Source organism: Bombus affinis, unplaced genomic scaffold (assembly GCF_024516045.1).
Source record: "Bombus affinis isolate iyBomAffi1 unplaced genomic scaffold, iyBomAffi1.2 ctg00000080.1, whole genome shotgun sequence".
In the NCBI taxonomy this organism is placed as follows: domain Eukaryota; kingdom Metazoa; phylum Arthropoda; class Insecta; order Hymenoptera; family Apidae; genus Bombus; species Bombus affinis.
The window spans coordinates 853,017-1,128,985 of NW_026108828.1; the positions used below are offsets into that span (position 1 = coordinate 853,017).

Genomic DNA, 275,969 nt, shown 5'->3' on the forward strand with positions numbered 1-275,969 from the left:
GACAAAACGTTCATCCCTTTGACCGCGGCTACGTTCGGCGACTGATTGTCGCCTCACTATCATAAATCTCAAATAAATACAGTCGGATCGAATGACAACAGTTTCTTAATACGGCTATGGTGAAATCTAAATTTCAATACTAGGGGTCTTCCCAAAGTTCCAAAGGGAACGTTCCGGTGTTCTTTCATCTCCGACATATATATATATATATATTATTATAATGACTTATTTTAATAATGACTTAATTTGTATAGTAAAAACAGCTAAAATCTCATGTAAGATTGTTGGGATGTTACGTGATATTTCTGTTGCATCATTGATTATCGTTATACTTTGAAAAATAATTAAGGAAGCGAACAATGCGTGGACGATTATGGCAGTATTATTAATAAACGAACGTTTAGTAGAGAATATGGATTTATTGGATAAGTAAATGTTTCATTAAATGTAACTGCTACATGCAGAATAATATGTTGTTACATGTATGAACTAAAGTTGATGTAATACTCATATTGTATTTATGGTTTCAAAGAATTAATAAAATCTGCTGAGATTCAAACGTATACTCTCCCTTTTATTCTATGAGAATTAAACATTTAGAAGATTTTATGAAAATGCACTAAAAAACAATCAGAAGCATCTGTTTCTCCTCTTTTTTTTCTTTTTTTTTTTTTAAATATGTTGATTGCCACGCGATTTTTATACTTATTTTGACTTGGATAGATAGATTAAAGCGTACCATACCAAGACATTTCATTCTTGCAAAATATTCTAGTCTATTTGCGTACGTGCTCATAATCTTGGCTGATAACCGCCATTCGCTATATACATCGTTGGTATCGACGTCAAAGGATTAACACAGACAAATACACAATCCATACAATCCGATTTGATTGATTTTAGATCTTGCATCAAACAGATCTCTATATAAACAGATAATTTCTGATTCTAAACATTTGTATCGCTTCTTCTTCCGCTTTGAAATCCTCTACAAACGCCTTTTATAGTCGTTCAACTTTTCAGCTCACAGAAAAGAACATTACGCGTATTCCTAGCAATCGCCCAAAGACTCGAACGTGTGCTTCGATAAAGCTCGCTTAACTTTCATCGACACATCGATAACTTTGCGTTCCAAGATGTTATTACGCCCTAGAATCCCTAACATAATTTTAGAACCAGAATTTCTGTGCAAAACAATTCCATCGCTTTGTCACGCTTAACGGCTCAATCATCGAAACATGTATCATAACGCACGAATTATGATAAAAAAGAAACTGTCTTTCGAATAAAAGCAATCCGTTTGCCAGGTGCGCTTAAGGATGTACAGGACGTCGACGGAGCAAGTGTACGAAATACAGCCGCTGGAGGGTAACAGTTCCGCTCAACGTTACACTCAACAGCCGAAACAACGATTCTCTGAAATGCCTACTCCGTCGGTTTCGCCGACGTCTTCTCTCCGAAAGCGCGTCTCGGAACTGCCAAGAGCCGCGAGTGCATCCGTTTCCGGTGCTGCGGGCATTGTCTGCTCTAATACGGATCTGATATCGATCCTAAGCTCGTTAGCGTCTTCCGCGACGGAAATCAACCGATGCGGCGAGGAAGCGCCGAGTTCCCGGGACGATAGCAAATCAAACTGGCCCGGAAAAACGACCGAACAGAAAGGAAGTCGATCGAAGAGCTTCCGTTCCAACAGCTTCGACGTGTCGACATTGCACGGAGCTAAAAGTAAGCCTAGCGGATCCTCGAAAGCCGCTATTTCGACCTTTATGGCACCGTCGAATTGGTTCACGAAGAGACACCAACCGATGTCGAAGAAGCCGGAAGATTTAGTAACGGCCAGTTTAAGTCTCAAGTTCGATAAATCGAAGGTAGTGAAGGCGGTGAAGGAAACGTTGGGTAAAAAGTCCCCTAATAGCGAGGTCAAACACAAAGTCGTATGGGACAACACTAGTGGAACCAAAGTGGACGCTCAGCTAAGTTGTATTTCTCGTTACGATATCGTTTCTTGTTTAAGAGCCATCGTAGGTGAAAGGAGGAATGCAAGAACGCACATAATACGCAAAAATCTATGGCAGATTCAAAGTACAGTACTCGTTGTGATATTCGGTAAAGATAATAAGTTCTCCTATGGAGATTTCATTTTTCAAATTATTCTCGTAAAAGTACGTATTTGCATAAATAAATAGCACACGGTCTCTGCGTAAATACCCAGGCCAGTTATGAATATTTCAGTTTGCCAACGATATCCCAACATGTGGGACACTCACATGTGTGCTACTTCGTGAGCGATGATAAAGGCGCTGGTCAAGCCTTCGTCTCGATTTAACGCGCACGATCTCGCGGGATCGCATACTCCTGACATAGGTGCGTAACCGGAAGGACATCCTATATCTAACCGCGTCAACCATACAGCAACATCGTGATTTACGTCCTTCGAGGACAGCATCTTTCTGTTCCATTTGTTCACGTTCTCGAGAGATCGTCTGGCATCGCCACGGCGGACCTACGACAACGTTTAATATTTTCTTAATAAAAGCTAGCAAATATTACGAATATATTATATTTATTATTACATCATGCATTATATACTATATATAAATATTCGTCAATGATAATAAATATATGTGCAAGTAATCGTGTTGTTGATTGTAATCAAATGTAACTTGTAACGCTATTAGTATTTTAATCTTCCTGAAAAATGTTGAAATGTTGATTCAACAGCAGAGAAGAATAGCAGAAAAAGAAAAGTAAAAGGAATCGCAAGTGTCGTATATCAATGATATTATCATAGGTCTATAACATTAAATTAAGATTCTTAAGAGATGAAAAAGGTTTAATAGTCGATTATACAGATATTTCGGATACACGATAAATGCGAGGTTTGTCAATGATCCGTGAAAATTGTTTGTTTGGAAATTTGTTTCCAAGGGATCGTTCACGGTTGTCCAATTTAACAAAATGGAACTCGTTGCATTTTATCGACCTAAAACGTCATGCGCAGATATTTTGACCTATATAATTTATATACCATACACTGTACAGATAAGTAGAAAATAAAATAATTGACACTCGCATATGCGTATCTCAGATAGTTACTACTTTAGTTAAATGATTTAATTTAATGGAAATCGCTTACCATAACGTCTCGTTTTTCCGCGTATAAAATCATTCGTACGATCACTAGAATCATGTTGGATTCGAGCGATGGGTCCATGTAAATTGCACTGACCTAGGATTAAAATACGTACGAAAATGTAACAGGCGTTAAAACAGTATTACAGCCTTACAAATAAATTATTATTCAAAACTCTCGTAAATACATCGTATCTTATATAATTTTCCTAAAAAATTAATTTTATTCGTTATATTTATCTTAGGAAATGTACGTTATTAATCTCAACAGCATTGGAAAACCAATTACCGAATGGCTGAAATTAATCGATTACAAAATTCCATTACGGATAAATTATTTGCAGAACTCTTTAAAAGATACGTGTAAGCTTTGAACAGTGTAAACAGAAAATACAGAGCTTCCATCCGAGTATACGATCGAGATGTTTGAAAGCAAGTAGCGTACCTTGAAAATACAGAGATACGCATAACTCTGCCCTATGTTTCCCGGTTGCTCGCGTACATATGTAGGAGAAGGTATTCTATATCTAAGTATAATAACAGAATTTCGTTTGGTATTACTTACGATGTTTAAAAGAGCCAAGATATATTGCTGTACTCGAATTCCATGAAAATCTACCACGGAGTAATCAGCAGCTATTCCAAGCTCTAGCCATCGTGGCGGCGAATCCTTAGCAGTTGGTCTTTTCTCTAGAAATGACTTATCTTAGAAATCGACTTATCTTCAACGAAATTAGAAAGTCTACTCGACTCGACTTGATAGCTTAAACGCATGATTATTAAAAGCATAAATTAATATCTACGAGCAAGTATTCGTGGAATAATTATTATGATATAAATAATTATTTCAAAAGTATAATTTCAAAAATATCAATTCGGTATCACCGTGAATTTCATCCTGCAAATTTCTTTAAAATTCTTGACAAATTTTGGTAAACGTATTCCTCCAGCAAATTTGTCTATTTTTCTATTTTTTTACATTAAATTAGGCAAGATAGATAAAGATTCGTGCAATGGACAATATACATATGTGTAATAGACAGGGAATAATAAAATAAATTAAAAACAGCGAAATATAGATGAACGTGTAGAAGATCAAGCGAGAGTGGAACGCAATAGGGAGAATAATTGTAAACCGAGTTCCTTTTAAGGCTGAAGATAAGCTATTCTTATATTACATGCTGTTATTATTACTTTTGTACACGATAGATTGGAATATCAGTACAATTTCTTTCTTTCAGTAATATTCGATGATTCGTTAATTTATTAACCGCTATATTGTACGTGGTAAGTAAAAAAGCAACGATTGTACAAGAATGGCATTTGGAAAAATATTTGACTTACTTGATAATCTGTTCCTTTGCCATTTAGGACCAGAGAAGTATCCAATTTCCTCGGGATTTGTTATTTTATATAGGTTGGGGTTGATAATCAATCTCGGATCCACTCGGATTGGTTATCACACCTTTTATTTTCTCTCTTATACAAAACACCAAATCACACAGCAAACGTTTAAACTCTCCCAATGCGTCTTAGCAATTAAGGCGTGGTCGACTCCTATGACAAAAGAGCGTCGTTAGGAGTCGTACCAACACAACCCTAGTAACCTTTTAGTAACTAGCGGTCATACCAACTGAGCATTTCTCAACAGGATTTACGTCGATCGATAATTCTTCCACTATTGTATCGTTGTATTCTGTGGAGACATCGTCTTTTTCATCGTACAGAATCAATTTCTCAGCTTCTGGGTATTCCACGTCGAAGACGTCACCGGAAAGATTATAAAATCCCTGAACATCGTGGCTTAAGGAATCGCGTTTGCTTCGTTTCGACTTTCTCTTACTTTCTTCAACTTCGAATTTATTCGATTTCCCTGTAACCGAATTATCAACGTTTTACCACGTTTGCCTGTCTTATCTTCGCTATTCTCGTTACGGATAAAATGAAAAAATAGTTGCAAAATTTCTGAAATTGTAAATACGACCAGACTGGAACGTATCAACGACATATACGGTGTCACAAAATTGTGACAAGTCAATATTCCAGTTGTTAGTTTGTTGAATTTACGCCACCGCTGATTAAACGTATCACGCTTTAATAGAAAATTCAATTTCCCAGCGGGGAAAATGGAATTTTGCGCTAATTAAAGTATTGCGCTTTTGTACAAAATTCCATTGTTTTCTGTTGCCCGCGAAAATGCAATTTTACGACGGACATTTCAGACAAATTTCCATCAGACGGCTTTCCATCCGTAAAAAAGAATGCTATCTATAAAAGTGTCAATGGAAATTGATCAAAGTAACGTCAAACAAACCCGTTTAAACAGCGAGGTAAATAGACCAATTGCTTTTAACAAAACCTGTATCGTTGCTCTTAACCGTTTCACTTTTAAATATCAATCGGCGCTGTTCCTCATTAAAATTTCGATTCAAATCGAACGAGAAATACAGCGTAACACTTGGAATTTTCTATCGTTTCTCAACCATACTTCGAACATTTACGTCGCATTCTTCGATTCATAGGATCGCGATGTTGGATTCTTCGATTTCGATACAAAAACGTTTCACAGCTTTCGACGCGGGCAATTTAATTAAGAGAACAAATAATTTGTTTATAAACTGCCAATTACGTGCCTTGAATTTCCGATATATGCAATAAATTTCATTGCTACTTGACCTAAGTGGGTCATAAAGTTGCAACCGTGTAAACCGTGCCACGTAATTTTATTGCATTCAATTTTCCACGTTTCCAACAATTTATCAAATTAGAATTTATCCGCGCATCGTACGAAATTTTTCATAAAAATTGATTAATAATAGTAGATATATAGCTCCTCGTATTCGTAAAACAGATTTTTAATCTGTAAACAACGAGTCGTGGTAATTACGATACGATCGATTTTCAACTTAGCAAAATTTGTTTCCATTTAACATTCACATCCAGATTGTATTTCCTTTGTAATAAATTAATTATATAATTAAATAAATTTATTATTCGAACCGATATTCAGATACAGTTCGAGTATACTTGATAAATTTTCAGACTCGATTCTCCAAGTCGAAAATGAGAACGTTTTATCCTATACTTTTTCTTCATTTTTCCACAAGGATTCGCGTTGTTCTCGCTTTCAGACGTTGTTCCGTTGCATCCTGTATATACGGGGTGTGCGAAAACCGTGTGTTTAAACCGTCAAATTGTAAGGAGTTGATTTACAGACAAGAAGAAGAAGAAGAAGGAAGAACTTTATATAATGTTCGTCAACGGACGTTTCTTTACAGAATTACAAACGAGTATCGTTCGTACGAAACAGGTAACGACGCGTTTTCCATCGCAGCGTGCAAAAGTTCGCTGTATTATCGTGTCAGCGCAGTTGCATGCTTTTTATCATGCGACAACAAGCCCGTGTCGTTAATAGCTACAATAATGATACAATGAAAAATTATTATCTGGTATGTTTGATTGGTCGTTGGAGAACGTTGTCCGTGTGCTCGGATAGAAGCCTGACATCGATCAACGATGGGAGTAATACGATCTCGTACATACAGTTGCTAACAATTCGATCGAGTTGCAAAAACCGCGTGTTTTTACTCGTTGCGCTAGTTGTTCACGCGAACTCGCATCTCCAGAATAAACCTTCCGTTTTACAGTTGCGAAACCATAAATACAGAAAAGAAAACGCAGTTCTTGAAACTCTGACGAAACGCTGATAATACGGTCAATTGTCGCGTGCCGTGGAATGGAAAATTCGTCGTTACTTGTTTCATACGTACGATACTTGTTTGTAACTGTGGAAAAACGCGTTTATTGCCCAGCTTCGTACGACATGTTTTTCGGTAAATATTTACAAAGCGGACAATCTCGCCATATTCAACGGCTTTGAAATATGTTTGCCAAGGCTAATATTCCGAACAACTTTTTCCTGTAATACTCTTTACCGTCGCTCTGCTTTCCGCGATATTCGCAGCAATTTCTGTCTCGACGACAGCGATGATTTCGTAGTTTCGCTTTTCTCGATATCACTGCTAAAGCTTTTCCTACCTCGAATAACGACGCAAAGCTTCGTATGAATCGTATCTATCCTGTTACTTGATACGCGAATTTAATTCGAGGTAGCCTCAGTGATGTTTCTTCCCTGTGCGAGTTGAAAATGATTATCAGAACTGCATATATATATATATATATAAATGTACGGACATCAACGTCCGAGACGTTCGTCCATGCCAAACGATAACGCGTACAGGAAACATTTGTTCAAAATGACTTTGACTTTAGCTATATTTTTAAATTGGAATTAGCTAATGGTCGTTCGCTTTGTAAATGATTATTTCTTTTTCTCCTTTTTGCCTGCAGATTAAGCCCTCCCTGTTTGACGGTTTAAATTTATTAAATTAAATTTATTAAACCGAATATATATATATATATTCGTTTGTACTACGATTACTCTCATACTCTATGTATGGTATTATAATATTGACGCTATCAGTTCTTACAGTATCACGATCAGAGTCAATTTTAGAATAGAAGAAGCAATTAACGGCGGATCGCAAATTAAGAAGCTTATAACATAATTGGCAAGGAAGTCGGTAAATCGATCAACCAATCACCTACATCCAACCGTCTAACGAAAGATGAAAAGCCATCGCGATAACGATCCTTCTCACCTGCAGGATTTTCCGGATTCACAGACACGAAGCTCGAATTATTCCTGATCGACCACCACTTTTCGTTTTTCGGCTGAAACATCACATGCTGGCCATTCGTCAGCGGCTGAACGAAGAACGATCTCTGCCCGATCAACATCAAGGCGTACACTTCTTCTTCGCATATCGTCACGACGACGAAGGAACTCGCGTCTCCTTCCAAGCTGCCTTGTCGAAGATCGCAGTTCGCCTTGGCGTTACGTCGCTCGGACTTGGTTTTACCCTGACGCACCCAATTCACGGTGAAATTCGACGACAGTATCAATCGATCGTTGGCCATGGTCCTTAAGGTCCAGTTGCTGATCTCGAGGAACACCGGCTCTTAGTGGAGATACTCGCGCCAAGTTTCTCGGTCTTCGTGGGTCGATCTTCTGTTCCGCGCGCTCTCATTCGGGATCACTCGAGGGTAAACGATCTCGTACTCCTGCAAGCTTTGCAAAAAGTCGCTCATTCGCGACTTAGTAGCGATCGTGCCGAGCAGCCACGTGGCGAGGAGAAAACTGGGAAGTTTCGATCGCGTCATGTCTCGCGCGCTTTGATCGAAATTTCAATAGGATTTTCTGGCTACCCAAAACTCGCCAGGCATGCTCGTTCACTCGCAGACGTAGTTATCGCGATGAAAGCAGCTAATTCGCAGACCCGATATTCTCATTTCATTTCGCCGGTTCGTAACGCTTTCGAAACGCCGTGTCATATAGACGCGGATGCGACGATACTCTCGCGTTCTAACATTTTCAATGTCTCGCGCTTTATCACGTAGCTCGCGCGGAAGTAATACGAAGGTGAATCGTTGGTTTTAATACACAGGGTGTTGTTTAATCGATCGTATAATGGAGAAAGGAACGATTCTACGGTACACCAGAGATGAAATGAAATCATAGAATGCAGTGGTTTTGTAGGTAGTGCTTTATCGAAAAGATTAACCGTGAATATTTGCTCGACCTATTTATACCAAATTGATACAGAATCTTAAAATACAGACGAATCTTTCTCAATTTCCTTCGATCATCGTCTCTAGGCGTACGAAACTGCCTCGTTGAATTCGAACGTTCGTCGATTTCCTTCGACGTCTTTCAATTTCTTCTTTTTTCAATCGCCGTTCGCCTTCTCAAAGCTGTCTTCGAACAGAATTCTTAGAACGACTTCCAATTCCTTTCGATTCGTCCAATCGTTTAGCTTTACGAAACTGTTTCGCTAAACTCCTTTTTCCACTGTACTTGCGTATCGTAACCAACTCGTGGGCGGTAACTCGCGTCGATTAACGATTCACCACCAGTAAAGTAACCGGGAATGCAGCAAACTAGTAGTCGGTAGAACGAAGCGGAACGTAAGTGGAGCGAGCGATAAGAGCGATCGCGACAATCGCACGCCTCGCCGTGCGATTCCCACGCGAACGAATCATCAAATTCGAGCCAAAGATTCTCACCAACTCGAAGATTCGCGCCAGTATTTTCCACGCGCGCGTCACAGAAATTCGAACGACTTTCGCGAAAAGGACGGAAGGATAAGACGATCGATCGGATCTCGGGTCGATCGCGATACCCCCGGACAGAAGGTTTCGACGAAAAAGTGGAGTAGACGCGACGAAGGAGCGTCGTGCAGCAACTGGTGGCCAATTTATTAACCACGTGCCGTAGGAATTTAATTTTCTTTCGCGCAAGAACGATCCACCATCGGAGAAAGTAGAATATAATTAATTTCGATCTCGTGTCGATCGCGACGTTCCGGATGGAACGTTTCGCCGAAGAGGTGGAATAAACGCGACGAAGGAGCGTCGTGCAGCAACCGGTGGCCATTTTTTCCACCACGTGGCACCACGTGGAAATTTAAACGTTTTCCATGAAAATGATGCACCATCGGTAAAAGTAAAATACGATAATTAATCGGTCGTCGAGTCGAACGTGATATTCCGGATAAAATTTTTCGATGAAAAAAGTGGAGTAAACGCGACGAACGAGCTTCGTGCTACGACTGGCAGCCACATGGAGGGATGAACGCGGCTGGAAACGCACGCGAGTGCAGCGGCGAATTGTGCGTAAGAGTAAGCGCGAACGCGAGACTGGAAAAAGCACCAGCGCTTACCGCCCACTGAAGTTCTAATAATGGCAGCTTTATGTGCAATCACCGAGAAACGAGGATGCTGGCGAACGCATTGTTCGACCCCGACCGAGACGATTTAACAAGGGCCGAGGATTTCATCTTGAACGTTGCTCTTGTCACGACCGGCATACTTCAAATCCGATGGACCGATGATGGAGATAGAGATGTGGCGGCCTTGGCGACAATGTTGTGTACAATTTTCTAATGTTATGTGTCCACGAGAAAATTCCCATTCTATTGGGTTTTCTCAAAAGTTTCTTTCGTTTTATAAGGAAGTGACAGATGCACATCATTTTTTGTTTTACATTATGATTCATTTTGTTCTATTAGTAGAAAACGGATCATACAAAATTCAATAAAATAATATAAAAGAAAAAATGTTGTGCATCTATTATTTTCTTATAAAACAGACAGAGACTTTTGGAACAACCTAATATGTTTCTCATTGACATCCTTGGGAATTAAGTAGAGGATAATGGAAAAATGGAAATCGATAAAAAGTATTTATTATTATATCGAGAGTTTTAATGAGTTTTTTTTTTTTTTAGAAAAGTTTGTTACTTTATACAATTTATTGGTAGTGTATTGCTATAACAATTTTTCTAAAATTTACAATTTAAATTACATTGGTTCGTTGAACGATCGAGTAATAACTTAGCAGTGTTTTAAATCTCATTCTCGTAGATTTGATTGTATTTGTAATTATTATAATTATGAGCATCGTATTCTTAAGAACATCCCCTTTTTACATTATCAATTGTTCTTTGATTTATCGACATCATTAGAACGAGAACATCATTATTATTTTCTTATTTCTGAGCTTCGTATTATCGATATCGTCGTAATTTTATTGACTTATTAATCAATATTCATCGTAATATTATTATGAAACATATAAGGAATGAAACTCCATGTACACATTTATAAAATGAAAACAGCATTTTCATTGGTAATGCGATATATCTTATGTATCGTGTTGTTGTGTAATATTACAGTGTATGTTACAATGTACGTATAAACGCGTTAATAGAACCAATTATTCTCATCGGCGACTAAAATGATTCACGATCGTGTGTTACTTCGTCTGCAATGTCAGGACGGATACATGATAATTGTTAATGTAATTTGTAATACTAAAGCTAGAAACAGATCGATCCCTCTTATCGTCAGATCGTTCGCAGCACCGGTACCGATATTGCAAAACGATTTCTCGCAGCAAGTGGTGCAAGCGAAGAGTTTTGTTCGTTCACCGACCACTATACATCCGGAGTCGCATTTGTTAGTACACTTTCTCTCCACCGACCAAGTTTGTGGACTAGACGTTGAATCTTCGGTGCTGGTAGTGTAAGAAAATCGCTTTACCTGAAGAGAAAGAAGCAAACGTGAAAGGAATATTTGCAGATTTTAAACTTTCACGATGTTCGTTATATGACATGTCCTAGCGGATCGCAAGAGACACTCGTACGCTAAAATATAGTATTTCTTTTAATTTTGTCCGAGTACGAGCTCATTTTGGGCGGCATTAAACCACGAACTTGATAGTATCGAGCGAAAAGAGAAAAAAGAAGACTGAAAAGAAAAGATGAGAAAGAATTCTACATGTACGTAGAATGATTCTTGATACTAAAATTAAATTAATATTTGCAACAATTCCTTGTTTCACTCTGTATGACATTTCACATTGGAACTTGTAACGAACACGAGTGAGTGTGAACGTAACATATTTTTAGTCAAGGGAATATCAATTTTCCAGAATATCTCGCATCATTTCCAGAGAATACGGCTCGTTCATGGTTAATTCGGTCGGTTAATATCGATTACGGATTTCGTAAAATTTTTGCCGTGTATGTGCAAACTGTACAATTATATCATATCCAATATCATTGTTGATTACCAATAAATAAGAAGAACAAATAAAAAATTGCATTTGCATATTCCCTCAAATGTGTACACCATGTACATATGTTCCTATAAAGCGGATTCAATTTCAATAAAGTACGTAATTATTATGAAACTGAATTGATCGACTATATTGAACATTTCCAAACACTAAAATCGCGTTATGAACGAAATGAAACTGTGGCTCTATCTTGAACAGCTTTCTCTCGCTCTCTTGTTGACGATAACTAATATCGCTTTTAGCTAGCTGTTTGCTATATTCTGTTTGCTTTAAAAGCACGCGATCAAAGCAAAATATCAAACATCTGCTGAAACACGTGCGTGACCTGTGTATAATCAACAAGCGTTTGAATCGCTGTTATCATTTGTCATTACCATACAGGTCCTTTTATCACCAGTGCACTTGTGCCCGAAAGTGGTGAAGTTTCCGGTCAGATTGGCGCATCTCTCTCCATCTTCCATTGTATCACACTGATGACACCATAAATCGTTTGCTCGTTCCGACGCTGCGTGAGTTCGATGTTCCGTAGTTAACAGTTGGCCTGATCATCGGACACAATCAACCGACAAATACGTATTAATTAATAGAAATCGTGATTTATCCTAGATTTCTAAAGATTATTAAAATCGACGTAGGAATCGGACGTAAGACGTTGGGCAAATCGTTGTCTACTTTTTAATGCTTCGCATCTTTCTCTCTTTTATTTCTTAGAAATTACTTCCTTCTACTTCTTCCTTTCTTTCATTTTTCAAACAAATGTGTCGTGCTTTCATTAACGTCAGATTTTTGTACATTTTTGTAAAAATAAATAGATATTAGTCTTGACATTTACAGACACATCGGCGATATGCGTAAGATGAAATTTCGTCGCGTTCGTTGACAAGATTGCTAGGAAGATTGCGGAAAGGGATATCATCGAGGAAATCGTCTAATAAGGTGAAACATCGGTTTAGGTTTCTTATTTAGAACGGAATTCTTCGGATGTTTAGCTTTTCCGTCGAATAGCGTCTCTAACGATATTTCGCCAAATTTTCCTGCTGTTCTTGCGATACGTCCGACGGTAAGACTTGGCAAGCAAAATATCGTAAACGTATCCGGAAATTACGAAAAATTTATTTCGATTTATTTCAATTAAACGTATTCCGAGAGCAGCAAACGTATTCCTTATCCATTGGCAGGTAATCAACGAAATCATACACGGGTACTTAAAAATACCTACAGTTATGAAAGATATTTCCAAGTTCGGAAAAACGCTTCCACGCAAGTTTGATCAATCGTACCAATCCTCTAGAGTTTCAGCTTCTTAACAGATTCGATCATCTCCGAAGACTAAACAGACGGTATACGACTACGTTTGCATCTACACGACAATTGGATCTACGCAAGACTGCAGATTCGATATCCACGAAATATTCTATGTATATTTCATGAAGTTAAAAATTATACTGTTTTATTTCACATCTGGTTCCAATAGAATAAGATGGATTAAACGTAATTCAATAAAATAATTTAAAACAAAAAATGTTGTGCGTCTATTATTTCCTTATAAGATAAAAGACACTTTTGGGACGGTCTAATGTTAAAAATTCTCTGTGAAAGTTGATTGTAATATTCTTCTTATCTAAAGAAAAAGAGAAAATAGAAATAGATGTATTCAGTATGAATTATTTATTTTATACATAGGAAACATAGGCAAGACGGTAAATGAAAAAGGTAGCCTCGAAATGAGAATTCATCGCGAAGCTTATCACGGAAGAAAAGTCAATTAAATGCACCGTGTACGATGATCGTTGTTTACACGATTCGTAACACAAATGGCTAACACCTACGAGTGAAGGCTTCAACAGGTGCACTTTCCTCTATATGCAGTTTATATGTAGAGAAAGATCTTCGCTATAAATAGACGAAACATCGTTCCTTCAGACATCTAGTGAAAACTCCCTCAACGAAACACGCTCCTAAAACGCAACTTGCTCGTAAAACAAATAGGGCCATGTAACTGAAAGGAACCTCGAGAAAGAAAGAGAAAAATGGGAAGAAACAGAAACTTCCATTTTCCATTACAGAAACGCTCTTTGTTGAAAGAAAAATTCCTCAAATTAAAAATTCTCAAAGACGAAATACCGCCATTGTCTATCCTGGCAAATTATCTTCCGTCTTAACCAGTTACCTACTCTTGACGAGTATACTCGTCACGCGTAAAAAGCAGTTTTTGCTGTTTAAACTGCAATTTCAGCGAAAACTAAAATATATTCGTAAATTTGAAGACGTTTCGACCATTTGGAAGCCAGGACCAGGTAAAACGAACAAATGAAGAGATATAAATAATTATTATGAAAAAACTATAATACAGCGTGAACAAAGTAGTTGTTCTGTCCTTTCTAACGCATTTTAGTCGCATTAGTCGCAACGGCTAACTGGTCAATACATTGTCGAGTCGATCAACTTTGGTATTCCGATCGTATCGACGTGAAAATCGGCGTGACGAATAAGGCGCAAGAATCGTTTTCTTCTCTCGCAAATACCGAAGATGGACAACGCGTATCGGCGAATTTTTAATTTCAGAAAAATGTAATTTGATTCGTGGCGAAACGTGTGAGAAACGCGTCGAATTAAAGAGGCGAAGGTTTAAGCAGCCCGACAAAGCGAGTGAAATGCGAGGCTTACCATTGATGCTTACGACCATGGAGATAGACACGACGATCAGGAAGTACGTGACAGGGTACATGTATCGGCCATGTTGATAACGTCTAGCGCGTCACATTCGAAAATAAATTCGGCTGATGTCATTGGCGCATTGATCGCATGCTGGTGTATGGCGGCGAGCGCGTTGCGACGCAAAACGAGCGGATTTGGGTACAATAGGCAGCCATATTGAGAATAGCCGGAGTCTGCGCTGGATGGGTACAGCTGCTCCAGAAACCTTGAAGCCCAAGGAAAATCAATATCCATGGCAGCCGGAAGGTCCTGTTCGTTCAGCGGGAACGTTTGACGTCAAAGTTTCTGCGCATTCGCATCACACCCAGAAAAAAGAAAATTCACTGTCACTGAATCAATGATTTGTCGACACCGCAACTAAAATTCAACTTACAATGCCTCGAAAGCTAAAATAGTCCGACACTCGCCGTAAAAATATCTTTCGTTTCGTACGTTCATTCGAACGAAATAACTCGTCTGCAACTGTGGACCGAACCATTTGAATTTTGCTCGACGAGTTAGAGGAAATCTTCGAAATGTGTTATTTAAATCTTCGTTACAGGTCCAGCTAGAAAAGTTGTAAAAAGCTACCTTTACTTTCTTCTTCGCTATTCCGACTAATTGTACTTCTTTCAACATTTCTTTACACGTCACCTATTGTTAATCTTTCCAATTCTTCTAACTCGTAAAAAAAAAAAAAAAAAAAAAAGAAAAAAGGAAAGAAACAAATTGTTTGACTCAATTTTTGAAAAGTTATTCTGTTTTAAAGAACGCACCAACGCCTCCTATAGCCCGTTACACGAGACTTCGGGATTTTGTTCGTTTTGTAACGAAACACGACTATCCAGATCACATTGGTAGAATTTGAAATCATCCTGAAAGTGCAAATGTAAAAGGCAGAAAATAGTTGTGGCGAATATTTGGGGGGAAAAATAGTACATAGTATAGATAGGTATTTTGAGCGTACAATAAATATCAAAAATTATTCCATTGAATATCGAGACGTATCGGTACAACAGATAATTGACTGTTTAATTAATTTCGTGAAATTAATTTCCTCCACGAGATACACCATAAAGAGCTATCTTCAACATGTTATAGACGCGAAATACTGTCCCATTGAACATTGAGATGCATCGATGTGATGGATAATTGACTGTTTAATCACTTTTGGAATCTCTGCGAAATATACACTCGCACTAAATATCTTGTTACTTAAAATACAATATAATATGTAATATGCGATATGTAATATAATATGTAACATACACGTACACACGCGATATATTTATAAAGAAGCACGTATCAGAGTTGGAATAATTTCGTGAGCAACAGTAGACGGTAAATGTAATTTGCAAACGACCTCTTTATCAAATATCGATAAACGCGATCGATATGGAAGGGATCAGTCCTTATGCTGGCCAAATATTCCGTCATCATTCAAACATCCATCGAAACTAATCCCAGTACATACCATTCGAATAATCGAGTAACTTCGTTATCGCGTATGATACAGTGCAATTACTTGATTGCAATGATATCTCAACGATTATTAACAGATACCAAGATGTCTCGACAGTTGCAAAAATCTTTTATAAATAAATTACACGTGGCTCGCGAAGCTGTTTCAACGTTGCTGGAAACTTTTTGCGTATATGATATACGAAGCATTTCGAAATGATCATTGCAGCACTGTAGCGAGACACGCCTAACTTGATCGTATCGGTGAAATTTCAAACGGATTTGGAAGTGTGCATAGAAGTTATATTTACCAGGGACACGTACTTTCCAAAAATCATCAAACTATTCGAACAGTCAATTATTATTTAGTATGTTAATAAGCCACGATGTACAATACCCTTAAAAAGTTAGAAAGAATAAATTTTCGGAAAATGGAACAATTTGACTTTCAAATGGCTTGTACGTGATGTAATCATCTGTTTGATGAACTTTTAATTGCTATCGTAGATAGGATCGTAAAATACTACGAATGTTACAGACATTGTCGTGATTTTCCTATAAAGTAACACACGGCGCGTAGTCCGTTTGATGTTCGATTTGCTTGGCTCTTGTAATCCAATTTCAATAAAATTGTACAAAATGCACGTGATACGAAAGAAAATATAAAATATACAAAATACTCTTTACTTCTCTTTTTTTTTTCAATCATATTCTCAAAAATATGAATTTGCATCAAAATCTACAGTCCAATTAGAATATTAGAAAGAATATTCAGACAGACGATGTATATAAAGGAGATACAAATTACGACGATGAGAGAACTCGCAAGATATTTGTATCTGTGAAATTGCAACTGTTGCGTCGATAAATATCTACGCCGATTAAATGTTTGATACACTTCGGATTCTCATCGGAAAACCAGTAATAACATATTTCTATTTCGTAATATATTTCTGATGTACAGAGGATGCTCTCAAAAAAATATACACCCACTTTAATTAAATGGTATCGTGAAATTGCTGCATCGTATTATTACAATTTTTATACAAATCTTCCTTTCCTTCAATTTTGTGTACATTTCGGATGTATTCCTTTCTTTTAATCCTATTAATGGATCGATAGATTTAATTTTATAAAATTGATTTTTTGAATATTTATACATTCCATATCTTTTTAAGCACCACGTCACACGATTCTTTCGGTAGAAATAACTGCGTAAATTTAATAACTGCGTAAAATTACATTTTCTCTGTACCTGGGAGCTTTTGCGCGGTGAATTTTATACGATCGAAGCCCCTTTTTCGAATGGCATGGGTGCTTCGGCATGGGAAAGTGCCTCTCCATTATCGTTTTAGCTGGCTGTTTCCATTTGTATAAAATCGTCGTTATTATCGTCTTTATCACAACGAAACCATCCCATTACATTAGTGTATTTAAGGTTTCCCCACAGTTACCCCATCATTCGAGCAATCCACGTGCTTTACATAATTCTCAATATCACGTTTCCATTTTCTAACATCTGTGACTGTAGCTTTTCCAACGTCACGTACTCTTGATGAATTCTATCGCCGATTCTTACACCACCTCCCACCTTTTTAATTAAATTCTATTTTCTTTCTGTACGACTGGAACGTTGTTAGTTTCATACCAAATTCTTATTTATCGGAATTCTATTCTATCGAACAGAGAAAAGAATGTGTAGATTTTTTAAAAAGAAACTTATCCGTCACTGAGAAATGTTAGGTTCGACTGATAAAACGTACAGACACCAGAGTATTCGTGGGAGCAGTCGAACATCAACGATCTCGGCATATTCCACCTCAAACGCGATTCCGTAAAATTCAAACTAATCGTCCAGCGAGCTGTTCCATGTTTTCCAAACTGAACAGATCGTGAGCATCGGCCAGCGATATGGGAAATGAAGATAATTTCCAATTGTTCGTAACATCTGACGATCATTCGACTTAAAACATAGTTCTCGCGGTCGCGGCAAACAAGTTACGCAGGCAATTTGTCAGCTGTCGAGCGAGAGAGCTGGCTGGTTGTACTGCGTTGAAGCAGAGCGATGCGAAGAACGGGAGAGACGCGAAAGGGAAGCGTTCACCGAGAATACGTCCGTTTCGTCTTTCTCGTTAGACGGTGGAAATGAATTGGCGATTTCACCATGAATACTACAAAGGAAGTTAACGCTGTAACTGGCGCGAGTTTCGCGTGAAACGTAGCCTTTGACGAGGTGAAAGCCGGTTTGTTTCCGCGTCTCGCCGAACAAATCCGATAACCAAAATTGTCTGACGAAATTGTTTTACACGAGCCGTGTTCTCGGTAACGCTAGCGGCTATTTAATCAAAATTGTCGGCCGCGTTTCTCGTTGGCCGTTCGATCGACCAACGTGTAATTAAAATGATACTCTTAATAGATCCTCATGGACAAAGATAGCGAGGCTGGCAGTTGGCGAAGCGAGCTAAGCAAATAGCGAATTATATCGCGTGTTATAACTGGATCGTGGAAGTTTGCGCATATTTTTACACTGATAAATTAACCCTGCTGCTGATCCTCTTGTCGTAAGACAACATAGGAAAATATATAAGTAAATAGTATCGCGAATAATTACGAATAATTGCATTCATTTTCGTTAAAGGTAAATTATATTGTATTTACGTGCCAAGGATAGAACTGAAATTGCCGCTAATATTGATTTATTCTTGTTAAATTGCAATGTCAGAATAAAAAAGTTTAGTAGTTAGCGGTTGCGACCTCTTTGAAAAGCGTGTACCTAAAAGTGTGTCGCGAACAGTAAGCGATGGCGAGTATACTCGTCGAACACGGAGTACGGGTGGCTGTTATAATATAGAATTAAGTTGTTACGAAACGACTGTTTTATTTTTCAATTTAGTACTGACGGGGCTCGTCGTAACGTAAAATACTGCCATCTCTTCGTGACGAGTATACTCGTGGAAAACAGCCAATTGGTTAAACCAGGACCAGATCACGATACCGTTTAAAGATGAAATTTGTAGAATGGTTAGAGTTAGAGAATATCGGAACTTTGTATTATTATAACGTTTACCATCGCTGCGCTCTCGATATTAACCCTTAACTGCTGCTCTGGGATTCCCAGACGATATAAACATCCGCGTAACTTCGCTCTCGAGCAACGCGTGATGTCAAGTAATTTTCAATTAAGTCGCCCCTTATGACTATAACTTATAACTTCTGATCTTTGTTCCGTATAGGAGTAATTGAGAACGTACAACTTTCCTTTCGCTTTGTTTCGTCTTGTCCATTATGGATGAAAATGCGATTATAGTTACGAAACGAATCATTCTTCGTTGATCGCGATACAATGGAAATGTTTACAGCGAACGTTCCCGAGTGCTTCGAATAAAGAAAGAACGATGCAATACGATACTCTTTGACTTATAAATAACTTTCCTTTGAGACCAATCGGTGGATCAATTTTCTGGCTCCGCAGACGCAATGTTACACGTAATCCTAGGAATCGTGAAGTTTTCAGTCTTTTCTAATATTATTTTTCAACTTGAAATTCAATCTATTGGACGTAGGAATATTTTTACTGTAAACTATTAGAAAAATGTCCATCGTATAATCGACGAGCATCGCGAGAGTAATATCCAGGCTTTAAATTCTAAAGGCTCGTTACCGTACAACTGTAGTAGGCAACGTCGTTGCTCTAAACACGTACGTAATTTTGTTCACATTGTATAACCGATAACTATTTTCTTTTTATTATTTCTTTTTATTCGAATGTCCTTCAGCTTTCGCTTTACCACCGTACATCATCCCTACGTCATGCACCGATACTATTTTTCTTTTACACTGTGACACTTACTTCTCTGCTTGACCATGAGATCCTGATCATCATGCAAATGGTCTAAGACTGTTGTCGTAATACTCTACGGAATAACTAAAATTGTTGTATCGTTCTAACACGTTATAGATTTTATTAAAGAGGAACGTTTACTCGATAGAAGACTCAGATTCAGGAAATAAGACACCGGTTTTCCCTGACGCCACTTTACGATATAAATAATTAAACTTTTTCTCCCTCGTATATGGAAAGCTTAAAATACTTTTCCTGTATTATCTATGCCAAATCTCCTGTCAATTTCGTTACTAAAATAAATGTTACAGTTATCAGCAATAATCGCTTGCACTCGACTATACGTTTCTTTAATTAAAAATTTATCAAAGCGAAGTCTTCGATTCTTTAAATTCTGCAAAATTTGATGAAACGCGCAATGACTCGAAACTTCCGACGAGTAATGTACGCGAAAGACTCTGTATACTCGTTAGGTCGTTCCTCAAACGAGAAACAGATCAAACTGTTCGCGTTCGAGTCAAAAGTAAAGGGAAAAGATTAAATTTCCTAACTTTCCGTCGATAGGATCTTCATCGATGTTTATGACAGTTGACTTCTCTTAATTAGCGAAGCTTCAAGCTTTCGATATTTCCAAGTTTCAATAATTCTCATTCTCCGTTCGCCTTTCAATGACCGTTATTAGCGTGAGCGTGTGTCAATAATCAAAGCGAACGATGCTCTTTTGAACCTTCCTTTCCTCTTCCATTCGTCTTCCTTTTCAGAACGGAATAATGGCTAGATCTACTTTACTCGTTGCGCTGATTTAACGAGTGCGTGTTTATTCTCTCTTTATTCTTCGTCTGCTTCTGCCCTCGCATCTGTTGAACATCGATTCGATTGCTGAACTCGACTGTGTGATTCTCCTATCAGGAACGACATTTGCGTCGGAATATACATGTTACGGTCGTTCTTTAAAATTCTTCTAAATTAAAAGTTCCTTAAAACTCTCCTAGCTGCAAAGTTCTTCTCCTGAAAGAGTCGCGGTAAACGTGGATATCTGACGTTACGCGTTCGTTAACGAGCTTCTCTTATGTCAAATATTACAAAGCAACGATTTACCCAAAATATAGAAATATCTTCCGAAATAGCGGACTCATCGTTAGATTATTAGATCGCGGATGTTCGTGCATTTGTGGGAATTTTAAAAATGCAAAAGTCCATGAAACGTTTAGGAAACGTAGAGGATGAAATAAATCTTATCTATATATATCTTGAATATGTTTGTGTATGAATATCTTATGATTTGTGTGTATGAATATCTATATCTTTGTGTATGAATATGAATATCTTTGTGTATTTGCTACGATATAATTATTAAAAAGAAGAAGAAACTTTCAATCATGAGAAAGATGGAATATAATGAAATATATTCAGACATTGAATAAAAATTTTTATTTTCATTTCGGAAGATGGAACGAACACGAAATATGCAGCAAATTTTGCGAATGTTTCAAAATGAAGGAACTGCGCAAATATAAATATTTGCAAGTTAATTGCACTTAATATGGAACACCTGACTTTAAAAGCTTCCCAAAAACAGAAACATGCTTTTCTTTTCAATTGCCTTCGAGAAATTAATAAGTCCTTTCTGTGTCGCTTTATAAATTCTTTTAACATCGTTTTTTCCTAATATTAAACGTTTCCTAATATTAAAATATTAAAATAAAATATTAAAATAAAATTCCTAATATTACGTTTTTTCCTAATATTAAATTCTAACAATTTCTTACAATTTTTCAGCTGAAAGTTGTATTAAAATAATTTTGGCAACTGCTGAAAATTGTTGAAATTGTTGCACCAAGAGCGTAATTTCTGGGAAAAAAGGGTCGATGAGAACTCAAATCCTTCCGGGACTGTTTTACTCGCTCTATTAAACAAACATGTTTAATGATAAATCATGCAAAAAGTAATATTTTTTACGTTCATTATTTAACACGACTCTCAGAAAAATTTTATAGGCTGTCAAACGTAACAATCAACTGCATTCGATCAACGCATGCTTTCATTTTTAAGGAAATGTTTCATTTATTATTTGCGTTATTACTTTAATAAACGTTTGCTATACCGTTAACGTTCATATCTATAAACCAACGTTTACTTACAGCTTTACCCTTACATAACGTCAATCTTCGAAAGAATTACGGATTTTTATTATACAATATATTAATCTTAGTTATTATAACGTTAAGTTATTAGCAAAATTACAAGATTGAAGTTACCAGAAGAAAAAAAGCGAGGTGTTCGTTTCCTCTTTTACAAATATAGAAGAGGAAGGTTGCTTAAGAATGATTAAAACGTAAAATGAAATTCTAATTAAATAAACGCCGTATTACCATTTTTCTACTATAGTTTCGAGTAAATTCCGCGCACTAATCGTATTTCTCTACGGCACAATAATAACATTCTGTTAATCAGCCTTTGAAATGTCACCGCAAATGTTCCATGTGCAACGTGACGTGTATTCCGTGATAATTTTCTTAAACTATATGAAGTTAACGTTTATAACATTCTATAAAGTAATAAGCAAACTAAATGAATAGCCTTCATCACGCTGTATATCCTGTTTGCATATTTAATATTAATATCAAAGCTTCCATGCAAAAAGATGTTGTATTTTGCAAGCGTATTTTATTACCGAGTGCATAATAATTCATTAACAATCCCCACGATTTATCGTCACAGTACGAAAGTACGTTCAATAATTTACATTCTGTTTTTACACAGTCTGTTGTAGCTATACTTTGTTTTCACGTATTTCAAGTAAACATATCATCGATAAATACACCAGTACAAACGCTATTATATCGATGCAAACGTTAAAACATTTTCATCATGGTGAAATGTATTTGGTACATCAATTTTAGCGAATTCAATTAATGTATGACGAATGTTAAGCATTTACTTTGATTCGTTGAGTTTTAAGAATGAAATTAATTAAAATTTCCTTCAATCAAGGTAGATGTAATTTTAACAGAAAATTCCATTAAATTTCTATAAGTATTTCTAATGGTTACTCTTATGCCTATAGATAAAAATTAAAAAGCAAACTATCCTATAAAAATTAACAGATAAGATTATTTTTTCCTGTTAATTTCTATGCCATAATTGCCTCTTCGATTCCCCATTTCTCTACGATTTATTCGTCTCGTACACAATTTTAACGTAATATTTGTAACAACAGACAGAGATACTTAGTTAGATTTAACACGATTCTTTTTTTCGCTTTTGTTAAAAAATTATTCGCAGACCGCAGCTCCTCCTTCGATAAATTTTAATTCTCATTACGTGTACGTACATAAAACGTAGCGAGTACGAAACAATCACAGAATAACGTGATCTTCGATGAGATGCGATGTTTTAATAAGTTCTGATAATAGATGCATCATTAAATATGTAATTGGAAATGGTTGTTAATCGCGAGCATTAAATAATAATGTAATTTGAAAATAAATTAAATTCGATATATTTATACCGAATATATTAAAGACGTTTTAACATCGACATATTCAACATTTACTACTATTTTCCAGGCACAATATCTTCTTGTCGTTACGTATTTGAAACCTCCATAATATCTGAACTTATTTTAGCGGACACAGCAGTATGTAATAGTTACATTAATGAATAAAAAAAAAAAAAAAAAAACAACAACAAATCGCGAGTATCTTCGTTAACTTACAAGATACGTATTATTAAATATCCAAAGAACAATTCTAAACAATTTTGCAGAAATAACATTCCAAACAAATATAATACTTATTAATTGATATATTAAATTCGTCGGATGCAATTTTTTAATCGCACATGAAACAAACGTATATTTCTCATTTCGTTGAATTGTTTTCTACATTTAAATTATTCCTGGATAGATGAGAATTATACGAAACTCTCGAAATAAGGAAATAAGCAAAATAAAAAGAAAAAAAGAAGAAAAAAGAGAAGAAACTGGTAGATTTCACTTATCGTTAAACTTATATTCTTAAACCAAGTTAAACTTAGTTCGCCATCTTCGTGATATCACGCAATTCAACAAACTGTCAGATGCAAATACAACGTTAACATAGAATTGTAACGATAAAAGTTATATTCGAAGTTATGGTAATCTCATCTGCTATGACTCATCATTGTGCAACTGTAACTTATACCATTAACAAATCTGTATTTTCAGCCACGTTTCTAACTATAATCGTACATTCCATGTACATAAGTAATGTCCACATTGAGGAACGTATAACGCTTAGTTAATAAATTCGAAACCACATCGTTCGCGTGTAGTCCACGCGAACTATATTTGAATTGTGTTAAAATGGCAATTTGTAAATTTTATACGTCATATCGAAGGGATTAAGGATATTGAAGGAGAATACATAAATATTCGAGTCGCGTACATAAGTCTTAATATTATAATAATAAATAATAAGTCATAAATAAGTCATAAATAAATCATAAATTTTCATAATCTTAGTACGTTATTGATCTACGATATAGTAAAAGTTCTATACAATAAGTAATAAGCTTTATACAATAGCTCGTGGTTGATAACTCCGCGTTAAATACAATTTATGGCAACAAAATTTTATCCTATTCTAACAGTTCGTGGAAATAAAAATCGACGGACTTATGTAACTTCCAGTTGGCGAACAAATTAACGCAAGTTTCCAACGAATGAAACGCGAATAATGGGCCAAGGAATTTCCGACGATATGAAGAATTAGGTAACGTTGTCGGAGAAGAGTGCGCGAATGTAATACAATACCTTGGAAAAGTAAAACGTTTCTTTTAATAATGTAAATGGGCTGAAAAATATTGCGGCAGAAGCGAGCAATTACTGATTCTACGTGAAAAACCGAGTGGAAAATGTGGAATAAAATTTGTAAAAATTTCAGTACACCGGTTAAATCCTCAATTTCGATCCTCGGATGAAAAAAAAATTAATTGTAATAAATCATACCAGGTGTTTTTCCTATCTTTCTTATTTTTCACGTAGAATCACACTCTGTGTTTCTATTCGATCTATTGGCCAAAATCTATAAAATACACGTGGCGATCAACGTATCGATGCATTCTGTCAATTAAAAAAAGAAGATATAGCTTAACGTAGAATAATCTTTTTTATTGCGATAGTGATGGAAATTTCATTATCGAGATTAATCGTGAGCTTGTTGAAAGTCTGATCGGCGCTATAACGAAAGAGTAGTTAGGCGAGCGGAATCACGGCGTGGAATGGAAAAGCGTGAGAAAGTAGTCTCATAATGTAATTAATGATCGAGGAATCGAAATTCTGTCGTATTTTACAGCGAGGATAAGAACTACTCAAGCGACAATCGAATGTCACTTAAGCGCTCTGGAGATGGAATCAATTAGTACTTGAGTGGCGTTAATTCTTGCGCGAAGATCAATTCTCGCAAACTATTCGAAAAATAAGGATTAAAAGGTTTTTACATAGGGAAGCGTAGGATTGAAGCTTAGGATTTAATTTTGACGCGAATAAATGAAAGTTTAAGAATCGAGATTTAATTGAAATAAAAGTAGGATCGTTAAATTAAAAAACGTGAAGAATTCTCAATTCTTGTCGCATATGAAGTATAGACACAAGTCTTTCAAATAATAAAATATTTAACCAACGTTAAATATTGAACTATAACGTGAAAGTAATATAAATGTAAATGAATATCGAACATTCTGAATTATAACACCAATTAATCGCATGCTAATTAATATTTATGAATCATAAGCGAAACACGATGGAAAATCGAAATTCGATATATATATTTCGAACCGTAAAAATAAGATCAGTAGAATGAACATGAGTTGGTGTACACTAGTTTTTTATTAAATGAAAAATAATAGATACGAATAGTAATAATAATAGGATATTTCTTAATTAACTTTTTCATTAATAGATATTATGTTTACATATATACAAATAAATATAATTTTCTACAAATAATATATATGTTATCAATTTAGGATATGAGTATAAAATTTCTCACCATGTCACAAATTTTCCCGAACGTTATTTTTCGCATTTGAACTTGCAGTTGGATACTACGACTATATTTCTTATATCTGTTTACAAGTTTAATAAAACTATTTTACGCTATGGCTTCGCTTGTTACTTACGGCTTCTTCAAACCAAGCGATTAAGAGATGGAATAAAGCTGAAATTACGTGATATAATATGCGCGTATACTTCGTGTGCCTGACATTGCGAGCATCACACTACTTACAAAGGAGATTTTACCTTGTATAAATCATACTTTTATTTTGGCAGCATAATAAATTTTATCCGATTACTTGAAAGCTGTTTGTATTCCGAGTTATTAAGCATCGTTATAACAACGAATGGTATTGATAATTCTCTAATTTATTTAAATTTCCAAATTAACATAAAGTGTTACGTAATCATTTTATAAATGTCTTAAAACGTTATGAAAATTATTTTATATCAAATCTTCCCTTAGAGAACGTGGGCAGATGAATATTAAACTTTGATGGAACGCATCTAACGATTAAATATTACATATCTATGAAATTCATCTAAATGATTAAATATCAGATATCTATGGTATTCATCAAACGATTGAATATCAAATAATATAAAATAAATATAAAATAACAGTTAGCAACATTTCGATATTATGGATTAATTGAATTAACTTTTAAATCGAAACACAAACGTGTTAACTACAACCTGCGGATTAAAGCGATTACAACTTTTTCCTTTTTTTTACTTTTTTTTTTTTTTGATAGGAAAACTTCAACCAATACTTTTGTGTAAGCCTGTGAGGTAAGCCTCGACTTCTAAACTAACTTCGTAAGCTATAGAACTAAAAGAGCATAATCGTAATGTGATACGAATAGTCGGAAGAAATTTAACATTTATTTAAAAATTATATATGTGTATTTAAAAACCACAATATTACAAAGTCTTTAACTATATTTTTATGAATCTGTATAATTTGTTAGAATTTTAAAAGGATACATATATATATGCAAGCTCCCTAGATTTCATGTAGGATAGGGATTCTTTTTGTTTCGCGGGTAGCACGACAGGCTGTGTTTCACGGACAGACCGATCTTCCCTTGTTTTACGGACGACCATTTTAAGAAGCACGTTTTTCCCGAACGGACGGACAGAGAGTTACATCAGAGACAAACAAGGTTACGGAATAGTTATTTAAGATTTTAAAGACTGAAGAAGAAAGATCGGTAGCTCAGGACGTTGAAAATCGATTCTCAATTTTCAGGTAAACATTGTACTAAAGACTTGTTATTTCCCGTTTATATAATTATTGTTATTTATTGTTATAAACGCATATTAATTGTCGTTTATTTTTGTATTTTATTATTTACTTTATAATAAAAACTCGATTTTCAGACTACAGAATCGATCCCTGAATTATCACCAAATTACGATCTTACAAATCGATTTTCACTACGCCATGCCGTTAGAAGTGAAGCTACGTATCGCCATGAACGAGAACGCAAGGGGGAGAAAATAGAATGCATAAGAATCCATAAGAAAACCAGAAGATGAAGTATGTGATGTCTTTCCTCCAGAATATCAAGCAAGAGATCATCGTCCGCGATTATTCAGTTTATCGATAGTGAAGAAAGCCGCAAACAGCTTAACCAAGGTAAGCCATTACAGAAACATTGCACTCACGATGGATGACGCAACGGCAGCGTCATACATCGGTACAAGTTTAAACTTCGTGTTTCGAGATATTTACTTAGAAGAATCGGAGATCATCCCCACAAGGAAAATAAAGACCGAAGTCGAAAAGCCCAATCTTCAAACAGAAACATTATTAGAGATCTTCCAGAAACAAAACATGCATGAGAGAGAAGGCACAGACTTTGTCATAAAACAATTTGATGGAAGGCAAAAAGCCACAGATTGGAGTATGAAATATTCATATTTCACATACGGATCCCTTCCATACTCTAATATGAGTATGAAACCGAATACGAAAAATACGAAATCCAAACTGATGAAAAAAGGATCAAGAATTTGAAGAAATATTTGGGAAAAACAGCATCAGAATGGTACCAAGCAAATCTGCTGAAGGATGAAGAATACAACTGGGAAAATTGGAAGGTGGCAGTTCAAAAAGCTTCTGGCAATAAAGGTTGGTCTGCAGTACGATACACTTATAACTTTAAATACATTTCAGGTTCATTCACTGAATATGCCATAAAAAAGGAATGATTAATATTGGAAGTAAGGAGGAAGACTTCTGAAGAGACAGGGATAAATCTAATTGTTATTGGATTACCCATACACATTCAAGATAAAATGGATAAAGAAACAGTACAATCAACAAATGAGTTAATCGGATTCTTGGGGCAATATCAGACGAAGGGAAAAAAAACACAAGGGAGTAACGCAAGATTGGACAGAAAGCCAGAGCCACTGCCCAAGAAACAACCTTGTGTGATTTATGAAGCACTGAATTTCCCAGGTCGATTTCACCCAATAACAACTCACCAAAGAAATACATGCACATACTCATCGATCATTTTTCAAGGGTTGTTTTTATGTCCACATCGAAAACACAACACACAGAAGATATCATAAAACTTATAGACTCGACAGGAGAAACTGATTCCATAAAAATTATCCTTGCAGACCGATACCCAGTAATGACATCCAAAGAAATTCAAGAGTATAGGAGGAAAAGGAACATTAAATTAATTTTCACCTCGACAGACTGCCCATCCTCCAATGGACTGAACAAAAGGGTAAATCAAACATTAGTAAACAGGATCAGATGTAATTCAGACAAAAATAAGAGAAACTGGACAGAAATCACAGAAGAAAGCGTAGAAGAAAACAATAACACCAGACACAGTGTAACGGGGTTTGCCCCAAATCATTTACTGAATGGAAAAATGATTGAAATCGTCCCTAAGGAAATAATGGAGAATAAGATAAACCTAAAAAGAGACAGAGAAGAAGCATTCAAAAACTCAACAAGAAATTTCGAAATCAACAAACAAAAATACGATAAAAAAAGAAGAGAACACGAATTTAAAATCGGTGATATGGTCTTCACCCATAACGGAAAAAAAATGAATAGAAATAAGCTGGAAGAAATGAGGAAAGGACCTTTCATAATTCTAAGAAGGATTTCAAACTCCATATATGAAGTGGATAACGGTAATCGGGGATCTGAAGGGAATCTGTTTCACTCCCCATTCGAGGGGCGGTGTAAACTCCCTAGAGTTCCTGTAGGATAGGGATTCTTTTTGTTTTACGGGTTGCACGACAGGCTGTGTTTCACGGACAGACCTTCTTTTATTTTATGGACGACCATTTTAAGAAGCAAATTTTTCGCGAACGGACGGACAGAGAGTTACATTAGAGACAGACAAGGTTACAGAATAGTTATTTAAAATTTTAAAGACTGAAGAAGGAAGATCGGTAGCTCAGGACGTTGAAAATCGATTCTCGATTTTCAGGTAAACATTGTACTAAAGACTTTTTATTTCCCGTTTATATAAGTATTATTTATTGTTATAGACGCATATTAATTGTTGTTTATTTTTGTATTTTATTATTTACTCCATAATAAAAACTCGATTTTCAGACTACAGAATAGATCCCTGAATTATCCCCGGATTACTATCTTACATATATGTACATATTTGTATATATATATATATATAGAGAGAGAGAGAGAGAGAGAATGTTACAAGGAAGTAATCTAAAACTCCGTAAATTTGTAGTACATGTTTAATGAGAGAAGTATAAAATATCTGATAAGCGTAGATCCAATAATTAATCCTATTTACTTGATATACCGTACTTTTTATTTAACATTTAAATCGAACGTTTAAATCGAACCCTCGATAGAATAGATAGAATAAACGTGTCCAATAAAATAATCTCGTCCATCATCTGATTTGAATCCAACGAATTTTTTTTTATGAATACACATAGAGAGAAATCTACCTATTGTGGACACACGTACAAATCAATAAATAATGCATGTCGTGGAATATCGGCTACAGAAGGAATAAATAGAGAATTATGTATTATCCACAGATGGCAGTTATACAGTGACTACGAAAGGTATTTAAATAATATGAATATAAATACATGATACACGTATTAAACTTGGTATTATTTAATGGTACTTTCATACGATTATAAGGATTTGATTTGAAATATAAAAGCTGATAGGAAAACGGTTCATTGGAAAATATGGACACGCGCAAATATTTTCTCGTGCCCGCAGTATATTAAAACAGAAAGTCAAATATTTGTTATGAATGGCGAAGGATATTTTTCTCTTCTTCTTGACCCAGCAATTGGATTTCATCAATATTATATAACGTTGATTAAAATTTACTTTTCTCTCGAGTGAGTACTATAAGATCACAAAATGACATAGATCTTTTCTTTGCAACTTGCTGAATATAAAACTGCGTCCTTTTACAGGCAACCATGTATATTCCAAGCGTGATGAAGGGATTAGATCATCGTATCGTAAATTATGCTTACTTCCAACCCCAAAGGCAGACTTTCTATGTGCTTGTCTCTTTGCTTCGAGGGCCAGCGAACTCTTCACTCTATATGACAGAAACAGCCTAGAATCCAGGGGGAAATTTGAAAGTCAATCAAGGAAGGAACTGCAAGATGGACAGAGCAAGGTCTCGTAGAAATGTATGTGAGATTCGTTTCTCGCAAATTACGAGATACGGAAACGTTTAAAGTCATCTACAGGCGGAAATCTGTTCAAGACAGTCGCGGTAATATTTCGACGTTATATTTCATACGTTAAGCCAGCTATTATTTAAATATGTTCTTTGAAATTAAGTAAAATCAAAGTAGCTGAAAAAGTACAGCTGATAAAATTACGTTCAAAACGTGAATGAACAATAATTTTTACTTTCGTTACGCTGTTGTTATCGATTATCCATTATTTCTTATGGCAAGAAATGGGAACGTGCTTAATTTACGATAAAAACGAGAAACAATACGTAAAATATTTTTCACGATAAATTATTTTCATATTGTTTGAAATAATTGTACGCTTCCGCGATATAAGTGGCGGATGTAATTGAACAAGAATCATTTTTGATAAATGTAACAGATATATACCGTATATATATGCAAAATATATTGTAACGTGTTAATTCATAAAGTTACGTAAAATTATTGGAAATCTATGTACGTAGGTATGTTTAAATATTTCATTCATGTTTTTATTCCATTGAATTGCAAGTTATATAAAATCATTTCATTAATAGTATAGTTCAATGATATAAGAATTGCGAATTAAGAATATTGTTTATTAGTGATATAAATAATTAAATTAGTAATAATGTATACTTAACACGTTCTTGTATTTTGTTATTAAGGTAGAGTTAAATGGTTAAAGAATTAAAATTATTTTGCTCTTCTTTCAAAATTATTTCAATCTCAATCTCATGTTTTAGAAGGGAAAACTATAATTTTTGTTCTTAAAACATATCATCCCCTAATAGTCTGCGTTCGAATCATGATTATTCTAAAAACCACTATGATTGTGTTATTGAAACAACGTCATCAACTAGTTTCTTAAACTATGTAGATGCTATTGAAACAAACTACGTACATGCATAGTAAGTTTATATGAATATTAAACATAAGAAACTTCGTTTGACTTGATTTGGCTGAAATCAGCTTGTCGAAGTGCATCATAGAAATAAGTCACGTCGATCAAAGTTGTAGCGCAATATCTATTAGACTGTCATTAAAGTCATCGTTGATACATTAATAGATGGTATCATACAGTTAAACGACATGTCATAATATTCTTTCATCTAAACCATAGTAGCAACAGACTGTTTCCTACAGACTAGAGGTATTTCATGGGACGATCATATAAATTCTTAAATACAATAATGTATAATACACATACGTACATACATGAACCAAGTCTGTAAGCATAATCTATAGACTATAATAAATACGTGAAACATTTTGAATTCTGTATTAGATTTGAAGAAATCTCGAATAAATCAAAAGATATTAAATACTACAAAACTGTGAGCATTATTAAGGATTAGGATGTGATATTTTGAAAGATATAAATATAATTTATGAATAGTTTCAAAGATGAAGGTGAAAGAAATCTGTAACAAGAATTAGTCCCTTAAGGAAACGTTAATTACTTTGTTACTGTAGAAACACTTGTGGATTCTTCGTTATAAAACTAACAATTATCTTTCATCTAAAGGATATGTTATAATACAAAGATCCTTAAAATTATTCGATGGAATATCCTATTGATATTAATGCTGATTACCTACTTTTTAACCTATCATTTACAAAGAACAGTTTATTTATCGAAGCTATAAACTTTTTTGCCCGCTTCAGAGCTTTCATCGACGATTTATGACGTACATGGTGCAATAATGCCTAATGCGATTCTCTTTAATATCCCATATTGCATACATTCTCGTACCGATTACACAAATTGTTTGAATTCAAGAAACATGAGATCACTATACCGGTATAAATTTGTTATTTACTTGATCTGAAATATCCTTTCAAGTTTGAAGTGAAATTGAAATTCTTTCAAATAATCTTTGACTTAATATATTCCCTATTGATATTGATTCGATATTGATTCCCTAAATTTAACTGATTTTACATGTATATCTATTTTACGATTTAAGCATTACATGTTAGTTTAAGTATCATTTACATACCAGCTACTTGAAATCCATTTAATTTCATGTAACAACTAATTACAGAACAAGGTTCAACTTTTACGCTAACTAAGCTCAAAATGTCCATGAAGCATGATTTGTTTCTGGAAAGTCATTTAACTATTTTAACTAACGAAATGTATAACGAAAACTATCGATTTTCAGAACTTTATAATATAATGGAATCGTTTTACATATTTGCGGACAAACAACACAACACAGTTTTCGTCTATGAATACGAAATAAAAAATTTAAATAAAAATTATATTAATCCTTTCGGTACGAGTTGTTTTTTAACATCGATAGTACGTATAAAGCAGTAAAGCATGTGCGTGACCTGAATACATTTCCGGTCTTTTTATAACGATTGTGAACAAATAATGTAAAACTATAACTTCAAAACTATAACGTATGTTTCCAGATAAAGAAAATAATCACAGACTTCGCTGGATGCATAAGCATTCATAGACAACATCAATGGAATTTTTTCTGATGAATATGTACTTATCCTGTAGGAAAGTATGAGATGACTCGTTTGTTTGTAAGAAATGTTCAAGAGCAGTTATGAAATCATTTACGGATTTCACTACGTTTTACATATTCGAAACTTTCCATCTTTGCATTTCTTTTCTGTCTCCCCTTTCTCGTGAATACTTAAATACATGATTTTTTCAAATGCAATAAAAAAAAAAAAAAAATAAAAAAAAAATGCTAATTCGTATATTACAAAACTTCACAAAAATAATCGTAAGAATCTGTTCTATTTTTTCTCGTATATTTCCTTGTTTGGAAAAAGGAATAATTTATGACTTGTAATTTGTAAAATTACGCTAAAAATATCAGTTTACTTGTACAAGATGGCCACCATACACATATTTGTCACATTAGAAAATATAGACCTAACCAAAGAGGAATATTACACATTACAAGTTAACGTACATATATATGTAGTATCTATTTACAAGTATCGCAGATTACCTCTTGAAAAGTAAGAAAACATAAAGACTAAAGTAAAGTTGTAAATCTAAACTACAGTTCAAGTTATACAAGGCATGCAAAGCTTCTCTTGAAACGTTAGGTGCGTACTTCGATATACAATATAAAGAAACATAGCCCGCGAGAAAAGCTATATAGTACATACCATACAGATCCCTCGCCATAACTTTGTCAATATGCGCAACGAAATCGGTAATTTTCGCGCCACCACTCAAACACCGTTTCTCTCGCTTTGGATAATTGAATCAAATTCAGATCGTCCATGTTTACCCCCTCACATAACTGACATCGGCCGTCCGTGGATCCAACGGAAGGATTTTGAACGTTGGAGAATGCGTAACGGTGATTGGCTATTGAGCTCGGGGGTCGATCGTATAAAGGGACGCCGGGTCGCAACGAGCCTCACAGTACCGCTTCGACTGTGAACGCGATAGGAATTGGATCGTCTATTTTACAAAGGTCCTTTATCTTTTGCAACAATTACATTCGAATGTCTTTTCAAGCGCTAACGACATAATCGACGTTTGGTAAGCGATTAGTAACTGCGAATTCGTAAAATTCGTGGATAATTCTCGAGCTGTTTCGTGCGTACGCGATATTAAGTGGCACGCAAACAGGTGCACCTATTCGCGTAGCGCAAGAAATGTATCACGGAGGTCGTTGCAGGTAATATCCATCGACAGACGGGACAATTCGGGTGCACGATCTACGCCTATGATTGTGCAGTAGGGCATACTCTTCTCGACCACTTGTCTGGCGCCAACCACCACTATTGTCTCGCGAAGGCCAAGCTGTAAATCTTCGTTGCTTATACCGTTTTCTTGGTGAGTGTTAATTTTTTACTTATTCGATGGTATAATAATACCGTTATTACGAGGTAAAAGTTTTTGGATGTGTGATTTCTTGATTGAAGAGACGCTATCATTATTAAAAGTTTGAATATCCCGCCACTAGCGAGGGAAACATAATACAGAATGATTCTTTCATTTGCTTACATTCGATTTGTTAATTTTACTCTTATTCTCCTTTTTAATTCGTAATTTAATTGTGAGGACATATGCTATGGAGCAATTTTTGTTACTTTTAGCATCGTTGCTTTATTTGTTAAGACTGTTGAGCAATACGATCGTTTACTTTATTTACTGCCTTGTTTGCTATTATTTTACTTTTAAAGACAGGTATTTTGGAAATATAAACTTATACATATTGGTATAATATTGATATACTTGAGATAAGCTCGTTTATGCTGTTGCTGTTTAGGATCGTTTATTCATTAAGGTCATTGTAATCATATGACAACGAGAACTAGTGTAAAATATATAAAATGTATAGTTCTATTTTAATAATCAATTTTTAGTGTCTTTAGCGAAACGAATTGATTCGTATTAAAAATGTCGTTTAGTGAATAGGAAAATAGGACACTGAAGGTTTAACTAATTTAAAAGGATTTAGTTATTGAAGATAGTACTTGCTGAGCAAATGGATCGCTAAGTTGTCATAATGCTACAAATGATACACGCTTGTTAAATGAAAATCCATCGACTTTTCATTTTTCCATTTGTTTAAGAAATATGTTATCCTATTAGTTTATTCCATTAATTTTTATAATGATATATGCAAACAAAAGTGTATAAATAATAATATGCAAATAATTTTTTAACTTAAATGTCACTTATTTAATGTTTTATAGAATGATATAAGTATACTACTGATAAAATTAATTAATCGAGAACGGAATTAATGCTGTTTATTGTAATCAGAAAGAAAATGGATTAAGGAGCGAGAAGATTTCGAACGTAGCGAAATTATTTGTTGATTGAATATCTTCTCCTACCTGACAAGCAATGCGGGTTATTACAAGTAGTTTTTACTTAATTTCCAATTAGTTATCGTATCTATAAGGTGTTGTCAAAGTTTTGGTACATAAATTTAGCTTGCATCGTATTGTACCGATTTATTTATATATCCTTTTTTATATGATTTATGTTATTGAGCTAGGATTATATTAAATTATTAATAAAATGAAAGAAAAATGGAAATTAAAATTAAATAAAATAGAATTGCATTAAATAAGAAATAGAAATAAAGTCGAACTAAAGCAAATTCAATTAAATTATTTCTTTTTACTTGCCTATGGGATTCTGGGATTATTAAAGTTCCTATTACGTACTCGTATTCCCGCTAATTCTTAAAATGAATTGACTATGAAATGAATGAGACTATTTCTCCGATTATATTAAATAGGCAATATCAATTACGTGTAATTGAATACATTATTCGAACGTTTTCTACAGAACTCTTGTTATTAATACATTATGGAAAATTTGAAACCAATTCGATATATATATAGAGGTTGCAAGGCATTTATTGCAAACATATGCTTAACGAAAAATTAGTATACAATATTAGTAGTAGTCTCAAACATACAAATAATCGCAGTAAATGTCCTGCGACTCTTACATACATTGTCATACTCGTTTGAAATTGTAATAATACGTTAATCTTGTCACAGTATCGATAGGATATCAAGATATTCTTAATAATATGTCCACAAGGAGTTTGCAGGGATATTCAAATATTTTCGCGAACCACTGTAATTCAGCACAAGAGCAGAAAATTCCAGATTTTTTAGTTCTCGATCAGAGTGAATGTTTATACAAGTAACATTCGCTATCTGTGTCCATATTTACCGAACATTTCTATTAAACCTGCGCCAAGCTCGTAGAATGCCTCAGGTCGTATATGAGATGTCAGTTTTATCAAACGAAACGGGACCAGCTAATGTTTAATCTCGTAAACTGAAGTTGCCAGCAGAAAAGTACGGCTCTATATAGTAATTGGTGAAGACCGTGAAACGCGAAAGATGAGAAAGAAACAAAAGGCGGGGGATACGACGAATCATGGCAATCCATTTTATTTTCCAGCCATCGATTAACGGCCAACGTTTAATTTCATTTCTTTCGCAAAACTCAATTAGAATCGTCGCGACAATCGCTAGAAACCGCAGGCAAATCTGCCAACGTATCGATCGTAGCGGACGCCAATCCCTCTGCGTTAAATGAAATAACGAAATTCAAGATGTAAATTTCACGAAACTTTTCCTCTCGCATTTGTTCGCCAGTCGATGCTTCAAATACTACAGAATATAGCTATTTGCTTTTTGCTGGAAAGCTGAGCGCTATTTCGCTTATACGTGAAACAGCGAGAATTAGGTATTTCAAAGACACTGTCTATGGAAATCGCTGAAAATTCCAGCCATTTAATTTCACACTGACCTACTCCTGTTTTTTAAATACTTTAGAAGAGGGCGCTACTCGTTACCATTTTATATAGCCATGAAGCGTTTAATCCTCGAAGGAGGATAATCTTAACAAGATACATCTCGGAGAGATGAATAGATATCGGAGATGAATAAAAGTTTTTCGATTCTTCATATTTGATTTTTTAAGTAAAACTTTCCGTTGATCCTGGCTTGAATCTTCTACTTTTTCGTGCACCCAAATGCTTATTATTAGATGAGAGCGATAGGAAGGTTTTTCCTGTTTCGCAACATTAAAGACAGCAGGAAACGAGCTAATAAAATTGAAGTCACTTAGCCCTTAATATATTTAATATGAGTAATTTTTTAAATATAGCCATCTATTAGCGTGCGTTTGAACTTTGCGTTTTTCTTTTTCGCGCACCTGAACGTTTTTTATTAGACTGAGTGGGACACGTACCTAGGAAGCTTTCCGTGCTTCGCAACTTCAAAGTAAACAAAGGACATTTGACAAAGTCAACAAGCGACGAGTTAAAAAAATTGAAGTTAAGATAGACAGAAAGATAATACGTATGTAGTACCTCTGTGGAAGATAATATAAAATGGAAACGTATTTGACGCAACAGAAATATCTTTCTGCAAATATAGGAGACGAGGAATCAATTTAGCAAAATAATTAAATAAAGTTATTGACTCGCGAATTACACGCATGTAATACCAGATAAAATAACTTTAATAATCTTTGTTTCTTATATTCTCGTGAATAATAATTCTTTAATCGATAGTTCCATGGATATTTAGAATAATATCTACAAATTATTTAGAAATGCATAAAAATCCACGGTTTGTTTAATCGTATAGATACATACATAGATAGGTTGAAGGTTTATTTTGAAAATTCATTAGAAACCTAAGAAGTGAATTTACGAACTGCACAGGCGGATAAGTTTGAACGCGAGGAAGAGTGTGGTTCTTGAGTTCGATGATTTTTCCAAGTAACAGTCTTAATTCACGTGCGAATGTTAAATTGGAAATCTTTTAAGCTTTACGCAAATTATACACACGGTTTACACAATAAATATTTATAGAGGTGAAAATGATCTTTAAAACAATCCTTCGTATTAAAACCAAATATTTGAGTAATTCTTAAGGCGAAGATCGCGTATACAAACATTGAATATATTACATAGAGGAAACGTTGCAGAGTAACGTAAAATAATGTTCGTGATACAATTAAAGGCCGCGCTTAAACTAACAGTTCGATCGGGAAAATTCATTACCTTTTAAAAATTCAAATCCAATTAAACAGAATCCAACGAAATTGAATTTCCGCTTAAAAATCTTGTACAAGCCTTTAAAAATCAACGTATGTACCTACTTGTCGCTCTACAAATGCTCGCCGCTATAAATTTCCCTGTCTTAAAAGAAGTAGAAGATACAAACTATATAAACCACATAATTTTTATCGCTTTATATCACGTTGCTATAATACGTTTTATATCACGCGTAATATAGTTTCTCAGCCACAGTGGCGTTACAAGGGCGAGACCATACGTGTCTTAATGGCGTTGTTTCGTTGATATCGAATAATATCGCGCATCGACGATAGGCGACGCGAAAGAAACGCGCCGAGCAAAATCTCAAAGAGACGCTGACAATGCCTTCGTGTAACGTAAGGGATGAAATGAAAAGTCGAGAACAAGTCTTTTTTCCTTTCCTCGTTCTTAGTCAGTTAAGAAGAAAGCGAGAATGGAAGGGACAGCAGCCATGAAGTATGTACGTTTTCACGTCGGTGCCTCTCATTGTCTGCTGCAACGTTACACTGCGTTTCGTTGAAGATACTCTAGTATTGCGAACCTTTATGGTCAAAGCACGTCGAATAGCCATCAAGCGGGTGTATACGACCTATTTGTGACCCAACAACTAAGCTCGATATTAATTCTAGACCCTTGATCCTTGGCCAATGAGTTCACCTGATTATCGTAATTAAGCAGTTATGATTTTAATCGGTTTACGAACGCTTCGATTTTAAAGTAGGATCGGATATCAAGAACAACAGATTTTAAACTGTCGGATTGCATCCGACGGGACTCGTATTTTCTGCTTCGTCGATCCCGTTTTTATCGATGTTTTGATTCGAAGTTTCATGAACATTGCAGATCGTTACGTTGTCGATTATGATAAATCCTGTAAGAATATATTGTATAGATTTGTATTAACATAATGATACATACATAATGATACAAATATTACGCAATACGTGTATCGTACGTATTTCACCTGGATGGTAAAATCAATGGAATTGTGTTTCTACTAGAAATCTTCGTCTCTGACGTATACAGTGGATAGAAAGGCAGGAAATTTGTGAGATAAATTATAATACGTATCCGAATGTGACAAAAACGTCTCGTATAAAAGCAAGTGTTTGTTTATTAGGGCGAGAGCTGTGCTTAATTGCGGAAAAACAGACGCGCGGAATATCTCGTCCGTGGGAATGTACGAACGGTATTGTGTTGCGAAATAACGCATTCGTAGCGTCGTACAAACGTATTGTGTCGTGAAATAACTTGTCCGTGGCCATCGTACGGGCTGTGTATATGCAATGTCGTGAGATATCTGTACCATAATTGCGATGCGGTTAAACGAATATATTCAATGATTTCATCGTCTTTATTGCATAATTAGCTAAAGATGTCGACGGTATTTGTTGATGTATTTTTTATCTTGGCCTAAAGAGAGAAATATTAGAAATTAGGATTTCCAGTAGTTTCTATCCTATGTGATGATGTATCGATAGATGGATTAATTACAGTGGATTAAACAGAAAACGATGATCATTGAACTCGAACTTGATCTTAAAGCAGTCGTGCGATATGACAACTCTCGATTTTAGCGATTCTTCACTCTTGACTCTCCGGTGGCTAACTGACGATCAACGACTGTGATGTCGAAATATTAGGTCGTTCGAAAAGTTTCTTTCGTTTTATAAGGAAATAATGGATGCACAACATTTTTCGTTTTATATTATTTTATCGAATTACGTATGATCCATTTTGTTCTGTCAAAATAGGTTTCATGTTGTATGAAGATGCATCGTTGTAAAAGACGTGTCTGTAAAAGAAAAACACAACCTAATATATTGATGGCCGTTAGGTCTATCGAAGTTTTCTGATCCTTTCGGTTTGTTGGCATTTCCGCTTTATTGTCTATGTTGTCTGTATGTCGGCGATGATTTTCGCGGTGCTATAATTGAAACCAAAGAAGCCTCTGAAAGAGGATCGTTATGCCGAGGCCTAATTGTATCTCTCGCAGGACTAAGGAAACTAAACACTAGAGAGAAGATGTAAAGTTTTGTTTGAAGTGAGATCCACTTCAACGGTATTAATAACTTTAGAATAAGAAGAAGTTTCGGTGAAGTTGAACCGAAAAATTTGATTTCAACGCAAATCAAACGCTGGTTGGCCGTGTCAAACACGTATCGCCGTATCCACTGTTTTGGTCCGGTTATTTCATGCGTGATGACTGACACATATGCAAAATTGAAAGTCCTTTACAACGTACGTACACAAGTGTCCCGTGTGCTTCTTATCTCTCCTTACGCATAAAACGCTATGTGTATATTTCGAAATATGAGAAACGGTTGATTTGCTGTACAAAGTGCAACGTCACATAATACAAAATGAAATTTATTTTCTTACAACTGAAACGGAGACTCGGTTTATTATCTGTGATTTTTATCGAAAGGTATAACCATACCAGATATAACGTTACAGAATAAAATACGTCGCGAAATACCATTACAGCGTGCTTGGTTTTATTTTCTAATCTTTTTATCCTAACTTTGTCATTTCGCTCGTGCGTGTGCCTTGTAACGTAACGGTAGTAATACAGTTTTTACGTTCACTCGTAGCTTGCAACGTAGTATACTTTATGTTCAGACTGCTGGCCATAAACTCGATTTACAATAATTATCCTCCCTCTTGCCTTGTATTCTCGCTTAATCATACACACACACGCAAAACCTTATTTTTATTATTCTTTTATTTTATTCTTTTTTTGTTATTTTAGCCTCAGTTGCGATATGTAAAAGATTCTTGTAATTACGCTCCATCTAAGTGTTAGCCTTATACCTCTAACGTTATAAATAAATTCTTAATATCGAATCGACATCGCAGAAAAGGTAAAATATGGAACACTCAGATCGGTTAATAGAACAGAAATGTAATTGTTCGCAATCATCGAGATCCGAGCATCAAATTGTTTGACTACTTGATGATCTTATTTGCGTAAATATACAAAGAAAGACAGACGTCTGTCTCAGTGTGGTTCCGATCGTTCGTGATCTAAATTCAGACCTAAAACTGTAGGTTCATTCTTCGCCATGAGTTTCATAAGACAGTCGCTAACGAGCTCGCTAACCGAAAGGTCTGCGACTGCGACCAAATGCTCTGGAACCGTACGACTTTTAAAACGATAAGGATCGACGACGACGAAGACTGAAAATGCGAAATATATATGTCGGCTAGATGATAGGATTGGGGGTGGAGGTGTTCGATGAATCTTCGTTGATATTGGCCATCGATGCGGTGTAACAATGGTAGAGTTTATTGGCACAAGTGAGTGGTATTACAGCGTTGGTAATTAATCACAATGTTAGATACTCGCGGCGTTATGACAATGGCCTCGGGTCCGGTAACGAATCCGCGGTCAACGGGATGTCGAACGTGTATACTTCGTGGAAATCTAAGTTATATTCAGGTCGCCACAGAACAAGCACTACGTATCGGAGAATTACTTGTATCGTCGTTAAAATCGTACGATAGAGTGTCTCTCCATCACGGTGACGCTGTCGAGGAAAACTACGATGGGTGTGTCTAAGGGCACCGGATCATCGGATTCGCGGAGAAAAGTCTTCATTCGGAAAGTGAGGGAAATTGGAGTTACTTAGTTGGAGGAAATAGGGGAAGGGTGCTAGCCGCCCTTAAGAGAAAGTCGCCATCGGGCCGCGTCGTTCGTGAGAAAAATAGACTTCTCCAATTTTCCCGTAGTTGGAACAAAGGTTGTTTGTCGGTTTGAAGGACTTTCGTTAAATAGATCTTAAGATTTATAGCGGGTCCTCGGGCTAGCCGAACATGTACTGTGGAGACGCATCAACATCTGGTAATCGTCTTACTCGAAGCATAGTCTGCGTGTGGCGAGCCACGGGACAGAAACCATTGAAACGTTTACCATCGTTACCATCGTTTACCATCGTATAGAGTTACTTCCTGCCTTGGTTAAACAAAACGTTCATCCCCTTGACCGCGACTACGTTCGGCGACTGGTTGTCGCCTCGAGCCCGAGCTCATTATCATAAATCTCGAATAAGTACAGTCGGATCGAATGACAACGGCTTTCTTAATACGGCTATGGTGAAATCTAAATTACGGTACTAGGTGTCTTCCCAAAGTTCCGAGGGGAAGGCTCCGGTGCTCTTTCATCTCCGACATATATATAATGCGTTCGTCTAATAACGCACGCCCATTCGTACGGTAAATACGTGAGGTTATTTGGTGCAGGATGTGTAGATGTTTAATAGTATATTTATTAACAATTCTCGTTTTCGACTCTTTACGTACAACTCTCGATTCAACAAATGTTTTCTTGATCCGATTCGTTTCTTTTTGTCGCCCTTTAATATCCCCACTACGCACGCGGTTGGTAGGCGTTCGCGACCATTGTTACCTGACGTTTGAAAACTAAAATTCCTTTCTTTTTTCGCCTCTGAATATCCCCACTACGCACGCGGTTGGTGGGCGTGCGTGACCGTTGTCACGTAACAACGGTCGCGGACGCCTACCAACCGCGTGCGCAGTGGGGATATTGAGAGACGACAAAAAGAAAGGAATTTTATTTTTCGAACGTCATTTTCGTCCGTGACCGTTTACACGTGGCAATGGTAGCGGACGCCTACCAACTGCGTGCGTAGTGGAGATATTGAGAGGCGACAAAAAGAAAGGAATTTTCCTTTTCGAACGTCCTTTCGTCCGTGACCGTTTACACGTGGCAATGGTAGCGGACGCCTACCAACCGCGTGCGTAGTGGGGATATTGAGAGACGATAAAAAGAAACGAATTATCGTTTTCGAACGTCACTTTCGTCCTTGACCGTAGACACGTGGCAACGGTAGCGGACGCCTACCAACTGCGTGCGTAGTGGAGATATTGAGAGGCGACAAAAAGAAAGGAATTTTCCTTTTCGAACGTCCTTTCGTCCGTGACCGTTTACACGTGGCAATGGTAGCGGACGCCTACCAACCGCGTGCGCAGTAGAGATATTGAGAGACGACAAAAAGAAAGGAATTTTAGTTTTCAAACTTCATTTTCGTCCACGACCATTGTTACACGACAACGGTCACGGACGCCCACCAACCGTGTGCGTAGTGGGGATATTGAGAGACGACAAAAAGAAAGGAATTTAATTTTTCCAACGTCATTTTCGTCCGTGACCGTTTACACGTGGCAATGGTGGCGGACGCCTACCAACCGCGTGCGCAGTAGAGACATTGAGAGACGACAAAAAGAAAGGAATTTAATTTTTCCAACGTCATTTTCGTCCGTGACCGTTTACACGTGGCAATGGTAGCGGACGCCTACCAACCGTGTGCGCAGTGGAGATATTGAGAGACGACAAAAGGAAACGAATTTTCGTCTTCGAACGTCATTTTCGTCACGCCTTTTTTCAAATATTCGTTGTAGGGATTGTAGGGATATCCATGACTGGTTAGGCCTATTGGCACTTACGCTTCGATGTTATACTTGTATCGACGAAACCGTTGGAAAGTTTTGTTATCGCAGCTACATACGTAAGTGTGTAACACAGATTAACCATCGTACCTGATTAACACTAACTCTTGACGAAATGAATAAGGGCAAATGCACAATTTTAAATCGAATTTTCTATGTCGTTTCGCCGGGCTTGGTAAGATTAGCGTTGAACAAGGACAAAAGGCGCCTTTATCCGTCTAACAGGGCATTCTCTTGCCATTCTCATATCGCATCCATTTACACGGTAACGTACGACCCTCGTACTCTGTATCTCTATATCTTTATGGTTATTCCAGACAATGCCAACAATAGAAAGAAAGATTGGTTGCTGACGGCTCGTAACGTATAGCTGGAAAAGTTAGAGTTGCAGAGAGCAACTTGTTAGAGTAGCGGCAATATGGAAGTTGTACTCGCACAGGTAAACTTGGCCATGTAGAAGTCTGGGCTGGGTTAGATCGTGTTCTAAACTCGAGTTACAGAGCTAAAATAACGTATCCGGACGTGTAGATGATTCGAGTTAAAGCAAGCTTTATTTTCACTTATAGGAGGCAGCGAAACGAAAGGAATCAAAGAAAATTGTTGCAGCCTCGTGCAGGTTTTTGAAGTCATAGGGGCTCGATCGTAAAACAAAATTCGTCGAACGAGCGGGTATTCTATTTACCTGATAAAGTTAAATATTATCGCCCGCGCTACAAAAGAAAAAATCTATTATCCATTTGTTCCTATCTCCACCATTTACATACACCGTTTTTGCAACGGTAAAATTCCTTTGCAAATCATTTTTTAACGAAAACTACGAACAATGTTTTCCGCGTTACTCTGACGCGCTTTTAATTCGCCGTGCTTCATGCGGCTTTTGTCGCAGCCGCTAGCATTGAAATACGTGTCGCGGAAAGGTCGTAGTTGAAGCTGCGCAATAGTAAAGGAAAAAAGGCGCGATATCGGTTCATGTTGTAGGCGATTCGGCGTAAACGCGTGGGAGAGATACCCTGCAACGATTGCCGCGCTTTATTAACTAGCGTAGAGAAGTTGAAAGCGAGAGAAAATTTCAGTGACATCGATGAACACCCGGCGGTATGGAATACGGGTCACGCTTATCCCGGGCATCGATTAGAATTACTCGCACGAGATACGACCACGGATAAACGTTTCGAGGAACTTTTCCGTTGTTCCCAGCGTCGTCTCCTCCGATTTGCGAAATCTTTCGTACTTTTTCCGTCGATGTAACGAGCGTAGTTTCGGTCCAATTGGAACAAGGGTCAAAGAAAGGAAGCTTTTTGACTCTCGATGGCTCGCTAAATCGCGACCTAGCAAACAACGAATCAGCTTACGCGGAAATGCTGCATTTATGCATAAGAAGCGCGCAAGCCAATTTCTTCGAAGATAACTACGTTCAATTAGCATAGAATTAATATCGTAAGGTCGGAATTTTTTTCCTTTTTATATAAAATGAAAACTGGTATTTTTAACGAGACTTTTTACTCGAGCAGAAAGAACGAGATTGGTTGTTGGTTGAAGTAGCAATAACGATGTGACGAATATCATCATTCGTTCGTTTCACTATTAATTTGGTGACGTTTTAACGACCAGGTATACCGGTTTCATGTTCTGTGCGAAACAATCAGATTGTGACGCGTATACGTGTGGGAAATGTTTAAAGATTCGGAAGATAAAAGAAGCGAGTAATAGAATTTAAGGATGCATAGAATTCACAGAATATGCAACGATATATAGGACATTCAAAGTATAATCTTCGTTAGGATATTTAAAAAGTACGACAAATATCTGTCCGGGTTTTAACACTTTAGTGTGACCGTAAAAATATAAATATTCGTATATCCACAATGTAAATATAAAAATTTCAAATAATATTTCTAAGTGATGTGGAATAATCGACGAGGAAGTAACAGTCGAAGACTGTTTGATGTACCCTCCTTGCGTGTCAGTATTGTTTCATAAAAATGAATTTAAAGGAAACTATTTGGAAATTGAGGTGGAAGATACCCTAAACTACGATAAAAAATACACACGTACACACTATTTATACATACGTACTGAGAGTGTTCCAAGGATGAAATGTTAAACAGCTTTGAATATTAAAATGTTAAACAGCTTTGAATATTAAAACTATTTTAAAAATTAGAGGAAAATTAAGCCAGCTTACTGCTATTACTATTAGGACCGAGTATTAAGAACCAGATGTTACTAATCAGATGAATAATGAATGAACGAACAACGCAACGACAAGAACAAATTCTTTTTTTCGAATAAAGTCATCACACACACGCGCGCTTGTACGTTCACCTGAAGTATATAATAATTTATTATATTAATTAATAAGCCTATATACTCTACAATGATATAATTAGTTAATCGTTGAGCGTGGTATCGCAGGAAATGCGTGGACGAAACGTGCAAGTGCATGTTTATGCTCGAACGAGAAACTAAGTTTATCGAATAATTGAAAATATTCCGCGAACCTATTCCATAGAATTAAATAAAACGTGGCTTTAAACGTTATAAAATTCCTTCTTCTTCTCGTCTATTCGATTTAAACCCGACTTTTTCGCGCCTTCTTCTCGAACGACAGTAAATTAGAGTTGGAAATATTTAACGTCTCAAATAAATAAATAAATAAAAACTAATCGAAATTCTGGATTGCATGATTGTGGGAATAATTTTCCCAAGTATTGAAAATTCAGGCAACATAAAGAGCTTAATACGTAAAGGTCGAAAGAATGATCGAAAAGTAAAATAGAATTACCTGTCTGTATTATTTATTCCCGAAACTAATGAACTAAATAGAAAGAGAATGAAGGTGAATTTCCTTTTGAAATTTTATCTCGCATGGGCAAATTACTCTATACTTTGTAGTACGTATACAGGAAATTCAATTTTCATTTAAATGCAGTGCACGTAACCTCTGGTCTATCGAAAGGAGAAACCTACCTGAAGAGTTCAATTCTGCCATGTGATATTTAGACTCATTCTTCTTTCATACATTTTTTCTATATTTCCATTTTAACCTCGTTTCTCCTTTCCCCGCTACCGATAATTTCGCGTTTCTGTCTCCTCCAATGTTCCATCTGTCCACGGGTGTGTACGGATGTACGGGTGTCTCGTAGAATTTGAATTTCAATGCGCCGACAATGAGTTACCTACCTGCGGCTACTTCATCGTCCTATTCGAGAGAGTTTACGCAATAGGTAAATTTCGTTTGTTTCGATAAGTCGGTTAAATTAGAAGCGATGCATAATAAAATACGGGTAAAATGTTTCGGGCGAGAAAGACTCCGTGGAACAGCGATTAACCTTTCGCGATTGCATGTAGATTCGATGACGAACTCGAAGATTCTTTATATCGAATAACCTTTGAAGCCACCATCTATGTTTATTTGTTAAGATTCAGATTCAAGTGATCGACCATTTCTGATTTCAAAGAGATGGGGCTTGGCTTTCTTATTTAGAAGTTTTACATTCGATCTTATGTACGAAGGGAACGTGAATCTTTATATTACTGCAGGGGAAGCTTGAAAGTTGGGGAAAAGGTAATTTCGTATTCTACATTCACCTTTGTTCAATTCATTTCTATGTAAATCATTCCGCGACACAGATAATCGCAATAGAAAAGGACTGAAACTTCGATAAAAACGTCCCGACAATCCGATAAAAATTGTCTATGCAAAGATATTTAATGTTTTCCACGCCTTTCCTCGATCTAATGTTTGTTATCTAATTTTATATTCGTGCATTTATTCTTCAGACTCGACGAAAAGATTCGCGGACATATATACACGTGGTTTCACGAAATTCTCGGGAAACCGTCCAATTTTCCAATCGTCAGAAAGATTCAGTCATTGATATGAAAATTGGTTTTGTTCCGCTTTCGAAATTTTTCAATTCGTCGTACTCGGGTTTTTGAATCCGATTGGTCTGCCCCCAACAACCTTACGACGAATCGCTCGCTAGGAGACGCCTCCATAGATGTCGGTAGAATTCGTCCAAGTCAAAAATATCCCTGGATCGTCTACCCCCTGCGGAGCAAAACAGATTTCAAGAAAATTCTCTCCGCCCATTATCCAGCAGTGTTTCGTCTTAATGAGCAGTTCAAAAGACTATTAATCAGAGGATACGCCGCACGAAATCCTTTTTACGATCCGTCTCACAGTTTGCTAACCGTCGCCAGTAACAAACTCCAATCTGTTCCACAATCAACTCTAATTTCAAGGCAATCGGTCGATCGCACGGCTGGCGGACGTAAATCTCCACGCTAATTTCATTTTGGCATTCCAAATCGTATCTCGAAATGGAAATCACGTCCGAATACCCGGAAGATATAGTTCGCGGACCATCTTCGCGGGAAACATCGACTTTCTTTATTAATTCGTAATTGAGACTGATTTGTGTGGTTCGCGTGCTGTAATTCTCCGTATGTGCGTATAGCGCACGCGTGTGTGCGAGATACGTGACGGGGGAAAAAATGTGTGGGCGAATGGGAAAGACAGGGGTGGAAAAGAAATGTAGACGCCCAGTGGTTGCAAACAGTATCCGTACGTCGGTGTATTTACTGCTTCATCTACGTTGGCGGATAAGGTGAGGCAGCTTCAAATTGATACATCACGAATTTTATTAAGTTTTCTTGTTTCTAAAATTTGTTCAAAATCGTCGACGATAGTCGTCTATTCTGTGGCACGTACGTGCCGGTGGCTGTGAAATTGCAGCAAGTCGTATACGATGGAGGACGAGAGGAAGTTTAAAAAAAAAAAAAGGATAAAAGAAACGCGACAGTTTTAGAAAAAAAGAAAAGTTGTAATTGATAAGAAGAATTGGATTGCGAACAAGCTTGATACGGATGACTGTCTTCAACGTTGTTGGTGATGAAAGTCGCAATTAGTGCAGTTATCGTACACAGTTTTGTGAATTTTAAACTTCCCTTCGATCGCCGCTGTATCTCGTTTTTAGACGCGTTTCGACGTTCAACGTTCGGCGTTCGAGCGCGTTAAAAAGTATTTTTCCGACACGCAATAAAACGTTTCGTAAAATATACGATCTTCTAAAGTGAGATTTACGCGTCGTACAATTTTACGAGCAGTTTGTTCAAAAATGTGCCTCTTAAATGCTTAAATCACTTGCACTATTTTTAGAATTAATCGTATATTCTAGCTGCCGACTTACGATAATAAAAGATAATGGATTTTGTTGAAAAGACAAGTGAGAAACGAACAGATTTATTCTTTTTATATCGCATATATGTATTGTAATTTTGCACCATTACATTGTTACATTCTCATCTGCTTCGATAACGAAATTTTCTGTTCCGTACGCTTTAAAGGCTCCAAGATATTTCGTGGTTCGATGGAACGTAGAATATAGCAGATCCATCGTGTCTTTACATTTTATCTTTTATCACTGACCTCTCACCTGCATATAATGTGGATTATAACGTTATTTCAGCATCCGCCTTTTCAGCGAAAGGTGTAAAACGCGAAACTCCTCTTCGAGATCCATCGATGTTTCCATAAAACATTTTGTATGGGGTATTACCATACACGACACTTTAAGCTTTATAAACAACGTTTTCTCACTCAGTTACAGCATACGAGTTACGCCATTGCCAAATTTTAGGCCGACATTAATAAAATTACAAGATAAAACAGTCGTTTCGTTGCAATTTCATTCTACGTTATAACAGCCACACGTACTCCGTGTTTGACGAGTATACTCGTCACCGTTTACCTTTTGCGACACATTCTAGGCACACGCTTTCAAAGAGATCTGGAAGAGCTGATTAATCGTATCATAAATTCACTTATCACTCGCTTTTTATCGACCAATTATCACAATTTATTAATCACTGACAATTAGTCGGCTAAATGGTAACATGGACCGTTAGCATGGAAACGTAGAAGCATTTCAGCGTTCGCTGCGTACACGGGATTTATCGAGAAAAATACAAGTAGAGTAGAAATGCGTTTATTGAAACAAAACTTTAATTAACGCCCAATTAACGGAACGTTTGCTGGTATTATTCGAGCAAAGAGCGATACGTAGCGAGAAAAATTGGTAAGCTTCCATTATACGAACTCCAATTATATAAACTGTTCTCGTTTCCTGACAGCTTTAGATAAATCGTCTTCCGCCATTTTTGTCGAACGCGGTTTAACATCCGCAGCGGTCTCTCTGAATCCCGTAAAAACTGTGAAATGAAAGAAACGCATTTTGATCGTTCGCCTGTGCAACAGAACGAACGTTTCTACGTCGCTTTTGTTATTAAATGGTTTCGTAGAAAGTATTACGTGTTTCGTAGTATAGAGCCTTTTAATACAGTGAAAATACGGTCAGTTGGAAAAATCTGCGTACATCTCTTGGATAGAAAAAATATTTTCTACGTAAAGACGCAGGCAGAGAGGCGTGTGCAGTTGTTTAAGCTGTAAGCTGTTTGATAAATGTATTTTTAATATCTTTCTCGATAAATCCTCGTACATAGAAATACTCCGAAATGCTTTCACGTGTCTCTGCTAACGATTGATATTACATTTAGCCGACTAAAAGATTATGACGCGTCAGAACGCCTAGCGTTGCAGCGCGTGAAGTAGATGCGACAGGAACACGTTTACGCGTATACGGTAATAACTTTTAGTTAAATATCAACGTTTTCCTGACTTATCGCTCGTACGCAGAGACGAGCTCTGTCACGAAGCTGATCCTCGCTTTAAATTCTTACGTACTTCGACGATATGATTATTTAACGGGGTGTCCTGAATTAGAATGTTCTAAAACAGCGTCTTTTTGTGATTTTTTTTAGAAGGGAAAGAAAGAAACGAAGTTATTGAATTTTGAGGTGTGGCTTTATATATATTTAACGAATACAACAAATTTTTTTTAATGTTAACAAAAGAATTATATCAGATTTCTAATCGTTTTCAGTCGGCGTGAAAGATTCACCTCGTAATTCTTGACTGAAACGGAAAAACTAGAAAGGATTAAATTATTATATATTTTTCTTCTCGATGAACTAAAACAGTTTGTCAAAAAGTTGATTTAAATAATTGTTATAGCACCTTGAAGTTTATTCTTTCTTCTTAAAAAACACATTTTTTTATTTTCCGCCTTTTTTTTTTAGTCCACCGAGAAGAAAAATATATAATAATTTAATCCTTTTTTGGTTCTTCGTTTCAGTGGAGGATCACGCCGATTGAAAAATGCAGCCCATGAAATAGGCTTAGAAATAATTTTACGCTGTTATAATTTTTCTTTTACTTTAAAAAGAAATTTTTTGTATTCGTTAAATATATATAAAAACATACCTCAAAATTCAATAACTTCGTTTCTTTCTTTTCCTTCTAAAAAAAAAATCACAAAAAGACGCTGTTTTAGAATTGATTAACTTGCGATTTATCGTATATTTCATCTGTTGAAGTAACTTCATGAAAAACTCTATATCTTTATTTATGTATATCCATGGCCTGGAGATTGCTATTACGCAGATATATTGCAAATAAGGAGCGGCGCATATTATCCTACCCTTGAATGTATATTATGTCCTGGGTTGCAAGGTCTAGGAACAAAGAAACTAATAAACAGATTTCTCTTTATGTTCCCTGTAGCCTCTAGCCAAAGCCAGAAGCTTACCTTTTTTGGTACTATTCTTTTGCATAAATTTATGAACGTGCTCCCTATCCTTCCATTTTCTAGTAATACTAAAAAATTAAGGATCTGAATCAGTATTATATTATATTTATACCTTTATATTTATTTATACCTTTAATTTATACCTTATATTTATACCTTTAATCATTTCAGTATACTTTTCTATTACAAATTCATCCACTCGTTCTTCGATCAGTCAACGTCAAACTCAACATCATTCAAAACACGAATTAAACGACGAACGAGAAACGCCAGTTCTACGAAACATAGAAAAATAGAAACATTCCGATTTTTCTGATGAAACGTTATCGTTTCGAGTCAGGCGTTTCCGCTCGATGCGTAACATTTTTTACAATTGAAAGTGAAATTGTCGAGCATCGTTGAAAAAAAATTCTACGTCGCAGCATGTACGAGCAATTTCAGATAAACACAGTTTATATTTTAATCGATGAACGGAGGCTCGATCTCGAGAACGTTTGTCGAAATTAATATTTGTAATTGTGGATTTCGATAATCCAAGAATTAGCTTTTACCTGATAGAAAAGAACTTAGTGGTAAAATATTGTTTTGTCAAACGAGAGGCTGTCTTTAAGTTTCAATCATATCGGGTACTTCGATTTCTTTAGGTGACTTTGATATTAACCCTTTCCACTCCGAATTTTATTTCAATTTCGTTACCAGCAGCTCGCAACGCTTTTAAATTCAATTTGAAATTTACTTTAACTAAAAAAGAAGACAATTTAAATAAACAAAGGAAGAAACAAATTCATTTAAATACCAGTTTTATTCACACTATTGTCGTACCTTGTAATTTTTAAGTGTATGGTATATCTTGGAACAACTTCCAGGATGCAATCCTGGATTTTTTTTCGCGCGTTTCACAAAAAGGTGGGTCTGAAAGAATGTCTAGTGGGACTCGACAAAGGAGTTTCTGAGGTAAAAACTGATGTCGAGTCACACTCCACACAGGAATACAAAGGGTTAAATATGCCATGTATCGTTCGTGTACATACATAATTTTCTAATGTAATTTGATTAAATCCGCATGTTGCACGGTTGCATTTGATTGTCCGTGCGTTAAACCACCAAGATCAATTTACTGCCGGTATCGACATTAGTATTGACATTGCTAGTATTACGCTTGACGCTTTACGCCATCAAGATCATGAAAATCTATTTCGTCTATTTTTTCACATATGCCATGCAATTTCACTCCTTATCGATATATTTCAATTTAACTTTATTCCAACTTGATCGTGGTGTTTGAAATTAGAGAAAAACGTAAAATAATAAACAGAAAATAATTCTAGTAGTTTCTTACAGTAATTTTCTAAAACGATGCTACGCAATTGATAGAAATATATAAAATAACGCGTAGGGCAACTGCTGTATCATTTTACCGTGTTGCTGATTTTATCGATATAGACGTAAATTCGAAATATCAAATACCTTGACAGGATATTCGACCGGTGATCAAGCTCCTATAAACTCGATGGTATAAACTCTTGGTAAATTATATCGTAAGCATTAAGAATTTGCTATAAATCGTTCGTCGTGCCGTAAAACGTATCAGTTACAGAGCTGATAAAATTTTTCCATCGACGAACGAAATAGACACGCGAATATTTATTCACTTGACCGTGTAACGCTGGCAATTTGCAAGTCGTGCCAAATCCGCCGACACGGTTTTGCCTCTTTCTCGCCATAAAACGCACGTGTCAAGAGATTCGTGTGACAATCGATTGCGTTGCTCTTGCTTGGTGATGTTAATCGTAATTAGAAATATGTGCACACGAATAAATTTGCAAATAAAGCCAAGAGCAGCTTGCAGCTTGCAATTTCCGTTCCGTCGGGCGATACTGCGCGAACAAATCAAAGAGGACAACAGAGTCTCATAAACAAGCGAATCTGCTAAACAAGATCTAAAATGTTAAAAACACGTCGCTGATGGCCACGAGTGGTTTACTGCATATCGATACTTTAAACTACGTTTCTAATTCGCGAGATGCGCGGGTTACTCGTGAGATAAACGAGATATAGTGGAAACTCATTGTCTAACTCGCTACAAGTTGCAAAGATGAAGCCACTGATCATTACTACGACGTCGTGCACTGTGCACATTGATTCGTTTGAAACGAGGTCTCTTTATTTTTAAGCGAACTCTATTTATTACCGAACCGAGGTTTTACCAATCTACGCAATTAAATTTTTGCGTTTGCACGCGAAAATTTTATCCGTCGCTCGACCCTTGACCCAGACTAGTAGTCGGCCAAACTCGCGTTTCCGCAGGGAGAGACTTACTCAAATTTCTCATCGACCGCTCAATCGACCCGTTTGTACCGTAACTACCCTTAGGTAACACGAAAACAGAGGTCCTTGCGCCCCGGAGTACCACAGCACAGCTATATGCCTGACGATATACGCGTTAATAAGCCACGACCCATGCGCATTCTTGAACCCGATAACAGGATAGTTGCGTTGATGCGTAACATTAACATTCGTCATTTTTTCGATCAATCTACTTTATCCAATTCTATGGGATTTACGTTGCAACTATGAAAAGAATTTGCGACTGTTTAGTCGGTATTTTTCTTCTTGCTATTTATTACTCTTCCACCTTTTTTTTCTTTTTGTACGTGAAGAAATCCTCATGAACACTCCGCTGCTGCTAATAATCGGTAACAGTAGAGTAGTGTCGGACTCTTACCGACTAAAATTTCACGATGATCATTCTACGCGTACGACAGGAGTGCTCCAGGAACCTCTCATGAATTGTCTTCAGTTGCACCCTTTTCCGTCGTCCTCTTGTTCGAGCCAATCCTAACAATTCTCCGACTGTTGAATTTGATGCTAGGGAGGGGGGCATTGCCCCTAGCGTTATCCCCTGTTTTAGTCGTGGGTCCGTTGGGACGGCGATGAAGCGGTTCTAGGGCCGCCTGAACGCCATCCCCCTGCATGCGTGATCCTACAAGGGTGAGAGTTCTTCTTTCTCTCCCTTTCTGCTCGCTCGCAAAAGAGGCGGACAGCCTCGTATTCCTATGGTTCGCTCTCAACATCGTTTCTAGAATCGCCGAGGGTGTGTCAATCTTTCACCTATGACGTGCCGCAGGGAGTAGCTGTGTAGCTCCCACGCCGGACAAAGCTCCAGCGCGTGCTGCGCCGTGTCCCTGCCCTCCCTGCTTTTTCAAATTCGCGATTTAAAATTTATATTAATTTATATTATATTTAACATTTTCGCGATTCAACGTTCAAATTGAAATCTTTTTCGTTCTTCATTAAGTTAAGATTACTAGAAAATAATCGTAAATGCTGCTTTATAATCATATAATTCAAGTTAGAAGTGTGCACATACCTTACTATTATATATAGAATGAGCAAATACTGTTTACTAATATCTTCTACACGTTTCAACGATATATTCTGGACGTTTTGCTTGCGACGAAATAACGAATGCGACTGGTTTGTTGAAATAAACGAAGCCTTGTTATAATGCGTCGCTATCAATTGCGCCACAGTGGCCTCCCCTGACCACCAATAAGATAAATGGTCCATTGGGGAAAAATGTTGTCTTACATCGTCATTTTATTATTATTTTGCCATTATATGCTTGGAACAATAAAAATATTCCCGTGTCGTGCTGAGTGAAACATGTGATTTCGGCGTGTCAGTCAAAGTGTTAAGGAAATTGAGTGAGCTACTTCGTAGTAATACGTCGAACTATTTTCTTTTAATTACACAACTTCCGTTTGTGTCTTGAAGTTTCGTAATAGACCTCCGTGGCCTGTCCGTGGTCCGTCGTGTTGATACGTCTTTTGCATATTCTCACACTGAGTTTCACATCTTGTACGTCTGTACGTTGTCAAAGTTTAGGCGCAGCGATAGTGCAAGTAGTTAGAGGTACGTTCGAAGGTGAAGTTCAAGTTTCAAGCTTCGAGCGTAGATGTTCAGTAGGAGAGACGCGAAGGTCGTTGGTTGAAAGAGTAGACCATGGACGTAAACCAAGGAGAAACGTAACTGAAATTCTGTGCTACCCAGGAGAGCGAGGATGATGAGAAGCGAATATAAAACAAACATATAGGTTGCTGGCAAACTCGAGGGAACAATAACTCGCCTCGTTCGCGTCAATGTCGCCATTGGTACGCGGTTATTCCGCTTTTTGATCCTCGAATTGAATTAACGCGAAATAGCAGCCGAAAGCCTTTGTGATTGACGTGACTTTGAATAACAGCGAACAACAAAAATTCGATGCGACGCTCGAGCGCGTGGCAATGGGAGCAGAGGACGCAAGTTCGTCAACAGCGGTGCAATTTAACAATTCGAATGTGGTGAAGTGCATGGAAACCTTTAATCCGAAAAATAGCAAAGAAATAACTGCTGTCCCTTGCACGATTCTCGAGCGGCGTCATCGACCGTCAGCTCTATCGATAGCGTCCGTCGCGAAACAACAGTTTGCGTATTGTTCGTTGATAAAATTGCCGAGTATCGATTATCGTTCAACCCGGCGCGGCAATCTTTGACCCGCGGCAGGCATTATTGTCCAATTATTGGAAGAATTCGAGAATCGACGCAGCTTCCTATTGGCTTTGTTCGAATTCACATCCAATTCGCGGAATTAATTGGATTCATTCCTTCAAACGTATCTTCATTTACCTTCGATGTGCGAACGAGTTTCGCAACGTGATGGAACGTACCTTGTGCTACTTCGTTTACCCCAACAGACACAAAACAGAACGATTCTATCGATCAACGAGGATGAGGTGCCTTTATTTCTTTTTTTTTTTTCCTCCTCGGTTTGAGCAGAATAAAAACAGTGCGCGTTGAGTGCGTTTTGGCACTCGGTTCGGGGATCGGCAATCCATTAACGCTTCTCTGGCTCGTGTTGTTGCAGTTGTTTGCGATTCAAAGTGATTCGAGTTATCAAGCGACGTATAGTTTGGCGGCGTAGCCTGTACAGCTCTTAACGTACCAAGCTAAGAGTTCTCGTAGAAATCACCTCGAGTGCCAAGAAACAAGTTTTTTCGCCAGCAGGAGAAAACTTGATGTAGTTCAGCCTTAACATAACATCCAGATTCACGAACGAGGGAAGCGTACGGGTAGAGAGGCGTGTGTGTGTGTCGGCTGTTACTTGCAAAGGAAATTCTATTCGTCGAGATCGATGGCATAGACGAAAGCTAAGAAACGATCGACCAATGTTTATTGAAATTTATATTCTTTTTTCAGAGAAACGACGTTGCGACACAATCTTCCAGTGTTAGTGGTAGCTTATTCGGTAAGTGAAATCACAGTTAAATTTCATAATACGGTATTTTTATCGGTACGTAGAACGTTCTCCGGTAAAACATCAAAATTATTCAATTTTGCAATTTACAATGTTTTCTTCGCGCAAGTACCCTTCAAGTAAATTTATTAATTTACTGCAGAGATTACTCGCGTGTTTTTATTCTTCGAAAGAATTGCAAATTAAGCGTCTAACGCAATTTTACGTCGTGCATATTTATGCGCAACTGTGATACGAATTCAGAGGTTCGATAAGGAAAAAAAAGAAAAATGAAAAAATAATGTGTATTCTGTGCAATCACGGAGAAAGGAATATCCGTTGAACAACCAGTTTGTGAAATATCGATTGAATTTTTTACCGAATAACTTGCTGAAAATAACGTCAATTGTTTTAAAATTAATAAAATTTGTATTCCATGCAAAGATATTAAACCGATAGAAATGCTGATTTTATCTTGACGTTTTCCATTATTTTCAAAACAACTTTCTCAACATTTGTAGCCTGACCTTTTACGGTACACAGTTTAACCTTTATACGGTAACGCACTGTCGTAGAACGTATTTCGCGTCGTATAAGAAACAACAGAGAATAGATTTTCTGTTCGAAAACAATGAAAGAGATTTAATAAAAACAGTTTTATTATCGTGCAGGTACGAGAGACTTTTATCGTGAAAGCTATTTCACGAACATATTTACCATGGTGTACAAAACGGTGGAAAATTCAGGAGATAATTTTCACGAAAAAGAGATATATCACGTAGAAACGTATCATCGAGAAATATATATTAATTATCGTTTGTTCTAATAAATAATTAATAATTCAATTACGATACGCTTATGGTCGATTACAACTCATTCGAATACCTCGTAATGATTTAAACGAAGACGTTTAAAAGACATGCATTGCTCCTTCTATCAGCTCGACCATCGTTAAGATTCTCTGAAAAAGATCATTCCGCGAGTATAAAAAATTACCTTAAGTAATTTAAGGTTAAGTCCACACCGTTCATCAAGTCCGTTATGAAGTTCATCCTCCGAGGAAATGTTTAAGACAGGGGACCGAGGCAAAGCGTTCGATGAAAGGGCAATTAAAGCGAACGCGTCCAATGAAAACATATCAAATCGAATTCGTTGTTAACTAATTTCTCGAATTATCGAAAAACATCGCTTTAATTGATTTTCGAACGAAATACATCGGTTCGAGGGTTTCAGGGTTTCAATTAGACTGCCGATGTTTATATATTTATGGAAATTCGCGTAGCATGAAAAAAAAAAAAAAAATATATATATATATATACGCGAAACGTGAGAAGCGGAAAACACATTGTAGATGTGGCAATATCGATAGTGGACGAAACAAATTTTAATTTGGCTCGCATATTTTTATGGAAATTCGTAATTCCATCGATCCGAAATGTTATTAAAAAATATTTTTTATCGCTTCGATGAAGGTACGAATGAATTTACGCGTGAACACCAGCGATCTAGTTATCACGCAGTTGTAAGTTAGTTATGCTCTTAACGGGACCCAGAACTTGGCAGATTTGTCATCTATTTTAAAAAACCTTCCATCGTTCGATTTGATAGGCTGTTTCCCTTTTTGATCTGGTATTAAAATATTCCCTTTGCTCAGCCTGGAAGTGATCTCCAAGTCACGGAAATAAAACGATAAAAGAAAAACAGAGCGCAGATAAAATTTTCCACGAAACGTTGGACATGTCTTATGCCGTTAAAATTACTGAACCTGCTCGAACGAGCTGAATAGCTTTTTTCGCAGCTGTACGACAAGTTGCACATCGTTGCACGCCATTTGTCGCGATTAGCTGCCGCCGACTAATGCGGAGAATTTCGTACAAGTCGTTGACTCGCTGCTAATTAAGAAGGCAAAGTTGCCGAGTAAGACGTCCGAATTATCTCCCTTTCTTTTTTCCCTTTGTCTATCCAAACGAAACTGACAGTATCAAAAATGAACGTTTTGGCGGCGAATAAAAAAGCTGAAACTGCGTTCCTACTAACGCGATTCTTGTCGTGATAACAAAACGCAATTACTATGCACGCCGATTTATTTAATTTTGCTTCTCGTTGGAATTTCTGAGAGAAATTTTTAGTGATAGTGAAAGTAGCGCAGGATGACAGCTAAAACAACTTAAGGCAACTTCGACGAGTTAAAAAAAGGGCAGAAGTTTATTCTACGTCGAAGATAATACCGAGCTTAAGCGGGCTTTATCGCGATATCGTTTCACGTCAAAATATTTTTCTCAATAACGTCAAAGTCTTACGTTCGTTTTTAAAATCCTACAATTTCGATTTTCTTAACGTCTCGGAAGATCGCAGAGGAGAAAAAGCGCAACAAGAATATTTTCATTGACCTTTCCGCTTTGTGACCACCTTGTAATTAAACGGAAAGATTTTAATACTCCATTTATTCCATTCCTAGGATTCCTGAATTCCATTCATAGGAAATTCGAAATGGAACACGAAAAAATATATAAAATATATAAAGTAGCGTTTTCTACAGCAATTGGTTGGTAAGGCAATTTTCAACCGAGATTCTACCTTTTTACATTCTCCAAAATATGGATCCGCGGTTTAATTAGAATTTATTGGGAAGAATATGCAGAAACACGATGCAAGGACGAGATACAAGTTACGAGAGGATTTGCGAGTAACTTACGAGTAGCTTAGCAGCTACGATCTGTGAAATTTCAACTTAGTAAATCTTCTACACGAGGAATAGCGAGAGACAGGAATTTTGCGGAATTGGTCTTGTCGAACTTGGATTCGGCTTGGATTATTCGATAGAAAGAGTGACGATCTGTCGTGTGTAGCGGAAAAGCGTGTGAAGCTTTTCACAGAATCGTCGCAAAGGGAAACGATTATCGCGTGAATCGCTACTCCGAGATATCGAAAGCTGCATCAGACCTGTTTCGAAGAAAAAGAATTTAACATACCGTGTCCCTTATCGATCCGGAGCTTTCACGTGCATTTATCCGCCAACAAGAGAAAGCTTTCGCTTTCGATATTTCTATCGGGCGCGGTGTGCGTTGTCCTGGAAAACGGCCACGAGTTTAAAGCGTCGTTGAAAGGCGTATTCGCAAGAATTGTAAAGATCAGATCGCAAGCCGAAGGCAACGGGAATTCGATGCTGACAAATGATGTTCACCGTAATATCGTAACACGACGTATTGTACGGGATATCGACGACGTTGTGTTCGCTACCGATGTCTTCCACTTAGCTGTAATTAAATAAAAGCGAGGATGATCTGAAAGATCAACGACGACAGTCAGTGGCTCGTTCTTCAACGTTACAAGTTCTTGCGATTATCGTTCATTTTCAAAAAACGAGATGCATTGAACAGTCGTCGCGTACGTTTTCTCTGCGTTTATGAGAAATTCGAAAACGAGTACACAGAGTGTACGAAATAATGCAGAAGCGTATAAAATATTCAAAACAGATATCAGCAAATTTTCTACTTACAAGACAAGTTTCGAAAGATTATGAAACTTCCGAGACGCGTACAGGACATTCTTTCGCTGTCCAAAGTTGCTCTAAGGGGATGAAATTCACCTCCGAGAATCGGCCTACTTTCCGATTTTCCGTTATAGCTTTCAAGCCACAAGTATACATAGAAAGAAACTTTTCGGACGAGAGTTACATCTTTCGATCAGCGCCTATCGTTCGATAAAAGTATCCGTCAATGTTACAGCAATAGCGGGAAATTGTCAGAGGTAGATTTCACTCTCCGAGGGTGAATTGTGGCAGAAAATAAAAATTGCGCCATACGCATCCACGTATTGTCTGCGTGCAATTTCAAAGTTCCACAATTTGTTGAATTTACGCGTTGACGTGTGCCTGCTTAATGAAGCGCGTTTTTATTTATTTTCGTTGGAATATGTATATCGTGGTCGTTTTATACGTTCAAGAGAAATCTGAAATCATGCAGAAATGGATACAACGTGCTCATAACGTGTAAAAACGTATCGGATGTCGTATACGTAAACGTATACAATATCTAAAGTAGAGTACCTGTTGCTTGTAACAACAGCAGGTTGTCCCCTAATCGTCTTTGTTTTACAAACATATCTTTTACGACAACGCATCTTTATACAAACACGAAAATTCAGTCAAACAATGCGATCTTCATCTTAATAGGACAAAATGGATCGTACGTAATTCGATAAAATAATAGAAAACAGAAAAATGTTGCGCGTCTATGATTTCCTTATAGAACGAAAGAAACTTTTGCCACGATCTAATATAATATTTAACAAATAACGGCAACTTCCGGTTCAAGTGTCTCTCTTAATTATTTTCGTGGAAATATGAGCGCGCAATAAATATTCACAGTCTAGTTAGACACAGTACTGTGAGAAGAAAGTAATAGAATTTTTATCACTATAAATAATAGATGCATATCCTTTATCACTGGTGGCATCCTAAATCATGCTAGTGGCTTTTGTCGTGTGACACAGCCTGGATATTTCTCTTCGGTTATTATCTGTTAGTCTGTATGTCCGGAGCAAGCTACATATATAAATGTACGTACATATATACATACATACATACATACATACATAGTATATAGCAACGACAGGAAAAAGACTCGCAGCGATTAATTTTCGTTTGCCACGAGTCTATGAATCATTGGCGTTAGTCTGCTTGTTCGACTGCATTTTCCGTGGTAGTTCGATGTGATTAGGATAGCTCGTTACATGGTCGAAACATTGTTGAAACTGCTATATGACCATGATATTACACAATGAGTGTGTAAAGATGAGAGAAAAGAGAGCGCGATAGGGAGAAATTTTGGATCTTTGTTTTGGTCTCAAAATGGATCTTTGTTGAAACGACCTTTTTCGTTTAAATAATATGTAAGTTTTTTATTTATTTAAAGATAGCTACGCATCTTTCCATTTACGTAAATCGATCTCTTCCATCTTCGTGAGTTAGATCTGTCGAAAGTTTTTTCGCTTTCTCGAGTTGGCAAGTTGGAAAAAAAAAGAATCCCTGACATCGCGACGCGAAAGAATGATCGATTTGCCATAGAATGGTCATGTACAGTGAACGGCAATACTATCGCAACATCCTTCGCAATTGAATAATTTCTTCGTAAGGTCAGACCAAACGACTTGAGTTTTTGCGATGAACAAGGTAGAGGTTTATTTTTCAAGCTTTCTTTATCTGGGTTTAGAGCAACGGAAATTGGAACATCTTTCGAAGATTCGCACACGTACAGAACGTTAAAAAAATAATTTATTCCGAAATCTTTCAACTTTCGATTCGCCTTTCATCTCTTCGATTCGCCATCTGAACAAATATTTTGAAAAATTCAAATCAATTTATATGCTCGTCCTTGCTTCTTTCATAACACGGATTACTATCATTTTGAATGAACATGTGTGTAAATTTCGAGCTATCGCGGGGAGACGCGGTCGTTAGAATACGCGTCAACGAGAGTCGTAAATTCCCGTTACGATTAGAATAATCGACACCACGAATAGTTCGATCCCCGTATTTCGGTTAGGATAATCGGGGTGGTTGATGCGGTATAACACTGAGAGTCACAGAATTATAATAATGTATATTTCCAACAATTAGTCTACACGATTGAAAAGAGATAAACAATTAACAACTTTATCGCACGCAGATAATGTAGATGTATACAATATAGAGCAAGGCTCTTACAATTGAACTTAGTCTCTTGGTGGACGTAGCACGATATGATACTTAATAGAATAAGCGAATGTTTGGCAATGTCGCGGATCGACTTGAATTGGCGTTCTGTTCAGAGTTAGACGTTAGGCGTTAGAATTTTGACTAATTGGTCGCTCTTGCGTTGAGATGGAAGAAAGTTCAGTGTGGGTGTGCCCTTTTGCATGACGAACGCGGATTCGTTGTTCACACTTTTCGTTAAGAAAAGTGAGGGTAATGATCCGCGATGTCGATTGGTTATGCCCTACGCTGATGCTTGAAGGGATGGGTAGAAGGCCTCCTACCATCGTGGTTGATAGGAGACCTTGTTCATGGAAAAACCTGACTGATTTATTAGCTAGCTATTCGATTCTTCCCGATGGGTGCGTGTTTGCTTTCTCCGTATTTTTTCAGCGCGCCTGATAAACCCAAGGACCTCTCTAAAAACCAGATGTGCTTCGACAAATATTTTTTGGCTTAAGAAATTCTTCAGGACAAAGGGGTTGACTGAAGACGCCTGTTGATACAATACAGTGACAGCGAAAGAATATATTGGGTCCTTAGGTTTATTGAGGGTCGGAGTGACGTTACGCAGGCCGCTGGCTGTCCGGTCGCGAGGGCTGGCATGCAGATGTTTAGGCGACGTAACAATGTGCTTTTTTCGTGATTCGAATTAAAAGAATTAAACAAATCGGAACGTTGTTTTCCTTGTTGTAGCAATTGTACCTTGTGTAACATTTTTATTGCGCTCGTAATTCACGATACTTAGGCTGCAACATACCGAAGCTCCTCTCATACTTGTATCGCATTAGGGGCAAATGTTACATGGTTGCAGAACCGTACAAGCAATATGCTGGAGACAAAGTGGGGTGGGATTTTATGTACCAAGTTAATGCTACATTCCGTTCTCGTATTTGCCGGTGTGGAGACGCGGATAGCGTTTATTATGCTCGCATTTAGGTATTCCGTGGCTGCTTCGATTTCATCATTGGTTTTTAGTGAGGATGAGGCTGAAGTTGTGTGGGTAAAGACTTCTCTAAAGAGCTGCCAGTTGGTGTGTTGGTTATGAATGGAGCCATTAGGTGTATTCTCGATGATAGTTGAACTGACTGTTACTATCACGAGGGAATGATCAGAGGAGAGATCAGCCGAGGAATTGATTTGGACGTGTCTTGACGAGATATTTTTAGTTATGAAGAAATCAAGGAGATCGGGTATTTTGTTTGTGTCGGTGGGCCAGTGTGTGGGTTCGTATGTGGTAAGGTAGTTGAGGTTGTTGGTTATTATGCTGTTGAGGAGGTTTTTGCCTCTTACTGTAACCAGTCTGCTACCCCATTGGGTGTGTTTAGCGTTGTAGTCTCCTCCGGCTATGTATCTGTTGCCCAGGGTGTCCAGGAAGTGGTCAAAGTCTTCTTTGGCGATGGAGTGTCTGGGAGGGCAGTATACAGCTGAAGTGGTGATTGTACCATGACAGTCTTCTATTGCTACGTTTGTTGCTTGGAGGTAGTCTTTCTGGAATGGTTGAAGTTCGTAGTGCTTGATGTTTGATTTGATTATGATTTCGGTGCCGCCGTGGGCCTTTCCGCTGGGGTGTTGGGTGTGGTAGAAGTTGTAGACGTATATTTTGAGGTAGTTTTTGTCGGTGAAGTGGGTTTCGCATATGAGCATCACATCGATTTGCTGTTGTTTTAAGAATAGTTCTAGTTCAAATTTGTGCTGAGCTAGACCGTTGGCGTTCCACAGAGCTATTCGCATTGGTTTTATTTTGCTTCTGTGCGTATGAATTTGTCCATGAAGAGTGTGAGTAGTGACAGCAAGTTGTTAATTTGCTCAGTTTGCTTCTCGATAAGTTTTTCGAGTCTGGTAAAGTTGTCTGTGCTTTGTGGGGTGGGAATTCTATTTTCTGTGTGTACACTGTGTGTTTTCGAGTTGTTTACGTTTCCTTGCGTTGCCTGCGCATAGGATACTGTTGGTGTGGTGAGTTTTTGGGGTTTAGGTTCTTGTATGGTTATGTCCTTGGGTCTCAGTTTTGGATACTTTATATTATGTAGTGTTTTGTAGGCTGAGCATCCTTTGTAGTTCGCAGGATGCTCTCCTTGACAGTGGATACACTTGGCGGGGGTTTCCGGGGATTTAGTGCATTGGTCAGTGCGGTGATTACCTGCACATTTTACGCACCGGAAGTTGTGATTGCAGTATTTCTGCGTGTGGCCGTACCTTTGGCACCTTTTGCATTGTATTATTTCTTTCTTTACAAGAGGTGGCTCGAACTTAACTATGGAGTTCATCAGCCGATTGATGTTGTAGATTTCTTTGTTGTTTGTTTTTTGTTTTAAGTCTATAAAAAATAAGGATAGTGGGTTTTTTGTGATTCTATGCCTAATGTTGCTGATGTTAGTTACTTCGTGGCCGTGATTTAACAGTTCGCACTTTAGTTCGTCTAGATCGACTGAGTGGTGGATGTTGCGTAGCACCACTCGAAATGGTCTTTCTTGTTTGAGCTGGTATGTGTGGAATTTAGCGTTTAACGTTTTTAATAGCTTGGTTAACTTTCTATAGGCGTTTGGGTGGGTCGGCAGTATTTTCACGTGGTTGTTGTTAATCTTTAACTTGTAGTCCTCTTTGCTGATGTCTTTTTCGATAGTCTTAATCATTGACTGTATGTCGATTACGTCGTTAATGAATATCGGTGGGGGAGGGGGAATTCTTTGAGTATGGAGATTATTTACCTTTTCGGTTGTAATCATGGAGTCTTCCGTGGACTCCAGTATTGAAAATCTATTGTAGGTGGTCACCTGGCTGGCTGATGGTTTAGTTTGACTCTTGTTTACATTTGTCTTGGTTGGTTCGAGCTTTCGTTTTTTCGTGTGATGGTCGTTTACCAGGATAGATGTGTTGCCCTCTTGCCACGGGGGAGGAAAAATGGCGGTGTTATAATTTAGCTCCGGGGAGCCTGTTGGGAATGATAGAGCCATCATCGAGCTAGTTAATTCAGTGTGAAAGAACTAGTCGAGAGGCTGTTAACCCCTGGCTAGGTTAGTTGGATTCGCTTTCGACAGATGGGCGTCACGTGGAGTTTTGTGAACTTCACAGGGCACTGGACACACGTCTGCACGTCTCGGCACTCAGCAGCAACTGGATGCTCACGTGCTGCTTTGTGAACATTGCCGGGCACTGGACACACGTCTGCACGCCTCGGCACTCACGAACGAACTGGATAATGTATGTGATAATGTATTTTTAGTGTATCCTGTTAGCTTAACAAAACATAACTTTGTTCAACGTTTGCATAATATATTTAAAGAAAAAGATTCGTACTTCTCCGGGCATTTTAGTGTTTTTCTTCCTTCCCATCCGATGTTCCTGCTATTTCATTTTCTGATGTGAGCGCCTCCAGTGAATTTATTTGTTTGGGTTTCTTCTGGGGGTTTCTGTCTCTATTTCTACATAATTCCACTGGGTGGAATCGGCCCGGGAAGTTCAGTGCTTCACAGATTGTGCACGGTTTTTTTTTTGAATGGTGGATTTACCTTTCTAACCATGTCTATCTTTCTTTCTTGTGTTTCTTTCCTTTTTCTCCAGTCTTCATATTGTCCCAAAATTCCTATTAGGTCATTTGTTGTCTGTATATTATCGCTTTCGATTTTGTCTTGGACTTCGATAGGTAATCCAATGACAATCAGGTGTATCCTCACCTCTTCATCCATTTCCCTTTTTACTTCCAATATTAGTCGTTCTTTCTCTATTGCATATTCTACGAACGAACCTGAAAGGTATTTAAAGTTGTAAGCATATCGTATTGCAGGCCAACCTTTATTCTTAAAGGCGTTGAGAAATGCTTCTTTCCAATCTTCCCAGTTGTGTCCTCCAGCTTTCAGTAGATTTGTTTGGTACCACCTTTTTGCTGTTTTTCCTAGGTACTTTCTCAAACCTTTGACTTTTCCTCATCGCTTTTTATTTTGTATTTTTTGCATTCCTCTTCATACTCTGATATCCAGTTTGTGGCTTTCTGAGTTCCTTCTAATCGTTCTATATTGTTGTTTGTTTCAACTATTTCCCTCTTATCTCGTCTTTAAAGGGTCTCTAGAAGTTTTTCCATTTTCACTCGATTCCGGTTTCACACTCGATTCTGCACTAGCGACTGGGTTACTCGCGCACGATGGTCGTAAGTTCTAGCACTGTTATAATCGGCACTGATCCCACTTCTGATGTCGGGTTGGCGTTACGATTAGAGTTAGGGTTAAGGGCGTAAACGAATCCCTATTGACACTAGACGTGATCACTATGCAATAGAGGAGATATTTACTAGTGCAAACATGACCATGTTGGAATTGGACAAGTAATCGCGATAATTTGATACTCGAGAAGCTAATGACAATGATCTTAGGCTCAATAACGAATCCACGGTCAACGGGATGACGAACTCTACTCTTCTTTAGCGTCTAAGTTGTACTCAATGTTAATGCATGGGGCCATCACTATGTATCCGAGAGTTACTTGAATCGTCGTCGAGATCGTACCGGATAGTAACTCTCCGTCTCGACGATGCCGTCGAGGAAAACTATAATGGGTGGGTCTAAGGACATGAGATCCTCGGATTCGTCAAAGAAAGCTTTCGTTCCAAAGGTGAGGGAAATTAGCGCTGTTGCTAATTGGTCGATCTCCATATCGGCGTTTTGAAAGAGATGCTGGCCGCCCTTGAGGGGAGGTTGTTGACGGGGGCATCGTTCGTGGAAGATAGGCTTCTCCTATCGTCCCGTAGTTGCAACAAGGACTGTTTGTCTAAATGAAGAACTTTGCTTGACTAAATCTTAAGATTTATTGCGGGTCCTCAAGTTAGCTAAACATACTGCGGAGGTATATTGACATCTGGAGATCATCTTACCCGAAGGATAGGATCTGCGTGTGGCGAGCCACGGAACAGAAACCTTTGAAATATTTACTGCCACGTGTCGCTACGGCTATTTCTTTAAAGGAGAGGTATAGAGTTACTCTGTGCCTTTGTTAGATAAAACGTTCATCCCTTGACCGCGGCTACGTTCGGCGACTGGTTGTCGCCTCGAGCCCAAGCTCACTATCATAAACCTCGAACAATCGGAGCAACATTTGTTTAATCTAAATTACGACATTACGGTATTCCAAGAATCCAAGGAGAGGTTCCGGTGTTTTTCCATCTCCGACAAATATATATGTTTTGAATAAATAGAATTAAAAAGTGAGAAGAAATTAAGAAATAAGAAATTAATCAAACTTACGAAAAAAGATCAATGTCTCTGTTAAATTATATACGTTGTTTATATTAAATAATATTACTCCTGTATTGTTGATAGAATTTGTTTACTACACACACATATATATATATATGTAGTATCGTGGGCAAAAGGCCTAAGATATCTGCAGAATAGTAAACAATGTCGCGAGAGCCGCGGCATCGTCGGGTACATCAATGTGTCGTCGATCCTTTTTAAGTGGATAGTTTCGTGGAAAGGGCCCGCGTGACCCTGGCCACGGGCGTTTCGGGACACGTGTCTCGAACGGCGGGAAAAGACAAAGAGACGTTAAAGTGAGTATTAGTTGAGAAGCCGGAGAGAACGGATGCAAAATGTGTGCAGAGTGTGAATTGAGAAGCGAGAGCGAGCGAGTGTAGAAGCCGAAGAGTGTGAATCGGGAAGTCGAAAGCCGCGTCTGAAAATAAGACGTACGACAGCATTGTAATTATTTCGTTGCTTCGAATATTATTAATTAAATCAAAACATCATTACTTGTCCTTTCCTCTAAGACCCATTAAGATATTACATAATTTTGGGGGCTCAGCCGGGATCTAGAGCGCTAAGTGACAAGTGAAAGTGATATTTCGGAACGATGAGTAACTACATTGCAGGAGAAGCATATTTGACTGACGAGCAGGTGGCTCAGATGCGAATACCTGAGTTAAAAGACGAGCTGAGAAAACGACGGCTGAGATTAACGGGTAGAAAGCGCGAGCTGGTAGCGCGATTGCTGGCTGCGGTACGTTTAGATCGGTAACATGGTGCACGAGAAGAAGACGACGATGACGACGATGTTTTAGAAGACGACGACGACGATGAGATGGGCGTGATTGGGGACCGTTTAGACGGCAACGGTCCAGGGAATCACGATCTCAGTAGTCAAGACGGCGGAGTTCGGGTGACTCCAGTGGTAAGACGACGAGGGCAAGACGAGCCTAAGTGCACGGTGTTAACGTTTGAAGACGTAAAAGACTCGTTAGGAAAATTCAGCGGAGATGACCTACCGAATGTGAGCCAATGGATAAGGGATTTCGAGGAAATGGCGGAAGTGTGTGGCTGGTCGGACATCCACATGGTGGTTTTCGCCAGGAAGCTTCTCACAGGCTCTGCTCAAGCTTTCGCACGCCAAGAACGATGCACGAAGTCCTGGGCGAAGTTTAAAAAGGCGTTGGTAGATGAATTCCCAGACATAGTGAGTGACCGGGAGGTACATCAAGAATTAGCACATAGAACGAAAAGAACAGACGAGAGTCTGCTTCAGTATATGTATAATATGCGTGAGATTGCGGGACAAGGAAGAGTCGATACACAGTCGGTAATCAACTATATTATCCAGGGTATTCCCGATGAGGTCGCGAATAAAGCCATACTATACGGGGCCAGGAATATGCAGCAGCTGAAGGAACGCTTCAAGCGGTATGAAGCGATGAAAAGTGAGATGAGGACGAAAACAAAATTTGGGGAATGCAAGGACGATGAAGCGGAACGATCAGCAATACGGAAGCAATCGAGGCAAACGAGCAGTGATCCCAAATGGTGCTTCAATTGCGGCGGTGACGATCACTTAAGTGTTACGTGTCCAAAGAAAGAGAAAGGTGTGAAGTGCTTTAGCTGCAACGAATTTGGACATGTTGCGGCGAAGTGTACTACACGACCAAAGGAGACTTACGTCATCTCGAGGCCCGAGAAGAAGGAGTACGTGAAAGAAGTGTCGATAGATGACTGTAAGATTACATCGTTAGTAGATACGGGTAGTGATCTCACGTTCATACGATCAGACGAGTATGCGAGGTTAGGATCACCACCGCTAGGAAATTGTAAACTTAAGTTTGATGGTTTGGGTTCCGCTGACAATGAGACCTCGGGTGAATTTACGAAGGTAATGACGGCCGACGGGCAGGCTGACGGTCACGAAGACGCGTCGGATATATTGAGGGTCAACGTGATAGAACAGTTTGACGCGATAGATGTAGCGCACATAGAGGAACCTCACTACCGTGAAGCGATTCGCGATATCTTTAGGGGGTATAAGCCAGAGAAGACGCGGGATGTCGGGATAACCGCGAAAATCGTGTTGAAAAGCGACAAACCCGTAGTACAAAGACCGCGAAGACTGGCGCCGTCTGAGAAAAGAGAAATAGACGACTTGGTGAAGTTGCGAAAAAACGAAGGCGATTTTAAGTGTCAGGTATGTCATAGGCCGGGCAAAAATATGGAGTACGCGGATACCCCGAGTAGAAATTCACTGCCGGGTGCTGTGTATGTGGCTGAGTGTGAGGACGGGCTGATTGCACGGTTGAGAAGCGCACAGAAGAAGGGCATTGAAGTCCGTAAGATTTTAGATGCCGCAACGTGTAGTCAGGCCGATAGATATGTAACCAGAAGATTAATCGACGAAGAGTGGGGCGTGAATTTCGAAAAACAGCGTCGTGAGTTACGTGAGGACGCGAAAAGGAAGATCGCTGCGACGCAAGAAGAAAACAAAAGGAATTTCGACAAAAGACGGAAGAGTGCGAAGCAGTACCTAAGGGGAGATCTGGTAGCCATTAAGAGAACTCAATTTGGCCCAGGTTTAAAATTCGGGGGCAAATTTTTAGGTCCGTACCGGGTATTGCGAACAATGTGGAATGACCGATACATGGTGGAGAAAGTAGGGGAGCATGAGGGGCCTACGCACACGTCGGCGACCGCCGACTTCATGAAGCCTTGGGTCCTCAACGCCGAAGACGACGCATCCGACGATAGCGAAATTGAAGACCACATCTGAGGGCAGATGTTATTGCAGGATGGCCGAATGTAGTATCGTGGGCAAAAGGCCTAAGATATCTGCCGAATCGTAAATAATGTCGCGAGAGCCGCGGCATCGTCGAGTACATCAATGTGTCGTCGATCCTTTTTAAGTGGATAGTTTCGTGGAAAGGGCCCGCGTGACCCTGGCCATGGGCGTTTCGGGACACGTGTCTCGAACGGCGGGAAAAGACAAAGAGACGTTAAAGTGAGTATTAGTTGAGAAGCCGGAGAGAACGGATGCAAAAGGTGTGCAGAGTGTGAATTGAGAAGCGAGAGCGAGCGAGTGTAGAAGCCGAAGAGTGTGAATCGGGAAGTCGAAAGCCGCGTCTGAAAATAAGACGTACGACAGCATTGTAATTATTTCGTTGCTTCGAATATTATTAATTAAATCAAAACATCATTACTTGTCCTTTCCTCTAAGACCCATTAAGATACTACATATATATATATATATATAAATTATATATAATAACAATTGTACAGTGTATAAGTATAGCAAATGAAGATACAGTGTAGCCTGAAAAGTAGTATTAGACAGTAACTAGTCAGACGCGAGTGTTTCAATGATCGTTCGATGTTTCTTATTACTAAGGTGGATAGTTTCATAAATTTTTCCAAAGTAAATTAATATTTCTTTGTTATTTAGTAAAAAAATGGATCAGTGTTCCATCAATGATTAAGGAAAAGAATTAAATATTAATAAATTATGATATAAAAAGGAAGCTAAAAAGCTAAAAAGGAAGCACCCAGCAGACCTTATAAAGGACATAACCTAACAAACACGAGGATGGTACCCCGCTGGGGGTAGCCACCAACATGCTAATTTAACCGTTAAAAAATTCTACCAAATGTCCAAATTGGACAAATTGTGAATTTTAATTCGTTATTTTACATATCGTAATTAAAGTACAATAATTAACTCTTAATTAATTTAATATATATCATAATTTATTTCCTTTCCCATAATTTATTCCTTTTTAGCTTTTTAGCTTCCTTTTTATATCATAATTTATTAATATTTAATTCTTTTCCTTAATCATTGATGGAACACTGATCCATTTTTTTACTAAATAACAAAGAAATATTAATTTACTTTGGAAAAATTTATGAAACTATCCACCTTAGTAATAAGAAACATCGAACGATCATTGAAACACTCGCGTCTGACTAGTTACTGTCTAATACTACTTTTCAGGCTACACTGTATCTTCATTTGCTATACTTATACACTGTACAATTGTTATTATATATAATTTATATATATATATATATATATATATATATATATATGTAGTATCTTAATGGGTCTTAGAGGAAAGGACAAGTAATGATGTTTTGATTTAATTAATAATATTCGAAGCAACGAAATAATTACAATGCTGTCGTACGTCTTATTTTCAGACGCGGCTTTCGACTTCCCGATTCACACTCTTCGGCTTCTACACTCGCTCGCTCTCGCTTCTCAATTCACACTCTGCACACCTTTTGCATCCGTTCTCTCCGGCTTCTCAACTAATACTCACTTTAACGTCTCTTTGTCTTTTCCCGCCGTTCGAGACACGTGTCCCGAAACGCCCATGGCCAGGGTCACGCGGGCCCTTTCCACGAAACTATCCACTTAAAAAGGATCGACGACACATTGATGTACTCGACGATGCCGCGGCTCTCGCGACATTATTTACGATTCGGCAGATATCTTAGGCCTTTTGCCCACGATACTACATTCGGCCATCCTGCAATAACATCTGCCCTCAGATGTGGTCTTCAATTTCGCTATCGTCGGATGCGTCGTCTTCGGCGTTGAGGACCCAAGGCTTCATGAAGTCGGCGGTCGCCGACGTGTGCGTAGGCCCCTCATGCTCCCCTACTTTCTCCACCATGTATCGGTCATTCCACATTGTTCGCAATACCCGGTACGGACCTAAAAATTTGCCCCCGAATTTTAAACCTGGGCTAAATTGAGTTCTCTTAATGGCTACCAGATCTCCCCTTAGGTACTGCTTCGCACTCTTCCGTCTTTTGTCGAAATTCCTTTTGTTTTCTTCTTGCGTCGCAGCGATCTTCCTTTTCGCGTCCTCACGTAACTCACGACGCTGTTTTTCGAAATTCACGCCCCACTCTTCGTCGATTAATCTTCTGGTTACATATCTATCGGCCTGACTACACGTTGCGGCATCTAAAATCTTACGGACTTCAATGCCTTTCTTCTGTGCGCTTCTCAACCGTGCAATCAGCCCGTCCTCACACTCAGCCACATACACAGCACCCGACAGTGAATTTCTACTCGGGGTATCCGCGTACTCCATATTTTTGCCCGGCCTATGACATACCTGACACTTAAAATCGCCTTCGTTTTTTCGCAACTTCACCAAGTCGTCTATTTCTCTTTTCTCAGACGGCGCCAGTCTTCGCGGTCTTTGTACTACGGGTTTGTCGCTTTTCAACACGATTTTCGCGGTTATCCCGACATCCCGCGTCTTCTCTGGCTTATACCCCCTAAAGATATCGCGAATCGCTTCACGGTAGTGAGGTTCCTCTATGTGCGCTACATCTATCTCGTCAAACTGTTCTATCACGTTGACCCTCAATATATCCGACGCGTCTTCGTGACCGTCAGCCTGCCCGTCGGCCGTCATTACCTTCGTAAATTCACCCGAGGTCTCATTGTCAGCGGAACCCAAACCATCAAACTTAAGTTTACAATTTCCTAGCGGTGGTGATCCTAACCTCGCATACGCGTCTGATCGTATGAACGTGAGATCACTACCCGTATCTACTAACGATGTAATCTTACAGTCATCTATCGACACTTCTTTCACGTACTCCTTCTTCTCGGGCCTCGAGATGACGTAAGTCTCCTTTGGTCGTGTAGTACACTTCGCCGCAACATGTCCAAATTCGTTGCAGCTAAAGCACTTCACACCTTTCTCTTTCTTTGGACACGTAACACTTAAGTGATCGTCACCGCCGCAATTGAAGCACCTTTTGGGATCACTGCTCGTTTGCCTCGACTGCTTCCGTATTGCTGATCGTTCCGCTTCATCGTCCTTGCATTCCCCAAATTTTGTTTTCGTCCTCATCTCACTTTTCATCGCTTCATACCGCTTGAAGCGTTCCTTCAGCTGCTGCATATTCCTGGCCCCGTATAGTATGGCTTTATTCGCGACCTCATCGGGAATACCCTGGATAATATAGTCGATTACCGACTGTGTATCGACTCTTCCTTGTCCCGCAATCTCACGCATATTATACATATACTGAAGCAGACTCTCGTCTGTTCTTTTCGTTCTATGTGCTAATTCTTGATGTACCTCCCGGTCACTCACTATGTCTGGGAATTCATCTACCAACGCCTTTTTAAACTTCGCCCAGGACTTCGTGCATCGTTCTTGGCGTGCGAAAGCTTGAGCAGAGCCTGTGAGAAGCTTCCTGGCGAAAACCACCATGTGGATGTCCGACCAGCCACACACTTCCGCCATTTCCTCGAAATCCCTTATCCATTGGCTCACATTCGGTAGGTCATCTCCGCTGAATTTTCCTAACGAGTCTTTTACGTCTTCAAACGTTAACACCGTGCACTTAGGCTCGTCTTGCCCTCGTCGTCTTACCACTGGAGTCACCCGAACTCCGCCGTCTTGACTACTGAGATCGTGATTCCCTGGACCGTTGCCGTCTAAACGGTCCCCAATCACGCCCATCTCGTCGTCGTCGTCGTCTTCTAAAACATCGTCGTCATCATCGTCTTCTTCTCGTGCACCATGTTACCGATCTAAACGTACCGCAGCCAGCAATCGCGCTACCAGCTCGCGCATTCTACCCGTTAATCTCAGCCGTCGTTTTCTCAGCTCGTCTTTTAACTCAGGTATTCGCATCTGAGCCACCTGCTCGTCAGTCAAATATGCTTCTCCTGCAATGTAGTTACTCATCGTTCCGAAATATCACTTTCACTTGCCACTTAGCGCTCTAGATCCCGGCTGAGCCCCCAAAATTATGTAGTATCTTAATGGGTCTTAGAGGAAAGGACAAGTAATGATGTTTTGATTTAATTAATAATATTCGAAGCAACGAAATAATTACAATGCTGTCGTACGTCTTATTTTCAGACGCGGCTTTCGACTTCCCGATTCACACTCTTCGGCTTCTACACTCGCTCGCTCTCGCTTCTCAATTCACACTCTGCACACCTTTTGCATCCGTTCTCTCCGGCTTCTCAACTAATACTCACTTTAACGTCTCTTTGTCTTTTCCCGCCGTTCGAGACACGTCCCGAAACGCCCGTGGCCAGGGTCACGCGCGCTCTTTCCACGAAACTATCCACTTAAAAAGGATCGACGACACATTGATGTACCCGACGATGCCGCGGCTCTCGCGACATTGTTTACGATTCGGCAGATATCTTAGGCCTTTTGCCCACGATACTACATATATATATATATGTGTGTGTAGTAAACAAATTCTATCAACAATACAGGTGTAATATTATTTAATATAAACAACGTATATAATTTAACAGAGACATTGATCTTTTTTCGTAAGTTTGATTAATTTCTTATTTCTTAATTTCTTCTCACTTTTTAATTCTATTTATTCAAAACATATATATTTAATATAATCGATACAGCTGCATAATGCGAAGCTTCATTAATTAATATCAAAAACGTTCATCGTTTTCAAACGTCAACTGTAAAAAAATAATAATATATAACAAATTATTAAAAAACAAAGTATGCGGGGAATCGATTCTCGATTTTCAGGTAAACATTGCACCAAAGACTTATAATTTCCCGTTTAGATAATCATCGTTATTGATTGTTATAGACGCATATTAATTGTTGTTCATTTTTGTATTTTATCAAATCATTTCATAATAAAAAAAACTCGATTTTCAGACTTCAGCATCGATCCCAACCAAGGTAGGCCAATATGGAAATATTAAATTCACAATAGACGATGAGACAGCAGCACTGATACCGATACGGATTCAAACTTCGTTTTCCGAGACATTGTCTTAGAGGAAGCATAAAGAACACCCACAAGAAAAACAAAGACGGAAATCGAGGAACTCAACGTGGAAATGGAAAAACTTCTAGAGACCCTTTAAAGACGAGATAAGAGGGAAATAGTTGAAACAAACAACAATATAGAACGATTAGAAGGAACTCAGAAAGCCACAAACTGAATATCAGAGTATGAAGAGGAATGCAAAAAATACAAAATAAAAAGCGATGAGGAAAAGTCAAAGGTTTGAGAAAGTACCTAGGAAAAACAGCAAAAAGGTGGTACCAAACAAATCTACTGAAAGCTGGAGGACACAACTGGGAAGATTGGAAAGAAGCATTTCTCAACGCCTTTAAGAATAAAGGTTGGCCTGCAATACGATATGCTTACAACTTTAAATACCTTTCAGGTTCGTTCGTAGAATATGCAATAGAGAAAGAACGACTAATATTGGAAGTAAAAAGGGAAATGGATGAAGAGGTGAGGATACACCTGATTGTCATTGGATTACCTATCGAAGTCCAAGACAAAATCGAAAGCGATAATATACAGACAACAAATGACCTAATAGGAATTTTGGGACAATATGAAGACTGGAGAAAAAGGAAAGAAACACAAGAAAGAAAGATAGACATGGTTAGAAAGGTAAATCCACCATTCAAAAAAAAAACCGTGCACAATCTGTGAAGCACTGAACTTCCCGGGCCGATTCCACCCAGTGGAATTATGTAGAAATAGAGACAGAAACCCCCAGAAGAAACCCAAACAAATAAATTCACTGGAGGCGCTCACATCAGAAAATGAAATAGCAGGAACATCGGATGGGAAGGAAGAAAAACACTAAAATGCCCGGAGAAGTACGAACCATTGATAAAACTGCGAGTTAAAGTCAACGATCAAAAAGAGATTAAAGGTGTTTACGGGAGCGAATGCAAGTTTTATCGATCAAAGGATCATTGATCAGATAAAAGAAGACAAGAGCATGTTCAAAACCATCAATGGGGAAGACTTCACGAGTAGCCGGGCAAGACTAAAAATGAGGATAAACAAGATAGAGAAAGAGATAGATGTGTATATAGTACGCAATAATAACTTCACATATGATCTCATCTTAGGGCTGGACGCCATAAGGGAATTCAAACTAAGACAAGACGAGAATTTGAGGGTTAGCCAAAAAGTAGACGACAAAGAGGAAGTAATATTTAATAGAAAAGAAGAAAGAAGAAATAACCAGAGAAGAAAGGTAAACGTTACCGAACACAAGGAGACGGGTAAGCCTATGGACAACCTAGAACACCTAAATAACCTACAAAAAATAGAGGTAAGCCAACTTATAGAGAGATGTATTTGCTAAACACAATGTGGGAACCAGGAAATCACAAGAAGCTTCTATTAAGCTAATCGAAAATAAATACATATCAAAGAAACCATACAGATGTAGCATTCCAGATCAGAGAGAAATAGAATTCCAGATTACGAAACTACTAGAACACGATCTCATAGAGGAATCAAGTTCACCATTTGCAGCACCAGTGACACTAGCCTTTAAAAAAGAGTCGAATCGTAGAGATAGACTATGTATTGATTTCAGAGAGATAAACAAAATTGTAGTTCCGGAACCACAACCATTCCCAAGAATTGAAGATATCATAGTCAAAGCGGGAAATTGCCATTTCTTCTCAACGTTTGACATTAATTCGGCGTTCTGGTCAAAGAGGCGATTCAGTACTGGCAGCATTGGTTAATCGGTAGATACTTCACTGTCCTTTCAGACCATAAACCGTTGGAATCAATGAGAATCAAAGCAAGAACCGATGAAACTTTAGGAGACCTGATGCACTACTTATCGCAGTACGACTTCAAAATCATCTACTCACCAGGAAAACACAACATAGAGGCAGTCGCACTATCCAGGAACCCCGTCTTAGAAAGTTTTGAGAACGAAGAAGAGGTTTTGAAAGTAGCGAATATTATAAAAAAACAAGACATAATCCGAGATCAGAAAGAAAACAGAGAAGATATTAAAAATACGAAAGACCTTATAAAAAAATCAGAGATTTTTTTTAAAAATATTAAAGGACGCCAACGTATATTCGTCTCACAAGAGTTTAGTTTAGGCGAGCATATCATAAAGACGGTGCATGATTTCTTTGGCCATGTTGGAAGGAATCACATATTGAAAAAAATCCGACCCTTTTATTATTTCAAAAATATGGACCGAATTGTCGACAAATTCTGCAAACAATGCGAAACCTGCATTAGGAATAAAAGCAGAACGAGAAGACCGATCGGGCTTATGTGGAGACTAGGACCAGCGAGGAAACCGTTTGAAATAATGTCATTCGATACGGTCCGAGGTTTTTCCAACAACAACTCACCAAAGAAGTATATGCATATACTCATAAATCACTTTTCAAGGGCTGTTTTTATGTCCACATCGAAAACACAACGCGCGGAAGATATCATAAAACTTATAAACTCGACAGGAGAAACTGACTCCATAAAAATTATCCTTGCAGACCGATACCCAGCGATGACATCCAAGGAAATTCAAGAGTACGCGAGAGAGAAAAACATTAAATTAATTTTCACCTCGACAGACTGTCCATCCTCCAATGGACTAAACGAGAGGGTAAATCAAACATTAGTAAACAGAATCAGATGCAAGATCAATTCGAAAAAAAAAAGAAACTGGACAAAGATCGCAGAAAAAAGCGTAGAAGAATACAATCACACCAGACACAGTGTAACGGGATTTGCCCCAAATCACTTACTGTATGGGAAAATGATCGAAATCATCTCTAAGGGAATAACAGAGAAGAAGATAAACTTAAAAAGAGACAGAGAAGAAGCATTTAAAATCTCAGCAAGAAATTTCGAAATCAACAAACAAAAATATGACAAAAAAAGACGAGAACACGAGTTTAAAATTGGTGATACGGTCTTCACCCACAACGGAAACAGAATGAATAGAAATAAGCTGGAAGAAATTAGGAAAGGACCTTTCAAAATTTTGAGAAAGATTTCAAACTCTATATATGAAGTGGATAACGGTAACCGGAGATCTGAAGGGAATTTCTTCAAACTGGCCCGGAAAAACGACCGAACAGAAAGGAAGTCGATCGAAGAGCTTCCGTTCCAACAGCTTCGACGTGTCGACATTGCACGGAGCTAAAAGTAAGCTTAGCGGATCCTCGAAAGCCGCTATTTCGACCTTTATGGCACCGTCGAATTGGTTCACGAAGAGACACCAACCGATGTCGAAGAAGCCGGAAGATTTAGTAACGGCCAGTTTAAGTCTCAAGTTCGATAAATCGAAGGTAGTGAAGGCGGTGAAGGAAACGTTGGGTAAAAAGTCCCCTAATAGCGAGGTCAAACACAAAGTCGTATGGGACAACACTAGTGGAACCAAAGTGGACGCTCAGGTAAGTTGTATTTCTCGTTACGATATCGTTTCTTGTTTAAGAGCCATCGTAGGTGAAAGGGGGAATGAAAAAGAAAATCGTAAATCGTAAAATCTCTTCCAGAGAATGCACTTTATCGTAAAAATTAATAAAGTCAACAACAACGTGAAATTAAATAATTGTTGTTTGATATTCTGTATTATCGATATAGGTGAAACGTGGAGAAGATAATTTGCAATCATTGCGGACAATATCGCAGTGACATTATTATCAATCGGTAATATTAAAGATAAAATTCATATGGGATGAAAACAGAGCGTCAAAAGTGGTTATTTTCCGATCTTCTTGCGAAGGGAAAAATGTTTAAGAACGGCTCTCAGCAAGGAATAAAAAATGTTATTACAGTTCCATTTTCGTGTTCGTTTTTTTTCTACATGATCCATGTGAAATAATTCTTCAGATGCTCTGCTGGTAAATGAATCGACGTTTGTAATAGAGGAAATATGAAGTACAGCGAGATCGTTGTTGACTATTGTTCTACACCGATATCGACAAAATAATTCTTCGACAACTCTATTGATAAATCAATTGTAGTTTGAAATCAAACGAATCTGAAGTACCATCAGTTTGTTGCTACGAGAACAATAGTCACCAACGATCTCGCAGTAATTCGGATTCGTTCGATTTTAAACTTCAATTGTTTTACCGACAGAATCTCTGAATAATTATTTTGCTGGTAAATTCTGTTGGTATATCGATTAGAGTTTGGAATCGAGCAAGTACGAAGTACAAGATGGCTATTGTTCTCCAGTAGCAACAGTCTGATAGTATTTCAGATTCGCTTGATTTCAAACTTAGTTCCTTTGGTTTAATTACTGATTTATCAGCTGGATCAAAATTTAAAGAAAATGAAGATCAAGTGTAGCGCGTAAGTTTTACCTCTGCTTAATTTTTTCATCTATACACTCATCTTTTTCAACTTCCATGTCACATTTCGTATAAATGCTAATAATTCTTTGTTTTTTTTTTTGATAAATTCTCTTAAACGTCGCACAAGAATTTTTCGTTCGCGAGGAGGTGCAAAAATGGCCACTTTTTGACTTAGGTCAAAATTTGCAAATTTGGGGTTAGCCCCAACTTAACCACACTTTTAATCCAACATGAATTTTATTTTAATATTACTGACCTCTGATGGTGGATCTGCGATACTGTACTTAATGATTGTAAACTATCTTATCGACTTCTCATCTATATTAATAATATAGAAATGTTAAATATTATTTTGAATATTAGGAATATTAAATAACAGTTAAATACTTAAATATATGTTATTTGATTTGTTTTAGAACGAAGCTCATTCTCTGGAGTGAAACCTTTAGTTTCTCTTTCTTACGCGATAAAGGAGAGGTGCAAGGATTTAAATATTTATAACATTATGACCTTTATTCTTTAAGCATGAAAATATTTTAAATACAAGCATATAAATATTACATATAAATATTTCTATTTACATATACATCAAGTAAATTTACATGTACATTTTCATCTTGGTAAAAAGAACGTGTAAATTATCGTATTTACTATTACGTATTTTAACGCGAAATCTCGTTTCATAAAAATTTTCATTCAAATACGTAAATACATAATATTCATAAATTTATAAGAACAATTTTGTCCGTAGGTATTTGGTAGCGCAATTGAGAAGATGTTAACGGCGGAAAAGGGAAACGATACGGGGGCTTCCGGGTCGAGCGGAAAGCCCTCGGTATCTCCGAACAAACCAATGTCAGGCAAAGTGACAAATTGGTTTTCAAATACCAAGAATCAAAATCGGAATCAGACGGAATCCAGCGAACCGTCTCTCTGTTCTTCCCTAAAGGACCTATTCAAGAAGTAATGGGGAAGAACAAATGCTAATAAATGTTAAGTGTCTCTAGTTTAATTAACACTTCTTTATCTTTATCTTTATTAACACTTATTTATTTAAGAATTTATTCAGAGATTAACACGACCTAATAGATGACTGACAATCTGGTGTAATTCAAATTAACGAGCTATACTTTCCTTGTATTTTCTTATTGCTATACCTCTACAATATTCTTTTATCGTATCTGTCGATTTTAATCTCACACAAATATCTAATAAATGTGTATACAGTAGTTGACGAAAATATTAGATAGAAGATTTTTGCGAATATATATTATGTGTGTTAGTGTTTTTCTTCACTTCACTTCAATGTAACGAGACGTGTCTATCATGATTACACCGGTAAAAATTGAGACTAATTTGGAAATATATATATGGAAGCTAGAAGATGCTTATTGCAGACGTACACATAGCAAAAAACTAATGTACAATGTAAAGAGTATTTTTAAACATATGATTGATTAGGGGTAAAAATGCTCCTACTAAAAATATTGTGACTTATTTATACAATACATAATTAACTGTCCAAATACCGATGGTAATCAATAAGCATCTTATAATTCCTATTTACATTTGTTTCAAAAGCTTCTTTCGTTTCATAAGGAAATAATAGATGCACGACACTTTTTGTTTTATATTATTCTATCGATTTATGTATGATCTATTTTGTAGTAATAGAACAAAACGAAAGAAACTTTTGAGACAGCCTAATGCATCTTGAAATTCATGAAAAGCTTCAACAAAATATTCATGGAAAGTTTCTGTAAGCGTCCGAGTACTTTCGTGAGCCGTTATATGTATAATAATTCGTTACAATGTTAGTGATAGCTTGGAAAGTGAACTATTTTTATTATACATCTTTTTACTTTCCATATTACGCTCATAGATACTCTAAAACGCCGCGATACTAACTCTTATCTATCATGTTTACGAATGCCTATAATTTGTGAAACCGCTTCTGATTTTACGGAAATTTTGCAGTTGCTTGATGAATGAAACAGATTTGTTAAGAGAATCACATGTTATAGATACCTGAACTGTGATTTATTTAATATATCTTTTCTGATTTGTTATCCTGCAACATTTCCATGTTTTACGAAGCTTTAAATTAAATTTCACAAGTTTATTTTCCTTAAGCTAAAGACGATGCTGGTGAAATATTTATTTCTGAAGTAAAAAGTAAAAATATAGCTTACATATTGCTTGTATTTAATCATGTATTACGATTAATCCTGTTGCGATACTCGTATATTTCAGTTAGGCTCTGGTTTTAGTAAACAAGAAAGATTTATAATATCTTAAGAGGATGTTTAGCATGAAATCATGCTAATAAGAAGTTTTTCATGTTTTTCTTCAGGCTTAAAATATTTTTTAATGTTGTGAAAAAATTGGGTTGAAAATGAATAAAAGGGTGCAACAGGGTATTTAAACAAACTAATGTCTCTTATATGAATAAGTCGAGTGATATGCTGTAAATTATTTTCACAAAAAGACACCCATTTTTATTATTGTTTTCTAAACAAAATTCAATATGATTTGTTATACCTGTAATAGGAAGTTTCTTTAACTAACATTTAGTTATCGATCCTATTTTTATTGAAGTTTAACAATACTGTTCAATGTTAATAATTATTAATTTATAAGTGAAGGGTAATTCCAACGAAGAAAGATATCATTTGCAAACAAATAGTTTCAGATGAAATCAGCATTGGTACTGTAAATTTAAGATATTATAAATCTAATATGTATTGTATCGCAAAGCGGGATTCATGATGAAAAATTAAATATAAAAGTCCATGAAATTTCGCAAATTTAAACATCTCAGTTGATACAGCTTTAATAAATGTGGACAAAAGTTTAGTCTATCTTTATATTTAAATAACGCATGATATTTAATTCTACAGTATAATTAAACAAAGATTCGAAGCTGAAAATTTCGAAATATAATTGAACAATATATCGTACAATAAATGTTATATGATGTTCTGTAAAGGAGAATTGCATTTTTATGAAGAGGATCAAAGATAAAAGAGATTTTTGTTGAACGATACGACCGTTTCGAAATTCCATTTTGATCTTGTGTATGTATAGTGTATCTCGTACAAAAGATATTACAACAAGCGTCCAGTCATAATGTGAAACATTAATCAAAATTTCTAATCTCGAGTGTTTCAAGTCCCAGAACTCATCTTAATAAATATAAGAAGGACAGATTAAATTCAATCTTATTTTTCTAATTTTCTCGTTAATAATTAAATATGAGCATCAATCAATCAATAGTTCATAATGCACGGTATAATGCGTGTATAACATTCATCTGATTTCAATTAACTTACGTTTAAGCAAAATAATTATTCGAACTAGTTTATCATTCACATTATTACACATTTTAATTGTATATATATCTAGTACAACATAGAAAGGATGTTTTAGGATTATGAGTATTCCTTTAATTTTTAAGAAGAACAATAAGTATGCATAGTATTTCTTTTATCTCATATTCTAATTTCACCACATTGAATTTTCTAAAGAAAGATGATCTATTTATTTTAGATAACGCAAATCCTTTATTTTAGATATGCAAAGTCAAATATATTTTTGTCAATAAAGACACAAAAAATCTTAGATGTCTAAATGTCAGCTTTAAGAACAGTAGACTTGCCTGCCTTCAAACTTAAATGTCCTTTCCAGTAGTAAAACTTAAAATGACATTAACAACGGCAGTAATATTTACGCCTACAGATGGAGGATATTAGACTTCGATTAAAATACAAGTAGCTCAATAAATATGAGTCTAAGTACGATGGTTAAAGAATAACGATTCGTCATTCTTTATTCCAGCGCTTAATGCTATCCTTCTTTCAACAAATACAATCCTAGAACAATGCCGCTGAAGAGAAATGTTATGCGTGAATTTATTTGCCTTTGCGGGACGAAGGTTTATTAAATTATTAAATGAAAATATTAAATGAAAATGAATATGTATAATTGTGTGTATAAAAATTGATATATGTATGTATGTATAAAATATATATATGTATGTATATATATATATATATGTCGGGTTGGCGTTAAGATTAGAGTTAGGGATAAGGGCGTGAAACGAATCCCTATTGGCGCTAGACGTGATCGTTATGCAATAGAGGAGATATTTACTAGTGCAAATATGACTATGATGGAATTGGACAAGTAATCGCGATAATTAGATACTCGAGAAGCAAATGACAATGATCCTAGGCTCAATAACGAATCCGCGGTCAACGGGATGACGAACTTTACCCTTCGTTAGCGTCTAAGTTACACTGTATGTTAGAGCAAGGGGCAATTATTACGTATACGAAAGACAGGTCGATTGCCGATGAGATCGCACTAGAGTGAGTGGCTCTCCGTCGCGGTGACGCTGTCGAAGAAATCTATGATGGGTGTGCCTAAGGGAACGAGATCTCGGAGTCGTCATCGACTCCAGTCGGAGGTTCGGTACGCATATCGAGATGGTGTGTAATAGAGTCGACAAGTTAATAGGAGCCCTTAGGGGAATTCTACCCAACATCAACGGGCCGCCCAGCTTGGCTCGTAGGCTCTACTACAACGTGTGGGAGTCCATCGTAACTTACGGAGCGCTGGTGTGGGCTAGAGCAGCGAATGCCGATAAGAACAGGTAAAAGCTGAAACGAGCACAACGAACGGCCCTGTGCATAACAACGCCGGCATACCGTACCGTCTCCCACGCGGCACTTTGCGTGTTGACCGGGAATCTCCCGATTTACATAAAGATAAAGATGCTCGGAGAGACCTACGAGAGGAACAAGATCCATGGGTCCAGGATTGGCACGGATGACGGCTGCAAGCTGAAGGAGGAACTGGAGGCGATTCGCAAGAAGGCGCAAGATGACTGGCAGAAGGAGTGGAACAACCACAAAAAGGAAAATATCACAAAGAAATTAATACCGAGTGCGCTGCTATTTACCAAAAAGAAGATGGACATCGATCACCACACCATGCAGCTGCTAACCGGGCATGGGAGCTTCGGTGTCTATAGAAAAAGGATTGGCAAGGACAGCGACGGCAACTGTCTCGACTGTGTAGACCCGAACGACGATGCAGAGCACGCCCTCTTCGCGTGCCCGAAGTGGACGGACAGAAGGATCGAGCTGGAGAACGCTCTGGGCGGGAAGATAGACGTGGGCAATCTGATCGCCACGTTGACCGCCAAGAACGAGAGCTGGAATAAATTCAGGCAATTCTGCAAGACCGTCATGTGTCACAGGAGGGTGACAGCGAGGGCCTGGGAAGAGGCAAGGGGGAGAACGAGCGAAACAACAACTACGTGGAGCAATGAGGGCAAGAACACGAAACAACGAAAAACCGCAGAAGGAGACCAGTCCAGTATTCTGAACTGGCTGAGAGGACGACATGAGCAGTAACTGCCCGAAGAAGTAGATACAACGGGGCACGAAAGGACAACCCTGATGACTGCCGACAGGTTTTACCGGGGTTGTCTGCCCTCTAAGCGGAGGAAGAAGGAGGAGGGGTTTTTAGTGGGTATGGCAACGACAACCGACCGACTCCCACATAACCCAGTGATGCGGGTCACTGGGCACGCGTAATAGCATTTTCCCCTCCCCACGCAAAAAAAAAAAAAAAAAAAGGGCACGAGATCATCGGATTCTTGGACAGCGGAGAAAAGTCTCCGTTCGAAGGGTGTGGGAAATTGACGTTGCTGTTAATTGGTCAATTTCCATGTTGGTGGTTAGAGAAAGATATTAGCTGTCCTTGGGAAAAGTTGCTAGCGGGAAGCGTCGTTCGTGGAAGGATAGATTTCTCTTATCTTCCCATAGTTGGGGCACAGGCTATTTGTCTATTTGAAAGACTTTGTATAATTGAAACTTAATATTCGTAGCCGGTCCTCGCTCAGCTAAACATATACTGTGAAGATGCGTTGGCATCTGGCAATCATCTTACCCGAAGGACAAAGTCTGCGTGTGGCGAGCCACGGGGCAGAAACCATTGAAACGTTTACCGTCGTGCCCTGTCCCAAGTATTTCTTTTAAGAAGAGCTATAGAATTACTTCATGCCTTTGTTAGACAAAACGTTCATCCCTTTGACCGCGGCTACGTTCGGCGACTGATTGTCGCCTCACTATCATAAATCTCAAATAAATACAGTCGGATCGAATGACAACAGTTTCTTAATACGGCTATGGTGAAATCTAAATTTCAATACTAGGGGTCTTCCCAAAGTTCCAAAGGGAACGTTCCGGTGTTCTTTCATCTCCGACATATATATATATATATATTATTATAATGACTTATTTTAATAATGACTTAATTTGTATAGTAAAAACAGCTAAAATCTCATGTAAGATTGTTGGGATGTTACGTGATATTTCTGTTGCATCATTGATTATCGTTATACTTTGAAAAATAATTAAGGAAGCGAACAATGCGTGGACGATTATGGCAGTATTATTAATAAACGAACGTTTAGTAGAGAATATGGATTTATTGGATAAGTAAATGTTTCATTAAATGTAACTGCTACATGCAGAATAATATGTTGTTACATGTATGAACTAAAGTTGATGTAATACTCATATTGTATTTATGGTTTCAAAGAATTAATAAAATCTGCTGAGATTCAAACGTATACTCTCCCTTTTATTCTATGAGAATTAAACATTTAGAAGATTTTATGAAAATGCACTAAAAAACAATCAGAAGCATCTGTTTCTCCTCTTTTTTTTCTTTTTTTTTTTTTTAAATATGTTGATTGCCACGCGATTTTTATACTTATTTTGACTTGGATAGATAGATTAAAGCGTACCATACCAAGACATTTCATTCTTGCAAAATATTCTAGTCTATTTGCGTACGTGCTCATAATCTTGGCTGATAACCGCCATTCGCTATATACATCGTTGGTATCGACGTCAAAGGATTAACACAGACAAATACACAATCCATACAATCCGATTTGATTGATTTTAGATCTTGCATCAAACAGATCTCTATATAAACAGATAATTTCTGATTCTAAACATTTGTATCGCTTCTTCTTCCGCTTTGAAATCCTCTACAAACGCCTTTTATAGTCGTTCAACTTTTCAGCTCACAGAAAAGAACATTACGCGTATTCCTAGCAATCGCCCAAAGACTCGAACGTGTGCTTCGATAAAGCTCGCTTAACTTTCATCGACACATCGATAACTTTGCGTTCCAAGATGTTATTACGCCCTAGAATCCCTAACATAATTTTAGAACCAGAATTTCTGTGCAAAACAATTCCATCGCTTTGTCACGCTTAACGGCTCAATCATCGAAACATGTATCATAACGCACGAATTATGATAAAAAAGAAACTGTCTTTCGAATAAAAGCAATCCGTTTGCCAGGTGCGCTTAAGGATGTACAGGACGTCGACGGAGCAAGTGTACGAAATACAGCCGCTGGAGGGTAACAGTTCCGCTCAACGTTACACTCAACAGCCGAAACAACGATTCTCTGAAATGCCTACTCCGTCGGTTTCGCCGACGTCTTCTCTCCGAAAGCGCGTCTCGGAACTGCCAAGAGCCGCGAGTGCATCCGTTTCCGGTGCTGCGGGCATTGTCTGCTCTAATACGGATCTGATATCGATCCTAAGCTCGTTAGCGTCTTCCGCGACGGAAATCAACCGATGCGGCGAGGAAGCGCCGAGTTCCCGGGACGATAGCAAATCAAACTGGCCCGGAAAAACGACCGAACAGAAAGGAAGTCGATCGAAGAGCTTCCGTTCCAACAGCTTCGACGTGTCGACATTGCACGGAGCTAAAAGTAAGCCTAGCGGATCCTCGAAAGCCGCTATTTCGACCTTTATGGCACCGTCGAATTGGTTCACGAAGAGACACCAACCGATGTCGAAGAAGCCGGAAGATTTAGTAACGGCCAGTTTAAGTCTCAAGTTCGATAAATCGAAGGTAGTGAAGGCGGTGAAGGAAACGTTGGGTAAAAAGTCCCCTAATAGCGAGGTCAAACACAAAGTCGTATGGGACAACACTAGTGGAACCAAAGTGGACGCTCAGCTAAGTTGTATTTCTCGTTACGATATCGTTTCTTGTTTAAGAGCCATCGTAGGTGAAAGGAGGAATGCAAGAACGCACATAATACGCAAAAATCTATGGCAGATTCAAAGTACAGTACTCGTTGTGATATTCGGTAAAGATAATAAGTTCTCCTATGGAGATTTCATTTTTCAAATTATTCTCGTAAAAGTACGTATTTGCATAAATAAATAGCACACGGTCTCTGCGTAAATACCCAGGCCAGTTATAAATATTTCAGTTTGCCAACGATATCCCAACATGTGGGACACTCACATGTGTGCTACTTCGTGAGCGATGATAAAGGCGCTGGTCAAGCCTTCGTCTCGATTTAACGCGCACGATCTCGCGGGATAGCATACTCCTGACACAGGTGCGTAACCGGAAGGACCTCCTATATCTAATCGCGTCAACCATACAGCAACATCGTGATTTACGTCCTTCGAGGACAGCATCTTTCTGTTCCATTTGTTCACGTTCTCGAGAGATCGTCTGGCATCGCCACGGCGGACCTACGACAACGTTTAATATTTTCTTAATAAAAGCTAGCAAATATTACGAATATATTATATTTATTATTACATCATGCATTATATACTATATATAAATATTCGTCAATGATAATAAATATATGTGCAAGTAATCGTGTTGTTGATTGTAATCAAATGTAACTTGTAACGCTATTAGTATTTTAATCTTCCTGAAAAATGTTGAAATGTTGATTCAACAGCAGAGAAGAATAGCAGAAAAAGAAAAGTAAAAGGAATCGCAAGTGTCGTATATCAATGATATTATCATAGGTCTATAACATTAAATTAAGATTCTTAAGAGATGAAAAAGGTTTAATAGTCGATTATACAGATATTTCGGATACACGATAAATGCGAGGTTTGTCAATGATCCGTGAAAATTGTTTGTTTGGAAATTTGTTTCCAAGGGATCGTTCACGGTTGTCCAATTTAACAAAATGGAACTCGTTGCATTTTATCGACCTAAAACGTCATGCGCAGATATTTTGACCTATATAATTTATATACCATACACTGTACAGATAAGTAGAAAATAAAATAATTGACACTCGCATATGCGTATCTCAGATAGTTACTACTTTAGTTAAATGATTTAATTTAATGGAAATCGCTTACCATAACGTCTCGTTTTTCCGCGTATAAAATCATTCGTACGATCACTAGAATCATGTTGGATTCGAGCGATGGGTCCATGTAAATTGCACTGACCTAGGATTAAAATACGTACGAAAATGTAACAGGCGTTAAAACAGTATTACAGCCTTACAAATAAATTATTATTCAAAACTCTCGTAAATACATCGTATCTTATATAATTTTCCTAAAAAATTAATTTTATTCGTTATATTTATCTTAGGAAATGTACGTTATTAATCTCAACAGCATTGGAAAACCAATTACCGAATGGCTGAAATTAATCGATTACAAAATTCCATTACGGATAAATTATTTGCAGAACTCTTTAAAAGATACGTGTAAGCTTTGAACAGTGTAAACAGAAAATACAGAGCTTCCATCCGAGTATACGATCGAGATGTTTGAAAGCAAGTAGCGTACCTTGAAAATACAGAGATACGCATAACTCTGCCCTATGTTTCCCGGTTGCTCGCGTACATATGTAGGAGAAGGTATTCTATATCTAAGTATAATAACAGAATTTCGTTTGGTATTACTTACGATGTTTAAAAGAGCCAAGATATATTGCTGTACTCGAATTCCATGAAAATCTACCACGGAGTAATCAGCAGCTATTCCAAGCTCTAGCCATCGTGGCGGCGAATCCTTAGCAGTTGGTCTTTTCTCTAGAAATGACTTATCTTAGAAATCGACTTATCTTCAACGAAATTAGAAAGTCTACTCGACTCGACTTGATAGCTTAAACGCATGATTATTAAAAGCATAAATTAATATCTACGAGCAAGTATTCGTGGAATAATTATTATGATATAAATAATTATTTCAAAAGTATAATTTCAAAAATATCAATTCGGTATCACCGTGAATTTCATCCTGCAAATTTCTTTAAAATTCTTGACAAATTTTGGTAAACGTATTCCTCCAGCAAATTTGTCTATTTTTCTATTTTTTTACATTAAATTAGGCAAGATAGATAAAGATTCGTGCAATGGACAATATACATATGTGTAATAGACAGGGAATAATAAAATAAATTAAAAACAGCGAAATATAGATGAACGTGTAGAAGATCAAGCGAGAGTGGAACGCAATAGGGAGAATAATTGTAAACCGAGTTCCTTTTAAGGCTGAAGATAAGCTATTCTTATATTACATGCTGTTATTATTACTTTTGTACACGATAGATTGGAATATCAGTACAATTTCTTTCTTTCAGTAATATTCGATGATTCGTTAATTTATTAACCGCTATATTGTACGTGGTAAGTAAAAAAGCAACGATTGTACAAGAATGGCATTTGGAAAAATATTTGACTTACTTGATAATCTGTTCCTTTGCCATTTAGGACCAGAGAAGTATCCAATTTCCTCGGGATTTGTTATTTTATATAGGTTGGGGTTGATAATCAATCTCGGATCCACTCGGATTGGTTATCACACCTTTTATTTTCTCTCTTATACAAAACACCAAATCACACAGCAAACGTCTAAACTCTCCCAATGCGTCTTAGCAATTAAGGCGTGGTCGACTCCTATGACAAAAGAGCGTCGTTAGGAGTCGTACCAACATAACCCTAGTAACCTTTTAGTAACTAGCGGTCATACCAACTGAGCATTTCTCAACAGGATTTACGTCGATCGATAATTCTTCCACCATTGTATCGTTGTATTCTGTGGAGACATCGTCTTTTTCATCGTATAGAATCAATTTCTCAGCTTTTGGATATTCCACGTCGAAGACGTCACCGGAAAGATTATAAAATCCCTGAACATCGTGGCTTAAGGAATCGCGTTTGCTTCGTTTCGACTTTCTCTTACTTTCTACAACTTCAAATTTATTCGATTTCCCTGTAACCGAATTATCAACGTTTTACCACGTTTGCCTGTCTTATCTTCGCTATTCTCGTTACGGATAAAATGAAAAAATAGTTGCAAAATTTCTGAAATTGTAAATACGACCAGACTGGAACGTATCAACGACATATACGGTGTCACAAAATTGTGACAAGTCAATATTCCAGTTGTTAGTTTGTTGAATTTACGCCACCGCTGATTAAACGTATCACGCTTTAATAGAAAATTCAATTTCCCAGCGGGGAAAATGGAATTTTGCGCTAATTAAAGTATTGCGCTTTTGTACAAAATTCCATTGTTTTCTGTTGCCCGCGAAAATGCAATTTTACGACGGACATTTCAGACAAATTTCCATCAGACGGCTTTCCATCCGTAAAAAAGAATGCTATCTATAAAAGTGTCAATGGAAATTGATCAAAGTAACGTCAAACAAACCCGTTTAAACAGCGAGGTAAATAGACCAATTGCTTTTAACAAAACCTGTATCGTTGCTCTTAACCGTTTCACTTTTAAATATCAATCGGCGCTGTTCCTCATTAAAATTTCGATTCAAATCGAACGAGAAATACAGCGTAACACTTGGAATTTTCTATCGTTTCTCAACCATACTTCGAACATTTACGTCGCATTCTTCGATTCATAGGATCGCGATGTTGGATTCTTCGATTTCGATACAAAAACGTTTCACAGCTTTCGACGCGGGCAATTTAATTAAGAGAACAAATAATTTGTTTATAAACTGCCAATTACGTGCCTTGAATTTCCGATATATGCAATAAATTTCATTGCTACTTGACCTAAGTGGGTCATAAAGTTGCAACCGTGTAAACCGTGCCACGTAATTTTATTGCATTCAATTTTCCACGTTTCCAACAATTTATCAAATTAGAATTTATCCGCGCATCGTACGAAATTTTTCATAAAAATTGATTAATAATAGTAGATATATAGCTCCTCGTATTCGTAAAACAGATTTTTAATCTGTAAACAACGAGTCGTGGTAATTACGATACGATCGATTTTCAACTTAGCAAAATTTGTTTCCATTTAACATTCACATCCAGATTGTATTTCCTTTGTAATAAATTAATTATATAATTAAATAAATTTATTATTCGAACCGATATTCAGATACAGTTCGAGTATACTTGATAAATTTTCAGACTCGATTCTCCAAGTCGAAAATGAGAACGTTTTATCCTATACTTTTTCTTCATTTTTCCACAAGGATTCGCGTTGTTCTCGCTTTCAGACGTTGTTCCGTTGCATCCTGTATATACGGGGTGTGCGAAAACCGTGTGTTTAAACCGTCAAATTGTAAGGAGTTGATTTACAGACAAGAAGAAGAAGAAGAAGGAAGAACTTTATATAATGTTCGTCAACGGACGTTTCTTTACAGAATTACAAACGAGTATCGTTCGTACGAAACAGGTAACGACGCGTTTTCCATCGCAGCGTGCAAAAGTTCGCTGTATTATCGTGTCAGCGCAGTTGCATGCTTTTTATCATGCGACAACAAGCCCGTGTCGTTAATAGCTACAATAATGATACAATGAAAAATTATTATCTGGTATGTTTGATTGGTCGTTGGAGAACGTTGTCCGTGTGCTCGGATAGAAGCCTGACATCGATCAACGATGGGAGTAATACGATCTCGTACATACAGTTGCTAACAATTCGATCGAGTTGCAAAAACCGCGTGTTTTTACTCGTTGCGCTAGTTGTTCACGCGAACTCGCATCTCCAGAATAAACCTTCCGTTTTACAGTTGCGAAACCATAAATACAGAAAAGAAAACGCAGTTCTTGAAACTCTGACGAAACGCTGATAATACGGTCAATTGTCGCGTGCCGTGGAATGGAAAATTCGTCGTTACTTGTTTCATACGTACGATACTTGTTTGTAACTGTGGAAAAACGCGTTTATTGCCCAGCTTCGTACGACATGTTTTTCGGTAAATATTTACAAAGCGGACAATCTCGCCATATTCAACGGCTTTGAAATATGTTTGCCAAGGCTAATATTCCGAACAACTTTTTCCTGTAATACTCTTTACCGTCGCTCTGCTTTCCGCGATATTCGCAGCAATTTCTGTCTCGACGACAGCGATGATTTCGTAGTTTCGCTTTTCTCGATATCACTGCTAAAGCTTTTCCTACCTCGAATAACGACGCAAAGCTTCGTATGAATCGTATCTATCCTGTTACTTGATACGCGAATTTAATTCGCGGTAGCCTCAGTGATGTTTCTTCCCTGTGCGAGTTGAAAATGATTATCAGAAATGCATATATATGTCGGGTTGGCGTTAAGATTAGAGTTAGGGTTAAAGGCGTGAAACGAATCCCTATTGGCGCTAGACGTGATCATTATGCAATAGAGGAGATATTTACTAGTGCAAATATGACTGATGGAATTGGACAAGTAATCGCGATAATTAGACACTCGAGAAGCTAATGACAATGATCCTAGGCTCAATAACGAATCCGCGGTCAAAGGGATGACGAACTTTACCCTTCGTTAGCGCCTAAGTTACACTGTACGTTAGAGAAAGGGGCAATTATTACGTATACGAAAGACAGGTCGATTACTGATGAGATCGCACTGGAGAGTGACTCTCCATCGCGGTGACGCTGTCGAAGGAAACTATGATGGGTGTGCCTAAGGGCACAAGATCATCGGATTCGCGGAGAAATGTCTTCGTTCGAAGGGTGAGGGAAATTGACGTTGCTGTTAATTGGTCAATTTCCATGTTGGTGGTTAGAGAAAGATATTAGCTGTCCTTGGGGAAAGTTGCTAGCGAGAAGCGTCGTTCGTGGAAGGATAGATTTCTCTTATCTTCCCATAGTTGGGGCACAGGCCATTTGTCTATTTGAAAGACTTTGTGTAATTGAAATTTAATATTCGTAGCGGGTCCTCGCCCAGCTAAACATATACTGCGAAGATGCGTTGGCATCTGGCAATCGTCTTACCCGAAGGACAAAGTCTGCGTGTGGCGAGCCACGGGACAGAAATCGTTGAAATGTTTACCGTCGTGCCCCGTCCCAAGTATTTTTTTTATGGAAAGCTATAGAGTTACTTCATGGCTTTGTTAGATAAAACGTTCATCCCTTGACCGCGACTACGTTCAGCGACCGGTTGTCGCCTCGAGCCCGAGCTCACTATCATAAATTTCGAATAAGTACAGTCGGATCGAATTACAACAGTTTCTTAGTGCGGCTATGATGAAATCTGGATTACAGCACTAAGGGGGTCCTCCCATCGCTTCAAAGGAGAGGCTCCGGTGTTCTTTCATCTCCGACACGGCCATTCTGATTATCACACGTCCTCGGGTGGATCTAAAATATTGGGTTTTCCTAACATTAAACTTGATATAACTGGTATTTTGTTCCTTTATAGTTTAGCTAAATTATATTGTACTGGTCTCTTTATGGCTTAACTAACTGTCCAAATAGGTCAAGGGCCCAGGTTAACAACAAAAATTTCGATCGGACGTTCAATGATAAAGTAGGGAGGAAAAAAAGACACAAAAGTCAGTATCATTACGGTTAGTATTCAAAGCGCCAGTTGCATTTTGTGAGTTACCGGTCAGACCGTAATGACATGACAGATCATTTTCGATTTCATACACGGATGAGTCTCAGTTTGTTGGATCATATTACCGCACTGGGCGTGTGTGGACACACTGAATGCGGGTGCATTGACGTAATAGGTGTGTATGGAGACACTGAATGCGAGTGCAGTGTATGGAGACACTGAACACGAGTGTGTAACGTAAATCACATCAGAGACCAGGACACACACACACACCTCGGGCAGGATGGTGTCCCGGTCGGCATACTTCGAACCCGATGGACCGACGAGAGGAACACATGGGGACCTTGGCGACAATGTATATTGGCGGAGTACCTGAGGATTCATTTATGGCCTAACGGCCCTTCCACCAAATGTTCCAGAAGCGTAGCAACGGTCACATACGCCTACAGGGTAGTGGGGATAATGAGAGAACAGATGACCGAAAGTAAAAAGATTGTAAGACTCACTCTCGTACGGTCACGGCTAGAGTTCGGAAGTGTCTTATACTTGTATAAACCAAGTGAAAATAAAGTCTTGTTCTTCCTTATAAAATTTCTCTTTATTTTTACGTGACAAGTGCATTGATGTAATAGGCGTGTATGGTGAGGTTGCTAGTGTCACGTCGGAGACGCAAGAAATCACGAAACCGATAGATCGCCGGTGATCTTGTGACAACGACCATACCCAAATAAAATAAATAAATAAGAAAATCCTACAATGTTAATATTTATAATCTAATATTAAGATTATTATATTATATCGTATTAATTGTTATATTACAATAGGAAAATTAGAAATCAATCTGGGAATCTACGTGGAAGTTACAAGCGAAGCTCCAAAATAACAACTACGTTAAATATTTTTTGGCAGGAAAATCATTGGGTAGAAACTAGTTTTTATTTAAACGAAAGCCAGTTTTCAATTTCTCCAAAAGCGATACGATTCAAGAATTTTAATCGTTAATAATTCTGATTACGAATAATCATTACGAACGATTCGATTTGTTCCTCGGTCGCTCGATAATAATTTTAGATCATGGGAATTTAATTTGAAACAGTAATCAATGGAAGTGACCTGAATTTTTGTTCGGTTATCGAACAGTGACCATTATCAAGGAAAACCGAATTTTGCTTTGGTTACCGATAACCATTATCGATGGCGAAATTGATTTTCGATTATCGCCAAGCAATGTCGATGAAAAAAATATTTTCTAGTCACATTCGACTATCGTCGATATTTATTGACATTGCTGATAATCGGTTTTCACTGGCAACGTAAAGAAGCCTAATTATAAAACTGATATGTTTTATTAAGCAAAGAAAAAGATACGAAAATGTACGAAACAAAGCATAAGATAAAAGATATCACGGTGCAACTGTTAATAAAAATATTCTACTGCGATATCTTTCATCCTATTCGTTTCATATATTTTCATATCTTTTTGTTTGCTCGATAAAACACACAAGTTTTATGAATAACTGCGAACACACGTACTATTGGCTTGTTAACTAGGTGATTGCGGGTTTTGTCATTAGATGATATTGACAAAATTCGCAATCACCTAGTTTCCAACCCAATAATTATCAGTGACGTTAATAACGATTGATAATATAGCCAGTGATAATTGACAATGTAGAGCAAATTTTTGCCATCGATAATGGTCATCGATAACCAAAATAAAATTTTCTCGCCACGGATAACAGTTACTCGTAACAGAAAAAAAAAAATATTTAAAAATCCGGTTATTTATGTTGGTTACTGGTAACCAAAATGAAATTTCTCTCGTCGATAACGATTACCGGCAATCAAAAAAACTTTAATCCGTTTTAACGGTTATTCGCGATCAAAAATTTTTTAATTAAAAACATCAACCTTCATATCGCAACTTTACAAACTTCTCTTGTAACAGTTATGATGTCTTGTAATTGTAACATTTATGGCAAATATACATTTAGCGAAAAATTAGTATACAGCATGAATAGAAGTAGTCTTAAACATTACAACTGGTGATAAAGATCGTTTCGCTAAATATCGTGGCTTAACACAGCGAATAATTGACTGCTCAAATATTTTCATCGTCTTTGCGCGACGAATATTTTATGTAACTTCTGGATACGGTTTCGCAGAGAAATTAGAAATTTTAGAAATTTCACAATCACGTATAATCGTGGCTCGTCGTGCTGTTTTTTTTTTTTTTCTTTTGCGTGGGGAGGGGAAAGTGCTATTACGCATGCCCAGTGACCCGCATCACTGGGTTATGTGGGAGTCGGTCGGATGTCGTTGCCATACCCACTAAAAACCCCTCCTCCTTCTTCCTCCGCTTAGAGGGCAGACAACCCCGGTAAAACCTGTCGGCAGTCATCAGGGTTGTCCTTTCGTGCCCCGTTGTATCTACTTCTTCGGGCAGTTACTGCTCATGTCGTCCTCTCAGCCAGTTCAGAATACTGGGCTGGTCTCCTTCTGCGGTTTTTCGTTGTTTCGTGTTCTTGCCCTCATTGCTCCGCGTAGTTGTTGTTTCGCTCGTTCTCCTCCTTGCCTCTTCCCAGGCCCTCGCTGTCACCCTCCTGTGACACATGACGGTCTTGCAGAATTGCCTGAATTTATTCCAGCTCTCGTCCTTGGCGGTCACCGTGGCGATCAGATTGCCCACGTCTATCTTCCCGCCCAGAGCGTTCTCCAGCTCGATCCTTCTGTCCGTCCACTTCGGGCACGCGAAGAGGGCGTGCTCTGCATCGTCGTTCGGGTCTCCACAGTCGAGACAGTTGCTGTCGCTGTCCCTGCCAATCCTTTTCCTATAGACACCGAAGCTCCCATGCCCGGTTAGCAGCTGCATGGTGTGGTGATCGATGTCCATCTTCTTTTTGGTAAATAGCAGCGCACTCGGTATTAATTTCTTTGTGATATTTTCCTTTTTGTAGTTGTTCCACTCCTTCTGCCAGTCCTCTTGGGCCTTCTTGCGAATCGCCTCCAGTTCCTCCTTCAGCTTGCTGCCGTCATCCGTGCCAATCCTGGACCCATGGATCTTGTTCCTCTCGTAGGTCTTTCCGAGCATCTTTATCTTTATGTAAATCGGGAGATTCCCGGTCAACACGCAAAGTGCCGCGTGGGAGACGGTACGGTATGCCGTCGTTGTTATGCACAGGGCCGTTCGTTGTGCTCGTTTCAGCTTTTTCCTGTTCTTATCGGTATTCGCTGCTCTAGCTCACACCGGTGCTCCGTAAGTTACGATGGACTCCCACACATTGTAGTAGAGCCTACGAGCCAAGCTGGGCGGCCCGTTGATGTTGGGTAGAATTCCCCTAAGGGCTCCTATTAACTTGTCGGCTCTATTACACACCATCTCGATATGCGCACCGAATCTCCGACTGGAGTCGATGACGACTCCGGGATACCTGATGCGATCGACCGTTTCGATGTCCGAGGAGCCCAACCTGAGTTTCACCACTCTCGGCACTCGCAAGCTTGTGATGAGCATGACCTCCGTCTTTTCTCTCGCCAGGGTGAGCCCGACACTCGTGCACCAATCGTTGGCGATCCTTAGCATCGTGTTGACCTTGGCGGAGGCCTCTTCGTTCCTCCCGACGGAACATGTGATGGCCAGATCATCCGCGAAGGCGGTTGCTCTGACCATTGGCATGTTGTCGAGTCTCTCGAGCAACCGGTCGTATACCAAGTTCCACAGGAATGGTCCGAGGATGGATCCCTGCGGAACTCCCGCCGCCACCTCGTGCTCCACCGTGCCGTGCTGGTTGCTCACGATGATCCTCCTTCCGGATAGGTAACTGCCGATTAGCCTTTTGACCTTCCATGGCAGCTTCCTCTTGTCAAATTCCTCGTATATGATCTTCCAGCTGAGCGAATTGAAGGCATTGCTAATATCCAGGGTGATCATCACGCATACTACCTTCTTCCGTTTGCAGATGTTGGCAAACTTCATCACCTGCGTGATGGCATCTACCGTACTCCTCTTCTTTCTGAAGCCATATTGCCTCCGATGGAACGGGTCCATTCCGATGCATCTCTCGATGATCTTCTTAAAGCATTTTTCCCAGATCTTGCTCATGGTTGGGAGTATGCTTATCGGCCGGTACGCGTTAGGGAGACAGGGATCCTTTCCCGGTTTCCTTAGCAGTATTACTCTGGCCGTCTTCCAGCAGTCTGGGATCCTTCCTGATTCGGTGATGCCGTTGAACGCCCTTGTCACGAGCTCGCTCCTGCGACTCGCTACCAGCTTCGCGATCTCGCCCGGCACGCCATCGACTCCTGCAGCCTTCTTGGTGTTCATTCTTCCGGCGGCATCGACGACATCGCCTTCGCCGATGGTGACGCTGAGGCTAATATCTCCTTCTTCTTCGGTCTCTGCCTCTTCGCGGCCCTCATAATGGGGGGTCCGTGTCCCAAGGTGAATAGCCTCTGTAGGACTGCCTTCACCATGTCGATCTGCATGTCGTTGGTTGGTCCCTTGCTTTTACATTTCTTCATGACCGTGCGATAGGGTTTGCCCCAAGGGTCGCTCTCCAGTATCTTGCAGTATTCTGCCCAAGCTGTTTTTTTTTCTGCGGGCGATCTCCTTTTTTAACTGCCTTCGGATCTCCTTGTAGGCGTTGACGAGGGGCTCGGTGTTGCCGGCATTCTTCCTCCTTTCTCTCGTCACCTTCCTGAGCGCTTTGTGCGCCTGCGCTCTCAGTTCCGCGATCATCGGGTTTCACCAGTAGTTCGCGTACTTGCGGCTCGCCGCACAGTTCGACTTCCTTAGCATCCCTTCGCACGTACCTTCGATGCTCTTTTGCAAGGGTTCGGCCCCATCCTCTCCGATAGCCGCGCTGAGGTCCTCCTTCTTCATTGTGTCGTCGAATCTGCTCAGGAACTCCTCCGGCGACATGTCCTTGGTCACGTACCTGTAGAACTTCGATACGGTTCGGGTCTTCCTCGCCTTAAACCTGTGGAGCACGTACAGATGGTCCGAGGCCGAGTATTTGTCCAAGACCGCGCTTCCGGCGTGTATCTCGCTGACCTTGTTGGATACGCTTATTATGTCGGGGAAGCTCGTCTTCCCGTTCATGAAGAAGGTGTACTTTTCCTTGAGCCTCAATGGAAACACCCGGTGGCCGCTTAGTGCCTCCATTAAGACTCTCCCTCTCTTGTCTGTGGTCGATCCTCCCCAACAGGTTAACTTTGCGTTGAAGTCTCCCGCCACGACGACCTTGTCGTGTCTTCTAGCAACGCTCTTCGTCATAGTCGACAGCGTGTCTATGTATTTGGAGTATGCTAGCTTATTTATGTTGGGCGAACAGTATCCGCTGAAGCAGAAGACGTCGCCGATGCGGACGCCCACTATCCCGTCGCTCTTGACCTCTGTTGTTTCATCAGGCAGTTTGCCATTGAGGAGTGTGACCCATATCGAGGCGTCTCCTTTAGTGTCATTAAACCAGTGCGGTAGCTGCCTGTTCGGCTCGGAAATTATTATTATATCCGGCCTAAGTTCGATCGCGCATTGGTGCATCATGTCCTGCGCCAGCTTGCATCTGTTGAGGTTTATCTGCAGTATCCTCATCTATTCGCTTTCAACCGCCTTCTATATTCTGGACAAGCCAGGGATCCGGTTACGTGGTCAAATTTCACTCCTTTCTCCTTGCTGCAGATGGAGCAGCAGGGTGCGTTGACGCAAGCAGCTATCGTGTGGTCTTTGGCTCCGCACTTCCTCCAAATCTCCTTTCCAGGGCTTATCGCCGTGCATTTGTTCGCGATATGTCCGAACATGTGACATCTGAAGCACTTTACCACATTGGGTAGTGCCTTTATCGAGGCTATCGTCAAGCCGGTTCTGATCTTCCGGCTCGCCCCCTCTTTGGCCAGATAGGCTTTCGGCATCGTCACTATTGCCGATTGGGTGCCCCACGGCGCCATTTTTAGGGTCTTTACTTCGACCTCAGTGATGTCGCTTATGCCCAGTTGCATTACTATCTCCCTGGCTAGTTCTTCCTTGCCTACGAGCGGGTCTATATCCCTGATCTCTACGGAGGTCTTGTCGCGCATTGGTAGCGCTCTCACCTTGCCTCTTAGCGCCGTGTTCATATCCGCCGCGGTCTTTTTGGCGTTGCTACCTGCTTTCAGCTCGATCAGAATGTCACCTGTTCTGGTCCTCCTAATTCCACAGCTCTTTTTTAGGGTCTCCCTTGCCCCCATCAAGTCTTTGTAGACCTGGATCCACTCCTTGTCTTGCCCTACTTTGACGAGGATGGCTTCTGGTCTGATACGTATCCTCTTCGGTCCCTCCGGCCTCTTTGGCTTGTCCAATGCCGCCCTTCCTGCGTTCGCCTTCCTGACCACACTCGTATGACTTTGATATTTGTCGATACTCCCCGGTACACGTGTAACGACATTTGCGACTTCGACGCATGGAAAATCCGTCTCGTAAAATGTGCGCTAGCCTGTGCTGAACTGGTGAATGATTGCCACGTTAGAACGAAGTAGCTTCAATAAATAATTGATATGCAGCGACATAAAGAAAGTAGTGGCAAAGTAAAAATTTTAATATAAATCTTTCGATGGATTCAAAGGCGTAATAAAAAAAGGTAATAAAACGATTTCGAAGCAGAACTAGATTATTTGAAATTCTCTGACGAAAATGCTACGATAGAAGGTCCTTTAGTGCGGAAATTACGTTACAGAATTTTTTCGAATGGAAAGAACACAATGTAGTTATTGATTTTGAAGAACGTTCCATAAAATATTGAGTTACTTAAGCTGCTTATATTTTGATTTTTGTAAATAAGCAAACGCGTATTGTTTATCATTTTATTGTTAACTTATTTATTCCATCTTTTCTATTATTCGTTATTTAATATAAAAAATTACACTTATTTTCTTAAAGTTGATTCATATAATTATCATGCTTTCCTTTATGAATTAATTGAATGTTAACGCGTCGCGTAATTTATAAGTATTAAGAAAAATCGTTTATTCGAGTGCATTATTCACCTGGTGTAATGTCACTCAATTAAGAAGCACGAAAGAATATATTCTTGTTCGATTTATCACGAAAAATAAAATCTTGCACGTGTGTACAAGCTGTTGGTTTCATCCAAAAACTACGACGCATGGGATAGAGAAACAGATATATATGCAAATGCACGTAATATATAAGAGAGAAACGTATGTACGAGTCCATAAATCGAAGTACGAACTGAAAAGGGAAATTTAAATTTTATCGAAAATTCTACTTCTAATCGACGTCTGCGTAAGATACGAGGACTAGCTGTTGGCGAGATACGGAAGCAATTTGTAGGTTCGAAGGGGAATATTGAGAAACTGGTGGAATACGCGAAGCTGTCGCCATATTTTAACGTCTAATAACTTCCAATGGCTGTCTGATATCCGCACGGTAACATTTCGAACGAAATAACGAGAGCGATTCGCAAAAGAAAATATCGACTCGCAACATTCGTTCTGGGCACGTGCTGCGTGAGCGCGTCTGCGTAATCCGTTTTTAACGGGCGAAAAAGTCAGTTTTATTGCTAAAGCGAACGTACTAGGAAAAAAGTAGCGAAGCGTAGAACTTTAAAAATAAAACAACATTTTTCCACGCTATATTCCTTCTGATATTTACGAAGCCTTCGTGTGCCAAAAGAATCTGACATTCTAATGTGACAATAAACAGGAAATCTTTTAAGCAAAAAGAAAAGAAAAATACACATATCTCGAGTTCTCATTGGGATTAGGGGCGTGTAACGAATCTTCATTTGGATTAACCATTGTTGTTATACGATATGGATAGTATTTACTGGTACCGACATGATTACAGTACCGATATGGTACAGAGTTGGCAAGTAACTGTGGCAATTAGATACTCGAGATGCCAATGACAATGATCTTAGGTTCAATAACGAATCCACGGTCAAAGGGATAACAAATACGTCTTCTTCCAAAGTCTAAGTCGTACTGAGCTTACTTGTCCACAATTCAAGTGTAACTCAACTTACTTGTCTACGATATAAGTAGAACTCAACTTACTTGTCTACAGTATAAGTAGAACTCCCTCAGTCCAAATGGAACTGCACTTATATACTCGTCTCTGTACCCCTCGGGTCAACTATATTTTTAAGGAGATCTATACAATTACTCCATAGCTTTGTTAGGTAAAAACGTCCATGCCATGACCGTGGCTACGTTTAGCGACCAGTTGTGTCACTTCGAGCCCAAGCCTACTGTCATAAATCTCGGGTAAACATAGTCGGATTAAATCATAAACAACTACTTCTGAGTTTTATTATTTAAGTGCAGCTATAATAAAAAGTCTAGACTAAAGTATTGGGGGTCTTCCCAAAAATTCCAAAAGAAAGGCCCCGATGTCCTTTTATCTCCAACACGTATATAGGAGAAACAAAATAGTATAGTAATTTTTTAATTGCACACTAAATTAGTATTAAATTCCATACGATATTTTCAAAGATCTTGTATCTTTGAATCTATCAGATTTGTTTTTAGATACAAAAGAAAATTAATAAAAATGTGACTTAATTTTATTCATTCTTTTGTACTGTTCGATCGTTCTTCACTATGATACGGTTTCAACGAAGAAACGTTTTATTTATGCTCAAGTGAGAGTTTTCTAAATCAAGATGAGAAGACAATTGTGCAGCCCGAATGTGAATGTGGCAAACTATGGCGAGCCTCAAATCGTCATAGAGGAAAGCACATCGGGCGAAGAGGAAGAGGAAGGGCGAAGGAACGAGTCGCCTCCGCGTTGCATAGATCCCGATTCGACACCCTTAAATCCTCATCTATTGTCTCCCTGGCGAGAGGTCAGGAAACGCTCTCTACCGACTCCGCAATGTACTTCCGGGATAACCGCATCACAGGTACTGTCTGATGGTCATATCTAGAAGAACATACTTGCTTACGGGCCACATCCCCTTTCTTGATAATGTACTTTTAGTGTATCCTGTTAGCTTAACAAAACATAACGTTGTCCAACGTTTGCATAATATATTTAAATATATTCCTATTAGGTCATTTGTTGTCTGTATATTATCGCTTTCGATTTTGTCTTGGACTTCGATAGGTAATCCAATGACAATCAGGTGTATCCTCACCTCTTCATCCATTTCCCTTTTTACTTCCAATATTAGTCGTTCTTTCTCTATTGCATATTCTACGAACGAACCTGAAAGGTATTTACAGTTGTAAGCATATCGTATTGCCGGCCAACCTTTATTCTTAAAGGCTTTGATAAATGCTTCTTTCCAATCTTCCCAGTTGTGTCCTCCAGCTTTCAGTAGATTTGTTTGGTACCACCTTTTTGCTGTTTTTCCTAGGTACTTTCTCAAACCTTTGACTTTTCTTCATCGCATTTATTTTGTATTTTTTGCATTCCTCTTCATACTCTGATATCCAGTTTGTGGCTTTCTGAGTTCCTTCTAATCGTTCTATATTGTTGTTTGTTTCAACTATTTCCCTCTTATCTCGTCTTTAAAGGGTCTCTAGAAGTTTTTCCATGTCCACGTTGAGTTTCTCCATTTCCGTCTTTGTTTTTCTTGTGGATGTTATTTATGCTTCCTCTAAGACAATGTCTCGGAATACGAAGTTTGAATCCGTATCGGTATCAGTGCTGCTGTCTCATCGTCTATTGGGAGTTTAATATTTCGATTCTGAAGTCTGAAAATCGAGTTTTTTTTATTATGAAATGATTTGATAAAATACAAAAATGAACAACAATTAATATGCGTCTATAACAATCAATAACGATGATTATCTAAACGGGAAATTATAAGTCTTTGGTGCAATGTTTACCTGAACGTCCTGAGCTACCGATCTTTCTTCTTCAGTCTTTAAATCTTAAATCTTCAGTCTTTACAATCTTAAACAACTATTCTATAACCTTGTCTGTCTCTCTAATGTAACTCTCTGTCCGTCCGTCTGGGGAACACGTACTTCTTCAACTGCTCGTCCGTATCGATCTCTCCGTTAAACACAGCCTGTCGTGCTACCCGTGTTACGTCGCCTAAACATCTGCATGCCAGCCCTCGCGACCGGACAGCCAGCGGCCTGCGTAACGTCACTCCGACCCTCAATAAACCTAAGGACCCAATATATTCTTTCGCTGTCACTGTATTGTATCAACAGGCGTCTTCATTCAACCCCTTTGTCCTGAAGAATTTCTTAAGCCAAACATATTTTCGAAGCACATCTGGTTTTTAGAGAGGTCCTTGGGTTTATTAGGCGCGCTGAAAAAATACGGAGAAAGCGAACACGCACCCATCGGGAAGAATCGAATAGCTAGCTAATAAAACAATCAGGTTTTTCCATGAACAAGGTCACCTATCAACCACGATGGTAGGAGGCCTTCAAGTATCAGCGTAGGGCATAACCAATCGACATCGCGGATCGTTACCCTCACTTTTCTTAACGAAAAGTGTGAACAACGAATCCGCGTTCGTCATGCAAAAGGGCACACCCACACTGAACTTTCTTCCATCTCAACGCAAGAGCGACCAGCTAGTCAAAATTCTAACGCCTAACGTCTAACTCTGAACAGAACGCCAATTCAAGTCGATCCGTGACATTGCCAAACATTCGCTTATTCTATTAAGTATCATATCGTGCTACGTCCACCAAGAGACTAAGTTCAATTGTAAGAGCATTGCTCTATATTGTATACATCTATATTATCTGCATGCGATAAAGTTGTTAATTGTTTATATCTTTTCAACGGCGTTACTACTTTGTGTGATTGTATAAAGTGCTGGAAATATACATTATTATAACTCTGACTCCCAGTGTTATACCGCATTAACCACCCCGATTATCCTAACCGAAATACGGGGATCGAACTATTCGTGGTGTCGATTATTCTAATCGTAACGGGAATTTACGACTCCCGTTGACGCGTATTCTAACGACCGCGTCTCCCCGCGATAGCTCGAATTTACAACCCGTAAAATAAAAAGAATCCCTATCCTACATGAACTCTAGGGATTTCACATATTTACTAAATTTAGTTTTCTAGTTTATTACGCAAATTCTAGTTAACTGTAAATTTCAATGTTTATAATAAATAATTAAAATCTCTTTCATTTTAATCATTTAAACTACTATAACTTATTACGATTTGCGCTTTGAATAGTTAATCAACAGAGTTCAGTCTAACGAAAAAGTATTCCGTCCACAGCGATCGTCAGCGCTAGACACGCGCCGTCCGTACGGACGACATAGGCCGTGAGTATTCAGCACTCAAAGGGTTTATCGTCTGTGATAAAGCTTTTAGTTTCGAAAGCTCTGTTAAACTCGTTATGGTAAAATTAATAGACACTATAATCTTAACGAATTATCTTTTGTATTCGTAAGAGGCCCGACGATTTCTTTATTATGGGAAAATAATTTCAGCGATATTTTTCGCTTTTAACGCGTTTGCAGCGCGTACGCGTATATCCTTGCCTGTTGCGCGTTATACGTTTTAACGTATGTGCATAATTTTCTATCTACCAAATACGCGCAGCATTTAACGAAGCAGAGCGAAACGTTTGTAAAATTGAAATGTTAGAACGATGTTTCCGATAAAATTCTTTGTTCCCGGCAGGTTGAACTGCGAGACCGATGCGTTTAAAAGTGCAATTTTCGAGGAATTAAACGCACGAAATTCTGAATATTAGTTCCTTCGTTATGCCTTTGTCATATTCGTTTCTATCTTTATCATTATTCGACAGGTTATTCGCAACTCGTGCAACGAAATAGGAGGATATCCATACGTTGATCCAAATTTCTTCTTTCAATCATATAATTGGCTTTCTTTTGCATAAAACGATATTATCGAAACGTTATCATAGATATAATCTGGTTCTGGAAAAAATCGAAGAACGTCGTGTGAAAATCGATTTTAATTTAAATTGTCTTAAATATCCTTTAACGAATACGTCGTATTCTTTCGTTCTATTACGTTTAAATTAACAGTTATCGTCCTTTATGTCGGCCATTTCCTTCGTTTACGTTCTTTTTCACTTTCTGCCGTAATAGATCAGCCACGGATAGTCCATTTCGACGAATAGTTTCTCTCGATCGACGTGGAAACCGTCGAAAAGAAAGATTCAGGATATTGTAGCCGTTCGCCGATAAGGAGCGCCATTTACGCCGAAGGAGATCAGTTCTCTTAGAACGTTCATAGAGCTCTGGGTCTTTTCGTTCTATAGGATTAATATAAATCTAGAAATTGTACAGCCCAACTTTAAGTCTATCGCAGCTTCGTTCGAACGACGTTACATCGTCCTGTACAAATTTCGATTCCTCCGATGAAACGTGTATTCACAGCAAAGTACATTTTTCTGTAATCTTATTATGGCTTGCGAAAGTGTTCGAATAATCATGATCGTTCCGAGGTGACGCGTATCACACGAACAATAGAAAACTCGGAAAATACCGAAAGGTCGGATGTTACCGGCGTTCGTACGGTAAAATCGTAAAATTGATTTCGATAACTTAACATCGTACGTGCGTTTCAGTTTAGTTGACTATTTGATCGATTAAAAGTTCAATTAATCTATTTACTTTGTTCGCGCGGTGCCGGCGTTAAAATTTCGAAAAAAAACGCGCAGTTAGGAGAAAGCTGGAAACACATCGTATAATACGAGACTCGGATAGCCGAAACTTCACTGAGCTGGCGGAAATTTTGCGTAGGATCGCGTACTATGCCAAACATTTTGAAATCCCGTTAACGCTGTAACGAGACACGACTGTCATGATTATGTTCGTTACATCAGTTGCGACTCTTCAATTTTTGTACTTTCGAGTCTGTCCCTATTTTAGCGATAATAAAACATATTTGTAACGTTGGGAGAAGATTTTTAATCAAGAAAATTGAAACGAAAATGTGCGATCTTTTTTCATTTTCTTCAAAACGAAGGTATCCTCTAACGTTGTAAGAACGTAATTGGGTCGACCCATACATAACTCGAGCTGAAATGATCGAAAGGGCGTAGCAGGCTTTTTTTTTTATTTATTACAAGCGTACAGTTTTGTCAGGTTCAGCCAAATATTAGGTTGCCCCAAAAGTGTCTTTCCTCTACGAATATGTCTTTTACGACAATGCATCTTTATACAAACACGACAGCTAATCTGTCAAATGTCGTGGTCTTTACCTTAATAGAACAAAATGGAACGTACGTAGTTCGATAAAATAAAGGAAACAAGAAACGTCGTGCGTCTATTATTCTCTTATAAAACGAAAGACTCTTTTGTTGTACAACCTGATATTTGAACTATCGATAATTTTCGAGAAAGGTCCTGTAACTTCCATATACATTTTCCGATCCATTTCAAATTTTTCCAATACAATTGTTGGGAATATGATACATTTACACTGTACATGTGAATGTGTGTGTAAGCATCAGAGGACGTCCGGGTCTTGGTTGAGACAAAAGACAAGAGCCAGTCGTTAGAAGTATCTGGAAGAGTCGGTTGACAACAAGCGTGCGTGCGAGTAGGTTTTTGAGGTCTTAAGAGTATAAGATATATGTATAACAGTTGTGTGCTAAATAAAGGGAATTATTTGTATTTCCGAATCCATCCTATATCTTTTCAGCATAATATATTTAAAGAAAAAGATTGATCGTACCTTCTGATCTGAAAAAATAGCTCTGTTTTTATACATTATACATTATACATGTGTATGGAAATTAACTAGTGTCTATATAGTTTCACACTGACAAAATAGTTTCGAGTTACTTGAAAATAGTTGCTTGATTCAAGCAACTGTACGCGTTAACAAAATAGTTCCAACTTACTTGAAAATAGTTGCTTGATTCAAGCAACTGTACGCGTTAACAAAATAGCTTCGAGTTATTTGAAAATACTTGCTTCACTCAACTGCACACATTAATAAAGTAGTTTCAAGTTACTTGAAAATAGTTGCTTGATTGAGGTAACTTGACCAATCTGAATCATCATAAAAACTTGGAAGGATATTTCAGACAAAATTACAGGTTCACATTGGCAAAATGATTTTAACTTACTTGAAAATAGTTGCTTGATTCAAGCAACTGTACACGTTAACAAAATAGTTTCAAGTAACTTGAAAATAGTTGCTTGATTCAGGTAACTTGACCAATCTGAATCATCATAAAAACTTGGAAAGATATTTCAAGCAAAATTACAGATTCACATTGGTAAAATAATAGGTTCACATTGACAAAATGGTTTCGAATTGCTTGAATTCAAATCGTTTGACGAAGCAACATGACCAATCTGAATAGTTTAATTGTCATCTTTATCCAAGACTCGCATAGTCAATCGAGCCATTCGGAAATCACATTGACCAACTCCAAAATTGAAAAGTAGAGAAAAGTAATTACAAGTATCGCAAGTGGTGAGACAATATGCGATAAAAATGAAAAGATGAGCGTGGCGTTAAGCTCTAAGGAACTAGAGGTTTTGTGAGAATCAATCGTGTACTTGGACGATGAAATTGCGAAATTATGAGATTGTCCAAAGATGAAGTTGGTCAATTTGACTTTCGCCAGGCTCGATCGTCACTACGACAGTTCTCGCGTATCGAAACTATCTTGATGTTTGTGTGGACAGGTGAGACGAATGAGCGATCGTGGCGGAGAAGGATCAGGACATTCGGTCGTTACGATGGAATCAGTGTTACCGACTTTATTTGGCCGTCGCGAATCAGTCGCCTGTTTTCCTTTTGGAGGCGTGACGAGAATATTACCAAATCGTCGAGACCCAGCGTCCAGAATGTCCGCACCACCGAGCGGTAGAGGAAATACGCACTATCTTCGGTTGGACATTATGGACGACATCGCATACCTAAGAGCGAGGGAGGTAAGGATCTTTCGTTTATTCTTTTTCACTTTCTACCGTAATAGATCAGCCACAGATAGTCCACTTCGACGAATAGTTTTTTTCGATCGACGAGGAAACCGTCGAAAAGAAAGATTTAGGATATTGCAGCCGTTCGCCGATCAGGAGCGCCATTTACGCCGAAGGAGATCCGTTCTCTTAGAACGTTCATAGAGTCGCCTGTCTACCGTATTGGGTCTGCCTCCCTGCTATTCCTTTGTCTATATGCTGTCGATGGCTTCAGCGCTTGAGAAAGCTAAAAAGACCAGATGTGGAGTTTTCCTAGAAGTGGTGACCACTTCAACAAAAATAAACGAAAGATCCTTACCTCCCTCGCTCTTAGGTATGCGATGTCGTCCATAATGTCCAACCGAAGATAGTGCGTACTTCTTCTACCGCTCGGTGGTGCGGACATTCTGGACGCTGGGTCTCGACGATTTGGTAATATTCTCGTCACGCCTCCAAAAGGAAAACAGGCGGCTGATTCGCGACGGCCAAACAAAGTCGGTAACACTGATTCCATCGTAACGACCGAATGTCCTGATCCTTCTCCGCCACGATCGCTCATTCGTCTCACCTGTCCACACAAACATCAAAATAGTTTCGATACGCGAGAACTGTCGTAGTGACGATCGAGCCTGGCGAAAGTCAAATTGACCAACTTCATCTTTGGACAATCTCATAATTTCGCAATTTCATCGTCCAAGTACACGATTGATTCTCACAAAACCTCTAGTTTCTTAGAGCTTAACGCCACGCTCATCTTTTCACTTTTATCGCATATTGTCTCACCACTTGCGATACTTGTAATTACTTTTCTCTACTTTTCAATTTTGGAGTTGGTCAATGTGATTTCCAAATGGCTCGATTGACTATGCGAGTCTTGGATAAAGATGACAATTAAACTATTCAGATTAGTCATGTTTATTATTTTCCTATCCTTATTTTTTATAGACTTAAAACAAAAAACAAACAACAAAGAAATCTACAACATCAATCGGCTGATGAACTCCATAGTTAAGTTCGAGCCACCTCTTGTAAAGAAAGAAATAATACAATGCAAAAGGTGCCAAAGGTACGGCCACACGCAGAAATACTGCAATCATAACTTCCGGTGCGTAAAATGTGCAGGTAATCACCCCACTGACCAACGCACTAAATCCCCGGAAACCCCCGCCAAGTGTATCCACTGTCAAGGAGAGCATCCTGCGAACTACAAAGGATGCTCAGCCTACAAAACACTACATATTATAAAGTATCCAAAACTGAGACCCAAGGACATAACCACACAAGAACCTAAACACCAAAAACTCACCACACCAACAGTATCCTATGCGCAGGCAACGCAAGGAAATGTAAACAACTCGAAAACACACAGTGTACACACAGAAAATAGAATTCCCACCCCACAAAACACAGACAACTTTACCAGACTCGAAAAACTTATCGAGAAGCAAACTGAGCAAATTAACAACTTGCTGTCACTACTCACACTCTTCATGGACAAATTTATACGCACAGAAGCAAAATAAAACCAATGCGAATAGCTCTGTGGAACGCCAACGGTCTAGCTCAGCACAAATTTGAACTAGAACTATTCTTAAAACAACAGCAAATCGATGTGATGCTCATATCCGAAACCCACTTCACCGACAAAAACTACCTCAAAATACACGGCTACAACTTCTACCACCCAACACCCGAGCGGAAAGGCCCACGGCGGCACCGGAATCATAATCAAATCAAACATCAAGCACTACGAACTTCCACCATTCCAGAAAGACTACCTCCAAGCAACAAACGTAGCAATAGAAGACTGTCATGGTACAATCACCACTTCAGCTGTATACTGCCCTCCCAGACACTCCATCGCCAAAGAAGACTTTGACAACTTCCTGGACACCCTGGGCAATAGATTCATAGCCGGAGGAGACTACAACGCCAAACACACCCAATGGGGCAGCAGACTGGTTACAGTAAGAGGCAAAAACCTCCTCAACAGCATAATAACCAACAACCTCAACTACCTTACCACATACGAACCCACACACTGGCTCACCGACACAAACAAAATACACGATCTCTTTGATTTCCTCATAACTATAAATATCTCGTCAAGACACGTCCAAATCAATTCCTCGGCTGATCTCTCCTCCGACCATTCCCCCGTGATAGTAACAGTCATTTCAACAATCATCGAGAATACACCTAATGGCTCCATTCATAACCAACACACCAACTGGCAGCTCTTTAGAGAAATCTTCACACACACAACTTCAGCCTCAACTTCACTAAAAACCAATGAAGAAATCGAAGCAGCCACGGAATACCTAAACACGAGCATAATAAACGCTATCCGCTACTCCACACCGGCAATAACGTCCATCAGCAAACACGAATATCCCCAGTACATATTAAAAAAAATAGCAGAAAAACGTAGACTAAGAAGAGTATGGCAGACCCATAGAACACCGGAGGACAAACGCAAACTAAACAACGCAACTAGAAAACTATCCAAAACCATAAAAAACTACAATAATGACTGTTTTCACAAATATCTCGCCAGCTTGTCCCCCACAGCCGACTCCAACTACTCACTATGGAAGGCCTCCAGGAAACTCACGCGCCCCCCACAAATAATACCTCCAATCCGCCGCCCGCAAGGCGGATGGGCGCGTAGCCCTATAGAAAAAGCCAACCTACTTGCCAAACACTTGTCTGAAGTATTCAAACCCTATTCCTCCGTAGCTGCTGCAGACGTTACCGAACACCTGCACACTCCCTTCCAAATGTCCCCTCCTATTGAGCCCTTCACTTCTGCAGAGATTATACAAGCAATCAATCGCCTAAACCCCAAGAAAGCAGCAGGTCACGACCTAATAGGAAATAAAGCAATCAAGGAACTTCCCATAAAAGGAATTGCACTCGTCGCATCAATATTCAACGCTATCCTCCGCCTTCAACACATTCCCAAGGCTTGGAAAATCTCACTAATCACCCTCATCCCTAAACCCGGGATTTAAACCAATATATGAAACCACCTCCTATCGCCCAATCAGTCTTTTACCTACCCTGTCTAAACTATTCGAGAGAATGCTCACGAATCGTCTCCTCCCACTCCTAGAAGAATTGAAAACACTCCCAGACCACCAATTCGGCTTCCGAAAACAACACTCAACAGTAGAGCAAATCCACTGCATAACCCACATGATCAGCCAAACCCTTGAAAAGAAAAAATACTGTTCAGCGGTATTCCTAGACATCCAACAGGCATTCGACAAAGTATGGCATGAAGGGCTACTCTACAAGATCAAAAAGATCCTACCCCATCCATACTACTCCATCTTAAAATCCTACCTAACCAACAGACAATTCATAGTTAAATGCCTAGGCGCCTCTTCCGCAACATTCCCAATAGAATCCGGCATACCCCAAGGTAGTGTCCTCGGACCCCTACTGTTCTCCATCTACACTGCCGACTTACCTATATCAAACGAGGTAACAATAGCAACATTTGCCGACAACACAGCACTATTAGCTACACACGCAGACCCGGCAATTGCCTCATCCACTCTCCAGCGAAGTCTCGACTCCATGGAAAAGTGGTTCCAAAAATGGGGTTTTAAAATAAACGAAAAAAAATCCTCCCGTGTAACCTTCACGCTCCGAAAACAAACCTGCCCCCAGGTCACCATTAACAACGCAATAATCCCAAGCAAGGACTCCGTAAGATACCTGAGCATGACCCTGGACAGGAGGCTAACTTGGAAAAAACATATCTCAGAGAAATCAAAGCAATTGAAGGAAAAACTAAGAAAATTCTATTGGCTCACGGGCCGACGCTCCAAACTAAACATACAGAACAAAATAACCCTCTACAAGGCCGTAATAAAACCTGTCTGGACCTACGGAATCCAACTATGGGGAACAGCAAGTAATTCCAACATTGAAATACTCCAACGCTTCCAATCGAAAACGCTAAGATCCCTATTAAATGCACCCTGGTATGTTACCAACGAAACAATCCACCGCGACCTCAAAATATCTACAGTCAAAGATGAAATACACAAGTTCAGAAGCAGATATAACACGATGAACAAGAGTCAACAACCACAACAACCCACTAGTCACCCAACTACTGGACACGACGGACCAGATCCGCAGACTAAAAAGAAAATACCCTCTAGATTAAATCCTTAGTTTCTACTAGAACCAACAATATAAAACTATTATAATCCATGTCATTGTATCACGCCAAACTAAGTTACTGAAAATTCTCAACGAGAATTGATTGTAAATATTCTAATAAATAAAAAAAAAAACATCTTCTCAATTGCGCTACCAAATACCTGCGGACAAAATTGTTCTTATAAATTTATGAATATTATGTGTTTACGTATTTGAATGAAAAGTGTTTTTCTTCACTTCACTTCAATGTAACGAGACGTGTCTATCATGATTACACCGGTAAAAATTGAGACTAATTTGGAAATATATATATGGAAGCTAGAAGATGCTTATTGCAGACGTACACATAGCAAAAAACTAATGTACAATGTAAAGAGTATTTTTAAACATATGATTGATTAGGGGTAAAAATGCTCCTACTAAAAATATTGTGACTTATTTATACAATACATAATTAACTGTCCAAATACCGATGGTAATCAATAAGCATCTTATAATTCCTATTTACATTTGTTTCAAAAGTTTCTTTCGTTTCATAAGGAAATAATAGATGCACGACACTTTTTGTTTTATATTATTCTATCGATTTATGTATGATCTATTTTGTAGTAATAGAACAAAACGAAAGAAACTTTTGAGACAGCCTAATGCATCTTGAAATTCATGAAAAGCTTCAACAAAATATTCATGGAAAGTTCCTGTAAGCGTCCGAGTACTTTCGTGAGCCGTTATATGTATAATAATTCGTTACAATGTTAGTGATAGCTTGGAAAGTGAACTATTTTTATTATACATCTTTTTACTGTCCATATTACGCTCATAGATACTCTAAAACGCCGCGATACTAACTCTTATCTATCATGTTTACGAATGCCTATAATTTGTGAAACCGCTTCTGATTTTACGGAAATTTTGCAGTTGCTTGATGAATGAAACAGATTTGTTAAGAGAATCACATGTTATAGATACCTGAACTGTGATTTATTTAATATATCTTTTCTGATTTGTTATCCTGCAACATTTCCATGTTTTACGAAGCTTTAAATTAAATTTCACAAGTTTATTTTCCTTAAGCTAAAGACGATGCTGGTGAAATATTTATTTCTGAAGTAAAAAGTAAAAATATAGCTTACATATTGCTTGTATTTAATCATGTATTACGATTAATCCTGTTGCGATACTCGTATATTTCAGTTAGGCTCTGGTTTTAGTAAACAAGAAAGATGTATAATATCTTAAGAGGATGTTTAGCATGAAATCATGCTAATAAGAAGTTTTTCATGTTTTTCTTCAGGCTTAAAATATTTTTTAATGTTGTGAAAAAATTGGGTTGAAAATGAATAAAAGGGTGCAACAGGGTATTTAAACAAACTAATGTCTCTTATATGAATAAGTCGAGTGATATGCTGTAAATTATTTTCACAAAAAGACACCCATTTTTATTATTGTTTTCTAAACAAAATTCAATATGATTTGTTATACCTGTAATAGGAAGTTTCTTTAACTAACATTTAGTTATCGATCCTATTTTTATTGAAGTTTAACAATACTGTTCAATGTTAATAATTATTAATTTATAAGTGAAGGGTAATTCCAACGAAGAAAGATATCATTTGCAAACAAATAGTTTCAGATGAAATCAGCATTGGTACTGTAAATTTAAGATATTATAAATCTAATATGTATTGTATCGCAAAGCGGGATTCATGATGAAAAATTAAATATAAAAGTCCATGAAATTTCGCAAATTTAAACATCTCAGTTGATACAGCTTTAATAAATGTGGACAAAAGTTTAGTCTATTTTTATATTTAAATAACGCATGATATTTAATTCTACAGTATAATTAAACAAAGATTCGAAGCTGAAAATTTCGAAATATAATTGAACAATATATCGTACAATAAATGTTATATGATGTTCTGTAAAGGAGAATTGCATTTTTATGAAGAGGATCAAAGATAAAAGAGATTTTTGTTGAACGATACGACCGTTTCGAAATTCCATTTTGATCTTGTGTATGTATAGTGTATCTCGTACAAAAGATATTACAACAAGCGTCCAGTCATAATGTGAAACATTAATCAAAATTTCTAATCTCGAGTGTTTCAAGCCCCAGAACTCATCTTAATAAATATAAGAAGGACAGATTAAATTCAATCTTATTTTTCTAATTTTCTCGTTAATAATTAAATATGAGCATCAATCAATCAATAGTTCATAATGCACGGTATAATGCGTGTATAACATTCATCTGATTTCAATTAACTTACGTTTAAGCAAAATAATTATTCGAACTAGTTTATCATTCACATTATTACACATTTTAATTGTATATATATCTAGTACAACATAGAAAGGATGTTTTAGGATTATGAGTATTCCTTTAATTTTTAAGAAGAACAATAAGTATGCATAGTATTTCTTTTATCTCATATTCTAATTTCACCACATTGAATTTTCTAAAGAAAGATGATCTATTTATTTTAGATAACGCAAATCCTTTATTTTAGATATGCAAAGTCAAATATATTTTTGTCAATAAAGACACAAAAAATCTTAGATGTCTAAATGTCAGCTTTAAGAACAGTAGACTTGCCTGCCTTCAAACTTAAATGTCCTTTCCAGTAGTAAAACTTAAAATGACATTAACAACGGCAGTAATATTTACGCCTACAGATGGAGGATATTAGACTTCGATTAAAATACAAGTAGCTCAATAAATATGAGTCTAAGTACGATGGTTAAAGAATAACGATTCGTCATTCTTTATTCCAGCGCTTAATGCTATCCTTCTTTCAACAAATACAATCCTAGAACAATGCCGCTGAAGAGAAATGTTATGCGTGAATTTATTTGCCTTTGCGGGACGAAGGTATATTAAATTATTAAATGAAAATATTAAATGAAAATGAATATGTATAATTGTGTGTATAAAAATTGATATATGTATGTATGTATAAAATATATATATGTATGTATATATATATATATATATATATATGTCGGGTTGGCGTTAACATTAGAGTTAGGTTTAAGGGCGTGAAACGAATCCCTATTGGCGCTAGACGTGATCGTTATGCAATAGAGGAGATATTTACTAGTGCAAATATGACTATGATGGAATTGGACAAGTAATCGCGATAATTAGATACTCGAGAAGCAAATGACAATGATCCTAGGCTCAATAACGAATCCGCGGTCAACGGGATGACGAACTTTACCCTTCGTTAGCGTCTAAGTTACACTGTATGTTAGAGCAAGGGGCAATTATTACGTATACGAAAGACAGGTCGATTGCCGATGAGATGGCACTAGAGAGAGTGGCTCTCCGTCGCGGTGACGCTGTCGAAGAAATCTATGATGGGTGTGCCTAAGGGCACGATCATGAGAGTCCCAAGAGATCATCGGATTCGCGGAGAAAAGTCTTCGTTCGAAGGGTGAGGGAAATTGAAGTTGCTGTTAATTGGTCAATTTCCATGTTGGTGGTTAGAGAAAGATATTAGCTGTCCTTGGAAAAAGTTGCTAGCGGGAAGCGTCGTTCGTGGAAGGATAGATTTCTCTTATCTTCCCGTAGTTGGGGCACAGGCTATTTGTCTATTTGAAAGACTTTGTATAATTGAAACTTAATATTCGTAGCCGGTCCTCGCCCAGCTAAACATATACTGTGAAGATGCGTTGGCATCTGGCAATCATCTTACCCGAAGGACAAAGTCTGCGTGTGGCGAGCCACGGGGCAGAAACCATTGAAACGTTTACCGTCGTGCCCTGTCCCAAGTATTTCTTTTAAGAAGAGCTATAGAATTACTTCATGCCTTTGTTAGACAAAACGTTCATCCCTTTGACCGCGGCTACGTTCGGCGACTGATTGTCGCCTCGAGCCCGAGCTCACTATCATAAATCTCAAATAAATACAGTCAGATCGAATGACAACAGTTTCTTAATATGGCTATGGTGAAATCTAAATTTCAATACTAGGGGTCTTCCCAAAGTTCCAAAGGGAAGGTTCCGGTATTCTTTCATCTCCGACATATATATATTATTATAATGACTTATTTTAATAATGACTTAATTTGTATAGTAAAAACAGCTAAAATCTCATGTAAGATTGTTGGGATGTTACGTGATATTTCTGTTGCATCATTGATTATCGTTATACTTTGAAAAATAATTAAGGAAGCGAACAATGCGTGGACGATTATGGTAGTTTTATTAATAAACGAACGTTTAATAGAGAATATGGATTTACTGGATAAATAAATGTTTCATTAAATGTAACTGTTACGTGCAGAATAATATGTTGTTACATGTATGAACTAAAGTTGATGTAATACGCATATTATATTTATGGTTTGAAAGAATTAATAAAATCTGCTGAGATTCAAACGTATGCTCTCCCTTTTATTCTATGAGAATTAAACATTTAGAAGATTTTATGAAAATGCACTAAACAATCAGAAGCATCTGTTTCTCCTTTTCTTTTTCTTTTTTTTTTTTTAAATATGTTGATTGCCACGCGATTTTTATACTTATTTTGACTTGGATAGATAGATTAAAGCGTACCATACCAAGACATTTCATTCTTGCAAAATATTCTAGTCTATTTGCGTACCTAAACACCTAAACACCTAAACACCTAAACACTCAACGTGTTGAAGAATTTCTGTGCAAAACAATTCCATCGCTTTGTCACGCTTAACGGCTCAATCATCGAAACATGTATCATAACGCACGAATTATGATAAAAAAGAAACTGTCTTTCGAATAAAAGCAATCCGTTTGCCAGGTGCGCTTAAGGATGTACAGGACGTCGACGGAGCAAGTGTACGAAATACAGCCGCTGGAGGGTAACAGTTCCGCTCAACGTTACACTCAACAGCCGAAACAACGATTCTCTGAAATGCCTACTCCGTCGGTTTCGCCGACGTCTTCTCTCCGAAAGCGCGTCTCGGAACTGCCAAGAGCCGCGAGTGCATCCGTTTCCGGTGCTGCGGGCATTGTCTGCTCTAATACGGATCTGATATCGATCCTAAGCTCGTTAGCGTCTTCCGCGACGGAAATCAACCGATGCGGCGAGGAAGCGCCGAGTTCGCGGGACGATAGCAAATCAAACTGGCCCGGAAAAACGACCGAACAGAAAGGAAGTCGATCGAAGAGCTTCCGTTCCAATAGCTTCGACGTGTCGACATTGCACGGAGCTAAAAGTAAGCTTAGCGGATCCTCGAAAGCCGCTATTTCGACCTTTATGGCACCGTCGAATTGGTTCACGAAGAGACACCAACCGATGTCGAAGAAGCCGGAAGATTTAGTAACGGCCAGTTTAAGTCTCAAGTTCGATAAATCGAAGGTAGTGAAGGCGGTGAAGGAAACGTTGGATAAAAAGTCCCCTAATAGCGAGGTCAAACACAAAGTTGTATGGGACAACACTAGTGGAACCAAAGTGGACGCTCAGCTAGGTTGTATTTCTCGTTACGATATCGTTTCTTGTTTAAGAGCCATCGTAGGTGGAAGGAGGAATGCAAGAACGCACATAATACGCAAAAATCTATGGCAGATTCAAAGTACAGTACTCGTTGTGATATTCGGTAAAGATAATAAGTTCTCCTATGGAGATTTCATTTTTCAAATTATTCTCGTACAAGTACGTATTTGCATAAATAAATAACACACGGTCTCTGCGTAAATACCCAGGCCAGTTATAAATATTTCAGTTTACCAACGATATCTCAACATGTGGGACACTCACATGTGTGCTACTTCGTGAGCGATGATGAAGGCGCTGGTCAAGCCTTCGTCTCGATTTAACGCGCACGATCTCGAAGGACCTCCTATATCCAATCGCGTCAACCATACAGCAACATCGTGATTTACGTCCTTCGAGGACAGCATCTTTCTGTTCCATTTGTTCACGTTCTCGAGAGATCGTCTGGCATCGCCACGGCGGACCTACGACGATTTATTAATATTTTCTTAATAAAAGCTAGCAAATATTACGAATATATTATATTTATTATTACATCATGCATTATATACTATATATAAATATTCGTCAATGATAATAAATATATGTGCAAGTAATCGTGTTGTTGATTGTAATCAAATGTAACTTGTAACGCTATTAGTATTTTAATCTTCCTGAAAAATGTTGAAATGTTGATTCAACAGCAGAGAAGAATAGCAGAAAAAGAAAAGTAAAAGGAATCGCAAGTGTCGTATATCAATGATATTATCATAGGTCTATAACATTAAATTAAGATTCTTAAGAGATGAAAAAGGTTTAATAGTCGATTATACAGATATTTCGGATACACGATAAATGCGAGGTTTGTCAATGATCCGTGAAAATTGTTTGTTTGGAAATTTGTTTCCAAGGGATCGTTCACGGTTGTCCAATTTAACAAAATGGAACTCGTTGCATTTTATCGACCTAAAACGTCATGCGCAGATATTTTGACCTATATAATTTATATACCATACACTGTACAGATAAGTAGAAAATAAAATAATTGACACTCGCATATGCGTATCTCAGATAGTTACTACTTTAGTTAAATGATTTAATTTAATGGAAATCGCTTACCATAACGTCTCGTTTTTCCGCGTATAAAATCATTCGTACGATCACTAGAATCATGTTGGATTCGAGCGATGGGTCCATGTAAATTGCACTGACCTAGGATTAAAATACGTACGAAAATGTAACAGGCGTTAAAACAGTATTACAGCCTTACAAATAAATTATTATTCAAAACTCTCGTAAATACATCGTATCTTATATAATTTTCCTAAAAAATTAATTTTATTCGTTATATTTATCTTAGGAAATGTACGTTATTAATCTCAACAGCATTGGAAAACCAATTACCGAATGGCTGAAATTAATCGATTACAAAATTCCATTACGGATAAATTATTTGCAGAACTCTTTAAAAGATACGTGTAAGCTTTGAACAGTGTAAACAGAAAATACAGAGCTTCCATCCGAGTATACGATCGAGATGTTTGAAAGCAAGTAGCGTACCTTGAAAATACAGAGATACGCATAACTCTGCCCTATGTTTCCCGGCTGCTCGCGTACATATGTAGGAGGAGGTATTCTATATCTAAGTATAATAACAGAATTTCGTTTGGTATTACTTACGATGTTTAAAAGAGCCAAGATATATTGCTGTACTCGAATTCCATGAAAATCTACCACGGAGTAATCAGCAGCTATTCCAAGCTCTAGCCATCGTGGCGGCGAATCCTTAGCAGTTGGTCTTTTCTCTAGAAATGACTTATCTTAGAAATCGACTTATCTTCCACGAAATTAGAAAGTCTACTCGACTCGACTTGATAGCTTAAACGCATGATTATTAAAAGCATAAATTAATATCTACGAGCAAGTATTCGTGGAATAATTATTATGATATAAATAATTATTTCAAAAGTATAATTTCAAAAATATCAATTCGGTATCACCGTGAATTTCATCCTGCAAATTTCTTTAAAATTCTTGACAAATTTTGGTAAACGTATTCCTCCAGCAAATTTGTCTATTTTTCTATTTTTTTACATTAAATTAGGCAAGATAGATAAAGATTCGTGCAATGGACAATATACATATGTGTAATAGACAGGGAATAATAAAATAAATTAAAAACAGCGAAATATAGATGAACGTGTAGAAGATCAAGCGAGAGTGGAACGCAATAGGGAGAATAATTGTAAACCGAGTTCCTTTTAAGGCTGAAGGTAAGCTATTCTTATATTACATGCTGTTATTATTACTTTTGTACACGATAGATTGGAATATCAGTACAATTTCTTTCTTTCAGTAATATTCGATGATTCGTTAATTTATTAACCGCTATATTGTACGTGGTAAGTAGAAAAGCAACGATTGTACAAGAATGGCATTTGGAAAAATATTTGACTTACTTGATAATCTGTTCCTTTGCCATTTAGGACCAGAGAAGTATCCAATTTCCTCGGGATTTGTTATTTTATATAGGTTGGGGTTGATAATCAATCTCGGATCCACTCGGATTGGTTATCACACCTTTTATTTTCTCTCTTATACAAAACACCAAATCACACAGCAAACGTCTAAACTCTCCCAATGCGTCTTAGCAATTAAGGCGTGGTCGACTCCTATGACAAAAGAGCGTCGTTAGGAGTCGTACCAACATAACCCTAGTAACCTTTTAGTAACTAGCGGTCATACCAACTGAGCATTTCTCAACAGGATTTACGTCGATCGATAATTCTTCCACCATTGTATCGTTGTATTCTGTGGAGACATCGTCTTTTTCATCGTATAGAATCAATTTCTCAGCTTTTGGATATTCCACGTCGAAGACGTCACCGGAAAGATTATAAAATCCCTGAACATCGTGGCTTAAGGAATCGCGTTTGCTTCGTTTCGACTTTCTCTTACTTTCTACAACTTCAAATTTATTCGATTTCCCTGTAACCGAATTATCAACGTTTTACCACGTTTGCCTGTCTTATCTTCGCTATTCTCGTTACGGATAAAATGAAAAAATAGTTGCAAAATTTCTGAAATTGTAAATACGACCAGACTGGAACGTATCAACGACATATACGGTGTCACAAAATTGTGACAAGTCAATATTCCAGTTGTTAGTTTGTTGAATTTACGCCACCGCTGATTAAACGTATCACGCTTTAATAGAAAATTCAATTTCCCAGCGGGGAAAATGGAATTTTGCGCTAATTAAAGTATTGCGCTTTTGTACAAAATTCCATTGTTTTCTGTTGCCCGCGAAAATGCAATTTTACGACGGACATTTCAGACAAATTTCCATCAGACGGCTTTCCATCCGTAAAAAAGAATGCTATCTATAAAAGTGTCAATGGAAATTGATCAAAGTAACGTCAAACAAACCCGTTTAAACAGCGAGGTAAATAGACCAATTGCTTTTAACAAAACCTGTATCGTTGCTCTTAACCGTTTCACTTTTAAATATCAATCGGCGCTGTTCCTCATTAAAATTTCGATTCAAATCGAACGAGAAATACAGCGTAACACTTGGAATTTTCTATCGTTTCTCAACCATACTTCGAACATTTACGTCGCATTCTTCGATTCATAGGATCGCGATGTTGGATTCTTCGATTTCGATACAAAAACGTTTCACAGATTTCGACGCGGGCAATTTAATTAAGAGAACAAATAATTTGTTTATAAACTGCCAATTACGTGCCTTGAATTTCCGATATATGCAATAAATTTCATTGCTACTTGACCTAAGTGGGTCATAAAGTTGCAACCGTGTAAACCGTGCCACGTAATTTTATTGCATTCAATTTTCCACGTTTCCAACAATTTATCAAATTAGAATTTATCCGCGCATCGTACGAAATTTTTCATAAAAATTGATTAATAATAGTAGATATATAGCTCCTCGTATTCGTAAAACAGATTTTTAATCTGTAAACAACGAGTCGTGGTAATTACGATACGATCGATTTTCAACTTAGCAAAATTTGTTTCCATTTAACATTCACATCCAGATTGTATTTCCTTTGTAATAAATTAATTATATAATTAAATAAATTTATTATTCGAACCGATATTCAGATACAGTTCGAGTATACTTGATAAATTTTCAGACTCGATTCTCCAAGTCGAAAATGAGAACGTTTTATCCTATACTTTTTCTTCATCCCCTTGACCGCGGATTCGTTAGTGAGCCCAGGATCATTGTCATTAGCTTCTCGAGTACCTAATTATCCGATTACTTGTCCAATTCCATCATAGTCATATTTGCACTAGTAAATATCTCCTTTATTGCATAATGATCACGTCTAGCGCCAATAGGGATTCGTTCCACGCCCTCAATCCTAACTCAAATCTTAACGCCGACCCGACATATATATATATATATATATTCGTTTGTACTACGATTACTCTCATACTCTATGTATGGTATTATAATATCGACGCTATCAGTTCTTACAGTATCACGATCAGAGTCAATTTTAGAATAGAAGAAGCAATTAACGGCGGATCGCAAAGTAAGAAGCTTATAACATAATTGGCAAGGAAGTCGATAAATCGATCAACCAATCACCTACATCCAACCGTCTAACGAAAGATGAAAAGCCATCGCGATAACGATCCTTCTCACCTGCAGGATTTTCCGGATTCACAGACACGAAGCTCGAATTATTCCTGATCGACCACCACTTTTCGTTTTTCGGCTGAAACATCACATGCTGGCCATTCGTCAGCGGCTGAACGAAGAACGATCTCTGCCCGATCAACATCAAGGCGTACACTTCTTCTTCGCATATCGTCACGACGACGAAGGAACTCGCGTCTCCTTCCAAGCTGCCTTGTCGAAGATCGCAGTTCGCCTTGGCGTTACGTCGCTCGGACTTGGTTTTACCCTGACGCACCCAATTCACGGTGAAATTCGACGACAGTATCAATCGATCGTTGGCCATGGTCCTTAAGGTCCAGTTGCTGATCTCGAGGAACACCGGCTCTTAGTGGAGATACTCGCGCCAAGTTTCTCGGTCTTCGTGGGTCGATCTTCTGTTCCGCGCGCTCTCATTCGGGATCACTCGAGGGTAAACGATCTCGTACTCCTGCAAGCTTTGCAGAAAGTCGCTCATTCGCGACTTAGTAGCGATCGTGCCGAGCAGCCACGTGGCGAGGAGAAAACTGGGAAGTTTCGATCGCGTCATGTCTCGCGCGCTTTGATCGAAATTTCAATAGGATTTTCTGGCTACCCAGAACTCGCCAGGCATGCTCGTTCACTCGCAGACGTAGTTATCGCGATGAAAGCAGCTAATTCGCAGACCCGATATTCTCATTTCATTTCGCCGGTTCGTAACGCTTTCGAAACGCCGTGTCATATAGACGCGGATGCGACGATACTCTCGCGTTCTAACATTTTCAATGTCTCGCGCTTTATCACGTAGCTCGCGCGGAAGTAATACGAAGGTGAATCGTTGGTTTTAATACACAGGGTGTTGTTTAATCGATCTTATAATGGAGAAGGGAACGATTCTACGGTACACCAGAGATGAAATGAAATCATAGAATGCAGTGGTTTTGTAGGTAGTGCTTTATCGAAAAGATTAACCGTGAATATTTGCTCGACCTATTTATACCAAATTGATACAGAATCTTAAAATACAGACGAATCTTTCTCAATTTCCTTCGATCATCGTCTCTAGGCGTTCGAAACTGCCTCGTTGAATTCGAACGTTCGTCGATTTCCTTCGACGTCTTTCAATTTCTTCTTTTTTCAATCGCCGTTCGCCTTCTCAAAGCTGTCTTCGAACAGAATTCTTAGAACGACTTCCAATTCCTTTCGATTCGTCCAATCGTTTAGCTTTACGAAACTGTTTCGCTAAACTCCTTTTTCCACTGTACTTGCGTATCGTAACCAACTCGTGGGCGGTAACTCGCGTCGATTAACGATTCACCACCAGTAAAGTAACCGGGAATGCAGCAAACTAGTAGTCGGTAGAACGAAGCGGAACGTAAGTGGAGCGAGCGATAAGAGCGATCGCGACAATCGCACGCCTCGCCGTGCGATTCCCACACGAACGAATCATCAAATTCGAGCCAAAGATTCTCACCAACTCGAAGATTCGCGCCAGTATTTTCCACGCGCGCGTCACAGAAATTCGAACGACTTTCGCGAAAAGGACGGAAGGATAAGACGATCGATCGGATCTCGGGTCGATCGCGATACCCCCGGACAGAAGGTTTCGACGAAAAAGTGGAGTAGACGCGACGAAGGAGCGTCGTGCAGCAACTGGTGGCCAATTTATTCACCACGTGCCGTATGAATTTAATTTTCTTTCGCGCAAGAACGATCCACCATCGGAGAAAGTAGAATATAATTAATTTCGATCTCGTGTCGATCGCGACGTTCCGGATGGAACGTTTCGCCGAAGAGGTGGAATAAACGCGACGAAGGAGCGTCGTGCAGCAACCGGTGGCCATTTTTTCCACCACGTGGCACCACGTGGAAATTTAAACGTTTTCCATGAAAATGATGCACCATCGGTAAAAGTAAAATACGATAATTAATCGGTCGTCGAGTCGAACGTGATATTCCGGATAAAATTTTTCGATGAAAAAAGTGGAGTAAACGCGACGAACGAGCTTCGTGCTACGACTGGCAGCCACATGGAGGGATGAACGCGGCTGGAAACGCACGCGAGTGCAGCGGCGAATTGTGCGTAAGAGTAAGCGCGAACGCGAGACTGGAAAAAGCACCAGCGCTTACCGCCCACTGAAGTTCTAATAATGGCAGCTTTATGTGCAATCACCGAGAAACGAGGATGCTGGCGAACGCATTGTTCGACCCCGACCGAGACGATTTAACAAGGGCCGAGGATTTCATCTTGAACGTTGCTCTTGTCACGACCGGCATACTTCAAATCCGATGGACCGATGATGGAGATAGAGATGTGGCGGCCTTGGCGACAATGTTGTGTACAATTTTCTAATGTTATGTGTCCACGAGAAAATTCCCATTCTATTGGGTTTTCTCAAAAGTTTCTTTCGTTTTATAAGGAAGTGACAGATGCACATCATTTTTTGTGTTACATTATGATCCATTTTGTTCTATTAGTAGAAAACGGATCATACAAAATTCAATAAAATAATATAAAAGAAAAAATGTTGTGCATCTATTATTTTCTTATAAAACAGACAGAGACTTTTGGAACAACCTAATATGTTTCTCATTGACATCCTTGGGAATTAAGTAGAGGATAATGGAAAAATGGAAATCGATAAAAAGTATTTATTATTATATCGAGAGTTTTAATGAGTTTTTTTTTTTTTAGAAAAGTTTGTTACTTTATACAATTTATTGGTAGTGTATTGCTATATCAATTTTTCTAAAATTTACAATTTAAATTACATTGGTTCGTTGAACGATCGAGTAATAACTTAGCAGTGTTTTAAATCTCATTCTCGTAGATTTGATTGTATTTGTAATTATTATAATTATGAGCATCGTATTCTTAAGAACATCCCCTTTTTACATTATCAATTGTTCTTTGATTTATCGACATCATTAGAACGAGAACATCATTATTATTTCCTTATTTCTGAGCTTCGTATTATCGATATCGTCGTAATTTTATTGACTTATTAATCAATATTCATCGTAATATTATTATAAAACACATAAGGAATGAAACTCCATGTACACATTTATAAAATGAAAACAGCATTTTCATTGGTAATGCGATAAATCTTATGTATCGTGTTGTTGTGTAATATTACAGTGTATGTTACAATGTACGTATAAACGCGTTAATAGAACCAATTATTCTCATCGGCGACTAAAATGATTCACGATCGTGTGTTACTTCGTCTGCAATGTCAGGACGGATACATGATAATTGTTAATGTAATTTGTAATACTAAAGCTAGAAACAGATCGATCCCTCTTATCGTCAGATCGTTCGCAGCACCGGTACCGATATTGCAAAACGATTTCTCGCAGCAAGTGGTGCAAGCGGAGAGTTTTGTTCGTTCACCGACCACTATACATCCGGAGTCGCATTTGTTAGTACACTTTCTCTCCACCGACCAAGTTTGTGGACTAGACGTTGAATCTTCGGTGCTGGTAGTGTAAGAAAATCGCTTTACCTGAAGAGAAAGAAGCAAACGTGAAAGGAATATTTGCAGATTTTAAACTTTCACGATGTTCGTTATATGACATGTCCTAGCGGATCGCAAGAGACACTCGTACGCTAAAATATAGTATTTCTTTTAATTTTGTCCGAGTACGAGCTCATTTTGGGCGGCATTAAACCACGAACTTGATAGTATCGAGCGAAAAGAGAAAAAAGAAGACTGAAAAGAAAAGATGAGAAAGAATTCTACATGTACGTAGAATGATTCTTGATACTAAAATTAAATTAATATTTGCAACAATTCCTTGTTTCACTCTGTATGACATTTCACATTGGAACTTGTAACGAACACGAGTGAGTGTGAACGTAACATATTTTTAGTCAAGGGAATATCAATTTTCCAGAATATCTCGCATCATTTCCAGAGAATACGGCTCGTTCATGGTTAATTCGGTCGGTTAATATCGATTACGGATTTCGTAAAATTTTTGCCGTGTATGTGCAAACTGTATAATTATATCATATCCAATATCATTGTTGATTACCAATAAATAAGAAGAACAAATAAAAAATTGCATTTGCATATTCCCTCAAATGTGTACACCATGTACATATGTTCCTATAAAGCGGATTCAATTTCAATAAAGTACGTAATTATTATGAAACTGAATTGATCGACTATATTGAACATTTCCAAACACTAAAATCGCGTTATGAACGAAATGAAACTGTGGCTCTATCTTGAACAGCCTTCTCTCGCTCTCGTGTTGACGATAACTAATATCGCTTTTAGCTAGCTGTTTGCTATATTCTATTTGCTTTAAAAGCACGCGATCAAAGCAAAATATCAAACATCTGCTGAAACACGTGCGTGACCTGTGTATAATCAACAAGCGTTTGAATCGCTGTTATCATTTGTCATTACCATACAGGTCCTTTTATCACCAGTGCACTTGTGCCCGAAAGTGGTGAAGTTTCCGGTCAGATTGGCGCATCTCTCTCCATCTTCCATTGTATCACACTGATGACACCATAAATCGTTTGCTCGTTCCGACGCTGCGTGAGTTCGATGTTCCGTAGTTAACAGTTGGCCTGATCATCGGACACAATCAACCGACAAATACGTATTAATTAATAGAAATCGTGATTTATCCTAGATTTCTAAAGATTATTAAAATCGACGTAGGAATCGGACGTAAGACGTTGGGCAAATCGTTGTCTACTTTTTAATGCTTCGCATCTTTCTCTCTTTTATTTCTTAGAAATTACTTCCTTCTACTTCTTCCTTTCTTTCATTTTTCAAACAAATGTGTCGTGCTTTCATTAACGTCAGATTTTTGTACATTTTTGTAAAAATAAATAGATATTAGTCTTGACTTTTACAGACACATCGGCGATATGCGTAAGATGAAATTTCGTCGCGTTCGTTGACAAGATTGCTAGGAAGATTGCGGAAAGGGATATCATCGAGGAAATCGTCTAATAAGGTGAAACATCGGTTTAGGTTTCTTATTTACAACGGAATTCTTCGGATGTTTAGCTTTTCCGTCGAATAGCGTCTCTAACGATATTTCGCCAAATTTTCCTGCTGTTCTTGCGATACGTCCGACGGTAAGACTTGGCAAGCAAAATATCGTAAACGTATCCGGAAATTACGAAAAATTTATTTCGATTTATTTCAATTAAACGTATTCCGAGAGCAGCAAACGTATTCCTTATCCATTGGCAGGTAATCAACGAAATCATACACGGGTACTTAAAAATACCTACAGTTATGAAAGATATTTCCAAGTTCGGAAAAACGCTTCCACGCAAGTTTGACCAATCGTACCAATCCTCTAGAGTTTCAGCTTCTTAACAGATTGGATCATCTCCGAAGACTAAACAGACGGTATACGACTACGTTTGCATCTATACGACAATTGGATCTACGCAAGACTGCAGATTCGATATCCACGAAATATTCTATGTATATTTCATGAAGTTAAAAATTATACTGTTTTATTTCACATCTGGTTCCAATAGAATAAGATGGATTAAACGTAATTCAATAAAATAATTTAAAACAAAAAATGTTGTGCGTCTATTATTTCCTTATAAGATAAAAGACACTTTTGGGACGATCTTATGTTAAAAATTCTCTGTGAAAGTTGATTGTAATATTCTTCTTATCTAAAGAAAAAGAGAAAATAGAAATAGATGTATTCAGTATGAATTATTTATTTTATACATAGGAAACATAGGCAAGACGGTAAATGAAAAAGGTAGCCTCGAAATGAGAATTCATCGCGAAGCTTATCACGGAAGAAAAGTCAATTAAATGCACCGTGGACGATGATCGTTGTTTACACGATTCGTAACACAAATGGCTAACACCTACGAGTGAAGGCTTCAACAGGTGCACTTTCCTCTATATGCAGTTTATATGTAGAGGAAGATCTTCGCTATAAATAGACGAAACATCGTTCCTTCAGACATCTAGTGAAAACTCCTTCAACGAAACACGCTCCTAAAACGCAACTTGCTCGTAAAACAAATAGGGCCATGTAATTGAAAGGAACCTGGAGAAAGAAAGAGAAAAATGGGAAGAAACAGAAACTTCCATTTTCCATTACAGAAACGCTCTTTGTTAAAAGAAAAATTCCTCAAATTAAAAATTCTCATAGACGAAATACCGCCATTGTCTATCCTGGCAAATTATCTTCCGTCCTAACCAGTTACCTATTCTTGACGAGTATACTCGTCACGCGTAAAAAGCAGTTTTTGCTGTTTAAACTGCAATTTCAGCGAAAACTAAAATATATTCGTAAATTTGAAGACGTTTCGACCATTTGGAAGCCAGGACCAGGTAAAACGAACAAATGAAGAGATATAAATAATTATTATGAAAAAACTATAATACAGCGTGAACAAAGTAGTTGTTTTGTCCTTTCTAACGCATTTTAGTCGCATTAGTCGCAACGGCTAACTGGTCAATACATTGTCGAGTCGATCAACTTTGGTATTCCGATCGTATCGACGTGAAAATCGGCGTGACGAATAAGGCGCAAGAATCGTTTTCTTCTCTCGCAAATACCGAAGATGGACAACGCGTATCGGCGAATTTTTAATTTCAGAAAAATGTAATTTGATTCGTGGCGAAACGTGTGAGAAACGCGTCGAATTAAAGAGGCGAAGGTTTAAGCAGCCCGATAAAGCGAGTGAAATGCGAGGCTTACCATTGATGCTTACGACCATGGAGATAGACGCGACGATCAGGAAGTACGTGACAGGGTACATGTATCGGCCATGTTGATAACGTCTAGCGCGTCACATTCGAAAATAAATTCGGCTGTTTAAATTGCGATCGGCTGATGTCATTGGCGCATTGATCGCATGCTGGTGTATGGCAGCGAGCGCGTTGCGACGCAAAACGAGCGGATTTGGGTACAATAGGCAGCCATATTGAGAATAGCCGGAGTCTGCGCTGGATGGGTACAGCTGCTCCAGAAACCTTGAAGCCCAAGGAAAATCAATATCCATGGCAGCCGGAAGGTCCTGTTCGTTCAGCGGGAACGTTTGACGTCAAAGTTTCTGCGCATTCGCATCACACCCAGAAAAAAGAAAATTCACTGTCACTGAATCAATGATTTGTCGACACCGCAACTAAAATTCAACTTACAATGCCTCGAAAGCTAAAATAGTCCGACACTCGTCGTAAAAACATCTTTCGTTTCGTACGTTCATTCGAACGAAATAACTCGTCTGCAACTGTGGACCGAACCATTTGAATTTTGCTCGACGAGTTAGAGGAAATCTTCGAAATGTGTTATTTAAATCTTCGTTACAGGTCCAGCTAGAAAAGTTGTAAAAAGCTACCTTTACTTTCTTCTTCGCTATTCCGACTAATTGTACTTCTTTCAACATTTCTTTACACGTCACCTATTGTTAATCTTCCCAATTCTTCTAACTCGTAAAAAAAAAAAAGAAAAAAGGAAAGAAACAAATTGTTTGACTCAATTTTTGAAAAGTTATTCTGTTTTAAAGAACGCACCAACGCCTCCTATAGCCCGTTACACGAGACTTTTCGGGATTTTGTTCGTTTTGTAACGAAACACGACTATCCCGATCACATTGGTAGAATTTGAAATCATCCTGAAAGTGCAAATGTAAAAGGCAGAAAATAGTTGTGGCGAATATTTGGGGGGAAAAATAGTACATAGTATAGATAGGTATTTTGAGCGTACAATAAATATCAAAAATTATTCCATTGAATATCGAGACGTATCGGTACAACAGATAATTGACTGTTTAATTAATTTCGTCAAATTAATTTCCTCCACGAGATACACCATAAAGAGCTATCTTCAACATGTTATAGACGCTAAATACTGTCCCATTGAACATTGAGATGCATCGATGTGATGGATAATTGACTGTTTAATCACTTTTGGAATCTCTGCGAAATATACACTCGCACTAAATATCTTGTTACTTAAAATACAATATAATATGTAATATGCGATATGTAATATAATATGTAACATACACGTACACACGCGATATATTTATAAAGAAGCACGTATCAGAGTTGGAATAATTTCGTGAGCAACAGTAGACGGTAAATGTAATTTGCAAACGACCTCTTTATCAAATATCGATAAACGCGATCGATATGGAAGGGATCAGTGCTTATGCTGGCCAAATATTCCGTCATCATTCAAACATCCATCGAAACTAATCCCAGTACATACCATTCGAATAATCGAGTAACTTCGTTATCACGTATGATACAGTGCAATTACTTGATTGCAATGATATCTCAACGATTATTAACAGATACCAAGATGTCTCGACAGTTGCAAAAATCTTTTATAAATAAATTACACGTGGCTCGCGAAGCTGTTTCAACGTTGCTGGAAACTTTTTGCGTATATGATATACGAAGCATTTCGAAATGATCATTGCAGCACTGTAGCGAGACACGCCTAACTTGATCGTATCGGTGAAATTTCAAACGGATTTGGAAGTGTGCATAGAAGTTATATTTATCAGGGACACGTACTTTCCAAAAATCATCAAACTATTCGAACAGTCAAGTATTATTTAGTATGTTAATAAGTAATACTCTTAAAGAGTTAGAAAGAATAAATTTTCGGAAAATGGAACAATTTGACTTTCAAATGGCTCGTACGTGATGTAATCATCTGTTTGATGAACTTTTAATTGCTATCGTAGATAGGATCGTAAAATACTACGAATGTTACAGACATTGTCGTGATTTTCCTATAAAGTAACACACGACGCGTAGTCCGTTTGATGTTCGATTTGCTTGGCTCTTGTAATCCAATTTCAATAAAATTGTACAAAATGCACGTGATACGAAAGAAAATATAAAATATACAAAAGACTCTTTACTTCTCTTTTTTTTTTCTTTTCAATCATATCCTCAAAAATATGAATTTGCATCAAAATCTACAGTCTAATTAGAATATTAGAAAGAATATTCAGACAGACGATGTATATAAAGGAGATACAAATTACGACGATGAGAGAACTCGCAAGATATTTGTATCTGTGAAATTGCAACTGTAATAAATATCTATAAATATCTACGCCGATTAAATTTTTGATACACTTCGGATTCTCATCGGAAAACCAGTAATAACATATTTCTATTTCGTAATATATTTCTGATATACAGAGGATGCTCTCAAAAATATATACACCCACTTTAATTAAATGGTATCGTGAAATTGCTGCATCGTATTATTACAATTTTTATACAAATCTTCCTTTCCTTCAATTTTGTGTACATTTCGGATGTATTCCTTTCTTTTAATCCTATTAATGGATCGATAGATTTAATTTTATAAAATTGATTTTTTGAATATTTATACATTCCATATCTTTTTAAGCACCACGTCACATGATTCTTTCGGTAGAAATAACTGCGTAAAATTACATTTTCTCTGTACCTGGGAGCTTTTGCGCGGTGAATTTTATACGATCGAAGCCCCTTTTTCGAGTGGCGTGGGTGCTTCGGCATGGGAAAGTGCCTCTCCATTATCGTTTTAGCTGGCTGTTTCCATTTGTATAAAATCGTCGTTATTATCGTCTTTATCACAACGAAACCATCCCATTACATCAGTGTATTTAAGGTTTCCCCACAGTTACCCCATCATTCGAGCAATCCACGTGCTTTACATAATTCTCAATATCACGTTTCCATTTTCTAACATCTGTGACTGTAGCTTTTCCAACGTCACGTACTCTTGATGAATTCTATCGCCGATTCTTACACCACCTCCCACGTTTTTAATTAAATTGTATTTTCTTTCTGTACGACTGGAACGTTGTTAGTTTCATACCAAATTCTTACTTATCGGAATTCTATTCTATTCTATTCGAACAGAGAAAAGAATGTGTAGGTTTTTTAAAAAGAAACTGTTTTTTCGAGCTATCGCGGGGAGACGCGGTCGTTAGAATACGCGTCAACGGGAGTCGTAAATTCCCGTTACGATTAGAATGATCGACACCACGAATAGTTCGATCCCCGTATTTCGATTAAGATAATAGGGGTGATTCAGGTATGATAACACTGTGGCTCACAGAGTTAAAATATATATTTCCAACACTTAGTATACACGATTGAATAGATATAAACACTTAATAACTTATCACGCTGCAATAATATAGATATGAAAGTAACACGGTATGAGACTTAATGTTAGAAGTTAGATCTTTGACTGTGGTAGGAAATTCTGAGAGATATAGAAACGGTGAGAGTTATAGGGAATGCAGGAACTCTAGTCACCGTGAGAGACGATGGAAAACTCTGAAGCTTATTCTAATGTGAATACGGAGGAAAGCTTGGTATGGGTGTGCCCTTTGAACGAAGAACGCGGATTCGTTGCTTACATTTTTAGTTAGTAAAGTGAGGGCAACAATCCGCGATGTCGATTGGTTGGGACCAATGTTAGGAAGGAAGAGAGGAGGAAGAAACCTCCTACCAACTTGGGTCCTAGGCGACATTGTTTACAGGGAAACTCAGATTTTTCGTTAGGTATATCTCCGCTTTCTTCGTAATTCTTAAGAGCACATAATAAACCCAAGGACCTTTCTAAAAACCGGCCGAAAACTCTTCTGGAATTAGAAAGTCTTTTCTGGCAAACAGATGTGCTTAGACCATGTGTGCGAACAATGCAGCTAGAATTGCAACTTTATAGTGGGTCCTTGGGCCTCTGGAGTGTTAGAAGGACGGCAGATAGACCGTTGGTTGGCAAGCCGCGCGGGATGGCGTGCAGATGTGTTGCGCGACAGAACAGAAACTTATCCGTCACTGAGAAATGTTAGGTTCGACTGATAAAACGTACAGACACCAGAGTATTCGTGGGAGCAGTCGAACATCAACGATTCTACGATCTCGGCATATTCCACCTCAAACACGATTCCGTAAAATTCAAACTAATCGTCCAGCGAGCTGTTCCATGTTTTCCAAACTGAACAGATCGTGAGCATCGGCCAGCGATATGGGAAATGAAGATAATTTCCAATTGTTCGTAACATCTGACGATCATTCGACTTAAAACATAGTCCTCGCGGTCGCGGCAAACAAGTTACGCAGGCAATTTGTCAGCTGTCGAACGAGAGAGCTGGCTGGTTGTACCGCGTTGAAGCAGAGCGATTCGAAGAACGGCAGAGACGCGAAAGGGAAGCGTTCACCGAGAATACGTCCGTTTCGTCTTTCTCGTTAGACGGTGGAAATGAATTGGCGATTTCACCATGAATACTACAAAGGAAGTTAACGCTGTAACTGGCGCGAGTTTCGCGTGAAACGTAGCCTTTGACGAGGTGAAAGCCGGTTTGTTTGCGCGTCTCGCCGAACAAATCCGATAACCAAAATTGTCTGACGAAATTGTTTTACACGAGCCGTGTTCTCGGTAACGCTAGCGGCTATTTAATCAAAATTGTCGGCCGCGTTTCTCGTTGGCCGTTCGATCGACCAACGTGTAATTAAAATGATAATCTTAATAGATCCTCATGGACATAGATAGCGAGGCTGGCAGTTGGCGAAGCGAGCTAAGCAAATAGCGAATTATATCGCGTGTTATAACTGGATCGTGGAAGTTTGCGCATATTTTTACACTGATAAATTAACCCTGCTGCTGATCCTCTAATATTTCTCGTTCGATCTCATCTATTACAAATAACAGATACGTAAGACAACATAGGAAAATATATAAGTAAATAGTATCGCGAATAATTACGAATAATTGCATTCATTTTCGTTAAAGGTAAATTATATTGTATTTACGTGCCAAGGATAGAACTGAAATTGCCGCTGATATTGATTTATTCTTGTTAAATTTCAATGTCAGAATAAAAAAGTTTAGCAGTTAGCGGTTGCGACCTCTTTGAAAAGCGTGTACCTAAAAGTGTGTCGCGAACAGTAAGCGATGGCGAGTATACTCGTCGAACACGGAGTACGGGTGGCTGTTATAATATAGAATTCAGTTGTTACGAAACGACTGTTTTATTTTTCAATTTAGTACTGACGGGGCTCGTCGTAACGTAAAATACTGCCATCTCTTCGTGACGAGTATACTCGTGGAAAACAGCCAATTGGTTAAACCAGGACCAGATCACGATACCGTTTAAAGATGAAATTTGTAGAATGGTTAGAGTTAGAGAATATCGGAACTTTGTATTATTATAACGTTTACCATCGCTGCGCTCTCGATATTAACCCTTAACTGCTGCTCTGGGACTCCCAGACGATATAAACATCCGCGTAACTTCGCTCTCGAGCAACGCGTGATGTCAAGTAATTTTCAATTAAGTCGCCCCTTATGACTATAACTTATAACTTCTGATCTTTGTTCCGTATAGGAGTAATTGAGAACGTACAACTTTCCTTTCGCTTTGTTTCGTCTTGTCCATTATGGATGAAAATGCGATTATAGTTACGAAACGAATCATTCTTCGTTGATCGCGATACAATGGAAATGTTTACAGCGAACGTTCCCGAGTGCTTCGAATAAAGAAAGAACGATGCAATACGATACTCTTTGACTTATAAATAACTTTCCTTTGAGACCAATCGGTGGATCAATTTTCTGGCTCCGCAGACGCAATGTTACACGTAATCCTAGGAATCGTGAAGTTTTCAGTCTTTTCTAATATTATTTTTCAACTTGAAATTCAATCTATTGGACGTAGGAATATTTTTACTGTAAACTATTAGAAAAATGTCCATCGTATAATCGACGAGCATCGCGAGAGTAATATCCAGGCTTTAAATTCTAAAGGCTCGTTACCGTACAACTGTAGTAGGCAACGTCGTTGCTCTAAACACGTACGTAATTTTGTTCACATTGTATAACCGATAACTATTTTCTTTTTATTATTTCTTTTTATTCGAATGTCCTTCAGCTTTCGCTTTACCACCGTACATCATCCCTACGTCATGCACCGATACTATTTTTCTTTTACACTGTGACACTTACTTGTCTGCTTGACCATGCGATCCTGATCATCATGCAAATGGTCTAAGACTGTTGTCGTAATACTCTACGGAATAACTAAAATTGTTGTATCGTTCTAACACGTTATAGACTTTATTAAAGAGGAACGTTTACTCGATAGAAGACTCAGATTCACGAAATAAGACACGGGTTTTCCCTGACGCCACTTTACGATATAAATAATTAAACTTTTTCTCCCTCGTATATGGAAAGCTTAAAATACTTTTCCTGTATTATCTATGCCAAATCTCCTGTCAATTTCGTTACTAAAATAAATGTTGCAGTTATCAGCAATAATCGCCTGCACTCGACTATACGTTTCTTTAATTAAAAATTTATCAAAGCGAAGTCTTCGATTCTTTAAATTCTGCAAAATTTGATGAAACGCGCAATGACTCGAAACTTCCAACGAGTAATGTACGCGAAAGACTCTGTATACTCGTTAGGTCGTTCCTCAAACGAGAAACAGATCAAACTGTTCGCGTTCGAGTCAAACGTAAAGGGAAAAGATTAAATTTCCTAACTTTCCGTCGATAGGATCTTCATCGATGTTTATGACAGTTGACTTCTCTTAATTAGCGAAGCTTCAAGCTTTCGATATTTCCAAGTTTCAATAATTCTCATTCTCCGTTCGCCTTTCAATGACCGTTATTAGCGTGAGCGTGTGTCAATAATCAAAGCGAACGATGCTCTTTTGAACCTTCCTTTCCTCTTCCATTCGTCTTCCTTTTCAGAACGGAATAATGGCTAGATCTACTTTACTCGTTGCGCTGATTTAACGAGTGCGTGTTTATTCTCTCTTTATTCTTCGTCTGCTTCTGCCCTCGCATCTGTTGAACATCGATTCGATTGCTGAACTCGACTGTGTGATTCTCCTATCAGGAACGACATTTGCGTCGGAATATACATGTTACGGTCGTTCTTTAAAATTTTTCTAAATTAAAAGTTCCTTAAAACTCTCCTAGCTGCAAAGTTCTTCTCCTGAAAGAGTCGCGGTAAACGTGGATATCCGACGTTACGCGTTCGTTAACGAGCATCTCTTATGTCGAATATTACAAAGCAACGATTTACCCAAAATATAGAAATATCTTCCGAAATAGCGGACTCATCGTTAGATTATTAGATCGCGGATGTTCGTGCATTTGTGGGAATTTAAAAAATGCAAAAGTCCATGAAACGTTTAGGAAACGTAGAGGATGAAATAAATCTTATCTATATATATCTTGAATATGTTTGTGTATGAATATCTTATGATTTGTGTGTATGAATATCTATATCTTTGTGTATGAATATGAATATCTTTGTGTATTTGCTACGATATAATTATTAAAAAGAAGAAGAAACTTTCAATCATGAGAAAGATGGAATATAATGAAATATATTCAGACATTGAATAAAAATTTTTATTTTCATTTCGGAAGATGGAACGAACACGAAATATGCAGCAAATTTTGCGAATATTTCAAAATGAAGGAACTGCGCAAATATAAATATTTGCAAGTTAATTGCACTTAATATGGAACACCTGACTTTAAAAGCTTCCCAAAAACAGAAACATGCTTTTCTTTTCAATTGCTTTCGAGAAATTAATAAGTCCTTTCTGTGTCGCTTTATAAATTCTTTTAACATCGATATTACGTTTTTTTCTAATATTAAATTCTAACAATTTCTTACAATTTTTCAGCTGAAAGTTGTATTAAAATAATTTTGGCAACTGCTGAAAATTGTTGAAATTGTTGCACCAAGAGCGTAATTTCTGGGAAAAAAGGGTCGATGAGAACTCAAATCCTTCCGGGACTGTTTTACTGGCTCTATTAAACAAACATGTTTAATGATAAATCATGCAAAAAGTAATATTTTTTACGTTCATTATTTAACACGACTCTCAGAAAAATTTTATAGGCTGTCAAACGTAACAATCAACTGCATTCGATCAACATGCTTTCATTTTTAAGGAAATATTTCATTTATTATTTGCGTTATTACTTTAATAAACGTTTGCTATACCGTTAACGTTCATATCTATAAACCAACGTTTACTTACAGCTTTACCCTTACATAACGTCAATCTTCGAAAGAATTACGGATTTTTATTATACAATATATTAATCTTAGTTATTATAACGTTAAGTTATTAGCAAAATTACAAGATTGAAGTTACCAGAAGAAAAAAAGCGAGGTGTTCGTTTCCTCTTTTACAAATATAGAAGAGGAAGGTTGCTTAAGAATGATTAAAGCGTAAAATGAAATTCTAATTAAATAAACGCCGTATTACCATTTTTCTACTATAGTTTCGAGTAAATTCCGCGCACTAATCGTATTTCTCTACGGCACAATAATAACATTCTGTTAATCAGTCTTTGAAATGTCACCGCAAATGTTCCATGTGCAACGTGACGTGTATTCCGCGATAATTTTCTTAAACTATATGAAGTTAACGTTTATAACATTCTATAAAGTAATAAGCAAACAAAATGAATAGCCTTCATCACGCTGTATATCCTGTTTGCATATTTAATATTAATATCAAAGCTTCCATGCAAAAAGATGTTGTATTTTGCAAGCGTATTTTATTACCGAGTGCATAATAATTCATTAACAATCCCCACGATTTATCGTCACAGTACGAAAGTACGTTCAATAATTTACATTCTGTTTTTAAACAGCCTGTTGTAGCTATACTTTGTTTTCACGTATTTCAAGTAAACATATCATCGATAAATACACCAGTACAAACGCTATTATATCGATGCAAACGTTAAAACATTTTCATCATGGTGAAATGTATTTGGTACATCAATTTTAGCGAATTCAATTAATGTATGACTAATGTTAAGCATTTACTTTGATTCGTTGAGTTGTAAGAATGAAATTAATTAAAATTTCCTTCAATCAAGGTAGATGTAATTTTAACAGAAAATTCCATTAAATTTCTATAAGTATTTCTAATGGTTACTCTTATGCCTATAGATAAAAATTAAAAAGCAAACTATCCTATAAAAATTAACAGATAAGATTATTTTTTCCTGTTAATTTCTATGCCATAATTGCCTCTTCGATTCCCTATTTCTCTACGATTTATTCGTCTCGTACACAATTTTAACGTAATATTTGTAACAACAGACAGAGATAGTTAGTTAGATTTAACACGATTCTTTTTTTCGCTTTTGTTAAAAAATTATTCGCAGACCGCAGCTCCTCCTTCGATAAATTTTAATTCTCATTACGTGTACGTACATAAAACGTAGCGAGTACGAAACAATCACAGAATAACGTGATCTTCGATGAGATGCGATGTTTTAATAAGTTCTGATAATAGATGCATCATTAAATATGTAATTGGAAATGGTTGTTAATCGCGAGCATTAAATAATAATGTAATTTGAAAATAAATTAAATTCGATATATTTATACCGAATATATTAAAGACGTTTTAACATCGACATATTCAACATTTACTACTATTTTCCAGGCACAATATCTTCTTGTCGTTACGTATTTGAAACCTCCATAATATCTGAATTTATTTTAGCGGACACAGCAGTATGTAAAAGTTTTATTCATTACATTAATGAATAAAAAAAAAAACAACAACAAATCACGAGTATCTTCGTTAACTTACAAGATACGTATTATTAAATATCCAAAGAACAATTCTAAACAATTTTGCAGAAATAACATTCCAAACAAATATAATACTTATTAATTGATATATTAAATTCGTCGGATGCAATTTTTTAATCGCACATGAAACAAACGTATATTTCTCATTTCGTTGAATTGTTTTCTACATTTAAATTATTCCTGGATAGATGAGAATTATACGAAACTCACGAAATAAGGAAATAAGCAAAATAAAAAGAAAAAAAGAAGAAAAAAGAGAAGAAACTGGTAGATTTCACTTATCGTTAAACTTATATTCTTAAACCAAGTTAAACTTAGTTCGCCATCTTCGTGATATTACGCAATTCAACAAACTGTCAGATGCAAATACAACGTTAACATAGAATTGTAACGATAAAAGTTATATTCGAAGTTATGGTAATCTCTTCTGCTATGACTCATCATTGTGCAACTGTAACTTATAGCATTAACAAATCTGTATTTTCAGCCACGTTTCTAACTATAATCGTACATTCCATGTACATAAGTAATGTCCACATTGAGGAAGTATAACGCTTAGTTAATAAATTCGAAACCACATCGTTCGCGTGTAGTCCACGTGAATTATATTTGAATTGTGTTAAAATGGCAATTTGTAAATTTTATAGGTCATATCGAAGGGATTAAGGATATTGAAGGAGAATACATAAATATTCGAGTCGCGTACATAAGTCTTAATATTACGAGCATAAATCTCCAAAATCTTCCGAATCTCCGTCGTATCTCAGCCACGTGAAATTATTTTTCATAATCTTAGTACGTTATTGATCTACGATATAGTAAAAGTTCTATACAATAAGTAATAAGCTTTATACAATAGCTCGTGGTTGATAACTCCGCGTTAAATACAATTTATGGCAACAAAATTTTATCCTATTCTAACAGTTCGTGGAAATAAAAATCGACGGACTTATGCAACTTCCAGTTGGCGAACAAATTAACGCAAGTTTCCAACGAATGAAACGCGAATAATGGGCCAAGGAATTTCCGACGATATGAAGAATTAGGTAACGTTGTCGGAGAAGAGTGCGCGAATGTAATACAATACCTTGGAAAAGTAAAACGTTTCTTTTAATAATGTAAATGGGCTGAAAAATATTGCGGCAGAAGCGAGCAATTACTGATTCTACGTGAAAAACCGAGTGGAAAATGTGGAATAAAATTTGTAAAAATTTCAGTACACCGGTTAAATCCTCAATTTCGATCCTCGGATGAAAAAAAATTAATTGTAATAAATCATACCAGGTGTTTTTCCTATCTTTCTTATTTTTCACGTAGAATCACACTCTGTGTTTCTATTCGATCTATTGGCCAAAATCTATAAAATTCACGTGGCGATCAACGTATCGATGCATTCTGTCAATTAATAAAAGAAGATATAGCTTAACGTAGAATAATCTTTTTTATTGCGATAGTGATGGAAATTTCATTATCGAGATTAATCGTTACCTTGTTGAAAGTCTGATCGGCGCTATAGCGAAAGAGTAGTTAGGCGAGCGGAATCACGGCGTGGAATGGAAAAGCGTGAGAAAGTAGTCTCATAATGTAATTAATGATCGAGGAATCGAAATTCTGTCGTATTTTACAGCGAGGATAAGAACTACTCAAGCGACAATCGAATGTCACTTAAGCGCTCTGGAGATGGAATCAATTAGTACTTGAGTGGCGTTAATTCTTGCGCGAAGATCAATTCTCGCAAACTATTCGAAAAATAAGGATTAAAAGGTTTTTACATAGGGAAGCGTAGGATTGAAGCTTAGGATTTAATTTTGACGCGAATAAATGAAAGTTTAAGAATCGAGATTTAATTGAAATAAAAGTAGGATCGTTAAATTAAAAAACGTGAATAATTCTCAATTTTTGTCGCATATGAAGTATAGACACAAGTCTTTCAAATAATAAAATATTTAACCAACGTTAAATATTTAACTATAACGTGAAAGTAATATAAATGTAAATGAATATCGAACATTCTGAATTATAACACCAATTAATCGCATGCTAATTAATATTTACGAATCATAAGCGAAACACGATGGAAAATCGAAATTCGATATATATATTTCGAACCGTAAAAATAAGATCAGTAGAATGAACATGAGTTGGTGTACACTAGTTTTTTATTAAATGAAAAATAATTGATACGAATAGTAATAATAATAGAATATTTCTTAATTAACTTTTTCATTAATAGATATTATGTTTACATATATACAAATAAATATAATTTTCTACAAATAATATATATGTTATCAATTTAGGATATGAGTATAAAATTTCTCACCATGTCACAAATTTTCCCGAACGTTATTTTTCGCATTTGAACTTGCAGTTGGATACTACGACTATATTTCTTATATTTGTTTACAAGTTTAATAAAACTATTTTACGCTATGGCTTCGCTTGTTACTTACGGCTTCTTCAAACCAAGCGATTAAGAGATGGAATAAAGCTGAAATTACGTGATATAATATGCGCGTATACTTCGTGTGCCTGACATTACGAGCATCACACTACTTACAAAGGAGATTTTACCTTGTATAAATCATACTTTTACTTTAGCAGCATGATAAATTTTATCCGATTACTTGAAAGCTGTTTGTATTCCGAGTTATTAAGCATCGTTATAACAACGAATGGTGTTGATAATTCTCTAATTTATTTAAATTTCCAAATTAACATAAAGTGTTACGTAATTATTTTATAAATGTCTTAAAACGTTATGAATATTAGTTTATATGAAATCTTCCCTTAGAGTACGTGGGCGGATGAATATTAAACTTTGATGGAACGCATCTAACGATGAAATATTACATATCTATGAAATTCATCTAAATGATTAAATATCAGATATCTATGGTATTCATCAAACGATTAAATATCAAATAATATAAAAAAAATATAAAATAACAGTTAGCAACATTTCGATATTATGGATTAATTGAATTAACTTTTAAATCGAAACACAAACGTGTTAACTACAACCTGTGGATTAAAGCGATTACAACTTTTTCCTTTTTTTTACTTTTTTTTTTTTTTTTTTTTGATAGGAAAACTTCAACCAATACTTTTGTGTAAGCCTGTGAGGTAAGCCTCGACTTCTAAACTAACTTCGTAAGCTATAGAACTAAAAGAGCATAATCGTAATGTGATACGAATAGTCGGAAGAAATTTAACATTTATTTAAAAACTATATATATTTATTTAAAAACCGCTATATTACAAAGTCTTTAACTATATTTTTATGAATCTGTATAATTTTTTAGAATTTTAAAAGGATACATATATATATGCAAGCTCCCTAGATTTCATGTAGGATAGGGATTCTTTTTGTTTCGCGGGTAGCACGACAGGCTGTGTTTCACGGACAGACCGATCTTCCCTTGTTTTACGGACGACCATTTTAAGAAGCACGTTTTTCCCGAACGGACGGACAGAGAGTTACATTAGAGACAAACAAGGTTACGGAATAGTTATTTAAGATTTTAAAGACTGAAGAAGAAAGATCGGTAGCTCAGGACGTTGAAAATCGATTCTCGATTTTCAGGTAAACATTGTACTAAAGACTTGTTATTTCCCGTTTATATAATTATTGTTATTTATTGTTATAAACGCATATTAATTGTCGTTTATTTTTGTATTTTATTATTTACTTCATAATAAAAACTCGATTTTCAGACTACAGAATCGATCCTGAATTATCACCAAATTACCATCTTACAAATCGATTTTCACTACGCCATGCCGTTAAAAGTGAAGCTACGTATCGCCGTGAACGAGAACGCAATGGGGAGAAAATAGAATCCATAAGAATTCATAAGAAAACCAGAAGATGAAGTATGTGATGTCTTTCCTCCAGAATATCAAGCAAGAGATCATCATCCGCGGTTATTCAGTTTATCGATAGTGAAGAAAGCCGCAAACAACTTAACCAAGGTAAGCCATTACAGAAACATTGCACTCACGATGGATGACGCAACGGCAGCGTCATACATCGGTACAAGTTTAAACTTCGTGTTTCGAGATATTTACTTAGAAGAATCGGAGATCATCCCCACAAGGAAAATAAAGACCGAAATCGAAAAGCCCAATCTTCAAACAGAAACATTATTAGAGATCTTCCAGAAACAAAACATGCATGAGAGAGAAGGCACAGACTTTGTCATAAAACAATTTGATGGAACGCAAAAAGCCACAGATTGGAGTATGAAATATTCATATTTCACATACGCATCCCTTCCATACTCTAATATGAGTATGAAACCGAATACCAAAAATACAAAATCCAAACTGATGAAAAAAGGATCAAGAATTTGAAGAAATATTTGGGAAAAACAGCATCAGAATGGTACCAGACAAATCTGCTGAAGGATGAAGAATACAACTGGGAAAATTGGAAGGTGGCAGTTCAAAAAGCCTCTGGCAATAAAGGTTGGTCTGCAGTACGATACGCTTATAACTTTAAATACATTTCAGGTTCATTCACTGAATATGCCATAAAAAAGGAATGATTAATATTGGAAGTAAGGAGGAAGACTTCTGAAGAGACAGGGATAAATCTAATTGTTATTGGATTACCCATACACATTCAAGATAAAATCGATAAAGAAACAGTACAATCAACAAATGGCTTAATCGGATTCTTGGGGCAATATCAGACGAAGGGAAGAAAAACACAAGGGAATAACGCAAGATTGGACAGAAAGCCAGAGCCACCGCCCAAGAAACAACCTTGTGTGATTTATGAAGCACTGAATTTCCCAGGTCGATTTCACCCAATAACAACTCACCAAAGAAATACATGCACATACTCATCGATCATTTTTCAAGGGCTGTTTTTATGTCCACATCGAAAACACAACACACAGAAGATATCATAAAACTTATAGACTCGACAGGAGAAACTGATTGCATAAAAATTATCCTTGCAGACCGATACCCAGTAATGACATCCAAAGAAATTCAAGAGTATACGAGGAAAAGGAACATTAAATTAATTTTCACCTCGACAGACTGCCCATCCTCCAATGGACTGAACAAAAGGGTAAATCAAACATTAGTAAACAGGATCAGATGTAATTCAGACGAAAATAAGAGAAACTGGACAAAAATCACAGAAGAAAGCGTAGAAGAAAACAATAACACCAGACACAGTGTAACGGGGTTTGCCCCAAATCATTTACTGAATGGAAAAATGATTGAAATCGTCCCTAAGGAAATAATGGTGAATAAGATAAACCTAAAAAGAGACAGAGAAGAAGCATTCAAAAACTCAACAAGAAATTTCGAAATCAACAAACAAAAATACGATAAAAAAAGAAGAGAACACGAATTTAAAATCGGTGATATGGTCTTCACCCATAACGGAAAAAAAATGAATAGAAATAAGCTGGAAGAAATTAGGAAAGGACCTTTCATAATTCTAAGAAGGATTTCAAACTCCATATATGAAGTGGATAACGGTAATCGGGGATCTGAAGGGAATCTGTTCCACTCCCCATTCGAGGGGCGGTGTAAACTCCCTAGAGTTCATGTAGGATAGGGATTCTTTTTGTTTTACGGGTAGCACGACAGGCTGTGTTTCACGGACAGACCTTCTTTTGTTTTATGGACGATCATTTTAAGAAGCACGTTTTTCCCGAACGGACGGACAGAGAGTTACATTAGAGACAAACAAGGTTACGGAATAGTTATTTAAAACTTTAAAGACTGAAGAAGAAAGATCGGTAGCTCAGGACGTTGAAAATCGATTCTCGATTTTCAGGTAAACATTGTACTAAAGACTTCTTATTTCCCGTTTATATAATTATTGTTATTTATTGTTATAGACGCATATTAATTGTTGTTTATTTTTGTATTTTATTATTTACTCCATAATAAAAACTCGATTTTTAGACTACAGAATAGATCCCTGAATTATCCCCGGATTACTATCTTACATATATGTACATATTTGTATATTTATATATATATATATAAATACATATATATATATATATATAGAGAGAGAGAGAGAGAGAATGTTACAAGGAAGTAATCTAAAACTCCGTAAATTTGTAGTACATGTTTAATGAGAGAAGTATTAAATATCTGATAAGCGTAGATCCAAAAATTAATCCTATTTATTTGATATACCGTACTTTTTATTTAACATTTAAATCGAACGTTTAAATCGAACCCTCGATAGAATAGGTAGAATAAACGTGTCCAATAAAATAATCTCCTCCATCATCTGATTTGAATTCAACGAATTTTTTTTTATGAATACACATAGAGAGAAATCTACCTATTGTGGACACACGTACAAATCAATAAATAATGCATGTCGTGCAATATCGGCTACAGAAGGAATAAATAGAGAATTATGTATTATCCACAGATGGCAGTTATACAGTGACTACGAAAGGTATTTAAATAATATGAATATAAATACATGATACAGGTATTAAACTTGGTATTATTTAGTGGTACTTTCATACGATTATAAGGATTTGATTTGAAATATAAAAGCTGATAGGAAAACGGTTCATTGGAAAATATGGACACGCGCAAATATTTTCTCGTGCCCGCAGTATATTAAAACAGAAAGTCAAATATTTGTTATGAATGGCGAAGGATATTTTTCTCTTCTTCTTGACCCAGCAATTGGATTTCATCAATATTATATAACGTTGATTAAAATTTCCTTTTCTCTCGAGTGAGTACTATAAGATCACAAAATAACATAGATCTTTTCTTTGCAACTTGCTGAATATAAAACTGCGTCCTTTTACAGGCAACCATGTATATTCCAAGCGTGATGAAGGGATTAGATCATCGTATCGTAAATTATGCTTACTTCCAACCCCAAAGGCAGACTTTCTATGTGCTTGTCTCTTTGCTTCGAGGGCCAGCGAACTCTTCACTCTATATGACAGAAACAGCCTAGAATCCAGGGGGAAATTTGAAAGTCAATCAAGGAAGGAACTGCAAGATGGACAGAGCAAGGTCTCGTAGAAATGTATGTGAGATTCGTTTCTCGCAAATTACGAGATACGGAAACGTTTAAAGTCATCTACAGGCGGAAATCTGTTCAAGACAGTCGCGGTAATGTTTCGACGTTATATTTTATACGTTAAGCCAGCTATTATTTAAATATGTTCTTTGAAATTAAGTAAAATCAAAGTAGCTGAAAAAGTACAGCTGATAAAATTACGTTCAAAACGTGAATGAACAATAATTTTTACTTTCGTTACGCTGTTGTTATCGATTATCCATTATTTCTTATGGCAAGAAATGGGAACGTGCTTAATTTACGATAAAAACGAGAAACAATACGTAAAATATTTTTCACGATAAATTATTTTCATATTGTTTGAAATAATTTTACGCTTCCGCGATATAAGTGGCGAATGTAATTGAACAAGAATCATTTTTGATAAATGTAACAGATATATACCGTATATATATGCAAAATATATTATAACGTGTTAATTCATAAAGTTACTTAAAATTATTGGAAATCTATGTACGTAGGTATGTTTAAATATTTCATTCATGTTTTTATTCCATTGAATTGCAAGTTATATAAAATCATTTCATTAATAGTATAGTTAAATAATATAAGAATTGCGAATTAAGAATATTGTTTATTAGTGATATAAATAATTAAATTAGTAATAATGTATACTTAACACGTTCTTGTATTTTGCTATTAAGGTAGAATTAAATGGTTAAAGAATTAAAATTATTTCGCTCTTCTTTCAAAATTATTTCAATCTCGATCTCATGTTTTAGAAGGGAAAACTATAATTTTTGTTCTTAAAACATATCATCCCCTAATAGTCTGCGTTCGAATCATGATTATTCTAAAAACCACTATGATTGTGTTATTGAAATAACGTCATCAACTAGTTTCTTAAACTACGTAGATGCTACTGAAACAAACTACGTACATGCATAGTAAGTTTATATGAATATTAAACACAAGAAACTTCGTTTGACTTGATTTGGCTGAAATCAGCTTGTCGAAGTGCATCATAGAAATAAGTCACGTCGATCAAAGTTGTAGCGCAATATCTATTAGACCGTCATTAAAGTCATCGTTGGTACATTAATAGATGGTATCACACAGTTAAACGACATGTCATAATATTCTTTCATCTAAACCATAGTAGCAACAGACTGTTTCCTACAGACTAGAGGTATTTCATGGGACGATCATATAAATTCTTAAATACAATAATGTATAATACACATACGTACATACATGAACCAAGTCTGTAAGCATAATCTATAGACTATAATAAATACGTGAAACATTTTGAATTCTGTATTAGATTTGAAGAAATCTCGAATAAATCAAAAGATATTAAATACTACAAAACTGTGAGCATTATTAAGGATTAGGATGTGATTTTTTGAAAGATATAAATATAATTTATGAATAGTTTCAAAGATGAAGGTGAAAGAAATCTGTAACAAGAATTAGTCCCTTAAGGAAACGTTAATTACTTTGTTACTGTAGAAACACTTGTGGATTCTTCGATATAAAACTAACAATTATCTTTTATCTAAAGGATATGTTATAATACAAAGATCCTTAAAATTATTCGATGGAATATCCAATTGATATTAATGCTGATTACCTACTTTTTAACCTATCATTTACAAAGAACAGTTTATTTATCGAAGCTATAAACTCTTTTGCCCGCTTCAGAGCTTCCATCGACGATTTATGACGTACATGGTGCAATAATGCCTAATGCGATTCTCTTTAATATCCCATATTGCATACATTCTCGTACCGATTACACAAATTGTTTGAATTCAAGAAACATGCGATCACTATACCGGTATAAATTTGTTATTTACTTGATCTGAAATATCCTTTCAAGTTTGAAGTGAAATTGAAATTCTTTCAAATAATCTTTGACTTAAAGATGTTATTTATAGCTTCGCGTTTATCGATATTGATTCCCTAAATTTAACTGATTTTACATGTATATTTATTTTACGATTTAAGCATTACATGTTAGTTTAAGTATCATTTACATACCAGCTACTTGAAATCCATTTAATTTCATGTAACTTAACTAATTACAGAACAAGGTTTAACTTTTACGTTAACTAAGCTCAAAATGTCCATGAAGCATGATTTGTTTCTGGAAAGTCATTTAACTATTTTAACTAACGAAATGTATAACGAAAACTATCGATTTTCAGAACTTTATAATATAATGGAATCGTTTTACATATTTGCGGACAAACAACACAACAGTTTTCGTCTATGAATACGAAACAAAAAATTTAAATAAAAATTATATTAATCCTTTCGGTACGAGTTGTTTTTTAACATCGATGGTACGTATAAAGCAGTAAAGCATGTGCGTGACCTGAATACATTTCCGGTCTTTTTATAACGATTGTGAACAAATAATGTAAAACTATAACTTCAAAACTATAACGTATGTTTCCAGATAAAGAAAATAATCACAGACTTCGCTGGATGCATAAGCATTCATAGACAACATCAATGGAATTTTTTCTGATGAATATGTCCTTCTCCTGTAGGAAAGTATGAGATGACTCGTTTGTTTGTAAGAAATGTTCAAGAGCAGTTATGAAATCATTTACGGATTTCACTACGTTTTACATATTCGAAACTTTCCATCTTTGCATTTCTTTTCTGTCTCCCCTTTCTCGTGAATACTTAAATACATGATTTTTTCAAAACTTCACAAAAATAATCGTAAGAATCTATTCTATTTTTTCTCGTATATTTCCTTGTTTGGAAAAAGGAATAATTTATGACTTGTAATTTGTAAAATTACGCTAATAATATCAGTTTACTTGTACAAGATGGCCACCATACACATATTTGTCACATTAGAAAATATAGACCTAACCAAACAGGAATATTACACATTACAAGTTAACGTACATATATATGTAGTATCTATTTACAAGTATCGCAGATTACCTCTTGAAAAGTAAGAAAACATAAAGACTAAAGTAAAGTTGTAAATCTAAACTACAGTTCAAGTTATACAAGGCATGCAAAGCTTCTCTTGAAACGTTAGGTGCGTACTTCGATATACAATATAAAGAAACATAGCCCGCGAGAAAAGCTATATAGTACATACCATACAGATCCCTCGCCATAACTTTGTCAATATGCGCAACGAAATCGGTAATTTTCGCGCCACCACTCAAACGCCGTTTCCCTCGCTTTGGATAATTGAATTAAATCCAGATCGTCCATGTTTACAGCGAAGCAACATGTAATACCGCCAAAAGTGCTTTCCACCCCCTCACATAACTGACATCGGCCGTCCGTGGATCCAACGGAAGGATTTTGAACGTTGGGGAATGCGTAACGCTGATTGGCTATTGAGCTCGGGGGTCGATCGTATAAAGGGACGCCGGGTCGCAACGAGCCTCACAGTACCGCTTCGACTGTGAACGCGATAGGAATTGGACCGTTTATTTTACAAAGCTCATTTATCTTTTGCAACAATTACATTCGAATGTCTTTTCAAGCGCTAACGACATAATCGACGTTTGGTAAGCGATTAGTAACTGCGAATTCGTAGAATTCGTGGATAATTCTCGAGCTGTTTCGTGCGTACGCGATATTAAGTGGCACGCAAACAGGTGCACCTATTCGCGTAGCGCAAGAAATGTATCACGGAGGTCGTTGCAGGTAATATCCATCGACAGACGGGACAATTCGGGTGCACGATCTATGCCTATGACTGTGCAGTAGGGCATACTCTTCTCGACCACTTGTCTGGCGCCAACCACCACTATTGTCTCGCGAAGGCCAAGCTGTAAATCTTCGTTGCTTATACCGTTTTCTTGGTGAGTGTTAATTTTTTACTTATTCGATGGTATAATAATACCGTTATTACGAGGTAAAAGTTTTGTTAATTTTCATCAAATTCCGTTCGTTTTTCATTACCAATTTTCAATAAATTATCGTTGCTTGTCTGTCGGATTCGTATTATTATAGTATTTTAACTGTCTATGTTTTTAACGTTCCATGGCTAGAAATCCACGAACAGTACACAAATTACCAATTGCTGTTCTTTTATCTACGCGACGTTTAATTTCCGTTAAAAATAAATTACGTTTAAAAAGCTAGTTTAAAAAATGACTCGGTTAACCGGTTAATATCGGATTCTTGCTATAGTTGTTACATGACTTTTTACTATTTTTTGTCTATTGCCAAATAACCTTTCTCATGGTAGGCGGATCGTACACGATTATAACGTGGAGAAAACGTGAAGGGTAATCGTTTTACTAACTCGTTGCCTTAATTGGTTTACCTTAACTATGTTGGCTGTGTCAACCGATGATACGGGTTACGCTTATTTCATTGTTCACGCAACACGGTATAACGGTACATATCTGGAATCTGCATAGATGATTAGGGATGAATGTTATGGAAGTTTCCAATCTAAACAACCCAGTCTTCAATGAGTATCGATCGATCGCATTTTAATGTCGTTAATTACGAGCAATTATATTAATGAAACTATCGTAAATCTTGTACAAATAAAAACAAAAAAGGATCAAGAAATTAATATTATTGTTACCATCGTTGCGCGCAAATATTACGTACAGTGGGTATTTTATCGTAAGAAGGAACATATTACTTTGTCCCAAAAGTTTCTTTCCTTTTATAAGGAAATTATTTAATTGTTAGTACATACGCATCTTCTAACGAATGGGAACAACTTCGAGTCACCGTAATCATCATATCGAATGGAGAAAAAAAAAGATCGAAAAATATATATATTGGAAACTTTGAATCTAAAATCTGATATTTATACGAACGTTGTAGCACGAAATTTAATTTCTCTTCTTTTTCCGGCTTCCGTAAAACGACTGCGTCTAAAGGACTTTCGAAACTTAATTATCCCGGTTGAATCTTTAAAGTAATATACATGGACTAACTTTTCATTGAAGACACCGGTAAGGAAGAAAATCGCCAGGAACTGGTAATTATCGAGCGCTTCCACAATGAGTAGACGGTCAGTTTGTCTAACTCCTTCATTCAAGGATAGCGCATACTTGAAGTGTTTCCTACTCCGGGGACTGTTATTGAAATGCTTGGAATTGCACGTATAGTTGCGCAGTTATGCGTTTAAGGGCCACATCTGTCATCTCGATTTTTTTATTATCGTTGCACACCACCTTGCATGATTTTAATAATATTTAGACAGAAGAAAAAATATGAATAAGTATTCTTGTTATTATTTGCGTTATTAAGTCAAAATGGAAAATACCTTCGGTTCGAACAGTTGATTTTAATCAACTTTAGTTGAAATTCGATTTGTACTTTGGAAATTTTAATCGGTTGCAGAATATATAATATTAGAATATATAATAACGGATATAATATGCAAAGTTAAATGTATTCTACGTCATTGTCATTATTGTTATTGTTTGATCGTGATCGGAGAATAATATTTTAAAAGACATGACGAATATATGGCATAGAATTTGTATTATGAGATCGAAATGGAAGATACTTTTAGTTCGAAGGTTTGATTAAAATTCAAATTTCATTGTGCTTGGCGAATTTCCATCGATCGTAGAATATACAGCTAAAACATCGATGTAACATCGAAAGTCAAGCAATATTCTACTTTCTCGTTTCGCTTGTTATCGTCATGTACAGCCTCGTAATATTTTTAAAACCATAGGACACATATAAATGAGATATAAATACGTAAGTGCGTTATTAAATCGAAATGGCAAGTACTTTCGGCTCGGATATCGATCAAAATAATATTGAGAGTGAAATGCAAGCTATGTGTATCACGCGTTATTTCAGCGCGAAGTTTCGGTGAAATTGAACCGAAAAATTTGATTTCAACGCAAATCAAACGCTGGTTGGCCGTGTCAAAAACATATCGCCGTATCCACTGTTTTGGTCCGGTTATTTCACGCGTGATGACACATATGCAAAATTGAAAGTCCTTTACAACGTACGTACACAAGTGTCCCGTGTGCTTCTTATCTCTCCTTACGCATAAAACGCTATGTGTATATTTCGAAATATGAGAAACGGTTGATTTGCTGTACAAAGTGCAACGTCACGTGATTTTTATCGAAAGCTATAACCATACCAGATATAACGTTACAGAATAAAATACGTCGCGAAATACCATTACAGCGTGCTTGGTTTTATTTTCTAATCTTTTTATCCTAACTTTGTCATTTCGCTCGTGCGTGTGCCTTGTAACGTAACGGTAGTAATACAGTTTTTACGTTCACTCGCATACGTAGCTTGCAACGTAGTATACTTTATGTTCAGACTGCTGGCCATAAACTCGATTTACAATAATTATCCTCCCTCTTGCCTTGTATTCTCGCTTAATCATACACACACACACGCAAAACCTTATTTTTATTATTCTTTTATTTTATTCTTTTTTTGTTATTTTACCTTCAGTTGCGATACGTAAAAGATTCTTGTAATTACGCTCCATCTAAGTGTTAGCCTTATACCTCTAACGTTATAAATAAATTCTTAATATCGAATCGACATCGCAGAAAAGGTAAAATATGGAACACTCAGATCGGTTAACAAAACAGAAATGTAGTTGTTCGCAATCATCGAGATCCGAGCATCAAATTGTTTGACTACTCGATGATCCACATTTTGCCATCAGAATAATAAATCTAAAATTTAGCGAAAATAGTTTCTGGCAAAATAAACGTTCAGAAAATGAACGACTAACTGAGTGAAGTAGCCTATAGTCGTTTGGCAGACATTCATCATCGATCGGATTAAGAAAGAAAGGGAGACCTGTTCCATATTTGGCCACTTTCCTCTATGTATGTAAAGTGTTTATAACGTAAAATGCTAAAGTCGAACCTTGTTAGCTCGAAGCCCAAGGGATGAGCCAAAATTTCCGAGTTCTAGAGGTTTCTTCTTATCGAAAACGTCGAGCAAATGAGGTTCGACAAGCGGAAATTCGAAGGAGTACGAAGGTTGAATTGCGTTCATCTTTTCAGGAAACGTTGGTATTTTAAGGTTCCCCTTCGAATTCGTTTGATTCGACGCAAAAGATCAACCCCTGTCATTTTTGCGACTTAATGCGTCTCTCGTTTCAAATATGTCAAATTGACAGAATAGTAGAACATCGACTACGCGAAAGGATAAACAATTAATTTTCCTCTTTGTCATTTGCACGCATTCTAATTCGTTCTTTTTCTCGGAGATATCGGATTTCGTTCACCCGTGAAGGTCACAAACTTTTAGACAAATCGTTGCAATCTCCTTTACATCTTCGATGTGTAATACGAATGGATACGATGGATACGATGGATAATACGAAATCGTTATCGATGTATTAGGTATAATATCGGTTGGTCGGAAAATTCGTTCCGATTTTTAAGGAATTTAATAAAATAAAAGCTTTGCTTAGTACCTTTCCATTGAGGAAATTTCAAGTATGTTTTCATTTATGTTTTTAAGCATATCACGCTGAAAAAACGTTACTGTAAATGTTTTTAAATATGCTCGTTGATTTTTAATAAAATATTACACGTGTTAAACGCTGCTGGGAAAGTTCGTTCGGATTTTTAACTCTTTGGACGATGTAAAAAATCATATTGAAAAGTTTCCCGCCGGAAAGCCTGAGAGGTTCTGGAAGAATGGATATTCAAGTTGCGTGAAATATGGGAAAAGTTTGCGGAAGAAAAAATCGTGCCTGTATAATTCGATAAACGTATTTCGAGTAGAAATGCAAATTAGAACCAAAGGATCTTTTCAATCGTTCGAAAAATACGTGGCAATTCAGGCTATATGCTTGTCAGAGCATCCGCGGAATATTAATTCTGTGTTATAACAGCCACGCATACTCCACGTTTCACGAGTATACTCGTCGTCGCTTACTTTTCGCGACGCATTTTAACACGCTTCTCAGAAAGGTCGCAACAACTAACAGCTTCATATCGTATAAATAAATTAAATCTTTTTTAAGAACATTTTGGCCATTGTATCTTTGATAGCTAAAACATTTTATTCCAGACAAATCCCTTGCTTCGTGCAACCAACACCGAATTATTTTAAATTAGATTGGTCGTTTGGAAAGAAGATACGCGTTTTCCTTTGCCCGCCAATTTGACAGGTGTTGGTAAAAACACGGTGGAAATGACTGGCGCAATGACGAAAAACCTTTAGCTTCCATCGATATGCGTCTGACGTCGACCTTCGAAGAAGTTGGGATACAACTTGCGTCTTACATTTTTCGTCTCGCGTTATTTGCGTAAATATACAAAGAAAGACAGACGTCTGTCTCAGTGTGGTTCCGATCGTTCGGGATCTAAATTCAGACCTAAAACTGTAGGTTCATTCTTCGCCATCCGCACGCTGTTCTCGTGATTCTTTGCCCAGAGTTTCATAAGACAGTCGCTAACGAGCTCGCTAACCGAAAGGTCTGCGACTGCGACCAAATGCTCTGGAACCGTACGACTTTTAAAACGATAAGGATTGACGACGACGAAGACTGAAAATGCGAAATATATATATATAATGCGTTCGTCTAATAACGCACGCACATTCGTACGGTAAATACCTGAGGTTATTTGGTGCAGGATGTGTAGATGTTTAATAGTATATTTATTAACAATTCTCGTTTTCGACTCTTTACGTACAACTTTTGATTCAACAAATGTTTTCTTGATCCGATTCGTTTCTTTTTGTCGCCCTTTAATATCCCCACTACGCACGCGATTGGTGGGCGTCCGAGACCGTTGTTACGTGACAACGGTCTCGGACGCCCACCAATCGCGTGCGTAGTGGGGATATTAAGAGACGACAAAAAGAAACGAATTTTTTTTTCCAACGTCATTTTCGTCCGTGACCGTTTACACGTGGCAATGGTAGCGGACGCCCACCAATCGCGTGCGTAGTGGGGATATTGAGAGACGACAAAAAGAAACGAATTTTATTTTTCCAACGTCATTTTCGTCCGTGACCGTTTACATGTGGCAATGGTAGCGGACACCTACCAACTGCGTGCGTAGTGGGGATATTGAGAGACGACAAAAAGAAAGGAATTTTATTTTTCCAACGTCATTTTCGTCCGTGACCGTTTACACGTGGCAATGGTAGCGGACGCCCACCAATCGCGTGCGTAGTGGGGATATTGAGAGACGACAAAAAGAAACGAATTTTATTTTTCCAACGTCATTTTCGTCCGTGACCGTTTACACGTGGCAATGGTAGCGGACGCCCACCAATCGCGTGCGTAGTGGGGATATTGAGAGACGACAAAAAGAAACGAATTTTATTTTTCCAACGTCATTTTCGTCCGTGACCGTTTACATGTGGCAATGGTAGCGGACACCTACCAACTGCGTGCGTAGTGGGGATATTGAGAGACGACAAAAAGAAAGAAATTTTATTTTTCCAACGTCATTTTCGTCCGTGACCGTTTACACGTGGCAATGGTAGCGGACGCCCACCAATCGCGTGCGTAGTGGGGATATTGAGAGACGACAAAAAGAAACGAATTTTATTTTTCCAACGTCATTTTCGTCCGTGACCGTTTACACGTGGCAATGGTAGCGGACACCTACCAACTGCGTGCGCAGTAGGGATATTGAGAGACGACAAAAAGAAAGGAATTTAATTTTTCCAACGTCATTTTCGTCCGTGACCGTTTACACGTGGCAATAGTGGCGGACGCCTACCAACCGCGTGCGCAGTAGAGATATTGAGAGACGACAAAAAGAAAGGAATTTTATTTTTCGAACGTCATTTTCGTCCATGACCGTTTACACGTGGCAATGGTAGCGGACACCTACCAACCGTGTGCGTAGTGGGGATATTGAGAGACGATAAAAAGAAACGAATTTTCGTTTTCGAACGTCACTTTCGTCCTTGACCGTTGACACGTGGCAACGGTAGCGGATGCCTACCAACCGCGTGCGTAGTGGGGATATTGAGAGACGACAAAAGGAAACGAATTTTCGTTTTCGAACGTCATTTTCGTCACGCCTTTTTCCAAATATTCGGTGGAGGGATTGTAGGGATATCGATGACTGGTTAGGCCTATTGGCACTTACGCTTCGATGTTATACTTGTATCGACGAAACCGTTGGAAAGTTTTGTTATCGCAGCTACATACGTAAGTGTGTAACACAGATTAACCATCGTACCTGATTAACACTAACTCTTAACGAAATGAATAAGGGCAAATGCACAATTTTAAATAAAATTTTCTATGTCGTTTCACCGGGCTTGGTAAGATTAGCGTTGAACAAGGACAAAAGGCGCCTTTATCCGTCTAACAGGGCATTCTCTTCCCATTCTCATATCGCATCCATTTACACGGTAACGTACGACCCTCGTACTCTGTATTTCTATATCTTTATGGTTATTCCAGACAATGTCAACAATAGAAAGAAAGATTGGTTGCTGACGGCTCGTAACGTATAGCTGCAAAAGTTGGAGCTGCAGAGAGCAACTTGTTAGAGTAGCGGCAATATGGAAGTTGTACTCGCACAGGTAAACTTGGCCATGTAGAAGTCTGGGCTGGGTTAGATCGTGTTCTAAACTCGAGTTACAGAGTTAAAATAACGTATCCGGACGTGTAGATGATTCGAGTTAAAGCAAGCATTATTTTCACTTATAGGAGGCAGCGAAACGAAAGGAATCAAAGAAAATTGTTACAGCCTCGTGCAGGTTTTTGAAGTCATAGGGGCTCGATCGTAAAACAAAATTCGCCGAACGAGCGGGTATTCTATTTACCTGATAAAGTTAAATATTATCGCCCGCGCTACAAAAGAAAAAATCTATTATCCATTTGTTCCTATCTCCACCATTTACATACACCGTTTTTGCAACGGTAAAATTCCTTTGCAAATCATTTTTTAACGAAAACTACGAACAATGTTTTCCGCGTTACTCTGACGCGCTTTTAATTCGCCGTGCTTCATGCGGCTTTTGTCGCAGCCGCTAGCATTGAAATACGTGTCGCGGAAAGGTCGTAGTTGAAGCTGCGCAATAGTAAAGGAAAAAAGGCGCGATATCGGTTCATGTTGTAGGCGATTCGGCGTAAACGCGTGGGAGAGATACCCTGCAACGATTGCCGCGCTTTATTAACTAGCGTAGAGAAGTTGAAAGCGAGAGAAAATTTCAGTGACATCGATGAACACCCGGCGGTATGGAATACGGGTCACGCTTATCCCGGGCATCGATTGGAATTACTCGCACGAGATACGACCACGGATAAACGTTTCGAGGAACTTTTCCGTTGTTCCCAGCGTCGTCTCCTCCGATTTGCGAAATCTTTCGTACTTTTTCCGTCGATGTAACGAGCGTAGTTTCGGTCCAATTGGAACAAGGGTCGAAGAAAGGAAGCGAAATTGCTTTTTGACTCTCGATAGCTCGCTAAATCGCGACCTAGCAAACAACGAATCAGCTTACGCGGAAATGCTGCATTTATGCATAAGAAGCGCGCGAGCCAATTTCTTCGAAGATAATTACGTTCAATTAGCATAGAATTAATATCGTAAGGTCGGAATTTTTTTCCTTTTTATATAAAATAAAAACTGGTATTTTTAACGAGACTTTTTACTCGAGCAGAAAGAACGAGATTGGTTGTTAGTTGAAGTAGCAATAACGATGTGACGAATATCATCATTCGTTCGTTTCACTATTAATTTGGTGACGTTTTAACGACCAGGTATACCGGTTTCATGTTCTGTGCGAAACAATCAGATTGTGACACGTATACGTGTGGGAAATGTTTAAAGATTCGGAAGATAAAAGAAGCGAGTAATAGAATTTAAGGATGCATAGAATTCACAGAATATGCAACGATATATAGGACATTCAAAGTATAATCTTCGTTAGGATATTTAAAAAGTACGACAAATATCTGTCCGGGTTTTAACACTTTAGTGTGACCGTAAAAATATAAATATTCGTATATCCACAATGTAAATATAAAAATTTCAAATAATATTTCCATGTGATGTGGAATAATCGACGAGGAAGTAACAGTCGAAGACTGTTTGATGCACCCTTCTTGCGTGTCAGTATTGTTTCATAAAAATGAATTTAAAAGAAACTATTTGGAAATTGAGGTGGAAGATACCCTAAACTACGATAAAAAATACACACGTACACACTATTTATACATACGTACTGAGAGTGTTCCAAGGATGAAATGTTAAACAGCGTTGAATATTAAAACTATTTTAAAAATTAGAGGAAAATTAAGCCAGCTTACTGCTATTACTATTAGGACCGAGTATTAAGAACCAGATGTTACTAATCAGATGAACAATGAATGAACGAACAACGCAACGACAAGAACAAATTCTTTTTTTCGAATAAAGTCATCACACACACGCGCGCTTGTACGTTCACCTGAAGTATATAATAATTTATTATATTAATTAATAAGCCTATATACTCTACAATGATATAATTAGTTAATCGTTGAGCGTGGTATCGCAGGAAATGCGTGGACGAAACGTGCAAGTGCATGTTTATGCTCGAACGAGAAACTAAGTTTATCGAATAATTGAAAATATTCCGCGAACCTATTCCATAGAATTAAATAAAACGTGGATGTTAAACGTGGATGTCTTTAAACGTTATAAAATTCCTTCTTCTTCTCGTCTATTCGATTTAAACCCGACTTTTTCGCGCCTTCTTCTCGAACGACAGTAAATTAGAGTTGGAAATATTTAACGTCTCAAATAAATAAATAAATAAAAACTAATCGAAATTCTGGATTGCGTGATTGTGGGAATAATTTTCCCAAGTATTGAAAATTCAGGCAACATAAAGAGCTTAATACGTAAAGATCGAAAGAATGATCGGAAAGTAAAATAGAATTACCTGTCTGTATTATTTATTCCCGAAACTAATGAACTAAAGAGAAAGCGAATGAAGGTGAATTTCCTTTTGAAATTTTATCTCGCATGGGCAAATTACTCTATACTTTGTAGTACGTATACAGGAAATTCAATTTTCATTTAAATGCGGTGCACGTAACCTCTGGTCTATCGAAAGGAGAAACCTACCTGAAGAGTTCAATTCTGCCATGTGATATTTAGACTCATTCTTCTTTCATACATTTTTTCTATATTTCCATTTTAACCTCGTTTCTCCTTTCTCCGCTACCGATAATTTCGCGTTTCTGTCTCCTCCAATGTTTCATCTGTCCACGATCTGTGCAGTGTACGGGTGTCTCGTAGAATTTGAATTTCAATGCGCCGACAATGAGTTACCTACCTGCGGCTTGGAAATTATTTTTCATCGTCCTATTCGAGAGAGTTTACGCAATAGGTAAATTTCGTTTGTTTCGATAAGTCGGTCAAATTAGAAGCGATGCATAATAAAATACGGGTAAAATGTTTCGGGCGAGAAAGACTCCGTGGAACAGCGATTAACCTTTCGCGATTGCATGTAGATTCGATGACGAACTCGAAGATTCTTTATATCGAATAACCTTTGAAGCCACCATCTATGTTTATTTGTTAAGATTCAGATTCAAGTGATCGACCATTTCTGATTTCAAAGAGATGGCTTGGTTTTCTTATTTAGAAGTTTTACATTCGATCTTATGTACGAAGGGAACGTGAATCTTTATATTACTGCAGGGAAAGCTTGAAAGTTGGGGAAAAGTATTCTACATTCGTATTCTACATTCAAAAGTATTCGTATTCTACATTCACCTTTGTTCAATTCATTTTTATGTAAATCATTCCGCGACACAGATAATCGCAATAGAAAAGGACTGAAACTTCGATAAAAACGTCCCGACAATCCGATAAAAATTGTCTATGCAAAGATATTTAATGTTTCCCACGCCTTTCCTCGATCTAATGTTTCTCATCTAATTTTCTATTCGTGCATTTATTCTTCAGACTCGACGAAAAGATTCGCGGACATATATACACGTGGTTTCACGAAATTCTCGGGAAACCGTCCAATTTTCCAATCGTCAGAAAGATTCAGTCATTGATATGAAAATTGGTTTTGTTCCGCTTTCGAAATTTTTCAATTCGTCGTACTCGGGTTTTTGAATCCGATTGGTCTGCCCCCAACAACCTTACGACGAATCGCTCGCTAGGAGACGCCTCCATAGATGTCGGTAGAATTCGTCCAAGTCAAAAATATCCCTGGATCGTCTACCCCCTGCGGAGCAAAACAGATTTCAAGAAAATTTTCTCCGCCCATTATCCAGCAGCGTTTCGTCTTAATGAACAGTTCAAAAGACTATTAATCAGAGGATACGCCGCACGAAATCCTTTTTACGATCCGTCTCACAGTTTGCTAACCGTCGCCAGTAACAAACTCCAATCTGTTCCACAATCAACTCTAATTTCAAGGCAATCTCCACGCTAATTTCATTTTGGCATTCCAAATCGTATCTCGAAATGGAAATCACGTCCGAATACCCGGAAGATATAGTTCGCGGATCATCTCCGCGGGAAACATCGACTTTCTTTATTAATTCGTAATTGAGACTGATTTGTGTGGTTCGCGTGCTGTAATTCTCCGTATGTGCGTATAGCGCACGCGTGTGTGCGAGATACGTGACGGGGGAAAAAATGTGTGGGCGAATGGGAAAGACAGGGGTGGAAAAGAAATGTAGACGCCCAGTGGTTGCAAACAGTATCCGTACATCGGTGTATTTACTGCTTCATCTACGTTGGCGGATAAGGTGAGGCAGCTTCAAATTGATACATCACGAATTTTATTAAGTTTTCTTCTTTCTAAAATTTGTTCAAAATCGTCGACGATAATCGTCTATTCTGTGACACGTACGTGCCGGTGGCTGTGAAATTGCAGCAAGTCGTATACGATGGAGGACGAGAGGAAGTTTAAAAAAAAAAGGATAAAAGAAACGCGACAGTTTTAGAAGAAAAGAAAAGTTGTAATTGATAAGAAGAATTGGATTGCGAACAAGCTTGATACGGATGACTGTCTTCAACGTTGTTGGTGATGAAAGTCGCAATTAGTACGTAAGGTGCAGTTATCGTACACTGTTTTGTGAATTTTAAACTTCCCTTCGATCGCCGCTGTATCTCGTTTTTAGACGCGTTTCGACGTTCGACGTTCGGCGTTCGAGCGCGTTAAAAAGTATTTTTCCGACACGCAATAAAACGTTTCGTAAAATATACGATCTTCTAAAGTGAGATTTACGCGTCGTACAATTTTACGAGCAGTTTGTTCGAAAATGTGCCTCTTAAATGCTTAAATCACTTGCACTATTTTTAGAATTAATCGTATATTCTAGCTGCTGACTTACGATATTAAAAGATAATGGATTTTGTTGAAAAGACAAGTGAGAAACGAACAGATTTATTCTTTTATATCGCATATATGTATTGTAATTTTGCACCATTACATTGTTACATTCTCATCTGCTTCGATAACGAAATTTTCTGTTCCGTACGCTTTAAAGGCTCCAAGATATTTCGTGGTTCGATGGAACGTAGAATATAGCAGATCCATCGTGTCTTCACATTTTATCTTTTATCACTGATCTCTCACCTGCATATAATGTGGATTATAACGTTATTTTAGCATCCGCCTTTTCAGCGAAAGGTATAAAACGCGAAACTCCTCTTCGAGATCCATCGATGTTTCCATAAAACATTTTGTATGGGGTATTACCATACACGACACTTTAAGCTTTATAAACAACGTTTTCTCACTCAGTTACATCATACGAGTTACGCCATTGAAAAATGTTAGGCCGACATTAATAAAATTACAAGATAAAACAGTCGTTTCGTTGCAATTTCATTCTACGTTATAACAGCCACACGTACTCCGTGTTTGACGAGTATACTCGTCACCGTTTACCTTTTGCGACACATTCTAGGCACACGCTTTCAAAGAGATCTGGAAGAGCTGATTAATCGTATCATAAATTCACTTATCACTCGCTTTTTATCGAGCAATTATCACAATTTATTAATCACTGACAATTAGTCGGCTAAATGGTAACATGGACCGTTAGCATGGAAACGTAGAAGCATTTCAGCGTTCGCTGCGTACACGGGATTTATCGAGAAAAATACAAGTAGAGTAGAAATGCGTTTATTGAAACAAAACTTTAATTAACGCCCAATTAACGGAACGTTTGCTGGTATTATTCGAGCAAAGAGCGATACGTAGCGAGAAAAATTGGTAAGCTTCCATTATACGAACTCCAATTATATAAACTGTTCTCGTTTCCTGACAACTTTAGATAAATCGTCTTCCGCCATATTTGTCGAACGCGGTTTAACATCCGCAGCGGTCTCTCTGAATCCCGTAAAAACTGTGAAATGAAAGAAACGCATTTTGATCGTTCGCCTGTGCAACAGAACGAACGTTTCTACGTCGCTTTTGTTATTAAATGGTTTCGTAGAAAGTATTACGTGTTTCGTAGTATAGAGCCTTTTAATACAGTGAAAATACGGCCAGTTGGAAAAATCTGCGTACATCTCTTGGATAGAAAAAATATTTTCTACGTAAAGACGCAGGCAGAGAGGCGTGTGCAGTTGTTTAAGCTGTAAGCTGTTTGATAAATGTATTTTTAATATCTTTCTCGATAAATCCTCGTACATAGAAATACTCCGAAATGCTTTCACGTGTCTCTGCTAACGATTGATATTACATTTAGCCGACTAAAAGATTATGACGCGTCAGAACGCCTAGCGTTGCAGCGCGTGAAGTAGATGCGACAGGAACACGTTTACGCGTATACGGTAATAACTTTTAGTTAAATATCAACGTTTTCCTGACTTATCATCGCTCGTACGCAGAGACGAGCTCTGTCACGAAGCTGATCCTCGCTTTAAATTCTTACGTACTTCGACGATATGATTATTTAACGGGGTGTCCTGAATTAGAATGTTCTAAAACAGCGTCTTTTTGTGATTTTTTTTAGAAGGGAAAGAAAGAAACAAAGTTATTGAATTTTGAGGTGTGGCTTTATATATATTTAACGAATACAACAAATTTTTTTTAATGTTAACAAAAAAATTATATCAGATTTCTAATCGTTTTCAATCGGCGTGAAAGATTCACCTCGTAATTCTTGACTGAAACGGAAAAACTAGAAAGGATTAAATTATTATATATTTTTCTTCTCGATGAACTAAAAAAGTTTGTCAAAAAGTTGATTTAAATAATTGTTATAGCACCTTGAAGTTTATTCTTTCTTCTTAAAAAACACATTTTTTTATTTTCCGCCTTCTTTTTTTTTTAGTCCATCGAGAAGAAAAATATATAATAATTTAATCCTTTATTGGTTCTTCGTTTCAGTGGAGGATCACGCCGATTGAAAAATGCAGCCCATGAAATAGGCTTAGAAATAATTTTACGCTGTTATAATTTTTCTTTTACTTTAAAAGAAATAAAAAGAAATTTTTTGTATTCGTTAAATATATATAAAAACATACCTCAAAATTCAATAACTTCGTTTCTTTCTTTTCCTTCTAAAAAAAAAATCACAAAAAGACGCTGTTTTAGAAGTGATTAACTTGCGATTTATCGTATATTTCATCTGTTGAAGTAACTTCATGAAAAATTCTACATCTTTATTTATGTATATCCATGGCCTGGAGATTGCTATTACGCAGATATATTGCAAATAAGGAGCGGCGCATATTATCCTACCCTTGAATGTATATTATATTCTGGGTTGCAAGGTCTAGGAACAAAGAAACTAATAAACAGATTTCTCTTTATGTTCCCTGAAGCCTCTAGCCAAAGCCAGAAGCTTACCTTTTTTGGTAATATTCTTTTGCCATAAATTTATGAACGTGCTCCCTATCGTTCCATTTTCTAGTAATACTAAAAGATTAAGGATCTGAATCAGTATTATATTATATTTATACCTTTAATTTATACCTTATATTTATACCTTTAATCATTTCAGTATACTTTTCTATTACAAATTCATCCATTCGTTATTCGATCAGTCAACGTCAAATTCAACATCATTCAAAACACGAATTAAACGACGAACGAGAAACGCCAGTTCTACGAAACATAGAAAAATAGAAACATTCCGATTTTTCTGATGAAGTTATCGTTTACAGTTATCGTTTCGAGTCAGGTGTTTCCGCTCGATGCGTAACATTTTTTACAATTGAAAGTGAAATTGTCGAGCATCGTTGAAAAAAAATTCTGCGTCGCAGCATGTACGAGCAATTTCAGATAAACACAGTTTATATTTTAATCGATGAACGGAGGCTCGATCTCGAGAACGTTTGTCGAAATTAATATTTGTAATCGTGGATTTCGATAATCCGAGAATTAGCTTTTACCTGATAGAAAAGAACTTAGTGGTAAAATATTGTTTTGTCAAACGAGAGGCTGTCTTTAAGTTTCAATCATATCGGGTACTTCGATTTCTTTAGGTGACTTTGATATTAACCCTTTCCACTCTGAATTTTATTTCAATTTCGTTACCAGCAGCTCGCAACGCTTTTAAATTCAATTTGAAATTTACTTTAACTAAAAAAGAAGACAATTTAAATAAACAAAGGAAGAAACAAATTCATTTAAATACCAGTTTTATTCACACTATTGTCGTACCTTGTAATTTTTAAGTGTATGGTATATCTTGGAACAACTTCCAGGATGCAATCCTGGCTTTTTTTCGCGCGTTTCACAAAAAAAGGTGGGTCTGAAAGAATGTCTAGTGGGACTCGACAAAGGAGTTCCTGAGGTAAAAACTGATGTCGAGTCACACTCCACACAGGAATACAAAGGGTTAAATATGCCATGTATCGTTCGTGTACATACATAATTTTCTAATGTAATTTGATTAAATCCGCATGTTGCACGGTTGCACTTGATTGTCCGTGCATTAAACCACCAAGATCAATTTACTGCCGGTATCGACATTAGTATTGACATTGCTAGTATTACGCTTGACGCTTTACGCCATCAAGATCATGAAAATCTATTTCGTCTATTTTTTCACATATGCCATGCAATTTCACTCCTTATCGATATATTTCAATTTAACTTTATTCCAACTTGATCGTGGTGTTTGAAATTAGAGAAAAACGTAAAATAATAAACAGAAAATAATTCTAGTAGTTTCTTACAGTAATTTTCTAAAACGATGCTACGCAGTTGATAAAAATATATAAAATAACGCGTAGGGCAACTGCTGTATCATTTTACCGTGTTGCTGATTTTATCGATATAGACGTAAATTCGAAATATCAAATACCTTGACAGGATATTCGACCTGTGATCAAGCTGCTATAAACTCGATGGTATAAACTCTTGGCAAATTATATCGTAAGCATTAAGAATTTGCTATAAATCGTTCGTCGTGCCGTAAAATGTATCAGTTACAGAGCTGATAAAATTTTTCCATCGACGAACGAAATAGACACGCGAATATTTATTCACTTGACCGTGTAACGCTGACAATTTGCAAGTCGTGCCAAATCCGCCGACACGGTTTTGCCTCTTTCTCGCCATAAATCGCACGTGTCAAGAGATTCGTGTGACAATCGATTGCGTTGCTCTTGCTTGGTGATGTTAATCGTAATTAGAAATATGTGCGCACGAATAAATTTGCAAATAAAGCCAAGAGTAGCTTGCAGCTTGCAATTTCCGTTCCGTCGGGCGATACTGCGCGAACAAATCAAAGAGGACAACAGAATCTCATAAACAAGCGAATCTGCTAAACAAGATCTAAAATGTTAAAAACACGTCGCTGATGGCCACGAGTGGTTTACTGGATATCGAAACTTTAAACTACGTTTCTAATTCGCGAGATGCGCGGGTTACTCGTGAGATAAACGAGATATAGTGGAAACTCATTGTCTAACTCGCTACAAGTTGCAAAGAAGAAGCCATTGATCATTACTACGACGTCGTGCACTGTGCACATTGATTCGTTTGAAACGAGGTTTCTTTATTTTTAAGCGAACTCTATTTATTACCGAACCGAGGTTTTACCAATCTACGCAATTTGTGTTTGTACCGTAACTACCCTTAGGTAACACGAAAACAGAGGTCCTTGTGCCCCGGAGTACCACAGCACAGCTATGTGCCTGACGATATACGCGTTAATAAGCCACGACCCATGCGCATTCTTGAACCCGATAACAGGATAGTTGCGTTGATGCGTAACATTAACATTCGTCATTTTTTCGATCAATTTACTTTATCCAATTCTATGGGATTCACGTTGCAACTATGAAAAGAATTTGCGACTGTTTAGTCGGTACTTCTCTTCTTGCTATTTATTACTCTTCCACCTTTTTTTTTTTTTGTACATGAAGAAATCCTCATGAACACTCCGCTGCTGCTAATAATCGGTAACAGCAGAGTACGACAGGAGTGCTCCAGGAACCTCTCATGAATTGTCTTCAGTTGCACCCTTTTCCGTCGTCCTCTTGTTCGAGCCAATCCTAATAATTCTCCGACTGTTGAATTTGATGCTAGGGAGGGGGGGGGCATTGCCCCTAGCGTTATCCCCTGTTTTAGTCGTGGGTCCGTTAGGACGGCGATGAAGCGGTTCTAGGGCCGCCTGACCGCCATCCCCCTGCATGCGTTATCCTACAAGGGTGAGAGTTCTTCTTTCTCTCCCTTTCTGCTCGCTCGCTAAAGAGGCGGACAGCCTCGTATTCCTATGGTTCGCTCTCAACATCGTTTCTAGAATCGCCGAGGGTGTGTCAATCTTTCACCTATGACGTGCCGCAGGGAGCAGCTGTGTAGCTCCCACGCCGGACAAAGCTCCAGCGCGTGCTGCGCCGTGTCCCTGCCCTCCCTGCTTTTTAAAATTCGCGATTTAAAATTTATATTAATTTATATTATATTTAAAATTTTCGCGATTCAACGTTCAAATTGAAATCTTTTTCGTTCTTCATTAAGTTAAGATTACTAGAAAATAATCGTAAATGCTGCTTTATAATCATATAATTCAAGTTAGAAGTGTGCACATACCTTACTATCATATATAGAATGAGCAAATACTGTTTACTAATATCTTCTACACGTTTCAACGATATATTCTGGACGTTTTGCTTGCGACGAAACAACGAATGCGACTGGTTTGTTGAAATAAACGAAGCCATGTTATAATGCGTCGCTATCAATTGCGCCACAGTGGCCTCCCCTGACCACCAATAAGATAAATGGTCCATTGGGGAAGAATGTTGTCTTACATCGTCATTTTATTATTATTTTGCCATTATATGCTTGGAACAATAAAAATATTCCCGTGGCGTGCTGAGTGAAACATGTGATTTCGGCGTGTCAGTCAAAGTGTTAAGGAAATTGAGCTACTTCGTAGTAATACGTCGAACTATTTTCTTTTAATTACACAACTTCCGTTTGTGTCTTGAAGTTTCGTAATAGACCTCCGTGGCCTGTCCGTGGTCCGTCGTGTTGATACGGCTTTTGCATATTCTCACACTGAGTTTCACATCTTGTACGTCTGTACGTTGTCAAAGTTTAGGCGCAGCGATAGTACAAGTAGTTAGAGGTATGTTCGAAGGTGAAGTTCAAGTTTCAAGCTTCGAGCGTAGATGTTCAGTAGGAGAGACGCGAAGGTCGTTGGTTGAAAGAGTAGACCATGGACGTAAACCAAGGAGAAACGTAACTGAAATTCTGTGCTACCCAGGAGAACGAGGATGATGAGAAGCGAATATAAAACAAACATATAGGTTGCTGGCAAACTCGAGGGAACAATAACTCGCCTCGTTCGCGTCAATGTCGCCATTGGTACGCGGTTATTCCGCTTTTTGATCCTCGAATTGAATTAACGCGAAATAGCAGCCGAAAGCCTTTGTGATTGACGTGACTTTGAATAACAGCGAACAACAAAAATTCGATGCGACGCTCGAGCGCGTGGCAATGGGAGCAGAGGACGCAAGTACGTCAACAGCGGTGCAATTTAACAATTCGAATGTGGTGAAGTGCATGGAAACCTTTAATCCGAAAAATAGCAAAGAAATAACTGCTGTCCCTTGCACGATTCTCGAGCGGCGTCATCGACCGTCAGCTCTATCGATAGCGTCCGTCGCGAAACAACAGTTTGCGTATTGTTCGTTGATAAAATTGCCGAGTATCGATTATCGTTCAACCCGGCGCGGCAATCTTTGACCCGCGGCCGGCATTATTGTCCAATTATTGGAAGAATTCGAGAATCGACGCAGCTTCCTATTGGCTTTGTTCGAATTCACATCCAATTCGCGGAATTAATTGGATTCATTCCTTCAAACGTATCTTCATTTACCTTCGATGTGCGAACGAGTTTCGCAACGTGATGGAACGTACCTTGTGCTACTTCGTTTACCCCAACAGACACAAAACAGAACGATTCTATCGATCAACGAGGATGAGGTGCCTTTATTTCTTTTTTTTTTTCCTCCTCGGTTTGAGCAGAGTAAAAACAGTGCGCGTAGAGTGCGTTTTGGCACTCGGTTCGGGGATCGGCAATCCATTAACGCTTCTCTGGCTCGTGTTGTTGCAGTTGTTTGCGATTCAAAGTGATTCGAGTTATCAAGCGACGTATAGTTTGGCGGCGTAGCCTGTACAGCTCTTAACGTACCAAGCTAAGAGTTCTCGTAGAAATCACCTCGAGTGCCACGAAACAAGTTTTTTCGCCAGCAGGAGAAAACTTGATGTAGTTCAGCCTTAACATATTCCAGATTCACGAACGAGGGAAGCGTACGGGTAGAGAGGCGTGTGTGTGTGTCGGCTGTTACTTGCAAAGGAAATTCTATTCGTCGAGATCGATGGCATAGACGAAAGCTAAGAAACGATCGACCAATGTTTATTGAAATTTATATTCTTTTTTCAGAGAAACGACGTTGCGACACAATCTTCCAGTGTTAGTGGTAGCTTATTCGGTAAGTGAAATCACAGTTAAATTTCATAATACGGTATTTTTATCGGTACGTAGAACGTTCTCCGGTAAAACATCAAAATTATTCAATTTTGCAATTTACAATGTTTTCTTCGCGCAAGTACCCTTCAAGTAAATTTATTAATTTACTGCAGAGATTAGTCGCGTGTTTTTATTCTTCGAAAGAATTGCAAATTAAGCGTCTAACGCAATTTTACGTCGTGCATATTTATGCGCAACTGTGATACGAATTCAGAGGTTCGATAAGGAAAAAAAGAAAAAAATGAAAAAATAATGTGTATTCTGTGCAACCACGGAGAAAGGAATATCCGTTGAACAACCAGTTTGTGAAATATCGATTGAATTTTTTACCGAATAACTTGCTGAAAATAACGTCAATTGTTTTAAAATTAATAAAATTTGTATTCCATGCAAAGATATTAAACCGATAGAAATGCTGATTTTATCTTGACGTTTTCCATTATTTTCAAAACAACTTTCTCAACATTTGTAGCCTGACCTTTTACGGTACACAGTTTAACCTTTATACGGTAACGCACTGTCGTAGAACGTATTTCGCGTCGTATAAGAAACAACAGAGAATAGATTTTCTGTTCGAAAACAATGAAAGAGATTTAATAAAAACAGTTTTATTATCGTGCAGGTACGAGAGACTTTTATCGTGAAAGCTATTTCACGAACATATTTACCATGGTGTACAAAACGGTGGAAAATTTAGGAGATAATTTTCACGAAAAAGAGATATATCACGTAGAAACGTATCATCGAGAAATATATATTAATTATCGTTTGTTCTAATAAATAATTAATAATTCAATTACGATACGCTTATGGTCGATTACAACTCATTCGAATATCTCGTAATGATTTAAACGAAGACGTTTAAAAGACATGCATTGCTCCTTCTATCAGCTCGACCATCGTTAAGATTCTCTGAAAAAGATCATTCCGCGAGTATAAAAAATTACCTTCGTTAAGTCCACACCGTTCATCAAGTCCGTTAAGAAGTTCATCCTCCGAGGAAATGTTTAAGACAGGGGACCGAGGCAAAGCGTTCGATGAAAGGGCAATTAAAGCGAACGCGTCCAATGAAAACATATCAAATCGAATTCGTTGTTAACTAATTTCTCGAATTATCGAAAAACATCGCTTTAATTGATTTTCGAACGAAATACATCGGTTCGAGGGTTTCAGGGTTTCAATTAGACTGCCGATGTTTATATATTTATGGAAATTCGCGTAGCATGAAAAAAAAAAAAAAATATACGCGAAACGTGAGAAGCGGAAAACACATTGTAGATGTGGCAATATCGATAGTGGACGAAACAAATTTTAATTTGGCTCGCATATTTTTATGGAAATTCGTAATTCCATCGATCCGAAATTTTATTAAAAAATATTTTTTATCGCTTCGATGAAGGTACGAATGAATTTACGCGTGAACACCAGCGATCTAGTTATCACGCAGTTGTAAGTTAGTTATGCTCTTAACGGGACCCAGAACTTGGCAGATTTGTCATCTATTTTAAAAAACCTTCCATCGTTCGATTTGATAGGCTGTTTCCCTTTTTGATCTGGTATTAAAATATTCCCTTTGCTCAGCCTGGAAGTGATCTCCAAGTCATGGAAATAAAACGATAAAAGAAAAACAGAGCGCAGATAAAATTTTCCACGAAACGTTGGACATGTCTTATGCCGTTAAAATTACTGAACCTGCTCGAACAAGCTGAATAGCCTTTTTCGCAGCTGTACGACTAGTTGCACATCGTTGCACGCCATTTGTCGCGATTAGCTGCCGCCGACTAATGTGGAGAATTTCGTACAAGTCGTTGACTCGCTGCTAATTAAGAAGGCAAAGTTGCCGAGTAAGACGTCCGAATTATCTCCCTTTCTTTTTTCCCTTTGTCTATCCAAACGAAACTGACAGTATCAAAAATGAACGTTTTGGCGGCGAATAAAAAAGCTGAAACTACGTTCCTACTAACGCGATTCTTGTCGTGATAACAAAACGCAATTACTATGCACGCAGATTTATTTAATTTTGCTTCTCGTTGGAATTTCTGAGAGAAATTTTTAGTGATAGTGAAAGTAGCGCAGGATGACAGCTAAAACAACTTAAGGCAACTTCGACGAGTTAAAAAAAGGGCAGAAGTTTATTCTACGTCGAAGATAATACCGAGCTTAAGCGGGCTTTATCGCGATATCGTTTCACGTCAAAATATTTTTCTCAATAACGTCAAAGTCTTACGTTCGTTTTTAAAATCCTACAATTTCGATTTTCTTAACGTCTCGGAAGATCGCAGAGGAGAAAAAGCGCGACAAGAATATTTTCATTGACCTTTTCGCTTTGTGACCACCTTGTAATTAAACGGAAAGATTTTAATACTCCATTTATTCCATTCCTAGGATTCCTGAATTCCATTCATAGGAAATTCGAAATGGAACACGAAAAAATATATAAAATATATAAAGTAGCGTTTTCTACAGCAATTGGTTGGTAAGGCAATTTTCAACCGAGATTCTACCTTTTTACATTCTCCAAATAAGGATCCGCGGTTTAATTAGAATTTATTGGGAAGAATATGCAGAAACACGATGCAAGGACGAGATACAAGTTACGAAAGGATTTGCGAGTAACTTACGAGTAGCTTAGCAGCTACGATCTGTGAAATTTCAACTTAGTAAATCTTCTACACGAGGAATAGCGAGAGACAGGAATTTTGCGGAATTGGTCTTGTCGAACTTGGATTCGGCTTGGATTATTCGATAGAAAGAGTGACGATCTGTCGTGTGTAGCGGAAAAGCGTGTGAAGCTTTTCACAGAATCGTCGCAAAGGGAAACGATTATCGCGTGAATCGCTTCTCCGAGATATCGAAAGCTGCATCAGACCTGTTTCGAAGAAAAAGAATTTAACATACCGTGTCCCTTATCGATCCGGAGCTTTCACGGGCATTTATCCGCCAACAAGAGAAAGCTTTCGCTTTCGATATTTCTATCGGGCGCGGTGTGCGTTGTCCTGGAAAACGGCCACGAGTTTAAAGCGTCGTTGAAAGGCGTATTCGCAAGAATTGTAAAGATCAGATCGCAAGCCGAAGGCAACGGGAAACCGATGCTGACAAATGATGTTCATCGTAATATCGTAACACGACGTATTGTACGGGATATCGACGACGTTGTGTTCGCTACCGATGTTTTCCACTTAGCTGTAATTAAATAAAAGCGAGGATAATCTGAAAGATCAACGACGACAGTCAGTGGCTCGTTCTTCAACGTTACAAGTTCTTGCGATTATCGTTCATTTTCAAAAAACGAGATGCATAGAACAGTCGTCGCGTACGTTTTCTCTGCGTTTATGAGAAATTCGAAAACGAGTACACAGAGTGTACGAAATAATGCAGAAGCGTATAAAATATTCAAAACAGATATAAGCAAATTTTCTACTTACAAGACAAGTTTCGAAAGATTATGAAACTTCCGAGACGCGTACAGGACATTCTTTCGCTGTCCAAAGTTGCTCTAAGGGGATGAAATTCACCTCCGAGAATCGGCCTACTTTCCGATTTTCCGTTATAGCTTTCAAGCCACAAGTATACATAGAAAGAAACTTTTCGGACGAGAGTTACATCTTTCGATTAGCGCCTATCGTTCGATAAAAGTATCCGTCAATGTTACAGCAATAGCGGGAAATTGTCAGAGGTAGATTTCACTCTCCGAGGGTGAATTGTGGCAGAAAATAAAAATTGCGCCATACGCATCCACGTATTGTCTGCGTGCAATTTCAAAGTTCCACAATTTGTTGAATTTACGCGTTGACGTGTGCCTGGTTAATGAAGCGCGTTTTTATTTATTTTCGTTGGAATATGTATATCGTAGTCGTTTTATACGTTCAAGAGAAATCTGAAATCATGCAGAAATGGATACAACGTGCTCATAACGTGTAAAAACGTATCGGATGTCGTATACGTAAACGTATACAATATCTAAAGTAGAGTACCTGTTGTTTGTAACAACAGCAGGTTGTCCCCTAATCGTCTTTGTTTTACAAACATATCTTTTACGACAACGCATCTTTATACAAACACGAAAATTCAGTCAAACAATGCGATCTTCATCTTAATAGGACAAAATGGATCGTACGTAATTCGATAAAATAATAGAAAACAGAAAAATGTTGCGCGTCTATGATTTCCTTATAGAACGAAAGAAACTTTTGCCACGATCTAATATAATATTTAACAAATAACGGCAACTTCCGGTTCAAGTGTCTCTCTTAATTATTTTCGTGGAAATATGAGCGCGCAATAAATATTCACAGTCTAGTTAGACACAGTACTGTGAGAAGAAAGTAATAGAATTTTTATCACTATAAATAATAGATGCATATCCTTTATCACTGGTGGCATCCTAAATCATGCTAGTGGCTTTTGTCGTGTGACACAGCCTGGATATTTCTCTTCGGTTATTATCTGTTAGTCTGTATGTTCGGAGCAAGCTACATATGTAAATGTACGTACATATATATGTCGGAGATGAAAGAACACCGGAACCCCTCCCTGGATTCGCGGGAATACCGCAACTCTGTAACTTAGATTAAACAAATGCCGCACCGATTATTCGAGTTTTATGATCATGAGCTTGGGCTCGAGGCGACAATCAGTCGCCGAACGTAGCCGCGGTCAAAGGGATGAACGTTTTATCTAAGAAAGGCACAGAGTAACTCTATACCTCTCCTTAAAAGAAATAGTCGTAGCGATACGTGGCAGTAAATACTTCAATAGTTTCTATCCCGCGGCCCGCCACACGCAGATTTTGTCCTTCGGGTAAGATGATCGCTGGGTGTCGGCATGCCTTTGTGGTGTATGTTTAGCTAACGTGAGGACCCGCTATAGATCTTAAGATTTAGTCAAGCGAAGTCCGTCAAATAGTCTTTGTTGCAACTACGGGAAGATAGGAGAAACCTATCTTCCACGAACGTTGCCCCCCGTCAACAACCTCCCCTCAAGGGCGGCCAGCATCTCTTTCAAAACGCCGATATGGAGATCGACCAATTAGCAACAGCGCTAATTTCCCTCACCTTTGGAACGAAAGCTTTCGTTGACGAATCCGAGGATCTCATGTCCTTAGACACACCCATTATAGTTCTCCTCGACGGCATCGTCGAGACGGAGATTCATTCTTTCGTACGATCTCATCGACGAATGACAGTACCACCTTACAACCAGTGAATACCTCACGTCTAGTTAACAGAGAGTTAGACTTGAACTGTGCGAGAACATACGTTTATCATCCCGTGACCGCGGATTCGTTTCGAACCTAAGGTCATTATCACTAGTGCTACGAGTGCCTAATCTTGTTGATAAGCCTGTGTTAGTAAACTCTTTATTGTATCACGGCAATGGCTAATTGTAATGAGAACTCATCAAACGCCCCTCTCCATAATCCTGACCCTAATCCGACATATACATACATACATACATACATACATACATACATACATAGTATATAGCAACGACAGGAAAAAGACTCGCAGCGATTAATTTTCGTTTGCCACGAGTCTATGAATCATTGGCGTTAGTCTGCTTGTTCGACTGCATTTTCCGTGGTAGTTCGATGTGATTAGGATAGCTCGTTACATGGTCGAAACATTGTTGAAACTGCTATATGACCATGATGTTACACAATGAGTGTGTAAAGATGAGAGAAAAGAGAGCGCGATAGGGAGAAATTTTGGATCTTTGTTTTGATCTCAAAATGGATCTTTGTTGAAACGACCTTTTTCGTTTAAATAATATGTAAGTTTTTTATTTATTTAAAGATAGCTACGCATCTTTCCATTTACGTAAATCGATCTCTTCCATCTTCGTGAGTTAGATCTGTCGAAAGTTTTTTCGCTTTCTCGAGTTGGCAAGTTGGAAAAAAAAGAATCCCTGACATCGCGACGCGAAAGAATGATCGATTTGCCATAGAATGGTCATGTACAGTGAACGGCGATACTATCGCAACATCCTTCGCAATTGAATAATTTCTTCGTAAGGTCAGATCAAACGACTTGAGTTTTTGCGATGAACAAGGTAGAGGTTTATTTTTCAAGCTTTCTTTATCTGGGTTTAGAGCAACGGAAATTGGAACGTGTTTCGAAGATTCGCACACGTACAGAACGTTAAAAAAATAATTTATTTCGAAATCTTTCAACTTTCGATTCGCCTTTCATCTCTTCGATTCGCCATCTGAACAAATATTTTGAAAAATTCAAATCAATTTATATGCTCGTCCTTGCTTCTTTCATAACACGGATTACTATCATTTTGAATGAACATGTGCTTTTTTCGTGATTCGAATTAAAAGAATTAAACAAATCGGAACGTTGTTTTCCTTGTTGTAGCATTAACATTTTTATTGCGCTCGTAATTCACGATACTTAGGCTGCAACATACCGAAGCTCTTCTCATACTTGTATCGCATTAGGGGCAAATGTTACATGGTTGCAGAACCGTACAAGCAATATGCTGGAGACAAAGTGGGGTGGGATTTTATGTACCAAGTTAATGCTACATTCCGTTCTCGTTCACTCTAATGGGACGGCTTAATAAATATCATTCGATATATCTTGAAGGTTCCGCCATTTCTATCTGAAAGTTGTTCACCAAGGGTAGAAGGTAAATTATCGTTGACATTCCCTTCCTACACTCCCTTCCATCTGACATAAGAGACACGAAGGGGACGAAAAGATTGAGAATTAATGGTCAATATGATCTTGTAGATGATTTCTAAAATGTTCTGAAAGGGAGATAGCGACTGAACCTACACTGAAGCTATACAATCTTTACATTTTTTTTCGTGTTTAAAATTACCAATTTCTACATTTTACGTTTCCTTCATAAAATTAGAAACTTTCTTGACGAAGTTGCTAATAATCTACTTGGCCAGTCGACTGTTGCCACCTGTTTGGAAAACGTTTTCCTAAAAAGCGATGACGAGTATATTCAAACACAGGGTATGTGCAACTGTGTAGTATGGAATTAAGTTGTCAAATAAACTAAACCAGAATAACTAGTGAAATTGACTGGTTTTACAATTTTATTTTAAAATTCCTACTTCATGTTATATTCTTTTCCGCAATGATGTAATGACTTTTGCAACGATAACTAAAAGAATAATATAACGAATCTTGTTTTGTTTTTTATGTATTCAAACTCAAAATAATGTATCAAGGCTACCTATACCAATATCAGTTAAAATACCCGGTACTTGTCAAGGTGTAAAAGGGTAAAAGGGTCCCACAATCTGTTTCCCACAATCTGAATCCCAATTAACCAGTTTCCTCGTTTTGTACAACTTGCCACGCGTTCTTAAAATGTTTATTGCGTGTCATTCGATATAATGATAACATTTATCAGGAAGTGTATCAATCCTATTATAAGTGTATCAATCCTAGTTCAGGGATGATGGTCCCAGATGTATTAATAATCCCAAAAATGCACTACATAACATGGAATTCCTTCTGTAAGAAAGTAATAAATCACTAAATATAAAAATATTCCATTGTTACGTATTTTTTAAAGACCAGTCATTTTCGCTGGTTTTAGTAGAAATAGCTTCGTGTTAACTATCGGTAGTTCTAGCGTTAAGTTGTAACGAAACGACTTTTTTATTTTTCAACTTTATTGCCGAAATTTATCGCAATTGAAAACAGCAAGTTTTAACTATTTTTTACGCACGACGAGTATACTCGTCAAAGACAATTAACTGATTAAGATATTCTGTATGAATTTACCATAGAATCTAAGCGGGCTGACATCGATGATAAACGTACTGTCTTTTTCACCTTAAAAATATCTTCTTATTAGGTCTAAAATAATGAAAAGGGCAGGAAACTTGTGAAACTGCTTCCGAGGTATAAAAAGAAGAAGATATAGGGGGGGGGGGGCGTTAAAGGTTTTTAGCAGGGAGCGTTTCAAAGTCCCCAAATAAAAACTTCGAATGTGGTAATTTTTTTTTAATAATAAAAGTTTTATCGATGCTATATCGTTTCTCCCTGGTGTCTTCTGTACGCTTTGAGACATTTATGACCATTCGTAGGTGAGAGTGAAAGTTAATGATATCTCGCTTACATCGGAACAGCGACTTTATCCCTTCAAATTTATAATTTCGATCTTTTATTTTATCTTGTGAAGTTTTATGCTTCCAGCGTGTAGAGAGGTGTCTTTGCATCTTCGACTTTGCTTTGATCAACGATCGAGAATTTTATCTTCTGCAATCAAGTTTATTAAGTTGGACCAACAAAAGAGTTGCTCCAGTATTACTGTTCCTTTGCAAAATATTCTAGATTTACTTATTCGTTTATTTTTATAATTATTATTTATCGATTATGTCTTATTTATCAAAATATTTCTTTGTAGTCAACAAGCGACACGAAGGTCATCGAATGAACAAACACGAACTTATCGTATTTGTGGTTTTCAAGTATGCCGCTAATATTTATACGTTTGTTAGAAAATTTGTGCGTAGCACGGCGAAAATATGTGAATTATCAGAGGCAAGGTACTTTATTTAAGCTCCGTTCCGCCAATAATATTTACAATTATATTAATATATACAATTATATTAATTTGTACGACAATCTGCGGTTTATTGACAAATTCTCGTTTGATAGATTTTTTATAATCGGACAGAAAGCTGGCAAAGGCAACGGAGAATTCGCAGAAGCGTTCAAAAGGGAATGTTACCCTCGTTCGTCAGTCTGCTTGTTAGCACCCCCTGTAAAATTAATGAGGAGATCACACAATAAGAAATAACTGCAAATTTACAGATAGGGTTCCACCCACGCAGAGTTTACCTTCTAATGAAATTTCCAAGAGATAATGCTTTCTTCAGACAATTCCTCGGACTATTCGCGCGTTCAATTTGTATAATTGCTTCCTATCAGCCAGGACAATTTATTACGACGCAGTTTGCTAGCGATTAGCTATCAAACTTAAACGAAACTATTCAGATCGACGCTTTGGTAATGACATTATCGATGATATATCATTCCATGATACGTGATATAATTAATTTATACGTTATATCAACGTATTATATTATTTTCATCGCGTTGCTCTATCTATTATGGTTGTCGGAGCATCCCATAAATAATTCGATTGATCGAGGAGCGAAATTTGCGACAATGGAACTCGTCTCCGTAGAAATTTTATAAGAGGAAAGTAGAACATTTCATAGGAAGACAGCAGGCAGCTGTGGAAAATGATAAGAACATTAAACGGATAGACTTAACCAGTTAGCCGTCTTCGACGAGTATAGTCGTCACGAAGAAGTGGCAATATTTTGCCTCACGACGAGCCCTGTTGGTAATAACATTAAAAAATGAAACGGTCATTTTATTACAATTTAATTCTGTATTGCAGCAGTCACTTTGTGTTTGACGAATATACTTGTCGTTTCAAACAGATTGCAACAGCCTAATGTAACAACATTTCCCTGTAAGTGGAAACTTATAAGCGACTATTATTATTATTATTATTATTGTTATTGTTATTATTATTATTATTGTTATTATTATTATTATTATTATTGTTATTGTTATTGTTATTGTTATTACTATCATTATTATTATTGTTATTGTTATTGTTATTATTATTGTTATTGTTATTGTTATTATTATTATTATTATTATTACTGTTATTATTATTATTACTATTACTGTTACTATTATTGTTACTATTATTGTCTCAATTATTGTTTCTTGAAAATTTTTAAAATTTCAAATTTTTAAAATTTTTAAAAATTTGAATATTCGAATTTTTAAAAATTTGAAAATTTGAAAATTTGAATTTCTATTTTTGTTTCTATTATTGTTTCTATTTTTGTTTCTATTATTGTTTCTATTTTTGTTTCTATTATTGTTACTATTATTGTTTCTATTATTGTTTCTATTATTATTACTATTATTACTATTATTATTATTACCTTATTTCACGTATATTTATGTGCAACATAATATGAACAAAAGAAAGAAAGTTTAAAAACATTATTACCATTGCCAGTGCGTTATGGTTATAGCGTCATAAGAGGCAAAAAAGGGGAATAAAAAGCGTTAAAACGTCCTAACTTCAATTTCCACGGCAAATGAAATTGTTTACTAAAAGGTATAATTTACATCTCATGGCTAACATATGTACATGCTCGTTAATGAACGTTGCAACACCTGCTGGTTTTCTATAACATTAGAAAATAATTGATCAGGATTACTAGATAAATGATATGATAAAATTGAATTTTTCGGTATTCGTACGAACCAAGGATAGACGAAACGCTGAGTGAATGTTTCTGAGTGATAATTTCATTTATTGTAATTTCTGTTTCATAAAAATCAATCTAACGTGCGTTTACACGTTAAGTTTTTCCTTTCATTACATACATGAACGTACGTGACGTTAATGAACGTTACGGACGTACATGAACGTTAAAGATTCTAAAGTTCTCCGTTATACCGTGATAACCGAAATGAAAATTCAGATTTTAATTTCAGAATCGAATGGCCTCTACTGTCTCTATTTATTGAATGGTTAAAAATATGTTGACGATCTGTTCGGTTTATTTCGTATTTGTAAAATTAAATTTCCCTTTATCGAAATGGTTTGCGATTACGTGTAAGTGCAATTGAAATGATCAAATGTCAATTCTCTTCCTTCCTGAAATTCATTTATCTTACATCGATCGACAACGTAAATGTCAGAGACCGTCGTTATAAATATCTATGAAACGTCAATGTAATGTAACGAGCGACGGATATATAGAAATTTAATTCCCTGTTATTTCTAGTTTTCCGAAACAACTGATACAATAGCGACAGCGTGTAACGGCAATAAATAAAATAGCAGGCTATTGTATTTCGTTCTAAATTAAAAAAAAAAAAAAAGGATCAATGCAGCGGAGAGTATCGTTGAATTATTAATAAGTTGAAATGTTATTTTAACACATGCATCGAATTTAAGCTTGGCTCAAGTACGTTGTTGATTGGATTTTTAATTTGGTCCTTTATGGAACTAGGCTAATTAACCTGCTCTGTTTTTAATTATCATTCCTGATTACATTGCAACAGATTAGCTCTGACGATTTATGAAAGTTGTTCGTGTACTAAAATTAAAACGTTGAACGAAGATATAAAATATGCGGAAGGCGGCGAAGCTATAAGAAGTAAACAAGCGATGCTCTTTAATATTGATAATCGTTAGATTGTATTCTAATGATTAACCGATTACTTTAACGAAAGTGAATATAATACCTTTACTTTCGTTGCATTCATTATTACGTTTATATATAAAATTTGCTGCTATTAAATTCATTATGATAGTGAAAGAATAATTCCGCCGGAATATTATATCGAATTTCAATATTAAATGATTATTAAATTATAAACGATGATAAACCATAATAATAAATTATGTCTACCACGTAGTAGGTACGAGAAACGTATAAAAATCTGTTCAACATACACATAATAAAATAATAGAATAAACGAATTGCTAGCTAATTGTTTCATTATAATTCGATGAATAATATCGTAAGTTAATTTCGCGTATATTCAATTATTGAAACACATTGTGTATAATAAGAAATTTTAACATCAAATTACTTGGTAATTTAATTTCTGATCTCGAGATAATCCGCGTGACATCCTCTTTATTCTATCGATATTAAATTTTCACGAAGAAGTTAATTTCAAGCGAATGGTAATATTAATCGAATGTTAAGCACGTATTCTTTGCTACGCTGTCGCAATGCTATGTTAATTTATCAAGTCGATAAACTTTTCGACCGGAACACGTAATACGCAAACTTTCACCAACTAATACGAGTTGCAAATTATTAACGCGCTATTCGTTTCTCTAACGTTATTAACTGAGAACTTGCACAAATTTCTATTCAATTTCGAGCAATATACGCTGGAATAACGTTTGAGACGTTGTTAAAATTGGAAATTGCGATAAACGAATCGTTGACTTTTATCGCTTTCCTACTTACGTGTTACGGGTTTGTATTTGTCGAAAATTTCGACAATGTTCTGTCTATTAAAGAGAAATTACATTCGTCGTTCTCACATGTAAAGTTACTTCACCAATTAACATGGAACGCGCGTGTTTCGTAACACAGACAGCACTATCCTTTAAACCTTGCAGCGATAAATAGGTAATAATAATAATAATAATAAACCGATAATTAATACAATGTTTATGCTGTATAGAGTGTACTATATATCTATATAATAATCTATGTTTAATCTGTGCATTGAGGTTGAATGATAACTCCGACAAATGTGAATGAGAACTCTACGTGCGTAAATGAATTTCATTTTGTAGCCGACAGATGAAATTTAATAAATTATATATATAATTATATATATACTGACAAAATGTTATTTTCTATCTACTTTCTATTATCTAATTTTTATTTTAAAAATAACATTTTGCTAGTTTTAACTCGACTTAGTTCGCGAAAAAATCGAATTTGCAAATTTATCAAGTATACTTAAACGACGGTATGTTCCGGAATAAGTAGGACTAGATAATCGACAGGAGGTGGTTTCACGTGTGAAAATAAGTCGAAAACGTAAAATAACATTTCTTCGTAGAACGCTTTGTTTCCCAGAAAAATAAATTTGAAAATTTCTCATTTATTCGTTAACATTTATTATCTCGAAAATGAAGCCTTAAACGGGAACATGTTACTCCACATTTTCGACTTGTTTTCACACGTAAAATGACCTCCATGTCGATTATTCAGTCCCGTCCAGTCCGGAATTACCCACGTTCCGGTATGCTTGATAAATTTTCAAACTCAATTTTCTCGACAACCACGTCGAGAATGCAAAAATTTTTATGCTATATATATTTCATTTATATTTCCACGAAGAATCACGCGGTGCTTGCTTCTTCGTATCACTCGGCTCGGGCTCCGTACATCAAACTCGCACGTTGAACTATCTCCGCTATTTTTGTCTTTCTCATATCTATCTACATATTAAAACTACGCTGAGACAACTTCTTTTTCGTCTTTTCGAGTTTCCTTTGAAACAAGAAATAGAGATAATTTTTATTACGAAAGTCGATAACGTCGCTACGTTGTACTTGGCGTTTAATATCGAGTACTTATTACGAAGAAACTTGCTCGAGTCCTAAATGGGTCGTGTTGTTTTTCATTGGGGAAATTGATAAACGACGATGTGGAAGTAAAATAGTCGACAGGTCTCGTTCGTGCAACATCGCGACGATCGTTCAGACCACGCTGTTCTCGATACTGCAAACAACACGTGACGTCAAAAATGCATCGAATGCAAATTGGACAAATTGTGAATTTTAATAAATAAATAAAAAAAAAAAAAAAAAACCATTGGGCTGAACATCTGACAGCACAGGCGGTATGACCCATGTTGAACCATGTTGATCGAAACGACGAAAGGTCACGCGTTAGCCTGCGTTGACAAAACGGTGCCACTTGAGTGGAATCATGCGATTTCTCTTACCGTATCGTCGTTTGATCCTTCCGTCGATTCTAATGGAAAATTGAAATTTCATTTCTGTTGCTTCTTAACAACACGACATAACGAGAAATCGAACGACTCGTTGTTATTTCATTTCGCACTATCTCCTCGTTTTATTTATACATCTTTCGAAAAGCTATCGTCGATAGCGTTTTTAAACAGTTAACCGCGTTTCATGAATTAAACAGGTCGAGAAAAATGTTAATCTCGGTGTGTTTCATCTGTCGTATAATATAAAACATTACCATTTACCATAAAAATTCCAAATTTTAGTAAGAAGCGCTAAGAATGTTATTTAGTGGTACGTTCGCTTTGTCAGTAAAACTGAAAAATTTGATTTGTTCCTTTGTTATATCGGTTATTCCCTGTACAACGTATTCCTTTTTATAAACTCAGTTGATTATTTTCACCGATATATCGGCAATGCTCGAATTGTTTACGCAATTTTGTCTGCTTGCAAATTGAGTGGATGTTTTACTGCGTGTGTCCGGTATTCCCCGATAACGATCGAAATATAATACAGAAAATATAATGCGATTCAGTTTTTTGGTCGAATGTGTGTTGAATAAATTATCGAATATGCAATTCCACGAACACGAGCTTCGAAAGTTGCTCCACCATCTACGAGTTCAACCGTAAAACCTACGCTTCCTATCAAAAAACATTTCCCCAATTTTATACCAGTTATATCATTGATCGGATCCACTTCACGTTGCTGGTGTTAGATTTGCCAAGTGCCACTTTGTGCGATATTCTGTTTCGAGAAATACCACACTGGGAGGATCCACTGAATTTCTTCTATCTTTTCACATTTTTCTTGTTTACGAATTTTGTTATTTTGTTACAATTTTAACATTTTATGTGGGAAATAATTCATTTTTTCGAAGAAAAATGTAAGCCATCGTCATTTTGGTTTAACGTCGTCGTAAAACTTATAACAGGAACACGTAACACATTTTCTTTGTGTTCGACGTGTATACTCGTCGTCGCTTATTTTTATTTGCATTTTATTCACGTTGATTTCTAAAACTAAATTCCACGGTTAACTGGTTAACAGTACATCGCGCTTCGTGAATATTTCAATTCACTCTTCTATGCTAAGGAATCGCACGAGTCATCTGATGCGTCATTCGTCTATCATCTGACACGGACGAAGAAAGGAAGAATTTCTCGAGATTTTACGCAGAACGAAAATTTGTTTTTCGATATACGCTACAATTTTGTTTTTCTCATAGAGATTATACGAGAAAGTAAAATGTACTATTGTTCGTTTTATTCCGCGCGATTCTCAACTTTTATAATCTCGCGTAACGTAACAAAGCATTGCAAAAAGAAATAAAAAGGTGGAAAAGTAAAAACTGAAAAATATGTTGCACGTAGAAATTTCTTACGATTTCTCTTCAAACTTTGAAAATTTGGATTCAAATTAACGCGATATAGTATCATTTACATGTACAGTTTAGTTGATAACAAACTAACAGCAAACAAAGCAATGTTTATCGATGTTTTACGAAATTTATTTATTACACGACTTATATTTGTGTGACTTTTTCTTCGTAATTTCGTAATTGATTGTTATTCTGGGTGTTTAGATATTTTTCATTCTGTCCACAGTTTCCACTCGGTCGTATCTTCCTTTCGTTAACAAACTTTCTCGAGTTTGAGGAAAATATGAGAGAACCGTTACTTTATATGCAAGTTTCCTTCTTCGAACGTTAAAAGTTCGAAATTTTCTTCAAGCATCAGGAGTATTTTCATTTGTCGAAACGAGGACGAAATTGGGGTATAAAACTTGGCGAGCGCTGCAGCATCGAGAATTAATGATATTGTGCTTCAACTTAATTTATCGCCATGAAAATGCTGGTCTGCACTTAGTCGACCACGAACTTTTACTATTTCGGACTTTTTCCTCCTAATATTTTATATTGGGTTGGCAACTAAGTGGTTGCGGATTTTATCATTAGGTGGCACTGACAAAATCCGCAATCACTTAGTTGCCAACCCAATATTATCGTTCCATCTGAAACTTCTATTATTTAAAGCATCGTATTAAACCTTGTGTCCGAGTACAATGTTTCCAGTAATATTATACAGGTTGGTTGGTAACTGGTGGTACAAACGGAAAGGGGGTGATTCTACGCGAAAAAGAAGTCGAAAATATAGAATAAAAATTTTTCGTTTGAGGCTTCGTTTTCGAGAAAATCGACTTTGAATTTTCGCTCGGTACGCGTGCACTTTATCACGTCTCGTTATAACGGACCTCACTGTACATCGTTGTCTCGATGGATATTATCGCAGTTTAAGTTTGTTTTTGCCGTAACGGAAAATTAGGAATACATAATGAAATAACATGAAGTAATCATAAAGTTTATTGTTACAAAAATTGCTGAAAGTGTTGCCCATTCTGTCCAACACATACTTCTGCTCTTCTAATTAAATTTCTATGAACACTTTCTAACGCATTCGTTTGTTTTAAAGTATGAAAGGCTACAATAATCTTTTCTTTCAATTGCTCGAAAATAAAACCTCGAACGAAAAATTTTTATTCTATATTTTCGACTTCTTTTTTCGCGTAGAATCACCCCCTTCCCGCTTGTACCACCAGTTACCAACCACCCTGTATGTTGGGTTGTCCGGAAAGTGTCTTTCTTTCAAAGAGACGTCTTTTTCAACGACGCATCTTTATACAAACATAAAACCTAATCTGTCGAACATTGTGATCTTTAGTTTGATAAAACAAAACGGATCATAGGTAATTCGATAAAATAATATAAAACGGAAAATGTGCATCCATTATTTCCTTATGGAACGAAAGAAACTTTTCGGACTACCTAATAGTTTCGTATTGCCATAAACGGAGAAAATTCGAACTTTCTAAGTAACGTAAACTAAAACTCGAAATTCGTTAAAGTAAAATTGAGGAAAAATCAAATATTGTGCATAGTAACTTTCTAAATTTTTATGTACAATGTTCGTCGTAATAATATCAACGATAGAATATAATCAGAAGAGTACGCGTGCGATAAATTCGATCGTGCGTTTAAAAAGAAATAAATGAAAATTTCAATAAGAACGTAGTTGGCGATTTAATAGAATTTCAATAGAATTTCAATAATGGACAAGAATTTCGTTATTTGTCCGGTAACGTCGTTGTGTCCATTTTCGTAAAAGCCAGATTACGATTGCACGTTTTTCTCGATTCGAAGCTTCGTCGAGTTTAATCCGGCGACCGGTTTAGGCTACAGTATGTTTCAAATTTCCAGCCCTTTGTATGCAGAAAAATCATTCGACCCGATGAACCGCGTGAAATGTAGAAGTTCACTGATTCAGCGAACGAAAATAAATCGCATGTAATATTAAATCGATATCGTCGACCTGAGGGCGAACTTTCTCTTTGGAATCTCGTATCTTGGACACGTCGAATCAAACTTTCGAAATTCGATATTTCCACCGATTCAATGCTACTCGTATGACTTTGATATTTGTCGATACAGCCCGGTACACGTGTAACGACATTTGCGACTTCGACGCATGGAAAATCCGTCTCGCAAAATGTGCGCTAGCCTGTGCTGAGCTGGTGAATGATTGCCACGTTAGAACGAAGTAGCTTCAATAAATAATTGATATGCAGCGAAATAAAGAAAGTTGTGGCAAAGTAAAAATTTTAATGTAAATCTTTCGATGGATTCAAAGGCGTAATAAAAAAAGGTAATAAAAAGATTTCGAAGCAGAACTAGATTATTTGAAATTCTCTGACGAAAATGATACGATAGAAGGTCCTTTAGTGCGGAAATTACGTTACAGAATTTTTTCGAATGGAAAGAACACAATGTAGTTATTGATTTTGAAGAACGTTCCATAAAATATTGAGTTACTTAAGCTGCTTATATTTTGATTTTTGAAAATAAGCAAACGCGTATTGTTTATCATTTTATTGTTAACTTATTTATTCCATCTTTTCTATTATTCGTTATTTAATATTAAAAATTACACTTATTTTCTTAAAGTTGATTCATATAATTATCATGCTTTCTTTTATGAATTAATTGAATGTTAACGCGTCGCGTAATTTATAAGTATTAAGAAAAATCGTTTATTCGAGTACATTATTCACCTGGTGTAATGTCACTCTATTAAGAAGCACGAAAGAATATATTCTTGTTCGATTTATCACGAAAAATAAAATCTTGCACGTGTGTACAAGCTGTTGGTTTCATCCAAAAACTACGACGCATGGGATAGAGAAACAGATATATATGCAAATGCACGTAATATATAAGAGAAAAACGTATGTACGAGTCCATAAATCGAAGTACGAACTGAAGAGGGAAATTTAAATTTTATCGAAAATTCTACTTCTAATCGACGTCTGCGTAAGATACGAGGACTAGCTGTTGGCGAGATACGGAAGCAATTTGTAGGTTCGATTTTAACGTCTAATAACTTCCAATGGCTGTCTGATATCCGCACGGTAACATTTCCAACGAAATAACGAGAGCGATTCGCAAAAGAAAATATCGACTCGCAACATTCGTTCTGGGCACGTGCTGCGTGAGCGCGTCTGCGTAATCCGTTTTTAACGGGCGAAAAAGTCAGTGTTATTGCTAAAACGAACGTACTAGGAAAAAAGTAGCGAAGCGTAGAACTTTAAAAATAAAACAACATTTTTCCACGTTATATTCCTTCTGATATTTACGAAGCCTTCGTGTGCCAAAAGAATCTGACATTCTAATGTGACAATAAACAGGAAATCTTTTAAGCAAAAAGAAAAAAAAAATACATATATCTCGAGTTCTCATTGGGATTAGGGGCGTGTAACGAATCTTCATTTAGATTAACCATTGTTGTTATACGATATGCATGATATTTACTGGTACCGATATGATTACAGTACCGATATGGTACAGAGTTTGACAAGTAACCGTGGCAATTAGATACTCGAGATGCCAATGACAATGATCTTAGGTTCAATAACGAATCCACGGTCAAAGGGATAACAAATACGTCTTCTTCCAAAGTCTAAGTCGTACTGAGCTTACTTGTCCACAATTCAAGTGTAACTCAACTTACTTGTCTACGATATAAGTAGAACTCAACTTACTTGTCTACAGTATAAGTAGAACTCCCTCAGTCCAAATGGAACTGCACTTATATACTCGTCTCTGTACCCCTCGGGTCAACTATATTTTTAAGGAGATCTATACAATTACTCCATAGCTTTGTTAGGTAAAAACGTCCATGCCATGACCGTGGCTACGTTTAGCGACCAGTTGTGTCACTTCGAGCCCAAGCCTACTGTCATAAATCTCGGGTAAACATAGTCGGATTAAATCATAAACAACTACTTCTGAGTTTTATTATTTAAGTGCAGCTATAATAAAAAGTCTAGACTAAAGTATTGGGGGTCTTCCCAAAAATTCCAAAAGAAAGGCCCCGATGTCCTTTTATCTCCAACATGTATATAGGAGAAATAAAATAGTATAGTAATTTTTTAATTGCACACTAAATTAGTATTAAATTCCATACGATATTTTCAAAGATCTTGTATCTTTGAATCTATCAGATTTGTTTTTAGATACAAAAGAAAATTAATAAAAATGTGACTTATTTTTATTCATTCTTTTGTACTGTTCGATCGTTCTCCACTATGATACGGTTTCAACGAAGAAACGTTTTATTTATGTTCAAGTGAGAATTTACCTAAATCAAGATGAGAAGCCCGAATGTGAATGTGACGGCAAACTATGGCGAGCTTCAAATCGTCATAGAGGAAAGCACATCGGGCGAAGAGGAAGAGGAAGGGCGAAGGAACGAGTCGCCTCCGCGTGGCATGGATAATGTATGTTTTTTTTTCTTTTTATTTATTAGAATATTTACAATCAATTCTCGTTGAGAATTTTCAGTAACTTAGTTTGGCGTGATACAATGACATGGATTATAATAGTTTTATATTGTTGGTTCTAGTAGAAACTAAGGATTTAATCTAGAGGGTATTTTCTTTTTAGTCTGCGGATCTGGTCCGTCGTGTCCAGTAGTTGGGTGACTAGTGGGTTGTGGTGGTTGTTGACTCTTGTGTTATATCTGCTTCTGAACTTGTGTATTTCATCCTTGACTGTAGGTATCTTGAGGTCGCGGTGGATTGTTTCGTTGGTAACATACCAGGGTGCATTTAATAGGGATCTTAGCGTTTTCGATTGGAAGCGTTGGAGTATTTCAATGTTGGAATTACTTGCTGTTCCCCATAGTTGGATTCCGTAGGTCCAGACAGGTTTTATTACGGCCTTGTAGAGGGTTATTTTGTTCTGTATGTTTAGTTTGGAGCGTCGGCCCGTGAGCCAATAGAATTTTCTTAGTTTTTCCTTTAATTGCTTTGATTTCTCTGAGATATGTTTTTTCCAAGTTAGCCTCCTGTCCAGGGTCATGCCCAGGTATTTTACGGAGTCCTTGCTTGGGATTATTGTGTTGTTAATGGTGACCTGGGGGCAGGCTTGTTTTCGGAGCGTGAAGGTTACATGAGAGGATTTTTTTTCGTTTATTTTGAAGCCCCATTTTTGGAACCACTTTTCCATGGTGTCGAGACTTCGCTGGAGAGTGGATGAGGCAATTGTCGGGTCTGCGTGGGTAGCTAATAGTGCTGTATCGTCGGCAAATGTTGCTATTGTTACCTCGTTTGATATAGGTAAGTCGGCAGTGTAGATGGAGAACAGTAGGGGTCCGAGGACACTACCTTGGGGTATGCCGGATTCTATTGGGAATGTTACGGAAGAGGCGCCTAGGCATTTAACTATGAATTGTCTGTTGGTTAGGTAGGATTTTAAGATGGAGTAGTATGGATGGGGTAGGATCTTTTTGATCTTGTAGAGTAGCCCCACATGCCATACTTTGTCGAATGCCTGTTGGATGTCTAAGAATACCGCTGAACAGTATTTTTTCTTTTCAAGGGTTTGGCTGATCATGTGGATTATGCAGTGGATTTGCTCTACTGTTGAGTGTTGTTTTCGGAAGCCGATTTGGTGGTCTGGGAGTGTTTTCAATTCTTCTAGGAGTGGGAGGAGACGATTCCTGAGCATTCTCTCGAATAGTTTAGACAGGGTAGGTAAAAGACTGATTGGGCGATAGGAGGTGGTTTCATATTTTGGTTTACCGGGTTTAGGGATGAGGGTGATTAGTGAGATTTTCCAAGCCTTGGAAAAGTGTTGAAGGCGGAGGATAGCGTTAAAGATTGATGCGACGAGTGCAATCCCTTTTATGGGAAGTTCCTTGATTGCTTTATTTCCTATTAGGTCGTGACCTGCTGCTTTCTTGGGGTTTGGCCGACTGATTGCTTGTATAATCTCTGCAGAAGTGATGGGCTCAATAGGAGGGGACATTTGGAAGGGAGTGTGCAGGTATTCGGTAACGTCTGCAGCAGCTACGGAGGAATGGAGTTTGAATACTTCAGACAAGTGTTTGGCAAATAGGTTGGCTTTTTCTATAAGGCTACGCGCCCATCCGCCTTGCGGGCGGCGGATTGGAGGTATTATTTGTGGGGGGCGCGTGAGTTTCCTGGAGGCCTTCCATAGTGAGTAGTTGGAGTCGGCTGTGGGGGACAAGCTGGCGAGATATTTGTGAAAACAGTCATTATTGTAGTTTTTTATGGTTTTGGATAGTTTTCTAGTTGCGTTGTTTAGTTTGCGTTTGTCCTCCGGTGTTCTATGGGTCTGCCATACTCTTCTTAGTCTACGTTTTTCTGCTATTTTTTTTAATATGTACTGGGGATATTCGTGTTTGCTGATGGACGTTATTGCCGGTGTGGAGAAGCGGATAGCGTTTATTATGCTCGTGTTTAGGTATTCCGTGGCTGCTTCGATTTCTTCGTTGGTTTTTAGTGAAGTTGAGGCTGAAGTTGTGTGTGTGAAGATTTCTCTAAAGAGCTGCCAGTTGGTGTGTTGGTTATGAATGGAGCCATTAGGTGTATTCTCGATGATAGTTGAACTGACTGTTACTATCACGGGGGAATGATCAGAGGAGAGATCAGCCGAGGAATTGATTTGGACGTGTCTTGACGAGATATTTTTAGTTATGATGAAATCAAGGAGATCGGGTATTTTGTTTGTGTCGGTGGGCCAGTGTGTGGGTTCGTATGTGGTAAGGTAGTTGAGGTTATTGGTTATTATGCTGTTGAGGAGGTTTTTACCTCTTACTGTAACTAGTCTGCTGCCCCATTGGGTGTGTTTGGCGTTGTAGTCTCCTCCGGCTATGAATCTATTGCCCAGGGTGTCCAGGAAGTTGTCGAAGTCTTCTTTGGCGATGGAGTGTCTGGGAGGGCAGTATACAGCTGAAGTGGTGATTGTACCATGACAGTCTTCTATTGCTACGTTTGTTGCTTGGAGGTAGTCTTTCTGGAATGGTGGAAGTTCGTAGTGCTTGATGTTTGATTTGATTATTATTCCGGTGCCGCCGTGGGCCTTTCCGCTGGGGTGTTGTGTGTGGTAGAAGTTGTAGCCGTGTATTTTGACGTAGTTTTTGTCGGTGAAGTGAGTTTCGGATATGAGCATCACATCGATTTGCTGTTGTTTTAAGAATAGTTCTAGTTCAAATTTGTGCTGAGCTAGACCGTTGGCGTTCCACAGAGCTATTCGCATTGGTTTTATTTTGCTTCTGTGCGTATGAATTTGTCCATGAAGAGTGTGAGTAGTGACAGCAAGTTGTTAATTTGCTCAGTTTGCTTCTCGATAAGTTTTTCGAGTCTGGTAAAGTTGTCTGTGTTTTGTGGGGTGGGAATTCTATTTTCTGTGTGTACAATGTGTGTTTTCGAGTTGTTTACGTTTCCTTGCGTTGCCTGCGCATAGGATACTGTTGGTGTAGTGAGTTTTTGGGGTTTAGGTTCTTGTATGGTTATGTCCTTGGGTCTCAGTTTTGGATACACTATATTATGTAGTGTTTGTAGGCTGAGCATCCTTTGTAGTTCGCAGGATGCTCTCCTTGACAGTGGATACACTTGGCGGGGGTTTCCGGGGATTTAGTGCATTGGTCAGTGGGGTGATTACCTGCACATTTTACGCACCGGAAGTTGTGATTGCAGTATTTCTGCGTGTGGCCGTACCTTTGGCACCTCTTGCATTGTATTATTTCTTTCTTTACAAGAGGTGGCTCGAACTTAACTATGGAGTTCATCAGCCGATTGATATTGTAGATTTCTTTATTGTTTGTTTTTTGTTTTAGGTCTATAAAAAATAAGGATAGTGGGTTTTTTGTGATTCTATGCCTAATGTTACTGATGTTAGTTACTTCGTGGCCGTGATTTGACAATTCGCATTTTAGTTCGTCTAGATCGACTGAGTGATGGATATTGCGTAGCACCACTCGAAATGGTCTTTCTTGTTTGAGCTGGTATGTGTGGAATTTAGCGTTTAACGTTTTTAATAGCTTGGTTAACTTTCTATAGGCGTCTGGGTGGGTCGGCAGTATTTTCACGTGGTTGTTGTTAATCTTTAACTTGTAGTCCTCTTTGCTGATGTCTTTTTCGATAGTCTTAATCATTGACTGTATGTCGATTACGTCGTTAATGAATATCGGTGGGGGAGGGGGAATTCTTTGAGTATGGAGATTATTTACCTTTTCGGTTGTAATCATGGAGTCTTCCGTGGACTCCAGTATTGAAAATCTATTGTAGGTGGTCACCTGGCTGGCTGATGGTTTAGTTTGACTCTTGTTTACATTTGTCTTGGTTGGTTCGAGCTTTCGTTTTTTCGTGTGATGGTCGTTTACCAGGATAGATGTGTTGCCCTCTTGCCACGGGGGAGGAAAAATGGCGGTGTTATAATTTAGCTCCGGGGAGCCTGTTGGGAATGATAGAGCCATCATCGAGCTAGTTAATTCAGTGTGAAAGAACTAGTCGAGAGGCTGTTAACCCCTGGCTAGGTTAGTTGGATTCGCTTTCGACAGATGGGCGTCACGTGGAATTTTGTGAACTTCACAGGGCACTGGACACACGTCTGCACGTCTCGGCACTCAGCAGCAACTGGATGGTCACGTGCTGCTTTGTGAACATTGCCGGGCACTGGACACACGTCTGCACGCCTCGGCACTCACGAACGAACCGGATAATGTATGTGATAATGTATTTTTAGTGTATCCTGTTAGCTTAACAAAACATAACGTTGTTCAACGTTTGCATAATATATTTAAAGAAAAAGATTGATCGTACTTTCTGATCTGAAAAAATAGCTCTGTTTATACATTATACATTATACATGTGTATGGGAATTAACTAGTGTCTATATAGTTTCACACTGACAAAATAGTTTCGAGTTACTTAAAAATAGTTGCTTGATTCAAGCAACTGTACGCGTTAACAAAATAGTTTCAAGTAACTTGAAAATAGTTGCTTGATTCAGGTAACTTGACCAATCTGAATCATCATAAAAACTTGGAAGGATATTTCAAGCAAAATTACAGATTCACATTGGTAAAATAATAGGTTCACATTGACAAAATGGTTTCGAATTGCTTGAATTCAAATCGTTTGACGAAGCAACATGACTAATCTGAATAGTTTAATTGTCATCTTTATCCAAGACTCGCATAGTCAATCGAGCCATTCGGAAATCACATTGACCAACTCCAAAATTGAAAAGTAGAGAAAAGTAATTACAAGTATCGCAAGTGGTGAGACAATATGCGATAAAAATGAAAAGATGAGCGTGGCATTAAGCTCTAAGGAACTAGAGGTTTTGTGAGAATCAATCGTGTACTTGGACGATGAAATTGCGAAATTGTGAGATTGTCCAAAGATGAAGTTGGTCAATTTGACTTTCGCCAGGCTCGATCGTCACTACGACAGTTCTCGCGTATCGAAACTATCTTGATGTTTGTGTGGACAGGTGAGACGAATGAGCGATCGTGGCGGAGAAGGATCGGGACATTCGGTCGTTACGATGGAAGCAGAGCTACCGACTTTGTTTCGCCGTCGCGAATCAGTCGCCTGTTTTCCTTTTGGAGGCGTGACTAGAATATTACCAACTCGGCGAGACCCAGCGTCCAGAATGTCCGCACCACCGAGCGGTAGAAGAAATACGCACTATCTTCGGTTGGACATTATGGACGACATCGCATACCTAAGAGCGAGGGAGGTAAGGATCTTTCGTTTATTTTTGTTGAAGTGATCACCACTTCTAGGAAAACTCCACATCTGGTCTTTTTACCTTTCTCAAGCGCTGAAGCCATCGACAGCATATAGACAAAGGAATAGCAGGGAGGCAGACCCAATACGGTAGACAGGCGACGTTGGCTTCGGGGTTCTCAGTCATAAAGTAACACTGCTAGCGTGCGGATCTGGACCAGCTCAAATTGTATTCCTGTATTTCATTATTAAGTCAAATATATACTTTGTATCTTACACTTTATCCACACGTTTTTCTCTCTTCTCAACAGGTTATGGGCCCAGGGCCATATATAATATAATGGGATGTAATATTAGCAGTAAGTATTTAGGATTAATTTATATTTATTATTTTTTTTAATAATCGAATCGTATTCTTACGTTTGAAAATAATGCACGTTTTAGCCTATTCAAGATCCTGATCCAGTTATTAATTGTGACCTTATGGATGGCCGCGATGCTTTCCTTACAATGGCTAGAGAAAGACATTATGAATTCTTTTCCTTAAGGCGCGCGAAATTTAGTTCTATGTCTATGCTATACGAATTGCACAATCAAGGTCAAGACAAGTTTGTCTATACTTGCAATAATTGTAAGAGCCATGTAGAAACAAGATATCATTGTACGGTTTGTGATGTAAGTATTAAAACAATCATCTGTAAACATGTATCATCCAATTTTCAAACAATCTAATGTTATTATTTATTATGCTAGGATTTTGATCTGTGTATAAGCTGTAAAGAAAAAGACGGACATCCTCATCATATGGAAAAACTTGGTTTAGATTTGGATGATGGTTCATCGCCGGCCGATGCTAAACAAGCTAATCCACAGGTAAAAATATATTTTTATTAACTGAATATATTAATAATTTTGCTATGAATATTTATAATAAATATTTTTATTTTATAATAGGAGGCGCGTAAACTTTCAATTCAAAGATGTATTCAATCGTTGGTGCACGCGTGCCAATGTAGAGATGCTAACTGTCGTTTAACAAGTTGTCAAAAGATGAAGAGAGTAGTAACGCATACTAAAGTTTGCAAACGAAAAACGAACGGTGGCTGTCCAATCTGTAAACAATTAATAGCGTTGTGCTGTTATCATGCTAAACACTGCCAAGAGACTAAATGTCTTGTTCCATTCTGTTCGAACATCAAACATAAGCTGAAACAACAACAGCTTCAACAGCGGCTACAGCAAGCGCAGTTGTTAAGGTAAATACGTCAGTAGTAGTGGTAGTGGTAGTAGTAGTAGTAGTAGTAGTAGTAGTAGTAGTAGTAGCAGTAGCAGTAGTAGTAGTAGTAGTAGTAGTAGTAGTAGTAGTAATAGTAGTATTAGTAGTAATAGTAATAATAATAATAATAATAATAATAATAATAATAATAATAATAATAATAATAATAATAATAATAACAACAGCAGCAACGTTAGAATAATAATTTCCAAAGATAACTAGGTGTATGTATATCCTATGTATATAAGTTAGGTGTATATCTTTCTTTTTAATGTGTTTCAGGAGACGAATGGCTGCAATGAATAGCAGACCCACAGGTCCAGTGGGAGCGATGCAATCCGGACAACAGAGTTCAAATGTTACTATGACCACAGGTGTTGCTATGAAACCAGGTGTCAGTCCTACCAATTTACCTTCGCCACATCAACCTGGAATAGGATTGAAACCTGAAACTCAAACGCCACCTGCTCACGTTCTCCAAGTTGTTAAGCAAGTACAAGAAGAAGCTGCACGGCAACAAGTACCGCATGGTTATGGTAAAGTAACGCCAGGTGGTGGAGTTGGTGCTGGAGTTGGCGTAGGAGGACAAACAGGTGGCGTAATGCCACCACCTCCTATGCAACGTCCAATGCCTGTACAAATGCCAAATCCTGGCGGTACACATCTTATTCCAATGGATCAATGGACAGCAAGGTGAGTTATTGAATATAATAATTAAAATACCGTACACATATATGTATATAAAAAGAGGTATTAAAGCTACACCTTTATTTACAGTAGGTATCAGCCAAGTGCACTGATGCAACAGAATCCTGGTTTGAGACAGCAAACGCCGCAACAGTTAATGCAACAGCAGCAACAACATCAAGGGCTGCCAGCAATAGCTATGGGAGGACAGATGCCTAGGCAAGCTGGAGTTCTCGGTGGTCCGGTTAATCAAGTTGGTCCTCAAACTCAAAGCAACATGCACAAGCATGTATTGCAGCAACTTATGCAAACTCTAAAGAATCCCCATACTCCTGAACAACAAAACCAAATACTTCAAATACTCAAAAGCAATCCACCGATTATGGCTGCTTTTATCAAACAACGGGTATGACGATTAATTTCTTCTATATTATTTGTCTGCTGACATTTTCGATTTTAATAATTTCTATTACCATATAATTTTTTAAATTAATAGGCACTCGCTCTAAATCAACAACAAAGTGGTCAATACGGTGGAGGAGTGGGCGGACCTTTGGGTCCTAATCAGCCGCAGCAACAACCTGCTCTGCAGCATATAATGTCTCAGCAGCAGCAGCAGCACCACCACCACCACCACCAACAACAACAACAACAGCAAGGCAGAATGCAAATACAGGCAATGCTAAATCAACAGCAGCAACAACAGCAGCAACAGCAGCAACCTGTTCAACAGCAACCACCACAATGGTATAAACAGCAAATGCTAGTATTGCAAAGGCACCAGCACCCGTCGCAGCAGCAACAACACCCGCAGCAGCAGCAACAGCAGCAGCAACAACAACAACAACAATTTACACAACCACCAGCACCGCCTTACGGTCAACAGCGACATATAAGGCCGCCCCTTCTCGGTAAGAATTATTTAATTCTGGAGAAAACGAGATTCGTCGAGCCGCTTGGTTCGTGGTCTAACGCTTGCCACGATTCCGCGTATTCTTCTCCAGGTTATGGTGGCTTTAGCGAACAAAGATACGGTCAACCTGGCTTAAAACCAACACCACCTCCGGTACCTTCTCCGCAAGGTGTGATGGGGCCTCCAGGGATTTCTGTACAGCAACAATTAATGCAGTCCGTTCGATCTCCACCGCCAATTCGTTCTCCTCAACCAAATCCTTCCCCACGACCGGTTCCTTCTCCACGTAATCAGCCAGTTCCTTCTCCTCGATCAGGGCCGGTGCCATCGCCTCATCACCATCCACCTCATGGTACACCAACACATTCACCGGCTCATGAACTCGGTGGGCCAAGTGAAATGATGCTTTCGCAGCTGAGTGGTGGAACTGGTGCACCGACTGGTCACCCGGGTACCATGCCACATCATCCATCTCCAGTTCCACCACCCACTAGTGGCACAGACTCGAGTGAAGTGACGCCCATGACGCCACAAGATCAACTTTCAAAATTTGTCGAAGGATTGTAGTGACTATTAGTGAAGTCGGTTAACACGAGTGACTATGTTAGTGGGCGAACGATGATCTTGCATCGTATGTCAACCGTTTAGAAAGAACGGTCGCTGTTCCACCTCTCTGTCATGAGAACAGAGAGAGTAACTTCCATCCGTTCTGCGTTCCTAGCTTCGTGGAGATCAGGTACAACTACTTACGTCCGGTACACTGACCAAGTGCTGATGTTCAGAGACGGGTCAGAGTACCACTGGTGCGACCAAATTAATCCCGGATGACGCGTTTCCTTTTTCTATCTCCGAGTTAAGGTGCAGGAGCGATACAGCGTGTTGTGGTGCTGCTTAGATGCTCCGCGAAGATTCTACAGCTGGCTCAATGGACATTTGAACTTACGTTATTGTATTCTCGTATCTCAACCTCGGCTCCCCAATTGCGAACCAGTGGAACGACGAGAAACAATTAATTTGAAACTATACACACATGAAATCAAGAGAGACTATTAATACTTTATCCCCTAATACACATACATATACAAAAGAAACACACACTATGTCTCTGCCCAAACTTTTATTCCCCTTACACATGACTTTTTCATCTATATCACCTTCCCTCGCTGCTGCTCGTGCAGGCTGAGTGAAATCGTACAAATGTGTTGTGTATACTTAACGTTAATTAATAATTAATAGTTCAAATATTATTAGCGTAGCGATTATATGCAGTTATTATATACCACTATTATTATTATCGTGACAAGATGCAAAGTATATAACAAGAAAAAAAAACGAACTGTATGAAAATGGAAAGATATTGAAAAAGAAATCAACAACATTGTATGTAAGGAAGGGAGAAAAGAATTTAGTGGAAAGTTAAGTAATGTTAACTTAGGTTAATTTGTTATTAAGAGATCGCAACGGTTGCCGAAGGTTGTGCCGAAACCTTAGCACCATTAAATTTTATGGATCATTCTGAAATTAACCTTCAAAATAATCTGCTAAATTGTCCTATGGGAAAGAAACCTAATAACAGGACAGGCGAGACAACGCGGATTAACGGTGTCGCAACCAAAAAGTAGAAATTCACAAGCTTACTAATGGGAGGATTTATAAATCGTGTTAATTTTGACAACAAAAGTTTTTCAAACCGAGGGTCCAACATGTACAGTTCAATCAAAATATGTAGCTACGAAGCGTAATCGAAAAGGACCCTCGCATGAAAATCGTTCTGTACATACTATACTATTATTACGATAATAATAACGATTATTATTAATTTCCCTGTCTATTATGAATTTATTATTATTATTATTATTGCTATTATATATAATTCTTATTGATTCTTAATTATTATAATTACTATTATTACTCTACTACTACTACTATTATTATTAATAATATTATTTTTATTATTATTCTTCTTATTATTATTACCATTATTACTATTAATATTATCACGAAAGAAAAATTCAAAACATATAAGTATAGTGTTAATATTCGGGAAAAAAGCGAGAAAGGGATCCACACACACGCGTTATAATTATAATAGGATATCTCTGTGCACGATAAACCCGAGAAAAGGAAATACAAATACAGATACAAGTACACATACATACCGAAGTATGTGACTATGCCAGTGCTGTATCATAGTAAACTGTAAGTGTAACTTTTCCTCTCTCTTTTTTCTTCGATACCTATTTAAATGACTAGTTGGTAACGAATGATGCGTGAAGGTGTACTTCTGAAGTCCGTTTCGTCGGATATTTTTTAAATACACGATGTACAATGTAGCCACCATGTAACCAAGCTATAACCGATTTAATCATAATCAGAATCATTAATGGCACATGCAACCGGTGTAAGATTCATATTTAAACGTGGCGTTTCCGTCGACGAAAGCGCGGTCCGATTCGAAACAAAAAGCCAGAGAAATCATGACCCGTTTGAGAGACACGTTACCTCTTGAAAAATGTATTTGACTCATTCTGATACATTTATCATCAGATATATCTATATACATATAACATCGTACATTTCCATTTGTCTTATATACATCGGTACCCTTTGAATTCGTTATAAAAGAAGGCAATAAGCATTTTTCTTTTTTTTTTATAAAAATAAAGAAAGAATCTAACGAACGATTGGCGAATGTTTTTTGCCTTGAAAATTTTAATCGCGGGGTTGGACGGGGGTAAGTTTAACGAGAATGGTTCGTTTAAGATAACCGGTTTTCTTTCACTCAATTAAGTTCCAAATTCGAAAGATCGCTTTTTGTTATTTTTAGACTATTTTAAATTCTTTTATAAATCGGTTAATGTGAATCGTCAATCGATTCCGAAACATTCCTTTTGTTATGTATTCTCTTTCTCGCCCTTTCTTTCCTCCATCCACCGGTTTTTCTCTACGTCCTTCGTCCCTCGGACTAGTTTTATAGAAAGAACGTCGTAGATTCGTCTTTCCAAGATCGTCATATAAAAGGACAAAAAGAAAGAGAAAAAAAGATAATTATGTAGAATTATGTGATAGCAGTTAAATCGAGCGGGTCAACTATAAATCGGTTGAGAAACAAATCTTGTCGTGCGTCTGAAATTTCTAAAAGTGAGATGAAAACGATAAGAAACAGAGTAATACAAAGAACAAAAAATAACAATCTACGAAATGCGGATGGTTATCGACTGTAGATTTAAGTAAACGATTTTACTAGTAAAAAGAATAAACGTAACGACGAAGACCCAAAAGTATTTGGCTTAGTATGGCTGTGTTTAGGGCAGTGTTGTAAATCTGAAAGTGGTATACCTTTTTTGGTAGTAAACTCTTTAAGAGCGAACAATCGAACGCTATTGTGTACCAATCCGACGATCGCGATCTACACGAGTCATTTTATCGTTTGATTTTATTAATAATTAATTACTAACGAAGATGACACAATTGCTAAGAATCGGCGTTCATTTGCGAACGAATCGTAAAAATACGATATGTGATGGGTGTGTGTGTGTGCAACAGATATAAAGAAAAATGAGTTTTCTCTTTCTGAAGATAGTTCGAGCACATAATTGCGAGTGTAAAAATGGGTCTTAGTGTGTTCGAACATCGAGAAAGAGATGGATTGTAGATTCGCGAAAGATTACTTCCGTAGATGATAAAAAATAAAAAGAAAGAAACGAATGAAACGGAAGCGGTTTGCACGTCGGATTTGTTGGCACGTCAGCGTTCGTGGACAATTTATTATTGTAACGAAAAGTGAACGATACAACACTATATATATATTATATATGTACTATATATACTATATATGTATTACATATATTATATATATATACTATATGTATTATATATATATAATACATATACTATATATGTATTATACGATTTGTTTTTCTTTTTATATTATCAAACACAATATAGGTCGCGGTTATATCATGATGGAGTAAACGTTAATTAATTAATTAATTAATTAATTAATTATTCGATAGACGATAATTGCAAACAAAACTATGGAATATAATTATTATTATTACGCTATTATTATTGAAATACCAACTATAGAGTACTACTTTTTATTATGACATTTCGTAACTAGTGAATTGATTATCTAATTAAAGATTAATGAGACGCAAGTGTAACATTTATCCCCCTCGCTCCTCCCAGGTAAAAAAAGAAAGAACTCACACCGTTCTTCATCCCAGTCTCTTTTTCTTTTCCTAAGGAAAAAAGTCTCGAGAGGGACAATGAGAATTTTCTCTCGATACAGCCCCTCGAATCCTGATCCAACACTGCATCGGTCACGATAAATGTACAATATTTAATATAATGCGCTTTCCTTTATTTATTTTTGTCGGCGGGATTCACGTCGTTCTCGCTAAACGAGACAAACGGAAATGGAATGAAAAGATACTGTCACCGTCGCCATTCAGATACCTTTTTGTATCCCCTGGTGTAAAGACCGTTCGCAGAGTGACTTCGGAAAAACTTTAGTTAACGTCTTGTTTGCCCCCGTGTTCGCTATTCATTTTGTAAACGCGTTTTGTAAAATATATATGTTCGGTTTAGATGTGTGAAAGTTAGCCTCACGATATCCACTCGGAGAGGGGAAAGTGAATTTAGGTTTTTGCTACAGTTTTGTACTCTTGGACGTAAAAAAGACTTCGTTTTTCTCTTAACGATTTGTAACGTAGATAAGAATACTGTATGTTGATGTTCATGAATATTTAACCGAATATTGTTATATTATTATTAAAAAAGAAGTTTTAAAAATACATTCCATTTTTATTTTTCTCTCAGCTCAGGTTATATATGTACATACGTGTATCTGTTCTGCCGCGCAACACATCTGCACGCCATCCCGCGCGGCTTGCCAACCAACGGTCTACGTGTCGTCCTTCGAACACTCCATAGGCCCAAGTACCCACCATAAAGTTGCAATTCTAGCCGCATTGTTCGCACACATGGTCTAAGCACATCTGTTTGCCAAAAAAGACTTTCTAATTCCAGAAGTGTTTTCAGCTGGTTTTTTAGAAAGGTCCTTGGGTTTATTACGTGCTCCTAAGAATTACGGAGAAAGCGAATAGCTAGCCAAGAAAACAATCAGGTTTCCCCATGAACAAGGTCATCTATCAACCACGATGGTAGGAGACATTCTCCCCATCCCTTCAAGCATCCGCGTAGGGCAAAACCAATCGACATCGCGGATTATTACCCTCACTTTCTTAACGAAACGTGTAAACAACGAATCCGCGTTCGTCATGCAAAAGGGCACACCCACATTGAACTTTCTTCCGTCTCAACGTTAGAGCGCCAAGTTAGTCAAAGATCTAACGCCGAACTTCTAACATTAAGTCTAATACCGTGCAGCGTGATAAGTTATTAAGTGTTTATGTCTATTCAATCGTGTATACTAAGTGTTGAAAATATATATTTTAACTCTGTGAGCCACAGTGTTATCATACCTGAATCACCCCTATTATCTTAATCGAAATACGGGGATCGAACTATTCGTGGTGTCGATCATTCTAATCGTAACGGGAATTTACGACTCCCGTTGACGCGTATTCTAACGACCGCGTCTCCCCGCGATAGCTCGAAAATACAGTATCGAAAGACCAAAATCCTTCTTAAGAAGTATTTCTTATCGATAGTATTTATATAATCGCGAAAGAGTTACTAAGAAGGAAACGAATTATTTTTATCTTATCTTCCGAACAGAGACGAATCTTCTTATCCGTATACATCGAAACACTTTGAATTCTTTGTCACATTGCGCGTGTATCCCTTAATAAAGTACATATTTCAATACTCACAATGTGAACAACTAAAGTTTTTCTGTTAACTCTGTTATATTTGCCACTTTACTTGCTCTCACTTGCTACTACTCGTCTGTTCAGCAACTTCGCTTCGAACAATCGTTCGATTTTAATGTTTGTATATTTATTTAAAATTATTCGTTTCTCACCACGTGCACGATATATGGTCTCTTTCTAACTTTTTTCGAAACTTAGCCTCTTCTTACGTATCATTCGTATATTTTACACGATATTTGTACATAGAATTTCATTAACAAGATATAGCATTCAAACGCGTATGTACCCTTGTCTCGACCTGTCGACAAGTTGTACGGATTTTCAATTAGACGAGGACTTATATTTTAGTTCCATCGGATGGCAGAAAAATAAAGAAAAAGGAAGAACCAAAGTACAGTGCGACCTTCTGGCTTTCAAGGACTCCTAGGTTTTCACTGTCTTAACTTAAAATGGGACTAAAGTATGCAACGAACGCAACGCGTGTTTTCCTTCTATTTTCTCACCCTATTTATTCTTCTTGCGTTCGCCGAATCTCCTTTCCTTAGGTGTAAGGACTAATCATTTATCCGATTACAGCGCATAACGTAACAACGTAAACGAAACTGGCACGTAAGAATTATACATATACGTGTATATATTTATACATACTTACCATTAACACAATATGAAAAATCTGACGAAATAAAGTTTACGTATAATTATTTGAATACTGGACATTGTACCTGTGTGCTCTCAGACACCTTTCTCGCGATCATTTCACGTTTCAACTTCTGAATCCTGTCACGATCTGTGGATTCCCGTTCGAGCGCAGTCTTATTTATACATAACATGTCGTTCGTTTCGTTGTCCTTTGTGTACACAAACGTATTTAGATGTACATTTCTTGCAAAGAGTTGTTCGCGAGGATTCGTCAATATTCTAAAAGTCAGTAATGAAGGCAGTATGATGGTAACACATCGAATTAAATCAAATCGGAACACAGGCTTTTGTACGATTTCGTGAGGATTTCCGTTCCCTTCGTTTGACCGAAGTCCGAAGTGATTGCTGCCCGTCAGTTCTTCCGCCTTATCTATCGTTTTCAGCGACGAATCCTTGTTGAACGATATCATTGGACGGATAACAAAAGTAGGAAGTTCAGAGTCCCCATTCAGATCTATATGTACTAAGTTTACACGTACGATATGTTTATATTATCGCTTATATATAAACATATATAATATATATAAATATATATAATATATAAATATGTATGTGATATATATATTATATCATATTCTATATACATATTTTTTTTTTTTTATTTATTTATTAGAATATTTACAATCAATTCTCGTTGAGAATTTTCAGTAACTTAGTTTGGCGTGATACAATGACATGGATTATAATAGTTTTATATTGTTGATTCTAGTAGGACAAATGGTTTAATCTAGTGGGTATTTTCTTTTTAGTCTGCGGATCTGGTCCGTCGTGTCCAGTAGTTGGGTGACTAGTGGGTTGTGGTGGTTGTTGACTCTTGTGCTATATCTGCTTCTGAACTTGTGTATTTCATCTTTGACTGTAGGTATCTTGAGGTCTCGGTGGATTGTTTCGTTCGTAACATACCAGGGTGCATTTAATAGGGATCTTAGCGTTTTCGATTGGAAGCGTTGGAGTATTTCAATGGTGGAGTTACTTGCTGTTCCCCATAGTTGGATTCCGTAGGTCCAGACAGGTTTTATTACGGCCTTGTAGAGGGTTATTTTGTTCTGTATGTTTAGTTTGGAGCGTCGGCCCGTGAGCCAATAGAATTTTCTTAGTTTTTCCTTTAGTTGCTTTGTTTTTTCGGAGATATGTTTTTCCCAGGTTAGCCTCCTGTCCAGGGTCATGCCCAGGTATCTTACGGAGTCCTTGCTTGGGATTATTGTGTTGTTAATGGTGACCTGGGGACAGGTTTGTTTTCGGAGCGTGAAGGTTACATGGGAGGATTTTTTTTCGTTTATTTTAAAACCCCATTTTTGGCACAACTTTTCCATGGAGTCGAGACTTCGCTGGAGAGTGGATGAGGCAATTGCTGGGTCTGCGTGGGTAGCTAATAGTGCTGTGTCGTCCGCAAATGTTGCTATTGTTACCTCGTTTGATATGGGTAAGTCGGCAGTGTAGATGGAGAATAGTAGGGGTCCGAGGACACTACCTTGCGGTATGCCGGATTTTATTGGGAATGTTGCGGAAGTGGCGCCTAGACATTTAACTATGAATTGTCTGTTGGTTAGGTAGGATTTTAAGATGGAGTAGTATGGGTGGGGTAGGATTTTTTTAAGCTTGTAGAGTAGCCCTTCATGCCATACTTTATCGAATGCCTGTTGGATGTCTAGGAATACGGCTGAGCAGTATTTTTTCATTTCAAGGGTTTGGCTGATTATGTGGGTTATGCGGTGGATTTGCTCTACTGTTGAGTGTTGTTTTCGGAAGCCGAATTGGTGATCTGGGAGAGTCTTCAATTCTTCTAGGAGTGGAAGGAGACGATTCGTGAGCATCCTCTCGAATAGTTTAGACAGGGTAGGTAAGAGACTGATTGGGCGATAGGAGCTGGTTTCATATATTGGTTTACCGGGTTTGGGGATGAGGGTGATTAGTGAGATTTTCCACGCCTTAGGAAAGTGTTCAAGGCGGAGGATGGCGTTAAAGATTGATGCGATGAGTGCAATCCCTTTTATGGGAAGTTCCTTGATTGCTTTATTTCCTATTTGGTCGTGACCTGCTGCTTTCTTGGGGTTTAGGCGACTGATTGCTTCTATGATCTCTGCAGAAGTGAAAGGTTGAATAGGAGGGGACATTTGGAAGGGAGTGTGCAGGTATTCGGTGACGTCCGCTGCGGCTATGGAGGAATGGGGTTGGAATACTTCAGTCAAATGTTTGGCAAATAGGTTGGCTTTTTCTATAGGGCTACGCGCCCATCCACCCTGCGGGCGGCGGATTGGAGGTATTATTTGTGGGGGGCGCGTGAGTTTCCTGGAGGCTTTCCATAGTGAGTAGTTTGAGTCGGCTGTGGGGGACAAGCTGGCGAGATATTTGTGAAAACGGTCATTATTGTAGTTCTTTATGGTTTTGGATAGTTTTCTAGTTGCGTTGTTTAGTTTGCGTTTGTCCTCCGGTGTTCTATGGGTCTGCCATATCCTTCTTAGTCTACGTTTTTCTGCTATTTTTTTTAGTATGTACTGGGGGTATTCGTGGTTGCTGGTGGACGTTTTTGCCGGTGTGGAGACGCGGATAGCGTTTATTATGCTCGCATTTAGGTATTCCGTGGCTGCTTCGATTTCATCATTGGTTTTTAGTGAGGTTGAGGCTGAAGTTGTGTGGGTAAAGACTTCTCTAAAGAGCTGCCAGTTGGTGTGTTGGTTATGAATGGAGCCATTAGGTGTATTCTCGATGATAGTTGAACTGACTGTTACTATCACGGGGGAATGATCAGAGGAGAGATCAGCCGAGGAATTGATTTGGACGTGTCTTGACGAGATATTTTTAGTTATGAAGAAATCAAGGAGATCGGGTATTTTGTTTGTGTCGGTGGGCCAGTGTGTGGGTTCGTACGTGGTAAGGTAGTTGAGGTTGTTGGTTAATATGCTGTTGAGGAGGTTTTTGCCTCTTACTGTAACCAGTCTGCTGCCCCATTGGGTGTGTTTAGCGTTGTAGTCTCCTCCGGCTATGAATTTGCTGGCCAGGGTGTCCAGGAAGTGGTCAAAGTCTTCTTTGGCGATGGAGTGTCTGGGAGGGCAGTATACAGCTGAGGTGGTGATTGTACCATGACAGTCTTCTATTGCTACGTTTGTTGCTTGGAGGTAGTCTTTCTGGAATGGTTGAAGTTCGTAGTGCTTGATGTTTGACTTGATTATGATTCCGGTGCCGCCGTGAGCCTTTCCGCTGGGGTGTTGGGTGTGGTAGAAGTTGTAGCCGTGTATTTTGAGGTAGTTTTTGTCGGTGAAGTGGGTTTCGGATATGAGCATCACATCGATTTGCTGTTGTTTTAAGAATAGTTCTAGTTCGGCTTTGTGCTGAGCTAGACCGTTGGCGTTCCACAGAGCTATTCGCATTGGTTTTATTTTGCTTCTGTGCTTATGAATTTGTCCATGAAGCGTGTGAGTAGTGACAGCAAGTTGTTAATTTGCTCAGTTTGCTTCTCGATAAGTTTTTCGAGTCTGGTAAAGTTGTCCGTGCTTGGTGGGGTGGGAATTCTATTTTCTGTGTGTACACTGTGTGTTTTCGAGTTGTATGCGTTTCCTTGCGTTGCCTGCGCATAGGATACTGTTGGTGTGGTGAGTTTTTGGGGTTTAGGTTCTTGTATGTTTATGTCCTTGGGTCTCAGTTTTGGATACTTTATATTATGTAGCGATTTGTAGGCTGAGCATCCTTTGTAGTTCGCAGGATGCTCTCCTTGACAGTGGATACACTTGGCGGGGGTTTCCGGGGATTTAGTGCATTGGTCAGTGGGGTGATTACCTGCACATTTTACGCACCGGAAGTTGTGATTGCAGTATTTCTGCGTGTGGCCGTACCTTTGGCACCTCTTGCATTGTATTATTTCTTTCTTTACAAGAGGTGGCTCGAACTTAACTATGGAGTTCATCAGCCGATTGATATTGTAGATTTCTTTATTGTTTGTTTTTTGTTTTAGGTCTATAAAAAATAAGGATAGTGGGTTTTTTGTGATTCTATGCCTAATGTTACTGATGTTAGTTACTTCGTGGCCGTGATTTGACAGTTCGCATTTTAGTTCGTCTAGATCGACTGAGTGATGGATATTGCGTAGCACCACTCGAAATGGTCTTTCTTGTTTGAGCTGGTATGTGTGGAATTTGGCGTTTAACGTTTTTAATAGCTTGGTTAACTTTCTATAGGCGTCTGGGTGGGACGGCAGTATTTTCACTTGGTTGTTGTTAATCTTTAGCTTGTAGTCTTCTTTGCTGATGTCTTTTTCGATAGTTTTAATCATTGACTGTATGTCGATTACGTCGTTAATGAATATCGGTGGGGGAGGGGGAATTCTTTGAGTATGGAGATTATTTACCTCTTCGGTTGTAATCATGGAGTCTTCCGTGGACTCCAGAATTGAGAATCTATTGTAGGTAGTCACTTGGCTGGCTGATGGTTTGGTTTGAATCTTGTTTACATTTGTCTTGGTCGGTTCGAGCTTTCGTTTTTTCGTGTGGTGGTCATTTACCAGGATAGTTGCGTTGCCCTCTTGCCACGGGGGAGGAAACATGGCGGTGTTATAATTTTGCTCCGGGGAGCCTGTTGGAAATGATAGAGCCATCATCGAGCTAGTTAGTTCAGTGTGAAAGAACTAGTCGAGAGGCTGTTAACCCCTGGCTAGGTTAGTTGGATTTGCTTTCGTCAGCTGGGCGTCACGTGGAGTTTTGTGAACTTCACAGGGCACTGGACACACGTCTGCACGTCTCGGCACTCAGCAGCAACTGGATGGTAGTTGCTATTTTGTGGACTTTGCCGGGCACGTCTGCACGCCTCGGCGCTCACGAACGAACTCTATATACATATTGTACACACATATACAGGTACACGTGATACACGTGTAACGATATTACAATATTACATTATATTATACTACAGGATGGGAGGGGATGGACTGGGAGGGGAGGGGAGGGGTGTTCTGTGGGATTAGTATAGTATTCGTATATCTATTTACATATTTACATATTTACACTTAATTCAGTGGGCGTTGCCGTTTTGTGGCTCTTTATCTTGTTGTTTTTTGTTATGGGTTCCGTATCCACCAATATTTTTTTGTGTTTTTTCTGTGTTTGTCTTCTGTATCCTTTTGGGGGAGGGCCATGTTGTATCTCCACCTAGTGTCTGCAGTACGGCTATCTAGGTTTTCCTCGTATTGAATAGATTTCATTCCTATTTTCCTTTGCATATGATAAATTATGGGTATGTTGTTTTGGTCTTGGAGACAGTTTCTTTCGTCTAGGTATATAAAGGCTTCGGGGGGGATGTAGCCTGTTAACAGAGTGATTTTGAAGTATGCGTCGTTTGGGTATAAGCAGCCGAAGATTAGGCTGTTTTCTTTGATCTTCGCGGCTTGCGAGAAGTGATTTCTCGTTAGTTTTAGGATGTGACAGTCGATGCGGTGGATGTTGGCTAAGTCGTATATTTTTTTGTTTTTTACGTATTTTCTGTATCCGCTGTGTTCAGATCTGTAAATGCTCAGGCAAGCTCTGATGCATTTTCTTTCAAATATGCGAATTTTTTCCATTATTGACGCTGGTATGTTGTACCATATTGGACAGCCGTAGGTTATAATGGGTCTTATTAGCGATTGGTAGCACATGATTTTTACTTTGCTATCGAGAAGTCTGGAATAAAACAGCCTTTTTGTATTCCAAAAAGCTTTGCTGGCTTTGGAGAGTTGGATTTCGATATGTTGCTTGTAATTTAGTTTTTCATCTATGTTTATTCCTAGGTATTTTACGCAATTTTTGTGTGGTATGAGGTTCTCTTCGTTTGCTTTTTCTTTTAGGCGGAATTTCCTGATTTGTTCCCTTTCTGCTGGGCCGATTTTGCTTGTCATGGGTCTGAATAGTATGGTTTCGCATTTGCTTGCGTTAATTTTTAGTTTCCATGTATGATAGTAATCGCTGATTTTGTTAAAGAGTTCTTGCAGTTCTGTTCTTATCGTTTTGGTTTTGCGGCCTGTTACGTAGATGATTAGGTCATCCGCGAAGGCTATGGAGCGTTTATGTGTGGATGCGTTGAGGTTAAAGAGGTTTAGTAAGTCGTTATTGTAGATGCTGAAGAGTAGCGGGGAATTTACTGTTCCTTGTTGCAGGCCGTTCTCTATGGAGAATTCTTTGCTTGAAGTGTGCGAGCCGTCGGTCATTATGAACGTTTTGTTTGTTATCATGTCCCATACTATTTTGATTAGGTATTCGGGGAAGTTCTTTTTAATTATTTTATAAATGAGCCCTGGGATCCAGACGGTGTCGAAGGCTTTTTCGATGTCTATTAGGCAGGCGGCTACTCGTTGATTTGCGTTAAGTGCCCAGCAGATATCCGACGTAAGTTTGTTTATTGCGTGGATTGTGGAGTGTTTGTGGCGGAAGCCGAATTGGTTTTCCGGGATTATCTTATTTTTTGAGCAGAAGGCTGCTAGGGGGTTGTTTATGATCATTTCGTATACTTTGCTTATGTTGGGGAGGAGGCTTATGGGTCGCAGGTTTCCAGGTGATGAGCCGTCTTTATTTTTTTCTTTGTAATGGCTATGAGTTTGGCTTTTTTCCATTTTTGGGGGAAGTACGTGTTGTTCAGTGCGTTATTAAACAGTACTGTGTAGTACCGTTTTATTTTGTTTGGTAGGCGTTTGAGCGAGATGTTTGGAATGCCATCGAAGCCGGCGGATTTTTTGTTGTTTAGCGTGGAGAAGATTGTACTTAGTTGATTGAAGTTTGTAAAGTAGTTTATTTCTGGGTCGGGCTGTTTGGGGTCGTCCGATGTGTTTTCGTTTGAGAATGTGCAGACTGTTTTGTTTAGCGCTATGTCTTGTTTTATTTTATTTTTTAGTATGTTTGTTTCGGCGATGATAATTCTGTTTAATTGTTCTCGGCCCATGTGTTCGTTTTGTGTGTGAGTTTTGGCGAAGTGGGTGCCGATAATGTCTAGTTTTTCCGTTGTTTTTGATATTATGAAGTTGCCCTCTGTGTCTTTATTGGTGTTGTGTATCTCGATGCCTGCTTCTTGGATGAGGGAGGCTTTTTCTGGAGGCAGTTTGAGGGGCGGGATGGAGTTTTGTTCCTTTGGTCTGAAAATTTGATTTATCTGCGGGAACTTGCTAGCAGAGTCTTTTTGGAGATATTTTTTATTTTATTTGTCCAGTATTGATTTATAGAGTTTGCGAATTCTTGTTTTAGTTGTGATTTTATTTCGTGTAGCAGGTACTTTAGGAATTCTATGTCTTCTCTTTTGTCGTAAGAGTAGTTGTGTCTTAGGTTGTTTAATTTCGATAGTATGTAACTTTTATCTCGTTGTAGTTTTTTTATTTTATAGTTTATATATGGCTCGCAGGAGTCTTTTTTTTTAAATGTCGGTACGGATTCTTGTATATGTTTTTCTATTTCGTCTATGAACGAGTCGATTTGTCTGTCTGTTAGGTTGACATTGTTGTAGATTTTTAGGTCGCAGTTCTGTTCGAGCAGGTTTTGGAACTTTTTCCAGTCTGTCTTTTTATAGTTGAACCTGGGTGTTTCGGTCTGCGTTTCGAGTGTTAGGTAGTCGGATGTGTTTTTGCTTATCTGAAATACTATGGCGTTATGGTCGCTGTCGTAGTCTATGGTTTTGAGAGTGTTATTTGGTCGTAAGTTTTGGAATTTTATTCGGGCGTCTGCTAGGCATATGTCTAGGTAGGAGCGTCCTTTTGGGTAAGAGGGTAGCTCGGAGCCATAGAGGTTTGTTTTGTAGAAAATGCTTTTATTGTCTAGCCAGGTTCTGACGGAGTTTCCTCTCGTGTTGTTTGTTTCGCTTTTCCAGCTGGTATGTTTAGCGTTAAGGTCACCGGCTATTATGTAGTAGTTTTCCTGTTTGTCGAGCTGTAAAAGTTGGAAGAGATCGTCGAATTCGTCGTTAAATTGATTCTGGTTTCCGTGGGCTGCGTAGGCTGCGGAGATAAATAAGTTTTCCTTATTGTTTATTTTTATTTTTATGATCGTCGTCTCTAGGATTTTGAATTTTGTTATTTTGTCGTTTTGTATTGTTTTGAACTTCAGGGGGTTTTTTATGAGGATTGCCGTTCCTCCTCCTTGGGTAGCGTTTGGTCTGTCGTGTCTTATTATAGAGTAGTTTTTGTATTGCACTTTATGTCTATAGTTCAGTTTGGTTTCTGAGATAAGTACTATGTCGGGGGTTTCTTTCTTAATTAGTGTTAGCATGCTGTATCTTTTTTGGTTTGAGATTAGTGAGTTGGCGTTTATTGAGATGATTTTCAGATGTTTAACTTTTATCTGGTTTATTTTTTGCTGTGATTGGTGGACGGGTGGGTTTTGGCTAATCTTCGTCTATATTTTCGATGATGTTGAAGATGGAATCGATTCTTTCTTCATGTGTATTTAGTGCTTTTTTTATTTCGTTTAGTTGTGTTTGTTGTTCGCTTAGAGCTTTTAGAATGCTTTTTTTGAAGTCTTCAATGACATTTATTATGCTTATTCGGGGTGAGTCTATTGTTGGGTTGGGGTTTTGTTTGACTTGTGCCGCTATGTTTGTTACTTGTGGGCTTGTCTCGTTTATACTTGTTCTTTGTTTTACTATGTCCGCGAATTTTAGCTCGGGGACGTACTTACGGCTTATTTTGGCGATTCTTTCGGCTTTTGCTGTTTTTGCTTTGATGATTTTTTCATTAATCTTTTTGGGTAATTCGACGAGTTTTGGGCATCCTTTGTATGATGCAGGATGTCCGTAGTTTTTGCAGTTTACGCAGTAGATTTTTTCTTTGCTTATTGCTGCTTCTTTTTTTATTTTGCACTCGCCTGGCCCGTGCGGTTCAGTGCATTTTACACAGCGATAGTTTAGATTACAGTTTTGTGCTGTGTGGCCTATTCGCTGGCATTTGTAGCACTGCGTGATATCGTTTTTTTAAATTTTTTCCCATGCTATTTTTAGATAGTTAAGTCTGTTTATTTTTAGTAGGTTCCCAATGTTGCTATCGGGGGAGACTTGAATTATATAGATTGGGAGCAATGTGTTGTTCTCCCTTGATTTTCTTGTTGTGAATCGAGTCACTTTGGTGAAATTAACTTCTTCTATTTTCAGGGCTTTTAGGTCTTCTAGTATTTCCGCTTCTGTGTAGCTGTTTCCTAGCCCTTTTAGTAGGTACGTGTGGGGTTTTTGAGATTTTGGGGTATATGTGAAATAGGCCGTGTTGGCTGCGGTCAGTATTTTTTTTTGCATTCGCGTAGTCATTTATGTTTTGAAGATAAAGCACGTGCTTACCTGAATGGATTCTTTTGATATGGAAATTCTTGATTTTGAGGGAATTTTCCATGAGTGCTATTGTGTCTTTTGGGTCTTGTAATGTTATGTTGATGGGGGGTGGCCTGGCCCCATTTGCTGATGTGGGGGGGTCTGCCTGGTCTTCAGCGGGGTGGCTGGGTGGCAGGCCCTTATGAGTTTGGTTTTTCAGTAATGTTGAAGGATGTGGTGTTGTTTTTTTTTGGCGGAGCGGTGGGGGGGGGGTGCTTGTCCGGACGGTATAGCTTTTGCTTGTGGTTATTGGTGACGTGTCCGGGGGAGTGGGCTGTCTGGTTGCCTTTTCCCTTAATACGTCGTTTTTTTTTTAATGTTTTCGATAATGGTTTCATGCGGTTGCGGTGTGCAGGGGTCTTGGGCTTGGAGGGCTTCGAATCTGTTTTTTAATGTGATTGCCATTGGTTGAGGTTGTGGGCTTCTTTTTTGTTTCATATTTTCGTTTTTATCGTCGTGCTCTTCTTGTGAGTCGCTTTCTTCTCCTTTTAAATTTTCTTGTTTTGTGTTTATTTTGTTCCTGGTTACCAGGTTTGGGGGCGGATTGAGTTTCCGCGTCTTTTGTGTAGCAGTTCTTATGCTGCTATCTTTAATTATTTGTTGTTTTTCTATTTTTCTTTTGATTCCTTTTTTTGACGAGCTTATGGCGGGTTCTGCCTCCTTGGTTTCGATTTCATTCCTTTCTTCTTCTATTTTTAAATTGTTTGTAGAGAGGTTGATGTTATCACTATTTTTTCACTGTTTAGCACTCTTTTTGTTTTTCTTTTTTTTTTTTGCTCTCTCACTGTCTACTGTGCACTGTATAGCTTGCCGCGCTCACTGTTAGGGCCTACGCCTGTTTATCCCTTAGGGCCGAGAGGTCCGACCTGCTCGGAGGATTACGGTCAACTGAGAGTATGTACGTATGAAAGTGCAGAGAGTGAAACTGAAAAACAACCTTTTATAACTAGCGAGAATGTGAGACAATTGAGAGATAGAGATAAGATCAAGCGAACCGATTTTTATGGTAACCCAGTAACGTACGTAGCGAAAAAATTACCAGTGGATTTTAACGAAACGATGAGATCCGAAAAGAAAGAAATTATGTGGCTAAAGAAAATATTTCTCGAATGCAAAATAGAGATATTTAAGTATACGCTATGTGTAGATAATACTAGTGTCGTAAAATTAATTAAGAATCCTGAATTCCATCAAAGAAGTAAGCATATTGATATAAGATACCACTTTTTGCGAGATTTATACAATAGAGGCGAAATTGATGTAACATATGTAACAAGCGAAGAGCAACTGGCAGATATATGTACAAAAGCGTTGCCAAAACCAAGATTTGAATATTTAAGACAAAAGTGAGGTTTGAAAAATAAAAAAGATGTTAAGAGGTAATTGCTTATAGAGATGTAGAGTTTTTAGGGAGGGTGTCGAAGTGACTATCACTTCTAATATAAAAAAAAAAAAACTCTACATGATCTGTTTAGTCTTCTCGTAGTTTTTTTAGTAATAAATTAATTTGAATGGAAAAGAGAAAGGCAGTTGGCAAATGTATTTGTGAAGACATTGACAAAATCAAGGTTCAGATATTTACGACGAGAGTTAGAAAATATTCAGATATAATTGTTTGTTGGGATGTAGAGTTTTAGGGAGGGTGTTGAAGTGTTCACCACTTCTAGGAAAACTCCACATCTGGTCTTTTTAGCTTTCTCAAGCGCTGAAGCCATCGACAGCATATAAACAAAAGAATAGCAGGGAGGCAGACCATAAACGGTAGACAGGCGACGTTGGCTTCGGGGTTCTCAGTCTTAAAGTAACACTGCTAGCGTGCGGATCTGGACCAGCTCAAATTGTATTCCTGTATTTCATTATTAAGTCAAATATATACTTTGTATCTTACACTTTATCCACGCGTTTTTCTCTCTTTATATACTGAATAACCTCAACAATTTTAGCCGCTCTATCTCCGCTAGTTTGCAGACTAAGAAAAACCGAGTTTAAAGTTGACGAACTTCTATACGATCGTGCGAAGTTAAGATTTGAAAGAACCAAATATTCGTTGCTCTCCAGGTATACAATTTTCATCGTATTATTTATTATTTTATTCTTTGTAACTTATAATTATTTACACATCATATCGTTCTTTATAACAATGTACGCATACGTGGATTCATCAATTACTTTTTTTTCTTCTTTTTTAGATGGAGTTAGAACAATTATTAATTAGGCGAAAATTAACAGTTAAAATTACGGACGAATCGAGTCGCTATGGTTTTCATTCCTTGTTCGTCAGGAGCCTCGCTAAGGAAGCACGTCTTCGTCGGTGAAGCTTATAGCATGGTCGCGAAGAAGCTTATTTTTCAATTGGAATCATAAATTATTAAGCAATAACATAGAAATTTGCTTCATCCCGCGCTCAATCGCCAGGGACGTGTCGTAAACTCGGTATCTCCGCAGGGTAATTTGGAATTATATTACAGCGGTACAAGTTGCCGAACTTCCTCACCCGCACAGATATCGTGATCTTCTCGGAAAACTAACATCTCGTGTTAGTTCAAGTAGCGTCCCATCTTTGCCAGTAGAAGGCGCGCCAAGAGCACGTGAAAGGCTGGTCATGACACTCGCGGCATTCACACCTCGAACACAGAAAAAGATACTTGTTAACGTTCAAGCGGTTCAGATATTGTTCAATTTTCGCGCGACACAAACGTTGTTCAAACTTGGAACGCTACAGGCATTTTTCAACTCTGTTACGAGCAAACTTATACATATTCATTGAAGACATACGAAAGAATACGCGCTGTATTCGTTATCATGCGTTTTTTTTTTATTAGAGTTCAGACTTTTATGGATCGTCATTATTGGAACAGCAAGCGTTCAGTTCTGTTCTTCCCTACGTACTCATAATCTTGGCTGATAACCGCCATTTGCTATATACATCGTTGGTATCGACGTCAAAGGATTAACACAGACAAATACACAATCCATACAATCCGATTTGATTGATGTTAGATCTTGCATCAAACAGATCTCTATATAAACAGATAATTTCTGATTCTAAACATTTGTATTACGTTCATCTAATTATTAGGATATTAGATATATTATAAAGGAAGATATTATGTATTAAATAATCTGCCTCTTCTTCCGTTTTGAAATCCTCTACAAACGCCTTTTATAGTCGTTCAACTTTTCAGCTCACAGAAAAGAACATTACGCGTATTCCTAGCAATCGCCCAAAGACTCGAACGTGTGCTTCGATAAAGCTCGCTTAACTTTCATCGACACATCGATAACTTTGCGTTCCAAGATGTTATTACGCCCTAGAATCCCTAACATAATTTTAGAACCAGAATTTCTGTGCAAAACAATTCCATCGCTTTGTCACGCTTAACGGCTCAATTATCGAAACATGTATCATAACGCACGAATTATGATAAAAAAGAAACTGTCTTTCGAATAAAAGCAATCCGTTTGCCAGGTGCGCTTAAGGATGTACAGGACGTCGACGGAGCAAGTGTACGAAATACAGCCGCTGGAGGGTAACAGTTCCGCTCAACGTTACACTCAACAGCCGAAACAACGATTCTCTGAAATGCCTACTCCGTCGGTTTCGCCGACATCTTCTCTCCGAAAGCGCGTCTCGGAACTGCCAAGAGCCGCGAGTGCATCCGTTTCCGGTGCTGCGGGCATTGTCTGCTCTAATACGGATCTGATATCGATCTTAAGCTCGTTAGCGTGTTCCGCGACGGAAATCAACCGATGCGGCGAGGAAGCGCCGAGTTCGCGGGACGATAGCAAATCAAACTGGCCCGGAAAAACGACCGAACAGAAAGGAAGTCGATCGAAGAGCTTCCGTTCCAACAGCTTCGACGTGTCGACATTGCACGGAGCTAAAAGTAAGCTTAGCGGATCCTCGAAAGCCGCTATTTCGACCTTTATGGCACCGTCGAATTGGTTCACGAAGAGACACCAACCGATGTCGAAGAAGCCGGAAGATTTAGTAACGGCCAGTTTAAGTCTCAAGTTCGATAAATCAAAGGTAGTGAAGGCGGTGAAGGAAACGTTGGGTAAAAAGTCCCCTAATAGCGAGGTCAAACACAAAGTCGTATGGGACAACACTAGTGGAACCAAAGTGGACGCTCAGCTAAGTTGTATTTCTCGTTACGATATCGTTTCTTGTTTAAGAGCCATCGTAGGTGAAAGGAGGAATGCAAGAACGCACATAATACGCAAAAATCTATGGCAGATTCAAAGTACAGTACTCGTTGTGATATTCGGTAAAGATAATAAGTTCTCCTATGGAGATTTCATTTTTCAAATTATTCTCGTAAAAGTACGTATTTGCATAAATAAATAGCACACGGTCTCTGCGTAAATACCCAGGCCAGTTATAAATATTTCAGTTTACCAACGATATCCCAACATGTGGGACACTCACATGTGTGCTACTTCGTGAGCGATGATAAAGGCGCTGGTCAAGCCTTCGTCTCGATTTAGCGCGCACGATCTCGAAGGACCTCCTATATCTAATCGCGTCAACCATACAGCAACATCGTGATTTACGTCCTTCGAGGACAGCATCTTTCTGTTCCATTTGTTCACGTTCTCGAGAGATCGTCTGGCATCGCCACGGCGGACCTACGACGATTTATTAATATTTTCTTAATAAAAGCTAGCAAATATTACGAATATATTATATTTATTATTACATCATGCATTATATACTATATATAAATATTCGTCAATGATAATAAATATACGTGCAAGTAATCGTGTTGTTGATTGTAATCAAATGTAACTTGTAACGCTATTAGTATTTTAATCTTCCTGAAAAATGTTGAAATGTTGATTCGACAGCAGAGAAGAATAGCAGAAATAGAAAAGTAAAAGGAATCGCAAGTGTCGTATATCAATGATATTATCATAGGTCTATAACATTAAATTAAGATTCTTAAGAGATGAAAAAGGTTTAATAGTCGATTATACAGATATTTCGGATACACGATAAATGCGAGGTTTGTCAATGGTCCGTGAAAATTGTTTGTTTGGAAATTTGTTTCCAAGGGATCGTTCACGGTTGTCCAATTTAACAAAATGGAACTCGTTGCATTTTATCGATCTAAAACGTCATGCGCAGATATTTTGACCTATATAATTTATATACCATACACTGTACAGATAAGTAGAAAATAAAATAATTGACACTCGCATATGCGTATCTCAGATAGTTACTACTTTAGTTAAATGATTTAATTTAATGGAAATCGCTTACCATAACGTCTCGTTTTTCCGCGTATAAAATCATTCGTACGATCACTAGAATCATGTTGGATTCAAGCGATGGGTCCATGTAAATTGCACTGACCTAGGATTAAAATACGTACGAAAATGTAACAGGCGTTGAAACAGTATTACAGCCTTACAAATAAATTATTATTCAAAACTCTCGTAAATACATAGTATCTTATATAATTTTCCTAAAAAATTAATTTTATTCGTTATATTTATCTTAGGAAATGTACGTTATTAATCTCAACAGCATTGGAAAACCAATTACCGAATGGCTGAAATTAATCGATTACAAAATTCCATTACGGATAAATTATTCGCTGAACTTTTTAAAAGATACGTGTAAGCTTTGAACAGTGTAAACAGAAAATACAGAGCTTCCATCCGAATATACGATCGAGATGTTTGAAAGCAAGTAGCGTACCTTGAAAATACAGAGATACGCATAACTCTGCCCTATGTTTCCCGGTTGCTTGCGTACATATGTAGGAGGAGGTATTCTATATCTAAGTATAATAACAGAATTTCGTTTGGTATTACTTACGATGTTTAAAAGAGCCAAGATATATTGGTGTACTCGAATTCCATGAAAATCTACCACGGAGTAATCAGCAGCTATTCCAAGCTCTAGCCATCGTGGCGGCGAATCCTTAGCAGCTGGTCTTTTCTCTAGAAATGACTTATCTTAGAAATCGACTTATCTTCCACGAAATTAGAAAGTCTACTCGACTCGACTTGATAGCTTAAACGCATGATTATTAAAAGCATAAATTAATATCTACGAGCAAGTATTCCTGGAATAATTATTATGATATAAATAATTATTTCAAAAGTATAATTTCAAAAATATCAATTCGGTATTACCGTGAATTTCATCCTGCAAATTTTTTTAAAATTCTTGACAAATTTTGGTAAACGTATTCCTCCAGCAAATTTGTCTATTTTTCTATTTTTTTACATTAAATTAGGCAAGATAGATAAAGATTCGTGCAATGGACAATATACATATGTGTAATAGACAGGGAATAATAAAATAAATTAAAAACAGCGAAATATAGATGAACGTGTAGAAGATCAAGCGAGAGTGGAACGCAATAGGGAGAATAATTGTAAACCGAGTTCCTTTTAAGGCTGAAGATAAGCTATTCTTTTATTACATGCTGTTATTATTACTCTTGTACACGATAGATTGGAATATCAGTACAATTTCTTTCTTTCAGTAATATTCGATGATTCGTTAATTTATTAACCGCTATATTGTACGTGGTAAGTAGAAAAGCAACGATTGTACAAGAATGGCATTTGGAAAAATATTTGACTTACTTGATAATCTGTTCCTTTGCCATTTAGGACCAGAGAAGTATCCAATTTCCTCGGGATTTGTTATTTTATATAGGTTGGGGTTGATAATCAATCTCGGATCCACTCGGATTGGTTATCACACCTTTTATTTTCTCTCTTATACAAAACACCAAATCACACAGCAAACGTCTAAACTCTCCCAATGCGTCTTAGCAATTAAGGCGTGGTCGACTCCTATGACAAAAGAGCGTCGTTAGGAGTCGTACCAACATAACCCTAGTAACCTTTTAGTAACTAGCGGTCATATCAACTGAGCATTTCTCAACAGGATTTACGTCGATCGATAATTCTTCCACTATTGTATCGTTGTGTTCTGTGGAGACATCGTCTTTTTCATCGTACAGAATCAATTTCTCAGCTTCTGGGTATTCCACGTCGAAGACGTCACCGGAAAGATTATAAAATCCCTGAACATCGTGGCTTAAGGAATCGCGTTTGCTTCGTTTCGACTTTCTCTTACTTTCTTCAACTTCAAATTTATTCGATTTCCCTGTAACCGAATTATCAATGTTTTACCACGTTTGCCTGTCTTATCTTCGCTATTCTCGTTACGGATAAAATGAAAAAATAGTTGCAAAATTTCTGAAATTGTAAATACGACCAGACTGGAACGTATCAACGACATATACGGTGTCACAAAATTGTGACAAGTCAATATTCCAGTTGTTAGTTTGTTGAATTTACGCCACCGCTGATTAAACGTATCACGCTTTAATAGAAAATTCAATTTCCCAGCGGGGAAAATGGAATTTTGCGCTAATTAAAGTATTGCGCTTTTGTACAAAATTCCATTGTTTTCTGTTGCCCGCGAAAATGCAATTTTACGACGGACATTTCAGACAAATTTCCATCAGACGGCTTTCCATCCGTAAAAAAGAATGCTATCTATAAAAGTGTCAATGGAAATTGATCAAAGTAACGTCAAACAAACCCGTTTAAACAGCGAGGTAAATAGACCAATTGCTTTTAACAAAACCTGTATCGTTGCTCTTAACCGTTTCACTTTTAAATATCAATCGGCGCTGTTCCTCATTAAAATTTCGATTTAAATCGAACGAGAAATACAGCGTAACACTCGGAATTTTCTATCGTTTCTCAACCATACTTCGAATATTTACGTCTCATTCTTCGATTCATAGGATCGCGATGTTGGATTCTTCGATTTCGATACAAAAACGTTTCACAGATTTCGACGCGGGCAATTTAATTAAGAGAACAAATAATTTGTTTATAAACTGCCAATTACGTGCCTTGAATTTCCGATATATGCAATAAATTTCATTGCTACTTGACCTAAGTGGGTCATAAAGTTGCAACCGTGTAAACCGTGCCACGTAATTTTATTGCATTCAATTTTCCACGTTTCCAACAATTTATCAAATTAGAATTTATCCGCGCATCGTACGAAATTTTTCATAAAAATTGATTAATAATAGTAGATATATAGCTCCTCGTATTCGTAAAACAGATTTTTAATCTGTAAACAACGAGTCGTGGTAATTACGATACGATCGATTTTCAACTTAGCAAAATTTGTTTCCATTTAACATTCACATCCAGATTGTATTTCCTTTGTAATAAATTAATTATATAATTAAATAAATTTATTATTCGAACCGATATTCAGATACAGTTCGAGTATACTTGATAAATTTTCAGACTCGATTCTCCAAGTCCAAAATGAGAACGTTTTATCCTATACTTTTTCTTCATTTTTCCACAAGGATTCGCGTTGTTCTCGCTTTCAGACGTTGTTCCGTTGCATCCTGTATATACGGGGTGTGCCAAATTTAAACCGTCAAATTGTAAGGAGTTGATTTACAGACAAGAAGAAGAAGAAGAAGAAGGAAGAACTTTATATAATGTTCGTCAACGGACGTTTCTTTACAGAATTACAAACTAGTATCGTTCGTACGAAACAGGTAACGACGCGTTTTCCATCGCAGCGTGCAAAAGTTCGCTGTATTATCGTGTCAGCGCAGTTGCATGCTTTTTATCATGCGACAACAAGCCCGTGTCGTTAATAGCTACAATAATGATACAATGAAAAATTATTATCTGGTATGTTTGATTGGTCGTTGGAGAACGTTGTCCGTGTGCTCGGATAGAAGCCTGACATCGATCAACGATGGGAGTAATACGATCTCGTACACACAGTTGCTAACAATTCGATCGAGTTGCAAAAACCGCGTGTTTTTACTCGTTGCGCTAGTTGTTCACGCGAACTCGCATCTCCAGAATAAACCTTCCGTTTTACAGTTGCGAAACCATAAATACAGAAAAGAAAACGCAGTTCTTGAAACTCTGACGAAACGCTGATAATACGGTCAATTGTCGCGTGCCGTGGAATGGAAAATTCGTCGTTACTTGGTTCATACGTACGATACTTGTTTGTAACTCTGGAAAAACGCGTTTATTGCCCAGCTTCGTACGACATGTTTTTCGGTAAATATTTACAAAGCGGACAATCTCGCCATATTCAACGGCTTTGAAATATGTTTGCCAAGGCTAATATTCCGAACAACTTTTTCCTGTAATACTCTTTACCGTCGCTCTGCTTTCCGCGATATTCGCAGCAATTTCTGTCTCGACGACAGCGATGATTTCGTAGTTTCGCTTTTCTCGATATCACTGCTAAAGCTTTTCCTACCTCGAATAACGACGCACAGCTTCGTATGAATCGTATCTATCCTGTTACTTGATACGCGAATTTAATTCACGGTAGCCTCAGTGATGTTTCTTTCCTGTGCGAGTTGAAAATGATTATCAGAAATGCATATATATGTCGGGTTGGCGTTAAGATTAGAGTTAGGGTTAAAGGCGTGAAACGAATCCCTATTGGCGCTAGACGTGATCATTATGCAATAGAGGAGATATTTACTAGTGCAAATATGACTATGATGGAATTGGACAAGTAATCGCGATAATTAGATACTCGAGAAGCTAATGACAATGATCCTAGGCTCAATAACGAATCCGCGGTCAAAGGGATGACGAACTTTACCCTTCGTTAGCGCCTAAGTTACACTGTACGTTAGAGAAAGGGGCAATTATTACGTATACGAAAGACAGGTCGATTACTGATGAGATCGCACTGGAGAGTGACTCTCCATCGCGGTGACGCTGTCGAAGGAAACTATGATGGGTGTGCCTAAGGGCACGAGATCATCGGATTCGCGGAGAAATGTCTTCGTTCGAAGGGTGAGGGAAATTGACGTTGCTGTTAATTGGTCAATTTCCATGTTGGTGGTTAGAGAAAGATATTAGCTGTCCTTGGGGAAAGTTGCTAGCGAGAAGCGTCGTTCGTGGAAGGATAGATTTCTCTTATCTTCCCGTAGTTGGGGCACAGGCCATTTGTCTATTTGAGAGACTTTGTGTAATTGAAATTTAATATTCGTAGCGGGTCCTCGCCCAGCTAAACATATACTGCGAAGATGCGTTGGCATCTGGCAATCGTCTTACCCGAAGGACAAAGTCTGCGTGTGGCGAGCCACGGGACAGAAATCGTTGAAATGTTTACCGTCGTGCCCCGTCCCAAGTATTTTTTTTATGGAAAGCTATAGAGTTACTTCATGGCTTTGTTAGATAAAACGTTCATCCCTTGACCGCGACTACGTTCAGCGACCGGTTGTCGCCTCGATCCCGAGCTCACTATCATAAATTTCGAATAAGTACAGTCGGATAGAATTACAACAGTTTCTTAGTGCGGCTATGATGAAATCTGGATTACAGCACTAAGGGGGTCCTCCCATCGCTTCAAAGGAGAGGCTCCGGTGTTCTTTCATCTCCGACACGGCCATTCTGATTATCACACGTCCTCGGGTGGATCTAAAATATTGGGTTTTCCTAACATTAAACTTGATATAACTGGTATTTTGTTCCTTTATAGTTTAGCTAAATTATATTGTACTGGTCTCTTTATGGCTTAACTAACTGTCCAAATAGGTAAAGGGCCCAGGTTAACAACAAAAATTTCGATCGGACGTTCAATGATAAAGTAGGATGGAAAAAAAACCACAAAAGTCAGTATCATTACGGTTAGTATTCAAAGCGCCAGTTGCATTTTGTGAGTTACCGGTCAGACCGTAATGACATGACAGATCATTTTCGATTTCGTACACGGATGAGTCTCAGTTTGTTAGATCATATTACCGCACTGGGCGTGTGTGGACACACTGAATGCGGGTGCATTGACGTAATAGGTGTGTATGGAGACACTGAATGCGAGTGCAGTGTATGGAGACACTGAACACGAGTGCATTGATGTAATAGGCGTGTATGGTGAGGTTGCCAGTGTCACGTCGGAGACGCAAGAAATCACGAAACCGATAGATCGCCGGTGATCTTGTGACAACGACCATACCCAAATAAAATAAATAAATAAGAAAATCCTACAATGTTAATATTTATAATCTAATATTAAGATTATTATATTATATCGTATTAATTGTTATATTACAATAGGAAAATTAGAAATCAATCTGGGAATCTACGTGGAAGTTACAAGCGAAGCTCCAAAATAACAACTACGTTAAATATTTTTTGGCAGGAAAATCATTGGGTAGAAACTAGTTTTTATTTAAACGAAAGCCAGTTTTCAATTTCTCCAAAAGCGATACGATTCAAGAATTTTAATCGTTAATAATTCTGATTACGAATAATCATTACGAACGATTCGATTTGTTCCTCGGTCGCTCGATAATAATTTTAGATCATGGGAATTTAATTTGAAACAGTAATCAATGGAAGTGACCTGAATATTTGTTCGGTTATCGAACAGTGACCATTATCAAGGAAAACCGAATTTTGCTTTGGTTACCGATAACCATTATCGATGGCGAAATTGATTTTCGATTATCGCCAAGCAATGTCGATGAAAAAAATATTTTCTAGTCACATTCGACTATCGTCGATATTTATTGACATTGCTGATAATCGGTTTTCACTGGCAACGTAAAGAAGCCTAATTATAAAACTGATATGTTTTATTAAGCAAAGAAAAAGATACGAAAATGTACGAAACAAAGCATAAGATAAAAGATATCACGGTGCAATTGTTAATAAAAATATTCTACTGCGATATCTTTCATCCTATTCGTTTCATATATTTTCATATCTTTTTGTTTGCTCGATAAAACACACAAGTTTTATGAATAACTGCGAACACACGTACTATTGGCTTGTTAACTAGGTGATTGCGGGTTTTGTCATTAGATGATATTGACAAAATTCGCAATCACCTAGTTTCCAACCCAATAATTATCAGTGACGTTAATAACGATTGATAATATAGCCAGTGATAATTGACAATGTAGAGCAAATTTTTGCCATCGATAATGGTCATCGATAACCAAAATAAAATTTTCTCGACACGGATAACAGTTACTCGTAACAGAAAAAAAAAAATATTTAAAAATCCGGTTATTTATGTTGGTTACTGGTAACCAAAATGAAATTTCTCTCGTCGATAACGATTACCGGCAATCAAAAAAACTTTAATCCGTTTTAACGGTTATTCGCGATCAAAAATTTTTTAATTAAAAACATCAACCTTCATATCGCAACTTTACAAACTTCTCTTGTAACAGTTATGATGTCTTGTAATTGTAACATTTATGGCAAATATACATTTAGCGAAAAATTAGTATACAGCATGAATAGAAGTAGTCTTAAACATTACAACTGGTGATAAAGATCGTTTCGCTAAATATCGTGGCTTAACACAGCGAATAATTGACTGCTCAAATATTTTCATCGTCTTTGCGCGACGAATATTTTATGTAACTTCTGGATACGGTTTCGCAGAGAAATTAGAAATTTTAGAAATTTCACAATCACGTATAATCGTGGCTCGTCGTGCTGTTTTTTTTTTTTTTTTTTTTTTGCGTGGGGAGGGGAAAATGCTATTACGCATGCCCAGTGACCCGCATCACTGGGGTATGTGGGAGTCGGTCGGATGTCGTTGCCATACCCACTAAAAACCCCTCCTCCTTCTTCCTCCGCTTGGGGGGCAGACAACCCCGGTAAAACCTGTCGGCAATCATCAGGGTTGTCCTTTCGTGCCCCGTAGTATCTACTTCTTCGGGCCGTTACTGCTCATGTCGTCCTCTCAGCCAGTTCAGAATACTGGGCTGGTCTCCTTCTGCGGTTTTTCGTTGTTTCATGTTCTTGCCCTCATTGCTCCGCGTAGTTGTTGTTTCGCTCGTTCTCCTCCTTGCTTCTTCCCAGGCCCTCGCTGTCACCCTCCTGTGACACATGACGGTCTTGCAGAATTGCCTAAATTTATTCCAGCTCTCGTCCTTGGCGGTCACCGTGGCAATCAGATTGCCCACGTCTATCTTCCCGCCCAGAGCGTCCTCCAGCTCGATCCTTCTGTCCGTCCACTTCGGGCACGCGAAGAGGGCGTGCTCTGCATCGTCGTTCGGGTCTCCACAGTCGAGACAGTTGCTGTCGCTGTCCCTGCCAATCCTTTTCCTATAGACACTGAAGCTCCCATGCCCGGTTAGCAGCTGCATGGTGTGGTGATCGATGTCCGTCTTCCTTTTGGTAAATAACAGCGCACTCGGTATTAGCTTCTTTGTGATATTTTCTTTTTTGTAGTTGTTCCACTCCTTCTGCCAGTCCTCTTGGGCCTTCTTGCGAATCGCCTCCAGTTCCTCCTTCAGCTTGCAGTCGTCATCCGTGCCACTCCTGGGCCCATGGATCTTGTTCCTCTCGTAGGTCTCTCCGAGCATCTTTATCTTTATGTAAATCGGGAGATTCCCGGTCAACACGCAAAGTGCCGCGTGGGAGACGGTACGGTATGCCGTCGTTGTTATGCACAGGGCCGTTCGTTGTGCACGTTTCAGCTTTTTCCTGCTCTTATCGGTATTCGCTGCTCTAGCCCACACCGGTGCTCCGTAAGTTACGATGGACTCCCACACATTGTAGTAGAGCCTACGAGCCAAGCTGGGCGGCCCGTTGATGTTGGGTAGAATTCCCCTAAGTGCTCCTATTAACTTGTCGGCTCTGTTACACACCATCTCGATATGCGCACCGAACCTCCGACTGGAGTCAATGACGACTCCGAGATACCTGATGCGATCGACCGTTTCGATGTCCGAGGAGCCCAACCTGAGTTTTACCACTCTCGGCACTCGCAAGCTTGTGATGAACATGACCTCCGTCTTTTCTCTCGCCAGGGTGAGCCCGACACTCGTGCACCAGTCGTTGGCGATCCTTAGCATCGTGTTGACCTTGGCGGAGGCCTCTTCGTTCCTCCCGACGGAGCATGTGATGGCCAGATCATCCGCGAAGGCGGTTGCTCTGACCATTGGCATGTTGTCGAGTCTCTCGAGCAACCGGTCATATACCAAGTTCCACAGGAATGGTCCGAGGATGGATCCCTGCGGGACTCCCGCCGCCACCTCGTGCTCCACCGTGCCGTGCTGGTTGCTCACGATGATCCTCCTTCCGGATAGGTAACTGCCGATTAGCCTTTTGACCTTCCATGGCAGCTTCCTCTTGTCAAATTCCTCGTACATGCTCTTCCAGCTGAGCGAATTGAAGGCATTGCTAATATCTAGGGTGATCATCACGCATACTACCTTCTTCTGTCTGCAGATGTTGGCAAACTTCATCACCTGCGTGATGGCGTCTACCGTACTCCTCTTCTTTCTGAAGCCATATTGCCTCCGATGGAACGGGTCCATTCCGATGCATCTCTCGATGATCTTCTTAAAGCATTTTTCCCAGATCTTGCTCATGGTTGGGAGTATGCTTATCGGCCGGTACGCGTTAGGGAGACTGGGATCCTTACCCGGTTTCCTTAGCAGTATTACTCTGGCCGTCTTCCAGCAGACTGGGATCCTTCCTGATTCGGTGATGCCGTTGAACGTCCTTGTCACGAGCTCGCTCCTGCGACTCGCTACCAGCTTCGCGATCTCGCCCGGCACGCCATCGACTCCTGCAGCCTTCTTGGTGTTCATTCTTCCGGCGGCATCGACGACATCGCCTTCGCCGATGGCGACGCTGAGGCTAATATCTCCTTCTTTTTCGGTCTCTGCCTCTTCACGGCCCTCATAATGGGGGGTCCGTGTCCCAAGGTGAATAGCCTCTGTAGGACTGCCTTCACCATGTCGATCGGCATTTCGTTGGTTGGTCCCTTGCTTTTACATTTCTTCATGACCGTGCGATAGGGTTTGCCCCAAGGGTCGCTCTCCAGTATCTTGCAGTATTCTGCCCAAGCTGTTTTTTTATTGCGGGCGATCTCCTTTTTTAACTGCCTTCGGATCTCCTTGTAGGCGTTGACGAGGGGCTCGGTGCTGCCGGCATTCTTCTTCCTTTCTCTCGTCACCTTCCTGAGCGCTTTGTGCGCCTGCGCTCTCAGTTCCGCGATCATCGGGTTCCACCAGTAGTTCGCGTACTTGCGGCTCGCCGCACAGTTCGACTTCCTTAGCATCCCTTCGCACGTACCTTCGATGCTCTTTTGCAAGGGCTCGGCCCCATCCTCTCCGATAGCCGCGTTGAGGTCCTCCTTCTTCAGTGTGTCGTCGAATCTGCTCAGGAACTCCTCCGGCGACATGTCCTTGGTCACGTACCTGTAGAACTTCGATACGGTTCGGGTCTTCCTCGCCTTAAACCTGTGGAGCACGTACAGATGGTCCGAGACCGAGTATTTGTCCAAGACCGCGCTTCCGGCGTGTATCTCGCTGACGTTGTTGGATACGCTTATTATGTCGGGGAAGCTCGTCTTCCCGTTCATGAAGAAGGGGTACTTTTCCTTGAGCCTCAATGGAAACACCCGGTGGCCGCTTAGTGCCTCCATTAAGACTCTCCCTCTCTTGTCTGTGGTCGATCCTCCCCAACAGGTTGACTTTGCGTTGAAGTCTCCGGCCACGACGACCTTGTCGTGTCTTCTAGCAACGCTCTTCGTCATAGTCGACAACGTGTCTATGTATTTGGAGTATGCTAGCTTATTTATGTTGGGCGAACAGTATCCGCTGAAGCAGAAGACGTCGCCGACGCGGACGCCCACTATCCCGTCGCTCTTGACCTCTGTTGTTTCATCAGGCAGTTTGCCATTGAGGAGTGTGACCCATATCGAGGCGTCTCCTTTGGTGTAATTAAACCAGTGCGGTATCTGCCTGTTCGGCTCGGAAATTATTATTATATCCGGCCTAAGTTCGATCGCGCATTGGTGCATCATGTCCTGCGCCAGCTTGCATCTGTTGAGGTTTATCTGCAGTATCCTCATTTATTCTCTTTCAACCGCCTTCTATATTCTGGACAAGCCAGGGATCCGGTTACGTGGTCAAATTTCACTCCTTTCTCCTTGCTGCAGATGGAGCAGCGGGGTGCGTTGACGCAGGCAGCTATCGTGTGGTCTTTGGCTCCGCACTTCCTGCAAATCTCCTTTCCAGGGTTTATCGCCGTACATTTGTTCGCGATATGCCCGAACATGTGACATCCGAAGCACTTTACCACATTGGGTAGTGCCTTTATCGAGGCTATCGTCAAGCCGGTTCTGATCTTCCGGCTCGCTCCCTCTCTGGCCAGATAGGCTTTCGGCATCGTCACTATTGCCGATTGGGTGCCCCACGTCGCCATTTTTAGGGTCTTTACTTCGACCTCGGTGATGTCGCTTATGCCCAGTTGCATTACTATCTCCCTGGCTAGTTCTTCCTTGCCTACGAGCGGGTCTATATCCCTGATCTCTACGGAGGTCTTGTCGCGCATTGGTAGCGCTCTCACCTTGCCTCTTAGCGCCGTGTTCATATCCGCCGCGGTCTTTTTGGCGTTGCTACCTGCTTTCAGCTCGATCAGAATGTCACCTGTTCTGGTCCTCCTAATTCCACAGCTCTCTTTTAGGGTCTCCCTAGCCCCCATCAAGTCTTTGTAGACCTGGATCCACTCCTTGTCTTACCCTACTTTGACGAGGATGGCTTCTGGTCTGTTACGTATTCTCTTCGGTCCCTCCGGCCTCTTTGGCTTGTCCAATGCCGCCCTTCCTGCGTTCGCCTTCCTGACCACACTCGTATGACTTTGATATTTGTCGATACTCCCCGGTACACGTGTAACGACATTTGCGACTTCGACGCATGGAAAATCCGTCTCGTAAAATGTGCGCTAGCCTGTGCTGAACTGGTGAATGATTGCCACGTTAGAACGAAGTAGCTTCAATAAATAATTGATATGCAGCGACATAAAGAAAGTAGTGGCAAAGTAAAAATTTTAATATAAATCTTTCGATGGATTCAAAGGCGTAATAAAAAAAGGTAATAAAACGATTTCGAAGCAGAACTAGATTATTTGAAATTCTCTGACGAAAATGCTACGATAGAAGGTCCTTTAGTGCGGAAATTACGTTACAGAATTTTTTCGAATGGAAAGAACACAATGTAGTTATTGATTTTGAAGAACGTTCCATAAAATATTGAGTTACTTAAGCTGCTTATATTTTGATTTTTGTAAATAAGCAAACGCGTATTGTTTATCATTTTATTGTTAACTTATTTATTCCATCTTTTCTATTATTCGTTATTTAATATAAAAAATTACGCTTATTTTCTTAAAGTTGATTCATATAATTATCATGCTTTCCTTTATGAATTAATTGAATGTTAACGCGTCGCGTAATTTATAAGTATTAAGAAAAATCGTTTATTCGAGTGCATTATTCACCTGGTGTAATGTCACTCAATTAAGAAGCACGAAAGAATATATTCTTGTTCGATTTATCACGAAAAATAAAATCTTGCACGTGTGTACAAGCTGTTGGTTTCATCCAAAAACTACGACGCATGGGATAGAGAAACAGATATATATGCAAATGCACGTAATATATAAGAGAGAAACGTATGTACGAGTCCATAAATCGAAGTACGAACTGAAAAGGGAAATTTAAATTTTATCGAAAATTCTACTTCTAATCGACGTCTGCGTAAGATACGAGGACTAGCTGTTGGCGAGATACGGAAGCAATTTGTAGGTTCGAAGGGGAATATCGAGAAACTGGTGGAATACGCGAAGCTGTCGCCATATTTTAACGTCTAATAACTTCCAATGGCTGTCTGATATCCGCACGGTAACATTTCGAACGAAATAACGAGAGCGATTCGCAAAAGAAAATATCGACTCGCAACATTCGTTCTGGGCACGTGCTGCGTGAGCGCGTCTGCGTAATCCGTTTTTAACGGGCGAAAAAGTCAGTGTTATTGCTAAAGCGAACGTACTAGGAAAAAAGTAGCGAAGCGTAGAACTTTAAAAATAAAACAACATTTTTCCACGCTATATTCCTTCTGATATTTACGAAGCCTTCGTGTGCCAAAAGAATCTGACATTCTAATGTGACAATAAACAGGAAATCTTTTAAGCAAAAAGAAAAGAAAAATACACATATCTCGAGTTCTCAGTGGGATTAGGGGCGTGTAACGAATCTTCATTTAGATTAACCATTGTTGTTATACGATATGCATGATATTTACTGGTACCGATATGATTACAGTACCGATATGGTACAGAGTTTGACAAGTAACCGTGGCAATTAGATACTCGAGATGCCAATGACAATGATCTTAGGTTCAATAACGAATCCACGGTCAAAGGGATAACAAATACGTCTTCTTCCAAAGTCTAAGTCGTACTGAGCTTACTTGTCCACAATTCAAGTGTAACTCAACTTACTTGTCTACGATATAAGTAGAACTCAACTTACTTGTCTACAGTATAAGTAGAACTCCCTCAGTCCAAATTGAACTGCACTTATATACTCGTCTCTGTACCCCTCGGGTCAACTATATTTTTAAGGAGATCTATACAATTACTCCATAGCTTTGTTAGGTAAAAACGTCCATGCCATGACCGTGGCTACGTTTAGCGACCAGTTGTGTCACTTCGAGCCCAAGCCTACTGTCATAAATCTCGGGTAAACATAGTCGGATTAAATCATAAACAACTACTTCTGAGTTTTATTATTTAAGTGCAGCTATAATAAAAAGTCTAGACTAAAGTATTGGGGGTCTTCCCAAAAATTCCAAAAGAAAGGCCCCGATGTCCTTTTATCTCCAACACGTATATAGGAGAAACAAAATAGTATAGTAATTTTTTAATTGCACACTAAATTAGTATTAAATTCCATACGATATTTTCAAAGATCTTGTATCTTTGAATCTATCAGATTTGTTTTTAGATACAAAAGAAAATTAATAAAAATGTGACTTAATTTTATTCATTCTTTTGTACTGTTCGATCGTTCTTCACTATGATACGGTTTCAACGAAGAAACGTTTTATTTATGCTCAAGTGAGAGTTTTCTAAATCAAGATGAGAAGACAATTGTGCAGCCCGAATGTGAATGTGGCAAACTATGGCGAGCCTCAAATCGTCATAGAGGAAAGCACATCGGGCGAAGAGGAAGAGGAAGGGCGAAGGAACGAGTCGCCTCCGCGTTGCATAGATCCCGATTCGACACCCTTAAATCCTCATCTATTGTCTCCCTGGCGAGAGGTCAGGAAACGCTCTCTACCGACTCCGCAATGTACTTCCGGGATAACCGCATCACAGGTACTGTCTGATGGTCATATCTAGAAGAACATACTTGCTTACGGGCCACATCCCCTTTCTTGATAATGTACTTTTAGTGTATCCTGTTAGCTTAACAAAACATAACGTTGTCCAACGTTTGCATAATATATTTAAATATATTCCTATTAGGTCATTTGTTGTCTGTATATTATCGCTTTCGATTTTGTCTTGGACTTCGATAGGTAATCCAATGACAATCAGGTGTATCCTCACCTCTTCATCCATTTCCCTTTTTACTTCCAATATTAGTCGTTCTTTCTCTATTGCATATTCTACGAACGAACCTGAAAGGTATTTACAGTTGTAAGCATATCGTATTGCCGGCCAACCTTTATTCTTAAAGGCTTTGATAAATGCTTCTTTCCAATCTTCCCAGTTGTGTCCTCCAGCTTTCAGTAGATTTGTTTGGTACCACCTTTTTGCTGTTTTTCCTAGGTACTTTCTCAAACCTTTGACTTTTCTTCATCGCATTTATTTTGTATTTTTTGCATTCCTCTTCATACTCTGATATCCAGTTTGTGGCTTTCTGAGTTCCTTCTAATCGTTCTATATTGTTGTTTGTTTCAACTATTTCCCTCTTATCTCGTCTTTAAAGGGTCTCTAGAAGTTTTTCCATGTCCACGTTGAGTTTCTCCATTTCCGTCTTTGTTTTTCTTGTGGATGTTATTTATGCTTCCTCTAAGACAATGTCTCGGAATACGAAGTTTGAATCCGTATCGGTATCAGTGCTGCTGTCTCATCGTCTATTGGGAGTTTAATATTTCGATTCTGAAGTCTGAAAATCGAGTTTTTTTTATTATGAAATGATTTGATAAAATACAAAAATGAACAACAATTAATATGCGTCTATAACAATCAATAACGATGATTATCTAAACGGGAAATTATAAGTCTTTGGTGCAATGTTTACCTGAACGTCCTGAGCTACCGATCTTTCTTCTTCAGTCTTTAAATCTTAAATCTTCAGTCTTTACAATCTTAAACAACTATTCTATAACCTTGTCTGTCTCTCTAATGTAACTCTCTGTCCGTCCGTCTGAGGAACACGTACTTCTTCAACTGCTCGTCCGTATCGATCTCTCCGTTAAACACAGCCTGTCGTGCTACCCGTGTTACGTCGCCTAAACATCTGCATGCCAGCCCTCGCGACCGGACAGCCAGCGGCCTGCGTAACGTCACTCCGACCCTCAATAAACCTAAGGACCCAATATATTCTTTCGCTGTCACTGTATTGTATCAACAGGCGTCTTCATTCAACCCCTTTGTCCTGAAGAATTTCTTAAGCCAAACATATTTTCGAAGCACATCTGGTTTTTAGAGAGGTCCTTGGGTTTATTAGGCGCGCTGAAAAAATACGGAGAAAGCGAACACGCACCCATCGGGAAGAATCGAATAGCTAGCTAATAAAACAATCAGGTTTTTCCATGAACAAGGTCACCTATCAACCACGATGGTAGGAGGCCTTCAAGTATCAGCGTAGGGCATAACCAATCGACATCGCGGATCGTTACCCTCACTTTTCTTAACGAAAAGTGTGAACAACGAATCCGCGTTCGTCATGCAAAAGGGCACACCCACACTGAACTTTCTTCCATCTCAACGCAAGAGCGACCAGCTAGTCAAAATTCTAACGCCTAACGTCTAACTCTGAACAGAACGCCAATTCAAGTCGATCCGTGACATTGCCAAACATTCGCTTATTCTATTAAGTATCATATCGTGCTACGTCCACCAAGAGACTAAGTTCAATTGTAAGAGCATTGCTCTATATTGTATACATCTATATTATCTGCATGCGATAAAGTTGTTAATTGTTTATATCTTTTCAACGGCGTTACTACTTTGTGTGATTGTATAAAGTGCTGGAAATATACATTATTATAACTCTGACTCCCAGTGTTATACCGCATTAACCACCCCGATTATCCTAACCGAAATACGGGGATCGAACTATTCGTGGTGTCGATTATTCTAATCGTAACGGGAATTTACGACTCCCGTTGACGCGTATTCTAACGACCGCGTCTCCCCGCGATAGCTCGAATTTACAACCCGTAAAATAAAAAGAATCCCTATCCTACATGAACTCTAGGGATTTCACATATTTACTAAATTTAGTTTTCTAGTTTATTACGCAAATTCTAGTTAACTGTAAATTTCAATGTTTATAATAAATAATTAAAATCTCTTTCATTTTAATCATTTAAACTACTATAACTTATTACGATTTGCGCTTTGAATAGTTAATCAACAGAGTTCAGTCTAACGAAAAAGTATTCCGTCCACAGCGATCGTCAGCGCTAGACACGCGCCGTCCGTACGGACGACATAGGCCGTGAGTATTCAGCACTCAAAGGGTTTATCGTCTGTGATAAAGCTTTTAGTTTCGAAAGCTCTGTTAAACTCGTTATGGTAAAATTAATAGACACTATAATCTTAACGAATTATCTTTTGTATTCGTAAGAGGCCCGACGATTTCTTTATTATGGGAAAATAATTTCAGCGATATTTTTCGCTTTTAACGCGTTTGCAGCGCGTACGCGTATATCCTTGCCTGTTGCGCGTTATACGTTTTAACGTATGTGCATAATTTTCTATCTACCAAATACGCGCAGCATTTAACGAAGCAGAGCGAAACGTTTGTAAAATTGAAATGTTAGAACGATGTTTCCGATAAAATTCTTTGTTCCCGGCAGGTTGAACTGCGAGACCGATGCGTTTAAAAGTGCAATTTTCGAGGAATTAAACGCACGAAATTCTGAATATTAGTTCCTTCGTTATGCCTTTGTCATATTCGTTTCTATCTTTATCATTATTCGACAGGTTATTCGCAACTCGTGCAACGAAATAGGAGGATATCCATACGTTGATCCAAATTTCTTCTTTCAATCATATAATTGGCTTTCTTTTGCATAAAACGATATTATCGAAACGTTATCATAGATATAATCTGGTTCTGGAAAAAATCGAAGAACGTCGTGTGAAAATCGATTTTAATTTAAATTGTCTTAAATATCCTTTAACGAATACGTCGTATTCTTTCGTTCTATTACGTTTAAATTAACAGTTATCGTCCTTTATGTCGGCCATTTCCTTCGTTTACGTTCTTTTTCACTTTCTGCCGTAATAGATCAGCCACGGATAGTCCATTTCGACGAATAGTTTCTCTCGATCGACGTGGAAACCGTCGAAAAGAAAGATTCAGGATATTGTAGCCGTTCGCCGATAAGGAGCGCCATTTACGCCGAAGGAGATCCGTTCTCTTAGAACGTTCATAGAGCTCTGGGTCTTTTCGTTCTATAGGATTAATATAAATCTAGAAATTGTACAGCCCAACTTTAAGTCTATCGCAGCTTCGTTCGAACGACGTTACATCGTCCTGTACAAATTTCGATTCCTCCGATGAAACGTGTATTCACAGCAAAGTACATTTTTCTGTAATCTTATTATGGCTTGCGAAAGTGTTCGAATAATCATGATCGTTCCGAGGTGACGCGTATCACACGAACAATAGAAAACTCGGAAAATACCGAAAGGTCGGATGTTACCGGCGTTCGTACGGTAAAATCGTAAAATTGATTTCGATAACTTAACATCGTACGTGCGTTTCAGTTTAGTTGACTATTTGATCGATTAAAAGTTCAATTAATCTATTTACTTTGTTCGCGCGGTGCCGGCGTTAAAATTTCGAAAAAAAAACGCGCAGTTAGGAGAAAGCTGGAAACACATCGTATAATACGAGACTCGGATAGCCGAAACTTCACTGAGCTGGCGGAAATTTTGCGTAGGATCGCGTACTATGCCAAACATTTTGAAATCCCGTTAACGCTGTAACGAGACACGACTGTCATGATTATGTTCGTTACATCAGTTGCGACTCTTCAATTTTTGTACTTTCGAGTCTGTCCCTATTTTAGCGATAATAAAACATATTTGTAACGTTGGGAGAAGATTTTTAATCAAGAAAATTGAAACGAAAATGTGCGATCTTTTTTCATTTTCTTCAAAACGAAGGTATCCTCTAACGTTGTAAGAACGTAATTGGGTCGACCCATACATAACTCGAGCTGAAATGATCGAAAGGGCGTAGCAGGCTTTTTTTTTTATTTATTACAAGCGTACAGTTTTGTCAGGTTCAGCCAAATATTAGGTTGCCCCAAAAGTGTCTTTCCTCTACGAATATGTCTTTTACGACAATGCATCTTTATACAAACACGACAGCTAATCTGTCAAATGTCGTGGTCTTTACCTTAATAGAACAAAATGGAACGTACGTAGTTCGATAAAATAAAGGAAACAAGAAACGTCGTGCGTCTATTATTCTCTTATAAAACGAAAGACTCTTTTGTTGTACAACCTGATATTTGAACTATCGATAATTTTCGAGAAAGGTCCTGTAACTTCCATATACATTTTCCGATCCATTTCAAATTTTTCCAATACAATTGTTGGGAATATGATACATTTACACTGTACATGTGAATGTGTGTGTAAGCATCAGAGGACGTCCGGGTCTTGGTTGAGACAAAAGACAAGAGCCAGTCGTTAGAAGTATCTGGAAGAGTCGGTTGACAACAAGCGTGCGTGCGAGTAGGTTTTTGAGGTCTTAAGAGTATAAGATATATGTATAACAGTTGTGTGCTAAATAAAGGGAATTATTTGTATTTCCGAATCCATTCTATATCTTTTCAGCATAATATATTTAAAGAAAAAGATTGATCGTACCTTCTGATCTGAAAAAATAGCTCTGTTTTTATACATTATACATTATACATGTGTATGGGAATTAACTAGTGTCTATATAGTTTCACACTGACAAAATAGTTTCGAGTTACTTGAAAATAGTTGCTTGATTCAAGCAACTGTACGCGTTAACAAAATAGTTCCAACTTACTTGAAAATAGTTGCTTGATTCAAGCAACTGTACGCGTTAACAAAATAGCTTCGAGTTATTTGAAAATACTTGCTTCACTCAACTGCACACATTAATAAAGTAGTTTCAAGTTACTTGAAAATAGTTGCTTGATTGAGGTAACTTGACCAATCTGAATCATCATAAAAACTTGGAAGGATATTTCAGACAAAATTACAGGTTCACATTGGCAAAATGATTTTAACTTACTTGAAAATAGTTGCTTGATTCAAGCAACTGTACACGTTAACAAAATAGTTTCAAGTAACTTGAAAATAGTTGCTTGATTCAGGTAACTTGACCAATCTGAATCATCATAAAAACTTGGAAAGATATTTCAAGCAAAATTACAGATTCACATTGGTAAAATAATAGGTTCACATTGACAAAATGGTTTCGAATTGCTTGAATTCAAATCGTTTGACGAAGCAACATGACCAATCTGAATAGTTTAATTGTCATCTTTATCCAAGACTCGCATAGTCAATCGAGCCATTCGGAAATCACATTGACCAACTCCAAAATTGAAAAGTAGAGAAAAGTAATTACAAGTATCGCAAGTGGTGAGACAATATGCGATAAAAATGAAAAGATGAGCGTAGCGTTAAGCTCTAAGGAACTAGAGGTTTTGTGAGAATCAATCGTGTACTTGGACGATGAAATTGCGAAATTATGAGATTGTCCAAAGATGAAGTTGGTCAATTTGACTTTCGCCAGGCTCGATCGTCACTACGACAGTTCTCGCGTATCGAAACTATCTTGATGTTTGTGTGGACAGGTGAGACGAATGAGCGATCGTGGCGGAGAAGGATCAGGACATTCGGTCGTTACGATGGAATCAGTGTTACCGACTTTATTTGGCCGTCGCGAATCAGTCGCCTGTTTTCCTTTTGGAGGCGTGACGAGAATATTACCAAATCGTCGAGACCCAGCGTCCAGAATGTCCGCACCACCGAGCGGTAGAGGAAATACGCACTATCTTCGGTTGGACATTATGGACGACATCGCATACCTAAGAGCGAGGGAGGTAAGGATCTTTCGTTTATTCTTTTTCACTTTCTACCGTAATAGATCAGCCACAGATAGTCCACTTCGACGAATAGTTTTTTTCGATCGACGAGGAAACCGTCGAAAAGAAAGATTTAGGATATTGCAGCCGTTCGCCGATCAGGAGCGCCATTTACGCCGAAGGAGATCCGTTCTCTTAGAACGTTCATAGAGTCGCCTGTCTACCGTATTGGGTCTGCCTCCCTGCTATTCCTTTGTCTATATGCTGTCGATGGCTTCAGCGCTTGAGAAAGCTAAAAAGACCAGATGTGGAGTTTTCCTAGAAGTGGTGACCACTTCAACAAAAATAAACGAAAGATCCTTACCTCCCTCGCTCTTAGGTATGCGATGTCGTCCATAATGTCCAACCGAAGATAGTGCGTACTTCTTCTACCGCTCGGTGGTGCGGACATTCTGGACGCTGGGTCTCGACGATTTGGTAATATTCTCGTCACGCCTCCAAAAGGAAAACAGGCGGCTGATTCGCGACGGCCAAACAAAGTCGGTAACACTGATTCCATCGTAACGACCGAATGTCCTGATCCTTCTCCGCCACGATCGCTCATTCGTCTCACCTGTCCACACAAACATCAAAATAGTTTCGATACGCGAGAACTGTCGTAGTGACGATCGAGCCTGGCGAAAGTCAAATTGACCAACTTCATCTTTGGACAATCTCATAATTTCGCAATTTCATCGTCCAAGTACACGATTGATTCTCACAAAACCTCTAGTTTCTTAGAGCTTAACGCCACGCTCATCTTTTCACTTTTATCGCATATTGTCTCACCACTTGCGATACTTGTAATTACTTTTCTCTACTTTTCAATTTTGGAGTTGGTCAATGTGATTTCCAAATGGCTCGATTGACTATGCGAGTCTTGGATAAAGATGACAATTAAACTATTCAGATTAGTCATGTTTATTATTTTCCTATCCTTATTTTTTATAGACTTAAAACAAAAAACAAACAACAAAGAAATCTACAACATCAATCGGCTGATGAACTCCATAGTTAAGTTCGAGCCACCTCTTGTAAAGAAAGAAATAATACAATGCAAAAGGTGCCAAAGGTACGGCCACACGCAGAAATACTGCAATCATAACTTCCGGTGCGTAAAATGTGCAGGTAATCACCCCACTGACCAACGCACTAAATCCCCGGAAACCCCCGCCAAGTGTATCCACTGTCAAGGAGAGCATCCTGCGAACTACAAAGGATGCTCAGCCTACAAAACACTACATAATATAAAGTATCCAAAACTGAGACCCAAGGACATAACCACACAAGAACCTAAACACCAAAAACTCACCACACCAACAGTATCCTATGCGCAGGCAACGCAAGGAAATGTAAACAACTCGAAAACACACAGTGTACACACAGAAAATAGAATTCCCACCCCACAAAACACAGACAACTTTACCAGACTCGAAAAACTTATCGAGAAGCAAACTGAGCAAATTAACAACTTGCTGTCACTACTCACACTCTTCATGGACAAATTTATACGCACAGAAGCAAAATAAAACCAATGCGAATAGCTCTGTGGAACGCCAACGGTCTAGCTCAGCACAAATTTGAACTAGAACTATTCTTAAAACAACAGCAAATCGATGTGATGCTCATATCCGAAACCCACTTCACCGACAAAAACTACCTCAAAATACACGGCTACAACTTCTACCACCCAACACCCGAGCGGAAAGGCCCACGGCGGCACCGGAATCATAATCAAATCAAACATCAAGCACTACGAACTTCCACCATTCCAGAAAGACTACCTCCAAGCAACAAACGTAGCAATAGAAGACTGTCATGGTACAATCACCACTTCAGCTGTATACTGCCCTCCCAGACACTCCATCGCCAAAGAAGACTTTGACAACTTCCTGGACACCCTGGGCAATAGATTCATAGCCGGAGGAGACTACAACGCCAAACACACCCAATGGGGCAGCAGACTGGTTACAGTAAGAGGCAAAAACCTCCTCAACAGCATAATAACCAACAACCTCAACTACCTTACCACATACGAACCCACACACTGGCTCACCGACACAAACAAAATACACGATCTCTTTGATTTCCTCATAACTATAAATATCTCGTCAAGACACGTCCAAATCAATTCCTCGGCTGATCTCTCCTCCGACCATTCCCCCGTGATAGTAACAGTCATTTCAACAATCATCGAGAATACACCTAATGGCTCCATTCATAACCAACACACCAACTGGCAGCTCTTTAGAGAAATCTTCACACACACAACTTCAGCCTCAACTTCACTAAAAACCAATGAAGAAATCGAAGCAGCCACGGAATACCTAAACACGAGCATAATAAACGCTATCCGCTACTCCACACCGGCAATAACGTCCATCAGCAAACACGAATATCCCCAGTACATATTAAAAAAAATAGCAGAAAAACGTAGACTAAGAAGAGTATGGCAGACCCATAGAACACCGGAGGACAAACGCAAACTAAACAACGCAACTAGAAAACTATCCAAAACCATAAAAAACTACAATAATGACTGTTTTCACAAATATCTCGCCAGCTTGTCCCCCACAGCCGACTCCAACTACTCACTATGGAAGGCCTCCAGGAAACTCACGCGCCCCCCACAAATAATACCTCCAATCCGCCGCCCGCAAGGCGGATGGGCGCGTAGCCCTATAGAAAAAGCCAACCTACTTGCCAAACACTTGTCTGAAGTATTCAAACCCTATTCCTCCGTAGCTGCTGCAGACGTTACCGAACACCTGCACACTCCCTTCCAAATGTCCCCTCCTATTGAGCCCTTCACTTCTGCAGAGATTATACAAGCAATCAATCGCCTAAACCCCAAGAAAGCAGCAGGTCACGACCTAATAGGAAATAAAGCAATCAAGGAACTTCCCATAAAAGGAATTGCACTCGTCGCATCAATATTCAACGCTATCCTCCGCCTTCAACACATTCCCAAGGCTTGGAAAATCTCACTAATCACCCTCATCCCTAAACCCGGGATTTAAACCAATATATGAAACCACCTCCTATCGCCCAATCAGTCTTTTACCTACCCTGTCTAAACTATTCGAGAGAATGCTCACGAATCGTCTCCTCCCACTCCTAGAAGAATTGAAAACACTCCCAGACCACCAATTCGGCTTCCGAAAACAACACTCAACAGTAGAGCAAATCCACTGCATAACCCACATGATCAGCCAAACCCTTGAAAAGAAAAAATACTGTTCAGCGGTATTCCTAGACATCCAACAGGCATTCGACAAAGTATGGCATGAAGGGCTACTCTACAAGATCAAAAAGATCCTACCCCATCCATACTACTCCATCTTAAAATCCTACCTAACCAACAGACAATTCATAGTTAAATGCCTAGGCGCCTCTTCCGCAACATTCCCAATAGAATCCGGCATACCCCAAGGTAGTGTCCTCGGACCCCTACTGTTCTCCATCTACACTGCCGACTTACCTATATCAAACGAGGTAACAATAGCAACATTTGCCGACGACACAGCACTATTAGCTACACACGCAGACCCGGCAATTGCCTCATCCACTCTCCAGCGAAGTCTCGACTCCATGGAAAAGTGGTTCCAAAAATGGGGTTTTAAAATAAACGAAAAAAAATCCTCCCGTGTAACCTTCACGCTCCGAAAACAAACCTGCCCCCAGGTCACCATTAACAACGCAATAATCCCAAGCAAGGACTCCGTAAGATACCTGAGCATGACCCTGGACAGGAGGCTAACTTGGAAAAAACATATCTCAGAGAAATCAAAGCAATTGAAGGAAAAACTAAGAAAATTCTATTGGCTCACGGGCCGACGCTCCAAACTAAACATACAGAACAAAATAACCCTCTACAAGGCCGTAATAAAACCTGTCTGGACCTACGGAATCCAACTATGGGGAACAGCAAGTAATTCCAACATTGAAATACTCCAACGCTTCCAATCGAAAACGCTAAAATCCCTATTAAATGCACCCTGGTATGTTACCAACGAAACAATCCACCGCGACCTCAAAATATCTACAGTCAAAGATGAAATACACAAGTTCAGAAGCAGATATAACACGATGAACAAGAGTCAACAACCACAACAACCCACTAGTCACCCAACTACTGGACACGACGGACCAGATCCGCAGACTAAAAAGAAAATACCCTCTAGATTAAATCCTTAGTTTCTACTAGAACCAACAATATAAAACTATTATAATCCATGTCATTGTATCACGCCAAACTAAGTTACTGAAAATTCTCAACGAGAATTGATTGTAAATATTCTAATAAATAAAAAAAAAAACATCTTCTCAATTGCGCTACCAAATACCTGCGGACAAAATTGTTCTTATAAATTTATGAATATTATGTGTTTACGTATTTGAATGAAAAGTGTTTTTCTTCACTTCACTTCAATGTAACGAGACGTGTCTATCATGATTACACCGGTAAAAATTGAGACTAATTTGGAAATATATATATGGAAGCTAGAAGATGCTTATTGCAGACGTACACATAGCAAAAAACTAATGTACAATGTAAAGAGTATTTTTAAACATATGATTGATTAGGGGTAAAAATGCTGCTACTAAAAATATTGTGACTTATTTATACAATACATAATTAACTGTCCAAATACCGATGGTAATCAATAAGCATCTTATAATTCCTATTTACATTTGTTTCAAAAGTTTCTTTCGTTTCATAAGGAAATAATAGATGCACGACACTTTTTGTTTTATATTATTCTATCGATTTATGTATGATCTATTTTGTAGTAATAGAACAAAACGAAAGAAACTTTTGAGACAGCCTAATGCATCTTGAAATTCATGAAAAGCTTCAACAAAATATTCATGGAAAGTTCCTGTAAGCGTACTTTCGTGAGCCGTTATATGTATAATAATTCGTTACAATGTTAGTGATAGCTTGGAAAGTGAACTATTTTTATTATACATCTTTTTACTGTCCATATTACGCTCATAGGTACTCTAAAACGCCGCGATACTAACTCTTATCTATCATGTTTACGAATGCCTATAATTTGTGAAACCGCTTCTGATTTTACGGAAATTTTGCAGTTGCTTGATGAATGAAACAGATTTGTTAAGAGAATCACATGTTATAGATACCTGAACTGTGATTTATTTAATATATCTTTTCTGATTTGTTATCCTGCAACATTTCCATGTTTTACGAAGCTTTAAATTAAATTTCACAAGTTTATTTTCCTTAAGCTAAAGACGATGCTAGTGAAATATTTATTTCTGAAGTAAAAAGTAAAAATATAGCTTACATATTGCTTGTATTTAATCATGTATTACGATTAATCCTGTTGCGATACTCGTATATTTCAGTTAGGCTCTGGTTTTAGTAAACAAGAAAGATGTATAATATCTTAAGAGGATGTTTAGCATGAAATCATGCTAATAAGAAGTTTTTCATGTTTTTCTTCAGGCTTAAAATATTTTTTAATGTTGTGAAAAAATTGGGTTGAAAATGAATAAAAGGGTGCAACAGGGTATTTAAACAAACTAATGTCTCCTATATGAATAAGTCGAGTGATATGCTGTAAATTATTTTCACAAAAAGACACCCATTTTTATTATTGTTTTCTAAACAAAATTCAATATGATTTGTTATACCTGTAATAGGAAGTTTCTTTAACTAACATTTAGTTATCGATCCTATTTTTATTGAAGTTTAACAATACTGTTCAATGTTAATAATTATTAATTTATAAGTGAAGGGTAATTCCAACGAAGAAAGATATCATTTGCAAACAAATAGTTTCAGATGAAATCAGCATTGGTACTGTAAATTTAAGATATTATAAATCTAATATGTATTGTATCGCAAAGCGGGATTCATGATGAAAAATTAAATATAAAAGTCCATGAAATTTCGCAAATTTAAACATCTCAGTTGATACAGCTTTAATAAATGTGGACAAAAGTTTAGTCTATCTTTATATTTAAATAACGCATGATATTTAATTCTACAGTATAATTAAACAAAGATTCGAAGCTGAAAATTTCGAAATATAATTGAACAATATATCGTACAATAAATGTTATATGATGTTCTGTAAAGGAGAATTGCATTTTTATGAAGAGGATCAAAGATAAAAGAGATTTTTGTTGAACGATACGACCGTTTCGAAATTCCATTTTGATCTTGTGTATGTATAGTGTATCTCGTACAAAAGATATTACAACAAGCGTCCAGTCATAATGTGAAACATTAATCAAAATTTCTAATCTCGAGTGTTTCAAGCCCCAGAACTCATCTTAATAAATATAAGAAGGACAGATTAAATTCAATCTTATTTTTCTAATTTTCTCGTTAATAATTAAATATGAGCATCAATCAATCAATAGTTCATAATGCACGGTATAATGCGTGTATAACATTCATCTGATTTCAATTAACTTACGTTTAAGCAAAATAATTATTCGAACTAGTTTATCATTCACATTATTACACATTTTAATTGTATATATATCTAGTACAACATAGAAAGGATGTTTTAGGATTATGAGTATTCCTTTAATTTTTAAGAAGAACAATAAGTATGCATAGTATTTCTTTTATCTCATATTCTAATTTCACCACATTTAATTTTCTAAAGAAAGATGATCTATTTATTTTAGATAACGCAAATCCTTTATTTTAGATATGCAAAGTCAAATATATTTTTGTCAATAAAGACACAAAAAATCTTAGATGTCTAAATGTCAGCTTTAAGAACAGTAGACTTGCCTGCCTTCAAACTTAAATGTCCTTTCCAGTAGTAAAACTTAAAATGACATTAACAACGGCAGTAATATTTACGCCTACAGATGGAGGATATTAGACTTCGATTAAAATACAAGTAGCTCAATAAATATGAGTCTAAGTACGATGGTTAAAGAATAACGATTCGTCATTCTTTATTCCAGCGCTTAATGCTATCCTTCTTTCAACAAATACAATCCTAGAACAATGCCGCTGAAGAGAAATGTTATGCGTGAATTTATTTGCCTTTGCGGGACGAAGGTATATTAAATTATTAAATGAAAATATTAAATGAAAATGAATATGTATAATTGTGTGTATAAAAATTGATATATGTATGTATGTATAAAATATATATATTTATGTATATATATATATATATATATATATATATATATATATATATATATATATATATATATATATATATATATATGTCGGGTTGGCGTTAACATTAGAGTTAGGTTTAAGGGCGTGAAACGAATCCCTATTGGCGCTAGACGTGATCGTTATGCAATAGAGGAGATATTTACTAGTGCAAATATGACTATGATGGAATTGGACAAGTAATCGCGATAATTAGATACTCGAGAAGCAAATGACAATGATCCTAGGCTCAATAACGAATCCGCGGTCAACGGGATGACGAACTTTACCCTTCGTTAGCGTCTAAGTTACACTGTATGTTAGAGCAAGGGGCAATTATTACGTATACGAAAGACAGGTCGATTGCCGATGAGATGGCACTAGAGAGAGTGGCTCTCCGTCGCGGTGACGCTGTCGAAGAAATCTATGATGGGTGTGCCTAAGGGCACGATCATGAGAGTCCCAAGAGATCATCGGATTCGCGGAGAAAAGTCTTCGTTCGAAGGGTGAGGGAAATTGAAGTTGCTGTTAATTGGTCAATTTCCATGTTGGTGGTTAGAGAAAGATATTAGCTGTCCTTGGAAAAAGTTGCTAGCGGGAAGCGTCGTTCGTGGAAGGATAGATTTCTCTTATCTTCCCGTAGTTGGGGCACAGGCTATTTGTCTATTTGAAAGACTTTGTATAATTGAAACTTAATATTCGTAGCCGGTCCTCGCCCAGCTAAACATATACTGTGAAGATGCGTTGGCATCTGGCAATCATCTTACCCGAAGGACAAAGTCTGCGTGTGGCGAGCCACGGGGCAGAAACCATTGAAACGTTTACCGTCGTGCCCTGTCCCAAGTATTTCTTTTAAGAAGAGCTATAGAATTACTTCATGCCTTTGTTAGACAAAACGTTCATCCCTTTGACCGCGGCTACGTTCGGCGACTGATTGTCGCCTCGAGCCCGAGCTCACTATCATAAATCTCAAATAAATACAGTCGGATCGAATGACAACAGTTTCTTAATATGGCTATGGTGAAATCTAAATTTCAATACTAGGGGTCTTCCCAAAGTTCCAAAGGGAAGGTTCCGGTATTCTTTCATCTCCGACATATATATATTATTATAATGACTTATTTTAATAATGACTTAATTTGTATAGTAAAAACAGCTAAAATCTCATGTAAGATTGTTGGGATGTTACGTGATATTTCTGTTGCATCATTGATTATCGTTATACTTTGAAAAATAATTAAGGAAGCGAACAATGCGTGGACGATTATGGTAGTTTTATTAATGAACGAACGTTTAATAGAGAATATGGATTTACTGGATAAATAAATGTTTCATTAAATGTAACTGTTACGTGCAGAATAATATGTTGTTACATGTATGAACTAAAGTTGATGTAATACGCATATTATATTTATGGTTTGAAAGAATTAATAAAATCTGCTGAGATTCAAACGTATGCTCTCCCTTTTATTCTATGAGAATTAAACATTTAGAAGATTTTATGAAAATGCACTAAACAATCAGAAGCATCTGTTTCTCCTTTTCTTTTTCTTTTTTTTTTTTAAATATGTTGATTGCCACGCGATTTTTATACTTATTTTGACTTGGATAGATAGATTAAAGCGTACCATACCAAGACATTTCATTCTTGCAAAATATTCTAGTCTATTTGCGTACCTAAACACCTAAACACCTAAACACCTAAACACTCAACGTGTTGAAGAATTTCTGTGCAAAACAATTCCATCGCTTTGTCACGCTTAACGGCTCAATCATCGAAACATGTATCATAACGCACGAATTATGATAAAAGAGAAACTGTCTTTCGAATAAAAGCAATCCGTTTGCCAGGTGCGCTTAAGGATGTACAGGACGTCGACGGAGCAAGTGTACGAAATACAGCCGCTGGAGGGTAACAGTTCCGCTCAACGTTACACTCAACAGCCGAAACAACGATTCTCTGAAAGGCCTACTCCGTCGGTTTCGCCGACGTCTTCTCTCCGAAAGCGCGTCTCGGAACTGCCAAGAGCCGCGAGTGCATCCGTTTCCGGTGCTGCGGGCATTGTCTGCTCTAATACGGATCTGATATCGATCCTAAGCTCGTTAGCGTCTTCCGCGACGGAAATCAACCGATGCGGCGAGGAAGCGCCGAGTTCGCGGGACGATAGCAAATCAAACTGGCCCGGAAAAACGACCGAACAGAAAGGAAGTCGATCGAAGAGCTTCCGTTCCAATAGCTTCGACGTGTCGACATTGCACGGAGCTAAAAGTAAGCTTAGCGGATCCTCGAAAGCCGCTATTTCGACCTTTATGGCACCGTCGAATTGGTTCACGAAGAGACACCAACCGATGTCGAAGAAGCCGGAAGATTTAGTAACGGCCAGTTTAAGTCTCAAGTTCGATAAATCGAAGGTAGTGAAGGCGGTGAAGGAAACGTTGGATAAAAAGTCCCCTAATAGCGAGGTCAAACACAAAGTTGTATGGGACAACACTAGTGGAACCAAAGTGGACGCTCAGCTAGGTTGTATTTCTCGTTACGATATCGTTTCTTGTTTAAGAGCCATCGTAGGTGGAAGGAGGAATGCAAGAACGCACATAATACGCAAAAATCTATGGCAGATTCAAAGAGCGTTGTGATATTCGGTAAAGATAATAAGTTCTCCTATGGAGATTTCATTTTTCAAATTATTCTCGTACAAGTACGTATTTGCATAAATAAATAACACACGGTCTCTGCGTAAATACCCAGGCCAGTTATAAATATTTCAGTTTACCAACGATATCTCAACATGTGGGACACTCACATGTGTGCTACTTCGTGAGCGATGATAAAGGCGCTGGTCAAGCCTTCGTCTCGATTTAACGCGCACGATCTCGAAGGACCTCCTATATCCAATCGCGTCAACCATACAGCAACATCGTGATTTACGTCCTTCGAGGACAGCATCTTTCTGTTCCATTTGTTCACGTTCTCGAGAGATCGTCTGGCATCGCCACGGCGGACCTACGACAACGTTTAATATTTTCTTAATAAAAGCTAGCAAATATTACGAAAATATTATATTTATTATTACATCATGCATTATATACTATATATAAATATTCGTCAATGATAATAAATATATGTGCAAGTAATCGTGTTGTTGATTGTAATCAAATGTAACTTGTAACGCTATTAGTATTTTAATCTTCCTGAAAAATGTTGAAATGTTGATTCGACAGCAGAGAAGAATAGCAGAAATAGAAAAGTAAAAGGAATCGCAAGTGTCGTATATCAATGATATTATCATAGGTCTATAACATTAAATTAAGATTCTTAAGAGATGAGAAAGGTTTAATAGTCGATTATACAGATATTTCGGATACACGATAAATGCGAGGTTTGTCAATGATCCGTGAAAATTGTTTGTTTGGAAATTTGTTTCCAAGGGATCGTTCACGGTTGTCCAATTTAACAAAATGGAACTCGTTGCATTTTATCGACCTAAAACGTCATGCGCAGATATTTTGACCTATATAATTTATATACCATACACTGTACAGATAAGTAGAAAATAAAATAATTGACACTCGCATATGCGTATCTCAGATAGTTACTACTTTAGTTAAATGATTTAATTTAATGGAAATCGCTTACCATAACGTCTCGTTTTTCCGCGTATAAAATCATTCGTACGATCACTAGAATCATGTTGGATTCGAGCGATGGGTCCATGTAAATTGCACTGACCTAGGATTAAAATACGTACGAAAATGTAACAGGCGTTAAAACAGTATTACAGCCTTACAAATAAATTATTATTCAAAACTCTCGTAAATACATCGTATCTTATATAATTTTCCTAAAAAATTAATTTTATTCGTTATATTTATCTTAGGAAATGTACGTTATTAATCTCAACAGCATTGGAAAACCAATTACCGAATGGCTGAAATTAATCGATTACAAAATTCCATTACGGATAAATTATTCGCTGAACTTTTTAAAAGATACGTGTAAGCTTTGAACAGTGTAAACAGAAAATACAGAGCTTCCATCCGAATATACGATCGAGATGTTTGAAAGCAAGTAGCGTACCTTGAAAATACAGAGATACGCATAACTCTGCCCTATGTTTCCCGGTTGCTCGCGTACATATGTAGGAGAAGGTATTCTATATCTAAGTATAATAACAGAATTTCGTTTGGTATTACTTACGATGTTTAAAAGAGCCAAGATATATTGCTGTACTCGAATTCCATGAAAATCTACCACGGAGTAATCAGCAGCTATTCCAAGCTCTAGCCATCGTGGCGGCGAATCCTTAGCAGTTGGTCTTTTCTCTAGAAATGACTTATCTTAGAAATCGACTTATCTTCCACGAAATTAGAAAGTCTACTCGACTCGACTTGATAGCTTAAACGCATGATTATTAAAAGCATAAATTAATATCTACGAGCAAGTATTCGTGGAATAATTATTATGATATAAATAATTATTTCAAAAGTATAATTTCAAAAATATCAATTCGGTATCACCGTGAATTTCATCCTGCAAATTTCTTTAAAATTCTTGACAAATTTTGGTAAACGTATTCCTCCAGCAAATTTGTCTATTTTTCTATTTTTTTACATTAAATTAGGCAAGATAGATAAAGATTCGTGCAATGGACAATATACATATGTGTAATAGACAGGGAATAATAAAATAAATTAAAAACAGCGAAATATAGATGAACGTGTAGAAGATCAAGCGAGAGTGGAACGCAATAGGGAGAATAATTGTAAACCGAGTTCCTTTTAAGGCTGAAGGTAAGCTATTCTTATATTACATGCTGTTATTATTACTTTTGTACACGATAGATTGGAATATCAGTACAATTTCTTTCTTTCAGTAATATTCGATGATTCGTTAATTTATTAACCGCTATATTGTACGTGGTAAGTAGAAAAGCAACGATTGTACAAGAATGGCATTTGGAAAAATATTTGACTTACTTGATAATCTGTTCCTTTGCCATTTAGGACCAGAGAAGTATCCAATTTCCTCGGGATTTGTTATTTTATATAGGTTGGGGTTGATAATCAATCTCGGATCCACTCGGATTGGTTATCACACCTTTTATTTTCTCTCTTATACAAAACACCAAATCACACAGCAAACATCTAAACTCTCCCAATGCGTCTTAGCAATTAAGGCGTGGTCGACTCCTATGACAAAAGAGCGTCGTTAGGAGTCGTACCAACATAACCCTAGTAACCTTTTAGTAACTAGCGGTCATACCAACTGAGCATTTCTCAACAGGATTTACGTCGATCGATAATTCTTCCACCATTGTATCGTTGTATTCTGTGGAGACATCGTCTTTTTCATCGTATAGAATCAATTTCTCAGCTTTTGGATATTCCACGTCGAAGACGTCACCGGAAAGATTATAAAATCCCTGAACATCGTGGCTTAAGGAATCGCGTTTGCTTCGTTTCGACTTTCTCTTACTTTCTACAACTTCAAATTTATTCGATTTCCCTGTAACCGAATTATCAACGTTTTACCACGTTTGCCTGTCTTATCTTCGCTATTCTCGTTACGGATAAAATGAAAAAATAGTTGCAAAATTTCTGAAATTGTAAATACGACCAGACTGGAACGTATCAACGACATATACGGTGTCACAAAATTGTGACAAGTCAATATTCCAGTTGTTAGTTTGTTGAATTTACGCCACCGCTGATTAAACGTATCACGCTTTAATAGAAAATTCAATTTCCCAGCGGGGAAAATGGAATTTTGCGCTAATTAAAGTATTGCGCTTTTGTACAAAATTCCATTGTTTTCTGTTGCCCGCGAAAATGCAATTTTACGACGGACATTTCAGACAAATTTCCATCAGACGGCTTTCCATCCGTAAAAAAGAATGCTATCTATAAAAGTGTCAATGGAAATTGATCAAAGTAACGTCAAACAAACCCGTTTAAACAGCGAGGTAAATAGACCAATTGCTTTTAACAAAACCTGTATCGTTGCTCTTAACCGTTCCACTTTTAAATATCAATCGGCGCTGTTCCTCATTAAAATTTCGATTTAAATCGAACGAGAAATACAGCGTAACACTCGGAATTTTCTATCGTTTCTCAACCATACTTCGAATATTTACGTCTCATTCTTCGATTCATAGGATCGCGATGTTGGATTCTTCGATTTCGATACAAAAACGTTTCACAGATTTCGACGCGGGCAATTTAATTAAGAGAACAAATAATTTGTTTATAAACTGCCAATTACGTGCCTTGAATTTCCGATATATGCAATAAATTTCATTGCTACTTGACCTAAGTGGGTCATAAAGTTGCAACCGTGTAAACCGTGCCACGTAATTTTATTGCATTCAATTTTCCACGTTTCCAACAATTTATCAAATTAGAATTTATCCGCGCATCGTACGAAATTTTTCATAAAAATTGATTAATAATAGTAGATATATAGCTCCTCGTATTCGTAAAACAGATTTTTAATCTGTAAACAACGAATCGTGGTAATTACGATACGATCGATTTTCAACTTAGCAAAATTTGTTTCCATTTAACATTCACATCCAGATTGTATTTCCTTTGTAATAAATTAATTATATAATTAAATAAATTTATTATTCGAACCGATATTCAGATACAGTTCGAGTATACTTGATAAATTTTCAGACTCGATTCTCCAAGTCCAAAATGAGAACGTTTTATCCTATACTTTTTCTTCATTTTTCCACAAGGATTCGCGTTGTTCTCGCTTTCAGACGTTGTTCCGTTGCATCCTGTATATACGGAGTGTGCGAAAACCGTGTGTTTAAACCGTCAAATTGTAAGGAGTTGATTTACAGACAAGAAGAAGAAGAAGAAGGAAGAACTTTATATAATGTTCGTCAACGGACGTTTCTTTACAGAATTACAAACGAGTATCGTTCGTACGAAACAGGTAACGACGCGTTTTCCATCGCAGCGTGCAAAAGTTCGCTGTATTATCGTGTCAGCTCAGTTGCATGCTTTTTATCATGCGACAACAAGCCCGTGTCGTTAATAGCTACAATAATGATACAATGAAAAATTATTATCTGGTATGTTTGATTGGTCGTTGGAGAACGTTGTCCATGTGCTCGGATAGAAGCCTGACATCGATCAACGATGGGAGTAATACGATCTCGTACACACAATTGCTAACAATTCGATCGAGTTGCAAAAACCGCGTGTTTTTACTCGTTGCGCTAGTTGTTCACGCGAACTCGCATCTCCAGAATAAACCTTCCGTTTTACAGTTGCGAAACCATAAATACAGAAAAGAAAACGCAGTTATTGGAACTCTGACGAAACGCTGATAATACGGTCAATTGTTGCGTGCCGTGAAATGGAAAATTCGTCGTTACTTGTTTCATACGTACGATACTTGTTTGTAACTGTGGAAAAACGCGTTTATTGCCCAGCTTCGTACGACATGTTTTTCGGTAAATATTTATAAAGCGGACAATCTCGCCATATTCAACGGCTTTGAAATATGTTTGCCAAGGCTAATATTCCGAACAACTTTTTCCTGTAATACTCTTTACCGTCGCTCTGCTTTCCGCGATATTCGCCGCAATTTCTGTCTCGACGACAGCGATGATTTCGTAGTTTCGCTTTTCTCGATATCACTGCTAAAGCTTTTCCTACCTCGAATAACGACGCAAAGCTTCGTATGAATCGTATCTATCCTGTTACTTGATACGCGAATTTAATTCGGGGTAGCCTCAGTGATGTTTCTTCCCTGTGCGAGTTGAAAATGATTATCAGAACTGCATATATATATATATATATAAATGTACGGACATCAACGTCCGAGACGTTCGTCCATGCCAAACGGTAACGCGTACAGGAAACATTTGTTCAAAATGACTTTGACTTTAGCTATATTTTTAAATTGGAATTAGCTAATGGTCGTTCGCTTTGTAAATGATTATTTCTTTTTCTTCTTTTTGCCTGCAGATTAAGCCCTCCCTGTTTGACGGTTTAAATTTATTAAATTAAATTTATTAAACCGAATATATATATGTCGGATCGTCGTTAAGATTTGAGTTAGGGTTGAGGGCGTGAAACGAATCCCTATTGGCGCTAGACGGGATCATTATGCAATAGAGGAGATATTTACTAGTGCAAATATGACTATGATGGAATTGGACAAGTAATAGGATAATTAGGTACTCGAGAAGCTAATGACAATGATCCTGGGCTCACTAACGAATCCGCGGTCAAGGGGATGACAGACTCTACTTTTCCTCAGCGTCTAAGTTGTACTCAATGTTAATGCACGAGGCAATCACTACGTATCTGAGAGTTACTTGAATCGTCTTTGAGATCGTACCGGAGAGTGGTTCTCCATCACGGTAACGCTGTCGAGGAAAACTATGATGGGTGTGCCCAAGGGCACGAAATCATCGGATTCGTGGAGAAAAGCCTTCATTCGGAAAGTGAGGGAAATTGGCGTTACTGTTAATTGGTCAATTTCCATGTTGGTGGTTAGGGAAGGGTGCTAGCCGCCCTTAGGAGAAAGTTCGAGAAGAGGAAGCGTCGTTGGTGAGAAAAATAGATTTCTCCTATTTTCTCGTAGCTGGGACGAGGACTGTTTGTCGGTTTGAAGGACTTTAGTTAAACAGACCTTAAGATTTATAGCAGGTCCTCGCCCAGCTAAACATATACTGTGAAGATGCGTTGGCATCTGGCAATCATCTTACCCGAAGGACAAAGTCTGCGTGTGGCGAGCCACGGGGCAGAAACCATTGAAACGTTTACCGTCGTGCCCTGTCCCAAGTATTTCTTTTAAGAAGAGCTATAGAATTACTTCATGCCTTTGTTAGACAAAACGTTCATCCCTTGACCGCGACTACGTTCGGCGACTGGTTGTCGCCTCGAGCCCGAGCTCACTATCATAAATCTCAAATAAGTACAGTCGAATCGAATGACAACAGTTTCTTAATTCGGCTATGGTGAAATCTAAATTACAATACTAGGGGTCTTCCCAAAGTTCTGAAGGGAAGGTTCCAGTATTCTTTCATCTCCGACATATATATATATATATATATATATATATATATATATATATATATTCATATATATTCATATATATATATATATATATATATATATATATATATATATATATATATATATTCTTTCATCTCCGACATATATATATATATATATATATATATATATATATATATGTCGGAGATGAAAGAATACTGGAACCTTCCCTTCGGAACTTTGGGAAGACCCCTAGTATTGTAATTTGGATTTCACCATAGCCGAATTAAGAAACTGTTGTCATTCGATTCGACTGTACTTATTTGAGATTTATGATAGTGAGCTCGGGCTCGAGGCGACAACCAGTCGCCGAACGTAGTCGCGGTCAAGGGATGAACGTTTTGTCTAACAAAGGCATGAAGTAACCCTATAGCTCTCCTTAAAAGAAATACTTAGGACGGGGCACGACGGTAAGCATTTCAACGATTTCTGTCCCGTGGCTCGCCACACGCAGACTCTATTCTTTGAGTAAGATGATTACCAGATGTCGACGCGTCTCCACAGTACATGTTCAGCTAGCCCGAGGACCTGCTATAAATCTTAAGATCTGTTTAACTAAAGTCCTTCAAACCGACAAACAGTCCTCGTTCCAACTACGAGAAAATAGGAGAAATCTATTTTTCTCACCAACGACGCTTCCTCTTCTCGAACTTTCTCTTAAGGGCGGCTAGCACCCTTCCCTAACCACCAACATGGAAATTGACCAATTAACAGTAACGCCAATTTCCCTCACTTTCCGAATGAAGGCTTTTCTCCACGAATTCGATGATTTCGTGCCCTTGGGCACACCCATCATAGTTTTCCTCGACAGCGTTACCGTGATGGAGAACCACTCTCCGGTACGATCTCAAAGACGATTCAAGTAACTCTCAGATACGTAGTGATTGCCTCGTGCATTAACATTGAGTACAACTTAGACGCTGAGGAAAGGTAGAGTCCGTCATCCCCTTGACCGCGGATTCGTTAGTGAGCCCAGGATCATTGTCATTAGCTTCTCGAGTACCTAATTATCCGATTACTTGTCCAATTCCATCATAGTCATATTTGCACTAGTAAATATCTCCTCTATTGCATAATGATCACGTCTAGCGCCAATAGGGATTCGTTTCACGCCCTCAACCCTAACTCAAATCTTAACGCCGCCCCGACATCAGAAGTGGGATCAGTGCCGATTATAACAGTGCTAGAACTTACGATCATCGTGCTCAAGTCGCAAGTCGTGCGCAATTCAGTCGCTAGTGCAAATCGAGTGTGAGACCTAACAATTATCGCTACCACGTTTTAACCCTTAAAATCGCGTGCTCCGACTCCGCTGCATGGGGCGCAGCTGCCAACCTGATTATGGAAGGAAACTATAATTTCAATAACGAGTGGCGAGTCGACTTCTACGTACTGGAAGCACCAACGGATAGATCAAGTCATCTGGGTGAGTCGTTTCCATTTTACTCCGATTCGGGAGCCGAGCGTTCACTAATTAAAGTGTCCGCGGCCTCGAGATTTTCTGGCAAAGGAATGACTGACATATTAGTAATGCGAGGAGTAGGGAATACCTGTATTAAACATACGCCTCCCATTTGTTCATTGTGTGTATTAATGATTTTTACATCGAAGATAGTTTCTCATGTCCTTGCTGATAGTTATTTGAAATATGATGTCGCGATTAGTTGCGGAACTCTAAGTCTGGTTTTTGACGTAACATTACACAAAATAGCCTCGCTATGTGTAAAACAAAAATGATTGGTGTCTGTAATGAAACCACTGCAAACGAGATCGTCGTTAATGAAGTTGACGCTGATGTACATGGTAATAATAAAAGTCGATCAATTTCTCTTCTCGACAAATTCAAAGATTCATTCGTTACGGGTTTCCTACGTATTCGCGTAAATGCAGGCCGGTTAGAAATACGATTAACTGATCCTAACACCACCGTAGGAGGAAGTCCTCATAGACTTAGCGAGGAGGAGCGAAGAGCGGTACGTGAGAAAACAAGCGTTCTAATTAAAGCAAAAATTATAAGGCCTAGTAATTCGCCATTAGCGAGCCGTAACTCGTGAAGAAAAAAAACGGCTCAGATAGATTACGAGTGGATCCCCGAGATCTAAATCAAAGTATCGTCGCGGATCGGTACCCTTTACTCCTTATTGCGGATCAAGTCGCGAGATCGCAAGAGGCGAGATATTTTATTAGCCGGGACATGGCCAGCGGGTTTCACCAAATTTCTATTTATCCTAATCCAACGAAGTTTACAGCGTTCGTTACCCCGACAGACAATATGAGTAGATAACGATGCCGTTTGGACTGAAAAATTGCACCGTCCGTCTTTCGGAGGGTCATTCGCAAGGCCTTAGGTGACCTCGCTCATTCGTATGTTGTTATTTATTTCAATGACGTCCTAATTATTGCCAACTCGATAGATCGAGCTTTGGAAAGATTGAACACCGTATTAGATACCCTCGTAAAAGCCGGATTCTCTTTTAATTTTGCGAAACGTTCTTTTCTAAAGACATCGGTGCTCCATTTGCGATATGTAATTCATAACGGAGAAGTTCGTCCTAACCCGGGTAAAATACACACCTTAAGTTCTTCACCTGTGCCAACGACCGTTACACAACTCAGGCAGTTCATAGGGTTAGCTCCGTACTTCCGAAAATTCATCCCTAAATTCTCACAGACGATGAAATCCCTGTATGCGCTCATCTCAGATAACAGAAATATAACTTGGACAGATAGACACGAGAAAATAAGACAACAGGTAGTTTCCGCCCTGACCGACGCGCCGGTGCTAACGATATTCAACCCCAATTACCCGATAGAACTACATACTGACGCTAGCTCGGAGAGTTACGGGGTGATTTTGACGCATCAAGCCGAAGGTAAGAACAAGGTAATAGGGTATTACAGTAAAAGAACCAGCCCCGCGGAATCCAGATATCACTCCTATGAACACAATACATTAGCTATCGTAAACGCCATAAAACATTTCTGTCACTATCTATAGGGACGGGAATTTCTTGTCGTCACGGATCGCAACTCGTTGAAAGCATCGAGTAATAAAGTACATTTAAATGACAGGGACCATAGGTGATGGGCTTACTTGCAGACTTTTATTTTTGACATTATGTATCGGGAAAGTAAACGGACGGCTCACAAATTTCTTGTCGCGAAACCCCACAGGCGTTGACCCTATTAAATTCGACAAAATCAAAGAGAAAATAGTTGACTGGCCGAAATTTCGGAAGATTGGCTATTAGCGGGACAACGTTGTGATTCTCAAACCTTGGAAATCGTCAAGGGATTGCAAAACGATGGACTCGCGGAAGACATCGCGAATACATACGAATTACGGTTCGGTACTCTGCACCGTATGATACAAAGAAAAGGCAGGATTCTCTGTGTACCTACAGTCCCAAGATGTTTTAGATAGTCTGTTATTAACCATGTGTACCAGTCAGTTATGCACTTAGGTTGGGAGAAAACGCTGGAGAAACTATACGAGTATTACTGGTTCGAAGGGATGGCGAAGTACGTTCGCCGATTCATTGAGAACTGTCATGCTTGTCATGTTTCGAAAGCTAGTTTAGGTAAGATACAAGCCGAACTGCATTCTATACCTAAGACCAGCATACCCTGGCATACGGTCCACATGGACATAACAGGCAAGTTGAGTGGTAAAAGCAATTCAAAGGAGTACGTCATTGTTTTGATCGACGTCTTCACTAAATTCGTATACCTGCATCATACTCGTAAGATAGATTCCCTTAACACCATTAAAGCGCTTAAATCCGCTATATTTTTATTCGGGAGTCCCTGCCGGATAATAGCAGATCGGGGGAAGATGTTTTAAGGGTAAAAGAATTTCGAGAATTCTGCGAAAGCAAACGAATTAAAGTTCACTTGATAGCGATCGGTGCTAGTAGGGCCAATGGACAGGTAGAGCGTGTTATGGGTACATTGGAAAATATGTTCACGGTAGTAGAGACGACCGGGCGGCCGTGGCAAGACGCGATTGGGGAAATACAGTTGGCTTTGAATTGCACCACCAACCGCGTGACAAACTCGAGCTCATTAGAACTACTAATAGGTAGAACGGCAAGACTTCACGATCTGTTGTTACCCGATAACATCAAAAGTATCGATATCTCCAATATAAGACGACAGGCAATAAAGTGGATGGAAACTAGTGCTAGGTATGATGAGGATGGATTTGACAAAGCTAAAGCTTAAGCGGTTAGGTTTAATCTCGGTGATTTCGTATTACGCAAGAATGAGGAAAGGAATCAAACCAAACTAGATCCAAAATTTAGAGGTCCATTTGTAATAGCAGAAGTCTTGGAAGGGGACAGGTATATCTTAAGGACATTAGACGGTAAGCGACCGTACAAGTACAGTCACGACAGGTTAAGGAAAATGCCAGATGGTTGCACCCCTGCCGAGTTGGATGTCTGTAGTGAAGGCAATAACAGTGACCATGACGATATGAGCACTTCGACCTCGGAAGATCAGTAGCACTATGCCAGTAACACCCGGCAGAGCGAGTTCGCACGTGTTTCGGGGAAATAATGTGATAAAGCTCAGAGAGAACGTGTGATGTAGTTCAAACGCTTTTGTGGTAATAGTGTGATGAGGCTCAGTGAGAACATGCGATGTGACTCGTATGCATCTCGGGGCGACAGTGTGATGAGGCTCAGTGAGAACATGCGATGTGACTCGTATGCATCTCGGGGCGACAGTGTGATGAGGCTCAGTGAGAACATGCGATGTGACTCGCATGCATCTCGGGGCGACAGTGTGATGAGGCTCAGTGAGAACATGCGATGTGACTCGTATGCATCTCGGGGCGACAGTGTGATGAGGCTCAGTGAGAACATGCGATGTGACTCGCATGCATCTCGGGGCGACAGTATGATAAGGCTCAGTGAGAACATGCGATGTGATTCGCATGCATCTCGGGGCGACAGTATGATAAGGCTCAGTGAGAACATGCGGTGTGGTTCGCATGCATCTCGGGGCGACAGTATGATAAGGGCTCAGTGAGAACATGCGGTGTGGTTCGTATGCATCTCGGGGCAACAATATGGTAAAGCTCGGTGAAACCGTGGAACAAAGCTCTATGTGCTCACACGATCTAGAAGACCGAGATCCTTTGGAGTGCGAAATCGAAAATGGTCCATCATGCCGATACGATCCGACTAATAACCTGCAGAATGCAACTATCACTTTGAGTACTAACTATAACGCTACTAATTTTCATTATCTTTTATTTCTTTGCTGCCAAACCCCCGAACAGGATTTGTTGCTACACTGGACCCTTGCCTTATTCGAACATCTAGTTAAATTGTGAATAATGTCAATTGTATCGAGTCTAATGTTAGGAAACTCAATATTTTAGTTACACACGAGGACGTGTGATAGTCAGAATGGCCGTGTCGGAGATGAAAGAATACTGGAACCTTCCCTTCAGAACTTTGGGAAGACCCCTAGTATTGTAATTTAGATTTCACCATAGCCGAATTAAGAAACTGTTGTCATTCGATTCGACTGTACTTATTTGAGATTTATGATAGTGAGCTCGGGCTCGAGGCGACAACCAGTCGCCGAACGTAGTCGCGGTCAAGGGATGAACGTTTTGTCTAACAAAGGCATGAAGTAACCCTATAGCTCTCCTTAAAAGAAATACTTAGGACGGGGCACGACGGTAAGCATTTCAACGATTTCTGTCCCGTGGCTCGCCACACGCAGACTCTATTCTTTGAGTAAGATGATTACCAGATGTCGACGCGTCTCCACAGTACATGTTCAGCTAGCCCGAGGACCTGCTATAAATCTTAAGGTCTGTTTAACTAAAGTCCTTCAAACCGACAAACAGTCCTCGTCCCAGCTACGAGAAAATAGGAGAAATCTATTTTTCTCACCAACGACGCTTCCTCTTCTCGAACTTTCTCCTAAGGGCGGCTAGCACCCTTCCCTAACCACCAACATGGAAATTGACCAATTAACAGTAACGCCAATTTCCCTCACTTTCCGAATGAAGGCTTTTCTCCACGAATCCGATGATTTCGTGCCCTTGGGCACACCCATCATAGTTTTCCTCGACAGCGTTACCGTGATGGAGAACCACTCTCCGGTACGATCTCAAAGACGATTCAAGTAACTCTCAGATACGTAGTGATTGCCTCGTGCATTAACATTGAGTACAACTTAGACGCTGAGGAAAAGTAGAGTCTGTCATCCCCTTGACCGCGGATTCGTTAGTGAGCCTAGGATCATTGTCATTAGCTTCTCGAGTACCTAATTATCCTATTACTTGTCCAATTCCATCATAGTCATATTTGCACTAGTAAATATCTCCTCTATTGCATAATGATCACGTCTAGCGCCAATAGGGATTCGTTTCACGCCCTCAACCCTAACTCAAATCTTAACGCCGCCCCGACATATATATATATATATATATATATATGTCGGAGTGAAGTCAGGATTAATGAGATGAGCGTTTAATGAATTTTCATTAGGGTTGGCCATAGCCGTGATACGATGGAGAGTTTATTAGCACAGACTCATTAACAGGATTGGGCACTTGTAGCACGAGTGATAATGACCTTAGGTTCGAAACGAATCCGCAGTCCACGGGACTCTTTTATTCTTTACTCGCAGGCAACGCCTAGGTGGTACTCTCAGTTAGCCCGCGAAGTAAGCACTCTATCGAAATGATATCTTAGTCGATGAAATCGTACTCGAAGCTCTCACGATGACACTGTCTAGGAAAAACTGCTCCACTCTCTAGCGACACAAGGTCTTTTATATTCGTTGAGACAAGTCTTCGTTCAGAGAGTGAGGGAAATTGCCGTTGTTGTTAATTAGTCAGTCTTTGGAAGTGTCCTTCACGGAAAAGACTGTTTGCCTATTTTCGTTAATCAAGGTTTAAGGTTTATGACGGGTCGATGTTTTGCGAATATGTCTCGACAACCGGCAATCGACCTACCCATAGAATAGGGTCTGCTTATGACGAGCCATAAGACAGAAACCGTTAGTATGCTTACTGTCAAGTGCCATTACAACTATTTCTTTTTGTGAAGGGCTATAGACTTTTTCATGACTTTGTTAGAAAAACGTTCGTCCCTTGACCGCGGCTACGTTCGGTGCCTGGTTGTCACCTCGAACCCAAACTCATTCTCATAGATTGCAGGCAATTACAATCGGGCTGAAGGACGGTGATTGTTTAACTACGGCTATGGTGAAATCCAAACTACAATATTAGGGGTTTTTCCCCGGTTTCAACGGAAGGCTCCGGTGTCTCTCCATCTCCGACACGGCCATTCTGACTATCACACGTCCTCGTGTGTAACTAAAATATTGGATTTTCTAACATTAGATTCGATACAATTAATGTTATTTACAATTTGATTAAATATCCAAATAAGCCAAGGGTCCAGGGTAACAACAGAGTTCTGTTCGTAGGTTTGATAATAAGAAATTTGGAAGAAAAATTTAATATTCGAGGTGATAGTTGCATCCTGCAGGTTATCAGTCGGATCGTAACGGCATGCTGGACCAGTCTCGATTTCGCACCCCAATGGATCTCGTTTTTCTAGATCGCACGACCACACCAAACTTCGTAACACTATAGCTCATGGTGCGCGTGAACACATCACTTGCCCCTTTACCAAGCTTCATAACTCTATAACTCATGGTGCGAGTGAACACATCACTTGCCCCTTTACCAAGCTTCATAACTCTATAACTCATGGTGCGAGTGAACACATCACTTGCCCCTTTACCAAGCTTCATAACTCTATAACTCATGGTGCGAGTGAACACATCACTTGCCCCTTTACCAAGCTTCATAACATACTCCGTAAGGTGCTACGGTCTTTGTGCTAAGGATCTCCCGAGATCGAGGTACTCATATCGTCGTGGTCGCTATTATTGTCATCACTACAGACATCCAACTCAGCAGGAATACGACTATCCGGCATTTTCCTCAATCTGTCGTGGCTGTACTTATACGACCGTTTTCCATCCAACGTTTTTAGGATGTATCTGTCTCCTTCCAGAACCTCTGCTATTACCAATGGGCCTCTAAACTTTGGGTCTAACTTAGTTTGGTTCCTTTCTTCACTTTTTCGTAACACGAAATCGCCAAGATTGAACCTAACCACTTTAGCTTTAGTTTTGTCAAACCTATCTTTATTGTACATAGCATTCGTTGTCATTTCTCTTATCGCCTGTTGTCTTACGTTGGAGATATCTATTTCCCTTTCCTCGACATTGTCGGGTAGCAGTAAGTCGTACGGTCTTGCTGTCCTACCGATTAGTAGTTCTAATGGACTTGCTTTAGTCACGCGGTTAGTGGTGCAATTCAAGGCCAATTGTATCTCTCCAATCGCGTCTTGCCAAGACCGTCCGGTCGTTTCTACTGTCGTGAACGTATCTTCAATGTACGCATAACACGCTCTACCTGTCTATTGGCTCTACTATCATCGGTCGCTATCAAGTGAACTTTAATTCGTTTGCTTTCGCAGAATTCTCGAAATTCATTACCCTTAGAACATCTTTCCTGATCTGCTATTATCCGGCAGGGACTTCCAAATAAAAATATAGCGGGTTTATGCGCTTTAATGGTGTTGCGGGAATCTGTCTTGCGAGTGTGATGCAGGTATACGAATTTAGTGAACACATCGATCAAAACAATGACGTACTCCTTTGAATCGCTTTTACCACTCAACTTGCCTGTTATGTCCATGTGGACCGTATGCCAGGGTATGCTGATCTTAGGTATAGGATGTAGTTCGGCTTGTATCTTACCTGAACTAGCTTTCGAAACTTGACAAGCATGACAGTTCTCAATGAATCGGCGAACGTACTTCGCCATCCCTTCGAACCAGTAATACTCGTACAGTTTCTCGAGCGTTTTCTCCTAACCTAAGTGCATAATTGACTGATGCACATGGTTAATAATAGACCATCTAACACATCTTGGAACAATAGGTAAACTGAGAGTCTTGCCTCTTCTTTGAATTTTACGGTAGAGTGTACCGGACCGTAATTCGTAAGTGTTCGCGATGTCTTCCGCGAGCTCATCATTTTGCAACTTTTCGACAATTCCCGAAATTTGGGGGTCACGACGTTGTTCGGCTAGTAGCCAGTCTTCCGAAATTTCGGCCAGATTAACCATTTTCTCTTTGATTTTGTCGAATCTAATAGGGTCAACGCCTGTGGGATTTCGCGAAAAGAAATCTACGTGGGCCATTCGCTTGCCCTCCCGATACACAATGTCGAAGGTAAACGTTTGCAAGTAAGCCCGCCACCTGTGTACCCATTCAAATCTACTTTGCTCTTAGACGCCTTTAATGAATTGCAGTCCGTGACAACAAGAAATTCCCGTCCATGCAGGTAGTGGTGGAAATGTTTTATGGCGTTTACGACAGCTAATGTTTCGAGTTCATAAGAGTGATATTTGGATTCCGCGGGGCTGGTTCTTTTACTATAGTACTCCACTACTCGATTTTTTACTTTCCACCTTGTGCATCAAAATAGCCCCAAATCCTTCGGAACTAGCATCGGTATGTAATCCTATTGGGTAATTGGGGTCAAATAGCATTAACACCGGCGCGTCGGTCAGAACGGAGATTACCTCTTGTCTGATCTTTTCGTGCCTGTCCGCCCATGCTATATTTTTACTGCCCGACGTAAGCGCGTACAAGGGTTTTAACAATTGTGCAAATTTAGGGATGAACTTCCGAAAGTACGAGGCTAGCCCTATGAACTGCCTGAGCTGTGTGACGGTCGTCGGCGCAGGTAGGGAGCTTAAGGCATATACTTTACCCGGGTTGGGACGGACTTCTCCGTTCTGGATTACATATCCCAAATAGAGTATCGACGTCTTCAGGAAAGAGCACTTAGAAAAGTTAAACGAAAACCCGGCGTTTACAAGGATACTCAACACGATGTCCAACCTCTCTAAGGCTTGATCTATTGAGTCGGCAATAATTAGGACGTCATCCAAATAGACAACGACGTAGGAATACGCAAGGTCGCCCAGGGCATTGAAAATGGCCCTCTGAAAAACGGACGGTGCATTTTTCAATCCGAACGGCATCGTTACATACTCATATTGTCCGTCGGGTGTAACGAACACTGTATACTCCGCTGAATTAGGATAAATAGGAATTTGGTGAAACCCGCTGGCCATATCCAGGCTAATAAAATATCTTGCCTCTTGTAATCTCGCGACTTGATCCGCAATAAGGAGTAAAGGGTGCCGATCCGCGACGGTACTTTGATTTAGCTCTCAGGGATCCACTCGTAATCTATCTGAGCCCTTTTCTTCTTCACGAGTTACGTAGGGCTCGCGAATGGCGAATTACTAGGCCTTATGATCTTTGCTTTAATTAAAACGCTTATTTTCTCACGTACCGCTCTTCGGTTCTCCTCGCTAAGTCTAGAAGGACTTCCTCGTACGGTGATGTTAGGATCAATTAATCGTATTTCTAACCGGCCTGTATTTACGCGAATACGTAGGAAACCCGTAACGAATGAATCTTTGAATTTGTCGGGAAGAGAAATTGATCGACTTTTATTATTACCATGTACATCAGTGTCCGCTTCATTAACGACGATCTCGTTTGCAGTAGTTTCATTACAGACATTAATTATTTTTGTTTTACACATAGCGAGGCTATTTTGTGTAATGTTAGGTCAAAACCCAGACTTAGAGTTCCGCAACTAGTCGCGATATCATATTTTCAATAACTATCAGCGAGAACATGAGAAATTATCTTCGATGTAAAAATCATTAATACACACAATGAACAAATGGGAGGCGTATGTTTAATACCGGTATTCCCTACGCCTCGCATTACTAATATGTCAGTCATTCTTTTGCCAGAAAGTCTTGAGGCCACGGACTCTTTAATTAGTGAACGCTCGGCTCCCGAATCGGAGTAAAATGGAAACGACTCACCCTGGTGACTTAATTTACCGGTCGTAGATGTTTCACTCGGTCTTTGCCCTCGCGACTGAGTCATCTGGCGCATGATGCCCATAAGTTGCTCCATCGTTACGTATGGCCCTGATCCCACTTCTGATGTCGGAGTGAAGTCAGGATTAATGAGATGAGCATTTAATGAATTTTCATTAGGGTTGGCCATAGCCGTGATACGATGGAGAGTTTATTAGCACAGACTCATTAACAGGATTGGGCACTTGTAGCACGAGTGATAATGACCTTAGGTTCGAAACGAATCCGCAGTCCACGGGACTCTTTTATTCTTTACTCGCAGGCAACGCCTAGGTGGTACTCTCAGTTAGCCCGCGAAGTAAGCACTCTATCGAAATGATATCTTAGTCGATGAAATCGTACTCGAAGCTCTCACGATGACACTGTCTAGGAAAAACTGCTCCACTCTCTAGCGACACAAGGTCTTTTATATTCGTTGAGACAAGTCTTCGTTCAGAGAGTGAGGGAAATTGCCGTTGTTGTTAATTAGTCAGTCTTTGGAAGTGTCCTTCACGGAAAAGACTGTTTGCCTATTTTCGTTAATCAAGGTTTAAGGTTTATGACGGGTCGATGTTTTGCGAATATGTCTCGACAACCGGCAATCGACCTACCCATAGAATAGGGTCTGCTTATGACGAGCCATAAGACAGAAACCGTTAGTATGCTTACTGTCAAGTGCCATTACAACTATTTCTTTTTATGAAGGGCTATAGACTTTTTCATGACTTTGTTAGAAAAACGTTCGTCCCTTGACCGCGGCTACGTTCGGTGCCTGATTGTCACCTCGAACCCAAACTCATTCTCATAGATTGCAGGCAATTACAATCGGGCTGAAGGACGGTGATTGTTTAACTACGGCTATGGTGAAATCCAAACTACAATATTAGGGGTTTTTCCCCGGTTTCAACGGAAGGCTCCGGTGTCTCTCCATCTCCGACACGGCCATTCTGACTATCACACGTCCTCGTGTGTAACTAAAATATTGGATTTTCTAACATTAGATTCGATACAATTAATGTTATTTACAATTTGATTAAATATCCAAATAAGCCAAGGGTCCAGGGTAACAACAGAGTTCTGTTCGTAGGTTTGATAATAAGAAATTTGGAAGAAAAATTTAATATTCGAGGTGATAGTTGCATCCTGCAGGTTATCAGTCGGATCGTAACGGCATGCTGGACCAGTCTCGATTTCGCACCCCAATGGATCTCGTTTTTCTAGATCGCACGACCACACCAAACTTCGTAACACTATAGCTCATGGTGCGCGTGAACACATCACTTGCCCCTTTACCAAGCTTCATAACTCTATAACTCATGGTGCGAGTGAACACATCACTTGCCCCTTTACCAAGCTTCATAACTCTATAACTCATGGTGCGAGTGAACACATCACTTGCCCCTTTACCAAGCTTCATAACTCTATAACTCATGGTGCGAGTGAACACATCACTTGCCCCTTTACCAAGCTTCATAACATACTCCGTAAGGTGCTACGGTCTTTGTGCTAAGGATCTCCCGAGATCGAGGTACTCATATCGTCGTGGTCGCTATTATTGTCATCACTACAGACATCCAACTCAGCAGGAATACGACTATCCGGCATTTTCCTCAATCTGTCGTGGCTGTACTTATACGACCGTTTTCCATCCAACGTTTTTAGGATGTATCTGTCTCCTTCCAGAACCTCTGCTATTACCAATGGGCCTCTAAACTTTGGGTCTAACTTAGTTTGGTTCCTTTCTTCACTTTTTCGTAACACGAAATCGCCAAGATTGAACCTAACCACTTTAGCTTTAGTTTTGTCAAACCTATCTTTATTGTACATAGCATTCGTTGTCATTTCTCTTATCGCCTGTTGTCTTACGTTGGAGATATCTATTTCCCTTTCCTCGACATTGTCGGGTAGCAGTAAGTCGTACGGTCTTGCTGTCCTACCGATTAGTAGTTCTAATGGACTTGCTTTAGTCACGCGGTTAGTGGTGCAATTCAAGGCCAATTGTATCTCTCCAATCGCGTCTTGCCAAGACCGTCCGGTCGTTTCTACTGTCGTGAACGTATCTTCAATGTACGCATAACACGCTCTACCTGTCTATTGGCTCTACTATCATCGGTCGCTATCAAGTGAACTTTAATTCGTTTGCTTTCGCAGAATTCTCGAAATTCATTACCCTTAGAACATCTTTCCTGATCTGCTATTATCCGGCAGGGACTTCCAAATAAAAATATAGCGGGTTTATGCGCTTTAATGGTGTTGCGGGAATCTGTCTTGCGAGTGTGATGCAGGTATACGAATTTAGTGAACACATCGATCAAAACAATGACGTACTCCTTTGAATCGCTTTTACCACTCAACTTGCCTGTTATGTCCATGTGGACCGTATGCCAGGGTATGCTGATCTTAGGTATAGGATGTAGTTCGGCTTGTATCTTACCTGAACTAGCTTTCGAAACTTGACAAGCATGACAGTTCTCAATGAATCGGCGAACGTACTTCGCCATCCCTTCGAACCAGTAATACTCGTACAGTTTCTCGAGCGTTTTCTCCTAACCTAAGTGCATAATTGACTGATGCACATGGTTAATAATAGACCATCTAACACATCTTGGAACAATAGGTAAACTGAGAGTCTTGCCTCTTCTTTGAATTTTACGGTAGAGTGTACCGGACCGTAATTCGTAAGTGTTCGCGATGTCTTCCGCGAGCTCATCATTTTGCAACTTTTCGACAATTCCCGAAATTTGGGGGTCACGACGTTGTTCGGCTAGTAGCCAGTCTTCCGAAATTTCGGCCAGATTAACCATTTTCTCTTTGATTTTGTCGAATCTAATAGGGTCAACGCCTGTGGGATTTCGCGAAAAGAAATCTACGTGGGCCATTCGCTTGCCCTCCCGATACACAATGTCGAAGGTAAACGTTTGCAAGTAAGCCCGCCACCTGTGTACCCATTCAAATCTACTTTGCTCTTAGACGCCTTTAATGAATTGCAGTCCGTGACAACAAGAAATTCCCGTCCATGCAGGTAGTGGTGGAAATGTTTTATGGCGTTTACGACAGCTAATGTTTCGAGTTCATAAGAGTGATATTTGGATTCCGCGGGGCTGGTTCTTTTACTATAGTACTCCACTACTCGATTTTTTACTTTCCACCTTGTGCATCAAAATAGCCCCAAATCCTTCGGAACTAGCATCGGTATGTAATCCTATTGGGTAATTGGGGTCAAATAGCATTAACACCGGCGCGTCGGTCAGAACGGAGATTACCTCTTGTCTGATCTTTTCGTGCCTGTCCGCCCATGCTATATTTTTACTGCCCGACGTAAGCGCGTACAAGGGTTTTAACAATTGTGCAAATTTAGGGATGAACTTCCGAAAGTACGAGGCTAGCCCTATGAACTGCCTGAGCTGTGTGACGGTCGTCGGCGCAGGTAGGGAGCTTAAGGCATATACTTTACCCGGGTTGGGACGGACTTCTCCGTTCTGGATTACATATCCCAAATAGAGTATCGACGTCTTCAGGAAAGAGCACTTAGAAAAGTTAAACGAAAACCCGGCGTTTACAAGGATACTCAACACGATGTCCAACCTCTCTAAGGCTTGATCTATTGAGTCGGCAATAATTAGGACGTCATCCAAATAGACAACGACGTAGGAATACGCAAGGTCGCCCAGGGCATTGAAAATGGCCCTCTGAAAAACGGACGGTGCATTTTTCAATCCGAACGGCATCGTTACATACTCATATTGTCCGTCGGGTGTAACGAACACTGTATACTCCGCTGAATTAGGATAAATAGGAATTTGGTGAAACCCGCTGGCCATATCCAGGCTAATAAAATATCTTGCCTCTTGTAATCTCGCGACTTGATCCGCAATAAGGAGTAAAGGGTGCCGATCCGCGACGGTACTTTGATTTAGCTCTCAGGGATCCACTCGTAATCTATCTGAGCCCTTTTCTTCTTCACGAGTTACGTAGGGCTCGCGAATGGCGAATTACTAGGCCTTATGATCTTTGCTTTAATTAAAACGCTTATTTTCTCACGTACCGCTCTTCGGTTCTCCTCGCTAAGTCTAGAAGGACTTCCTCGTACGGTGATGTTAGGATCAATTAATCGTATTTCTAACCGGCCTGTATTTACGCGAATACGTAGGAAACCCGTAACGAATGAATCTTTGAATTTGTCGGGAAGAGAAATTGATCGACTTTTATTATTACCATGTACATCAGTGTCCGCTTCATTAACGACGATCTCGTTTGCAGTAGTTTCATTACAGACATTAATTATTTTTGTTTTACACATAGCGAGGCTATTTTGTGTAATGTTAGGTCAAAACCCAGACTTAGAGTTCCGCAACTAGTCGCGATATCATATTTTCAATAACTATCAGCGAGAACATGAGAAATTATCTTCGATGTAAAAATCATTAATACACACAATGAACAAATGGGAGGCGTATGTTTAATACCGGTATTCCCTACGCCTCGCATTACTAATATGTCAGTCATTCTTTTGCCAGAAAGTCTTGAGGCCACGGACTCTTTAATTAGTGAACGCTCGGCTCCCGAATCGGAGTAAAATGGAAACGACTCACCCTGGTGACTTAATTTACCGGTCGTAGATGTTTCACTCGGTCTTTGCCCTCGCGACTGAGTCATCTGGCGCATGATGCCCATAAGTTGCTCCATCGTTACGTATGGCCCTGATCCCACTTCTGATGTCGGAGTGAAGTCAGGATTAATGAGATGAGCATTTAATGAATTTTCATTAGGGTTGGCCATAGCCGTGATACGATGGAGAGTTTATTAGCACAGACTCATTAACAGGATTGGGCACTTGTAGCACGAGTGATAATGACCTTAGGTTCGAAACGAATCCGCAGTCCACGGGACTCTTTTATTCTTTACTCGCAGGCAACGCCTAGGTGGTACTCTCAGTTAGCCCGCGAAGTAAGCACTCTATCGAAATGATATCTTAGTCGATGAAATCGTACTCGAAGCTCTCACGATGACACTGTCTAGGAAAAACTGCTCCACTCTCTAGCGACACAAGGTCTTTTATATTCGTTGAGACAAGTCTTCGTTCAGAGAGTGAGGGAAATTGCCGTTGTTGTTAATTAGTCAGTCTTTGGAAGTGTCCTTCACGGAAAAGACTGTTTGCCTATTTTCGTTAATCAAGGTTTAAGGTTTATGACGGGTCGATGTTTTGCGAATATGTCTCGACAACCGGCAATCGACCTACCCATAGAATAGGGTCTGCTTATGACGAGCCATAAGACAGAAACCGTTAGTATGCTTACTGTCAAGTGCCATTACAACTATTTCTTTTTATGAAGGGCTATAGACTTTTTCATGACTTTGTTAGAAAAACGTTCGTCCCTTGACCGCGGCTACGTTCGGTGCCTGATTGTCACCTCGAACCCAAACTCATTCTCATAGATTGCAGGCAATTACAATCGGGCTGAAGGACGGTGATTGTTTAACTACGGCTATGGTGAAATCCAAACTACAATATTAGGGGTTTTTCCCCGGTTTCAACGGAAGGCTCCGGTGTCTCTCCATCTCCGACACGGCCATTCTGACTATCACACGTCCTCGTGTGTAACTAAAATATTGGATTTTCTAACATTAGATTCGATACAATTAATGTTATTTACAATTTGATTAAATATCCAAATAAGCCAAGGGTCCAGGGTAACAACAGAGTTCTGTTCGTAGGTTTGATAATAAGAAATTTGGAAGAAAAATTTAATATTCGAGGTGATAGTTGCATCCTGCAGGTTATCAGTCGGATCGTAACGGCATGCTGGACCAGTCTCGATTTCGCACCCCAATGGATCTCGTTTTTCTAGATCGCACGACCACACCAAACTTCGTAACACTATAGCTCATGGTGCGCGTGAACACATCACTTGCCCCTTTACCAAGCTTCATAACTCTATAACTCATGGTGCGAGTGAACACATCACTTGCCCCTTTACCAAGCTTCATAACTCTATAACTCATGGTGCGAGTGAACACATCACTTGCCCCTTTACCAAGCTTCATAACTCTATAACTCATGGTGCGAGTGAACACATCACTTGCCCCTTTACCAAGCTTCATAACATACTCCGTAAGGTGCTACGGTCTTTGTGCTAAGGATCTCCCGAGATCGAGGTACTCATATCGTCGTGGTCGCTATTATTGTCATCACTACAGACATCCAACTCAGCAGGAATACGACTATCCGGCATTTTCCTCAATCTGTCGTGGCTGTACTTATACGACCGTTTTCCATCCAACGTTTTTAGGATGTATCTGTCTCCTTCCAGAACCTCTGCTATTACCAATGGGCCTCTAAACTTTGGGTCTAACTTAGTTTGGTTCCTTTCTTCACTTTTTCGTAACACGAAATCGCCAAGATTGAACCTAACCACTTTAGCTTTAGTTTTGTCAAACCTATCTTTATTGTACATAGCATTCGTTGTCATTTCTCTTATCGCCTGTTGTCTTACGTTGGAGATATCTATTTCCCTTTCCTCGACATTGTCGGGTAGCAGTAAGTCGTACGGTCTTGCTGTCCTACCGATTAGTAGTTCTAATGGACTTGCTTTAGTCACGCGGTTAGTGGTGCAATTCAAGGCCAATTGTATCTCTCCAATCGCGTCTTGCCAAGACCGTCCGGTCGTTTCTACTGTCGTGAACGTATCTTCAATGTACGCATAACACGCTCTACCTGTCTATTGGCTCTACTATCATCGGTCGCTATCAAGTGAACTTTAATTCGTTTGCTTTCGCAGAATTCTCGAAATTCATTACCCTTAGAACATCTTTCCTGATCTGCTATTATCCGGCAGGGACTTCCAAATAAAAATATAGCGGGTTTATGCGCTTTAATGGTGTTGCGGGAATCTGTCTTGCGAGTGTGATGCAGGTATACGAATTTAGTGAACACATCGATCAAAACAATGACGTACTCCTTTGAATCGCTTTTACCACTCAACTTGCCTGTTATGTCCATGTGGACCGTATGCCAGGGTATGCTGATCTTAGGTATAGGATGTAGTTCGGCTTGTATCTTACCTGAACTAGCTTTCGAAACTTGACAAGCATGACAGTTCTCAATGAATCGGCGAACGTACTTCGCCATCCCTTCGAACCAGTAATACTCGTACAGTTTCTCGAGCGTTTTCTCCTAACCTAAGTGCATAATTGACTGATGCACATGGTTAATAATAGACCATCTAACACATCTTGGAACAATAGGTAAACTGAGAGTCTTGCCTCTTCTTTGAATTTTACGGTAGAGTGTACCGGACCGTAATTCGTAAGTGTTCGCGATGTCTTCCGCGAGCTCATCATTTTGCAACTTTTCGACAATTCCCGAAATTTGGGGGTCACGACGTTGTTCGGCTAGTAGCCAGTCTTCCGAAATTTCGGCCAGATTAACCATTTTCTCTTTGATTTTGTCGAATCTAATAGGGTCAACGCCTGTGGGATTTCGCGAAAAGAAATCTACGTGGGCCATTCGCTTGCCCTCCCGATACACAATGTCGAAGGTAAACGTTTGCAAGTAAGCCCGCCACCTGTGTACCCATTCAAATCTACTTTGCTCTTAGACGCCTTTAATGAATTGCAGTCCGTGACAACAAGAAATTCCCGTCCATGCAGGTAGTGGTGGAAATGTTTTATGGCGTTTACGACAGCTAATGTTTCGAGTTCATAAGAGTGATATTTGGATTCCGCGGGGCTGGTTCTTTTACTATAGTACTCCACTACTCGATTTTTTACTTTCCACCTTGTGCATCAAAATAGCCCCAAATCCTTCGGAACTAGCATCGGTATGTAATCCTATTGGGTAATTGGGGTCAAATAGCATTAACACCGGCGCGTCGGTCAGAACGGAGATTACCTCTTGTCTGATCTTTTCGTGCCTGTCCGCCCATGCTATATTTTTACTGCCCGACGTAAGCGCGTACAAGGGTTTTAACAATTGTGCAAATTTAGGGATGAACTTCCGAAAGTACGAGGCTAGCCCTATGAACTGCCTGAGCTGTGTGACGGTCGTCGGCGCAGGTAGGGAGCTTAAGGCATATACTTTACCCGGGTTGGGACGGACTTCTCCGTTCTGGATTACATATCCCAAATAGAGTATCGACGTCTTCAGGAAAGAGCACTTAGAAAAGTTAAACGAAAACCCGGCGTTTACAAGGATACTCAACACGATGTCCAACCTCTCTAAGGCTTGATCTATTGAGTCGGCAATAATTAGGACGTCATCCAAATAGACAACGACGTAGGAATACGCAAGGTCGCCCAGGGCATTGAAAATGGCCCTCTGAAAAACGGACGGTGCATTTTTCAATCCGAACGGCATCGTTACATACTCATATTGTCCGTCGGGTGTAACGAACACTGTATACTCCGCTGAATTAGGATAAATAGGAATTTGGTGAAACCCGCTGGCCATATCCAGGCTAATAAAATATCTTGCCTCTTGTAATCTCGCGACTTGATCCGCAATAAGGAGTAAAGGGTGCCGATCCGCGACGGTACTTTGATTTAGCTCTCAGGGATCCACTCGTAATCTATCTGAGCCCTTTTCTTCTTCACGAGTTACGTAGGGCTCGCGAATGGCGAATTACTAGGCCTTATGATCTTTGCTTTAATTAAAACGCTTATTTTCTCACGTACCGCTCTTCGGTTCTCCTCGCTAAGTCTAGAAGGACTTCCTCGTACGGTGATGTTAGGATCAATTAATCGTATTTCTAACCGGCCTGTATTTACGCGAATACGTAGGAAACCCGTAACGAATGAATCTTTGAATTTGTCGGGAAGAGAAATTGATCGACTTTTATTATTACCATGTACATCAGTGTCCGCTTCATTAACGACGATCTCGTTTGCAGTAGTTTCATTACAGACATTAATTATTTTTGTTTTACACATAGCGAGGCTATTTTGTGTAATGTTAGGTCAAAACCCAGACTTAGAGTTCCGCAACTAGTCGCGATATCATATTTTCAATAACTATCAGCGAGAACATGAGAAATTATCTTCGATGTAAAAATCATTAATACACACAATGAACAAATGGGAGGCGTATGTTTAATACCGGTATTCCCTACGCCTCGCATTACTAATATGTCAGTCATTCTTTTGCCAGAAAGTCTTGAGGCCACGGACTCTTTAATTAGTGAACGCTCGGCTCCCGAATCGGAGTAAAATGGAAACGACTCACCCTGGTGACTTAATTTACCGGTCGTAGATGTTTCACTCGGTCTTTGCCCTCGCGACTGAGTCATCTGGCGCATGATGCCCATAAGTTGCTCCATCGTTACGTATGGCCCTGATCCCACTTCTGATGTCGGAGTGAAGTCAGGATTAATGAGATGAGCATTTAATGAATTTTCATTAGGGTTGGCCATAGCCGTGATACGATGGAGAGTTTATTAGCACAGACTCATTAACAGGATTGGGCACTTGTAGCACGAGTGATAATGACCTTAGGTTCGAAACGAATCCGCAGTCCACGGGACTCTTTTATTCTTTACTCGCAGGCAACGCCTAGGTGGTACTCTCAGTTAGCCCGCGAAGTAAGCACTCTATCGAAATGATATCTTAGTCGATGAAATCGTACTCGAAGCTCTCACGATGACACTGTCTAGGAAAAACTGCTCCACTCTCTAGCGACACAAGGTCTTTTATATTCGTTGAGACAAGTCTTCGTTCAGAGAGTGAGGGAAATTGCCGTTGTTGTTAATTAGTCAGTCTTTGGAAGTGTCCTTCACGGAAAAGACTGTTTGCCTATTTTCGTTAATCAAGGTTTAAGGTTTATGACGGGTCGATGTTTTGCGAATATGTCTCGACAACCGGCAATCGACCTACCCATAGAATAGGGTCTGCTTATGACGAGCCATAAGACAGAAACCGTTAGTATGCTTACTGTCAAGTGCCATTACAACTATTTCTTTTTGTGAAGGGCTATAGACTTTTTCATGACTTTGTTAGAAAAACGTTCAGTCCCTTGACCGCGGACTACGTTCGGCTGACTGTTGTCCCTCGAACCCAACTCACTATCATAGATCTGCAAGAAGTACAGTCGAATCGAAGGACGAGCAGTTTCTTAATTCGGCTATGGTGAAATCCAAATACAATACTAGGGGTCTTTCCCAGGTTCCGAAGGGAAGGTTCCAGGTATTCTTCATCTCCGACATATATATAATAT

The 275,969-nt window shown here is 38.4% G+C and overlaps 2 protein-coding genes and 10 long non-coding RNA genes across 18 annotated transcripts; 7 read left to right on the forward strand and 5 right to left on the reverse strand.

Moving 5' to 3' along the window:
- Window positions 1-10,485: 10,485 nt before the first annotated feature.
- Window positions 10,486-130,372, reverse strand: LOC126927220 (uncharacterized). 2 transcript variants are annotated; one of them, XM_050743499.1, is made up of 3 exons: window positions 130,183-130,372; window positions 12,207-12,373; window positions 10,486-11,294 (listed from the first exon to the last, which is right to left on the reverse strand). In XM_050743499.1, the coding sequence occupies exons 1-3, from the start codon at window positions 130,241-130,243 to the stop codon at window positions 11,025-11,027; spliced, it is 498 nt and encodes a 165-aa protein (XP_050599456.1). In that variant the 5' UTR covers window positions 130,244-130,372; the 3' UTR covers window positions 10,486-11,024. The 2 variants fall into 2 exon arrangements, with proteins under 2 accessions (XP_050599456.1, XP_050599455.1); XM_050743498.1 differs by lacking the exons at window positions 10,486-11,294; window positions 12,207-12,373 and adding exons at window positions 126,579-126,977; window positions 127,890-128,056 and having other exon boundaries at window positions 130,183-130,371.
- LOC126927256 (uncharacterized) lies at window positions 26,862-75,848 on the forward strand. The gene is made up of 2 exons (XR_007715328.1): window positions 26,862-27,120; window positions 75,073-75,848. It is a non-coding gene; the product is annotated as an uncharacterized LOC126927256 (long non-coding RNA).
- Window positions 29,720-30,133, forward strand: LOC126927249 (uncharacterized). Its single transcript, XR_007715319.1, has 2 exons — window positions 29,720-29,951; window positions 30,034-30,133. It is a non-coding gene; the product is annotated as an uncharacterized LOC126927249 (long non-coding RNA).
- Window positions 30,164-31,848, forward strand: LOC126927271 (uncharacterized). Its single transcript, XR_007715343.1, has 2 exons — window positions 30,164-30,242; window positions 30,321-31,848. It is a non-coding gene; the product is annotated as an uncharacterized LOC126927271 (long non-coding RNA).
- On the reverse strand, window positions 88,544-90,486 carry LOC126927235 (uncharacterized). The gene is made up of 4 exons (XR_007715298.1): window positions 90,208-90,486; window positions 89,429-89,553; window positions 88,868-88,960; window positions 88,544-88,714 (listed from the first exon to the last, which is right to left on the reverse strand). It is a non-coding gene; the product is annotated as an uncharacterized LOC126927235 (long non-coding RNA).
- On the reverse strand, window positions 119,168-121,543 carry LOC126927236 (uncharacterized). Of its 2 annotated transcripts, none has more exons than XR_007715299.1 (4): window positions 121,262-121,543; window positions 120,483-120,607; window positions 119,922-120,014; window positions 119,168-119,287 (listed from the first exon to the last, which is right to left on the reverse strand). It is a non-coding gene; the product is annotated as an uncharacterized LOC126927236 (long non-coding RNA). The 2 variants fall into 2 exon arrangements; XR_007715300.1 differs by lacking the exon at window positions 119,168-119,287 and adding an exon at window positions 119,598-119,768.
- A 13,112-nt stretch (window positions 130,373-143,484) lies between the features above and the next one.
- Window positions 143,485-146,721, forward strand: LOC126927251 (uncharacterized). 3 transcript variants are annotated; one of them, XR_007715322.1, is made up of 4 exons: window positions 143,485-143,680; window positions 146,029-146,078; window positions 146,408-146,539; window positions 146,622-146,721. It is a non-coding gene; the product is annotated as an uncharacterized LOC126927251 (long non-coding RNA). The 3 variants fall into 3 exon arrangements; XR_007715323.1 differs by lacking the exon at window positions 146,029-146,078; XR_007715321.1 differs by lacking the exons at window positions 143,485-143,680; window positions 146,029-146,078 and having other exon boundaries at window positions 146,162-146,539.
- On the forward strand, window positions 143,937-145,213 carry LOC126927253 (uncharacterized). Its single transcript, XR_007715325.1, has 3 exons — window positions 143,937-144,533; window positions 144,610-144,897; window positions 145,065-145,213. It is a non-coding gene; the product is annotated as an uncharacterized LOC126927253 (long non-coding RNA).
- Window positions 146,722-146,739: 18 nt separating the features above from the next.
- On the forward strand, window positions 146,740-149,606 carry LOC126927242 (uncharacterized). The gene is made up of 4 exons (XR_007715308.1): window positions 146,740-146,830; window positions 146,909-147,219; window positions 149,338-149,475; window positions 149,592-149,606. It is a non-coding gene; the product is annotated as an uncharacterized LOC126927242 (long non-coding RNA).
- A 45,379-nt stretch (window positions 149,607-194,985) lies between these two features.
- LOC126927209 (histone lysine acetyltransferase CREBBP-like) lies at window positions 194,986-199,350 on the forward strand. Its single transcript, XM_050743483.1, has 7 exons — window positions 194,986-195,004; window positions 195,100-195,320; window positions 195,399-195,518; window positions 195,600-195,901; window positions 196,204-196,614; window positions 196,702-197,014; window positions 197,105-199,350. The coding sequence occupies exons 1-7, from the start codon at window positions 194,986-194,988 to the stop codon at window positions 198,086-198,088; spliced, it is 2,370 nt and encodes a 789-aa protein (XP_050599440.1). The 3' UTR covers window positions 198,089-199,350.
- Window positions 199,351-217,868: 18,518 nt separating this feature from the next.
- LOC126927241 (uncharacterized) lies at window positions 217,869-220,231 on the reverse strand. Of its 2 annotated transcripts, XR_007715306.1 has the most exons (4): window positions 219,964-220,231; window positions 219,185-219,309; window positions 218,624-218,716; window positions 217,869-217,989 (listed from the first exon to the last, which is right to left on the reverse strand). It is a non-coding gene; the product is annotated as an uncharacterized LOC126927241 (long non-coding RNA). The 2 variants fall into 2 exon arrangements; XR_007715307.1 differs by lacking the exon at window positions 218,624-218,716 and having other exon boundaries at window positions 219,964-220,225.
- A 28,332-nt stretch (window positions 220,232-248,563) lies between these two features.
- On the reverse strand, window positions 248,564-250,852 carry LOC126927237 (uncharacterized). Of its 2 annotated transcripts, none has more exons than XR_007715301.1 (4): window positions 250,663-250,852; window positions 249,884-250,008; window positions 249,323-249,415; window positions 248,564-248,689 (listed from the first exon to the last, which is right to left on the reverse strand). It is a non-coding gene; the product is annotated as an uncharacterized LOC126927237 (long non-coding RNA). The 2 variants fall into 2 exon arrangements; XR_007715302.1 differs by lacking the exon at window positions 248,564-248,689 and adding an exon at window positions 249,100-249,169.
- Between the last annotated feature and the right edge of the window lie 25,117 nt (window positions 250,853-275,969).

Excerpts from the sequence above, each read along its gene's own strand:
- LOC126927220 (XM_050743499.1), bottom strand. The coding sequence starts at position 130,243 with ATGTACCCTGTCACGTACTTCCTGATCGTCGCGTCTATCTCCATGGTC. Across the intron at positions 12,374-130,182 it reads CATGGTCGTAAGCATCAATG|GCCAACTGTTAACTACGGAA; the intron begins GTAAGCCTCGCA and ends TCCGATGATCAG. Across the intron at positions 11,295-12,206 it reads GTGATAAAAGGACCTGTATG|GTAAAGCGATTTTCTTACAC; the intron begins GTAATGACAAAT and ends CTTTCTCTTCAG.
- LOC126927209 (XM_050743483.1), top strand. Across the intron at positions 195,519-195,599 it reads CTAAACAAGCTAATCCACAG|GAGGCGCGTAAACTTTCAAT; the intron begins GTAAAAATATAT and ends ATTTTATAATAG. Across the intron at positions 195,902-196,203 it reads CAGCAAGCGCAGTTGTTAAG|GAGACGAATGGCTGCAATGA; the intron begins GTAAATACGTCA and ends AATGTGTTTCAG.